The sequence below is a fragment of the Colius striatus genome, chromosome 12, assembly GCF_028858725.1.
Source record: "Colius striatus isolate bColStr4 chromosome 12, bColStr4.1.hap1, whole genome shotgun sequence".
NCBI lineage: Eukaryota > Metazoa > Chordata > Aves > Coliiformes > Coliidae > Colius > Colius striatus.
The window spans coordinates 11396015-11630417 of record NC_084770.1 but is presented as its reverse complement, the minus strand read 5'-3'; the positions used below and the strand labels follow the sequence as shown (position 1 = coordinate 11630417).

General features: G+C 36.9%; 1 protein-coding gene across 1 annotated transcript; it reads right to left on the bottom strand.

Annotated features, from left to right (window-relative positions):
• Positions 1–40046: 40046 nt before the first annotated feature.
• On the bottom strand, positions 40047–223606 carry SLC9A9 (solute carrier family 9 member A9). Its single transcript, XM_062005547.1, has 16 exons — positions 223306–223606; positions 214806–215008; positions 210839–210916; positions 210179–210255; positions 183534–183649; positions 176036–176141; positions 149952–150090; positions 149009–149114; positions 138891–138979; positions 117687–117800; positions 116807–116918; positions 109414–109567; positions 86558–86606; positions 82902–82981; positions 41673–41778; positions 40047–41166 (listed from the first exon to the last, which is right to left on the bottom strand). Exons 1-16 carry the CDS (start codon positions 223478–223480, stop codon positions 40945–40947), a joined length of 1926 nt encoding a protein of 641 aa, XP_061861531.1. The 5' UTR covers positions 223481–223606; the 3' UTR covers positions 40047–40944.
• Positions 223607–234403: the final 10797 nt, after the last annotated feature.

The following is a 234403-nucleotide window of genomic DNA, read 5'->3' as shown; positions in this document are numbered from 1 at the left end:
GAGGCAGATGATGCATTTAAAATGGGCTTGCTTTTAAAAAAAATCCTTCATAACTATTTAGTTAGTGCTTCTGTTCTATAATTAAAACAATTGCCTTGAGTGTTCCCATTCTGCATTAGGTTACTGAAATAAATCAAGATGCCTACTCTTCTTATTTCATCTCTGAGTCATTTCTGAAGGGCTCCCTAATGCTGTTGGAGGCTGTTAGTGCTTGGGCATTCTGCTTTCCATGTTATGCAGGTGGTCTTGGAGAGAGATAAGGAGGAGTATCCTGTGATATCCCGATGGTGAATAAACTGCCTGTACCTGCACTGGCTATGAGAGAATGCCACAGCGTCCTGTGGCACAAGGCCATGCTGAGTGCTCTGGGAATTCGTGAACAAGTAGGGCAGTGAGGAGATAACAGCTCTAACAGACTATGTTATTGTCTAAAACATTATTTTGACATATAGTTATTCTAACATGAATAAATATCTCATTATACATAGCTATTATTGTTTCTAACTTGGCTCTCTGGTACTTCAGTGAAAGCGATATATCTTTTGCATCCATTAGACTGTAATAGTGACAAAAATGCAACATACTGGCATTCTTATGGATGTGCAGAACACTGTAGTTTTCTAGGCCCCTGGATGCAGATCTACTTCTCTCCGTTGTACATATACTTAGCCATAAAATTTTTTTAACTCTTCTAGTGGTGGTGTTACCTAGGAGAAATACCTCAGGGCTCAAGTGTGATATATCTTCCTAACCCGAGTGAAATTGAGAGGTTGTGATGAGAGTAGAAGAGGTCACATTGCTCCCAGACAACTGTGGGAGTTTGAAAACCTCAGGTGGCTGGTAGGACCTGGAGCAGCCATAGCAGCCTCCAGGGCAGTGTGCTTTGTAGGGGGCCTTTGTCCAAGAGCTCTTGATTTCGGTCCTGCTGTCCTGAGAATAACTAAGGGTTTTGAGCCCACATATGAGAGAAGCCATAAATATACAGTTAAATACAATAAAATAAATACAAATATGATACACTTAAACATGATACACTTAAATCTTATTTTCAGAAGGTCTTTCAAAATGGTTCAGTAAAGTTGCCAAGTGCATTTACTTTTGCATTCCAACTGTTCACGCCTGGCATATGTGATAAACATATACTGGGGAAGATGCTGTGGTACAAGAGGTTGTTCAGTGGCTGAAGGAGCAAGAGATAGACACATGGGACAATTTAGCTCACTGAGTTAACATACTCTTAGTTCAAAATCTATACTTAGTAAAAAATATTATTGCATTAAAATTAGAATATGGTCTTAATTCATAGACATTTAATTCGCACATCTTGCTCATGTAAAAATACTAACTGTATTTAAGGTAATGTAGAAAGGGGGGAAGCTTTTTCTATGCTGATGTAAGGCATTAGAGAACAAATGGTGCATGAGCAGGCGGTCTGAGAAATGGAAATGAAGATCACTTTCATTTATGCATGTAATGGCAAGAGCTTATCAGGCAGCAGAATCCAGATTTCTGAAGGCTAGGATGGGGAGTTGAGGTATGGGCGTGACAATTTGGATTTACAGTAGAGGCTAGGTAAAGAAGTGATAAATAATGCTTGTTGTATCAGTGTTCCGTCTCGTTTTAATGAAGCATATGGCATAGTAACACTACTTCCTCTCTTCTGGTAAGTTGAGCAGTCTTTGTAGTGTATATTCTCCCTCTCTAAAGTGAAAACGAGATCCCTGATTGTTATTTTCAGATTTTAATTTAGCCTTGCCTTCCTTCATATGTTTGGCTTCCTTCAGTCACTGGCACTTCACCTTGCTGTAGACACCTCTGTGAGTTGCTTGCTTTGCTCTGCAGCCTAACAGAGTGCAGTGTGTGCCCCAGCGCTTGCACCAGTCTGGAACTATGCCACATCCTAGCAGCAGCGTTGATGGGCAGCTGTTTGCAGTCTCTCATGTTGAGTTTCGCAGCAGTTTCTGCTTGTGCAGTGAAGGCAGTGGTTACAAATTTCCCAATAACAAAGCCTTTGGGGCCAGAACAACACTTCTGGTCCTAGCATAAAAATTAATATGATCTCATGCATGTGTGAAATTCATATGATCTCGTGCACTGAAACTAGACTGCTTTACATGAAAGTAAGGACAGATTTTTGCCTCATATTTCCAGCAATATTTACACTATTTTTCTCTTTATGAAAGCAGTTAGTTTCCTGAAAGCTCCTGTTAATTCTAAGGTATGGGAGGAGTTGGTGTTGCTGACCTGGCATTCTTGCTTTCTTATCTGCTGCTTCATCATGATTTCACTGTAGTGACATCTGTTGTCAGAAAGTCAATACGGTGAGTTTGGGAAGAGCTACAACTGCTTGGGAAGTGGATACATCAAGCTAAACAGTTGATCTATCAAGTTCACTTGCTATATTTGTTTCAGTAATGGATTGTGGTCTGTGATCCAGTTAAGTGATGGCCTTGGCAGTCACATCAGTACTATTTCAGGCTGCCTCTGGTAGTTGGTGCTAGAAAAATCTCTTGTGACAGCAGAGAAAATACTCATACTGGAGTCTCTGAAGGAGAACTTAGAACGTCAGGCTTCAGAAAGGGGAGATGCATCCCTGTCCTTTTTCCCTACTTCTCTTTTTACTGACTGTACATATCCTGATAAATAGGATTGGTTTTTCATAACAGAATATGCTTACTGAAGTGCCACCCTGAGGGGCCATGCCTCTTCACCCTATTTTTCGCTGTTAAAAACTTGAGAAGGATCTTTAATATGCAGACTGATTGAGTGCAATGAGTAAAAAGTATACTTTCATTATCTCCATGAATCAGGATTTGAATTTGATTGTGTATTATACTCTTAAATATATTCAGTGCACAATGCCTTGCATTTCAGTATCTAAAATGATAGCCAGGGCATCAGCTCTAATGGGCCATGAACCGACTCATTAGACAATGCATCTGATTTTTACTGAGTGCATCTATTTCAGTGGCAAGTTTAGTTCTGATGGGAAGCAGAAATGTTCAGTAGGTGATATAACAAAATCAGCTGGTTGTTTCACGGGGCTGAAGAATGAATGGTCTTCTTAGTTCAGTGAAGGATGAATATTTCTGAATAAAGCTCATCAGATTCATAACCATGCCAAAGTCAAGGCTAGTTATCTAGCTGGGAATTTTTCTCTGAAAAACATTACTGGATTAGCTAGAAAACTGCCAATGTACTGGCTCTGAATGTTAGATAATGTAATATTGTAATAATTGTGACAATTATTGTAACAACAATTATTGCAATATAAAGGTGATGATCCAATGTGTTAGTGGAGTGCATTTAAAAAAAACAAAGCAACTAAAAAGCTAGTTTAAAAAGCTCCTAGGATTCTCAAATTTCCACAGCTTGTTTCTATGGGATTGGTTTTTCACACATACTGTCTCAAAGAGGAAGTTCAACAGAAGGTTCTTGAAGTCATAACTTCTAGAATAGTCAATGTTTAAGAGGAGAGATACCTATTCATAGGTCATATTAATATGCCTTAATTGGTTTCCTCCCCTTTTAAAATCAAGTAACTTATATTTGACCAGATTCAACTCTTTAAATCAAGAATTTTCCTATGATTAATTAAGTTCAAATACTGCCTAATCATTTCTGTTCTCAGAGAAGCACTGGCTTATATGTTCTGTGACTTAGAGCTTTCTAATGTGAACACTTTCCGAATAGGATAGTACTAGTTCCAAATTGATTGGAATTTGCAGGATTCAAAGTAGGTGTGTGATAGTTCTACTAGCTAGTGTTTCAGATGGCTGAGGTTATTTGAATTGTTTTGTGAGAAGATAAGGGAAATGCGAGATTATGGAATACAGCTGTGTAAAGCTGTTTCTGGCTAACTGAGCTATTAAAAATCTATGGCAGCCTAGTGAACAATGCAAGACCAAATTTCTATGAAATCAAGAGATCTTTAATGCATCTTGAGTGCCAGATACAGGAACACATGTTGCTTTCTAAGAACTGGCAACCATCTGCTCAGTTCATCCTCTTTGTTTGTGTGACATGCCACCCCCACCAAAAGCATTTGGTGATGGAGAGCAAATGAGTTAGTCAGATATGTAGATCAGCTTTGAGAGAGGGGAGCCCAGCATAGTATTATGCCAGTGATTTGCAGGCAACCGTGTCTGTGCATAATGTACCGTCATCAGTATGTGGGGCATATGTTGTGTTTCTGGATGCCGAACCAGCAACACAGTTGTCTGTCCATCTCTTTAAATCTTCCATGATTATAGCTCTCATTATAATCAGTCATTGGTGTAAGTGAGAGGGAGGGTGTAATAAACTTGTATAATTTGTTTTCTACTTATCGTCAAGCTCTCCCAATTGCGAATAACATGAATTAAACTATGTCAGTAATCTAGTCAATGTGCACTAAATCAAATCTAACATATGTTTTAGAATTAGCCTACAGATCAAATCAGAATGCATTATTTAGGTAGTTTATAACACTCATACTGAACATCAGAGTTGTTTTGCATATTGAGAGACAGGAAAAGTGCTGTTATCTTTTTTGTTTAATATAGAATTCCAATTTTTATATGTTCTTTTCTAAATGCAGTAGTAATAATGGCAGTATTTCAGGAGATCCATTTTTTAGTTTTGACCCTAGGTGCTTTTTGTACCACAAGATTTTTTGGGGGCAGATTCATCTGAACTTCAGTAACTTTGTTTTCTTCATTTGTAAAACCCAGTGACATAAGACACACCATATATATTTGTGGATGAAAAATAACATAATTATCCCTGAAGTGATAGCTGTCATACATTGATAGATTCAGATAGTCTTGGAATCTCAGTGGGGTAACACTAGTCTTTTTGTAGAAATTAAGAAATTGTCTGTTTTGTTGACTAGAAATGTTGTTTTGAACAACACCACCTGGATAAATATCTGCTGATGTGCCAAATATGAAAAGTAATCTTCAGGAAAAAGTTTTGTTGATGTTTGCAATGAACTATTTATTCTGATAACTATTATCACAACCCGACTTCTTTGTGACAGGCCCACGTGATGCTTAATATCTGTTCACAGCAAATACATACTTAAGTCTTTTAAGGTGAAATACTCTGTAAAACCTGGAGGAGAAAAATAATTTCTAGGTTGAACTCGTGTCTCTAGGAGACCGAAGTATTTTCACTTACAGAAATAATTTAGTCATCTGCATTTTTACTGGGAAAGAGCAATGTATACCTAGGTGTGTTAATAGGATGTGTACTACTGAATTCTGCTCTTATACGACAGCAACTTATTAAATACTGCTTAATTTACATGCATGTGGTTAAGTCTTTTAGCTGAATTATCAAAAAGAGGTTTGAAATCAGCAAATACAGGGTTTCTGACTACAGATATTTGAAAAAGTAAAGAAAAATTTATTTTTCAGGAGGAAAGTGCAAATGAGTGTGTTTGTAACAAAGTTATGTCAGAAAGCTTTCACAGTGCCTGACATGGGTGTGCTGGGGAGGTGGTGCTCACTGCATTCTCCAGGAAATACCTCATCTGCAATATCTCCCAGAATTATTCTCCAGCCCTTTTGTGGTAGACCTTATGTAGAGTTAAGTTTCTCTTTGCCTATATAGAGCTATTTGGAAGGAGAGGAGAAGACAGGGCTTGAGTGTTGGGTTCCATCACTGTAACAAGAAATAAATTGGACGTGAGGAGCATTTGTTTTGGGCCTTATGACTTGGTGCTGTCAGATGATGCTGTGTTGTGACTAATGCATTTTCTCACTTTATTGTTGCTGAAATCAATGGCAAAACTCCATTTATGTTTAAGAGCACAAGATAAGATCCAGAGTAAGTGACAGAAGCAGATGATTAACAGTGATGAAAGCAATCTGGAAAGAACAGCCCTATAAAAAGGTATATTCAGAGTTGTTTTAGAGCAGTCAGTAAAGATCATTCAGTATCTGACTCAAGATAAAAACATGAGCCATTGAAGGCATATACGCCATGCACAGAGGGAAGGGGTGTCTTCATGCATTTTAATTGAGGGGATTAAAAAAAATTAATTCCAGATGGTAATTATGCAAATGAACCTTTAATTGGTAAGCAGGAATATTTCCCTTTGTCCATATTTATTTTTTTGAATTACACTTTTGGTTGTGCAAACAGTATCCACAGGCTGGTACACATCAATGGACATCTGTGCTTTTCCAAATCATTAGCATTAGATTAGCAATTTTGGCTGAAATTTTGAGTACTGAGCATTAGCTTCCAAAACCTCATTTCAGTTGATCCATTATGGGGTTGGGTGCTATTCCTTCTATGCCAAGTTTTCCTCTCTTCATTTTAAGAATGTCTTTCCCTGCAGGAGCCTGTATTTCCATGGGAAAGCTCTGCCAGGTATGCTGCCTTCTGGAATCTTTTGGCTGCCTCATAGGTTAGAGGTGAGTTATTGAAGGAGTTGCTCTGAGTTTGGCCTCACCTTAACATACTACCAAACCGCTTTCACCATATATGTGTCTGTACTCTTGTTTTCCTTCTGAAAATGTGTGCACATGGACAACTGATTGGTGTAGCCAGGAAACTGGGCTGCAAGTGTGGAGGAGAATAAAACTAGAACGTGAGCAAGTTAGCTATTTACCATCAGCTTCCGGATCCAAGAGAAGTTGTTCAAGTCACTACCTGCCTTGGTGTGATGCTACTGTGTTCAAGGAGTTTAGGAAGATGCTGTAAGTTATAGGGCTGTTGAGTGACCTGGTCAATGTCTCCAGCTAGCATGGAGATTCATGTCTCCTGCTCAAATTATATGGATGAATGGCCAAACTCCTGTTCTGTGACATTGTTGTGCAGGGCAGTGTTAATTCTCTGAATTGCTACTCTTACATTGGTTGGCCAAATGTATCAAATGGATTAATTAGAAGTGATGCTAGGATCTCTGATATGATCCCCAGTATTTATATCCAATTTGTGAGCTGCCTGGGCTCTATTCTCTGCAGCCATGAATCAGCAAGAAAGTTACATGGAATTGTATGGAGAAAGTAAAGCTGGGGAGTACATAGTTAGAGGAAACTTCTGTTTAAATATCTTAGCAGTAAAAGACTGACATTAGAAAACTAATGCTGCCAGCAGACGAGATAAATCTGCAACCCAGATTACCACTAGCACAAATCTTGGATTTCTTTATTTAAACAGTGGTTTAAAACTATCTGTGGATCCCAAAATATTTCTGTGGAGGTACAGACCTCTGACCCATAAATTTATTGCTCCTATGGACAAAATACAGAACCTTAGTTTGTTTTTTTTCCCCTATTTCCTATTTTTCCTGGACCTTGAGGGTTCACTAAGTAATATTACTGGATTACTACAAGAGAATTGCTGACTTGGGAGGTAGAAACAGGCAGATATGTGTAAATTTAATTTGTCTGCTGGTTCATTAGAAAAATACTATCCTGTATCTTGGGGAGAAAGAGGGTGAAGTGGCTAAATTACAAGTAGCGAGAGCAGCACTGCTGTTCCCAGGGTACACAGAGCTGTTGTGGGATTGCAGCAGAGTTCCTTGCATCTGTTTCCTGAAATGCAATTGTTACCTTCCAGCACTTTTCTCTGTAGCAGAAAAGTGGTGTATGAAATCCTGCCTCAGCCGGAGGCAGTGACCCAAATCCTGTGGTGGTGTAAGGATATTGGTATTTGAAGTACTCTCCTTTGCCACCTGAAAACCACTGATGTTATTAAGCTGAAGGGATTGGTATAACTCCTGAGTAAGGCTGGTGTTTTCCAATGAGCTCAGTAGTGCTGCATTTGGAAAGAAATCATCCCATTTTGCAGAGACCCAAGGCTTTCAGCAGCCTGATTGACATGTTGTGTCATCATGACACTCTTGAAATCATGCAATGTTTTATCCCCACTTCATAGTTGCTTCACAGGGAATGCAGAAATAAATGGGGATGGAGGCAGAGGGAACTACATGGCATGGCACTTGGCCATCTCTGAAGCCATAATTCATGGCCTCTGCAGTAACCTGGCACTTCCCATGGCTTTAGCTGTTCTTCCCTGCTTGTGCTTGGCTGTGGCTTCCTGCCCCACTGGCTGTGTTGATACGACTGCTGTGATATTGTGCTATGAACTACACCAGTGAGTAGGGGGCTGGGTTAACAATCATCTGCTGTTAACCTAGATTATACCAAAAATCTTGTGATCATCAATCACATGGCCAGCAGACATGTGCACCTCAGGTGTGGCTGTAGGGAAGAAGGGACTGAGTGCCTGGGAGGGAGAGGCTGAGTGGCAATTTATCAAGCAGGCTTGATGGTGAAATCCTGTGCTGTAAAATGACATATTAAGGTGGCACACACATTCGAATGTGAGTTCCTACAGTACTGTATTCAGATCCCCTGCATCATGCATGCAGTGTAGGTGGTGTGGCACTTAAGGATGGCTGGCTCTGAGATTGGGCTATGCAGCCACCCAGGTTACATGTGAAGGTATGTAACTACTTCACAGTGGGCATGAAGGGCTGTGCAAGACCTGGTGCTGCAGCAGGTTGAGTAGGGAGATATCACTGCTACCACCTGGAAATGGTAGGGCTGAGCTGTGCCTCCCCTCTCTGCCTCTCCTGGAAGCCAGGTCAGGTGTGCACATTAGGCAGACACAATTTTTATTCTCAGGGATACTGAGTAGTGTTTACAGTCTGTATTTGGTGAGGTGGCCAAGCTGCTCAGGTATGCATGAAGATAGGAATCAACCTGCATCTCCTTATTTTATTGGTCATAAATTTTCCTACCTATCAGTCTGAACTGGACTTTGGAGGGGTACTATCCTTCTGTATCTCAAATCTAATTCTTAGAGCTGAAGGCTCAGAAAAAAATGCATTAATCATTACACCATGGGGAGGGTGGGCATGAAAGACCTTGGCTTTGGAGCCTGCTAATTAGAGCATTCAGATTGAAGTGTTCATTGGCTCCTACTTCAAGGACTGTGTTAGGCACTCAGTAAACTGTAATCATCCTTGTAGGAGTGGAACAGCCACATCTTTCAGATTGCTTTTCCTGAAGGTCATCTTGCCTCAGCATTTGTAACATTGTTCTGAGTTTGCCAGTGCTCTGCAGCTTTAAGTGGCTAAAGGATCAGGGAGAAGCTGGATAACAAAAAGCTTTTCTGTGTTAATGGTTGAAATTTGAATGTTATCTGCAACAAGGCTTCAGATTGGTACCTTAATTGTTCTTGCCTTTGGCTTAGTCTTGGATCTTATTTGGGACATTTAGTTCTGGGATTTGTGAGTCCAGTCACATAGCTGGATATTAGATGTGTCTGAAACTAACGACATGTACAACTCTGCAGAGTGTCATAAGGGGAAGCAGTTGTAAAATGTTTGTGTAAGAACCACATTTAAAAGATGGAGTATTTAATATTTGGCAAATAACATGTGTTGGTAATCTATTGACTGTGTAAAGGCAGTACTTAGGTTGTTGCAAGCTGAGATAAATCAGTCTACAGGTGCTGTGTTTGGAAATATCTTAAATTGTGCTTTAATGCTGCAGAAATTAGTGGGTTTTCGGTCTACCTGGCTTTTGACTTCTTGAGTTCTATTTTGCTGGTTTTATTCAGATTTTAAAAATGTAGTGTTAAAATCAAATGTGAAAGTCCACCTCTGTTAATAGGCACATGTAAGAGGAATAACGGCTGTTATCCAGAATCATTTAGTATGTGTCTACACAGTGTAGTACTTAACGAGGTAGGTCCCAGAAACAGCATAACTGCATTAACACTGTGCTCTGCTGCTGCAAACATATCCTCCTTCTTGGCAGAGCTAATTAGCCTAAATAGAAGGCTGCAATGATGTGTTTATACTGTTTCCGGGACTGGGGAGGTCTGACTAAATTTTTCAATAGAAACCTAGCCATTTTTTCCTTGTGTCTCTTAAAATTAGTTTTCCCATCTGCTGTGCCTCATACTTTCTATTACTGATATCTTCCTCACTTTCTCCATTTCATAAGTGGTAACCCAAGCTAGAGAGGATGCTTGTGCGTAATGTCAGTAGGAACAATACTGGTCTTGAAAGTCTGTCTAGACTGTTCAACCTATTGGGATAAATTGATGTATCAATGCTGATTGGTTTTTTTTTTTAAGAGTACTTTGTAATTGTGGTTACTCAGCCTTGTTTTTATAGCTCAAGAGTTTCTGTGCTATTAAAATAGCTACACTTAAGCTTAGTTTTGCACAGGTGTTTTGTTCTTGTAAGATTGCAAGATGCTGCCTTACATTTTGTTTTTATGCTTCTGAAGACACTGGTGTGATACTGCATCTAAATCTGTGGGTGATTTGAGCCTTACCTGTTGCAAATTTTCATTTGAAAACTCTTCTGTATTCTTGTAGAGAGGAAAACCATGCAAATGTCTTACAAAGAGAATGAGCTATTTCCTTATTGTGAAATACTTCTATAGAATCTGTAAATTATGTGCAATGTTCATCCATATTATTTCACTCTGTTCTTGTGCTGCCTGTAACTGTTTATACAGGTGAATATAGTTCTTTCCCATACAGAGTACTGCAGCTAACCCAGATTTTGTGTTTTAAGGAAGCAATTAATGCTCTTTGTCAAGGCAAGTCTGTTGCTGTTGGCTTCATATGGAAGCTTGTTTCGTTCATGAATCCATTTCTGTACATTTAGTTTATCTTCCTTGGCTTGTTTTTCTTCAGATGTAGATCCTGTAACACAGCTCAGTTGGAGCTGTGACACTGTGCTTGGCGTAATACAGTGTGATGTCACTTATGCTTTGGGGTGTATTGTGAACAACCCAGCTCCTTTTTGTCTAGCCTCCCAAAAGGCATAAAAATGAGGGGCTGTCACGGGACTCTGCTGACACAGAATATGCCAGAGCAGCTAGTGGAGTGGTCCTTGAGTAAGTATGAGGTATGATATCATGGTGTTTTCAATTAATTTCAGGCTTGTGTTTGTTGAAAGTAACTACAGGCTAAGGCTATGCACTGGCCTTTTTCAAGATGCTGAGGACTTGCAGGTACTGACTCTGACACTGAAAACAAGGACATAAACTATAGAGACAGATTCTTGCCAAAGAGAAATGACGTGGCAATGTCTGCAAAAGTTGGACTTCAACATCCCTGATTTCATATTCCTGAGACACTTAAGTATTCAGGATTGTGAACCTGTCACTTCTTTGGAGTCCTAAATGAAATATAAGGGATTTGGATATCTCAGTTGATGAAATCTAGCAGACTACTCTTAATGGAGGTTTACCTGGCCGACTGTTTGGTTTTTTTGTCCTCACTTTCCCACTTCATGCTTTTTTATCAAAGGTACAGCAGTGATCTTTCTCAGTGGATTTCAGTTTCTTACTCTGGTTTCACATGTGTTGACTAGATTTTAATTTTCCTATCTGTGTCTGCTTCAGGAGAGGTAACTTGCATTACTAGTGCTGTTGCCACAGGATTTAAGACACTACCTCAATGTGTCTATTCCTACAGGATATTTGTGTGGCTTATGGCTGTCCATCTAATCTACAGACTTGGCTGACAAGTTGCTTCATGATAAGACAGAGTTGTTACTGATGGTTGTCTGCTGGAAGAGGTCTGTTATCTGTGCTGGCTGTTTTTCACTGACAACAATTTCCTTCCTTATTCCCAAAACCCATTACCTTTTTTTCACCTGGAATATCCTTAGGAGGCTAATACTTATTTATTTGATGTGTTCTTTCAATTTACATGAAACTGTGGTAGCTTCCAATTAACAGGCATCCATCTGTGCTCTCGGCACCCTGATGGTAATTAAAATTAAATATCTCTCCATTGTCTATAGCAATATATAGAACAAAATTCTTCAAAACATTTCTGGAAGTGTCTAGGTGTAGAGGTTCACTCTCTTACTGACTTCCCTTAGTTTGTGGTGCTGGAGTGCAGACATTGCTGTGAATTAAATATATATTTTAACAGCTTTTCCTCAAAGCTTAGCAGTTATTTTACAATAGCAATATATACTGGAGTTCACACCTGCTGCCCAAGGCTGAGAACTCCACGAGCTCCTGTGAAATGGCAAACTGTTGGGAAAGCAAAATACACAGTGACAACATAAATGTGAAAGTCTTGTGCTTGTCTGCCCGACAAGCTGCCCTGTTAAAGATCATGCTGATAGCTTGCTGGAGGCTTACCAAAGGGGGCTGCTTCTGGAGCTCATGGAGTTCTAGCCTGGAGCACAACTTTGGTATCAGTGATACATGATTCCTTGTGCTTCATTTGACCACTTGACCCTAGCATGGTAATGACTAACCTGCAAAGCTGTTACTTTCCTTCTGTTCAGTGTCTGAAATTTAAATGGCCTTAATCATGAAAAGGAAATGCTTTTCATTACTTTATTCTCCCCTTCTCTTCACTCTCACCCCAAAAGCTGAAATGTACTTTTCAGAGACTATTATTAAATATGGGATTATAGTTTTTCTATGTTACCAGCTTACTGCATCAGTACTGGCTCACTTGACTGAACCTTCTTAGCTTTTTACTAGGGGGCCTCTTGGCACTGAAGATGTGCAAAGATGATGAGGTAGTTAGTAAGGTGTAGAGTATAACATCACACCAGATGAACGCTGCCTATAATGTGAGATGTTTTTAAGGCAAGTGAAAGTTCAGTCTCCTTTAATCTATTAGAGAACAGCTTGCAGTACAGAAGGCTGGAGGGGTAATTTCAGACCATTGATAACCTGTAGGTAAAACTGCTACCTTGACCTCGAGGCTGGGTTAGTTCACCTAGGAACTGTATAACCACTTTGGATAATGACATTGCAGAGATGACAAAATAAGCAGTCTGTTTAACATTGCTTAATGGTCACCTTTTATCTTGAAGGTCCTGTAGTGGTGAATTAGAGGCTAATGGGAGTTATGCTGACAAACAGATCCTAAGTATTGGACCTTCTTGTACTGCAGGCTATTCAGATATCTTTCAAGATATTCAGCTATTAGTTTTTCCCTGTCTTTAACACTTGTTAACAGAATATGTCATAACCCAGGTGGTCTCAGCATTATTCACACCAAAGCTTTCTTCTGACAGTCTTGGAACTGTACGTCTGCTATATCTTGGATCCAGGAGCATTTCTGCTGTCAGAATGAGAGATTTTTTTTTTTGAAAGCAATACAAGAGGAGATTAGGGGGGAAATGCATTAGGTATGTGGGATATGAACATGTTTCTAAGCTCACGTTGCTTTGAAATGATTATTTAACATGGTGAAAATATTTCTGTTGACATCTTTATACAAGAGCATAGGTTTTTAACAAACTACCTCTATTTAAGGGCAATTATTTCCAAGTTGCTGCTTTGCTAGGAGTGTGTCAAAAGAAGGATAGTAATACAGTCTTAGAAATTACATTTTTTTGTTCAGTTACTTTTAAAAATCATTACGCTTCTGACTTGAAGATCTGGCATCCTGAGTGTATTGATTTTCATGTTTTAAAATATAGATTGGGTAACACTTACATAGCAGTGCTGTTAGGTCTGGTATCCTGCAGTTATTCAGATGTAAGATACAAAATTTATGGATTGAAATGATGTATTTTATTGAAATGGCTGATGCAGTTGGAAAAAGTCAGAAAGCTTTTGGGTACAAGATGTCTGCATTAGACTTAACAAAATTAGTGCAAACTTCAAGCTGAGGACGTTAGCTGAAGAGCTATTGCACTTTGTGACCTGCCTATATTGATTATCTGAATAATTTCAGAGAAATGTATGGGTAACTGTAGGTGTGTAGAAGTGTTTTCTGTAAAAGCATTCATGTCACTGTGAATGTAGTTTGGAGACAGGCATAGTTGCTGGCAAAAAGCCTTCAGGTAAATGGATTTTCAGCCTGTTGGGTTTTTTTTTAGGACCATAAACTACTTTGAGAATAAGACTGCTTCAGGATAGCTCAACAGAAATAATTTATTGGCCAAAACTGGGATTCACTGTGAAATAGTCCATGTTTAATTTGCTGTGGCTCAAAGGGCCCTTGAAGAGACCTCTGTGTTTCATACCTTCTGGGAAAATTGCTTTGCAGCCAAATCTGAGCCTGTGAATAACAGCAGAGTAAGCACTGTGAGTCGTAATCCCACATTAAATTGTCAGTCATAGTCAATGTTTTTTTTACAACGAATTAAGCTGCCGAGTTGTTGGAACATGGGGCTGATTCCAAAGGGGTAAGCATTTAGCTGTAAAATAGGATGTATGGTGGGTATAAGGCTTGGGGCCTGATCTGTTAATCCCACTCACAAGAGGAGAGTTTGGAGAAAAGAATCACTTGTTTCAACATGTGCTTGGAGGGCCTGCTCATTATCAGGGGCTTCTGCCCTTGTTATTTCCCCACTACTCAAGTGAAAACTTTTCTTGTAAGTAAATGCAGTCTAACATGAGAACTGATAACACCAGAGCTAGAAGTAGGTTTAAAAAAACCACCATTGTATGTTGACTTATGCTAGACAAATACTGAAGTCAGAACAGTACCTGATTCTATTTCCTGTGTGAGAAGCACGAGAAGACATATGCTGAAGTACTTAACCAATGTCATCTAAAAATAAACTGCAAACTTTACTGTTCCGAGATTAAAAAAGCCCCACAGTAGCCTGATAGCAGTGTTAGGGTGATAATTATTAATGAAATCCATTGGTGCTAGATTAAATACATATGACATTTTAAAATGGAATATTCTGCAGTGCCAACCTGCCCCTATGGGTATTTTATCATATGTAACTAATTCAAGGTATGCCCTTATATATTTTTCCACCCTGTTGTATGTCATGAAAATCTCATGTGCTCAGATGACTGAAGGGTACTCTGTGCTCATAACGAATTGTAGCAGAAAAGTCCCTCTGAGAAACTGGTACTTGAGGAGGCTGTTGCAGCCCCTGCAGCAGCCACCTGAGACAACTCCCTTTAGGAGCTAGATCAGACTCTTTGCAGATCCTCCTGTGTAGGACTGCCTGTTCCAGGAGCCCTTGTGTTCCTGGGAACACAAACCTGAGATCCAATGCATCTGAGCTCTGGAATCCAATCCTAGTCTTTCAAAAACATAAAGCATAAGTTATTCACCCAATGTAAAGTATCACAGGGGACTATCTGTATTTGGACTATTTTGCATCTGTTCATTTTACTCTGGAAATGTTTTAAGGCAAAGGCAGTCTGTAAGGGCAACTGGAGAGAAGATGGGTGAAAGGAATGAAATAGTGTGGAAGCATCATCAAAGAAGGGAAGACTTTGTGTGCTGCAGTATTAATAGAAGGTGAATTGCTGACTGACCATGAACTCCTGTGAACAACACATCTTTATTCTACCTACACTATTGTAGTTTGCAGTGCAATCTCTCTCTTCCTTCTCTTTTCCTCCTTTCTCTCAATAAACACTGCTCATGGTCTTGTTAAGGTTTAATTCTTTGCTTTAGGACTCATTCTGGACCACTTTAAGGTACTGCATAAAAGCAGATACTGTAGTGCTGGGTTGAACCAATCAACTTGCATTACCCTGGATGTATTTTTAAGCCTAGTTTATTATTTTTGGGATATTAAGTCTGCAGTGTTTCCTTTCAGTAGAATAAAGATGTTCAGATAAGGACAGTGTGATTTATTGTGTCCATAAATTATTGATGGGAGGCAATTAAAGAAATAATGTGGGCTTTTTCTGCCAATCGGGATTAAAACACAAGAGTTGCAAATACTGCCCCTTAGATTAAAAAAAAAAAAAGGCACTCTTTCCAGGTTGGCTAAAACAAAGAATAGGGATTTGAAATATTTCCCAGACTACTGAGTCTTGCACGTGTTTTGTTGCAGATGACATGGGCACCTTTAGCACAAATTTGTTATTTAAACCTGTCAACCACAGGAAGGGGAATCCAATGCAGGAGGAAAACTGACAGTCCTGGCCTTTGAAATTACTAACTTAATGTTGGTGTCATGCTTCAATACAGGATTTGTGTTAGTCCTACTTCCCAGTAGTGCTACACAGTCTTTGTCACCTCAGAGAAGTCCTGGCCTCATGGCTGTGGTTAAAAGCACTGGGATTAAGGAGGGGGAGGAAGGGATGTATGTCTACGAGGCATGTCTAAGTACTTAATACCACAACCTAGCTTCACATGTTTCTTTCTCATTTCCATTCTTCATTCTAATTTTTTCAAACATGAAGGACATGTTCCTTTGCTTTATCTAATTGAGTTAGGTAGTTACATTAAAACTGACATAGAGGAAGCTGGCAAAATAGTTATTGCTTACAATAACAGAGCTTGGTCCCTGAGTGCAGCTCAACATCCCTTCCTAAAAAGGAAACCTACTCTTGAACCAGAGAAAGTGAGCTGAATTTGCAAAATTGTTACCTTTTATTCTTTGCTGGACCCTCTGAGACTGCTCCCAAATCAATTCACTCTGCAGAACAATGGAGCCATTGTTTCCAGACTGGCAGCAGTCATTTGCACAGCTTGCCTCAATGAATATTTTGTCAGAAAGTTTTTTTTTTCATTGCCAATCTCTAAGCTAACCCTCAGCCCCCTCAACTTGGAGCTAATTACTAATGCATAACAGACAAAGTACGGCTTTTCTTTTCCTCTCCCTAGAAGAATAAGTTCCCTTGCGAACAGATAACTCTTGGCACTAAGAGAGCAGACCACAAAAATGTTTTGCTTATAATAAAGATGCAGCAGGAGGAACGGACATTTTTCTGGAGGTTCTCTTGGGATTATTTCTATGTTAAACATCAAATATACCATGGAAAATAGTTACTGAACTGACTGCTTATGTTTCTCAGAAATTGCTTTTTTTTTTCCTGTGCTCTTTACTGTGTCATGTCAAAATTGGATGTACTTATTATAGCTTTACTGTAAAACCAGTGGTTCACAAGACCATGCTCTGTCACATCTGCCATATGTTAGTTTATCTAAAGTCCTTTGCTTTCCTTCTTCTCTCTCCTCCACCCACACCCTGACACCCCCGCTAATTCTTTTTTTCTGCTGCTGTCTGAGACCTTTAGATGAGCTCTGAGAACAGTAGTGAGCAATGCAGTGGCCTCCTTCGGGGTCTATGTCTTCTGAAGATGGAGAAAGATAAATTAACTGTGTTTGTACAATGCAAGATTCATTCCTATTTTATAGCTGAGAATGACTCAATGTCATCTGCAACATAGTTTTGGGGAAACAATTATGCAGGAAGGAGGAGAAAGTGATGAATTGAACAACAAGCCCAAACAACATAAAACCAAATGTATGCTGTGAAAAGCCACAAGAATTGAATCAGACAATATAATAACTTATTAAAAACTGCATAGGGTTTTTTCCTTTCCTTGAAGGAAGAGAGCCATTGTGCACTAATGGTGCCCTGAACAAAGACCTTTTCATCTTCTGATGAGGATTTTGTATTCAGTGGTACTAAAATAATTCTAATTGAAATTAAAAATTAAGGCTGTCATGAAATCACCTAAACATATGGTCACCCTTAATTTCTGATAATTTATTTTCTACAGACTGCTTTTCATCACTGTGGTCTGTTGTAAACTGCATTCTAGCTGCCATCTCATGCTGGAGTAATTAAGTAAAGTTGCTCTTGATTTTTTTTCAGTGTGAGAAGTCATGTTTGCTTCCTTTAACACCATAAGATGGAATTTTTAATAATTACTCATGATAATGAAATGGATATAGTTGTAAACCTGAGCAGAAACTCATATGTTTGCTGTAGAACGTCTCGTAATTGTTCATTGGCCATCAGAGTTCTTGGATCTGTGGAATTTGATTATTTGTGAAATATGATGCTTCCTTAAATAGGGGAATGAATTCTGAAGCTCATAGAAAACCTCAACAAATTAGGTGAAACTGAACAGGTAGGAATTGTAAGGATTTTGTTGCTGATTTTAGTCTGTAATATTTTTAACTAGGGGGTTGATGGACAAGACCTGTGTAACTGTCTAGATTTTAGTGACTAACTTTGTCATGTGGATGATCCTTATCTCTTTCTATGAATGCAAAACTTCTATTGACTTGATTATGATTTCAAATTAGCATGATTTACTTGGTAAAGTTTTTTTTGAAACAATTTTACTGAAATAGCTATTTGTTTGAACACAACAAAATATCATGATGCAGATACTCTAAAAAATATTTCCCGGAAAGCAGTTTTGAGTTTGCTTTCGTAAACAATTTTTTCTTGAGCACAACTGAAAGGCAGTGTCAAAATGTGCATGATTATTTCAAATTTGATCTTGATAGGCTCAAATTTTAGCTATATAGGGCTATGAATTATCAGAAAGAGGTAGGAGGCCGGAATAGTCATGGAATTAAGAGAAGGAGTGAACACTGATAGAGACTGAGAATGTCAGGCTTCTATCACTGATAAAAACCAATAATGACACAAGGGATTTCTAGGGAGCTATATAAGGTGTATATTGCTTTGGCATTATTTAAAATCATGATGCTTCTGTTATGTAAGGCTGACTGTGTGGCATCTGAGAGGTCAAACATAAATTAGTGCATGTTCTGAAGATCTGGAACTCTTTAAAGATCATGTTTAAGCAGTTAGGAACACTTGAAGTCTTAGTCCTGGTGTCAGGACATGAGACAACTGAAGTAAAGTAATCTCTAGATACCAGTGGTCTCTGGAATTATGCTTGCAGGCAGAAACCAGGTGTGGCTTTTGCCCAGGCTCTGTTAGTAAGGCAGTGTGTAGGATCCTGTAACTATGATTTGATGAATAGACTGACCGTCCACAAAAATCTTGTCCGGTTTCTCTCTTACAAAATATAGCAAACTGTTTTGCACTTATCACATTTTAGTTAAGGACATCAATGTGTCTTTAAATAGTTTTTGTATATTCTCCTGTCTGCTAGTAGATGTATTTCATGGAAGAATACATGGAGGCAGAAATTTTATCAGATAACATAAGGAAAAAATAGTGACTTAAATTAAAATTAAAAAGCAGTTAAAATACGAGAATTTACTTGTGTCTGACTTTAAATTATGCATAATACTTAAGTTCTTCTCCTCAGTGAATACCCAGTCATGTGAGGTTCTCTAATAGCTTTATCACTAATATCAGCATTTGTGGAAGGCTTTTGAGCAGTTTCACAGGAATGTGTATCATTTTGCAAGACTATTTTTACAAGAGTAGGAATGCAAAAGTCTTCCAGTAGTTTTCTGGCATAGTTATTAAACCATTTCCTGTTCTTCCAGTCCAGGTGATCAACTGTGGCATTAGCATGATGTGGGAAGTTGTGGCAATGTGTCCAGGATCAGCAGTTCTGCTTCCCTGAGGGAAATGCCAGATGCAGACATTAAGAGACTAATAGGAATGACCTTTACCGCAGTACAAAGTAGAACTGATCCATGTGAAGGCTGTGGTAAAACTCCCATCTGAAAGCCACACTTTAGGATCACGATCTGAGCTGCTGACTTTGCATTTGGGATCCTAAATGGGTTTGTGCAGACCCTGATGGATACCAGGAATCTGCAGTCTCGCTGTTATGGATGACAGAGCTGTATAGCTCAAAGCTGCTTTGAGTGTTTTCTTATGTACTGCAGATATAGTTCTTGACTGCATTGCAGATAAACTGTATATATAACTTGATTTATGTATGTACAAGTTTACTTACTCTGAAATGAAGAAACACAGACAGTATGCAGCATTATCCCTTCTGTACAAAGCCTTTCTCTAATCAATAAGTTGATTTTTGGGGAAGAAATGTGCATTATTTGCATCAAACCAATAACAATTTTCTATCTGCTTAGTGAGATATCTTACAGTTTTGATATCAACTTGTATCATCTTGATGACTAGTACATGCTTATGCAATGAAAGAATAGTTGAGGAACCTGTCTGTGACTTGCCTTTCTATGTGTTCTATGATACTAATGTTGTATGCATGTGTTCCTCACATTGGTTAATGTTGGGTGAAATAAATCCAGCTCAGATAATGAGTAAAAGCTTGAAAGCATGAAAGTATGCTGAAACTGTCCAGTGACCTTAAAATAAAGAAATAAATAAGACTTCCTTTATTATGGCCCTTTTTAGTTCTTTGAGTGTAACTGCAATCTCTATTTATTTTCAATCAAGTGCTAAAGTATGTGAAACTAGTAGTATTCAGAGTTCTATAAACAATACACTAATCTGTAGCAAAAAAATAGTATGTCCATTCCTGGAAACCACGGGGGGGGGGGGGGGGGAGGGGGGAAGCAATTTAGCCAAATGTTTAGAACAAATAATCTTGTGCCTTTTCCTGTCTTTTTGAAGTTTCTGTGATCATACTGCAGAACCAGACTTTAAGTTCGACATGGCTCTAATTAGTGTCTGAGAAAAGAAGGTGTATTTGTGTGTGTCAGCTGGAAAAACGTGCCTTCAAGGACTCAGCTCTGTTGATCTTGGATCTGATTTCAAATTGGCTGACTTGTAAAACAGCCCTTTAAACTTAGATACTGCTTCAGAATGACTGCTGTCAGAACAGTAGAAAAAATAAACAGAGTCCTATATATCTAACCCTGTAGTGTATCCAAAAAGTAACTCCAGGAGCAGCATGACTGACTGTTATAAATGATGTGCCACGGGCATCCAACTGTGTAGATGCAAGGTTTCTTCCTATGGAAATACATGTGCACCCCTTTGTTTGCTGAGGCATCCAAACTCAAATAGACAATATTTTCTTGGGAATTGAGCTGAATTTGAAATGCTATAGTGGCTACATTGAACAGTCTAGAAGAAATGCAGTTGGCTGCTACATACATTTGAACATATAGCAACAATGTCACCTTTTTCAAATGGGATCGTGTGGGATAGAGATGGGAGAGATAATGTTTGTCTACAGGAAACTCTGATATTTCTTTTGTATAACCTCCCAAGCTGCCCTATGCAATTTCATCCAGCTGTTCCAGCAACAAATCTACTTTTATTCAGATGTGTCCATACATTTATGAGATGATTCAAGCTTGAAAGCTTGAAGAGTTTTAATCTACTGCTGTTTTGGGCTCAACTTTTGCAAAAATCTATTTACTTGCTTAGTAGTTCTGCAGCTATGAAGAGTCTGTGGAATCTGAAAGAGCATGGTAGTTTATAAACTGATAATAGAGAGAGCTGCTCAAAACCTGGAATTTTGATATAAAAACCAAATTGAAATGTTGAAAGGTAACCCCACCACTATTTAGATTAGACAAACTTTGTGCATGTGCCTTTCAACAAAATGAGAAACAGGTAACCACTTTGGCAACCAATCCCTTCCCCCCACTTTTTTTTTTTTAAATGTGAAGCAAAACTTTTGGATTATTTCTTTCCCCCTACTTTGGGAATGGATTCTTGGAAATATTGTTTTACACAAGTTGAAGACTCATTTTGAAAACATAAACTCAAAATATCTTGATATTTCCCAAGAAAATGGCTTAATCTGAAAATGTCAAAATGAAATACCTGAACTCCATCTACATTTTTGCTTAAAACCTAATTGCTGAATTTTAAATGAATTTGTTAACATTTTTCTTCCTTCAGACGTCATTTTTCTGAGTTTGGTAATGGATGGAAAAGCAAATGCTCTATTATGACTTTTATATGACAGTAAGCAAAACATGCTTGCAATGTCTCCAGTGTTTAAAGGGACAACATACAGGCTCATACCTTCAGTTATTCTTTCATGTTATAAGGCAAGCTCAGGCCTTGGACAAAAGCAGACCTTGTGGATTAGGTCTGCAGGGTTTCAGAAGCTGCATGCAGTGTTTGGAAGCAACAGAGATTGAGAAGCAGTGTCACTGATGCTGCAAAACAGAGCTCTTATTCAGAGCAGTTCTGCATCTGTGAGTTATAAGCTGCAAATTGCTATTGCCAAGCATGATCTTTTCCAAGTGTATACATACATGTCAACAAATTAGATCAGGAGTACAAGTAACCTGGCACTCCTGGCTTGGTTTACTCCAAAAGAGATGACCCACCCTCACAGGCTAAATTTCTCTTGGCTGCAGAGAAGCAGGACATGAGTTTAATGTCCTGGATAATAAACAGAATACTAAATTAAAATCAGGATGGTGCACCAGACAGGGAATCATTTGTGCTGCCTTGCTTGTCTCTCTTTGGGCTTTTTGCCTAGCTGGCCAGCACCCAGGGAATGCAAACTGCTGCTGTTCAGTACAGGACACCAGCAACTGAAGGGAAACTGGTTGGGAATTAATCCTGTTTCCCATTCCTGATGATGAGAGGCACTTAACTGAGTGCAGCAGGGGAGTTGATGGTCTGTCTAAAGAAAGCAGCTTGCCAGGGCTCCAGAGGGAATGGCAGCTGCTTGGAGAGGAGGAGCGAAGCATTGGGATGCAGTGGTGCATAAGGCCAAGCCTACAGCTGTAACTGAACATGTTATTTTATAAACCCTGGGCTGATTCAAATAATGGCCTGGCTGAACGACTTCATGTAATACTGTCATGATGAAGGCACTGAGACCTGCCTGAAGCACCAGGGCAGCTGGAGGTCAGCAACTAAGGAAGCAAAATGGAACAGCCTGGAGAGAGGTTCCTAGTCTCTGAGACACTGTGTTGTCTCGGAGACATGGAGACATAGGATGCCCACTTGAGAGGAGGCATCTCATACCCAGAGAGAGAAATTGAGTGGACATAAGCAGAGGAGACTACTCTCTGGGTATGTGGTGACAGTGCAGCAGAGTAATGTTGCATATGAGGTTGTCATGGGGCACTCTAGATGTACAATGGTGATTACATTCACAAGGAAAAGACCATGAAAACAAAAGCAGGGGGGAAGCTGAGGGCTGGTAATGTTCAGTATGATATGCTCTAAAGTGAAGTAAGAGGAGTAGAGCGTGGATGTGAAAAATAGAGAAATTGGATTGTTCTAACGTAGTGGGCAAAAGGGATTTGGAGACTGAAAGTATCTTGTGACCAAAAGTACACTTGTGGGATCTGCATCTAGTGCAATAGACCTTGACAGCTGTTGAAAAAATAATTATGTTGTTCTGTACCATCAAATTTTCCCCTTTGTAGGACGGGGACACTAACAATCCTTAGTGTAACGTTGGATGTGTGTGTGTGCCAGTTATTTGTGTATGGGAAGGTCCAGAGAGCTCAATCAGGGTCTGAGTCTTGTTATGCCAAGCTTGCAAACAGCAGAAGAGCCCAGACAGCCTTAAAAATAACTAAGCTGCAATTTAAATGTATTTATGTATAACTATAGGGAAGCTCTTTATGAGTCCCAGCAATATGTTAGGGCTTAAAAAGGAGGACATAGGTGGGAAGTGAAGGATAACTGTGAAATGGCAAGAATCAAATAAATTTATCTCGCAGGATAGTAGTTCTTAGTCATAGACAGAAGATAGTGGGAACAGATTTCTCAATATCTTGCAGATCTGAGAACAGAGTCTTTCCTTTTTCCTGACCTTTCAGTGCAGATAAAGATTAAAAATAAATAAGACTTGGGGTACTTAGGAGAAAGGGGCACAGAATTAGAATGGATTATGCTGCTCTTGCTATGAGAATAGAGGTGATCTTAAATTCTTAGTCTGTAACTTCTGTGGCTAAATAAGGCGTGTACTGTTAATTTTGTGATTTTGAATCATTATGTTTAAAGGAATATTAAGTGTCCTGCATGTATTCAGCTGACCCAAATGTGATGTGTGTGGTGGTTTTTTCTTGTTTGTTTGAGTTTTTTTTCCCCTAAATGAATAGTGTGGGCAGAGTGCATTCAATCCCGATCTGGTTAGAAGATGGGTTGTTAAGTGGGAAGAGGTTTATTGATTACTATTTTCACAAGCTGTGATAGCTTACCTTTATCATTTTAAGAGATTCTTGTTTTGCCCTTTCACTTAGTGCAAGGTCATGAAACAATTGATTGGGCATTTGGTACAATTTGCAGTTAAAGGCTTGGAAAACATTGGTGAAGAAATAGAGTAGTTGCAGTGTTTGTTTTACTTCTTGCCCCTGCTTTCCCCCTCTCCCCCAAGTGATTGTGTGATGCATTTGCAAGGAAAATTAATAATCAGATTGTCAATCTACAGATTTCTTCTCAATCAGAGGTTCAGCTGGATCCAATATTTCTTTTCTCCAGCAGATACCAGAGACAGAATGAGATTCTTCTGTTACTCACACTCTCCTCCCCACTTGATTAAGATAGCAGCAAATCCATGTTGCATGCTTTTATTAAAGTGCAATACAGTATTTAGGGTGCAGTGCATGGTTATTTTTGGGTCTTAATTATTTTTAGTTCTTTATAAGGTTCTTATCTAGTATGACAGTCTTTTAAAGTTGTAAATGAATGTGATTTGGCTGTCTAAAGATATAATGTTTTTAAAAATCACAACACATTGCAAACCAACACCCAGCAAACCATGCAGTGCTCTGCAGTGCAAAGATGCTCTATTGTGATGTTAGATACTAATATTCAGTTGACATAATCTACTTCATGACATGGTGGGTCTTTCTTGATGGGGGTTAGAGAGGTGCTGATGTAATGTAAGGTATACAAAAGCTAATGGGGATTTTCATGCAAGATGAGTAGTGATTTGGTGCTTGGCTTGGAGCACGATTGCAGGAGCCCTGTGACAACAGCTCTGTTTGACTTTTTTGCCGTGACAAAGTTCCCTAGCAACCACTGCTGGCAAGCGGGATGCGCTTGCAGGGATACTGTCCTCCCACTTCAGAATTCTTCCCTCCACTTGCTGCCAAGGGCTGGGGGAAGAAAATGGCCTGACTCCAGTCAGGACTGTGTGCCTGAACAACTGGATAGCAGCTGTCTTGCAAATGATGGGCACACCAAAACACTTGCTTCTGTGTGTCTTGTTTTCAGAGCTCTAGATAGTGCTCGCTAGGATGGAATATTTTGTGACAAATATTAGTCAGTTTTTATGATGAGTATTGTCCATAATATATCATATTGATTAAAGATTCCTATACGAAACACTACTCTTGGTAATGGGGACAAGAATAAGCTATTGACTGCACAGATTTCTTTCCATTTTCTTTATGAAGAGGAGTTTGTGATGAGAATAATCTGTCACACAGAGCTGCAAAAAGACAACCCAGCCCCTGCAGTTCAGTATCTTAAGATCACTGTATGTTAAGGAACACTGTAAGGAACAAACTATCCTTAACCTTATTTTCATAATGAAAATAGGGAGAAATCTAATGAAGCCTTCTGTGATTAGTGATGCTCAGGCAGTTAAGGCACTCTGCTACAGTCACTGAAACCTTTCTGTACCACCTCACTAGATAAGAGATTGCTCTTTACTCTTAGGGAAATATTTTCTGTTAATTATCTCTATTTGCAGTGTGCAAAGAGTTAATTATATCTTGTGCTTAATGGGTTCTTAGTGTCTGATAATTCCTCTGGCTGAGACCTGTTGACATATTTCATAGGCAAACCATTTGCTGTTACCCATGGCTTGCTGAAAGACTGAAATTGCTTTACCTTTGTAGGTGCTGGTAGTGAAACAGAGGAATGGATGATAGGAATGGGAATTCCCTGACAAAATTGTGCTGTAAAACACATGCTGTGCAAAACTTACATGAGAAGTTTCTTAAATTTTCTAGCCTTGTTCTTTAAAGCTGCCCAGCTTCAGGGAAAGTAAGGAGGGCTACCTGTGCCATGGAGCTGTTTTCAGAAGAAATGTGGGAGAAGGCAGTGATTTCCCTACAGCTAGTAAAAACTGAAGATGCATGATTATTTCTTCAGTTCATAAGTAATAAGTCAGGCTTCATATTTAAGTAAAAAGACAAGCTTATTAGTATGACAGTAACCCGTGATCAATACAAGTATTACTTCACCTTGCTAACTACACTTCAAAATGTGGGAAAAGCTTAATCTGTTTCTTGTCATGCCTACTTAATTGTACCACTAATAAGAATTGGCATTTGAGGGCTGCTGACTTTCATGCCTCAGTGAGAGCTGGGCATGTCCAGCACTGGACAAGATGAGGTCTTTTGATTGGCTTTTGTTGATCAGGAGTAAAAATCCATATGTCATATGCTGGTGTGGTAACAGTGAAAGAGAGAAGAGACTGAGCTCCTATGTTTAGTTTTTTTAATAAAGATATTGGACCCCTGTGTGTATGTTTTGATTTTTTTGTTTGTTTGTTTTTTTTTAATGGGGATACTGGCTATTGCAACAAGTCTGTATGTGTGAATGATAATGACAACTGAATCAGGAAATGAATGGAGAAGAACATGTCAGGAAATGGCAGTTGAAAGGAAAATGATCTGTGTACAGCACTTACACAGCGAGGGATGAAAAGAAGTGATATAGTTAATAGGGTTTCTCTCTTCATATTTAATTTTTTGATGGGGATGAAAGCCTGAAAATAAGCTGGAGGCAGCAGGCATTCTCTTCTAATCCCTAAGCACTTTCCCCTTTTCCAGTGTAACTAGGGGAACCTGGCATTAGTCATTACTTCAGGTGATTGGGGAGCAGGAGGGATTTATGGCTGAGAAGTGAAGGGTTTAGAAGTCAGTCACAATTCATCTAATCACAGCCACTGAACTGCCTTTAATTTGAGAGCATTTGGTGTGGTGTTGGCAAGCTTTCCATCTATCATAAACAAAGACAACAGACTAACAAAAATTCTTGCCAACCTCCTTACCTCCTACACAAAGGTATTAAAAAGGCAAGTGGCAAAGATGTGTCTGCTGCAGAATTAATGCTGGCAAGGATGGGAGAGCATCTATTGATCTGCTTCACATAGGCATGTCTATAACTCAGATGGCTGTATTAAGATTAAATAGCAGCTACAGCGAAGTGGTTTGATATTGGGAGAAAAGGAATCTGTCTCTAATAATTATACACATGGGCAAAGCAGCTTTTAAAGCAAATCCGAGCAAAGACTGAGGTCCAAATTCAACTCTGCTACAACTCCGCTGAGGGCAATAGTATTACACCATGGATAGATTTGTCTTTCAGACCTTCACAAAGGGCATGGTATTGAGGCTGGTGAAATGAATTGACAATATAGTGAGTCTCAGGAGGGTATATTCAGTGCAGTAAAAGCCCTGGCCTTTTTGCACCAACTGCAGTACCTACTTAGCTAAAGGGCTCTGTGTTCCCCACACTGTCACAAGGAGGGATATTTCTTTTTGTGAAACAGGAAGGCAGTGATGAGGGAGATGGCAGCCTACCTGCCTATAGGAGTAGTCATTAACATGAGAAGAAATAATCAGCCCTTTGTCTGGGATAGGGTTGGAAGTAGGCAGCAGCCTTGCTGAACAAATGAAAATGTTTGGTCAGGTTATGTGCATTTCTTTGCTGGGGTGAGAAAGTGAAGCACTTGAAAAGACAGTGCAACTCTCATATGGTGGTCATTCTCCAAACAACCTCCCACAAAATGACTGTGTGAAGTGATTCTGTTGATTCAGTAAGTGGCAGCATCCTCCCAGACTGAATCGTGTAGCATCATAAGTCCAGGGGACTCTGTGCTCTCCGTCACTTCACTCCGTCCGATCAGCAGTAATCATGAGCTCTTGGTTACTTGTGAGAGAAAAGATTCCAGTCCCTCTTTCTGAAAAATATATGAAATATATTCATGCAGAGGGTCATCTTCTTCAGCAATAAAAATGTGGGTTGTTCTAATATTTATGTCCATTGCTTTATCCAAACCTGTGAACATATAAGAGCTAAAAGTGCCACTTCTCTGCTTATATTTTAGCTTTTCAAAGTGGAAGAGAAAGGTATCCTTTGGTTTATGCTCTAGCCTCTTTCCCAGCTTAAGTGAATTTGGCTCAGGCCATTTAAAAGAGTAGAAAAATAAACTCATTTTCTGTGAGAAAATTAGTCTTCTAAGTTTCTGTAGAGTGTAAACGCCAAGAAGAAAGAAGCTTCTTTTTCATAATACTGAGCAACATGCTGGGAGTGGCAGATTGAAATTAAAGGAAGAATAATTTAGGCTTTATATCATGAAACACTGTCTTTCAATAGAGCCAATATAGCATTGACACGTTTTGAGGAAGATGCAGAGCAAGACAGCAACTGGCTGTTTTAAGTGTGGAAAAGCTGAAGCACTGAGCTGTGTAGCCACTAGTCCTGGCAGTAGATGGGATATAGCTGGTGCTGGCATGAAGGTCTGAGACCTGCACTCTCAGTGAGACTGAGGTTATTTTATTTATGTGCCTAGTGCTCAGTGCTGGCATGTGTGACAGAGTCTTGGGTCATTGCCGTGTTCCCTGGCACGAGCGATGCTGTATGTTCCAAGCTATGGGCATATGTAGACATCTGTGACTTTAGGTTTAAGAAACAACCTGAAAAGCCATTGACTAGTTGTAAAAATAATTTATTTTGATTTTTAATGTTAGTATGTGCCCCTTTTGCCCTGGAAAGCTGAAGTACCTACAGGAGATCTGAAGTTTTAGACTTGTGATGAGATGCTCTGCCTTGTGGCAGAAACAAGGCCACAAAGATGAGGGAAACAATCAAAAGCAGAGTTGCAATACAAGACTCAAACTGTGATTCCCAACCTTCTCAAACTTGAGGTAGGGACTATTTAGGCCTTTGTTCCTGGGCCATGGACTGGCCCCTCCCAGAATTTGGAGAGCAGGGTTTATTCTGTGCAAAGTAGGACTGTAATCTTGTGTGCAGAGTTTTTGCAAGAGTAGTAAGAAGCAGCCCCTGATGCAATCTGCTCTCACCAGATGGGTCAGATTTTATTTGCAATGTTCAGTCTCAGCTCACTGGTAGTCCTAATGTAAACTCACTATAATGCCTGTCTGTCTGAACACAGACTCCCCATCCCATCTGCAGCTTTTCATACAACAGGGACAAAGCAACACATTTTTATTGGATAACTGAGACCAAACAGTTATCTGATGGTTACTGATTTGCACATGTTTACTTCCAGCAAACACAATTTGATGTTTCGATGAAATAGACTCTATGAATTTCCTTCATTAATTTTTTGTGTGGGTTGGAAGAGATAGAAGGGGATGAAAAACACCATGCAAAACAAAACAAAATCCCAAACACCCAACAACGGACATTATCCTCTTCATGAGGCAGTTTGAGACCATTAGTGACCTGCTTCTCATCTCCACAACTGTCCACCCTTGTCTGCCTGCCTCTGCCTTGCTGAAGGCTGGGAAATGGAATAAGAATGCACTAAACTGCATATTCTCAGTAATAACAGTTCAGTGGGCAAGAAAATATCAGTGAATGAACCCTGTCTCAGAAATGTTCTCCTTTAACTACTCTTACTAACTCCAGCTGTTTAATAGTGCCTGCAAGTCCCTTGTCATATTGCTCTTTGGAGTCCTGACTTTGGGTTCATCTGGTTCAGCAGAAAAGATGACTCCAAAACTTCTGTCTCCCAGCTTTGCCATCCCGTAGCGCAGCATGATTGGGGTCAGCTAAGGGCAGGCACAGCCTTCCCTGTGGCTGGGTTGCTTGGCAGCACTGGCAAGGAGGCCAGATGCATGCGCAGTAGCATGTGGCTGGGTTGCCTGTCCTGGTAAACTTTCTAAGCTATGTTCCTCAAAACAAGGTGAAGATAAAGCTCTGTGTATTCATCTGCTCTCCAGGTGCAAAGGCAGGTGGTGCTTTCAGGTGAAAGACAGGCGGGATATTTTTGATGGCATCCCTTTTAACTTCAAAGTTCAGCAAAATTATTTGGTATTTGCATTCAGAGTTTTTAAATTCCTGAAGTCAAGCTGGTCCCCCTCCTTGAAAAAAAGTAAAATTAAAAAATAAAGCAAACCAGATTCCTAGTCAGAAGGATTTCTTCTCTTGGAAAAACTAATAGTCGTGGCAGTGCATTAGAGAACTTTGTTGCACTGTCCAGATGTATGCTCTGTTCAGCTCTTCAGATTGCTCTAAAACCTACTTTAGGTATTTGAATTCAAGCCACTGATGCAAGACAGGAAAAGCAGCACCACAAAAGGGAAGCACTAACAGGGCAATTGTTAGTGCTGACAATGTTCTTGTGCTAACTTCTCAGTTAGGATTAAGCTTTTTCACATATGATAAACCTGCAACTGGACTCCTGCTGCAGGTAAGACTTTAGCAGATAGATCTCGAATTAAGATCATACTGGGTCCCTATAACCTTTCACTCACCTTAGGTGAACCATACCCACTTTGCTTGCATCTGAGAAACAGTATGATCAAAACTTGCATATCACAGTATGAACAGTATCTCGCCAACACTGGAAATAAAGGTGGGCATTAAGTGAGAGATAGCCCCTTAGGTCCTGGTTGGCCTAGCTCAGGTGGCAGATGGATGAGTTTCCCTTGGCTGACACACTGGGTAGGCAGAGCTACAGTCTGCAAGTGTCACTGCTCCTTCTCCTCCTCTAGCACCCAGGACCCAGTGGTGGTGGGAGTCCATCCATGGCCAGGGCCACCTCTCCTCTGTTAGAGATGTCTGTGTTGGCTCCTCTTGCCTCTCTGAAACTGAATGCTGTTTCAGGTTTTAAAATTTCCTAATTGCCCTAATTCATTTACAATGTAAAAAATATCGCAGGAAAAAAGCAAAAGTGGTGCTTCTCACTTGCTTTTAGCCTCTCAGCTTTCTGAGCAAGAACAGAATTAGGTTTTATGGAAAAAAGGCAATTATTGCACTGTTTGGTTGAAAAACAAATTTTTAGTTTGGAATTACGTTGTCATATTGGGAAAAGTCCAAGGGAAAGACTTTCAAGAAAAATAAAGCATTCTCTTGTAAAAGTAGAAGTCCAGGTCTTATACTGACAGTAGTGATTGTACTTGGGAAAGGATTCATATATTTGTGTCTTAAAAGTTTTATTTACCCCTTTCTGTATATACTTTCTTATTGCATTTTTTTCCCAACAAACTTTTCTTAAACAAAACAGCATACCAAAAAACCCCACCCCAAACCAACTTTACAAGACTGAAGAATTTGCTGTGTTCTCTCAAATGTACAATTCCTATTGTATAGGTTCCCTTTTGATACGGAGACATGATACTTAAAAATGTCTCTTTTTTTTCTGTAAGGGGATAAAATGAATGTGTTTGCTAAGTATGAATGACTTATGATTTTCTTTTTTGACAGAAATCTGCCAGCTACGTGCAGCTGGGTGTTTAATTCATGCAGAATAATGTATGCAAGAAATTTCTTTTTTTTTAATTCAAAAATTCTTTTTTTAACATCATCTTTTCAGGCTAAACTCCAGATTAACAGATGCTTTTGCCCATGAATATATTAATAGACAGTTGTCCTTCCTTCAACTAGTATGAGTTTCCTGGCTTTGTTGTCATGTTCCCATTTAAACCTCTGGGGGTTTTGAGGCCTTGTCATGGAAAAAGATGACTGTTGTGGGATGGAGCTTGTTTGGGTGAAGCTGTCAGGGAGCCAGGAAAGAAAGGAAGTGAGTTGGTTTGAGAATGCTCCAGTTTGTGTGATAAGTGACATTCTTTACTACTCTGTCACTGCTGGAGCAGAGAGATACTTCTTTCTTATCTGGGAATCCCTGTGCATGTCCTGCATCCCCAGAGGGGCTGTTGGCCATAGCGGTAGGGCTCTGAGCCTGGAAGAAGCCTAAAAGGACTCTGTTAACTGAGGTTCAAGGAGACATGTTGGTTTTTCCATAATAGCTAGTCCTGAGGAGGACAAAAGATCCTTGTATTTGAAATCTTTTTCCCCTTCTGAACTAGAATGAAAACATGAAATTTCTCATGAGGACCTGGGCCAGTATTTTTTCATAATTTTAATGTTTTTAAATTTACTTTTGAATTTAGGTGTAGTATATAATGTCAAATAAGATCCCTCTATACTAACATTAATGCAGCGAGGATATAAATGTGCAGAATTTTAACCAAAAGAAAGCAACAATCAAAATGATTAATATTGACTTTCTGTTCCATGGAGCTTTTAGTGAAATCAGCACAGTATTGTGCAATGTTTGATTTTCATGTACAGACACTTTTTTAAATTGCAAAACATCTGAACAGTATTTTTGATCAGCTTTACAACAAGTGCCCTGCAACAATGAGAGCTAATTTAACTATGCTTCTGTTGCTCTGAATTTTGTAGCTTAGGGATGGCACTGCAGTGGAACTGCAAAGGTAAAGACTGTCTAAGGGGAAACGAAATAAGGTGCAGAAAATGGACCATCAGTGAATGTCTGACCTTGTCCTGTGAACTCTTGCCCTGACTTTGCCAGTTGTCTGCATTGCTGAGACTTGAAAGGCTATTTTATTCATGGAGAGGGGATAAAGGACGAGTGATTCTGAGGGCAAGAGGGTTTATGGCTTTCTGATCTTCACCTTGGCACATGCACAGTATTATTCAAAAATTTTAAGGCAAAGCTGCCCCTTTTTAAGACCGCAGGATGGAGAGTGGGCCAGTGCAGGAAGACTATTGATCTGCAGAGAAGCATCAGCATAACGCCAAGACAGGCATTGGGGATAAGTGCTGGGAGTAAGTGATTTGTTTCTCCAGTCTTCAGAGGTGGTGGCTTCTTGTCAAACCAGTTTACCTTGGAGGAGAATTTGCGGGTATGAGTTCTTGCAAGAGGAGAGTGGGAGGGGTGTATTTCTTATCTGCTGTTATCTGCAGATGTGGGCAGGGTCTGGCCATGCTCCTGCATGCTTGGGAACTAGTGGAGCCGGTCATCCTTTGGAGAGGCCTTCACAGAAGCCTGGTCTAGGGAAGCTCCAATGCTTCATCTCCAGCACAGTTACAGGCAACTGGTACCTATAATATCTGGGAAGCTTCTGCAGTTTGTGAGGCATGATTTGTCAAGTGGGTAATAATAGGATAAAAAGTCAGGAATAAGGGCTAGCAGCTCTACTTTCAGTGAGGTTAGATATTCATGCATTTTGTTCATGTGGTTATAGCTTGAAACTGTTTAAATTGTGTTGTAGATTAACTTGCTAATTATGTGAAGATTTTAATTTCTAGATAATACAAAACCTCTTTGTAAGGACTGTGTATAGGTAAGTGATATATTAATGAAGTCAACCAGTTCACCTTTAACAATTAAATTGTGTAAGTGGCCTCAGTTTCGAAGAGTTTGAGCCTCTGCTTAATACTGCGAAGCTACATGATTCCAAATTCATGTAAACCAGAGAATTGTTTCACTGTGGTGCAAAATTAAAGCATTAGAGCTCTGATCCTCAATTTATGCCTTAAAGAGAAACCTCGTGGATGTTATGAACTGTTTTGCCTATATGCAGTATATCCCAATACAAATTGCAGAGCTCATCTGTGTTTGTAGCAGCTTGTAGAATGTGTTCTCTTCATGCTTTCAGAATTTGGAAGAACAAATGGTGAAAGCTTAGTCTAAATAAACTGAGTCTCAACTGAGGCGCTCAATGTGAGTAAATCCTGGATGTTAAAACCATAAAAAATTCAAGAGCTTCAGGCATTGCTTAGCTCTAACAGCTACATCTCTAGCCTTGCACTGCTGCGTCCTGAAGGGGGATACCCTTCTATGCAGGAAGTTTCTCACAAAATCCCCATCAACTAAGGCTATTATGAAAAAGAGACTAAATTGTATGGAAGGCATTTTCTGGAGCAGCCATGGAAAAATAAGCTGCAACATACACCTGGCTCTCCTGAGAAGTCATGCAGACTGCTCCATATTGCTTTGGCTGAGGGGCTAGACAAAAGATGAGGTCACTCCCCACACTTGCCCAGATATTAGCCTGGTCCTTCCTGGGTAGCCTCAACTTCAAAGAAAAAAAATAATCCTTTGAGATTTATCAGATAATACTCATGATACAACTATTTCTGAAGCTTTTGAAGAGGCACGTGAAATCAGTGATATCTATGGCTGTTTGTAAAGACACCAATTAATCTGTTTCTGTTTTTCTTTAAGAAACCTTGTTTCTTAAAGCAGGGCTTGAATGGTTTCAGAAAATGATGCTAACTACCTTTGGAATAAAATGATTTCCATCAGATTTCTGATTAAAATGGCACACAAAACCAGCTTAAAAGTATATTATTATTACTTTGTTCATGCAAATGCATTCAAACTGTGTTTTGAACTGTGTATTAATGGTATACACTAAGTGCATCACTTTGTTCACTGCAGACGTTGGATGAACATAAAAGAATCTTTCAAAATTACTTCATAATTGTATGTACAGAAGGTGAAAACTTCTGTAAAATGGCCATAACTCTTCTTGGGAAGTTCAACTGGAATGCACGCTTTTGGTTACAAACATACAGAAATAGTGCTCCTTATGTATTTTCTTTGAAATGAGAGTTAATTGTTGGCAAAGAGGGTTACCCCTCCAGAGCACCTGAACTACACAGAGACAGGAAATCTGCATCTATGCTGCTTGTCTACTGAGATCCTCTTCCAGTGCTTTAAACTTTCAGTTTAGGGATAGACCATTCCATTCTCCAATGAACCAGGTCAGCATGAAACCTTGCCAGATGCTAGCATATGGAGGTTTGTGCAGAGGGGGAGAATGTTTGTTCTGAGCCAAATTTAGGGAGTTTGAAGGTCCGTGGTAGTTTCTCCATTATTGTTGTTCAGGCCTGTAAATATCAGGGTCTTAATGTTTGGAGACAGATCCCTGTAAGTAAACAAAAGTTCAATAGAAAAGAGTGGGTTTTTTGCATAGGTCTGATGGTTCATTCAGTAGAAACTAGAGTACTTGTCTCAAATGTTCACTTCATGTTGGCTTCCATCAGAAAAGGCACTCCAGTCACTTTTCAAATCATCATCGGGACTCAGAATACCAGGAGGAAAACATGCCTGGACCACAAAAGGAGAGCAGCACCAGCTGGAAACCTCAGCTTAGTTTATTGCAGATAAATGTGAGCTCTTCCATGAGTGAAGGAGCTTTTGCTCCCGGAGCTGCCCGAGGCTGTGGGAGTACAAGCCAAGAGAGACCAAGACAGCAGGTTTGGATTTAGGCGTGTGTATTGGTGCTCTGTAGGTGTTGTCTGTATGCTGGCACTCCCTCAGCAGTGGATGTAAGCTAGTGTGCCCTAGCTTTTGAAGGTTAAACTGCTTTGGCCTTGCTGTAAGAAGAGAATGTGCAGAAGCGTTGCTTTTGTGATGCTGTTGACTGAGTCTGAAATCATGCCGTGTCTGCCTTGCTGAGAATATTTTCTGTGTCCTTCCTTGAGGGTTTTTGCTCCTCTTAGTTCCTGTAGTTAAAATATATGAGTACTTGATCTTAACTTTACTGGCCATAGTCAATGCCCAAAGGATGTTGCAATGTGTTTGACCCATCTGTCTTTGGGTAAGATCTGTACTTGGGGCAGAGGTTATATAGTTCATGCACTCTTGTATCATATTGGGGTGCTTTTTTTGTTTGTTTTAAAAATAATTAAAATTGTGTAGGGTATGGATATCATGTGAAGGGGAAAAGGACTTTATAACATTTTCCTAGCCCAAGGGGTGAGGAAAGTAAAGTTTTCATTTTAAAATAGAGGTAAACCAGAGAAGGTCAAAGAGATGGTGAACAAAATGAAGAGCTGGTGAAAGAGGGGGAGATGAAATAAGAAAGACTGAAAAGCTTATATCTTTAGTTGTTTTTTTCACTCTTCTGCAAATATCAGACTTGTGTTGCTTTTATTGCTTTGCTAACAGTGCTGGTGAAGGATTAGCCTTTCACCTTGGGTCCGTTTTCTTCATTTTCTTTAAATGTGGTCAGCCTTCAGCTGGCAGTGGTGGCTCCCTTTAGGCCTGTGGAATGCCTGGGTTTTTACAGTGCAGTAGTAGTGTCAAGAATATGGCTTTAGCAAAGTTTTTGGGAGTATTCTTGAATATGATTCTTAGTTTACCACACCACTGGCAAATATTTAATTTGGGTTTTAGTCGATTTTGCTATGAATATATTTCTGATCGTTTTCAATTTGGCTATATTTGGCACTGATTTTTTCCTCTTTTGCTTCCCCTTCTTTCATTGCCTTTTCTCTCTTATACTTTCATTTCCAGTCAGTCATATATTCTAAAGTATTGGGTTACATTTAGAAGGTACTGTACCTCTGGAATAAGAAATATCATTATGCCTATGGGGTACTACCCTTTTTAAACTTCTGTATAACTTGTCCTCTTCATTCATAACACCTAATATGACATCAGGTTATTTGTTTCACTGTTTAGGTTGTTGGGTGTAGTGCACTCTCTACTTTCAAATCTCTGTTGAATAAAGTATCAGATTTTTCTTTATGTCCATCTGCCTTTGCTGTAGCATACCAGAAGCAGACAGATATGTGGGAAAGAACAACGTAGAACAGTGTCAGGAAAACACTCCTGGGTATTCTCTACTGCTTCTAGCACCAGAATTTCAAGTCCTGCCAGGTCCTCAGAAGGATGATGTTAATCTGACTTGCTCAGATTTGGGATCTTGGAGGCCTGATATGGGACCTGTTCTTCTGTGCCTCAGATCTGATTTTTGTTGAGGAAAAAGTGTTGCTTCTGTTCTGACAGTGGTGAAAAATATGTTTATTTGTGAGCAGAATAATTCCTGTTACATGTGTTGTGCAGCAGAGATTGTGTGGCACTTGCTGTGCCTCTGTGCCAAGGGAAGACTGCCTAAAGCCAGGGTGGGCTGGTGTGGGAGGAAGCCAATGTGGTCGTTAGCAGTGGGAAGGCTGGAAAATTGTAATTGGAAACATGAAGACTGTTGTGTTTTCTTCCTGTAGAATTCCATGGAAGTATGAGACAGTCTTAGCTGGTGGCTTTTCTATCAGTGCATGTGCTGCAGTGGGCTCATATTCATAGAGCCAAGGGTGTGTTAGGAACAGAGCCAAAGTTGAAGGCTTGACACACCTTGGGTTAATGGTAGGAAAGTTCCTGTGCTTTTCATATAGGGAAAACCAAACCTGGGCCATGGTTTGGCACCATGAAGCTAACAGACATCATGTTTTTGTTTTCAAAAATGTGTGCTTCTTAACCCAAACCAGGATGCCCCATAAATTACTTTAATGTGGAAGTGTGACTCGCATCACTAGGCTGTTGAAGGGTATGTTTTCTTGGCAGATGCCCATCATTGCACTAGGCTGTCCTGTTCCTATATTCACTTGAATGAGTCAGGTAGAAAGGCAACTACTGCATGGGCAGACAAAGTTTTCTTTCATACTGTTCAGAAACTTGCACTCCAGTATGTGATTATAATGTACAAATCATATACTTAAAAAAAGTCCCAAACCCACAAAAGAATCACCCCCACCAAACCAACATTCAAGGAAAATCTTGTTTGGGTGTTTTGTCTAACTCTTAAATAGTAGTATCTACCATAAAAACTAATCATTGAGCTAAATGGAGAGGATTTCATCACCTGAAAATTGACTGGTATTGGGACCAAGGCTGTGGGTTAAACTAATATTTGCTTGGAAAATTTAGATCAACTGCAGAATTTTCAAATTCTGAAAGACTGTTTAGAAAATAAAAATGTTGACAAGTCTTTTACCATCTAGTGAGTTGAACTTATGTCTCTTGGGATTATATTGCCAGTAGGGGAAAACCAACTTTTTTCTTTAGAAGTAATTTCTAGGTATTCAGGATATTTTCTTCATTCTCTGAAATCCAAAATTAATATTTGTATCCCAAGAATTCTCAATCTCTGTCAAAATAAAGACTTTTGAAAACACGTGTGATGCTCATGTGCACCCAAAGTACATTTTGTGTATTGCACACAATTGGAATGTTACAGGTTCAGCATTACTTTGTGGCTGATAGCAAAATACAGATCAGGGTTCAAAAGGGAAGACAAACCTGTTGTACAGAATAGCTTCAGCACAGCATGGCATATGAGGTGCTAGGTGGAAAAGGTGTGAACTGCTTTCATGGTTCCAATGCAATTAGTTTAATAGCTTGTGCACAGGGTTAATCAGTTTGCTGAAGATAGCTCTAATATGGTTACTATGGAAAAGTTTGAACTTTTAACATATTAATGTAAATATTTGCTTCCAATGGCCCTCACTGCACTTTTCTGTGAAAGTTATCCTAATGACCTGATATTTTTAGTATAGTATCTTTGTTGGACTGGATCTGCTGTATAGCCAAGATTGATTCTGCTGCTTCCAACCTTAGCCAAACACTCAGCATTTCAGTAGGAAATTTCAGTTATTACTTCTGAAACCTGAAAGGCTTAGCAATATTGCAGATTTCCATCTTTCCTAACGTTTTGGCCTTCATACTGGGTATGCACTCACTATATTTTGACAATATATTTTACATTTCATTCTCCAAGCAGTGTTTTATTAGATTAACTCAGATAGGAAGAATAGCTTCCCATTTATCATGAGTGACTTGCACGTTCATATTACACAGTGTAATATTGAGTAGTTGAAATCTCCAGTGTATGAACTGTAAATGAGCATTAAAGACCTCTCTTAACATCCATTACTCTGTTTAAATAGTCATGCAGAATTACTAGTTGCCAGTAATTTCTCCTTGAATACAAATATATAATCTGTTCCAATGTTGCTTTAACTCTCCTGAACTGCATGTCATGAAAAGAATATCGTAAAATTAGGAAATGGCAAGTTTGAATAGAGTAATGGCTAACTGAGACTTTTACTGCCGTTTATTAGAAGTTTCAGGTTGCTTGCAGCTCAAATTACTGATATTCCTAAAAGCCAATTATATTTTGGTTGCTGAGCATGGTCCCAGAGGATAAATACCCATCCTGCTGAGACCATTGATTCAGCATCTTGATAGTCTTTGCATAAAAATCTGACCTGTGAAGATGTGAAGTATGCACTCTTCTGTTGCAAGGAATGGCTTTCTTTACTAAGCAGCCATTTAAGGCATCCAGGCAGAACGGTGTGCAGACTATTTGCTACAGACTTTTATTTTGATAAATGGAGAATTTCAGACCCCAGAGCTCTCCACTTATCACATTGCACAAGTGTGAGAAATTTGGACATAGGCACAATAAATAAATCAGTAAAACTTCCATAGAGTATGCCGTAGGATGCATTTCAGAGTAGAATCTAAGAGCAGAGCTGTTGGTGAAGAGCCTGTAATTTCCAGTTCATGTAGCAGCTGTGACAAACAGCTTTGCATCTTCATAATACTGCAGCAGTTTATCGATTTGCACTATAATCTCAGGACTAGGATCTGTGCTTCCCAAGGAGCTTAGAGAGCCTGGTGATAGGCACTCAATACTTCTAAAGATGGAAATCAGAAGCTCTGGCTACTGAAATCAGGACTGTGTTAGCACCCATCCATGATAATACCTTCTCATTGTATTGTCACATTTGCTTCACTGTAGTATGCCTCCGGCTGCTTATCCTGCCTCCTATTATCCCTGCTTATTTCCCATTGCATGCTGTAGGTCACACAGTACCAGATCATAAAGCCTTACCTCCTCATCCATTCTCCATCCCTTCTTGCAACTTGCTGCATATCTTTTCCCACCTCATGCAGCTGAAGGCAAAGCAGGGAGTTGAAAATTCATTAGATCGTCTCAAAACCTGTTATCATGCCTAAATAGTATTTGTTTTTAACCACATGAGGATTAAGATCCTTTGATGTTCCTTGATTAGCATTTAGGAGAAAACAAAATGCCAGTTTAAACTTCTGATCTTTCATTAGGAGCATCTAGAGATCCAGTGCTCAAATTTGTGTTTAAAACACCTGTTCTAGAGTCACATCTAACCAGAAATTAATTAGCCTGGGAAAGAATGACTAAAACTTGATTATATTTAAGTTTTTATTTCAGTTTCCAGCTGTGGTGAAATCAAGACCTATTCAGCTTTATCATCAATCATGGTGATGGCTTGATTTTTGGTCTTCTAGATTACAAATTCCTTACTTGCTCATTGTTTTTGTACATTAAAAACTTATTGAAGTTAACTTATTGAAAAACTCCTCATGATTTAACTTTCTTAGTAGGAACATTGCCATGCACAGTTAGTTGAGACTTCTGTGGCGACAAAAGGCACATGCTCTCGCAGCAAAAGCCTGTCTCTATCCCTTTATTTACACTACTTGGATGATATGTGCAAAAAGTGATCTGTGCTAAGGCTTGATAATAGTATGTGGCAGCTAGCTGTATGTGTGGCTGGTCAGTTGTTTATCCAGTTACTGCATTTATCCAGACACAATGAATACTTTCACACGTAAACTCTCCTCTTGATTTTTTTATATTTAATCACTGTCCTCATCACTAGTTGTGATACCATGTGCCCAGCATAAATGGACAGATGGATGAATTTATCCTTACAGTAGCCAGTCTTAAGATATAGCCGTTTTGTAGAAATATTTGGTTAGAAACAACTCACTTTAATTGAACAATAGAAGAAATAGTCAACTTGAATTAAAATATACATTTAGAATGATCTTACAAAACAACATTTTTTTTACATGCTGGGAAACTTTCTGTTCTGCGAAGCTGTAATGACAAATGCCCTGTGGAATAATTGCTTTTTAAGTAGTGGTCATGCCCATTCAGTGCAGCAATAAAAGGAGATTTGTTGCTGATTCAATAGACTTAAATTTTTTCTACTCTTCATGTTCAGTTCGTGGCAACCTGGTGCAGCCCTATATGGACTAGGCTATAGGTGCATTTGGAAAGCAAATGTTGGCTTGGTTGTTAGGAAGAGTCTATACTCTTGAGTATGAAGGAGTTTGATCTAACAAGACTGAGATTCTGCAATGCATGTCTTAAGTATTTTTAGATCACATTAGACAGTCTTCTGCTTCATCTATATAAATGTAAAAGCTACTGGAATAGTAGCTATCTGTTGATCTGTTCAGGACCAGCTATATAAAATATGCTGTCATCGTGTGAGCATGAGTATACTAGAAAGCTATTTCTCTCCATTACAGCTGACTAAAGACTAGTAAGCAACACTTAAAGGCTTGTCTACATGTGAGGGATGTGGTACAGTCGAGTGATGAGGCAACACCTGACTGTAATGAGTTACAGTGGACTGGCAGTGCCCTACATATTTTTAATAAAAATGGCTGCAATCAGAAAACTTGCATGTTATTGTAGGAATATAGATGATGGTAAAATCTTGGGGGAAGCAGGCATTTAGTTGGTAAAATTTAAGTTTTCTTTGACTTTGTGATTAGTACATTTTCCAGTCTCTTGTTCATGTAATAGTATCTCTTATTTCCCTTTTAGTCCTATTTCTTATGATTAACATTACATTGTTCATGCCAGTGAAGTCATCTGGGGTTGACCTGCAGTGTGTTCAACCTGGAGTTTGTACCTTCCTAATCCTAGATCTCCTTCATTAATATCTTCCTTGCCTGCAGCCTGGGTTGAGCCTGTTCTGTCTTGTGCTGGCCCTGGTGTGTGAGCAGACGATTCATAGTTTTCAGTCAATTCATCATTATTTATGATATAATCTGTGTCATCATCCTTCAGTTGATCCTGTATTCAAACAAAGAAAAAGGTCAGTGAAAGGAAGATTCTTGAGGAGGATTTTAGTCAAAGTTTAAATGAAGAACTAATCTGATGCGATTCCCCTTTCATTTTATTTCATTATTTGATTGTTTTTACCATCTTGACGTTGATTAAAGCAAATAGTTGCTTACTGTGTTTTACTCTTGAGTAGTGTCAAGAAATGTAACCTACTTTTCAGATCTCTAAGAGAAATTCAGTGCTTAAATATCACTGATGGGTAGCCAATGCTTTCAGCATCTGGCTGAATTATTTGGAATGTGTCACTCCTATTTGAAGCTCATGGTATTAGTAGCCGTTCTTAAAAATATAGCATGCACCTTTTATGACCTCTTCTCCATAACCCTGAAGAAATTGTAGAATTCTTAGCCTTAGAAGTAATAAGCTTTTCAAAAGAGACTTTATCAAAGCTTCTCATTGAGTATGGCAGGTTTTGGATTACACCCTAAGTAGAATTAACCGAGCTATGTACTTACGCTGTATGCACTGGGGCTGGTCAGAAGCCTGGCAACAGGATTACACCAGTTGGGTAATGTCGTTGTTAGAGGTGGACCAGTGTGGGTTAAGATGGGTTTAAGGTATCTGTTAAGTTTGTTAAAGAGCATTTCCCATACAGATATCGATACTAACATGTTTCTCTACACAAAGAAATTTCATTTTAAAGCATGGGGGAATCATCTGACTCAATGGAAACATAGAAAATGGCATGTTTTTACCCACTCATTACTGTATATGTTCACCTGGTATCAATCTTGTCTAATGCTTTTTCAGTAACAACAATAAAACAAACCCCAAAACCCAAGCCCCAAAACACTTGATGCTCAAAATCTGTCTTGAAGGGTGTCAGAATGGCTGAAGGGGATATGTTGTGGGATACACAAATGCCATAGGAGCTGGAAGTGAAGAACCGTGTACTAAATTATATTGTTCACTGTTATCATCTAGAATTTGCTGTAAGTGTGATCACATGTATCAGCTACTTAAAAACAGTGGTGAATGTTTTCTTAATGACATATACTCAGCCTTTTGTAAAAAGGCATTTCTTCAAGAGGCAAAATATGTCATCAAATATTAAGTTTCTTTATTGCTGGTAGAGTACATAAGTTCTTCTCTGTAATACTTTATTTTCAGCATTCAACACATTTGTTTTACACTTCATATATCAATGCTCCTTTATATAAAATCATGTAAATGAGTTAGGAACAGGCTTTATGCTATTGTCTCACACCTGTCTTTCCAATCTTTTCATCAAAAAGTGCTTTATTGAGATAAGAGAAAAACCTGTTCATCTTGAACAATTATATCATTCTCACATCTGTCAATAACAGCTCTCCCATGAGTCCCTCAAGTTGACTTATCTTTTCTGCTACTTTCACTCGCAAAGTAATTTTCAGTGTTCTTTGGGAAGTGGATCTGTCAGCGATTTTTGCTGCTGGGGAAAATTTGCTTTATCGATTGCCATCCCACTTTCTCTCCCCTGCTCTTTTCTCTTGCTTTCTTTCCTGTGTTCTCTCCCTCAATCTTTCTCTCTGCCTCCTTTAAGAGGAAAGGAAGAAACATAAAACTGAGTAGTGATTTCTCTGCAGTGATATTGTGAAAGTTCTGAGTGAGTAACAGCGGGTCTTAAAGCTATCCATTCCAGTGCTCCTTTTCTTTCATTATTGGTGGCTTATGGTACTACTATACACACAGAGTACAAATTCTGTATCCTGCAGAAACTTATGAAAAATATCCTTATAACTTCAGTTACAGATTAGAAGGCTAAATAACTTGTTCTGCTGCCCTCTATGCTCTAGCCGAGCAAGTTTTCCTGTAGTATCCAGGTTGTGTGTAAGTTTGTGTATTTTTTAAAAAAATAAAATTGCACCCCTTGGAAGATTGTATGATTGCTTCATTTAAGGTCATATACTGAGTTTGACAAATTAATTGACTCTATTTCGAAAAAAGATTGTAAGATTTTAATATAAATTCTTATCAGAACCATGACCAAGGTGTGGAAGTCTCATGAGATCAATTTGTGTAGTGAGAGTTTAGATCCTCTTGCTTCTGTTCGACTGACATCAAATCAAACAATGCTTTTCTGATCCACTCCAAATTTTATTTGAAACATCCAAAGTGCCAAGAAATTAAGACCTATTATTAAAAAGCTGTCTATGAAAACCATCAGTTAGAGTTGTTTTGTTTTCAGCAGTTCAGAAAAACCTAATTAAAAGGTCAAAAATAAAAGTAGGAACTTAATTTTAGGTTTTTAATCTCTGGAAATACTGGCTTTGTTAGCACAAACAACTTGAATTGTTTAAACTGAGTTGTCAGACCTAGCATGAAAAATACAGGCTTGTGATGGAAGTTGTTTTTGGTTATACAGAGTTCTGTCTGCTCTGTTCTTTTATTCTCTACCACAATAAATAACTGAAGATTAATATTACTCGACATTTCTTCCTTAATATGATTATTTCTGAGCTCGGCCTTACTTCTAAGCAGCCTCATAACTTTATAATGAACTTTATAGGTCTGTTAAAAATGTGAGTAATCTTTTCTTTCCATGCTTGCATGAAGGCCAGCACCACATCAGATAGGAATATGGCGTGTATGCCGAAACAGGCTGCCACAGTAGTCTTCATTCTATTGAGCCATCACACTCTTGTGTATTTAACTGTTGGTGTGTACACTTATGTTCTTGAGTGGTGGCTTCATTTTGGGCTGCAACAGGTCCGCTAAGTCCCTTTTGCATTTGCTCTTATGCATTTATTGTGCATTGCCCGTGCTTCTCCTTTGTAGCCTCCTGAGATACAGTTTAAAGTGAAGACATTTTCTTGTGATGCTTCTGATTACGTCTGAAATGATTTAATTTGCTCCTTATTTAGTTATTTTTCAGCCTGCTAAAGGAACTTAAGTTGCATAATAAATAATAAATGTATTGCACTTGTGTCATCATCATTGATGACTTGAATATGACTTTCTGAAAAATGTGTGTGATTCAAAGTTGACATTGGTAGGATTCATGTCCCCTGTCTTCAGACACTTTATAGTAGGGTATCTGAAAGAAATCTTATGTATCAGTCTTATTTTTTCATTCATAAGTAGAAATGGCCAAATCCCAAGGCAGTCTCATCCTGCGGTGCTGGAGTTAATGGGAAAGAACTGAAACTAGGATGAGTTTCTTTCTCTTTATTAACTTTAAGAGGCTGAACAACCAGCTTAGACTTAAATGGCTAATAATTAAGTATCTGAAGCTCAATGAAATAAATCTCACTTCAGAACATAAGGAAATAGAACCCCTGAGTCAAAATATAAGAAACTAAAGGCAACATCCACCATACCAAGGAAACTCTGAGTGTATGAAAAGCATTAATTTTCATAATTAAGAAATACGAAATTAAATGCATTTAGAAGAAAGAAAAAGATAACAATTATATGTAAAAAATATTGCATTAAAGCCAGCAGCAGAAATAAACTTTAAAATCATTAAGTTTATGAAGGCCTGAGTGGCTATGGAACTCATGAAAAGAAACTTCACCACATAGAAAACATAGGGATTTCCTGACGTGTTTTAAGACATAAAAAATTTCTCAGGATATTGCAAAACTGGTGTACTTGTGGCTTGGCAGTAAGGTTTCTTTTCCTATATGGTACTTCTTTAGCATGATTATAAAACTGGAGATACTGTTGGCATGAACTAAAATATTATAGTGAAATTATTGGGCTAGAAAGGATGAACACTGATGTGACCTGGCTCTGCATAGACCCTTAAGGTCTTAAAAAGACTCTGATGCCAGCTGCCTCAGATGGGATCACTTTCAAGCTTTTCATATGAAGCACATGCATTGTATAAAGTGCTTTAGCCCTACTACTGTCAGAGGGAACAAATGCAAAAGAGCAAGCAAGTTAGCAGTGACTTCTGCACTCTGTGTGGAACATTGTTGAGAATGTGCTTGTGAGCAGCATTTGTTCATGAAATATTCCAGAAAACAGATGTATGAAGAAGGACTGTCAGTGCTTACATGACTTGCTAATGACAATCTAATGCTAATGGCACCATGAATCTAATAATTTGCAAGATGTACGGAGAAGAAACTTTAAAGATTAAATAGTGAAATAAAAGTTCGTTTTGATCAAATGAACTACTTCAGTCACATTATAGAGGATGAGAAAAAAGGTCTGATCCAAGTAAACTGAAAACAACAAGGCTTTAAAAAACCTCTCGTCAATAAATTATACTGTGTACAGTGAACTCACACCTACTAAGACAGGTACTGAGGATAGCAATGGTTGTGGTGCTTCTGCCAAGGGAGAGGAGAACTGGTGACTAAGAAGGTGGTGGAAGCAGTGGATAAGTAACAAGAATCATGTGAACAAGACTTTCCAAAGAAGACGGACATAATTTTTCTCAAACTAAAATATTATAGTGAAAGCAAGGCAGTAAAATTACTCCTAGAACTCTGTAAACAACAGCTGGAGTAATATTCTTGCTATGGCCCTCTGGTGACATGGATTGAGAGGTAAAGCCAGTGAATCAAAATTATGCTTAAAGAGGAAGTTCATTATTTGGCACTTACTCAGGAAGTCAGGTCAGATATTTCATCATTACATAGATGTAACTGCACAACAACAGTTAAAATTGTTCCTGGATCTGTGAAGACTGTTTTTGACAAATCTCCAGCTTCTGTATTGCTACAATTCAGAGGATGTTTTCAGAACTCTACAGGTACAGCTTGAAAGAGAAATAAGGTCCCCTATGAGAAAAATCCTGTAAAGAACATTTTTCCCACAATTGTGTTGAAGGATAATCTATGAAGATAGAAGAAGACTTGGGGAAACAATGTGTCTTTTATTCTGATGCTTGCTTATGTTTGTAAAGATGCCAACAGAAGGAAAACTGATAATTCCCTGTATCTTCTTGGAGGAAAAAAAAAGATCTTAACAATAAATAACAGAATCATTCTCCCTCTCTCAGAAGGCTGTGGAATCAAGAGTAAATGAGGAGATGGGTGTCATTCTGGAAGTTAACAGTAGCTCCAAAGAAAACAAATATTCTGAACATGGTTTTCTTTGGGGATTGAGAGAGCTATTCTCTTGGCCCAGTATGAGGGTACAAAGAGAACTGTGATCAGAAATGTGTGCATTCCTTTAGAACTTAAAAACAGGGCACTAAGGTGACCTGTCCTGGGTGAAGCCCATTGCAAAGCTGACAGTAAAAGATAATATACAAGGTATTCATGAAATGAAATGATTGATTATTTGTACAGCTGTGAGAAGCCATATTCATTCCTCATGTGGAAGTAGAATCAAAACTAATGTGACAAGTTCAGGACATAGTTTAATGCTTTTGTGGAAGTTTGTTTTACACAGTAGTGTGTTTTACTTCTGACCAATTAGATAATAAGTAAGAGAAGCTGGGAGTGACTTAAAAAAAGTCTTTTAATCTCTATATGCTGAACTGAGCTGCAGAGAGCAGGATAACCTTTGTAAAGCCTTGTTAATAGAAAGCTTGTTTAGTTTAATATATCCTATGAGAATCCCTAGTCCTCCGAGCAGATTGGTCCAAGATCATGTCTTCAGATTCTCCAGCAGCTTTTTCCAATATGTAACCCATGTTATATGCACAATTAGCTAGCTGGATGAAGTTGGAAGCCTCTAATGGATTTGTGAAGAAAGCACATTAAGAAGTGGAGAGCTCAGTGTTAAGGAAGGGAAGACATGGCACAGGTTTTGCTGTAATCCAAACAAAGCAGCCTTCTGGCAAGCCAGATCTTTGCTTTTATAAAGCTATTTTTAAATTTTTTCACCATACTAGTCTGGAGTGGGATAACCAAACTCCTGTCATCTATCTTTGTACAAAAGATTTTCCTGTGACCCTGAGTATGCTAAATCAAAGTGTGTTAAATGAGGACAGTGTGCTATGATGGAGAAAGTTTGAGATGTGAGGCAAGGGGGTGGAGTGGGAACAAGAAAGATTTTTGCAAGTTCCTTGCCTGAAGAAATCATAGAACCTGTGAAAAAATGGGAAGTGTAATCTGACACTGTAACACAATTACAGTAGTGCAAGCAAAAGCCTTGTGGTGCTGGACCTTGGGTCTCTGGGACGGATAAGAGAGTTCCCCCCACTTTTTTCTATACAACCCATAAGATATACTTAGAAGGTTTTATTTCTTCCATCTGCTGCTGGAACATCATCATGATGGTAAATAACAGATCTGCCGCAGTATGAGAAAGTCTGTGCCCTTGTAACGTTGTCATTGCTAATGGATAAAATACTTTTGTAATTATTTTTAATGGATTAATTTAGCGTGTTACCAGAGATGTTGCAGGTATTAGGCATTAATTTCAGAGAGGTTAAGCCAGTTGCTTATTGCCTACCTCATGCCTGACAGTTCATTACATTTCTAGTGAAATATTCTGGAAACAGATTATGAATGATATTTTTGTCTTAATTTGGCATCATTCCTTTATATTTATTGGTGAAATACACTGTGCACATGTACCAGTGCTGACACTGACCCAAATACAGGCAATAATAGAGGTGGGGAAAAGTACAGTGCAGCATGAATGAGCATGAGGTTTTCTCATTCTGTGTTTCATTGCAGATGGAGAGGTCAGCTATTGGGGTTTCAGTCATAGTTGCTCATAATACAGAAGCCTGCTATACGGTGCATGAGCAAGTATAGCTGTTCTGTGAGTGTGACTTGGTTAAACCCATTTGTAGAGATCACTGCTCTTAGTTTCCTTTCCCATTTCTGAAAACTCTTGCACTCAACTCCTAATCAGATCTGATTTCAAAACTGCTTGCCACTCAGGTTTCACCCGAATTGTTCATTTCCAAACACCTTCACATTATAGATGATTTAGACCTAGACTTCTGTTTGAAAGTCTAACTCTGTGTGAACTTATGATCAGTTTATTTTTTTTTCACAGCTATTTTTCCCAACATAAAACTGATGTAGTTACTCCCATTTTCTCGTTTGGTTTTCTTTTGTAGATGTATGGTCTGTTCTGATCCAGGGAATTTGAAAATTATTGCTTGACTGTTGATGACAATTTGTTTGGATGACAACATTTGGATACCTCAGCTCATTGATCCTTTTATCCCAATGAGAGCAGGGAAGAAGGACTTGTAGGCACTTCTCCATTTTTTTTGCATGTAGAGGAGACCTGTTTTTGGTAGTGCAGTTAACTTGCTCCAGCATATTTACATAGCTCTGCAGTGAGCTAAAGCATGGTCCTTCCTTCTCTGGGACTTTGGCTTTCAGAGTTTATCAGCCTTGCTTGCTATGATTTCCACCAATGCCTATAACTAAGACCTAGAAGTTTTCAAAAGTACTTCTAAGCTTTCAGGAGACATGACCCTATAAATAACTGATCTTCGATGGCATCGCTAGAGCAAATTCAGTAACAATCAGAGCACTCTGCTGTAGAGGACAGAAGATCAAGCAAAGAGCTGAAATATCTTCTGGATCCCTTTTTTCAAAGTGAGACATGCCGCCTGCTTTTTCTCTGTGAGCTGAGACAATGGATCAGACTCATTGTAAACAGCAAGAGTGTCCTGTAAGGTGTTTGGAAGTGTAAATCTGAATATAGTATAAGTTTGATTTGCTCTTTGAGTTGAGGTGGTCTAAGGGTTGAATTGTTCATGTTGGACTGTAATAAGCTCTTGTCTAGAGCTTCACTGTTAAGAGTCCCAAGGCAAGTCATTCCTTGGCATGTCAATCACTGTCTGAGGTCATGAAGTCCTCCAAGCTTGTCAAAAGCATGCAATACTACCACAGGCATCAGAATTAGCAAAGTTTTCCAGTATTCTGCTATGTACCACTACATCTAGATTTCTGTCTTGTTAATCAAATTGAAGGTCGCCTATTATGTATTAGGGGGATTATAAACTCCTTATCTAACCCTTTTTTGAATTCATGATAATGCTTCAAAAACCCTCCAAGAAATCCAAACATTGAACAGTAAACCCCAAACCTGTAGAAAGTGTGAAAAATTGAAACACATTGCTAAGCTCATTGGTTATTTTAAGAGTAGCAGCCCTATTTTTGAGTAGTTAATGAATTTTGTGTAATAATGCAGTAGAGAAATGGCTGGTATTGAGCTGCCCTGTCAGAGGATACTGAACTTTGCAGTCCTGTACTGGAAAGTGAGCTGCCTCAGAAGTCAGTAAAATTCTGCTAGAAAAAAAAAAATAGAAAGGAAATAGGGCAAAGAAATATTTTGGTTTTGCCAACATTGGAAATTGTTACTATCTTGAACTAGACATTATTTAAATAAGATTTTTTTTTAAACTAGGCTACATTTATCTTCACCCTATTTCCTGTGGAATCTGGGGACTGAGTATCAAATAAACCTAATTTACAAACTATAAAAAAATATATAAAAAAATATCAGCCTAAAATTAGTGAAACATAATTAGATTAAAATCATACAGTGTAAATACAGAAATTCTTGTTTTCTGGGGTTTGGTATTAGAAACTTTCTTAAACCTCTGTAATGCAGCCCTTGGAGACAGACTATTTTAATACTATACTTGGAACGTTTTTCCTGTGGCTTTCAAGGAAGAGAACCATAACAGTGATGATAACATCCATTTGACCTACATATAAGGCTGTTGTGAAAGTTTTTATAGAAAATAGATCTTGTCAGACAAATCTAATTTTATCCTTGGATGAAATTACAAGTTTGATAAAGCTTATTAAACTCTGGTCATTTTTAAGGCATTTGGAAAGATATTATTATAAAAAAGCATCTCTCTACGTTATCAGTAAGATGTGCGTTAAACTGGTTAGGAATTCCCTGGTTTATAGATCTGAAATAGTAATTGCCAGTGGAAAACTGCCATGAGTTGATGAGTATTTCAATGCAGGTTTTAGAGTGATCAATAGAAAACTGAATCTTTAATAACTTAGCCACTATGAAATCGCTGAATAGAAAACATGTGGATGTTGCAGACTAAATCATGAGGTCAGAGGAGTCATGTAGACATAAGTTGATTGCCTGGTAAGCCAGTCTCATTGAAATGTATTTCCTCTAATTGTATTCCTTAAAACAAATAAACAACGAGCTCAAAACTTTCCTACAGTACTCGTGGGTTGTAGTGACAAGACTTAATGAGCTCAGAGGAAGGCACATGCAAACACTGAGTAGAGAATAAAACTAGTGTGCTAATGCTTCTGTATTAGACACCAGTGAAGATAAGTGCTGGAATACCATGCCCAATGTGCTGCTCCACATCTTTGAAAAGTTGGGAAGGATATGAGGAAGGATTTTCATATTCTTCCCCCAGAATATGAAAACTAAAGATAACGGTAAAATATTGACTTAATGAACTCTTTAAGCACTTTTTGATGAAAAAATACACGTTACTGGAATCTTTTGAGTTTTGTTTTTTTTTTTAAATAAAACATGCAATAAGCTATTTTTCTGCTGGAAGACACAAATTAACTGTTTTAACAGCAACTAACCAGTGGAAAATGTTCCTAAGGAAAGTCACAAACTCTCCACTGCTGCTATTTCAGGAATGGATGCCGTCCTGATACCTAGTATCCTTTAGCTCACACAAGTTTTGGAAATCAGTATGGGATGAAGTTTGAGTCTGATGTAGAGGAGTGCAGGCTTGATAATGTAAAAGGCTTTGTGCAGACTAAAATTTAAGCTTTATGAATTTAATTAGTTAACAACCTAGAAGCCCTTTGACATTAGGAAAGTCAGAATTGCTCACTGAAGTCAATTCCCTCTGGAAAGATATTTGATTTAGCACTGGAAAAATATTCAATCTTGAAATGAAACTTTAAAGAAAAAATTCTTAATATATCTGACTAGTAGTCTCAGAATATGTCTGACTGCACTTGCTAAACTCTGTCTTTCTAGTTACTTAGATCTGCTTCATTTAGTTTGCTAACATTCTGCAGAAGCACATCATCTAAGCTCTTCTTTGTTCTCTACCAGTGGAATAAGTATTTCATTATTATTGCATGTGAACCTGTAGTTCTTCAATGAGTTTGATAAAACTGAGTACAAAGCCACAACAGTGATAATCATTAACCACAAATTTGTCAGCAACAGACTGCAGAGGACATGCAACTCATGTAGCATTTTGATAAAATTGCTGTGTGCAAGGTATTTGGATTTTAAAAAAAACAAACAAACCAAACAGAATTTCTTTAAACTTTTGTCTCCACCACAAAAGAATACAATCACAGCAATGGACTATACTCTCTTACTCTGGAAAAATACCTTCAAATCACACCAAAGATCTCATGGGATTTGACACCAGTTCAAAGATGTGTGTTGTTAGTATGCTGTGTTAAGGCATTTGATGGTGCATAGGGAAAGCCTTGTCCCAGCCAGAGTGTGGTTAAGTAATGGACAGCACTGAGGGACAAATATTTATTTTGCAACAGCTGTCACTCACATAGATGTCCCAGGCAATAGATAGCTTCAATACTGTCACAGAAGCTGACTTAAAGCAGTGTTAACTAACTTAAATCTCCACAAACACCACTGACAAATGTGTATGGTGAACACTAGTGAAATTACCAGGTTGTAACAGTTATCTACAATACTAGTTTTGTGAGTGGTCCTTTATTACCGTGGATAGCTGGGACCATCCTCTCTCTGTGCTGTCTTTCTTTACTCCTGTTCTATCCAGTTCTCATCCTAGTATTTTGTACCATCTCTGCTTTTTGCTCTTGGAGAAAGTGATGTGACTTCCACTGCTTCCCAAAGATTCAGAGCAAATTTGTGTGTATTTGAGAACAACTGTGCATTTTTGGACCTAGGGAATCAACAAAGAGTACAGTTGTGTTGGGTCATGGCATTCCCAGTGCCTCTGCCCATGACAGTTTCTCTGCCAGAGACAAATGCTGATCTGAGGGGTTAGTGAGATGTCAGAGAGAGACTCTAGGTATGGTCTCCAAAAACTTTATTATCTCCTTATCCAGAAGGGTTAATAGTGTGGCAGTGACTGGCTGCTAGTGTGTGATGATTTGTAGGTGTTGGTATCATGAAAGACTTAAATAAGATTGCTTCTCCTTAGTTTCACTTCAGCAGTGCAAAAGAACCCCCTAAGGGGGGATGATTTCCTTTCATCCATTTGGATCCAGATAAGAGTTTATGACACTGTTACTAAAAAGATATGTTTTGTCTCTATATCTAATAATTTTCTTCCAGAGTGCTATTAGAGCAGCTTCTTCTGCCGTTTTCAGCATCACATCTCCAGACTGCTCTATTGCAGAGAGCAGTCTAGACAAGAGCTCTCTGTCAGCTGCTTCCTCAGTTATGATTTTTTGTATCCGAGTGTGATGGGTGCTGTTCTGGATTCTGTCACAGTAGTTCAAACTGCAACTTCTATGAGATGCTAAATTAACATTTACAATAGAAATATCTTTCATTTCTCAGATTAAAATGTTTCTGGGTTTAGCTGCCTGACAGAATTTTCCAAGGTCATTGTCATTCAGTTGAAAGCTGTTTTTTTCTGTTGAAAACAGTTTTGAGGGAAAGTATTTGACCAACACAGTTAAGGCCCAACTATATCTACAAATACAGCTTTGCCTGACCTAGGATTGTAGTCAAGGACAGAGGATTAGAAGTAGTTAGAGTGGAGGACAGCTCTGTAAATTGGACTTCAATACTAAGCAAAGTCTTTGAATGCCTTTTGAAGGAAAAGGGTAGTCCAAGGGCATCAAGTTACGTGAAAAATTGGATAAAATTTGATGAAAGCTGATTGTAAGACTAGAACCACTATCTATCTTTGATAAGATAAGCTGATTTGCTAGGTAAGGTTGAAGTAACAGATCAAATATATATATGTAGGTTTAAATAAAGCGTATAAGATACATTGTCTCATGAGAAAATATTATTCAGAGAGAGACAAAAGGGAATAGCATGCATTGGGAGATAAGAAATTTATATCCTTTTAACCAGCTTAGGGCATCTTGCAAAGGGCATTTAAGAATGGAGAGAGGCTGTATGGGGTTTGTTATCACTGTTAGAAACAGTCCTATTCCATGTAAATGAGATGGTTGCATGAAGTAGTATTCTTAAGCAAACTCCATAAACAGGTGCAAACCAAAACCAAGTTGGTCTCACCACTAGCAAGGAGAATTAGATTACTTAAGCAAAGAGATAATCTTAAGGATGGCAATAATAGAAAGGGAAGAAATTTAAGAGTATAAAATACAGTCAGCATTTAGTGACTAATAAAATGAGAACACACTGCAAAACATTCCCATTTAATACACTTTCCTCCTTAGCTGGTAAGTACTTAATTTTATATAACCAATAACATCACCTTATAAATCAAGGAGAGCTTCTTAGTAGTTGCAGTGCAAAAGCAGTATGGCTTTGAGTGCCAGTAAACAGATGCAATATGCTCAAGAACTGCTTTATTACTTAGACACAAGGAGATTTGTTGTACCTCAAGAAAAGCTTCTCAGGCTGTTCTTGTAATTAATAGACTTGGTTATGTGAAGATGCCACTTGAACAACAGGGACTTAGATTTGTATGTGACCCCGTGGAGGCATGTGCAAATATATTCACAAATTCTCCTCTTTTCGGTGGAGACTATCAAGTGAGAAGTGGAATTAATTTGATCCATTAAGCTTGTGACACATTTTTAAAGAAAAAACAAAATGTCACATTGTTCAAAAGCATTTGATAAAAATGTTTTCCCGTGTTTCAAGTTTGATTCTTGCTTAAATGTTTGTCTTTAACCTTATTTTATTCTGACAAATTTGCCAAGTGCTTAATTACTAGTTGGTCCTTGCATCTTTTCACAGGAAACTATACTCATACTTTTCTGTCAGGCACCATATTTCAATGCTTCACAAAAATTACTTGAACTTTACAAAAACATTCAATCTTCCGAGTTTAAGAGACAGGAATCCTAGCTCAGCCAATTATTTGCTTTATAAATGTATTTTTCAGTTTATCATTCCATAAAACAGGATTGCTAATGGGATATTTGACCTACTTGACAGGTATGTTGTAATCTGCTCTGTTTCTGAGAATTTATTAATGCAGCTCTGTGGTTTTGATTTAAATATCTTTAAAATATCCTCAAAAAGAAGAGAAGCAGAGGCTTTTGTATCCATAGTTCAAACTCTAGATAAGTAGACATATTTTCAAAAGAATATCACAGTTCTTACTGAGTATTGTGGCCTGTAATGTTAACTATTTTTAATTCACACTGTGATTATGCAACAAATGATTTTTTAGAAAGGACTATCTTTTAAAAGCTTGATGTTAGTTACTTTTGAGACTGAAAGAGACTTGAAACTTGAAGAAATGAAGATCAAAAGGTATTAAAATAGGGCAACAGTTAATAACAATGTAAAGCACTCTACCACTGGAGTAACTTAGTTCCAGTTTGAATGCCAAGTTTTCAATATCACCAACAGTTACACTGTTTTACAAAGCAGACAATGGTAAAATAAAGCAGGTAGTATAACATTTTAGCAGTCTTAATCTGAGACAGCATTTGAAATGAAAATGTGTTTACATAAGTTTCTTATGCAAAGTATAGTGATTTGTCTTTATCTGCAGTAATGCTATCAACCTAAATAAACTTGATGTTTACTCTTCACTCGTCACTCTGCTTAATTCCTTAAATTCATTTACTCATCTGACTTTTGCAATCATAGGTCTCAAATAGCTTAATCTTAAACCAATATATTGAGAAGATGGTAAGTGACATTTTATATTAAAATCTCTAAAAAAATGTTCATGTGGTGGACAAAAAGAAGTGTCTTTCACGTGCCTTACAGAAATGAAGATAAGAGCAGCTAGCCAGATTTCCAGCATTAAGATAGTCTACAAGCTATCCTTCTGAACTGTGTTGGTGGTTTGGATTTTTTGCTCTCTTCTATAAGAAAGGATTTACAGTATATGGAGATTACAGGCTTCATTTTTTTTATGGATTATGGAAAAGATTCATTAATCTGAGTTAATGTGGTTTTAAGTATGTACCACCTAGGTTTTATGCAGTCATTTTCTTTCAAATATCTGGACTTTCCTAATAGATACTCTTTGTAGAGTTGTATATGAGATACTTTATGGACCTACTAGACATTCTGTGAGATTTGTAGGCTTGTAATTAATTTGTGTCCTAAGAAAAGAAGCCCTGAGTTGCTGCAAAATTCTTGATTCTTCATCCTCTTTATTTTCTGGCTCCTGAATTATTTAACGTGAGTTTAAGTTAATGCTGTTATTGCAGATAAGCACACACAAACATTACACACAGCATATGAATCTTTTCCTTTCAAATGCTGTCTCAGATTAAGACTTCTGAGGTGGTATATTGCTTGCCTTATTCTACCCTTATCTACTTTAAAAATACTTTTACAAGATACTCAAACATTTATCGGTTATGTGGGATGTTTTTTGTGGTTTTTTTCAATGTGTTGCAAATAGTTTATTTTTTTTCTTACCAGGACAAAAATGAAAAAGTGAAAAGAAGTCATTGATCAGCAACTGTAAAAGATAAATTCCAGAAAGGTGTGTTTAAAAAGAATTTAAAAAGGAATGGTTGACCCTTGAAAACCAAACTACCTTCTGCCACGTCACTGCTCATTGATGCTATCTAGCAGGAGGAGAAATTGATTTTCTAAAAATCTTTAGACTATGCTCAATAAGTGTAAATTGCTGGCTTTCAACATTTTTGCTAGTAAGGTAATGAAAACAATACTGGAATGATACTAGAAATCATGGAAATAAACTGTTGTGTTAAACTATTGGAGGCAGTTATTAGAGTAATATGACCTTGTGTTAATACCATGAAACATGATGATATTGTGATGTCCAGTAGTAAACTAACTGATGAACTCACATGATTTCCAAGAAAAGAGTTCTACCACATATAAGAGATTGAATTTTCTTTTTAATAGTTCACAAGGCAGCAAAGCATGTTGGAAAGTGTATGACACAAGAAACTCCAAGTTCTATATTCTTCCTACTCTTCTCTTAACTTTACATGTCAGTCATAATCATCAAGCACTTCGAAATCTATGGGTAAAAGATTTGTAACATATGATTCATAGATATCCTTTTTGAAAGGTATTTGTGGAGGTGTTCAAAGGCTGAAAAGGGAGCGGGAAATAGGAAGAGACACTCATGCTGCCAAACACATTTTTTCCAAGTCAGATCTGGACATAGGAAGGTGGTGATCGTGTAACAACATATGGCTGTCCTTCACTGTTTATGAATATCTGTTACTATAAAAATAGTAAGTTACACTCTCCTTGATTATTTTATTTCTAGTTATTTCTCTCATAGCATCAGGCTGATTGTCACTTACAGTCAAGCACTTTGACAGTGCGAGACAAGTGCCTGAGAAATGCACGATTCCAACTCCTATCACTCTGGGACACAGAGGTTTTCTCATGTGAACCTTGTCACGTGAGCAAACTGAAAGAAGCCTGTGACATATGAAGTGGAAGAAATTTAAGACACAGAATGTTTTAATACCAGAGCACTCTTTTGACCTCACAGTTTTGACAAAAACTCTTACAACATTATCCTATCTTGAAAGGCAAGTAGAAGGCTTTTTTTCTTCCCCAAAAGAAAAGATGACAGCAGATTATCTCTTATGGCTGCAGTGACATTGTCTGAATGGGTGAATCAGGCTTCTGTGTTTGTTTAAGAATGAAACAGAACTTTGAACAGACCTAGCATCATTTTGAGATGCTGTGTGTCAGGTAGTTTTATTTGCCTGCATCTCAATTCCATCACTGAGGAAGCTAAGACACCTTATTCAGTCTTTAGCCATATCTTGCTGAACTATATCTAGTTCTGTCCCTAGCATCAAGAATGCACAGAAAATACTCTTCAGTTTCCTTGAGACTGTCAGGGCTCAACTTCCAGGTAGTATTTGTGGCCCTGCTATATGAAATTACTCTGTTTTACCTGGTCTTTACCTGCTGAGTTTGACTTTAAGTGAAGGTATAGCAGTAGGTCCCTGTGTGTGTATGTCAGATAGTGTTATGGAGCGGCCTAATAAAGGGCAGAAAATTAAAATATCCAGTACCAGTACTACTAATATTTTGTTTTTCTTATTCACAGAGTAATGCTACCTCAAAGCACTCAGACTAGCGTTGTAATCTAAATAGTATGTGTTTAAAAGCACTCAGTGATCAAATGAAACATAATTTAAAGGAAATTAAATATCAGCACAACTGTGAAAAATGACCTCTGTAGTACTCATTGCAAGTGCTAGCAAGCTGTATATCATGATACTCCTGTGACAACAGGAAAATAGCTAGATTATTTAAACTCATAATCATTTCTGTTCTGAACATTTTTTTTCAAGAACCAAGGGATGATTGTTTTAGGAAAGATTTTGTAATTCATTTTTCTGTCTCCTTCAGTTCTGGGCCTGCCCTGATGATCTTTGTGTCTCAGATGCCAAGATAAACTACTGTCCATGTGGATTTGTGCTTACATCACAGAAATTAATGAGAACTTGGAGGGCTTGTGAGGTAGTAATAAGAGATAAAGAACAGTGTAATTGGATGAATTTTGCATTTGAGTGTCTGTCAGGCAAGCTAGATGGAGGGGTTGGGGGAGGGGGCTCAATGAGAAGGTGGATGGAAAAAGGACTAGCATTCCTGAAACAGGAACACAAGAGGTCCGAAGGGGGAAAAATTTTTGTGGAATAACATGAGTTAGTATCATGGTGCACACTGCTGCATAGACACAGGATTGAATGACAATAGGAGACAGAGTGTCTAACTTATAAAGCTGCAACACTCTGGCTTTAAAAGACGGGTGAAATGTTTTCAAGTGCTGCTGTGTTGAGAGTGAGATCCAGCTAAGAGGTTGCTGACTTATCCACTAGATTTCAGTCTTCGTGATGATTAGTCATGCTAAATCCTTGGGGTGTTGACGTACATAGTCTGTCCTCCCTTTTTTCCTGTTCTTTTTGGACTCTTCTGTTTTCCTAGATTTTCTGACTGACATAACTTTTGTGGATTTGCCCACCCCATCATTCATCTCTCACTCAGGATTAAGAGTTGTTCCTCTACCTCCATTTTCCAGCATCCTACTTCGCATTACCTACCTAATAAATTTTCCAGAAAGCATGTTCTTTATTTGGTGTTGCCCACCACACTTCCATTGAATTTTCTTAGAATAATAATTAAGACAAACTTTAACTACAGTTCCTTAAAATATTTTCTTATAACTCTACTGCTATGTCACAGACCCCTATCTCTACCACACTCTCTCCAAAATCAAACAAATCCTACTCCTAAATGCCCACATAAGATCTGATGATTGTTAATGATGAATGTCTCAGTATCCCAACCTACTCTACTTGTTTGCTCCCTGATAATTTCTTTCTGTATCATTCTCCATCTATGTCCATATGGTATTATATCTTGCAGGTCGTTGTTCTTTAGCGGGTGGGGGAGCTTTCAGTTTGATTTCTGTGCAGTTTGTTGCTTCAGTTGCCTTCAATTTGTTGCTGAAGATTCTGAGAACGGTAGTATAGAGATAACAATAAAAATACTAACAGATGACTTTGCATTTAGCTTGTGCTGGAGCTCTATATCACTATAGTTATGTATGCACTGTCTTTCGCATCTCACCCCAGATTTCAGGTATAAAATAGGATTTAAAATTAAAATAAGAATCATGCCATTTGCATGACTTTGCATTGTTCAGTTAAAGATCAAAATTAAAATTAGAGAAAGTAAAAAAGAAAAAAGAAATCAAACCTTAAAAAATAAAGAAACATTAGTTTTATTGCTTTTCATTTTGTTGTCTTTTAGCTTGCTCTTATTCAGTACCCTTTTACCCAAACTAGGAATGATTTCTTCAAAATGAATTTCTCTTTGACTTTTGGGCATTAATGCACTGATTTTTCTCTCTGCTACTGAATATTATCTGATCCTGAAACTGACTATAATGAATTATAGAATGTTCCTGTCAGTCACAGCTGCTTATCTGACTTCTATTGGGGCCAAAACTGAAAATTCATTAATAGTGTGATGTTGGAGCCTAGATACTTTTTTTCAAAAGGACTAAAGCAGGTTCCCTTCCTCCTTGCCTCTCTGTATGTTTTGCATCCATGACCAGCTGTAGTGGTTATAATATGCAAAGTGTTGGGGTGAATCTCTGTGTGCATTTCGCCTTGTGAAATGTGAGGGAGATGTGATGGTAGGAAGGAGATGTTAGCTGAGACTGCAAACTCAGTTCATCAGCTATTCTTAAGCACTGCAGCAACCTTGCACTTGCTGGAAGGTGAAGCTATGGCTTCCTTGTAATTCATAGAGGAAGATTCTGACCCAGTGCACACAGTCTTTTTTTCTCGATTTTGCAGGATATTGCTTGCTTCCCCTCTACCTGCCCAACTCCCAGGAGATGTTAGAATAATATAATATTCAGATATCTGTCCCCAAATTAACAACTGCTATTAATAATGCATAATTTTGTTTGTTGGCAAGGTTTGTGTTTATAAGGGCACTGTAACTTTAAATAGAAAGTGAAATTTAATGAAAATTATGCTGGGAAAGAACAAAAGAAAGCATGAAGGCTTTATAAAGTGATGGTAGGAAGTTAATTTGTAGAAAAGAAACTAAACCAAAATGCAATTCTGAACTAGGGAAAAAACTAAACACATCAAACCCACCATTTATTTCTACCAAACTGAAGTCTTCATCTCTTTTTTCAAGCTGTTTCATGTACCTTCTGTTGTACATTAAGTAGGTTGTCTTAAACCAGATTTTCCCCAAAGAAATATAGCATAAACCACAGCAGTCATCTGACTGCTAGCACAGCAGTCTTTAGTGTTTAGGAAGTCTCAATGAGTTAGAAAAAGGCAAGATTCAAAAAACTGTAACTGAGGGAGAAATTTTTCAGACTTCTTTCCCTGTTTGCATTTCTGAGCAAATAAAACATCTTATGAAAATAAGTGAAGAACCAGTGTGTGTTACTGAAAGTGCCATAACACAGTAGTACAGCTGTGCACAGTACCTTCTCATGAGACTGTAGGCTGGTGCTGGACACGAGAGAGATGCCAAGGACATAAAAGGTCTTGGCAACTCTTATGGTTCAAAGACAGAAAATGATTATTGATAAGCCTCTAATAACTTCAGCAAAGCGACTACAAATAGAGTTCACTCCATTTCATCCTTTGGAGCACTGATATTTATGTTTTTTAAAATATATTTTTTAAGTGGAGTAAACTCTTTCCTCAATTGCAACCAACATGACCAAACATCACCTAGTTTAAGAAGCCTTTAAAAACATTCTCAATTTGCATAATTCATTTATATGATTAAAGGATTAATGAAGTAGCTTTGCTTACAGGCATGGAAAGATTACAAAAATATTACTGAAAACACAGGACTATTCTCAGGACTTGATATAATTATTAATATGAAATGGTTTCTAAAACAGGTATAAGAAGTTTTCCGGTTTGTTTCCAAAAAACTTTTGAACTCCGGTTCCCACTGGAGTTTCTGATGAAGGCACAATGTGCTGATATGTATTTAAATACACAGAATCCCCATTAGCCCACTTGTATATGTATGCAGATGAATCTATTCACTCTAGGAACCAGTGCAAAACAGATGTTACCTTTGAAAAATTGATTTGTTCATGAAGTTATTCTGTTCGTGTTATTAAATTTTGGCATCTCTCCAAATAACTACTAGATTGCTCACACTTTTTGCTGTCTTTTGCTACTTAATTTGTTTACCTGGGGCACATTTATATTCAGAGATGTGCTGCTGAAACTTAAATCAAGTAATTCAATTATAAATAAGGTATGTTGAGTGTCTAGTGTACTAAAGGTGTCCACTCAAGGTTTTGTGCCACTTTAAGTCATTTTAAAAATACCATCATTGAGCCAGTATGGCTTTGAATAAAGATTGGGTGTAAATTCTCCAACCTGCTTAGCTGGGTAGCGCTGAGAACAAGGGGGGAGAGATTTTTTCATAAGTAACACTAGCAGACAAGCAGTCACATAAAACAAAGTGTCAGCTGAAAGCAGTTAGCAAGCTTATGCAACACAAAGTCCTTCAAAGATGGATTGCTTCCCTTTTCTTATATTCTGCCTAGCCAGTGTGATTTGCCACAAGTTTCTGTTCTGGAACATGTCTGCCACTGGGCTGAAACATCTCTTTTGAAAACAGAAAAGGACGTATCTCATTTTTTTAATCAGCTGTAAAAAAAGTGTAGCTGTAGTTACATAATTTTTAAAAATAATGTGAAGATTGCATGTAGTTTTGGTACCATTGTGTTATAATAGGTCAAGGGATTCAATTCTATAGTCCTTGATGATAATTCGTTTTCTCACCAAACTTGGTTAGTAATTTGTGTAGGTGCCCTGTGGTGAGCGTAGGAATTACAGAACTCCATCTGCTGAGGTCCTTATCAAAACTGTTTCTGAAATGGATTCTTTGGGGTATTTGAGTGTCATAATCTTTGCACCGCCCTACCTAATTCCAGGATCCCAAAGTGTCTGCTGGAATCATGAGCTTTGAACTCCATAACAAGACTTAAATATAAAGAGAGTTTGGAGTACAGACGAGTGAGAAGCCAGTGAAGCTGTGTAGGAATGAAGTGCTGAGAGAGAATGGGAAGCACCTCTCCCTGTTTAGCTCTGCTCTGGTAGGCACTCCTGTCAGTGGATCTGTATCTCTTCTTGGGATCTTGAGCTGGAATCTGGTGTGCCTCCTTTCCATACCTCCTAATGGCCTCGGGGCTGCAGTGGATTGAAAAGACTTAGTTCAGATTTAATTTGCTTGATCTAGAGCTACAAGTGGAAACAGCCAGGAGCATGTGGTGTTCTTATGGCGGATCTCTTAGTGTGTCTTTACTGTAAGTATCTTGATATGGCCTTGAACCTCAGATTTCCTCACGAGGCACACACTGGCTTTAGAGTTCATTCATCCCTCTGCCTCATGTAGTATTTAATTAGTCAAGATGATGTACCTGTATGGGAGAAACTGAGATATCTGCACCTAAAGGAATTTCTGGAATTTTTTAAAAACTGAGATTCAGTCTCTGGTGCAAATTTGTGGCTCTTTATACCTTACAAAGTCAATGAGCTCTCCTGAGATGGAGAGAAGCTGCTCTCAAATGGTTTACCTTCTGAGCATGCATAAAGAATAGGGATAGACTGGCGACATAGATGGGAGACTCCAGTTTTGAGTTACACTCTAAGATCACAGCAGCAGTTATAGTTATGGTTCTTGCTTTGCCCACTGGTGGAGATATCGATAGCTGGGGCAGAAATGTAGTCACCAAAAATGTAGGTGCTTCTGGGAATAGTTCACAAATGAAGAGTATCATGTCTGTAATTTAGATTGATAAATATCAGTTTGTGTTAAAGCTTGGAAGCTTCTAACTTGTTTGGCAAAGTGTGTTTTTTTTATAAGACTCTGCTGTGCTGCTTCTCATGCTCTTGTACTTCCAGTTGAGTACAGTGAAAGTATGTCCTTAAAGTCAACTGTTTTGTTTCTTTGTGTTTATCCCATAAATGATGCTATAGCTGTATAAAGCAAGATTAGAACCTAACTATCAGGTGCATAATATACCTATTTTAGCTTAACTCTGCAACCATTTGTGAAAGTTAATTACATAGAGGAAAACAACAATAGAAAAGTAAGTCAAATGAGACATCTATGCAAATCAAGTGAGCATCCACTGAAAAGGAACAAGTAATTGATATCCTCAGGTGACAGACTGAAGAGCAAATAGAAAAGTGAGAAATATTGCACTAAATTTAAAAATTATTGTTAGAATTAGAAAGTCTATTTAGGACATCTGCCTGTAAAGTGCAAGAATAATTTATGGCATTTAATTTACACTGATTAGTCAAGAAGACTATTTACTGTGAAAAAATGGCAGCTATTCTGTAACTTTGGATTAGTCCTCTGTGTTTTCAAATGCAGAGCAGTCCAGTGCTGAGATGCATTGCTTTCTGCAAGCTTAGGTGCTTATCCAAAAGATTGCCTTGTCATGCTAAGGATTTCCTGTACTGAAATAAACAGGAGCGTGAGGCATAGTATTTCCTAGTAAAGTGGGTGCTTATCCAAGATTATAACTGCTGTTAGTTAACATTCAGATAGACACATCTCCTGTGTCTTTGAATTTGGAGTTAGTAAGAAAGGTATTTGCAGCAAACATACAGAAAAGAAATGTAGCCAAATGAGTATTTTGAAAAAAATTAGATGAACTACTAGGTTTTGCCCACATTAGGCAGTCCTGTAGGAATAATTTTGTGTAGTCTGGAGGCCACTTTAAAATATTAACCAAAATAATATCACCTTACTTGATGTCTCATTAAAGAGGTGGAATAGTGCTCTGCCAATTAATAAGAAGAAAATCCATAATATCTATTCTCCCAAAATGTTCCTTCTGTAGATTTCTTCCTGGACAACTAAATGTTGTCTGCTTCCTCCCCTCGGGATCCTGCTCTCCAGGAGCCAGGACTATGGAAAGATCATCATTGTAAGTGGATCAAGCCACTCAGAATAGCAGGAAAGGAGATGGTAGAGTGGGAGAACACAGAAGGGAGAGGACAATACAACCAGCTAATTTCCTTTCTTGGTCCCTTTTTTAGATTTAGATTCGAGACTTAGACTATAGATTCTTCTAATATGTCTCATGTCATTGCTGAATTGAGATAAAGGCAATTTATGTGTGTTGTCAGGTCACCATTTAAGTCAGTCACAGATAAGACACATTCAACTTTCTACTCTTGAATCTAAACATACTCTTTACTTGTGACCTGAAATATGTTCACTAATCTGCTCTGCTGAAAGGAAACTCTCCATTGAGGAAAAAAATCCTTAGTGTTGTGTGACAGTTATTACTGTATTGAGTAAAGCATGAAGATATATTTTACTTATTCTAGCTTGTATTTATTATCAGGCATTACATTTAGTATTAAGGGCTGTGATTTATCCATCCTCTGTTCTGAAGTTCACAAGAGATCTGTCTTTCATACCTGTCAAAGTAGGAGAAGCTCATTCCTCTGTGTATGGCAAGTATTACTGCGTACACAGACATGCCATCATGGTATGGTGTAAGTCTAACAGTGTGTCCTTAAGAAACTTAAGAGAGAAATAAGCTTGTCTTCAAGAAAGTCATCTTAATCTGGTTGGTAAATGTTACTAGATCAATATTACTGATGCCATTCTGGTTTAGATTGGCCAACAGTATCTGCATCACAGAAATACAAAAAATAAAAGAGCAGATGAAGACATCATTCACTTTGAGATTCTTATTGTGATCTTTGGTGAAATTCAGAAACTACAAGATAAGAGAAGTAATTCTGGTCTACAATAAAGATACCTGACCATCTCACATTATAGGTATATCACCCTACTTGTAAACATATAATTTTTTGGGGACGAGAGTCAGCAGTAACACTCCATCCACAGAATCCAGTGAATTATTCCCCTCAGAAAACATATACAAGTTTTTGTCCCTTGGAGGGTAAGAAGAGTGAAAAGAAAAATGTAATAATAATTCATGGAATTTGTTGGAGTCTATGTGTTTTTAGTTATTGTCAGTTGTTTCTTTGAATAGTACTAAAATGTGTTTTGTATTTGTGGTGGATAGGAAAATAAGAATATAGGTCTTGTAATGTTTGCCAGTGTGTGTTTTGGAAAGGATAGATGCTGTTAGATTTCTTCCCAGTAGGAAGACCTCTGAAATCATCAGGCTTCTGCATATAAGTAGGTCAAGGAAGACTTCTAAAATTTGTTCTTTTTAAACTGCAAATGGGAAACTCTTCCTCATTTTCATGTCCAAAAGGCCATATTAAACCCGACCTCAAGCTTATGTATGTTTTGATTGACCTTTATTTAGAATCTCCTCTGCTAGAAAATTGCCTTTTGTTGTCACTTAAAATATATTTCAGTGTCAACGTTAGTCAGTATTCAAAGAGAAGAGCTTTCAATCCAGTCTAGAGGTACAGTGGATTCCTGACTTCACTGATGTCAGTGGAAATGTTTCCATCCATTCTGATTGCACTAAGATTTTCTTCCAGCTATCAAATGCTTTTGTTATTTTTTTTTCTCCTATTTTTTGCTTAGGATTACAAAAAACATTCTTTTGACACAGCAGCATATGTTTTCTTATATATAGAGGCATTCAGTTTTGCATTTATGCCATGAAAATTACATTTTTGTAATTGACAGTTTTATATTTTCATCACTTTTATAAAAGAAGTAGGGTTTTTGTTTGCTTCCCTTGACACCTGCACAAAAGCAGAATTCTAAAACATGCTTCTTGTTCTGTTATTTCTTTTAAATATCAACCTACTTTTTTGTAGCAAGAACAGTGACCCTGCCTGCAGACAGCCTGCTGATAGCATTGAAAAAATGCTCACTATCCGGTTTTGTGGCTTGCTTCTCTCATGACACCAAATCTGATGAGAAAGTTTTGATAAGAGCTGGAACAATAGCAAAATAGGGATCTATCAAGTTACTGTTCTTTCTTTCCACCATTTTTAAACATTATACTTTTTCTCTCGAGGCCATCTACCATTAACACACGCATTTTCCCCATCTCTTGGCATGTACTGTTAGCACAACTTGTGAAAAGAAAAAGAATCCCTGTAAAGTGTGAATTATTTTTGAATGCAGAGTTACAGGCACAAAATATTGTTACTGCATTGGTAGAAATGGACATCTAGGTCAACAACTGATACCTTAATTACTGTGCATTGTGGTTTATTCAGCTGCAAAGAAGGAACAGTAATGTTTATAGCATAGGTGATTTTGAAAGAATAAATATTGCAAGGTGCTTTGAGACCTGTGCTTACAGACTTGACTGATACATACATTACAGACCTTTGGTTTGAAAATTGGGCCAAAAAAGCACTCAAAGCTGCATGTATTAAAATAGATGGAATTGTTCCCCTTGACTTCAGTGGTGCTGATAATAGACCATGCAACTTCTATGAACTTACACAGTGAAACTGTTGTGAAGCTGGGAACAGAAATGTAAGATCATTTAACTTGCAAACCTCTCCCATATGCTTAAATAGGTGGTAAAGTAGGGGCTTCCTTAAAATGCTGCTTAAAATTTTAGGAGATGTCTAATTTAGTAGTTCTTGAACATTTTGTATGTTTTGTGACATTTACCTCCTAAAATTAGAGACATTTTTAAAGAAAGAAAAAACCTAAACCCTGGTAATTTAATATCCTTGTGTTTCATGTCCAAGCAGTATTAGCAGAATTAAGACATGTAGCAGCAGCATGAAAACAAACTTGCATACTGTTTTGACAAGTGCATCTCATGGAAGGCTTGCTAATTGTTGAAAATGCCAATCATTACAGAATGTGATTCATTCTCATAAGCAGATATTTACTGATGCCACATGGCATAGAATCAATGATCTGAGAGCCAGTCATGACCAATCTTTTTTGCTACTGTTTTTTGGGGGGTTTTGTGGCACTTAGCTAAGCAGGTCATTTGTCTCAAATGGAATAGCATATTGAGCAGAATGTCTTAAATAGAATATTTTTTTAAAAAACCAAAACAAAAAACCCCAAACCCTAAACAAAGCAAAAACAATCCACCCAACAGCTGAAAATAAGATTTAGGGGAAAAAAGAAGAGAAAAGCAACAAGGAAAACTAACAATTGTAACATGAAAACATCAGGATCTATTGGAAATTTCAACTTGAGCTGAGCTACAGATTTAAGGGCCTTTCAGAATCAGGTGAAGATGAAAGTAAAAAAAAAAAAACCATAGTGAAACTATACAATCACCACTGCATAGTGACATGAGTGGAGGAAGAACTGGAGAACTAAGTGATGCAATACTTCACTGAGGATGAAAGTGCTTGAAAGGAGAACTAAATACTATCTCAAGACTCTTGTGCAGAGCAACACTGAAGAGTTTTAGTGAAAAAAAACAAAACAACACAACCCCAAAAGGTGATTAGATCATTAGAAAAGAAAGCAGATATATTTTCAAGCAAATTTCTTGGAATGAATTTGGCCATCCAGTGAAAATGATGGTGCTGGAATGAATGAAGAAATATCACTAACTGGTATCTTGTACCTGTAGAAAGTTTCGAACACATCATATATTACAATGTATACAATGCATATATTTTGGCTACACACTCAAACTCTTTCAATGATTAATCTTAAATTAACCTGTGTGAGGAAATAAGCATCCCAAAAAGAAATGTTGTTATCCTTAGTAGGATAAAAAAATAAACCCCTCAGCACCTGAGAGAGAATGGGAAGATGTTAATTTCAATTCTGTAAAGGCCAGCATGGGAAGGATAAAAAAATGAAATGGTAGTTAATGATTTTTTTCAAAGCTTGATCTATCATTCCTGGCTCTCATAAAGATCTACAAATCATGAACAGCTGTTTATTTCCAACTGACCAATATCCTCTCCCTTTCAAAACTGCAGTAGGAAGGCTCTAGAATTACCCTCCTCCTGAAATGTGGCTGTTCTCATTTCACACAGTTAATGTATTATCTATGTCTGTGTTTTATTACATTGGTTGGTCTTGAAATTTGCAGGTTAAGTTTGAAGCCATAAGTGTCCTGAGCTTCTCAATTGCTGTAAATTAGTATGTCTGTCATTTCAGAAGGAGAGAGTTGGGTTATGTTATTTTAAAATGCCATCATATTTGTGAACTGAGCAAATATAAATGAACCACTATGGCTTTAAACATAGGCTGCTTCCTGCCCCCTATGATATCAGTAATCAGCCTGAGATTTTGTTGTGATATATGATTTAATACCGTAGGAATCTTAAGGGAATACAGAAGCTGAGTGAAGTTTTTACTTGTATTCTCGTTGACTTTTGTATGTTTATGTGCACACTTATGAGTTGTGTCCTTAACATCTGCCTGGTCCCCTTTTATTGTCTGCCCTTTATTCTGCCTCTTCCTGCAACTTACAGTGTATGTGTATTAGGTTAAAAACTTAGTGTATGCTTATGAGAGCATCTTACATCATGTACCTCTTTATTTGTGTTACAGATCTTAAAGATGGTCCTTCCTCTGTGAAAAGACACATGTGAAAATTCTGCTCCTACTCTGCATGATTTTGTAGAGAAGGATGATAGTGTACGCTGGGTGCTCTGATGCTTTCATTTTCCTTGTGCTCAGCTTCAATTTACTCTAACTGTCACAGCAGACAGTTGAAAAGCATCTCAGCCTTTAGGAGGAATGGACAGCAAATACCATTCTTAGTCATTTCAGTGCCAGAAGAGCTCATTTAAACTTAGCTTGTATCTTGGTGCAAAAGGCATCAGGAGTAGCTTTTTCAGTACCTGCATGTGAAGGAGTAAGATCTCGCATACCAGACAGCTCAGGTATTTACCCTTTCATTTGTCAGCATGCAGGGTATCTGTAACCTTGGCTATTGTTACTAGGTATAGTTATTGATAAACACTGAAGTGTATGCTAGAGCAAGCATATATGATGGTTATACTTGCCTGGTACCAATATTCCATTGGCTCTCAAAACCTTGTAAAACAACAGAAAGGAGTCACCATGGAAAATTCTGCCCTCAGAGCAGTGCTAATGCAGGATAACTGACTCCATCTGTGTTGGATTTAGCACTTGGAACAAAAGCTAAGTTATATCAGGAGTCATATCAACTCCATGGATTCCAAGAAGCTTATTTTGGATTTACTTTTTAATTGGATTGTTTGTTGTTTTATTGACACTAATACAAGGTGGCAGTGCATGTATGTGCTTTTTTTTTTTTTGCATGTAATTAATCTATATACTTTTCCTGTGTGATATTTTTGCAACTGTAGTTTTAAATATAAAATAGGCAGCATAAATGTAGGGCAAAGAAACAAAGTCCCTTCTGTGCTCAGACAAGACCATACATTAATTCCACTTGTAGAAGTTGTGTAAAGGTGACTCGCTGAAATGCTGTGTAGAATCATTATACCCCCTGACCTTCCAAGCTCTCTATCATTTACTGTCAACTGAGTTGCCAGAAGACTTTCTCTCCTGTCTTTTGCTTCTGTTTCCCCAAACTCTGTGTATGCTAGCAGCAGTCACCAAAAATGCAGGTATTAAGACATAGGGTACAGAAACATAAGAATCCATTAATCTCTTGACTGTGTGTGATAAATTGTAGCTCTTTAGAAGTAATCTTGAGCATTGTTTGATAGTTACAGTTTTGCACACAGTAGCTCTGAAAAAATGTTCATTGCTGAGGAGCTTACATCCATCTCTGTAAGCAACTGGAATCCAAATTAATGCTAATGAGAATTGTTCATACATCAGAAGGAGAAAAGAATGCAAGAGAAGTAATTTCTCTCCTAAAGCAGCCTGTCTCCTTGACTCTGTCAGGAGAAGGAACGCATACCTTAGGAAATCAGTCTTCTCTTGTTAATTCCAGCTGAAATGTCTCAAAAAGGTTTCTTGCAAGTGTTTTGACAGAAAGTACAGAGAAGGATAAGAAGCCTATTCCTCTGGTACTTCAGCTGGAACTAACACAGGAAGGCTTTTAAAAGAGAATATAGAAAGGGGGCTCCACAGTCAAAATGAGAGCTGGTGCATCAATATCCAAGTTAAACTTCCACGTCTGAAAAATAAAAAAAAAAGCAATAAAACTTTGCAGAAAACCAGAACCCTCTTAATGGATAAAAATATTCAATAAATGGAAATAAGGACTTAGTCCTTTTCTTCAGCTTCCAAAAGAAAAAGGGCTCACAAAGGCTGGTGCTGACAACATATAATCTTATGAGAGGAAGTCAGGAAGGGCTCCATGCACATCAAATGCAAAGCCAATAAGCTTTTTAATTCAATCTGTCAAAATTAATTAGAAACAAGATTAAAAAACCCCTCACAATCAGATGAAGCATTAGCTTGTTAATGCTAATTTTCGTTCTGTTATTGTTTGTGATAAACTGAGTCATAGCTATTTGCTTTGCAGCTGATGAAGTACTCTGCAGAATTTAAATTTTCTTTTTATTTACCTCTGAAAATTTTAGTAGAAAATATCTATCTGTAGTGACAAGCTCATAGCCTTGGGGAGGGAGATTTTGGGAGGAGGTCTTTCTGAGGTGGCTGCTGCAGAAATTTTCCGTCCTGAGTAACTGCATACACGTTTTAGAGAAGGCTTATGGGAGCAGATCTCAGATGAATATTACAAGAAAAGCATTTGTGATGCATTTGCCCTGAGATTCCACCCTGTTCTGATCCATGGCTATTTGCTGCAGCTTCCTAGCTGTATTTCATAGCATACCTACTTGGCCTTTTCTTGCCATATGTGCTCAGCAGATAGGTCTGGGTTGGCATTGCTCTTGTGCAGTGTAGCTTTCAGAATGTAATTACTTTGCACATGGAGGCAAAGCAAGCATATCATAGAATGGTAGTACGCCTACTTGCTAGTGAGCCTGTAGCCATTTTTGCTAGTTTGCTTTGATTGAACCTGCCATTTTGTGCATGAAATCACCCCCTGAATTTTGTTTATGCCTTGTGTCAGATTTGACCAGAGCAATTCAGTAGGGATTTTTCTGTAAACCTTGCTGTGTGAAGAAGGGGCATTAGGCACTCTCAGAACTGCTGTGTGTCTGGACTGGATGTGGTAAGGGCTGGTCCAGGAGGTGTTTATTTTGATCAGACATATCTAATGTTAGGAAAACATTCTGTGTCATTATTGGAATACGTTACAGATTATTGTTCTGTTCAAACAGTATTTAGATAAAGGAAGACTGAGAAAGCAGTCCAGGACACAATGCTCATTGTGCAATTGAACTCATAGTGTAAGCATCTATGTATTTATGATTGAAAAATAGCATCTAGTTCTTCTGTGTGCAAGAGTAAAAATACCACCATAAATACATGGCTGTCTTGTTGAATCTGTAGTGACAGAGCCTAAAGCAAAAACATGTAGAGATGTAGATGTATTTATTACTATATAAGAAGTTAAAATAAAAATGTAATTTTCAGCAGTCCTTTATGTTCTTGGAAACATTGGTCCAATACAATGAGCTGAGTTGGTATTTCACACTGTTAGGAGTAAAGCGTAAGTCGCCTCTATTATTAGTCACAAATCTCCTTAGATTCCTAATGATATCTCTATGGGTGTTACAAATCAACTTAGAGTGGGAATATAGGCCTCAAAAAGGCAGACACCTTAGTATCACTGCAATTTGGAGAGGCTTGTGGAGATATTTCATTTTGGCCTTATTTCCTAGAGTGACATGATAAGTTAGGTGTCCTTGTACCATCCCTAACTCATCGAGACAGCAGTGAACTCAACCAAAAAAATCTCAGCTGCCAGGTGAATTACTGACCATTTTTTATGTAATAGTCTAGGTGTTAAAGCACTAATCTGGGAAGTGAAAGATCAGGATTTTTGGCTCCTCAGCTCAGAGGAATTGAATCAACTGTTTCTATTTCATAAATGAATATCCTGGCAGGCAAGATACAGACCAGCCTCTGCTGAGGCCCTGCTTTCTCTATTGAATACAGCTGCTGAGGCTGCAAAGTTGTGAGAGTGGGGGAAATGACAGTTGAAAAGCATATAATGAAAGGTCCTATATATGCATACGTGTTTTAAATTACTTTTGAATCTTATATTTTAAGATTTAAGGTATTACTGAATTGAGTATCACAGATAATCAAGCATAAAAACTGTATCTTAACATTCTCTCTTTAAATTTGTGTGGCAACCTGTGGACCAATCAGATCCAGAGTTACTTGATCTGCATTTTTATGAATTATTAACAAACAGCATTTTCTGCATAGCACAAAGTATAAGTCTCTAGCTGGAAAGGACCAAGCTTTAAAGACCAATCACATCTTTATTTACTTCAGATCCCACTGGTATTTGCTGATAAAAAATATCAATAGCAGTTTACCATGTCTTAGCAGACTGCATATGTGTATTTTTTTACCTCTGAGTTTTAATTAAACGTGAATGAACTTGATATGGAGTCACTTGTGCAGCAAGTGTAATCATATTTTATGCATTTGAAACTTTTGGATGCTTGCAGTACTCAAAGCACTTTATTGGTACTTGCATTACTGCATATTTCATTTTAATGTAATTCTAGATTAGATATTCTATTTATGCTGAATCCAAAAATAGTGCTGTGTAGCAATGCAAATTTTAGTGAATAATCCACAAAGAGTTTCAAAGCCTTAACTGTTTGTGACATGCACTATTCTGTATCTTTAATGAGACCTCAAACTTTGAATAAATCATACTGGGCTTTTTATGATTAAAAAAAAATTCCTGTGCTTCCTCATTAAAGAAGAGTCTATCACTTCTTAATCACATTTAAAATCTTAGGGCTTATCATTACTGTTCAAAATTCCTCAAACTGGTTTTAGATGTTCTGTCAACAGTTAAAGTGAAATCAGTTTTCTGTACTCTAAGGCTGTATTCCCTCTTCTCTCATCATGGCTGATTAGTGGAGAGTGAGAAAGCATAAGCAGGTTTCATGACCGGAGTAGCTGAGGAAAAAAATGCACTTTCCCCATACTTTCTTGTCAAGGAGTCCACCTTAAATCAGTGCAGAATGGAGAGAATTTCTTTACTAATTGTTTTGGGAAATATTGGACATGAATAGGAATGCTGTGGTTTACTTAATGTAACCGAGACTCTTAAAACATTGAAGCCAACAACATGTCTAATGAGAGGCTTGAAAGTTGTATGTATTGACAGCTTCTCTTGTACTGGAATAAACTAAGATTAATGGAGTAAGCTAAAATTAATAATACTACACTGATGTAACAATCAGAATTTGAACTATCTTTGCATTTAGACCACAGGACCTTAGCAGTGGACCAAACACAAAATGAAACAGGAAAAGAACCTCTTCTTGAACTATGTATAGATGTTGTAAAGCTAGGGTTTTTTATTCTTTAAAAGAGATGGTACAAGCAGCAGTTTGACTAATGAGGATATGATAAATAACAATTTGCTGTTTTAAATTTCAAGTCTGTGGTCAATGTTAGTGTGCTATTTGAAGACATTCCGTATTTCAAAAACTGTAGAGAAATGCTTAATTTTTGAACGGGTTTTCCCTACTTCTACATCTAAAGTTAAATATTTGAAGTACCATAATGTGGTAAAGAATCAGTTCAGAAAATCACCAAGTTGCTTTTAACAAAATGAATAAAACACCTCCTATAAATTTCTAATGAACAGACAGCAGACTACTCGAAGTCCATCAGCACTGGCTAGGAATTAGAATTTGAGTGAGATTTTACCATTCACAGCACAACTGTGTTCTCAGTACATCATTACACGATAGACCAAAAAAGAAAAAAATATGTAAAAATTGTCTGCGTAAATAATACAGCCCTTGCAATAATTGTTAAATTAATATTTAACAGATTAAAACTTTTTTCATCAGATATAATAGCACAAGTTTCAAAAATAATTGACCAAAATCATCAGACCAAATTAGTAACTCTGTTCCTTCATGTACTTACAATTGCATTTCCTAACCTCCTGTGACAGTATTTCTTGCTTATTCAAAAAGCAGCTCCAGGACATCAAACCTTATTATTTTAATGATCTTTTAGATAAACTATGTAAATATTGTCAAAGTTACTATTTTAAAATCTGTCATTATTCCTGTCCTTCTGCACACTTGTATGACCAATCGTGACCAAAGGAAACATCTGAAAGTGTTCTGTGCTGCCACGTATTCCTCTATTGTTCACCTTTAGGAACAGCTTCTCTTTCTAAAAGTAGAAGTAATATGGTTCATAAAGTAATAGTGTTGTCCCATTCTGTCATAGATCAAACTCTCTAAGTCATAACATTTGGTGTTGGTACCAGAGTAGTAGAGCTGGTGCCATGGTTGGAACTGCAGCTCATTATCTGTACATCAAACTAGACTCCGTTTATGACAACTAGTACATGCTGGTAAATTCTTAAAAATACTGTTACCAAAATGTCTTCAGCCTCTGGGCTTGTAGAAGATTGTATAAATCTGAATGCTGAGTTTACTACAAGTAACTAAGTATATCACAGTATGCAGAGACGGTCAGGATGACAAGTTTGGTCAAGTAGCCTTGATTAAGAAGCCCACAAATATGTTCAACTGGAAGGAATGACATTAGTATTACAGAAAAAAAAAAACCTGCTAGGTTGGCTTGAATCTACAGAAATCAAGAGGTCCCTGAGTTCTAGGTCTATATTTATGAAAAATAGCGAGCCACAGCCCTGATTTTCAGAAGCGCTCTATGGATTTTTTTCAGGCATCTCAAGAAGCCATGTTCGTCTAGGCATTATAATCTGATTTCCATCGTACTTAAAGCTTGTAGTATAGTATAAGATGAAAGGCAGCCTTTGTCTTCACTGTTCGGTAGTTCTTCATCCTCTAAGAATACTAAGTGAGCTGATAAGATGTGATCATTTGCTGCAATACTTCATGCAAACTTTTAGTTAGCCCTAAAGAAGTATTTTCATTCTTCTGATTTATTCTCTCCACCTTCTCTTAGCATTCCCTTGAAAAGAAGTGCTGAATTAAGAACTGGTGCTAAGATGGGTTGATTCATAACGTATTTGAATGTGTGATGATGCACATGTTCTAGTAAATCAGGCACCTAATTCAATATCGGAAAATAGAAAATGACTCTTGAGTTTCTCTGCTGCCAAGATTTGCATTATTTTTGAATCACTGATTGCCAGAGTGTTCTTGAAATTAGAGGCTTTTTTTTCCCCTCTCAAACGTTTGCATGCTAGCCTCAGCCTTATTGGTGGTTCTGTGTTAAGGTGTGCTAAAGCAATTTAACTAAACTCAAAACTATCACAGTCAACGCAAACCTAGGATACCAACAGTGATTTTTCCAGAGCCAACCACCTCAGATGAGAAGAATGCCAACATACAGACCAAGCTATAATGAGGGCCTCATCCACACTCAATGAAGGCACTAGAAGATGTCAGTGATTTTAAGGGTTTTGCATCCAGATATTAGCTCTCTATAAGAGACTTCAAATACTTCCTAATGGAAAATCATTAATGTGCCCTTTGGCATTCCTGGTAATACCCTTAATTGTACTTGAGTTCCTTTAGTCTCACAGCTTTTGCAGGAATGCCACTGTAAGTTAACGTTAATACCAGACCTTTATTAGGAAATATTACTACTTTCTTGCCTACATGATGTTATAATTAGCAATATCTTGCTGTGAAAATTGTCGCTGTAAAAGAAGTGTCATTTATAGATAGTATTACATTTACAGCATATACTGTGGGCACGTCCAAGCATTTCGATGTGTGCTAAGTGATGGAAAAGACAACAGTGAAAGATATACATGCAGAAGAACATTTAAAAACACTTCAGATGTAATGCAAATTAACTTTATGCACATATAGTGCTGTAAATAAAGTAATAAGACTTGAAGGAAGGTTTTAAGTTATGCTTGATTAAATTGGTGTTATAAGCTTCTGGTACTCTTAAATCATACTTAGGTCTCCTGGGTGCTGTTAAGTATTGTCAGCCAACAAACTATAATTTCATGCTTGAGTGGACTAATACAAGCCTAGGCTTCTGCTTCTTTGTACGTACAGACTACAGCACAAAGTGAGAAGAAGAGGAAAAAAAAGAAAGCATAATAAAAAATTATAATGTAGAATAATAATTAATACTTATCAGTAAAATTAGATACTAAGATAGCTTTAGCTATAATTTGTTGAGGTTAATACACTATTTGTGGGTTTTGTCCATAGAGAATACTTGACTCTTGGCTCATAACTACTAATACAGTGGCTCTGTGTAAAATATGCCTATAAGAAGAATCCTTTGTACTTCTCGTTTGGTAGCGGATGTGCTGAATTTATCTTATGCTAAAGTGTAAATCTTGATGCTATCTGGTTTTAACATGCTATAGCTGTGTTTGGCAGCTTCACACAGCTGAAAATAACGTTAAGAGAATAAAGGAAAACAGTTCTGTAAGCTAGATTTCCTGACTGAGGCCCTGGTTGCACAAAGTGCTACATACTCTTGGTGGGTCTTGTAGGCATCTCCTTGACTGCTGAATAGCTTCAGATGTGGCCCTTGGTAAATATTGAAGGATTGACTCAGATGTTTCAGCTCTAGGGTGTAGTCAGTTTGAGTGGCCTGACTCCTTATGCAGAGGCAGAAATGAAACATGTAGTGGTGCTTCGCAGAGAAAGAGGCTTCTTTAATGCCAGCTGCTTAAATGTACTGCAGGAAATAAGTCATAGGCAGTCAAAATTTTTCAGATGTGTTATCTCTGTGTCTAAAGGGCATGTTTGCTGAAATACAAAAAAGTCACTTTCAGCAGCATTGTAGGCAGAAGCTTTACCTGTTTTCTGCCCCCTTCCCCTTGAACTCCTCTGGCTCTGATAAATCACGTGGAAAGTACGTTAATGGCCTCTCTGCTGAGAGACCTGTAAAAGCCAGATTCTTTCGGGCTCCACAAGCTCTAGTTCCACTGTTCTACCTTTTGGTCAGCTTTCCGACCTACTTGGTGGGTTGCCAGACTCCTGTGCAGTTGATGAGCCTTGTAAACATTTCAGAAATATTTTTAAAAACCCAGAAGTGTTTTGACTTTTAAAATCAGCTTTGAAATTGTTACGTTCTGGAAAGATTAAAACAGATTTCTTCTGTGAACAATTTCAGCCTTAAATTTTAGAATTCCTCTTGGGATGAAGATTGTAGCTTCCAGATTTTGCAGACTTTAATGCATTTTAATATAGTTTTACATGAAATAAAGTAACATAAGTTGCATAAAGACCCATGCATTTATGCTGAGGCCACTGGGGTCTGTGAAACAGTCTTTATTATTCAGTTGTGGTTCTTGTAACCAGAAACTGAGAACCCTTTGAACCACACTAAGTAAAGCTATGCTACATCAAATGAGATAGGATGTTGAATAAAAAAACTGGTGACTGTACACTGAGTTGACTCAAGCTGTAGTCCAGGTTCTGCCTTAGATGTCATGCTAAGCTCTTACAAAAATCAATGACCATTTGATGCAAAGAACAGAAAATAGAATCTGGCTCAGCATGTCTCTGATAGATGACAGTGAGGATTCGATAACAGCTTACAAAGCTTTTTTTCTTTTACTTTTCTCTGCATCTCTTTTCACATTAAAGCACTTCCTCTTTTCTCAGATTGCCACACTAATGACACACTCTCCTCCTTTACTTGTCCCATGCCTGTGTTGTTTAACTGTTATTTTGAACATTGATTTATTATTTTTTTTTAAATCCTATCAAGTTTCCACCATGTGCCTCTTTTTCTTCCTTTTAAGGCAAAAACACTGCATATACTATGAAGGCTGTAAAGAAATTTGATAGAATGGCGGAAAACCTTTGTTAGAAAAAGTCCACTTTCATAATGACTTAGTTTTTGTATTATTTCTTATAACTCTGAGAGATAAAATTAGATTACTAGATGATCTCTGGAGGTCCCTTCCAACCCTACCATTCTATGATTCTGTGATTATGAAAAAGATTTTTTCTCTTGTCTTCATCAGTTCCCTCTACCTTCATTGCTTTTGCTTTTTTAAACATGTAAATAGACCTTTCTGAAATGTTCTGACTGTTGATGTCAGAACAAAAGATCTAAATAGTAAAAGTTTCAAAGTTTACGTCCTTTTGATTGATGTTTTGTAGAACCAAAATTCCTGCAGCTTCTTTCTTCCTTCATGATCATGGTGGGGAAAGGGTGGGTTCGATTTATTTTTGCAGTAAAAATACTAAGAAACTATCACAAATAATCTTTGCATACATCTCTCTGCAATGGAAGTGTGTCAAATATTATAAAAGAACCAGAGATTTTTCATTTAACACTTTACCTCTGCATTCATTCTTTTTTTAACTCACGTTTACTATTTTTCCCTTGTAAAAATATCTGAACGTGAATGTGGTTTTTCAAAGAATTGACATGAGAGAAACTTTACAAATGAGAATAATTTTACTTGGATATTCAGCATGAAATTGTGTAAGAATTACTTATCCAGTTGTTCTTTTTTGGAATGAAGGACAATCTGAGGTCATTTATTATTCTGGTTATTCATTAGCCATGTGTCTTCACTAGGTTTGTGCTGTAAAAAAGAACAATGAGCTTTTCTAGATCACGTGCTTGAAAATGTGTTGTTGAATTGAGTTTTGAATCAAGTTCAGACAACCATTACTAACGATAAAATACCTTCTGGGCATCCAGTACTGCTCAAGTTTGCAGTGTGAGAAAATGTTGTGACATAGCTGTTCTTGTGTCATACTCATGTTATGGTATCCACTCTAATTACTTTACTAAATTTGTGCTTTTCTCTTAGCTTTCACATTATCATCTGTTTCTAACATCTGTAAAATGGATTCTTGTGTTCTACTGACATATGTTTACTATGATGTCTACCTGTTCTGCTAGCTGATTCTACATTACTCATTGTGTGGTACCTGAATTTTCTTAACATTGCATTATCTGCTGTTCCTTTAATTCATAATTGGATCTAAGTCTCTGAGATAAGATTGTCTTTTCTCTGTTTGAAAATTGCCTGTGAAAATGAGGTTCTGATCCAAAACTAGGACACTGTGTGATATTTTGCTGTTGTCACAGAAGTGATAAAAATATTACAAACCAGAACATTAGCAACTAGGAAACTTTTAATTCTTCAGTAGGTAAAAGAAAGTGGTGTGCTTGTGCATGCTTACAGCTTTTCGAAGGAAAAGACAAAAGATGTCTCTCTGATACGAGAGTGGCAAGTTGTCTTGTAAGGAAAATTCAACTGAAGACCCCAAAATACTGAATTTTTTGTTGATTGTCAGTTCACCCTAGAATGCACTTTTGGTATTTGTAGCTTTTAGATTTTCTCACAGGCACAGAAGAGTACTTATCTTACTTCATAGGCAGCCATTATGTCTATTTTATCCACATAAAAAGCATAAGAGAAATAAAATGATAGGTGCCCTGAGAAGTTGAGGATAAACTTTTGAAGTCTACAAATAATGCAATTCCTTTTGGCTCTTTTGTTCCGGGTAAGTGCAAAGGATACAAACTTTTTTGTTTTTTTTAAAAAAAACCCTGACATTCATGTGAATGATGGATGGCTGCAGCTCAAGTAGGAACACTTTTAGAAGTTGCTTTATGGAATTGCCTCACTTTGTTCCAGACTCCTGCTTCTATTCAGTGTAACTGACTGCGAGTTCTTCAGACTGAATAGAAATCTGCAAAGCAGAAAGCTCTCCTTCTACTCTGTTCATGGCAATGTGCATGTGAGCTACTTGGAAGGTGAAGGTTCTGTGCAACTTAGGTAGCTGTATTACTGTTTGGTAGTTTGGAGCAGTATGAAGGATGCAATAGGCCTGTCATTGCAGTACTTAAAATACCCATACTAGCCAGCTAACAACAATCATCGTATCTCTCTTGCTCCCTCATCCCTCACGTGTGCCAGAGGTAAGCAGTGTTATTGTTCTGGTCACACACAATCTCATTCTCACCCCGTTGCCAGAAAAAAAATTACTAGTCTTGGCTGCAAGTGGTTTCAAGCCTGTGTCTTGCAATTTAAGCCTTAAATATTCAAAGAAACTTACCGTACATTTAAAGTCTTTGTCCTTCTTCCTTCCCTTCTTGCTTTCTTCTATTGTAATCTTGCATATGTTTTCCTGTTAGGCAGCAACTGGTTTTTTTTCCTCAACGCAAGTTTCAGTGTGTACTATTAAAATATGCATTCTGCAACATAATGTAGGCTTCTCTTTCTAAAGAAGGTGAGCATTTCTTGATGAAAACATCTTAGAACATAGATTATTTTTTTTTCATTTTCAATTTCAGTTGTTTTGCACTTTTGTGTTTTACTTCCTTCTCCTCTCAGTATACAGTATGAGAAGTTGGGAGAACAGTCTAGTCATCTTCCTGACTGATGTTACAGAAAAATTAGTGAGAGCAGAAATGCCCTCACATGAGGAAGTGAGATTTTTATTAATATATATAGAGAAAGAAGCCTTAGTGGACAAAAAGCCATGTGTAAGATTATGTTTAACCAGAAATGATTGCATGAGTTTAGTCTAAAGTAGCTGGAAAACCAGATTGAATTATTGAGATGAAAATCCAAGAGGAAAATTCTAAGTACTTAATTTGTTCTTCATTTTTATTATTCCAATGCTAAAGGTTCTCAGCCTAGATTTTAGAGAATGGTATGTTTTTCTTAGGTGTTAATACCTGATACAAAGATACTTGCATGAAAAAAACAACCCCTTATTGAGCCCAGCTGGCTTCTACTGTTTCTTTTAGAATAAAAATGAAATTTGAGTCTCAAACAAGATTTCAGGTTTTTTTGTATAGTTCTACCCTAGCATGGTGCATTGTCATTGCTGAAGGCCACTGAACTAAGAGGAAATCTTTCATAAAGACAGCAAGGAACAGCACAACTTTTTTTATCTCCTCAGTGGTATTTTCTCCCTCTTGCTTTCCCCTTGTGAAATAAATAGGCATAAAAGATACTATCTCCAGAAGAGTGGGCAGACTTGTATTAATGCCTAAGAGCAAATGTCAAACTATAGAAATGTCAATCCTGTATACTTTTGAAGTGTATGACCAGATAGATTATTAATTTGCTGTATCTTTTCTTTGAAAACTGTATCATTATCCTCTACACAGTCTTGTGTTGGGCAAAATACTGTGCAACATGACAATTTCTTCTTAATTTCAGACCACAGCTTTGTAACTTTAGGCACTGAAAGGCAAAAGAAAGTTTGGGTGGATAATTTCTTTTTCTCTGAAAAGAATGCCTTTCAGAAATAGTTGTACCAAAGAAATGCTTAGAGCAGTGAGTCACAGCATTGATGGGTTGAATCATTATTCTGTGTAGGTATATGGGCATACATTTTCAGGATTAGTAAGTTGTAGAAGTATTATTTATAATAAAAAGAAAATTAGAATAATGTCAGGGCTATAATCTCTGAAAATCTGAATTCTAAAGAAAGATTATGACTTGACTGGAGGAGATTGACACTTATTAATAAATTTGTTCTTTTTATGAATATTTTAAAAAACCCGTTTCAAATATTTTCTTAAAATGCAAAAGACGTGGAAACTAGGCTTTCTAGAATAAAGCATCAGATACCCAAATTCAAGATCTCTACCATACAGATAACCTCTGAGAAGTGATATTTCCTTTGCCTTCTACAGTCCTTTCATTTTGCATGTGCTATAGTCTGACTTTCTAATATTGATTGCTCTTTCCCTTCTATTTCTGTCCCTGTTTTCCAACTTCTACTCATGTCTCTTTCACATCCCTTTTTAACTCATGCCTCAGCCCTGTTCTTACTTTGTACATTTTTCTTTTTTTTTTCTTCAGAGCAAATTTTTTTCCCCCCCGTTCATCTCTTCCTTCTGACTTAGAGTTTTTAAGATATACCACAACCACAGGCTATTTCTTCTTAAAAAGAAGTATGACTAAGTGGTAAATCAAGTTATGCTGGTTCTCAGTATTAACATTTAAACATATTTTCCCTCTTTATACAGGGTTCACCTACTATTTCTAAATATTCTTGAAAAATTTTGCTAGAGAAACATTTTAATGCTAAGTGCTTTTTGGCCCATAAAACTGTTCTGTTGGATGAGTTAGGGCAATACATTCATTTTTAACCAAAAAGATGCTTTTTCCATCAAAAGTCTTTTTGAAGGATAACTTCACTTGAACTCTCTAAGGAACTTGTATTCCCAAAAAGTTACATTTCATCAACTAAAATATTTCACCCTAGTTTGCTGCAGCTGGTATTAGAAAAACACATATGTAGCCTGATGTTCATCCAACTCAGTAGTGCAGGGTAATGGACCGATAGATCTGCTGTTGAATAATAGAGAGTACTGGTAGAGCTTTGCCTCTTCAAGCTCCTGAGCCAGTACACATGGCAATTAGCAGAAAAGCTTATTTTATATGAATCACATATCTGTTAAGGGCTTAGGATATATTGTTATTACGGGATCTTATTGAGAGCTATGTGAAAACTTTGCAGAGTCAGTTTAAAATGGCAGTAAATTAGAATGGTAGCTTTTACCACGTTTGCAGAGGCATTAGTGACAGCATGGGTGTCAGAGTGTATGTTCTACCTTGACTTTGGGAGGATGATGTTCTTAAAAATATTTGAAAAAGATCACTTAAAACACTTTTTTGAAATGCAAAAGACACAGAAACCAGGCTTTTGAAAATAAAGCATCATATTCAAGATCTACCATACACACCTCAGTTAGGAATGTGAATAGAAGCACAAAGGCTCAAGAACTCAGGGAGTAGGAAGTATGAGCTCTGGGGAAGCCCTGGGTGCTAAATGTTCACAATGAGTGCTTTGTTTTCTGTTTATAAGAAGTGGGGGTAAACCAGTGTTGTCTTATTTTTACTTTCTTTTGGATAGCTAGTAATTTCTGGATATGTGGATGGGCAACAGCTATTGGGCTGCTTTAGTCTCCAACTGTGTTTCCCAAACACAGAATCTACACCCTGTCTGATTAATGATTGGATTTGTTTTATCCTGTAGCTTAAAAAGTTTAATTTACTTAAACCCATTTTCTGTATGTCACTGTAGGGGGAAGAGTTGCTTAGCTTGTTCTCACTCCCTGTAGCCTCGATGATGAATGTACTACCACTGCACTGCCCAGCTTCTCTAGATCTTCTGTTTCTTTGAACTTTCAAAATTTCTTCTCCTTACTAAACACATTAAAATAGATAACACGTGTGTTTTAAAGTATAATCATTTTTTGATTTCTTAAATATTTTGATGGTTCCAGTTGTAATGCAACTATTGTCTGTGGCTTATAAGAGAAAAGGATACTTATGGTCAAAGACATACCAAATTCTGAACAGCCATGCACTTTCAGCTTTGGTTGTATTTTTATCCAAGTTAGATGCAGTCTGCAAAATAAACAGATGAATAAGGTGAAAAGCATTTTCATAATATACATAAAACATGGACTTCCAATATTAAAAATACATGCTAAACCGAATTACAATTAACTTCACCTTTTTGTTTTTAAATTTAAAGAGCTTTTTTTTTGAACAAATGTCATCTCTGTGAATCAGTTCTGGAGCAAATTGGCTCATATAGCACATTTCTCATTGCTATATACTCATTGGAAGACTGCAGTGTTTATTAATGAATCCAGTTTTATTAAGCAGCTGAGAAGCACTATATTCTGAGATCAATAAACTGATATTTTGATTTAATTGACATTGTGGGATCACTTCAGTTTACTTCTACAAGATTGGATGCTATTTGTGTACATCTAACTAAATGTCATTCCCAAAGGGATCGTGACATTCTAATAATTATGACACTACTTTCCTTTTTGTGTTTCTTTCCAAAGGGAGAGGAACATGACTTGAGTCAGCAAGACTCAAAACATTGCATTCTGTTCTGCAAGCTAATTCTGGGGGCATGCTGAACAGGTAGACAAATGGATTGTCCTTTGACTCAGGTTCATAATTTGAAATAACACATTAGAAAAAGTCACCTGTACAGAGAAAGCTAGGTGGCTCCTACTCTAAGCATCACATCAGTACTAGTGGAAGAATTAGTGTAGGATAGAATTAGGAATGGGATTGCCAATTCTCTAAAGTTGCTTTATTATTGTCTTGTTTGTATTTTGCTGCAACTTAGATTATTTTTGTAATGGGAATATTTTTCTTTACGAAATTTTAATGCAATTTATCTAATTTTTAATGTTTTTAATCTAAAGTGTTAAAAATCGAATTTCCAGTTATACATTAACATACACATAAATTAGCTGATGAAAATAAAGTCAGTGGTCTGATGGTCAGAACTGTAAGGTCTAGTTCTAAGCCAATCTGTACATAGGAACTTTTACACTGATTTCAATGGCTTTTGAATAAGATTATATGGAGACAGAAACCATATTGTATCTGATATGATTTTGCTAACGTCAAAATTGATCACAGTGCACCTACAGAGGCACCAAATATAATTCTTAATATCTGTTTCCTTGTTACCAAATAGAGTATTTTTGCAACTGAGGAGGCTAGAGAGGGGAAGAAGGTGGTACTAATCCGTAACCAAGCAGTATTTTGCCAAGATAGATACAGACTGGGAAATGAGTTGAAACATTTAAGAAGAAAGTGTGATGACAGATGAGGTCTGTGTTAGGTCAGAACAAGAACACTGAAATAGGGTGAAGGGCTCGGCTGGACAGGGATAGAGATGAGAAAGGGAAGGACAGGCATGGAAATAAACATGTTTAAGGATTTTACTGCCTGTAAAAAAAATCAGGTGTGGTAGCAGATACAGATTGAGAGGTTTCCACAACAAGATCCAATGTGTCCTGTAGTTAGATGGTTACAGAGAAGAGAAATTCAAATTGCAACAGAGCTTGTGGCTTCCCTATTCTGGCTGAATACTCTGGCTGAGAAGGGAGGAGCCTTATTTTCAATTAACTTTGCAGTCTTTTAAACATCTTATTCTTGAGAAGATATTCAGTTCTTATCTCTGGTATAATCCCCTGAAGCTTCAATTAGCAGCACTGAGAGTTGGCACATGGTTTAAAGTGTGTCTGGGCGTGACCTTTAACTGGCAGTGAGAGATGCTGGCACTTTGTTACTCATCTAGGGATACATGCAAGAAAAAAACCTGCTTTCACTCTGAAAACACACTATGAGAAGAAAATGAAAAACAGGTAAACTAAATAAAAGCATCATATTAGAAATAAAGGGATAGAAAAAAGATAACAAAGGAGAAGAGGAATGTGAGAGATGAGATGAAAAAGAAAATGAAAAGAAAGAACCTGACATAAACAACAGTGATAAGTATTGGGTTAAAACAAAGTGGGCTACAGAGAATGCATCAAAGATCTGAATTAGTGACAAATTTAGATATCAAGTAAAGAGAAGTCAGAAAAATGAACATAAAATACCACAGGGAGGAAAAAGGATAGTCAGATCTGCAAAATTATATTCCAAACTAAAATTTACCACTGTAAGGAATGGTGACTTGAACATGATAGGGCAAGAAAGGTGTTATATTTATTTACACCTTCTATGTTCTGTTGCTGAGTTTTGTCAACAGAGATAGGTGTTAATTCACAGAGCACAGCTGGGACACTGGATGTGTTATTGTTATTCACATACATAATTATTTTCATTTTTAATAGAAGGAGAAAATTAGATGCCTATTGACTTCTGAAGAAATAAAGTTTTCACAAAACATGCATTCAGTCAGTTTTATACTGCATTCAGCATTCTCTGATCTTTAATAATTCATGAGCCCTGCAAAGTAGAAAATTTCAGAAATGATGTATTTTTAAAATTCAGTCAAGAATAGATTAAGATTAAAGTTCTGTGTCCTGACCTCCATCAGAATTTGGGCAGAGACGTTGCAGGAATTCCTCCAAAGGTGCTTAGGGGAGTGATATTAGTGATTAGTCCCCTCAGACCCAGAATAAATAAGTAAGTATCTTGGCATGGTGCAACAAAACATTATGCCAGCCTTTTTAGTAGCAACTGAGTTGTAAAACTAAGGATATGGTCAGATATGAATAAAATTATTTACCTGTTTTTTTCAAAGAAACATCAGGACAGTTAAGCATCTCAATTACATTCAGTTTTAATGTATTTTCAAGTGAATACAGTGTCTTATTCATGTCTTGTCCTAACTTATTTTCTATACTTATATTACTGTTGGATGATTTCAATTTCAGTTAAATTTGTGCAGTCTGAGAGTGCATGGGATGGCATTACCTAGAAACAGGAACGTACTTTTTTCCCCTTATGCTTTGGCAAATTGTCAACTGTAGCCTTGTTTCTCCTTAGTTGTACTGCTGTTCCTATTTCTGTACTGAAGCACAGGTTATACCTCTGTGTATTGACTCTGTAGATTGCTACTGGTGTTTCAGTCAGCCCTGTGTTTGAAACAATGCCATAAATGTATGACAAAAAAGGGTAGGTGACAGATGAACAACTGCAGCTTGTTAAGTAGCCTGCTTTCATTTAAAGTTTTCAAATTCACTATGTACTTAGGTTTCCATGTGAAAAGTAACTGAAAAAGAGTTTCAGAAACCTGGCCTAGTAAAATGGAACATCACACATTGTTCTCTTTTTATTCCAGGGGATTAAACATTGTTCTGAGATGCCTCTTTCCATAAAAGGTGATAAATATTGGGATTTATCAGAGCAGTTCTTCTATTATTTTGCTTATTAGACCTCTCATGATATCTTTGCATTTATTTATAATTTCCTTCAAAACTCTGTAACATTTATAGTTACAATATTTTCATGGATGTGTGCACGTTGTAAAAAAAAACCCAACCCTTCTCCCTTTGTACCTTGTACAATCAAAGATACTCTGCAGCTTCTTTTGGTTTTTAACCTGCCAGTTTTAAGCATTTTCTGTTTAAGCATAACACTGTTTTTGTCAAATATGATCTGCCAACAATTGAATGGTTTTTTGATTCAGTGTATATGTCTAAAATGCTGACATACCTGGCTTGCAGCTTCTGCTTTCAGATCTTCATCTGGATCTACGCCGACTCTGTTAAAACCCAAGCCCAAAGACACATGATAATGATCTGATGTATATTAGAGAGCTTTAAGGATAGAAATGTTCCTCTTGTGCCACTCATTTCCTGCTAGGTGAGAAAAGTAGAGAAGACCTGGCAAAACAGTAAGATCATGGTTTTAATCAAGGAAGTTCTTAAGTTTTTAGGAAATGAGATACTTTTTAAACCCACTCATAACACCTGAGATCAGATGTTTACCCTATCTCTTTTCCATATCTGGGAAGAGACAATTAAGTCATTAACTTGTGCTATGAAATCCTTAATTACTGGCAGAAGAGAGGTGTTGAGGAGGAACTGAAGTTAGGTATATAGAGGATAGGACTGCAGGACTCTAATCTTGACTGTGCTATATTATGGATAGCTTGTAGCATTTGAGAAGGGCTTTACCTAGTGCACAAGGTACAGAAGGGAGTGGAGACTGCAATATGCAAAATGCTGAAAACCTGGATGGCATTTTACTAATATGGACAGGAAAAAAAAATTGACTGTTAAAAGCAATGTGGTGGAAGAATTGACATGTTTTGAATATGGCTGGTACTCAGAATTGAGAAGAAATGCAGCACAGAAATGTTATGAGTTGAATGACAGATGCTTGTGCTGATGTTCACCCCAAGAGAGGAAGGAGAGCAGTGAGGGATGATGAATAACAAAACTTGTCACTGGAATCTGAAGCCCACAGCTTGGGTGACCAACAGCTCTTGAATGCCTTCCAAGTTTCCACATAGTATCAGGTCCACCAACCCAATACAAAACTTACTGATGCCATGAAAATGTACTCTTGCACTAGATATTAAAGCTGGCTTACTGTTTTCTGGCAGTCTTCTTTCTTGAGTCTATTTTTTCTTTTGGTAATAAAATATCAAAACATTTTAATATAATATTGAATTTTAACAATTACCCACCTCAGCATTCTTTCCTGTAAATATTATGCACACACTGTTATTCAGTCAGAGACAATGATGGGAACTATATGCAAAGTAGATGCTTTTTATATGTAAATATGGAATGGAAGGAAAAAAAGACGTTTATTTCTATCATAGCTCCTGAGCTTCAACAAATTTGAGTCCTTCAGGTATAAATGTTTCTATCTTTGTATAAAAAATACTGAAATAGGTACTGTTTCAACAAGGAAATAGAATGAATAGTTCTTTTTCTTTTTTTTTGTCCTGTTTTTCCTTTAAATTGCTAGAAAAAGCTACTGATGGCACAAACCTTATTCATTAGTTTGGAGTAAAGCAAGTTTGGTAATTTCTATTTCATTAAAATGGAAACATTTACATGGGAAAAGAAAAAGAAACATTACACAGAGGCTTAACCATCTATCTGACATTGGATTTGTTATTGTCAAGTACAGAACAGTGGTGTCTAGGGCCTTATCTGTGCTCAGCATTGTAAAATTACAGCAGTGTGAGACTCTTGTACTGCAGAGTGTATGCGTTAAGTACAGTAAGTGAGATGTGAAGGCTGAAACAATAGCACAAATAGCAGGTGCGATGGTCCCAAACTCATAAAACAGGTCAGAAATCAGAAAGAGAATCCCAGTCTGCTAAATGCAATTACATGCTCTGTTTATTAGATCACACTTATTCACTAGGTTTGTTCACTCTCAGCGCTACTTGGCCAATACATTAAAATACCAGCAGTACAATATCTAAGGGACTGCATGGTTCTGGAAATTAAAAAAAAAATCAAAGCATTTATGTATGATGGATACAGCACAAAATTCCCCACACTCTCTTTTCCTTAATGAGCTTGACTTGACCTCAAAGAATCAGTCTTCTGGGACAGAAGTAATTTAGCCTTCATACAGTTCTGAACTTAGTGCAGTTAAGAAACTGCCACTTCTAACTGATTGTCTGTTGGAATTGTGATGCATTTATTACAGAATGAGCTATGACAACAGAAAACATTTCACCTAAGACTAAAAGGACTGTAATAACAAATGCGAAAAAGGGTAGACAATGGGGCTAACAGGAACCAGAATTTCTGGCTGTGGTATTGTTTCAGTAACAGTGATATAACTACTAAGTAATTAAGTTGACAACAGGAATCCACTGGCATAGAGAAAAAAAATGGGTTTACAGCTTTTTGCAGAATTTGTGGTATGCTTAAGCCTCTCTGCATGTATAATTTCTGATTGTTATAGTTACAGAGATAGTGAGCCATTTTGCATTATTTGGCTTACACTAGATTACTATAATTTGGCACATATGAAGATAATCACTACGAAAATACTCATGAAGATGGTATGATGTGTGGGTTTTTTTTTTTGTTTGTTTTCAGAAATGACTGGATTAAAACATGGATTCAGAGGTTGTTCAGAGTTGATTTATTCAAAATCTGGAAGCGAAGCTTGTGACTTCAGCATGTCTCTGGCTAAGCATTGCTAGGAACTGTGCATTCGTCTGCAAAAGCACCCTTTACAGTTGATGGTATTTAAATCCCTGTGTGCTATCAAGTGCAATGTTTTTTTTAGCAAGTCAGAATACATTTGGTAATAACAGGAGGAATTTGTCACTGAATGCAAAGCAGTCAATGACATCTTTCCTTATGTAGTTTGAAATGAAAATGGATGGAAAGATAGATCCTATATTGTCAGGAGAACCGGTAGTAAGAAATACAAACCTAATCCATAGGCATACAGAGTAGTAAATCACTATTCAGGTATTTCACACTCAGTTCCCTCACTTCAAATCATCACAAAGTCAACACTGTAGGATAAAATCTCTGCTTTCTACAATGAAGCCATAGAAAAGTGTAGACTCATATCTTTGTGAGGATCTAGGCACACAGAGTAGAATTTTTGGTATTTATACTTACAAGTGTGATTCTCAGTCCTCTCTCCCTTTATGTGCCAAGAAATCTGTAAATAGAGATATTTCTCCAAAATGTGAATTCTAATTACTGAAATTCTACTGCTGGGCCTGGATAGGCTTTCTGTAGTTGCAGAATGGAGATGAGTTCATGCAAATTGAATCTTGTTTGCATTTCCAGCTAGTCTAGTATTCACTTACCATATACCTCATACTGCTTAGCTTTGCTCCATGTGAAGCAGCTGCTTTTGTTTGAAAATGTATTCTGAAAGCATGTTGATTCCATCTCCTTTTTATTTAATGACTGATCAATTTTATTGTTGTGCAAAAAACCTGGGAAGCCTGGTTTCATTGGCCACCTGAAACTGAGGTGGTTTCATACCACACCTCTCAGCAGTGTCACAAATACTGTCCTGAGAGTGATATGGGCACTATCCACTGTCCTGGTCATATTGTGCTGTTATACATCCTTCAATTTTAAGCACCAAGGAAGCCTCATGAAACAGTTGTTGATATGTGTATTATCTAATGCAGCTAATGATTTCATGAACAAACCATCAGGCTTGGGAAAGTTTACAGGAAAAATGTCTCCTAATGTGAGTAACAATCTTCCCTCATCTAAGTGCATAATGGTGAATGCATGTCTGATAGAACGTGATATTACAGAGCTGTCAGGTAAGAGTCAGAATTAGCCTCTCTACTTCCTTTTCTTGATCAATGGTGAAACAAACACAATTCAACAGATGAAAAGTCTGGAATCTCTTTCTGTTTCTGGCCTCATACTATAAAATGGGCATAATATTTATTCCCCCTCATTGCTCATATCTTCTGTGTCTTTAGCTCTAAGTGCAATCCTTCATTATATTTGTTAAAAATCTAGCCTAGGAGAGTTGTAATTTTGTTTAGAGCCCTAGGAGTGCTGCTGTAAAACAATAACAAAACTGACTTCTCTTGTCAAAGAGTTTACTGGAAGAAGTCACCTCAGTGCAATTGCTTCAGCCTTCCACTGGCTGTCTCACTAACTAAAACAGTCTCAGCCTCAGCTTGTCTCTCAAAAACTGCACATACTGGGAAGGTTTTTTTAAGTGATTTATAACCCAATTTTCAAAGATGGCCATTAAGCAGCATTTGCAACAGGAATCTTGAATATTTTTGCATGAATAAATCTGAAGCTTGTAGCTATCCATCATCAGTGTACTGCATTCAGTACAGAATTATTAACTGTAAAGACTAGAAACATGAGCAAAATCCAAAAAAGATTGTTTCACTATCTCTAATAAATCATTACAATTGAAATTAAAAAAACCCTTCAGGATGAATAATGATTGCTCAGGCCATTATTCTTGTCCATGTGGCAGTAAGTGTGATGTGTATTCCTAACAACCTGACACCTAAAATTTGCTTTTGCTTTGAGATTGCTATTGCTGTGGACTGATGCTGTCAAAAACATCTCCTTTTCTTATATGGCAAATTATGGCAGGAGTATAGATCTTCAAACCTCAGCTCAAGCTGATTTTGTTAATAAATGAAAACACTAAGTTTAGAGCAAGAATAGTCATTTGTCTCACAGCAGAAAGAACAAATCAGTTTAATTTCACGCTGAGAAGGATTAAAATAAATTATCAGGTAAGTGATGCTTCCAAATCGTTACGTCAGCTGTTTGTCATGTCGTTTCTATCTCATAGTACACAACATACTAAAATGGAACAGGCAGTATGATTTTAAACCTGTAGAATCATGTGTGTAAGAGAAGTGTGACACAGTTTAACATTTTAACTTGTAATTTCATAAAACTGGAAAGATAATTTTTAGGGGGAAATGCTACTGTGAAATACTAGTCCTACAGTCAAGCTCTATAGACTATTTTTGGTGGACACATGGAGAACTACTTGGTTGTAGAGTTGGCAATTAAATCAGCATGGTAACCATATAAATGCATCCCAAGAAAAGAAAGACTGTGATGTATGAAGATAATGCATAAATGCAAACAGAAGATAAGGTTGAAGACAGAACTGTAGGGCTTGATAAGAGAGCTACAAATTCCCATCTCTTAAGTATCAAAAAGATTGTGAAGTTGTGGATAATTTCACTGCATAAAATTTTACCAATCACTTCTCTACAGCTAAGCAGCTGTGTGCAGTAAAATGTTAAAATTTAAAAATAGATGATGGTTTAGATCTACATCATTCACTTCTGTGGATAATAACTTGAACAATGAGCTGGATCTTCAGATATCTGGTATCTGATTCTCTATTCTGTTAATCTGATTTTATCTGGCTATCAGAGCTTTGGTCACTTGGAAGTAACAAAGTACTTCTGTATGGCAGAATGCCGTATCAAATGTGTCACAAACATGATAGCAGGGCACTCCAGCTCAGGAGTTCTGAGAAGCAGTGATTTATGTCTCTTTTACGCTTCTGGCACACACAGTAGATTATGAATGTCATTGTACTATGTGGATATACCTGTAGTGAGGAATTGGGCTTCTTGCATAAAAATATGAACAGAAGTTGACTAAAGCGAGCATCATTTAACTTCTGTGGAATTTTTAGAAATCGTTATCTGTTGTGATATGAGTGTATGTAAATAGAATGGGAATAAAATAATCTCGAAGGTTAGTGGCAACCAAAATAGCATGCATTTCCATGTGACAATGTAAGAACTGGGAGTTGTTTTCAGGTTTAAGGAAAGATTATTGGAGTGGATTCTTAGTCTATAATAAGAGGTATTTGTTATATTGTTCATTACATTAACATATGCAGGCTTATTACACCGAATCTAGCTGAATGGGAAACTCAAGTTGTGTGTTTATGTAAAAAGACATAGTAATTACATGAATTACATTGAATTCCATATCAAATGAGAAAAATAGCAGTTACTGACTGCCAAAATCCACTCTGCACACTTCCTTTGCTCTAGAGATGTACTCCTTAAAGCTAATTAAGCAGGTCTAACTTGCAACACATTGCTGCAAATTAGAAACTCCCTTCACTTTACTTTCTATTTCCTCCTTCATTTTTGATCTTCCCTTTAATTTTAGTTTTCTTATTTATACATGCTTATAGTCATATGTTATTCCTGTACCATTCATTGCACTGTGCTACATGATCCAGCTATCACCTTCTGCTTTGCTGTTTATAACTGCTGAGTAACAATTCACTTGCATGTTTTGTTTTTCTATTCCTGCCTTAGAGTGAAGAAAAGCCTTTCATAAAATGACATTTTTAGGAGTCCAAATTCAGATTAATAATGTTTATGGTTTAAAGTATGTGGAAAACTCCATGACTCTTCCTTTTTTTTATATCCTTTATGTCTCAGATGCAATTATTTTTGCTAGGGATCTGGTAAAATTCAGATCCCTCGAGCAGTTCTGCAAAGCTTTGTTCTGTTCCCTGTTTCTTAGTAAGGGCTGGACTGTACATCGTGTGCTTGTGTGTCAGCCATTTCCCTCCCTCTGCCCAAAAGAGCACTTTTTCTTCATCCTTCCTTTTTCTAAAATGCCCCCCACGGTTTTTGTGTAGACTGAATTGCAGTGTGAGGGGAGGTTTCCAGCACTCAGCATGGGCCTAACGGCTCCCATTCAAGCCGATGGCACTGGTGCCATTGACTTCAGAAGGTGCAAAGTTAGACCAGCACCCAGTGTTTCCAAACAGCCTTCCCTTAATACTTGTGCCGTCTCTCAGCATTCCTGAGCTATACAGGGATGTGGTGGTCATTTTAATTTTTCACTTATCATTGCACTGGCATCACTCATCTGGTGTGGGTTTCATTAACTAGTGAATGGCACTTCCTGGTGTTGCTGTCATTTGCTGTGTTCTCAGGGAAATGGTTTTATGCAGCTCAGCTATGTAAAACCTAAGATCTATAGAAAAAAAGGCAAGCACTTCAATGTCTGCTTTTCTAGCATTTAGATTCTGTCTATAAACTGTCTCTTTTTTGAAGAGCAGAAAGCCCAGAACACTGTCATAAAGCTGCATGCCCATAGTTGGTTAATAGTCACTGCTCTTCTCAGTTACATTTTTTACTAATTAAACAGGTAGGTGATGATGTGTAGAACAATCAGACATAGAATTATGGGAAACTTGAAAGGACTGTAATCCTAAATTTCTATTTTTCATCTCAACTACAGAAAAACCCCAAACCTTCAGCAAATCCAAAACTGAGACAACTCTATCCACCAGAAGCATTCTGAAATGAAACTCTCATGCTACCAGTACAATGTTTAATATTAAAATGTTACAAAATTATTGAAAATTCGGTTTGTCCTAAATTGGAAAAAAAAAAATCTGTTCAGATTCAATTGAGATGCAGATACCTTTGGAGAAAACCGTGGATACAAGGTCTTATCACTCAGGCATATACTACATGGCAATTAGAGAAACCGAAAAAATACTAACACATGAAAAACAATGTAACGTGATACATTTTTTAAAAATGGCAAGAAATGTTCAGACATGAGGAATGTGCATGATAGTAGCTAGGATATATAGTGCAATTATCACATTCTCGCTAAGGATGCATTTAGCTTTCATGTGAATTTTATGTCTTAGATAGGAGGGTGGGACTCCTAGAATAGGACAATCCCGTTATATCAAATTATAGCACTGATGAAGCATTGGTTTAGGATAGCAAAGAGATTATTTCTTTTGAGTGCCAACCCAGTACTTTCCAGCTAAGTTAAGCTTTTGAAAGATTATTGGACTACAACACTGAGTTGCAAAGACTGTCATGAGGTGACTAATACTTCCCATTCAAACTCTTTGTGTTTCAGGAGAAAACTTCACCCAAACCAGCAACAAATAAGATAAGTTTTGATTTCTCTTACTGACAAGTGATCATGCAGAGAGAGAGACCTAATGGTAATGATAAGTGCTTTTTTGCTTTAACTTAAGATGTTACAAAATGGAGAGGAATAGACACACAAATGTACTCTCTGTTCAATAAGCATTACAAAATCCACAATATTGATTAGACTCCACATACTTTAAGAAATTCAGTATTATTGCCATTATTGTTCCTTGTGCTGTGAAAAAAATCTGTAGATCTAATGCTCTGTACACAATTCTGAAACTATTTTAATAAAGCCCCCACTGAACATTATTAAAAATGCATTTTCAGTTAATGCAAAGAGACAATCACCATTGCATTACAAGAAGTATCACTTTTGCACATAGCAAATGTCCTATTTGCTACTTTTATGAACTCTATGGAGACGAATACAGCTTTCAAAAAAAATAAATAAATCAGGAATTAGGCCATTTTGTTGACATATTACTTAGACTAGTAATGAGCTTTGCCAGCCAGGAAAAATGAGAACTAATTTTACAAAAGATCTGTGTGAGGAAAAGAAGCTGGGCTCAGATGTATTTTGATAGTTTCCTACAGATGAGGACATCTTAATTCTTGGCTCAGAAGTAACAGTTCACTCCAGTGAATTATGTCAATGATTTTTAGAGTGGTAAAACGTTTGTTCTGTGAATCACTTTAGGTGTCTGTGCCTTTATTTTCCTTGAACGTAAACGACACAACTTTGGAAAGAAGCCCAGGCCACTGTAGATGCATTACATTATTGCTAATGTGATTAACCCGAAGTAAAACATTAAATGCTCCTGAGGCACTAGTCTAAATAATGAGATGACCAATTCTAAGTTCCCTGGGCTCAAAACATGGGGAAAAAACACATCATGCACTTCATTTTTTGCATACACTTTTGAAATTTGTCACATAAAGCTGGTACCAGGAGCAATTCTGTGCATAGCCATTGTAAGTGAAGAGTAATGCTGGTCAAGCTAAATGTATGCTACAACCAAAACATGCTGAATAAATGCTACTGGCATTGTGCAGAGGTGTTTCTGCCATTAAAACTAGAAGAGTAATAATTGTTGACAATGCAGATAATGAAAGTTAAGGCAAAACTCTTCCATTTGAGTACCTGACAATTCACTCAGGCTGAGACTTTTCCTTAGGTTCTTCCTTTATAGAGACTGATTTGTGATTTCAAATGTAAAAAGAAAGTGAATGCCCAGAGTTGGCAAAATTGAGTATGCATCTGATCTAAAAATAAACAATAAAATAAAAAAGCATTTTTTTATTTCATAGCAGAGATATTTTTTATACTTATATGACTAAGTTAAAGCTGACCACTCTATCCTAAAATTTTTACTTTCCAGTTGAGTAAGCACGAAAAAATCCTATCAATGCTTACTCAGATTACCAACTGCAGTGTATTTACTTATACACGTAATGACCTCTGCTTTAAAGGCCATTTCACTGCCATTTCAAGAAGTGAGAAATGATACTTTGATTTAGCCTTTGATAAGAGAATTGTACAGAGTATATTTGAAGGTATGTTCTCCAACATACTGTATACTTGCTTCAAAGAGCCTTGGGTTAAACATTCTGTTCGAGCCTTTGCTATCATTTCCTCTATTCTAAGCAGTTCAGACAGAACTTAGGTGAATATATTTCAAACTGGGTATTAGATATGAACTGAAGCAATGCAGCTGATTTACAAACTGCTTGTGTAAAGAGCATGCTAAATGGAAAGCTCAGTGACGGCTTTCATGGCAGGTAGCTTGTCAACCAGTTCTCACATTCCTTAAAGCAACTTTAAATACAGCTGGATAAACAGTAGTGCCATTTGTGAAGACAATGGTCTAAAACTGCTTAATGGAGAAGTTAAATTTTCATTTCTTTTTTGACATTTTGCTTCTCAATAACAATATGCTCCTGATATGGTAAATATCAATTGAAGTGTCATGATATTTTTGACACAGGGGCTATATGCAAGTGTTTATCTCATTCCACTTTGTTTTTAATGAAATTGTTTCCTTCCAGTATAATCTTGGTCCGATAATTGCACCGTTTAGCTAGTGTAGATTTCAACTGATTTTAAATATGCTTTTGCAATATACTCCTTCCTTTAGAAACCTGTCTGTCTTTACCAGTTTTGGGCAATATCTTTAGATCTTATGTGTCTGTTTCAAATAATATTTAAGCTTGTTCGTATAAGGTCTTATTGTCTCCAAAGTAGGTGCTGATCTGTAGATGCACTGTTTACAATGCTAGATAGTGCAAAAAGCTTCATTTATATGAATGTGCATGCTCATAGACACTCTCTCCAGCTCTTTGTACTGGAGAAGTTCCAGAGAGAAAAAAATATTTTCTGGTGCAGTTGACAAATTTGGACCAGATGTCATCCATGGTAGTGTAAGTTCTAGTCTCACAGTGAGCCGTGCGTGGCTTTGATAGAATGTTGTTCAGCTTTGGGGGATTTTTTTCCGTTTCATTTTTCAGGAGAATTTTACTTGTACAACAACAGCAACAAAGATAGTTTTACCTTAGTTGCTGTGTTTACCAGAGCTATACGAACTGTACTTATTTGTAAGGTCCTTTTCTAGAGTTTGGAAAGTACCCTAAATACAAATGTTAAGCTTATTTTTTTCAGTCTTCAACAGTAGTCTCTAATTTTTAAATATGCATGACTTTGTAATATACTCATTCACTTGGAGAGAACAGCAGCTGAAGTGGGCTGTAAATGATACAGAAGCCCAGGTTTGTTGCTGTAACGTAGGTGAAATTTAAGTTACACATACATTTACATTAAGTCATATTGTATTCAGCAGCATTTAGGAAGTATCAAGCACTTATTTTGTATTTGTGAAGATTCTGGGAAAGGAAAGGTTTCAAATATGAATGCTAGCTTTTTTCCTTTTGTGTCAGCAAGTCAACTGTGGCTACAAACTTCTTTATTATGCTAATTCCATGCATCTCGAGTAAAAAAAAAAATCTTAATTTTCTGTTTTCTTTTGGTAATGAACTGAATTGGCATTCTTGTCTGGTCTGCTGAGAGTTCTCTTTGAGATTTTTTTTCATGCTGCCTGCTGCAGTCCTTGGAAAACTTTTTTAAGCACCCAGGAGGAGAATTAGTCACTGCCTGGTTGAATAGCACATGTGAACTGTGACACTGTAGTTAAGGTTGATAAAACACTTTCGTTTTAATTAATTAAAGCCTTTATCTTTTTACAAGTGCACTTGGAGACACTCTTCAAAGCTTCCAGGGTTTTTAGAATTTTCTTTCTCCTCCTTAAAACCATGTACAGCTTGATTGTAAAGCCTGAAGCACCCAGTTGAAGTTGGTTTCCATTTAAAATGAGAGCAGTGGAGAAGGAGTGCTGGGAGGATGAGATAGGGAGTGTGCTCTAAAGACTTGTAGTTTTATTTATGCTGCTTGTGTTGCTTTGAAGTGTATTGGAAGGTGTTTGCTACATTATTGTTAAGAAACAGACCCTATTCCCATTGTGCTTTTGCCTTCATGTAAAAATGAGAATAAAACTACTGTATATAGCAACTACAAGGCAACATCTGAATTCAAGCAGTGATGACACTGAAAGCGATAGCTTGCATGAGATAATGAAGAGGCAAAGTGAGAAAGTAGAGTGAGAAATTGCCTCAATCGGGGATTGCCAAAGTATATTATATTTCTGCCTACAGGCCAAGAAAAAGAAATGAAGGTTATGACAGCCTACACTAGCAGAGGATCTGTCCCCATTTATTCATTGCCACTCACCTTCCCTGGGGCTCTAAGTAATTCTCTGTGGCTAGTGACTCCAGGCATATGTGATAGTTCTGTCAGTCTATTCATAAATACCAGATATTTTGACGTTGGCTTCAGGTTCCTACCTTACTGAACATAGCAAGAAAACTTGATAACTGAAAGGCAAGTCTAATGCATCCTAATGAATCAGTAAATACTGTGATACAATCCTTCTTAAATCTGAAGGATTTGCCTTGTGTTTGAGGTATAACATGAGAGAGTATGTACACAGAAGTTGAGTTGCAAATCACAAAAGCTGGTTTATTAAAAGCTCTCTAAAATAGAACCCTTCCTTTTGTCAAGAGTGAACATGTATTGACAAAATCATCAATAAATTAGGCTTTTTAAAAATAATTTTGTGTTGTTTACTTTCTTAGAATGATTGCTGACAGTCTGTTTAGTTTGGTACAACTAAGAGTGTAGTAGGAAATACCCCAGGGAGAGCAAGAGATGCTGTGAAACTCAGAAAAGATCAATTAGTTTTACATTTTAAATATATCACTGATACTTTTGGGGACACGTATCTTCTTTCTCTTATAGAAGTGTAGTTGAGGTATATGTAATAAATTGGATTGAAAACTGTGACGTTTGCTTAATCTAAATTGGAGAATTTGTCACTTGTTTAGAATTCAGATTTTCAATGTACATGATAGCAAAATGGCATTCAGCCTTTATGACTTAGATTTCAAAGAATTAGAGTAATACAATGAAGTGCTCTGACAGAGAATCCAGTACATTGTGTCTTTTCCTAGTGTTGCGTTGAGCATAACTGAGAAAGGATGTAGCCTGCACACTGGCTTTGGGTATTGATTTTAAGTAAATGGATGATTTTATTGCTTAACAGTGTGGAAAACCAGTATTTCTAAAGGTGTGAAAGGAGGAAATACTGCTACTTTTTTTTTGGTCAGCAATTTAAGACATGGTAATTGAACAGATTTCACAACTCATTTTACTGGCTGAGAAGTTTTCTTAATACTTTTAGAATCAGTGAAATGTAAAATCATGCCCAAGCATCAGTTTTAAAAGGAACATAATCACTGAGGAGCCCGAATGGTGCCCATTTAAAAAGGGAGCTAGTCACACAAAGTCTGAGATCTTTAGATCCATACAGGACAGTCAGACTGAAGTAAGTTAATTTAGTCCCACTGATTTCAGGAGGAAAAAGGAATGATCTTTGGTATTTTAAAAAGCTTGATCTTAAGTAAATTAAAATACACAGACATGTAAGGGTCACTAAGTCAGAAAGCGTGTCAGCAATCATTCTTCTGTAGACTACTTAATAGGATACTGGAAGAGCTGGGTTCTGATCTTTACTACACAGAAGCTTACTGCATTTTAGTTGATGACTGATTTTACATGAAACAGAAACATTTATCTGGACAGGAACTCAAACTTCCCTAGTTGAACACATTAATCACTAGTCTATAGAATATTTTTATCTTGTTTCCTGGTTCAGTTAATTTAAATTATTTTCTGACTTCTCTGCTTTCCTCATCTGATGGATACATATAAACATGTGCAGAACTGGCAGGGTTTGGGCTAGAATTTCTTGAATGAGACAGAGCAAGAAAACCATCAAGTCCATGCCGCTAGCTGATGAGGTAGGCAAGAGAGAGACGGGCTCTCTCTTGCTGTGTCTGAAATGAAAACAGAGACTTGACACTGCGTTTGTAAGAAATCCCTTTTGGTTGGAGATTTGAAAAGCTTAGGGAATGATGAAGAATCCAGAGATTCAGGCATACTACCTGAACCTACATTTTGTACCACATAAAGGTCCGAATTAATTTGGCATATTTTGGTAGAAAGTAATAAATCATGAGTTTTGTTCTAAAGGTATTTCCTAGCAGCGTTTCCAGATAGTTTTGTTTGATTCCTTATTTGTAGTTTGAACAACTTCATCATGTTGACTGCCGTGTAGCAGCTACCTTTTGTGTGACAGAGGTACATCTTAATTGAAGAAAGAAAATGTATGAAATGGAAGAAAACTTTTTTTTTTTTTTTTTTTTTTGCATATTCCAACATATCAAAGGCAGAGTATTTGAAAAGAAAAAATACTTGACACAAATACTGCTGGATGGATTCTACTCTATTTTCTGGAAAGAACTATAAACTATTCTAGGGCTTTGGCATGTGGGAAATTCATGCTATTATTCATTCCTAGCAAACTTAAAATCATAGAATCATAGAATGGTCAGGGTTCAAAGGGACTTTTAGAGATCATCTAGTCCAACCTCCCTTTTAAAGCAAGCCCACGTAGATCAGGTCACACAGGAATGTGTCCAGGTGGGTTTTGAAAACCTGCACAACAGGAGTCAGGTACATGTCATGTACAAGTCACAATTGCAATATAAAATCTTCCAGTCAACAGCTTCCCAGAATTTTCACAGTTGGTGTCAGAAAAGCTGAGTCCACTGTATTTTGGTCTTCTATTTTGTTATCAAGCACAAATGTTGATAAACTTTAATATAATTCAGGCAAAATGCTATGGTGAATAACGGAGAGATCGAATGTACACCTTATCTTAGCAGAAGAGTACCTTGCAAATAAATGACAGGCATTTCAGAAGATCACTGAGATTTATTACCTGGATGATTTCTCGTTTCAGAGAGAAATGAAAGGAAATGATCCAATTTCTCTTTTTATAATAACATCCAACACATTTAATGTACAATTTCATACTGCTTCTTGATTTATAGCATTTAGCAGGCTAATCATGGTCTAGCTACTATTATAAAAGCAGCTATTATGTTAACCCTTTCAGTATGGATATTGCCCCAAGAAGTGTTTTCTTTGCTCATAGATAATTTCATGTGTGATGCTGAACATCTCAGGGTTTGAAGCAGAATGCATGTCTCTAATATGTCATTTGTCAGGAACATCAGATCATTTCATATTTCTTGTAGATATTATGTACACACTATGTCTATACAAACCTACGAATCCAAAACTGGTGGCAAAGAGCACCAGACAGAGAGAAAGTATCATATCTAGCAGTATTCTTGTATTTAAAAAAAAAATTAAACTTCAGCTAGAATCTAACCTGATATTTTAGTCTTTGCTACTTCAAGAGATCAAAGGGAGCAAAGTGATAAACCAGAATCTAATGTTATGCTCTGACCCATGTCACAAGTAATCAATGAATTATCATGCAAATTACTCAAATGCTTAATCACAATGATCCCTTGACCAAACTTGAATATGCTCACAGTTATGTATAGTGGCAAAGTGTCTCCTAGCTGAAGCTAAAACTGCCCCTTCCTCTGTCTTCCTCAACCACTCCTTGCCCATCTACCTGTGGACAGAGATTGACTGACAATCATGCCTTTTCCTAAGTCAACCCTAAAGTACTATTTTTCTGTTGTACCTGTAGTGTGTGTGAGAACAAGGATGGGGCTCATCAGCAAAAACACGTCTCTTGAAGATAAGTCTCCTTTGATAATCATGCAACAGTGTCTTCTCTGAACTGTTGATTTGGACTGTCCATAAACTCACATAAAACCTTTCTTGGTATTTTGGTTTTATTTGAATAATTTTCAGGGTGTTCTTCACAAATGTGAAACTTATCTTTTAAATAGCAATGTAGATTTTGTTACCTAAGAGCCTGCACATAAATCAGTAATATTCTAATTATGAAGACAGCCTTGGAAGTCAGCAATGTGGTTTCTTATGTTTATGCAATTAGTGTTTACTAGTGCAGGAACATTCAAACTATCATCAGTATAAAAGATGCTAAGAAAAATGTCCTTTAGATGTTCACACGTGCAGATAGTTGGCCAACTAGGGATAGTAATTATTTTTAAAAACCTGCAGCATTAATGGTGAGATTTATTACATTAAATTACAGGTGTTTCTGGATTTCAGAAGGTTTTGTTTAGGATTCCAAAGATTTTCCAGGCAAAGACAGTGTGGTCTTTGTTGAAAGTGCATCTTGGTTAAAAGGAACTCTGTGGGCTGAAGATGCTTGGCTAAAATTGGGCTCTCAACAGGAGTGTTTACTGCAGCATGATTTGAAATACTTCCTGTACTATGGCTAAAGAGGAATAAGACCCTAGAAACAAAGAGCAAGCTTTGTTTATTGGAGCTATTTCTGATACTGGGAGGGAATACCAGTTAGACTAATTATAAGTATTCTAAAACCAAACCAAAATAATAGAAAGTACCAAGTGCTCAAATATAATTGTACTTGAAAGCATATTTCCTTTAATGGAACTGTTTATCTCGATATTGTGGTCACTCACAAATTACAGTTGAAGATATTCAGGCTGACATTCCATTTTCAATGGTAAATCAACAGATCCTTCACTTTTACTAAATTGTGTCCCAGGACTTTAGAGAAAATATCATCCCAAGGAATACAGTTATAGAAGACAGAGTGTGCTGGGACAAATTAATGTTCTTTAATTAATCCTCTTTTTCTGAACTAACTTTTCTTCCTCCTGAGAAATGATGAAAGAAAAACGTTTTCCAAGGAAAGCAAACAAAACAAGTAGGTTCATAATAATTTATACCTATTGAATTGTGAATCTGAAGATATAAACACATGCTCTTGGCTGTTGCATTCAGAGTACCTCAAGGACTAGCTACGTTTCAGGAGGAATAATCCTTGTGCACCTATGTGAGGGTGAAAAAGGAAAGCTAAGAGGCATTTACTCGGAGCAAGGCTTCCACTTAATTTAGGAATAAATGAGGAGCAGCGGAGATCAAATGGCTGCATGAATCTAGTTCATAATAAATGACTGTAAGGAGATGTATTACCTCATGCTCTTCCATAGGAACAAAGCAGAATTCGTCAGTAGAGTATAATATTCTAACGAGGTTCTTAAGGAGGCAATAGGATCACTCCTCCTTGTCTTGGTTGACTGCACTATCTCTGCCTACATCAGCTGTGAGGATACCATTCTTTCCAGTGCCATTGACTTGTCTCACTCCAGTATGATTACAGAAGCCATTGCTCCACTTAGCATTACATGAAACTGTCTAATGCTTTTGAAAGTGACTTAGGAGCTTTGTTTCCATTGAATTTCAATGTACTTAACTACAGGACTTTGCAGTGACACACAACATGTGTTTAAAAATTACTTTTTTATTAAAAAAATTCTGTATTTACAGTAAATAGTTACTTTGTTACCCTGAAGGTTTTAACACGGCTTTGTTACCGTGAAGGTTTTAACACGGCTAGAAGAGTCTCAAGATTCTTGCTACTTATTTACAGTAAGGAGTTGAGGGGGCTTAGTCACCTACTGTGAAGCAATAAAAGGACCTAGTTTGCTCAAGAAGCTTTGGAGCAGGAGGTTTTCAAACATAGGCAAATGTTTTCAGGTCAGTTGAAGGCTGAGACTTATGTGACCTCTGACTGAATTTGCTGTGTTTGATCTTATTCTTAAAGCTCCAACTACCAGAGAGAGGTGTTGTCTGTCCTTTACCCATGCAGCAGATTATTGCAGATTTTGTCCCTTCTCAGTATCTGAAAGGCTTCCTTCTCAATATCAGCCTCCGTAGTGATGGAAGAAGACTTACATGAGAGGAATTACCAATCAAGTTGAACAGTTTCTGGTGATGGTTTGATCACTGAGAACAGTGTTGACCAATACACAATTCTAGTATTGTGCCCACAACATAGCAGATGCTGCAAATAGAGGCTGATATGAAAATCATGAGTTTTAACATTACTTATGTCTTGTTTAGATCTTTTTAAAGCCAGTTTGTTATTGTTCAAAGACTTTTGTTTAGCAAATTCTGTGGAACTAAGCATGGTAACATAAAAGTCCAGTTATATCACCACCTTTCCCATATATCCCATTTGTAAAGACTTCTACAAATGTAATCTTGAAGAAGAAAATTGTCTCCTAACTGATTTGACAAAGGAGAGTGAATAAAGCTATCTAGATGCTACAAGCAAATGATGATGACAAATCAGAACTTTGGCAGAACTCAGAAACAAACAGATTTTTAACAACAAAGATTTGCATACCTATAAAAAAAAACCAACCTAGTATCAATTTGTATGTATAGCTGGAAAAAATATAGTATAGGCAGCACCATCCACCTTGTCTAAAACAATCTGTTAATCCTTTCATCTAAAATGCATCCTCCTTTGTTCTTAGACTATGGAACAGGAAAGTTCCTGTTCAGCACTCCCTGTTCCGGAACCCTGAGGCTTAGTCATATTTTTAGTACCATTTCGGCCCTTGAGATTTCTTACCACAACTGTTGCCTTTTTACGTAAAGCAGACCCATTATATTGGCCTTTTTTTAGTGGAATTTTTTTGTTTGCTTGTTTGTTTTTAATTTGAAAGGTTTCTTTTGGGAAGCAGAAAGAATAACTTTGAAAGCTTAAAGTACAGACCAAATTTGATCAAAGTATCCTACTTGGCAGTGATGACTACTACCACTGTGGCATTGCAACTGTCTTTCTCTAGTATCTCTTTGAACACAGCTGAACTCCTGACTTCTGGGTGCTGATTCCTGCTGAACGTTCATTTCCTATTGTATTCACTGGATTTCCAATATGGAAATAGGTGTGAGTTTAGGAGTCAGCGATGCTTTGATCTTCCAAATATTATGTCATGACACTGAATAAAGTTACAATTTTGTGTTTCAGATGTGATACAGTCAAATCGTTGGCCTTATTTCAAAAGCATTAAGAGCTAATCTAGATTCTCAAAATGTTTTGGATACTGCCCTATCACGTTTTTTTCCCTTTTCATTTGCAAAACGGTGCTGTAACCACACCACAGGGGAACCTCACGATCCTGTTTCAGTTTTACGCTGGAACTTCTGAAAGTCGAACAACAACAGATCAGAATAAAACTGTACAAAAACTTCTAAAAAAGAGTGCTTTGCCAAAATAGCTATATATATTATATAAGTAGGTAACAAGTCCTCCAATAGGTCTTTCTGCAACTTTTGGTCTGTGTTCTTTTTTTCTCTCAGTGTTATACAATGCAGATTTACTGTCAAAATAGATACAGGTAAACTCCTATAAAGGAGTATATATTTGAGTTGGTTGACTTAGTCTATGAAGAATAAACAGAAGGACTTTTGAGACAACTCTTTTGACTTTGGTGGCTTCATAGAGATACATGTATGTGTAGTCTGTAAATTGCTTTTCATTTCCTACATTGCTGTAGATCTGGATAGGGGATTTCTTCATGCTTGTTTTAAGTGAACTAGAGATTGCATACTTTTAAGAGCAGCCAGGCATGTAGACATAGCCAGTTCTGAAATACATACCAAAGGCACAGGATTAAAAGTTACTATTCAATTCTGCTTAGTATCTATTTTGGATATGGAATAAAAAATTCTTTATTTACTGAAGAACTGCTGAGAAGAGATGCACAAAAAGTCTGGCAATCCCTTGACAAACATTTACACGGGAGGTGATGATAAACAGGACCTAATACCTAGCACAGTGCTTTTAAGGGACATGTTTTATTAATAGCTTTATATTCTTGCTTTGCCTGTAAGGAGAATCCTTTATCCCAAACCTCTCATTGCAGGTTTACTGTAAAATATAGCTCTCTATTTTTAATCAGAATAAGGGAAATGGAGAGAAACATATATCCAAAAGCATTAGCAGATAATACTCAACATCTCTGAAGACACATTTATTGAATACTTCAATTTGACTGTGAACTCATGCTTAAATGGCTATCTCTGTTTTGCTGTTGATGTATCATGATGCTATTCTCATACACTGCTGCAAGTTTCCTCATTGTCTGCCAAGAGTAGTGTATTGTAGCCTTTTCACATGGGGAGTAAAGGCATTTTTTTTTCTAGTTGTAACTCTCAGATAAACCAAAAGACAATGTGTTATTTAAGAACATGGTGCAAATGATTTTGCTCTCAGAATGCCAGCTGACTACATTGTAACAGACTGCACACGTCTTCATGCACAAAATTGTTATGATACTGTGCCAGACAACTGGGAACATGTAAAGAGAACCTGATTTTCAGGGAGAGAACACTCAACACTGTCTGAAACTCAGAGTTTCAGGTATCTAAAAAAGGAGACTGGTAAAATAAATAAGAAATTTCTGAATATGTATGTATCATTCTTTTAAATCAAAGTTAAAAAACGTTCAGACTTTGTCAAGAATTTTAAGAGTTATTTTGAAGGTAATGGGTAAATATACTAGTAAAATAATCAGAGTGATTGGTATGAATTTTTTTAAAAACTGTATTTTGATCTATGGAGACATATAAATTTTACTATTAGCAGGTCAGATTTTCAAGGCTTTAAAAACCTTTCCTTGATTGAAGTCATAGTTTAAGTAGGAGCAGATGTTTCTATATAATTTGTTAAATGAAGGATCTTGAACTGTGAACCTGAATAAACTAGTGAGATCCATTTAAGCTTCTTTTTACAAAAGTTTTCAGTACAGTTGGCTTCTGCAGCCTTGTAAGATGATTGAGTGATATTGCTGTATTAAATGAGAGATGGAAATGGAGACTTCAGTAGCATGTAGTTAGTTTTGATAGTATATCTTACTATATGTTTTGGCAACAATTTGCAAGTGTTGCTTAAGCCACACATATGCCTGGAATAAGTCATCTGGTAATTATCTTTGAGGATACATCTTCATCTTTCCTCTAAAAATAATGTGACAGATTATACTTACATTAAGTTGAATTTTAACTGAAAAAAAGAAAAGCAGATCTGATGCTATTTCTATGAGGAGAGATGGAAGATTATGGATATTCTATTTATTATTGAAACAAAGATTGATTTTACAGAGGACTATTACTGTGGCTACTATTTAAAAACTGTTGTTGTATTCCCTTATACTCTGTTGATATATTAGGAGTCTTGGTCAGCACTGTGAGAATTTTGCAATGTAAGTTACAGAGTACAACAAATCATTGAAAAATGGGATAATACAGAGACAATAATATACAATAGGATCTTATATACTGTCTTTTGTCTTGACTAACACTATAATGTATTATGGTAAAGAAAATGGTAGATATATCAGTGTTTGCTATTTGTAATTTGTGTTATTTTTATATATCTTGAATTTAATGGGTGATAGATTTATTTCTGCTTTAAAACCAAAATGTGGATAAGTTGGTCTGTAACATATAAATTCAAGCATTTGTCTCTAGGATGACTGAGTGTGAGAAAGCTCTCTCTCTTCTGTACTTACAGATATATTTGCAGCATTTCACCATCTTCATTTCTCTTTTCTATAATTGATGACACACCTATCCTTTCCAATGAACACGACAATTGCATGATTTTATACTCATAATTCAGTTTTCCTTGGCTTGGTGAACCCTCTAAACTAGCATGAAAAACACAATCTCTTTCTTCTAATTTTACATTTTAAAAAAAGGTGCATAGATGCAGCTCAGAATTGGCATTCAGGCACTGCTGGAAGCATGCTGGGGAGTAGTACACTAAGCAAGGTGGTATAATTTGGAACAGCCCTCTAATTCTCTCAGCAAACCCATGTCTGCTAGAATCCATACAAGTAGCAACTGGCATGAATTGCCACTACCTTTAAATACAATTACTTAGCAAAATTACTTAAAACTAAAATGACAAATGCTGGTAGCTAGGGATGAAATTCTGTATTAAGGTGTAATAAATTATGAAGAAAGTTAAACATTTTGACTAGAAAGAGAAATCTGAACCTCAAGATACAGTTGTAATTAAAGATGTCTGTTTAAATTGTATCTCAGTTTGACTGCACACACATAATTTATGAAGCTGCATGTTCTGATGTCAATAAATTGATAGGGATTTGTGAAACTAATAGCTTTATAGTAAGAAAATGTATATCCCAGTTACAAAACCAAATTTAATTGGTAAATCTGCCTGGCACATCTGCCATGACTCAGAGGTCCACAGAGATACGCATTTCAGATCAATAATGACTGTCTACTTTCAGTGCCTTTAGTAAAATCTGTTGTACAGGTGGGCAAAGAGAGAAGCTCATGTTTGCATCGAACAGTATAAATAATATGAGAGTCAGTCCCTCACTTGTGGTCTCATGGGCTTTCCCACCTCTGAGTAGTACTAAGCAGCAGAATAAATGCCATTGCATTAATTAAATTGTTTGCATCAGTGACAGTAGTTGACAAAGTTCATTTAAAAATTCCCTAGATAACTAGTGCAGGACAGGCATCTAGTGACCTAAGTCCTAAGTGACTACAGCCCATCTCCTTTTTTGCTGTATTCTCAAAAATTATTCCTTAATCTCCTATCACTGTAATCCAAACTGATTTGGTCCACAGAATAGAATGAGAATATTTCTTCATGTTTCTGTTGCTATTGCTGATTGGCAGTGAAAAAGTGGCAAATCTCAGAACAGTGGCTGATGGAGTTTATCCAAACTGTAGTGAACTTGATTGACATCATGGGACATGAGAGATGTCATGAAAAAGAATCAAACTGACAGAGAAATAGAAGCTCCCACACTGCAAATGGATGCCTGATATTTATGTTTGTACAGTACAGTTGTATGCTAGTCTTTATTTTGTCTGCAGGCTTTTATCTATGCTCTTTGTTAAAGCTCCAATTTAGTTATCTTCAGCTGGAATTTTACAGAAACAGTTTGATAGAAAGCCTTGTTAGCCATAATTTAGTAAACAAAGAAAGCATATGTTATATATAGAATAAATAATAAGGAATTATGAATTACAAGCCTTGATACTGAGGTTTTCTTTGGTGACCTTACAAACCATGACTGAGAGCTCTATTTGGATTATGAAGTAACCAAATCTCAACAATAGTGTTACACTTCTACTGTTAAAAGTGAGGCTTCAAAAAAACACACTTGGCAGGACACTGCATATAAATTAGATACAGCTTCTTATTTCCCTATTTTTTCTCATTTAACCTCCCTTGTCATTCATTGGTGTCTGTGACTACAAAAGAATATAAAGTAATTTAAAAATTAGTACAGTGAAGGAGTATATGGCTGAATGATGCACCAATGTAGGATGAACAATACACTAGTGCAGGTTGATTTTCTAGTATATTTACATTATAACCAGAAATAAATTATTTATGACATATTTGTATAATAAAGAAACATTTTTAGATGTGGGTAAAATCTGCATTTATAGCCTTTCAACAGTGAAGATGACACTGCCAACATTCCTTCACAGTATTTAAAAGGAACAGTAGTGTTGCAAAACTTTAGGAAGTAAGGATGGCACAAATCTTGTTCCAAACTCATAAAAAACTTGGAAGGAACCTGTTCTTTGTGATCTGGTGCTTCTACCAGGTAGCCAAATACTTTGTGCTTGTAAAACTTTATTAAAATCATTTAAGTAAGCCTCAGAGAGCTGCAGGAATTTGGTGACTGATCCATACTGATTGCATTCTATTTTGATGGTTAATATTGTAAAGAGAGTACTAACCTGATCTGAAGCCACGTGAGCATTGGTGTTGTGCCCCCACCAAATACCCAGACTGTGAAAAACACAATAAGTAGAGCTGTTGTAAACATCATTTGTTTGGGTTGGGATTCTGTGTCTTGAATAGCCAATGCAAATGCTATTGCGCCACGTAAACCTTAAAAAAAAGAGGCAAGAATTATGAACTTAATGTGATGTAGAAACAGAAATTTTGCCTTTTCAGCCCAAACCCCATCCCAGTGGCAGAGTAAATCTTAAGACAAATTGAAAGGATGATGTTTGACAAAATGTAAGCAACTTTGCAGAAGTAGACACTGAAACTACTCACATATTCACATAATAATCACACATTTGTTTTACTTCCACTGAATTGTTTGTATGGAATAATTGGAAATTAAATATTATTCTGGTCTTTAATGCATGATAAAAAAGAAATCTATCCCCTGTGTTGTTTAACTGACTTCAGTGGGACTACTCATGCAATCAGATGCAAATGAGAAGGATTGCCATTAAAACTTGTACCTAAATAGGTACCCATTTCTTGCTTGAAAAAACAAGAATCTTTCAGTCTGCTAAAAACAAGGTAAAATTGACTTAAAAAAATTGAGTACTTTTTAAAAGATGATTTTAAGTATGTTTTAGATACTTAAAGATGCAGAAAATACATAGATTTTTAGATCTCAGTACACTTGAAATATAATAGTTGTAAATTTGTACACCTACAGAAACTTAATAAACAAAAGCTTACAAATGTGGAGAGAGCAGCTAACAGAGAGTTTCAAGAAAGCCCCACAGGTAGTAATAAGCTAACTAAATAGGTCCTCACAGTGACACATTTTTAAAAAGAGGTGAAAAAAGCCTGCTAGTGCCTCCAGCCCTAGGGCGCATAATACAAATAATCTTCTATATTTTCTGAAGCTTTTAATTTATCAAGTTAAATTTACTTTATTCTTTTCTTCAAAAAAATCCACAAAATAAGCATAAAGAGCAAAGCCATTACATGTATACAATACACACTGAATTCAGAAAGTACTTTGCAAGTATTGAGAGCTCAATCTAATAATTAAACCTCTTGGAAGGCACTGACGGTATAGCCAGAATCAGCTCCTAAATGCAACTATTTTTGGAGTAGGACTGTAAAGCTCTTTAAGATTACATAGCTAGATTGTGAAGTATTTGATATAGATGAGGGGAGAGCAGTGGATGTCATCTACCTTGACTTCAGCAAGGCTTTTGACACTGTCTCCCACAACATCCTCATCAGAAAGCACAGGCAGTGTGGCTTGGATTAGTGGACAGTGAGGTGGATCGAGAGCTGGCTGAATGACAGAGCCCAGAGAGTGATGATCAATGGCACAGAGTCGAGTTGGAGGCCTGTGGCCAATGGAGTTCCACAGGGATCGGTTCTGATGATCAGGGACTGGAACATCTTTCATATGAGGAAAGGCTGCGGGAACTGGGGCTCTTTAGTCTAGAAAAGAGGAGACTGAGGGGAGATCTTATTAACATTTATAAATATCTAAAGGGTGTGTGTCAGGAGGTTGGGATATCCCTCTTTTCTCTAGTAGTTAGCAACAGGACAAGGGGTAATGGGATGAAGCTGGAACACAAAAAGCTCCACTTAAATATAAGAAAAAACTATTTCACTGTTCAGGTGAGGGAGCCCTGGCACAGGCTGCCCAGAGGGGTTGTGGAGTCTCCTTCCTCGGAGGTCTTCAAGACCCGCCTGGACATGTTCCTATGCAGCCTGATCTAGGGGAACCTGCTTCTGTAGGGGGTTTGGACTAGATGATCTCTAAAGGTCCCTTCCAACCTCTACCATTCTATGATTCTATCCAGAGAACAACAGAAAGCCATTTGTGCAAGACTGTAGTTACACTAGCTGGAAGTGGTCAGTGGCAGTAGGTTTAAAATCTCTGCTTTTTTAAAAATAACACTGCAGTCAACAAGTGGGCTTGTCCTTGACTTTGCTTTTATGTGAAGGACATCTCTAAGGATGTGCATGCTTTACTATTTTTTTTAATGGAGAAAAAAAATATCAGCTCATTTTAAACATGTATCTGAGAAGAGAAAGAACCACTAATTAAATGGTCTTTTTCCAGTGGTTATAGTGGTAATCTAGATGGCTAGAACAGTTTAATTGTCTAAATTATTGGTGGCTACATTTTGATGGGAAACAATGCAGCTTTCCACAACTAGATCACACTTGTAGGTGCTATATTAAATCTAGAACATCTGTTTGTTAAGAGGGAATATTAAAAGAAAAAAAGTTAATTAATATATCATTAAGATTCCTTAAGTCCTGGTCTGGGTATTTCTTCAGTTTGGAGAAATAGTGAGTGCATTCACTGCATCTTTCATTTATAAAAGCTTAATGTGGTCTATGATAGCTAATTCAGTTTCAACTGAAAACATGTCTAAAGTAAAACAATCAAACAAAGCATTTTGCTTCCAACTAAAGTACTGGGGAGCAGGTGAATATAGCATAAAATGTAAAGAGAAGCAAGAAACCCTATAAATCAAAATAAAATCCTGGTAACAACACAAATGAAGAAGGGAATTTTAACAACCTCAGAGGACGGTAAGATACTGAAGGCTGAAGATATGGAATATTAGGTTTCCTGTAACACTTCAGGGAAAAATACCAACATGGAGTTATTTTCTTCAATGGACATTGGTACCTCAGCTACACCTGGAGATAGTGGCACGGTAGAAGGAAAACTCTAATGAAATATTAGCAGAGGTTTACTTTGTCTTCTAGAAATGCCACATTGACAGAAGCTCCACTTCTGTGTTGTGATCCATTCATCTTTTGGACTCTATCACACATTTCTTACCAGATTTTCCTGCTAGCTGTACCAACCATTAGGGATTTATCTTTAAGAGATAGTCTTTATTTTGTCAGAGCCTCCAAAGAAAATCACACCAGGGTTAAGCTTCAGAGGCCCACAGAATAGGTTTGCCCTATTGGGCTGTTTTCTGTCCTTTGCTCACACTCCATGTGCACACCACACTGAACTCATTCTTCTGAAGGGCCTTTGAGGGCAGTAGCATTTGTGGGCAGCGTGGAAAGAATCTTTCTACATGTGGAGAAAGAGACTTTCTACATGTGGATCCGGTGTTTCTGGTTCAACTGTAGTTCTCTGCACTTTTTTCCCTTGCTTTCTTTTCTCTTTAGCTGATTTCGTATCTATCTTCTTGGAAAAGTTCCCTTTGACACTTCCCACCACCATGTAGGTATGTCTGGGCAGATGCAAATCTCTGCAGAACAGCTGTCTGTACACAGACATTCTTTTTCATCTTAATTCTGCATTGGTGTTTCAGACTCCATTACTGCTGTAATGTCTTATGTTAACAACAACCATCCCTATAGCATCGTGTCTCACAACCCTCTATTTGATTTATATGCTGTAGAGAAGAGGAAAGTACAGTAAAAAGTAAATAGAGATAATGGAAGAAGAATGAAGAGTTCAGTACTGTACTTGTGCAATAATCCCCTCCTGGTCAGGTGGCAGTGATGTTCAAATGTCAGGTATGTTACTGCCATTAGTAAGCCCATCTGGAGCCATTTAGTTTCTTCCCCTTTTAATTTCAATAGTGGTTAAAAGCATCATAGCAGTACCTGAACTGAAACAAGGAATTTTTCATGCAGCATAGACCACTGGAGCACAGTGATAGCTTCCCTATAATTTAAGACATTAAAATATTTTTTACATGAGCAGGGCCTAATGGCTCACTCATTTTAGCTGATGTTGAACTTAATTTGAGAATCTCAGACTTAATTATATAAGGACTAATCTCATTTTGATTTATGATTGAATGTTATCGGGAATCATGATTAAATATAGTTGTAAAAGTGAATTCATCCTCCATAACATGATGTTAGAGGAGTGGCAGGAGCGGGTGAAGGGTGTAATAAACTAAAATGTTACATAATCCACTTCTAAGTCTGACTCTTTCACTTTTTCTCAAATATATTAATATTCAAAAAGTGGAACTTAATGACTTTAGGAGAATTCTTTGCAGAGTAAGAAATACTAAAATACTAATCCACAATATGCTTTCCTGACCTTAATTGCTTTTTTCAGACTTTGATATTCATTGTGATTACAGCAGTAAAAGCAAAGAAAGCAGTACATGTTTAGTGCATTTGGTAATGGTAAGATGGAGAAAAATACTGAGCCCAATTTTATTGTTTTCTACATCTGAGTGTGTGATCCTGTGGTGAGTGAAGCCTAGTTTTCCCCATGATTGACTAGAACTTGATGCCGTGCCAGAACACTGCTGCTGATCTTGTTTAGGCAACAAATGTCTTTCTCCAAACTGAGATTCAACGCCTTGGTACCCCTATGGGAAATGTAACTCTCTTGTGGCAGTCATTATCTTCTTTGTTTATCACTATATATAGTATGACCAGTTTATAGTAAATAAGAAAGTTATTGGTAATTAAGCACATTTCTTAGTGCATAGTAAAAAATTAGTGTTCCGTGAAGTGTGAGGCTGCTGGCAGTGAGAAGGGCAGTCAGTCTTTATTGCTCTACTTGCACATGACGCCATTTACTTTTTATAATGTTGTAAATTCAGTCTTTCTTTGAAAACAGTTAAAAAATACTTTTCTGAGTATTTTAATGTTCATGTTTTAGAAGTTATCAATACTGCTATTTTCAGTTTTGAGCTGCCAGGTTGTACTGGAAAGCTAATGTGTGATTGTGAGTTTTCATGTTCAGTTGTTGGCTGCAGGCTACTTTCTGCTCTGTGGAGAATGAAATTTGTCTTGAGAAAATGAGGACAGCAAAGTTAAAGAGTGAGATATATTTTATAAGATTTGTAATTCTGTACTTTATCTGTTGCAAAACAGGAGCAAAAATGTAGCCCAAAAACTAGAAAACTAATGACATGAAGCTATTTTTGATGCTGTTGTCTAGTTGGCCACCTGCTAACTTTACCAGTTATCTGTATGTTCATCTTACATGGCTAACAATTGTAGGTGAGGTAACTGTTTGAACGCTAGTTTTTAATGAATGTGTGTCATCATTTCTCACTACATTTTAGCTGATATTAACTGACATTTTCAGTTGCAGCTTTTAGCAGAGGGATTGAATGGCTATAGAAATGAACTAGTGTGTTACTCTTGAGAGCTGGAATTATATAGGTAGAAATGAGGCACCCTGATGTGGAATACTCCTGATGAGGAAGCTTGAAATGTGATGCACTGTATTTCACTTGTTATCAGGCAAAATAGATCAATGTACTTCAAGGCTATCAATCAATAGCTGTTATCCATAAAAATTTGGAATAGTTTTTTGTATAAAAAGCAGGAAAAAAAAAACTGCTGACTTTCTAAATCTAGAAAATTATTTCTTAAATGACATTGGCACAGGACCTATGTTTCTGTCTTTTACGGAACAAATATTCTTAGCTTGTAAGTGAGTTTTTCCTGATTAGCATCAGAAAGTCAAGTGGAGGTATTTCTAGCTTGAGCAAGTCCAAAAATACAGAATCTAGCTGAGATTTTAATAGTTCAGGGGATGGATGATGCACATATCAGTGTAGAACACAATTCCCTTTTCTGGATTTTTTTTTTTTAGTCTACAATGTTAACCAGAACTAATAAAATCTGAATTTGGAAAATAAAATACTCAAATACCAGGCTGGAATGCATATGAAAAGGTCTGTAGAATAACAGTAGCCTAGTCTCATGTTTCAAAGTAAAACTATTTCTAAAGTTAAAAGAATTGTCAAAGACTGTATCTAATTTGAATATCAGTACTAACACCTTCATAGTTGGATGATTATTTGATGGTATATAAGCATACTGTTAGGTATACTATAGGTACCTATGAAACAACACAACATAAAAACATAGCATTCCCATATTATCATGGAAATGTAGACAGATGGGAACAATGGGTTGAAAGACTGGCTTCCTGAGTGGAAGGTTTCAAAAGAGTTAATAAAAATGGGTCTTGAGCACAGTGAAGTTGATAAAAATACATCCATTTGCTTCAGTAGTTTTGAGGAAACCATCCTGAATTTTAAGATAATGGTTTGAGTCATTATTTTCTTGAGTGGCATCATGAGACTCATACAGGACAACCAAAGATTCAGGCCCAGTCATCATGGCTTTATGAAAGGCCAGTCCTGCTTGACTAATCTAATATCCTTCTATGACAAGGTGATGTGCTTAGTGGATGAGGGAAAAGTTTTATGTGTGGTCTACCTGGACATTTATAAAGCCTTTGATACCATTTCCCCCAGCATCCTGCTGAAGGAACTGGTTGACCAGGGCTTGGATGGATGTGCTCTTCATTGGGTGGAAAACTGGCTGAATGACCAAGCCCAGAGAGTGGTGGAGAATGGAGTTAAATCCACTTGGTGGCTAGTAACCAATGGTGTTCCCTTGGGTTCAGTGTTGGGGCCTGTTGTGTTTAACATCTTTGTAAATGATCTGGGTGAGGGTATTGTGTGTACCCTCAATAAGTTTGCGGATGACATGAAGCTAGGTGGGAGCACAGATCTTCTAGAGGGCAGGAAGGCTCTTCAGAGGGACCGGGACAGGCTGGATAGATGGGCCAAGGCCAATTGTATGAGGCTCAACAAGGTCAAGTGCCATATCCTGCACTTGGCTCTCAACAACCCCACGCAACATGACAGGCCAGGGAGCAGAGTGGCTGGAAAAATGTCTGGAGTGTTGATAAACAGCTGCTTGAACATGAGCCAGAAGTGTGACTAAGTAGCCAAGAAGGCCAATGACATCCTAGCTTCTGTCAGAAAGAGTGATTGTCCCCCTGTACTTGGCACTGGTGAGGCTGTACCTCAAGTGCTGTGTTCCATTTGGGTCCCTCACTACAAGAAGGACATTGAGGTGCTGAAGCTAGTCAAGGGTCTAGAGAATAAAACTGATAAGAGTGACTGAAGGAATTGAGGTCATTCAGTCTAGAGAAAAGAAGACTCTGAGGAGAACATATCACTCTCTACAACTACCTGAAAGGAGGCTGCATTGTGGTAGGGGCTGGTCTGTTTTTGGAAGTAATAAATGACAGGACAAGAGGAAATGGCCTCAACTTGCACCGGCGAGGTTTAGATTGGACATTAGAAAAATCTTGTTCACTGAAAGGGTTATTAAACTCTGGAATAGGCTGCCCATGGAGGTGATGGCATCATCATCCCTGAGGGTATTTAAAGGCTATGTAGATGACATGCTGAAGGACATGGCTTAGTGATGGCTTTGGCATTGTTAGGTTAGAGGTTGGACTCAATGATCTTAAAGATTTTTTTTCACCCAAAACAATTCTATGATTCTATTCTTTTTTGATAGATGTGGCTTTTTCTAGTGATAGATGACTCTTTGTCAGTTGTTAAACACCATGAGGAAGAATACCAAAATAGCACTTACCTGAAAACATCATCATGTGCTGAAAGTTCCTGGGAATCTTTTGTTTTCGACCCAAATTCAAAAGGAAAGAAAGTGGGTATATGTTGCAAGCTCTTGCCACAAAAACTGAAACCTAAAATGTAAGATGTTGAGGAAAATGGTGGAACTACTGACAAAATCATAGTTAACTTAAACCCCAAATGTCTCCGCAGTTAGTAATTAAAATAAATATGATATTTTCCTTCACATTTTACATGTCAGATCCTTCTGATTCCAACTTCATTCTAAAACTGCGGTGGTAGAGATTTTTTTCCCCAGATATCCTGGTTATATATTCATCATAATATATTCTGTGTCAATCAGTCCACTTTTATTCATCATATTTGTATCGCATGTGACTTCCTCTTCAGTCCTTCAGTAAAATGCCCATCATCATTTGCAGAAATGGCATTATGTTCTTGAGCAGCAATTTGGAAAGAATAAATGTGCTTTTGGACATGATTACTTTCTTATTTCCTGACAATTCATACTGTTTATATCCAGTGCTCTTTGCCTTTTTTTCCCCCCTTTTTCTTTGGAGATTTTTTTGAAAGGAGCATTTTATTACTCCTGTTTGGAATGATCACAAAAGTTGGCTTAATTAGAAGCATGAAGGTATTTCAGTGTAAAAAAAAAAGCAAACCCACACAAAAAACCCAGACCGACCTCCTTATACATGCTTTTAGCAGGTTCTGTCCTCCCCTTGCCTTATGACTGTTTGGATTCAATTATGGCACTCAGTCTGAGACATGCAGTGGTCTGTAGGTTAGATGCTTGTTGACTTTCTTGTTTGCATGCAGCACACATTCTTTATGTAAAAATATATATACTTGTACATATACTTCTTTAATGCAAAGGATACAAATGCACCAAATATAAAAAGGAGATTGAAGGTATGATTTTGAAATGTGAATAATGCGAGTCCCATGTAACAGAAGATGACGTTCTCAGCCAAAAAATTCATGAACTCGAACAACTTAAATGAGAGAGAAAGAACATAATTATGACTCATGTCTGTATCAAACTACTGTTTATCACCAGGTTCCCTTGGAATACAGAACTGTTCAGATGAAAGGAACAGAAATCACACCTATTTCAAGGCTGGATTTTAAAACCATCTAATTTGCTGTAACAGTGTGTGTGGTGTCTTTTAGCTTTAAAAATTGTTATTGGCTTGCATGTTTTTCTCTGATTTGTACATGAAAGCTTGACCTAGAGAACTGGAAAAATACATAAAAAGCAAGGAAGTTATATACAAGCTTTAATGCAAACTACAAGCAAGCTGAATTTAACTTCCCTTGTGTTTACACAGGTGAGTCTGGAAATGGCTCCTGATCACACAAATGGCTGTACATAATACAGTAGTGGGTATGGGTACACTAATGCAAGAGAGAAAAAAAAGTCTGCAACAGACTTTCAAAAATCTATGCCTTTAAAATGTAACATGGCCTTTTTTATTACCGTGAATATTATCTTGCAGATGAAAACTTTTATGGACATTAATATCAATTTCTTATTTCAAATCAAACTATTTAAGATATCATTTAAATATATTATTAAATAAGCCTAAAATGCACAATTATCGTAGGATTTCTGCTGTGAAAAAAACAAGCCACAATATTCATTTGCCTTCAGGGGTGTTCTTGATTGCATTTGCAGATGATTGTATAAAAACTAATAAAATACATTTTCATATTTATCCACATCTGGAAAAAAATCAGTCATTGCTGCCAAATAACTATAGAGGAGAAAAAAAAAAAAAAAAAGGTCTTTTAATGTCTAGAGTAATTTTGAGGCTCAGGAGACCATGGTAACAAATCTTGATGCAGGGCCCAAGTTTGTCAATCTGTCTGCAACCAGTCATACACATAGACACAAAATAGTAGAGGTTGGAATGTAACTCTAGAGATCACCCAGTCTGCTAAAACCTGCTAAAGCAGGTCCACCTAGATCAGGTCACACAGGAACATGTCCAGGTGGATTTTGAAAACCTCCAGAGAAGGAGTCTCCACAATTTCTCTGAGCAGGGCTCCGTCACCCTTACAGAGAAGTTTTTTGTCATGTTCAAGCAGAAGTTCCTGTGTTCCACCTTGTGCCTTTTACCCCTTGTTCTGTCAGCAGCTGCTACAGAAAAAAGACTTGCTTCATTCTCTTGACACACACTTTTTAGGTATTCATAAGAATTGATAAGGTCTCATCTCAGTCTTCTCCAGGCTCAATAGCCCCAGGTCCTGCAGCCTTTTCTTGTTAGAGAGATGTTCTAGTCCCCTGATCAACTTGGTAGTCAGAAGTTCTCTCTTGAACTGGGGAGGCCAGAACTGGACACAGTGCTCCAGATGCGGCCTTTCTAGGGCAGAGTAGAGGGTGAGGAGAACCTCCCTCTACCTGCTGGTGCCACATTTTCCTTGATGCATCCCAGGATGCCATTGGTCTTCTTGGCCATGAAGGCACATTGCTGGCTCATGTTTAGTTTATTATCAACCAGGACTCCCAGATCTCTCTCTGTAGAGCTGCTCTCGAGTGGGTCACCCCCAGCCTGTACTGGTGCATGGTTTTGTTTCTTCCGAGGTGCAGGACTCTGCACTTGCCCTTGTTGAACCTCTTGAGATTCCTCTCAGCTCAACTCTTAAGCTGGTTGAGATCTCACTGAATGGCACCACAGCCTCTGGTGAATCAGCCAGTCCTCTGAGTTTGACATCATCAGCAAACTTCCTGAGGGTACACTCTGAGCTCTGTCGAGGTCATTGATAAATATGTTGAATAAGACCGTTCACAGTACTGAACCCTGTGGAATCCCACTGGGCACAGGCCTGGGTTCTGTCATTTATGCTGTTCTCAGTCTAAGTTACCAGAGTCATACATCACTATCTGGAATGTTACCATGGAAATATTTTATTAATCGTTAATGGGTTTATGTATTTTTTCTAATACATTTGTGCTTCTAAAAATAAATATCCAATAACAGTCACTAAGATCTAATGAAGGAAAAATGAGAGCTGTCAGAATCATTATTTAAAACAAATTTCAGAGGCAAAATGGCATACACCCCAATAGTATACAGAAAGATATTTCAGACCCAATGGCATCACCATCAATTATCCCAAGCACACATTTCATAGACGCCATTTTTTGCTTCAATGTTGAACAATATGAAAACAAACACAAAAAATATTGGCTAGTTAGTAGACTTAAATTATTTAAATTACATTTGGATGAGATAAATCAGTTGTCAAAAGACCTCAAAGTTATGGGATCTTTAGGTCCATAGAAATTATGATGCTAAATCTTTGCATTTCCATCTGGGGAGCAAACATGATCCCATTTCTTTGTGTAAATGTCATCTGACACATTTTTTGTAATGCTTTAAACATATATCAGTTCTACATATATATGAAAGATCTACATATATGTATGTAAAAAGATTTATTTTTATATACATGAAAATCTTTTGATGTAAGGGCATTGCTGTGAGGAGCCACAACTACATACTTTAGATGTTGAGGTAACATAAAGGTGCTACAGACGTTTTAAAAGTGAGGATATTTCACTCTTCATTTACAGACCTCATTGAAGACTTCAATAAATATAAAAGAGATGTAGTGTTGATGCATTTTAGAAACACATTTTCTGATATGAAAGTTTCTTTCTTGTATTTTCCGAACTTTTTGTTGACATACATTTTTTGAAGGAAAAAGGTTTTGCTATATCATTTCTTTTTCTGTATGCTCTTTCTCAATAACCTTTAACACAAAATTCAAGCTTTTACCCTTGCCTGAAGTTTTTTCATGACATCCTGCTTTTAACCTTCTCACCTCTTGTCTCCCAGCCATGTGGTCAAGATGCAGTCTTCACATATTACTTGTAAATTCAATTTAATGAATCTTCTAAATTTTTCTACAACTTTACCTCCTTTTTCCAGCTACATGCAACCTGTTTCTTCCTACTTCAATGCAGCTTCAAAACCCCAGAATTGTTTCAGTAAGTAATTTTTAAAAAGCAAAATCACTATTTCTTGACTATGTGTTTCCAATCAACATGAATAATATATACGTCAGTCACTGGCCTATTAGTTTCCTTAGCTTATATTTACCATGTATTTAAATCTCTGTCAGATACATGCAACACTGTAATCTATTATAAAGTTTTTGAATCATATTGCTGGACATTAACTCGTTTGTTTACAAGAGGAACTGCAATCCAAACCTTTTTTTTTTCCCTGCCAATTTTGGTGCTGAACTGTGCTGTTTTTTTTTCTCCTCTTATCTCTAGTTTCTTTGTGTATTACTCTTCCACTGTCAGAGCACTCCCTACTTGCTAGAAGAATAAATTCAGGCTAGTTTCCTTCCTTTGTGGAGCAAAAATCCAGGTGCTATTTGAACAGCTAATTTAGAGTAGACTCCTTCCTATTCCAGGTACAGACATGAAACTGTCTCTTATGAGAGATTCAGCTCCTCAGAATGGTAAAACTAGCTCATTAACTTCACTCACAGTTTTGTATAGTCCCCTTGGTCTCTCTTTTTGAAAGTATAGCACTCATATATTTATTCATACAGTGCAACCTGTTCAAATTTCTCATCTTGGGTTAATAACAACAAAAAATATTTAAAGATATCAACTTCTTCAGAACTAACTATTGTCATAAAAGAAGTGATATCTGCCTTTTCCTGGAATGCTTGTAAATATAATGTAAAATGTATCCCCTGGAATTCACTTTTATTCAAGTATTCAGCATAGTGCTTTATTTGGTGTTTCTTCAACTTCTGTGTTTTGCTCAACAGTAATACAGAGCCCAAGGAGATACTCTACTGAGCACTTAACTATCAGCACTGTGCAGCATTAGAAAAAAAAATTTAATCTAAAGAGGTTTTCTGAGAAACATGTTCAGAAACAGCTTCCAAAGAAGCATTTTCCCCCAAACTGTCATGCCTTTCACATAAATATTCCTATCACTATTTTAGAGATGAGATATCAAGATCTTTTGATGAGAAGCAGAACAATAAAGGGAATAGGTTTCATCTGGAATCTAGAATTTCCTGGGACACCCAAGGAGTTCCAGGAAGAGTTGCACCATACATATTAACCTAAGAAAAGCATCTTTTTTTTTTGTCTGAATGGCCATAAGCGAGTCCATATGATCCATGGTCTGCTTAAACACCACTCAAACATTTTCCTTATTTTGAATATATGCACTTGCAAGTGGTATCACTTGCAGAAGGAAGATGGGGGGGAGAAATAAAATTAGGATTAGAATTATAAGTATTAAGTCCTTGGAAGTATTTGTCTATAACTATGAATTCCCTTTGCTTGCATCCTGCACAGACAACCTCTTTCTACTCTAAATGAAACTGACATTAAAGTGCTTGTGTGCTGCCATTAGTTTCCCCAAGGCTACCAGTAAATCATACTAGAAACCATTTTAATATACACATAGTAATAAGATATTTTTTTCTGTATAAAACTAACTCAACTCATTTGTAATGTGCCATTTCTATATCTCCATGAAGTCTATAAATATTCTTATAGCTTTAAAGTAAGAGTTGTAATAAATCACCAGTGTCAAAACATTGCAGAGTATACTATTAATTACAAGTACACTGGTTCAGAATCAGTCCAGGCAGGCACTTGCTTTAGCTGTTTAGCTCAGTGAATTACCGAAGCTGGTATTTCCTTTGCTTTGGTCACTTTTTCCATTAAAAGTGGATGTTACAAAAGATTTATATTAAAAATTTAAATAAAAATTGACATAATAGTCATGTATTTAAAAACACATTCACCAAATATGCTTAGTTTTTCTATCACTCTCAGCCAATGCATGTACCAAGAAGGATGTGCAAAAAAATCAGTCTTAAGTTGAGACATTCTTCTGGAAAGTACTGCTTACAGTTCAGTTCTCACTGGCACAGGGAAGAATCAATCCAAGTTATCATTATATTGGGCCTTGCTGTAATCCTTAAGTCTATCTTATACTGATGTTTTATTTTAACTGAAGTGAAAAATTTTATATGACGTAAAAACTGTATTAATTTTCCTTTTTGAGAAAGATAAGTGCCCTCTCTTTTTTTTCTCCTTTCTTTCTTCCATCCCCACAGTTAAGTTCAAGGCAATTAGAGAAACAAGCTGTGTCAAAATGGGTTTTGCAACTTGATGCATTTTGTAGAACTTCTCAAATGTTCCCTGTTAGAGAGATTATCTAGGTAAAGTAATTAGTGCACCTGGAAGATGGGACATACCAAGTTCCAATCTTTGCTGAAATAAAAATAGATTTTTTTAAAGGAGCATCAATGGAGAAAATGAACATATTCTATGCCATGGACCTCTTGTGACTGGGGAGATGGAAAAAGTAAGATTTCACAAATCCTAATATTTAAAAGAGCATTTTTCATCTCAAGGGAATAAAGTTACTGTGAGGGTACTAGGTAAGAGCAGAATTACAACTTTCTTTCTTCTCTAGGCAATAATGTTAGTATGAGGATATTGGGTGAAAGCTGAATTACACTTATAGCTTCTTTCCAGCAAAATTTAGTGAATTTTACTTACTGTTGGCAATATTACATTATTTCACTTGATTTAACACCTGCTGAAGAAATGTCATCCACCTCTGCAAGCCTTCTCTACTTGAATTGATTTTAAGAGAAACGTGGAGGGATGTTACCTGTCTAGGGCTTACATCTTACATTGATCTATTTTTGCATGACATAAAAATGGGGAGAGTTTCAATAGTCCATCAGCTGCTAGGAAGCTAGGATGTAAAATTGATCATGCTTTTTAAGAGAGACTTGAAGGTGACAGAGCTATTAAAATCCCAAGCAATCAGTGTTAAGTGATGGTTATAAAATATATTATATTTGAATAATGCTATTTCATTAGAACACAGCTATCAAAAATGTTCTATTTCATTAGAACACAGCTATCAAAAATGTTCTATGATGTTAAGGATATTGATAAATCAATAGTTGATGAAAATTGCTTTTCCCTAAGTATTTTGAACTAAAATGCTGTAGAAATTCAGACTAGCATAATTTTTCTGAGATTGTAGATGCCTTTATTACAGTCTAATTGCTTTATTTAATCTTCCTGTTTTGATTAGAGGTTTCAAAATCAGAAAAAGGTTTGAATTTGAACCTCTTGCATTAAATCTTTTCTACAGCTATAATGAATCTTCACAGCATAGTAATATAATGCTTGTTTCTAGAATAACATGCTTGGATGCAAGAATCAGCAAAAGCAACTTAAATTTGTGATACAATATAGAATTGTTTATGGTGCTTATTTTGATATCCAGGCATATTTGACTGTAAATTTACAAACATAATAGCAAAGAGAGATTCCTACAAGATCTTTTGTGTCCTGGAGTGACATTCTGGCCTTTTTTTTTTTTATCCATAGGCTTTGCTACTGAATTCAGTGAATTTCACCCCAACAGATTTATGTAAGGCACACAATAACTTTCTATTTCCCTATAGAGCCAAGAGGCTTAAAGGATTCATAAGGCCACAGGAGGAACTGGGAAAGTAAAAGGAAAAATAAATAAAGAAAACATCAGCAGCAAGGGAGAGGAAAGGCCAACAACACTTTGCATTTACAAAGTATGGATTATTCTTTCTGGCATAATCTACACATCACCACCAAAATTCAGTTTGGGAGAAGCTACTGGCACAAAATTTGCTTGTGATTAGCAACAGTAAAGAAAAAAAATATTGGCCTTAGATATCAAGATAAATCCTTTCTATTGTTAAGAATATAGTATCTTAAATGGCTTTGATGGTGAAATGAAGCTTAAACCAAAATGTCAAAAATTAGGCAGCTAAATTAGTCTTTTTCTTATTCTAAACTACTTGGAGCAATTAAAATCAGGAGGAAAATTGCTTAAAAAGTAAAATATTTAGAACTTGTCAAAAGGTGTGACCTCAAGGGTGAATGGAAGCTTGATTTGGTTTGTATTTACAATCAATCTGTCAACATCATTAACTACATGTTCCAAATTAACACTCTGAAAGAACTTTATTATTTGATTTTATCAGTTATTTGACAGGTGAGCGACACTTTCAAAATCTGAGACTCAAAATACTTATTTCTTAAATATGTAAGGCATGAACAGTAACTTTGGTGTGCACTTTATGCTGATGTAGCCAGATTCAGAGCCTTTTGAGAATTTATATGTTGCCTTCAATAGGCTTTAGATCTGGCTGTAGAAAAATTCTTCTATCTTGCTGAATTGCCTAGGACAGAGGGCTTCTGCAAACTTTATTGGAGTTTTTTTTTTGTAAGAGTTAGGTTTGCACGAGAATGTTTTTAGAACACTATCTCCTTTCCTGCAGCACAACCAACTTTTGCTGTTATACACCAGGCATTCAGTTGTACCTCAAAATAACTCAGGAATGACACCTTAATGGAAGGTATCACCAAAACAGAGAGGATGAAGCTGTTGCTTCTATGGCTTGTCATCTAAGCTGTTATTTGGCTCACAAACTAGAAAAAAACCATTTTGAAAGTGCTTATTTATCTTAAATTCCTGAAACGAGATATTTCAGTCACGAAGCAAGGAGGAATCATCAGTGCTCTGTTGTAACAATCTAATATGCTCAGGGCTAACTGCAGTTAAAGCTCTATACATTTACTTTAGCAGTACTATATTATTCTGTAAGTATTAAGGAAGGATTCTTCTCAAGATGGGGCATAACAGTGTAGCTGGAAAATTGTTTGAAGGGATATAAAGAACATCTGACTGGACAGCAGTTAATGGTGGTACTAGAATCACTATGTTGGATGAATTTGGAAATTTTTGGAAACATTGGTGGCTGTTTTATTTGCTGATAGAGGAATATTTAAGATAATGAAAAAATGAAGAGGCTATGAACAGCCTGTGCTGTCTAAGATTAAGCTAGTTTTCTTATAAATTTGAAATCAGAGAATAAAGTATGTGCAGAAGAAAAATAATTAAAAAACCTGCAAAGAAATAAGAACATCAATAAAAATAAAGCTTAAGTTTATGACCTATTCTGAACAACTTGAACTTTTCCAAGAAAGTATCTTTCTGAAACAGCAAAGCAGCAATCTAGTGGAAGCAGGGACATAAGCGTTGACAGATAAGAGCTATATGGAACAATGGTTTTTAAAATAATCAAAAGAAACAATTTGTTACTTCACCAAAGCAAATTTCAGCTAATAAAGAAGGCTTAAATGCTTTAGAAAATGACTATTCTTGTGGCCAAAGAAAAATGGTGTAATCAATGTAATCTATCTGTCTCTAAAACTTGCAATGAACTACTACATCTTTTGCATTTCTGTATGTTAAAATCAGAGGAACTGCTGCTGATTTTTCAAAAGCAAAACACAAAATCAATCTAATCTTCCTCTTTTCACCCCTCTCAATTGTTTTTTTTCCTGTGACTTGCCATCGCAATCCTAGCCTCAAGTCATCAATTCAATATCTAAGAAGACAAATGCTATTTATTCCGTTTCAATTTGTTGGGAGGAAATATCCTCTAATATTAATTACTGAAGTGAGTTCATAAAGCTAATTTACTTCCTTGATAAGTTTTGGGTGTTGGAAAGAAATTCAGTTAATCCTTTACACATTAGGAAATAGTAACCAATATAAAGGCCTTTAACCTATCAGGAAGGAAAAAACCACAACCTAGTATTATTATGAAGTCAGTGTTGTCTTTTCTTCACACTTTCCAGCAAGAATAAAGGCTTCAAAAATTTATCTGATGCTCATAAGATTTCCATTCCACTAAAAATCTGATATACTATGGAACAAACACTTGCTCTCTTTGCACCTGCTTTATAGAAACATTTCTATAGAAATTATATTGCCGCTTCTCTCTACCTATATTGACGCTTCCCTTCACAGCCTGTAAAATGACTTCTGTAGAAAATTGCCGTACAACTGTAAATCAGTAAAGACTTTATTTTACCTTCATCCAAAAGACAGTAGCAGTACTTGCATGTGTTTTCTGATGACATGCAGTTTTGTTTCTATTCACTCCCTAATCTAAGATAAAAGACTCTTTACGAAATAAGTTCTGTACTTTCTATGTTACACTTATTTGTTCAGTGTTTTTCATGTATTTACTGCTTTAAGTCTGTTTATAAACGGAAGTGGACACAAGACCTTACCTCTTTCTAACCCAAGAAAAACATTCTCCCTCTGAGAACTGTTCTTGATCTAACTGGTGTTGAACAGCATGAGATCTTAATGATATTAATGATAGCATAATAATATTTATTATCTTAAAAGACCTATAACTGATGACCCAACTTTATATTACCTTGACAGAATGCTACCCAATAGTTATATTCAGAAGTATTATTTTCGACTACTCTGCAGTTTCTAGTCCCAGTTTCTGAAGAAGGATACTGGATGAGCAGATCTACTGAACTGTTTCTATGTTTAGGGTGAGAATTTAGAGAATTCTTTGTTTCATTTCTACAGTCACCTTCCCTGCTTCTTGATGTAGGCTAATGTTCAAGAACTAATGATTCATTTGGACAAAAGGATGAGAAATGTGAATAGCAACTATGTTTTTGTGTGTCACATTGTTTTCTTAAGTATTAGAGTATATGACTTTTCTCATCTAACAGTCCTCTACACTTAAAGATATAATCTGGAGTGTAGACTGTATGGAGATGAGATAAATGAGGCAGAGAATGTGAGGGGAAATTGCTTGAATATTAAGTGTGAAAGGTCTGCTTTCTTACATACAGAAAATGTCAGCTATGTGGTGGTGACATGTAGTGGCAACATACTTTTTGAAAACAGTACAAAGGACTATCTTGTGGATAAAGCACAAGAAAGCTGTCATCAAATGCACGTTAGCTTCAAAGTGGCTGCAACCTTAGTACTTCCACTGTAAGTAAGTAATTGCCTGTGTTGAAGGGCTGTCTAACACCCTGATGAAAAACATCAGAAAATGCAGATGAAGGATAATTGGAGAAAATAGACTTGGCAGAAATTATTACTGCTGCTTGTATGTGCTTTTTACACAGCATAGACTGTATGTATGCACATATGTGTACGTGTCTGCATACACTAATAGCATACATATAGGCCCATGGAGATGGACATATGGTATTAAGCACAAACGGAGCAAAAATTGGCAAAACTACAAAAGCTACAGCACTTGGATGTTGTTAGGGTGCAAAGACTGAAAAGTAGCCTCTTGCCCTCAAAGTGCATGTAAACAAACTCAAAGTGAGCCTACGGCTATTTGGATTTAAATGATAGTTTCATCATTACTTTCAGTGGATCAGGTTTGCATCTGGTTGTAGCACGACTCCAGCTAAAAAAAACACAGAATAGAAGTTGGAGAAAGTATTGTAACTGAAAATATTTTCAGGTCTGCTAAATTACTCTTTGGTAATGTTTTGCTAATTAACACACAATTAACACCAGAAGAAAAAAAGAGAAAAAAAGATGCACAGTAAACCAAGCAAATCCTGTACTAAGATACACCCTCAGCTGCACTTAAATCTGAGAGCCTAGGGCACTATTTTACATAAATTAAGTATTTGTAGTAAAAATATACAACTAATAATTCTTTACTGGACCTTAAAAATAACCTCCAAGGAAGGAGCCTCCACAACCCCTCTGGGCAGCCTGTTCCACTGCTCCATCAACCTCACAGTGAAGTGTCTCTTCTGAAGACAGCAAATCCATTAATTGTGTAATGGAAACACAACCGTGCAGTCAATAAAATGCCGGGATGCTGGCAAGTGCTTTAGATTATTATAGTACCTTATTTATATGTATTTATTTTCTTCTTGTAGCTTATTGTGTGAGAATTTTAGTTTTAGACATATACTTCTAAAATGTTTTAACCATGGCTTTTGTTTTTTAGCAGATAAGGAATTTGGCAGATTATATATCTAGTAAGAGAATTGTCATACAAGAATCATGTAAGTTAAAAAGAAGAGATATCCAAAATCTATTTCAGATGTCAAAAATGGATCTTTGTCAAGAGCAGCCTGGTAATATCAGAAATCATACAGATTTTATAAAGCCTTCCATTGCCCCAAGATTCTCTGGACAGGGCAAAATCATTGGTGTTTGCAGAGGAAGCAGGTGCCTCAAAACATCAGTAAAGCTGCTAGGTCCCAAACCACATGGACTTCTTTTGGTGAGGTCAGTGCACATTTGTGACAAAATGCTTGATGCTCTATAAAGATCACAATGTAACTTGTCTAACTGTGCAAGAAACAGCTATATTAATTTCTTTACCAGATAAAATTGCCCTGTTGTAAAAGCATTTCTGAATGCATTTAACACTTGTGCAAGTGTAAGACAACATAGGGTTGTAACAGAGCAACCTATAAATCTTCTCAACATTTAAAACTACATAAACCTATGTCCTTAATAATGTTACTGCATAGTAATTTAGCAGTATAAGACAGTATGTATAGAGAAACATATTTTGTTTTCCAGAGTTTGATTTCATAATTGGAAACTGTATTGATAAATCCTGTACTAAAATCACCTAACAGTAATGTGAAGTGTCAGTGTCTCAGATAAAGTTAAAGAAAACTATTAGCATTATGACACAACCATATTTTAAGAAAAAAAGCTGAGTGTTTTTACTTATTATATTTGGAACCTCTTCAATTTTAGTGTAAGCCAAATTTCATTAAAGTCAAGGGGCTTTGGTTTGTGGCATTAAAATCAATTAAATTTGTTTACTTGTACGAAAAATGAAAAAGGGCTTAAAGGAAAAATCCTTTTTGTTTTTTTTTAATCTCTGTCACAAATTGTAATGATAGTTGTGACTGACGATATGTTTAAGGGAAGGTTGTAACTGTCAACTTTTCCAAAATGTGAGATTGATTAAGATACAATTTAAACTGAAGGTAACCATACTGCAGTATGTGATGCTAAACTGTACTCTGTTTCAGCACTGCATATTGATGATTCAAGCTATGTTTGTAGCTTAGGCTTAAATTGATTCTAGTTTGCTTTTTCTTCCTATGAATTCCACAGTTGCAGTGATGAGGAGGTGGCAAGAATTAGGAAGGGACTTGGTTTGACAGCCTATGTACTTAGAGGAAATTCTATTCACAGAACTAGATGTGCTTTACAAGGGTGAGGTACAAGGCTGGATATTTGCATGGACAAAAACTTAAAAACTAGGGATAAGTCTTAACTACCCCCAGTAAGGAGAAATGTTTCAGAGATCGCTCTTCAAAGCTCTTGTGCATAGCTACACAAACTGATTTTTTTGGTTCTGCAGTATCTTACATAACCCCTTACATTTGACTCTACTGCACAGATGAAGACATATGAGAATCTCATTTGTGATTCAGGACACCTTTCAAAGAAACTACATCATGTGTCTTGGTTTGGAATTTCATTACATATTTCTCCATATGCCAATGAGGTTTTGGCCTATAGGTTTAATTCCAGTTGGTACATGTTAGCTAAATGCTGGCATCTGCTACTGTGCTGTAGAGAGTAAACTATAACCTTAACAATCAAAGAACTTTATTAATATTTAAAGAAAATGTTTAATGTTTAAACAGATTGTAAAAAACTTTAATGAAGGCATTTGGAAGCTAGTTTGCATATGGCGTTACGCTCCTTTGCCTAAAAGCATCAAAAATTATATCATTTTTCAACACAATGAGCTTCTCTGTAAAAATACTCCTTCCACTCTAGAGTTCTAGCTTTCTTCAGGATATGAATTACATTTGAACTTGTTTATTTTCCATTTCCTGTGCTTGAGTAAAATGAAAGAAACTTTTTTCCTTCATTTTTCAAGAGTTCTCTTTTTCATAGGTCAAAAATACTATTTTTATTCAGAGGGGTGCATGTGTAAGATACTAGAATATAGTACTCCTTACAAAATGCTGATGACCAAGGGACACATGCCTGATGTGAACTAATGAGGCCAGAGTAAACCTGCACATTCTCAGTTAAAGAATTTAATTTTTGCAGGTATGCAAAAACCAGAGAAAAAATGGATATTAAAGAGTGGTGAATATTTTCAGTATTATGGACAGGATAACAGCTAATTTATGATATAAATCATTAATTATACAGTTAATTACTGATATACCATAGTTATAAAGTGTACTGTTACCAGGTTACTTGTAACATTGTTTACTAGCTGTAAACATCATGTAGCTCACAGCTAAAAGAGAGGAAACAATTAGGGCATTTACACATAAATTTAAGGGGATTCGTAAAGAGACCATAGATTAATGTTCTTTTAGCATGGCTAAGTAATCAGGAACATCAGTCAGATAATGAGGGATTTTGTTAAGAAATCGAGATTGAAAGACACAGTAGTATAATTCCTTTGGCAGAAATCAAGATTTTCTTGTGTTACGATTCTTCTCATTAAACCCATACAGTAAGCAGCTTTAGCTTTCTTTATACTATTATACTATTCTACAGGGTTCCATAAGATCTTATGGTACATCTGGTACAACAATGTATCTGGCACATTTCCAGTCTTCATCTTTTTCTGCTAAACACAGAAAATAGCTGTATAAAGAACTGAAATTCATTGTACAGTTCCTGTCAATTGCAACACATTTTAAAGGTAATAATTATTGCAATCACTATGCACGTGATGGATATTCAGTTGGAGATAAGATGGCAATTTATAATCAAGGGCAGTCTGTAAAAGACCCAGTGGCTCTGTGGGGATGCAATGAGTTAGTAATGGCAGTCCAGCTCAGGAATACATGGCTTAGCCAGCATGCCTGGGAGGTCGCTGGAGCTTCTCAGTGCCTTGAACTAGAGCTATAATGCTAATATCTAGACACATATGAGCTCTTGGACTTTTAGAAGGGTCTAAGATAATGACTTCTGTTGTTTTCAATTTAGTTGTCTCAGCAGAAATCTCTAAATACAATTTCAGGTGTCTACTCATAACAGCCATGTTAAATGCAAACTAAACCATCTTTCTCTTTTAACTCTGTGCTTACAACCTTTCAATGTTTGTATCATTTTTTTTTCTCTCAGAAAAAGAGTTGGAGCATTTCTATGTCCTTCCTGATCATTTTGAACAGTTACAAAATGAAAGTTTTGCTATAGCCCTTGCTTCAAAAAAGCAATAAAAATCAGTGTGAAACGTAAGAAAACAAGAGAAAGGTTTCTCTCTAATACTAATTTACAGTAAAACTGTCAAAGGCAAATCTACACTAATACCATTTCAATAGTAATAAACTTCCCCAAATGCTATTTGATTTTCTTATTCTTGTTATCAGAAGTAGCAACTTCAGACCTTTCTCCTGACCTGGTTGGTCACCTGGACTCTTTCCTGAGCAGCACTGCCTGAAGCCCTAGTCTTTATCACTTTTGAGTCTGAAATTGCAGGGATTCAAAGACTTTGGAAATTAGGGGGTTTTGTTCAGCTCCATGAGACAGAAGGAGATGGTGCCTATTAGAGCTAACTTTTATGCTCAGTCTCCACTTAAATGGAAGAAAGTACTTTGTGAGTGCAACCTGTTTAATGATGGCTATGAATTTGGACTTTATTGGATTATTTAGGCAAGGACCTCTTGTATATTTTTTCAAGAGTGCCAGACCTGAGTGTTGTGTATTAGCTACAAATAATTTCTAATTTACCCTCAGATAGAATATAAATCATCAAATATAGTATCTTATATCAGATAGCCAATGGTGTTATATATCTCAGAAGATAATGAAGAGACATTCTTGTGAGAAATTTTCCTGCAGACACTGTGATTGTGGTGTGCTGGGCAAACAGATTCCTTCTGCACAGCACATATGCAAAGACTGATTAGAATCTAGAGCTGGTGGTAATCGTGTTTGAAGGACAACTTTCTCTCAATTTTTCTCTCTGCTATTCATTTACATAGAAACATCTGACCTCCTGCAGTGCCCTGAAGGTCATTTTTTCCTGAATTCCAGAACAAATCAAAACAACAGGCTGTTTATTTCAAAAGTATGAGAATTATGTTTTGTAGTGGTTTTTGCTTTGCTAATTGTTGAGGACATTTTGCTTGTTAGTAGGGTTTTCCTCAGTCTAGAAATACTCTTGAATTTTTTAAAAGTCAAGAGACTGAATTGTAAGAGCCCTTATATCCTGGCATTTGTGTGGCCTTTTCTTCCTAGAAGTGTAAACTAATTATCTACAAAGAATCCAGTGTCTGATAACAGAAAATAGTAGGCATTAATCAAAGATAAATTAATTTAAGATCTGTGTTTTAGAGGTAACCACAGCTATAATTCTTTGATCTCTTCAACACATACAAATAGCAGGATCAAAGCCACAGGGCACAACACACACACATGTCCTGTGTGGCTGTAGAGAGTTTAAGATAAACACAGTAAACCCATTTAAGTTTGTGCTGTTGCTCCCTGTGATTTAAAGGGCTGCTTCTCCCAAATGCAGTACTGGTGTTAGGCATCTGAAGTGGGACCCCTCCCAAACAGCAGATTGGTTCAGGTTTGGCAACAAGATTCCACAGCCATCTCTATTCAGGCACTTCCCTTCTCTCACAGAAAAATAAAATCAGTAGCTGCGATTTCTGGTATGTACTTTTATCAACAGGGTCAGGAGAAATAATTCTGCTACTAGAGTAGAATTAGCAGTGCATTATTTCTTTTCTCACAAAAGAAGCCCTTAAGATAGTCATTGTGTCATGTATCCAGAAAAGGAGATCTGTCATTTCAATTCTGAGAGTAAGTCTCCTTGTAATTTGTTTAAAAGATATTTAGGCCAAAAGAAAAGCATTAGAATGATTGGATTATGATAATAATGGTGGTTCATTTGGATATAGGGAGCCAAAATCTGACTTCAGCCACATCTTTGCCTATAGTTCTACAGTGCTGTTTGTGTTAACCATTGTTTGATGCTATTCAGGAACCACTCCTTTGATTCATCAATTTTCTTTCCCACATGCCCCTTCAACCTGCTCTAGTAGATTTGGACATCTCCATTGCCATACTTTGTACACTCTTCTAATTTGCTTCAGAAGTGATTCTGTAATTATAGATGGAACAGCATCAAGTCTAAAGTTCATATTGAGGCTATTTTATAACAAATCAGAGCCAAGAGACTATAATGATTAGATTTATAATTCTTGAGAACTTAAATATGTTTCATGACTTTTATCATCCTGTTTCAATTAATGTGATTAATTATCATTAAATTAATATGCTTAGAAACACAACCCTTTTACACCAAACTGTCTTTGGAATACAGCACTGTTTATGATCCAACAATCAGCTGATTGATCCCTATCCTGTTTCCTTGTTGGAAAATGTATAGCTATAACATAAATGAGCTAAGCAAGTTTTAAAAAAATTTATTTTCAAGGAATTTCTGGGAGATATCAGATACTTCTCTGTAAAGTGATGACTTTCAATAATCAGAGATAATCATGTCTGCTTTACAGTGTGGAGATTTTGAAACAATCAGTACTGTGTTCAGTGAGCAAAGCCCAAAGACTTTCAGTCTTTCAGTGTAAGTTGCTTTGCTTAAGTAGTCCTAGTAAGACTACATGCCTTGATAAAATTACTCAGAAGTTATGTAGCACTGAGTTCTTTTATTTTACCTTTACCTCATTCTAAAGCTTGTGTAAAACCCTGGAGGTGAAGGGCTGACACAATCTTAATGTGGCGTCTTGTGCATACTGCACACCCAGTGCAGCTGAACAATCAGGCCAGAAGCTTTTGTCCATAAAGCAAGTGTTCCCTAATGGGTTCACAAGAAAAATGGGAATTAGTGTTTAACCAGTAACATGGTTAGAAAAACTATTACACCTAATTTGAGAAAGTAACCTTCATGATCTTGTTAGACACAACTATTTCAGAGATGACTATGTAAAGAAGGGTTAGACTGGTGAAAAGAATGGAGACAGGCAGGGCAGTGTGTGACATATCCCCTTGCTGATTGGACATGTTTTCCTGTGCCTTCTAGTGATTCCTTGGCTCTACTTTCACAGGAGATCTCTTTCAGAATTCCCTTTCCAGAATGTATAACTTGTTGGCACTGTATTTTGTCTGAAAGCAGATTCTCCATACCACTGCACATCTGACCAAAGAGAGGTATTTTCCTGTTCCCTGGTCTCTTCATTGTGACTGTTCCCTGGAGTTAAAGGAACATTACCAGAAAATGGTATAACTCAAAAGTATGATGACATTTATAGCCACTAGAGAAAGTGAGATGCCTCTCTTAATAACCACTAGGAAACTGTGCTGGTCTTAGCTTGCCATTTGTGTGAAACTGATAGAGGGCTGAGAGAAAAAAAATAGTGAGGAATGTTTTCTTCCTGCAGAAAACACAGCACTGTCCATGCATCCCTTTCTAGAGCTAATATGTAAAGAATTTACAGTCTGTACATTTTCAACAAACCAGTAAATTCTATTTATCTGGCAACACCCTACCCAGCCACTGCCTGACTTGTAGCTGAGCAAATCAACCCAATCCAAATGTACACCCAGAAAATCTAATGTAAAATCTTAACTATTATGTCCCAAGATTTAGAAGCAACTGTTGTTTGTCTGCAGCATACTGTGGGGTTATACTAGCAGCTGTAAATAATTCTAGAGAAAGCTGCACAGACTCAAATAGCTTTCGATCAGGTCCTAGCAGTTTCATCTTTTCCTTCACTAAAGATATATTGGATAAATTAAACTTTAAATGTATGAAACTCAGGAGCAATCTGTGTGACCTAACCTTGTTGCCATGGATGGTAGTGTCAGTTTTAATGTTAAAATCTCTAAGACCATAGTGAGTTCAACGATGATGGCTTAAAAATACTGCCACAAAATATCACTCATGTTAAACAATAAAAACACATAGAGAGAATGTTTATAAATACTTAGTGAGGATTGGGATAATGGGATTGAATGTAAACTCTCTAAAGCCTTCATTTTCACTAAATCTTTGTTATCTTACTTTTCTTATGGCAGTGTTAAAATAATCCATTGTTTGTGACAAGATTTGTGTTACATTATACTTTCAGATTCTCTAAGTTTCAGATGCTTGAAATCTAATATTTCTATTTCACGGAATGTTAAACAATGATTGACTGGATAATAAACGACACATGGGGACTAATAATGGTGTCTTTTAAGAGGCATTCTTAATAGAGGTTCTTAAATTCTCATTTAAGAACTGGAGATAACTTTTCATTTTATATTGATATCTGAAGAAAATCATACTGGTCTTTTTTTTCTTACTTATTTGAGAATTGCCCTTGAGAGTTGGGTAGAGAAGAACATCAGGAAGTTCAACATGGACAAGTGCAGAGTTCTGCACCTGGGTAGGAACAACCCCATGCACCAGTACAGGCTGGGGGTGATCTATTGGAGAGCAGCTCTACAGAGGGAGACCTGGGAGTTCTGGTGGACCAACATGTCTTCATGGCCAAGAAGGCCAATGGCATCCTGGGGTATATCAACAAGAGTGTAACCAGCAGGTTGAGGGAGGTTGTCCTCCCCCTCCTCCCCCTCTACCCTGCCCTGTGAGGACACAGTACTGTGTCCAGTTCTGGGTTCCTCAGTTCAAGAGTGATAGGGAACTTCTGGAGAGAGTCCACTGGAAAAGCTACAGGACCTGGGGCTGTTGAGACCTAAGAGGAGATGACTGAGAGGGGACCTTATCAATGCTTATAAATACCTAAAGGGTGAGTGTCAAGATGATGAAGCAAGTCTCTTTTTCTGTAGCACCCAGTGTCAGAAAAAGGGGTAACAGGCACAAGTTGGAACACTGGAAGTTCCACTTGAATGTGAGAAAAAACTTCCCTGTGAGGGTGAGGGAGCCCTGGCACAGGCTGCTCAGAGAAGGCATGAAGTCTTTCTCTGGCAGTTTTCAAAACCCGTCTGGATGACCTGATCAAGGAGAATCTGCTTTAGCAGGCAGTTGTGCTTGGTCTCTTCCAATCTCTACCAATCTGTGTGAGTTTTTTAGAGGAAATGCTGAGGTATAGTGAGAAATGCATATCTCAGCATCATAGTTGGAAATACCACCATTATCATTGTATACTGAATGTTACCATCAAGCTGGAAAAGTTTAAGACAGCAAAAAATGTAAAGAAAATTAGGCAAAGCAATAAAGAAAGTGCTGTTTTTTAAAAGCAGCTATCAGAATTTCACAATCTGATTTACAGTTTAAAATCTAATCTCCATGTTTTTTGTTAGCTTTAGCTTCGGTCTGAACTCAGTGTTTTGTCAGTGTGCATTACAGTTCATTGGTCCTTATTGAAAGACCTGTCATATTGTAACAAAAGAGAGAGACTGTTTTTATAAAATTCTATAAATGAATTGAAAAGCCCTTGAATTTGGCCAGTAACGAGTAATAAAAATGACTTAGATTGGGAGTGAAGCTTCCGTCTGAGCAACAATATTAATTTAAAATGCGCTTATGTCATAGGTGATTATGAGAATGCCAAATGTGTGGCTTAGTAAATTTGCTTGAAGAGAATTCTTGCTGTGAGAAAGAGACATTGCAGGTCTTGCTGAAACAGCTGCATGTTAAAGGGTAATCTTTGGATTCGAAAAAAAAGTTAAAAGAATTCAAAGGAACCTAACAACAATTTTTGAACCATATCGTAAGGGAGGCTGAGCATTAAGAGCTTATTGGAGAAGAGAAAAACAAGATAGAAGGGGTGCATAAAACTCATAGCTCAATAGAGAAACACATAATCCCTTTTCTGTCTGTAAAGGGGTAGACTCAGTTTATTTTCACTGTTGTGTTTTTCACTGTTGAATGGGAGGCAATGAAAGAGTGAACATGAACAAACCAGTATGTATTTAAACTAAATGCTAGTTAATAGTGTAGTTGAAAAGGTTCCTATGTAATTAAAAATACCATAGCCTTTCTTTTTCTCTCTCTGAGGCTATGCATCATTAAATCGTGCAGATAGATCTGTGAAAAAAGCCTTATTCAAACTGTAACAGTTATGTGCAAGGGTAGTAATGGCATATGCAATTCACCCTTTCTGCAAAATAGAAACATTCCTATATGAAATGGGAATGTTATACCCTTATGACACAGTCATCTAAGAAAGGTTATCTACTGGAATACTTTTCAAAAGCATACTTTTCTGCTGGTATGAAGAAATGCAATTGAGAAGACCTCCCCTGTTCAATAGCTAACATTTTATTCTGGAAGTACTGACCAGAAACCTTCTTGTGATTTAAAATCTGAGACAGTCCGACAGTTGAACTCATACTGTGGCCAGTATTTTATCTAACAAACTGCCTTTGATAGAGAATTGGATTTTTTATAACATTGAGATGTGTAAGAAGTGATGAAATACTCTATTTAATATTTTAAATGCTTAAAACCAGATTGCATCATGAAAGTTATTGTCTTGGGCCACGTTTCCATTTTATTCTAGGAGACAGATTTTCTGCAACCTAGGGTTCTTGGGACATATGAGTCAACTTTTAAAAAGGGAGAAAACTGCATTTAAATGACTTTTCACAGGATCTAGGTATTGGATAAATAGTCTAAAATTACTTCTTGTGCTGAAAAGTATTTTGAACATTGCAATGCCATATATCTAGTACCAAGAACAGCCCCACGTTTTAAAAAATAATTACAGTTGCACTAGTCACCTGTTCAAACAAAAACCAGATTATCAAATTTCTCTTGTCTCTAGATGCTAGACAACACAGTGGAAAAAGTCAATATCTTTCTAATTATGTCAGATTTTTAACGGGGCAGAGATAAAGCAATGTCATTGCTCAAGTCTGTGAGCCAGTCTGCAGTTTATACAACCCCTCTGCAAAAATCCAAAAGAATCCAATCTCTCAGACCACTTCTCCCTTATTTATTAGAGCTCTTTGACTTTCTTAACTCCACTGCAGGAAGCTAGCACAAACTGTTATGTTCTGACTTTTCGTCAGCTTGACTGACATTTGATGTCTCTTGGGAAAAATAGATTCTTATATTTTTTGCTTATTCACATAATTGTTACTGTTTTCCCAGTGAAATCTCGAGTCTTCTGTTCTCTTAGTGCTCCCCTAATGAAGACACAAGCCTCTTCCTTTGCGCTGATGAAATCACACCCAGCTATATTACTGTACCTTTATCTACTCCTTACACTAGATGAAGACACAAAGTTAGTTGTTTCCATGCCCTACCTGTTTTGTTCTCATTTTGGAATCTGGTGACAGATTGTTGTAGGTATAATGGGCCTGTGTAACTCCACAGAAAAGGACAGCAACAATACCTGAAAGTCAAATAAAAAACAGAGTTAGTGCTTCTAATTTCTTAGGTTTGTCAAAGGGCTGCATAAAAATGCTAATCAGACTGTTAAAAGTATTTTATAGCAAAAGAACTTTAAGATATGTTTTATAAGAACGTCTTTCAAACATACTAGATTTTTTTTCTTTGCTAAATATTGAGAAGGTTTTGTATCTTCTACTCAGTCCATCATGCTTTCAGAGCATTTCCACTGCAATTTATTTGGCCCAAAACTGTAGACAAAATATTGTAAATAATACAATGTAACATCTGACCATAATCTGACTGACAGTTAAGCAAGACTAACATAATTATACTATGAAAGACTTCAGACTAATTGAAAATTTTGTCAGAGACTTAATAGGAAAGGAAAAGTAATTTCAGTCTGGGCCTGATTGTTAACCTTATCATAAGCAGTGTGTTAACAATATGCAAGGTGGATGACACCACGTTGTTTAAAAGTGATGCTCTGGCAGGTGCAAGCTGCATTGCCCGAAATGAATGGGTCAATGTCTGTAGCCATGTGGCAGTAATTATAATTCCCAGATTTTGGAAGGGTTGAGGAGCAGGGCAGCAGGTTTGCCAGGACTAATAATAAATTTGTATAATAGTGATTTGAATAGTTCCTCCCTGGCCCTGGTCCTAAGTCACTAGAATCATTGGGTAATGTCACTTTAATGCAGTACTGTAATTAAAGTAGACTGATAAGATTGCAATTGTGATTTACCATCAGCTCTGGACACAAATAAGGCAGAAGAGAAGGAACACACACAGGGAGAAAACGGAAAACCAAAAACCAGCGTCTACCCATAAATGCCCATGTAAGAAGAAAGTGCCGTACTTAAACTTGAGGCGTGTCTACATAGATAATTATTTGCACAACAACTCATGGCTTGGGCATGTCTGTTCTGATCACCACTCCTCTGAAAACCTCTATGCACGTTTCCTGAAGCATGTGGAGCATGCATATTCAGTTTGGTTTCTAGATGCACCACATGAGCAGCATTTGGTTTTGCAGAAAGCAAGCCGGCAGTGTGATCACTGCATGCCTGTGGCCTCTGGAACTCACGTGCAAGTAGTTTTCCACCATCTACCCCACAGTGCTTTAGTTCTTGTGCCTTTTCATCCTTTCTGCTCACTGCCTCCTGTCTAAAAGCTACAACATGACCTAATTAGCAGTTTTGTTCTGCTTCCTCATGGGCTGCTCTGCAAATTGTTAGGCAATTTTTAGCTCATAGGCTGTTCACATATACTAAAATAATACTGATGAATCCAAGGAAACATATTGAGGCAACAAAGCAAACAAGGAGATATCTGTTCAGATTTAGGCAATATCCATCTTTGCAGTAGCTTTCTTTAGGCATTTATTGAGTTTAACTATCATAAACTGAAACATATAAAGCATGTCTACTGGAAGCAAAAAATATGAAATAGAGTTTTGAAAATAATCCCAGTCTGTGCTTCAGTCCTGTGTTTGAAACTGGATAAGGCTTCCTCCATCTTCTACAGGATAGCAACTCTCCAGAATTTACAAAGGCCAGCAGGAGGAGGCTTGGTAAGGGGGCAGAAGCTACTGGGCTGCAGGCTTTAGCACTGCAAACCCAATATAAAACAATCTGCTACTTCAAAAGGATTAATAGAAGCAGGCCAGGCTTCACGAAGTCACAGGAAAAAATGGATGGCAATGTACTGAACAAGTAATAGAGGAAAGTGCTGGTGCCTTCATAGGTTAACAGGCTTATCCAAACCTCTAAATGTTTGAATTTTAGTGGAAAGTGGGTCCTGAAGGTAGGTGAAACTTTGTCCTCCTCTAAAGCACAGTAGGAAACATGTTAAAGTAAAAATTTAGATAGTACTCAAGACTATTTCATTTGAGAGTGTCTATATTTGAATAGCTGATTATCACATCACAGTTAAAGTTATTACCTTATTGCATCTTTCTGAAGTTTCTCACTCTCTTTGGATTGCTAATCATGGAAATATTGTCCAAAAAAACCCAACTTCCTTTACTTTCAAGCCTCTCTTGTTTCTGGGAAGAACTGAGGCCTGGCATTAATATGCCTTTTGTGGAAGAAAAAAGTATGGAGTAAAAAAATTCTGAGATGAATTTGTCACAAGAGATGACTGCCATCAGAAAGAAAATAAGAAAGCAATCTTGGTTTTTTTCTTCCATTCAAACCACTGTGGACATTTGCTTTGCTTGGGTTCTCTGTATATTGTAAATTTAAGTGTACTACTTCCACAGAACACAGTCTATGTAGCCAAGAGAAATTCCACTGAGCTTTAACTGCTGTGTCTTTGTTTATTAATATTTATTTTCTTGTGTCTATTTTGATTTTTTTTTTCTGGCTACAGTAAACTTTTCTTCACAGTAAATAACTGTGGGAAATAGGGAGATTGTTGCTGCCTAGTTACGTTCCAGGAAGTTTATGGTTTTTCTGAGGTCTAATTGTTTTCTTAAATGCATCTAAGTCTTTACTCTGTAGCTGTATTTGTTTGTGTAGAAGTGATCTGAGGAGTTTAAAAATTCTCAAGGCATTGATAATACACCATAACCTGCTCAAACAACAAAATTTCATTTAAAAAATACATCAGTAATATTGTTAAGTAGTGTTGCACCAGGCTCAGTAAAAGAGATGGATACATGTTCATCTACATGAATCATCACCATGTCAAGTCTTGCATTTTTAAAACTTACTATTAAATTCCAATATGATTATAAAATGTTTTTGACTGCTAAGAAACTGTTACAGTTAGTGAGATAATTGAATGACATGAGGAATAAAATAGTCTAAATATGATTTTACAATAGGAATCAATGATCTGAGCCATACAATTATACAAGCGTAAAAAACAGATAAACTGTTTCCAGGGAAGACTGAAGGAATGCAGTGGACTATTTCAGTTGCTACAATTGAAGGCTTAATATGTACTAGCCATGTCCCTCACAAGGAATGGTTCATTAAAATACTTGGAGAAAATGATTTGTAATGCATTTCCATAAAAATTATTACTTAAGAGTAATGATCAATTTTATGTTAATGCAGCTACAAAGGAAAGAGAAGAATCTAAAGAGGCAAAGAAAGAACTTCGTTTAGTTGGGAAAAAACAATCTGAATTTTTTGGTAAGACTGTTACAGCTAGATTTTGAAGTTAGATGGGTAACCAAATACTGTATGAACTGTGTATAGAACATAAATTAAGCTTGCAGGCTTTCTTTCACAGAGAAATAAGACCAAATATGATGATACTGGAACTGTAAACAGAAAGTATTTATTAGGTGCAGGAAGGCAGATAAACTGAGACAGTCCTTTTACCACTCCTTAGTGCTCAGTGTTTTAATTTCAGGGTGTTGGAGACTCAGCTCACTTTTTTGTTGTTATGTTGTTTAAATTTTAGGTGGAAAATTTAGCGATTACTGAGATACTGAATACTACAATTGCTGAACAAAATGTTAACCTAAAGTAAACACAGAATGTTTTGAGACGAAATGGGTGAACAGTTGTTAAGTACAACTGCTTGTGTTTATTAATGAAGTTGCTGAAAATTTTCATTTAATATAAAAAAATGAAAAAACTCACAGTAAAATGTTTGTAGTCACTATTAAACTTTCAGCTGCAGCTCAACCTGTTTGAAGAGGTTTTATTAGGAATAAAATCCTACTATTTTATTTTATTTTATTTTTTCTGCTTAAGAGAGCAATGTCAATACAATAGCTGTCAGTACAAGCAGAGAACTTATTTTTACATTAGTTTTGATGACTGCTCATAGTTAGGATAAAAGCCAGCAATGTCAAAAGACAGTACAGAATAAAGAAGTAAGTTATGTCTTTAAAAGTATTTTGCACACAGTGAATATTAACATGATAGTGTGAACACTAATTTCTAAGTGTTAGTCTAAAAATGATTCCTATATTACTGAAAGACAAAATCTTTTTTTGATCATTTCACAGAGAGCTAAAAGGAAACACACTTCTGCCTTTCAATATCTGGTCATAGAATCATGGAATATAGAATGCTAGGGGTTGGAAGGGACCTTCAGAGATCGTTTAGTCCAATCCCCCTGCAGAAGCAGGTCAACCTACATCAGGTCACAGGAACATTTCCAGGCGGGTCTTCAAGGCTTTCAAGGAAGGAGACTCCACAACCCCTCTGGGCAGCCTGTGCCAGGGCTCCCTCACCCTCCCAGTGAAAACTGAAAAAAAGGTCTGTTTTTTGTCAGAGAAGGGCAGCATGCACACTGTGCTTTTAATGGAAATGACTGGCCACAATTTAAACTTCAGAATTTGCTAATCTGAAAGAGTAAAACTGACATTACCTCTCCACCTGTCAGGTCTTTTAGTTAATTTAGAAAAAGAAAACAACCCAAACTCTGTCTTCAGGGTAAACAAGGGAGGTAGTGAATAAAATGTATACTTTCATTTGAAAAGATCTGTAGGTAAACTGACCAATTTTGAAGCATTCCAGAGCTTCAGTGATGCTTTTCAAACTGTGCACAACATATTGCAAATCCCACAGTAAAACACACAACAAGAGCTAGTCTTTCATCAAAGGCAGTGAAATGTGTGGAAAAGAGCACAAGGAGGACTGGGTAATAGAGAAATTATTTAAATCAGATAACATTTACTTTGGAGTCATATTTGTGTCAGAATATCTGACACTTCATCCCAGTGCAGACTGAATGTGTGAGTGGCAGGAAACAAGGCTCTGTCTTCTGCATCAAATTGTTGCAGTAATAAAGCTATAAACCCACTAGCAACAATATCCTTATTCAGTCTGTTTTCACTGAGGGAGTGTGACTAATCATTTTCTTGATCCTAAGGCAAAGATTTAAGGCTTCATTCACAAGACCAGGACCAATGCAGAACCAAAGCTACTGCTTTGCTCATGATGCTTTCATCTCTGGAGTTGTCTGAGGCTGATTTTATGTTGAAGTGACAGAAAGCAACAAAACATAGAGCAGAGGGAATTTTTTAAGCCCTCATCTGAGGACTGATCATTGATATTGTACCTGGCTGCTTCAAGTGAGACCTGAGCTTCAGTGTTGTAGTTTTCCCAAATGAATTGCTGAATTCAATTTAGATTGGAACTCTTACTGTGAGGCATAACAGATTTTATTCTAGACACGTTAAGAGTGCTTACCCTGTTTATCCTAAACCTATTCACTAGCAATAAGTCTCCAGTAACCTCATTTTATTCAACTGATCTCAAACTAATACCATGCTAGAATATATACTTTTCTCTAAAATCAAACCCCCTTTTTTTTCCCCCCCTTACTGTCTTGAAAGGCTGTACCTACAACAAGATCTAAGTTAGCCAGAGTCAGGCACTGGTTGAATGGTGCTGTTGAAAGGGTGAATGGTGTAACTAAAACTGTACAGTATACTGGTTCTAACTCATACGCCACCAAAGTATGTGTAGAGCTTCCTCTAAAGTACAGGATCCACCTGACACTCCCCATCCTTGAATTCCACATGAATCATCCAGATTCTACAGGCAAGAAATGGATTACTAATTTCTAGCAAACTAGTCCAGTTGTCATCCGTCTGCAAAGCAGTGGAAATGCCATCTTCTTAAAGAGCCTGTTTCCCTAATTAGACCTAAGTGTCATCCATTCCTCCTAGAAGTGGTGAAACTACAGTTTAAGAAAGTCCAGATCTCTTTCCTTTTTACCTAAAAGCCAAGCTATCCCCTCTCCCTTGTTACTGGGAGGAATCTGCCTACTTGTTTTTAAGCCAATCAATCACCAACCTTCATTGTGTTCACAGTACTTAGAACTGCAGAAAGAAATGTTTTGGTAGATCCCTTCTGAGTGTAATACAAAGAGAAAAACTGGTCACAACATTTAACAGAAACAATGAGATAGATGATGGATCCAAGGCAAATTACAACAGATAGGAACAGTGAACAGCCAGCCACAAGACTAAATGCACTTTATCAGCAGTACTATATGAAATAGAAGTTGATGGCATTTGTTCTTGCTATGTCCTAAATACAAAGGTATCTCAAAACCACCTCATTGAGACAACAGGTCTTTCGCCTTGTCCTGAGTACATCAGTCATAATAATCTGCTTATTTTTTTTTTGAGAAAAAGCTTTCTCAGTAGGTAGACTGTGCTGTCCTGTGAGCTCCTAAATAAGAAGGCAGGTGTCAGACATACCACAAAATGCTCAGACAAGAATTGCTGAGGGTAGGGAAGGAGCAGTAATTTATTATCACAAGTTACTTCCTTTGTAATAATCAGAAAACAATAATTTTGGGCTGGGCTCTGCAAACCAGTAAATAAACAAAGATTATCCTCTCCAAAATTCTTTCCTTCAACATCTATTGTTTTTCTTAGCTTCATAGCACAGTCTTTGGCATGTAAAACCTTGAGGTTATTGATTGTAATTTTAATGCTTTTACATTGATAAATTCTATATGGCTTTGAAGTATACTTTAATTGAATATACATGTAAATAAATTCACATACATAGATTTGAGTGCATTTTTTTAATCTATATTAATCTCTTTTAATTTGAATATCTACTTAGTTGACACAGCTAGAGAGGATCTGAGGTGAACATTAAACGCCCATGTACATCATGCAGTTTTTCACACACAAATGAGTGAGAGATCATTTAAAAGCTGGCAATTTTTGTTAATTATAAAACAAGAGAACAAGCAATTAATAAATGCAAGATGTGCTTTTCTCATTTATTTTGACATGTGTTTAGTTTAATTTTTTTCCCATAGCTTACTAGGAAATACTCTGTAATGAAGCTCGCAGATGAAAGCAATTATATTAACACTGGCCTTCCCATAGTATTCTGTTATTACAACTTTGCTCAGCAGTCAGGAATGATACACTTCAGGGCAAATCAGAAAGTGCACAAATTAGATTCTACTGTATAAGAATCAATTTATTATGCATATGTCACAGCTTGATGATAAAGCTGTAATATTAATTACCATAACATCAGTTTATAATTTACAGTTATCATTATAATAGTAATTGTGTCTTCCCAGATTTTTATTTTGGTTTACTGGATACCATGGCATGTCTTGAAGCAGAGGAATAAAATATTTCCTAAAATGTTGACCTGTATTACTCTCCATTTATATTTTATTTTAAAAATGTGCAAGCTAAACAAGTGAGCTCTACTACTTACTATACCTACACAAAAACAGTGTAGTCCTGTTATTTATAAATTATGACATTCTTCAGTATTACACTTCAAAAGGCTCACAGTGATTGAAGAACTAGTGTAGAAGGCATTATAAGAATAAAATGATTTTGCAATTACATTACTTAATAGCCACAGGGAAATACTGTTGTTTAGTGGTAATCCTTTGAAGTTCATTTAGAAGGAATGAACAGAGGAAACACAATATCCAAAGAAAATGAAGATGAACATAGGCGTAAATGTACAATGGATCAAGTTAATTTTGAAGCAAGTCTACTGCTGTCAAAGACTTCAAACTAGTAATTTAGTTCATTGGATAGAGCAGTCAAGCAGTGTCATTGCATGGTTATGATGCTCTCAATTCTAATGAGTGATTCTGAGGTATCAAAAAATCAACACAGTCTACTATAAAACCAGATGATGTACGCATTAAAACAGACAAAGGACAAAGCAAGTAAGATGGAAAAGATTGGAAATGATAGAGTATGGATTAAAAGCTGAGAGTGTTCTGAAAGATGACAGGCTTTTCCCTGGGCTCCCTGCACGTTTTGCAACAGCTGCTTTGTACATAATGTATCTGTGTGGGAGACTGCACACAGTAACTAGATTTCCCTAGTACAGATATGAGAAATCAGAGTCACCTTTGAAATCTATACCTCCAACAGAATCTAAGTCAGCTGACAAATATCTTAACTGATATAGTAATTTGTCTGCTGTACTGGGACCTTAAAGACATATTTTGAAAGGAGGGGAGCTTGGAGCTATTTCAGATGAGACAGAGAAGACGAAAGCAACACCAAAACTGGTTAAACTAGACAACTAAAAATATCCAATCTAAACTATAACATTAGCACAGTACTAATAAAGTCAATGCATTTACAAAACACAGCTTTGAACTTCTGAAGGTACAAGAAAGGCTCTATCAATGCTTTCCACTAACAGTTTCTGACAAAAGCCTCTCAGAGAAACTAAGTAACAAAGACTCAGCTGATAAAACTTTCAAGATTAAACACACCTGTAAAAAAAGACAAGTGACAGACATATAAAAGGCCTTGATATGTTTTCCTTGGAATTTGTGTTGGCAGAGCAGTTCTCTTTCATATGCCTATATAAAAAGTTAGCTAAATTTCCCAACAATATTTATTTTTATCTCTTGAATTGTAACTTTACTTTTGTTCTACTCTTTCTCTTGGACATTCCATCTGTCCATTTAAAATAACTTACCATTGCTACCATAAAAACATTTGTGGTATTTAATAGTGAAGTCTTTTATTTCTGATATTTTATATATTGCTAAAGGGAAGAGAATGAAGCACTCTTCAGAGTGACTACCAGGAGAGATTATGCAGTCATCACATTTTCAGTATGCAAAAAAGACATATGCCAATTACTTTTGTCTGGACATACAGTCTGTTCCTACGCCCCTTAAATGGAAATTGCCTTTGGTTTAGCACCTGAGGATCTGAAAGATTTTAGTGTTTCCCCTGTAAATTTCCTTTTTTTTTGAGTGGAATGTATTGCTTATCAGTTACATATTTGCTGAAACATAGCATTCTTATTCTTGGATAGAAATGTATTTTAAATCAATCTTTCTGTAGAAGTCATTGTATTAGACAATCAGAATCTGCTGTAGGAGGCAAGTGATTAACAACCATGCTTCTTTGATTCCATTTTTGATGCAGTAATCATGTCACATTTTTAAAAGCTGTTAAGACACAAAATGGACTTTTATTCCAGGTAGTATCTAATTTTCTCCGTGTGACAGAGTATCATCCTTTTGTTCAGTTCATGTGCCCATCTTTATATCCTTTAGTCTGAAGATTTTGGCTGTAAGCATGATGCAAAACTGTATTTGTAATAAGGCAAAGATGTCAGAAAATGTAGATGTTAACATGTATTTGGAAATAATTTGATTGTGTGGCTAATATTAAAAAAGTAACATGTCTGCTCCATAGAAGTCAGTAAAAATTTTCCTGTTGCCTTCAAAAGGCTTTGTACACTTTTGCAAACAAAAGAGCATGGACTTCAGTAAGAGGCCATTAAGCAGTTTTCTTCTGACTTTCCCTGACATTAATTAGAGCACTAGATTTCAGAGGTGACAGCATCAAGAACGTTAAAACGATCAGGGTCTTACAAACATTGTCCTTTCAAATCATACTGTGCAAAATCTTCCTGTCCAGGTAAACAATATTCATTTACAGATTTTACCTAAGCTTCTGTGGAATCTTTATGTATGTACTTGACTGTGTACAATTTCTTTCTCTGTGTTAATGAAAAAGCAATCAGATTGTGTGTCTTTTCACATGTCCCTGGACATGAGTGTACCTCTCCAGTTACACAGGTGTTTATGTAGGCACTCTGAACAAGATGAAGTTTTAAAGAAATCCAGAGGTGGCTGCAACCCACCAGCAATGCTGAGGATGACCCTGTCCTCTGTTTAGTTATTGATAGTTGGGAAGAAAGAGGAGGAACCAGGACATGCAGTGTGTGCAGAGGAGCACACGGTCTGACAGTCACATGTCACAGTATATTTGCTTCTTCACATTTAGTGTTATGTTTGGTCCTATAGGTGGAAAGAAAAAATGTGGGATTAATAGTGGGACTAATAGGGATGGAACAATGTAGGGAAGGTAGGGAAGAAAGACTGAGGACTTTGGCAGTTCTTTTAAGTTTTTGTGTGGAAGTACTATATTTCTCTACAGGTTTGTTCTTAAAGATGAAATCTTCAGTATAGCAACTTTTTTTTTAGAAGGTTTATATAAGATGTCATGCCCAAAATAAACATGCCATTTTTACATACTAGAGGCATATTATGAAACTGCTTTTATTCAGTAAAATGCAACACTTACCCGTAAGACCAGCGGCTTCTGCTGATAAGAAGGCACTCCAGGATAGGAGGAAAAACAGACCTGTCTCCAACATAGGAAACTCACACAGCTTTGTAAATTTTGTCAAGTGCTAAAAAATTACTAAGGAAAAATAAAAACCCAATTGTTTTGTATGCTAAAATTGCCCCCAACCTTACAAAGGATCAAAGAAAGCAAGCTTCTCCACCATAGTCATCTCTAAGAAGCTGATTTCAGGGAAAACTACACAGCTTCTAAATGATTTATAAGAGGAGAGTCCAGCGCAGGCTTTAAATTGGTGAAATATATAAGCTGGCTATTTCTAGCACTTTTGAGGTTTTGAACCAGTGCCTAACTGATTGCATTTGTTCTTCTTTTCCCAGAAAAGGGGAAAAGAAATAATTTTGTCCAGTTTTGTAAACACACTGATATTTGTTTACATTTGTCTTAATGCAAGGAAGGTGAAATTTGCTGCTCTTTCTACGACAGTATATTACATGAAGAACTACAAAACACAAGAAAAAAATTGCAGAGGAACAGATATAACTTTTATTTCTAGTTTAGGTAAACTGACTGACTTGATGTGTAGTCTAGTGTTTGCCTTGTATTTTTCTGTAATTGCTGCTAGTCTGTAGTTCAAAAAGAAGTTGCTGCAGTTCATAAATATATGATTTAATCTCAAAATATCATAAAACACTTTCCTAAAATTATAATTATTTACAAATAGTAAAAGAAGGACCTAATGTTAAAATGACATTTGCATATTGAGTTCTTTGTAAGTTCTGACAAGTGAAATTTCCTGTTAACCTGTGATTTGACTGTTTTCCAAGTCTTGAAACAACAGTGAAAAGGTTCAGGCTCAAACTAAATATGATAAATCTCAGATGTCACACATTTGATCCAACACATATAGATTTTCTCTCTAGAAACAAACCATAAAGGATATTAAAGCTGTGACAACAGCATAAGAGGATCCCATGGCAAATGATCCAGCAAAGATTCCCAGGAAATTTCCCACTGACCGGAAGAAAGCAGCAGCATCAAATGTGTTGGGATTCTCCTTAGGACTGTAAATGGATATAGAGCTGAAAAGAAAATGAAGGCAATGGAGAGAGAAAAATGAATAATGATTTCAATCACTTTGTTATGATTTTGGAATCAGTAATTCAAAATGAACATGTTCAGGGACTCAGAACGCAAACCAAGGCTCCTCTGGGCCAATAGCAGATAGGAGAGCAAAGCAAATGGAGACTAGGGGGTAGAATGCGTTATTTTCAAGGTATTGCACTGGAAATCAAGAGTGTACTGCTAGTCAGTAAACATTTTTATACTAGAAGTGCCATAAAGCATATTGTTTCCAGGCCAACTAAACAGGTAGGTGTATAAGAAAACTGCAGGGTAGATAACTTTGAATTATTTATTGGCCATATGTATTTAGAGCAGTTATATATTCACAAATATTCTTGATTAAAAGTGCAGCTTTATGGCTGAAACTCAAATGGGTAGCACAAATCACAGTAGGTACCAAATCTGCAGCAGCATTCTTGTCATAAACCATCTAGTAGTTTCCTTCCTGGTGTAACCCTTCATAAATAGAGCTGAAATCGTATCAAGAGCTCAACTATATGAAAACTTGCAGGTAGAATGAATGTTTTCCCACAGAAAGAAACTGTTGCAGTTGTCAAAGGTCATCTTGTGCATTGCACCCCTGAGTATATCCATTAGGAGTATTTTTGAATGGGAAGTGATGCCATCAAAAGAAAGGCTGTGAAGCGTTTTTGAGAGTTTGAGGGTTTTTTGCTACTAGTCAGTTATTCCCCAAAACATTAGTAACACTTTTTTTTTTTCTTGCTGAAAAGTCAAATTGAACAGATGCACAATCACTGTAAGCCTCCCAAACTAATTAGCAACATTTTAGATCTTTGTGGTTCAGTTGCTTTTGGTACTGTAGGTCTTTCATGTTCCTTGTCAAAGAAAATGTACTGAGCTTGGCGTTGGATTCCAGAAAGCATCTTGGATTGCTGGAAAGTGATTGGTATTTTAAGCATTAAAAATTTAGAATTTTGTAAATGTTTTGAATATTTTAAGCTCTTGCATATTAAGAATGTGATCCCTTCAGTCAGATGTCTTCCATCTGGAGATCAGGCTTAGAGATGAAGCTCTGTATGAAGGATTTACTAAACAGCTGCATTCATTTAGGAATCTCCAAATAACACTACGACATGTGAAAACAGATCTCAATGCTTTCAGTCTGTAAAAAAAGCCACAAGGATTCTAAAGGCATAAATGGTGGAGCACTAGTAAATGTGAGCAGTGAATATTTATCCACTATAACCGAAATTACTAAGCGCCAAAATCTGGTATCTCTGGTTACGCTGATTAGTACCATTGCAATGCTGGGGAGATGATTTGTAGTGGAAAGAGCTGTTAATGTAAGTACAAAAAATACTGTTCCCAGAAGAAATGCTAATTCACAATATATTGCTATCTAAATTTTCAGTCCTCTTTCAACTGTGACTCTCTTAGGCCAGGGGTCAGCTATAATTCTTTGCTTCTCCTGCATTCAAAGGATTCTTCAAATGTTTGTGATTTCTGGCCTACTCAAAATTTATTGTTTTAGGCCCCATAGGAAATAAAGAACTACTTTAAGCCATAGAAGCATTCTCTAAACTGATGAAATATTTCAGTTCTATCAAAGTGATCTTATCAGCTGTAATACCAAACATTTATAGTCTAATTTACTAAGTCTATTTTGTATACTTAGGGAGGGCTTCGGTTTAGTTGTTTAAAGTTGACACTGTTTGGTGGTGTAGCTAGAACTGTTAGATCTAAAGCTTTTAGTTGTGTCTTGATAGCAAAGCAGCTACTTGGTTCTCTGATATTTGCCCCAAATAAGTGTACAGAGACTGCACCTGCTGTTCTGTATGGCTGAGTGAATTATAAATCAGGAGATGATCTTTTGTGTCACTGTTTTTTTTTCTTTTTTTTGGTGTGTGTGTGCTATTGCAAGCAGTGAGTGGTGAATTAAGAGGAGTCAGCCTGATTACACCCTAAAATTGCTGTATTATATTAATACTGCTCTGCCCACTGAATGGGTGCTCAGTAATAAGAAGTAAAATAAAGAAATTATGACATGTAGTGAAAGTTTGGTAGTCAAATGTAAGCTATAGCCATTAACCGACTTTTTATTAAATATATTAACCTTCAGGCAAGAAAAGTTGACTTTGTTAAAACCAGTTAGGGTTCCAGTTTGCCCTCCAGTTTACCAACAGCTTTCAGGAATGAAGAAAACTAGATGAAAGCATCCTGTTCTTAATGTAGTTATTTCAGGAACAAATATGGAGTGACTCATTCTCACTGGGAATTTTTTCTACTGAATATGGCCCCCAAACCCCATGACTTTTTCAAAGCATCATAGCACAACATATGCTCATTATGCTAGCAGTGGTTTCTGGTCTAAATCTTTCCAGAACTTAGGTTTCCCTGCAGCTCAAATATACGTAGTTCTGGTTTTCATTTTGCTATTATTTCTTTTTTCTGAAAATGTTTCTCCTTTAACATTAACTTTTAAACCATTTCAAGCATCTGAAGCATACTAATTGCCCTGATAATTTTTCTATATAAGCTGTCTTTCAATAGAACAGGATTTTATTCTGTTTGTTGTAGTCCTTCCTGACAAGACAGTTATTTGACCTAAAACTAAAATTGCAAAGTTTGACACTGGAGAGAATCATATTTAAACTTACAGTGCCTGCTTTTCTTCCTTTTCCTCAGAGAGCAATTCAAGAAACACGCTGTCATGACTTGTCATTCTCCTACGTCTCTCTGTTCCTGACACAAAATGGGTTCATCAGAGTTCATTAACAAGCAGTATGTGAGAGCTTGATAGTAAATTTGAAACTGTGTTTAGTTTTTAAATATTAGAGGTTTTCTAATTGTTGAAACAGTATAAGAAAAATTTGGTTCATTTCTATAAATCTGTATCAGAGGTGGATTAAGCAAATCCTGAAAATAAATGCAGTAGAAAACTCTTTTCAGTGATTGATAAATGAACAGAACTAATGGTAGATATGCTTTATCTGCCACCTATAATGAGATGGAGCAGAGGGATAGGAATGAAAGATTTGTCCTTAGTGAATGCTTGATAGACAAATCTCACAAACAGCTGCCACAGTCCCTACTAGCTATCTATATGTAAACTTGGTAACCTTTGCCTCTCCTTGAGGTTTGAGTTAGGAATAATACTTAGCTTCCTTAATGGTTCTTATAAGGATTAGATAGCTCTTTCTGTATTAGAAAACTATTTAACAGATCCCTTTTTCTTTCCAGTTCTTCTGTGCTTCGTTGACTAAATATCAGTGGACAGGGTCAAGTCTTTCACAAGTTTCAAAAAGTAAATATAGGCAATATTTATTTATAAAATAAATCACAAGATAGAATGGTAGCTTTTGCTTGAAATGGAACGAAAGATTAACAATTGTGTCAGTTGTACCACACTGATCATTCCACTTCTTCCCTTCCCTCATCTGTTACTAAACCCCATGCACCGGTACAGCTGCTGAAGAGCAGCTCTGCAGAGAGAGACTTGGGAGTCCTGATTGATAATAAGCTAAATATGAGCCAGCAATGTGCCCTTGTGGCCAAAAAGGCCAATGGCATCCTGGGATGCATCAAGAAGAGTGTGGCCAGCAGGTCGAGGGAGGTTCTTCTCCCCCTCTACTCTGCCCTGGTGAGGCCTCATCTGGAGTCCTGTGTCCAGTTCTGGGCTCCTCAGCTCAAGAGGGACAGGGAAGTGCTGGAGAGAGTCCACCGCACGGCCACCAAGATGATCAGGGGAGTGGAACATCTTTCATATGAGGAAAGGCTGCGGGAACTGGGGCTGTTTAGTCTGGAGAAGAGGAGACTGAGGGGGGATTTTATTAATATTTACAAATATCTAAATGGTGGGTGTCAGGAGGTTGGGACATCCTTTTTCTCTAGTAGCTAGCAACAGGACAAGGGGCAATGGGATGAAGCTGGAACACAAAAAGTTCCACTTAAACAAAAGAAAAAAATATTTCACTGTGAGGGTGAGGGAGCCCTGGCACAGGCTGCCCAGAGGGGTTGTGGAGGCTCCTTCCTTGGAGATCTTCAAGACCCGCCTGGAAATGTTCCTATGTGACCTGATGTAGGTGAACCTGCTTCTGCAGGGGGGTTGGACTAGATGATTTCTATAGGTCCCTTCCAATCCCTACCATTCTATGATTCTATGAAAGCTCAGCATGATGAAGAGTATTTCTTTCTATGGACTGATATAGGGGTACAATACTAAAGGTCTCAATGACAAGCAGAAGTGCTGCTGCAATAGAATGTCTACAGTCACATTTCCAGTTACATCTTAATTGCTTTTTACATTTTCAGTTATTCTCAGGAAAAATCCATTTATTTGTAAGATCCTTTTCTTCCGGTAAGATTTCACAATGTATTTTACTTTTGAAAAAAAACCAATTAAAGGCATTGAGGATTAAAGATTTTTTAGTAAGTCATGGAAATTTTTTGAGGAAAAATCTGTAGGTGAGGATATATTTTGTGTCCTACCTTTTGTTCCTGTCAAAGCTTGATATGCCTAGGGCTAGTGTGGTAGCATCAAATAAAGAGATGTTAATCAGTCACAACTAGAGGAACAGCACAAAGATTCTTGGTTTTAATATAAGCTAAAGTGATACAACACATGTATCAGATGAATTTTAGGAAAAGGCAACATGCTGAAGAAAAATAGTCAAGTATCAGGAAGAAAATGTGTGCAAACGGCAGAAAATTTCTAACAGCGTGATATGGAACCACTGATTAGAAATAAACTATAAATAAACTGTTTTATTATTTTCTATTTGACAGACATGAAAACAAACAGTTTATCATCTTTGGAGGGTTTCCACTTGCTAAGTTACAGGGCTTCCTCTTCCCCAGTGGCCTCCTTCCTATTTGCTGCACTATCATGAGTCACACAATACTGCACAGAAGAAAATCAGGGAAAATCGAAAGAAAAAAAAATCACACCTGAAAATACAAGAAGGTCAGATATTCCTTAAAATATCTTAATTGAATGAAATGGGATCTCCCTCAAGTGATAAATAATTTTAGAACTACTTGGTGATTTCATCAGCTGCTAATTAAGAAAAATAAAACAGGCCAGGAAAAAAAAAACAAACCTGGAGTTCAAGGTTATTTTTAAGAAGGAAAGAAAGACTTTTTCCTGACTTTATACAGAAAAAGGTAGGTGACTATAATGAGTTACACAATTTGGAGCTTTCAGAGAAGTGGACTGAATTGAACAATTTCTGCTCCCACACAACTTTTTTACTGTACAGTTTTCCTAAAATCATTTGAAGAAAGATAGAGACAGAAGAGTATTTTTTCCACAATGTAAGAGTTTGAACTAGAATTTAGATATAAAAGAGCAGGCATAGCACCTGGCACCTACAGCTACTCTTGGCAAATTTAAAGTTGGCAAAGCCTTCCAATCTTCCCTTAAAAAATACCTCCTCACGCACTAATAGTAAGTAGATGAACTACAAAAATGAAAATAAATGAGTTAAGATTGGGAAGTGAGTATGCTAAGCCAACAAAAGCACACAGGGAAGGGAAAGCAAAGAGACATACCAGTGCAGGAAGGCTTTAGGACTAGCAAAGGCAGTAACAGGGGTTTGAGGCGAAGGTACAGAACATTTCCAACATCAAACAATCTTAGTGTATTTTTCAGACACATTTAAAACAGTAAACAGTAAGCAACATAAATGTGCAGAAAGTGCATTAAAAGAATATAGATGAGTTTTCTGTAGATTCTTCTGTATAAAGAAATCTGTCTTCCTGGAATTTATTCCTGACAATATTTGCAAATATTTAAAGAATTGAGGCTCCAGAAACATGGATTTCACAGAAATATACATCTTAAGCTTTCTATTTATATATATGTAAGAACTGCAAAATAACCCAGTTACTGATGACTGCATTACCGCTCAAGTGGCTTGTGTTTGAACCTTCATATTCCTGAATTTTGTTCTCCTTGGAAATACATCACATCATGGTTTTTATTCCACTCACAACCTGGTTTCAGTGCACTGCTAGTAGTGCTATTGGTTAAAATTCTATAGGAAAAAAAAATGTCTAGCAGTTATTTTAGGAACTATCTTCTAGCTGGGATAACACTGTTCATTTTTCTGTGTCTTGATGTATTTGTTTTATCTCTTTTCTGTCCGTACTTTTGTCCCTTTCTAGGCTTTTCCAGACTTTATAAACTAGTATAGGACATTTTATTTTTATTAATTTAAGCCAAAGTACCACTGTTGTCTCATATAGGACTTTTATTTGTTTATGAAAAACTTTCTCAAAACAAATTTGTTGGCAGCTCCCAAGTGGCTACCTGATGGCAGATCTCAAAGCACCAGCCAAGCTGGAGAGGTAAAGCTGTCACAAACTTGATGTAAAATATAAGTTTTACCATTTATGAAGAAAAGCAACATATGCATGAAAACAAACAAGCAAACAAGAAATCAGGCTCTCTGCTAGATTTTCACTTCACATAAAGTATCATATGCTAGTTCTACTGATAGACTCGGGCTTCTTTTTTAGGTGACCTGATGTAACTGGCTAGCTTACTATGTTTGTCAGTGGTATCATAAAGCAGCTGCAGAATTTGAGTGACTGTCCCTTCACTTGGGCAGTCAGAAATCAATTTAGCTCATCAGGAGCAATCTTTGGCAGCTAATAATAAATATTTTCTACACTGATAACTATTTCAGTTTTCTTCTTTGTTCAGGCCTGAGCTGACACACGACAGCACCTTGTAGTACTGTCAGAGAAAATAATGAGTAGCTTGTGTTGTTCCAGATAGACTTTTCCTTGTGCAGATCTTAGTTCTCATCTAGCCTCAAACAACAGGGACTGCGGAAAATCCATCATAGAAAACCTTCTACTCTGTCTCCCTAGTTATTACCCTTAGGAAACCTTCTCTAGCTCCTTAAGGAGCCTTGGAAACCATCTCTTTATTATGGTGATGCAATTCTTACCCTGAAAATTCTGCTGTTTTCACTTTAAAAGGATCTAGTAGCTCATTCATCTCAATGGGGCCAAACCCAGTATCCCAAAGCCCAGGAGAAACCTCTGCAAGTCCCTCCTGACATAGATGCTGGGATCATCTCTTCCCTGTGTTCCCAATCAGAACTTGACCATTACAAACCTGTAGTCATTGAAGACATGTAGAAAGGAAATGTGAGATGATAGTTCTGACAATGAGTAGGACCTAATGGGCCTACAGGCTGAACAATCTCAAGTTTAAAGTTATCTGATCTGGTGTGGAATTTCTCTACCCCTGTGCATCTAAGAAACTGTATGTGCTGTCCTAATGTAACTGTACTAGTATCTTAACTTTTTATTACCTCATTCCCAGCAAATACTACCCTGTCTTTATATTTAACAGAAACAAATCTTAATGAACAGAAACCTGGACTTAATTTTTTTGTAAACGAAAATTAAGGCTTTAATAGCAAAATCTGTTTGAGTTTATCTGAAGCTTGACATAGGAGTGTTTCATGGCTAAATGACTGCTATAGCTTCTAAATGTCTAATTTTAATAAATCTATTTCAAAATATCACAGTCATTTTCCAGTGTTAACTCTTTTCCAAAAAGCTTGTCCTGTATCTCTGAGAGGAATGAAGCACATCAGCAGAAAACAGTTGGCTGGTATTGGGTCGTCTGTGACAGGATGTGCTGCATTCTGTGCTATGCTATTACCGGTGCCTGACTGTCCTTACTTGCGAGGTGATCATATCAAAAGGCACATAATTTACAGATTTCAGCATCATTTAATTAAATAACTCAGGCAGAGCATATCCAGTGGATGTACCTCGTACTTTATATAGGTGTCTTTAGGCACCCAAGAAGTGCAATAATCCCCAAGATATATTTCAGCTAAAATTGATTCCTGAATAAAAATAAAATGATAAAAGTGAGAAAGAGAACCTAAAATTTAAATGTATATATTGTACTAGTAAGGGAATTAGATGTGCTGTATGCCTTATTATTATTGCTAACATTTGTCTATGAGTCTGAACTATCTTTATGCCTCCCTACTCCTGATACTCAAGTTGAGAGCTATCACACACTCCCAGCTCTCACAATCCAAACTTGCAAAATGATCTAATGATTTGTATTTCTCTAATAATTACATAGTGTGCAACACTTAATTCATATATGGCTAGATCTTTATCTCTTATCATCTTTACGCTATTCTTCATTATAGCATTCCTCAGTTTCTTGTCTGTGGGTCACTAGTATCCAAAATTACTCAGAGGAGAGTTGATTAGGCAAGAGTTAGGTTAGTGGTTGGACTCAATCTTAAAAGTCTTTTCCAAGTGTAATGATTCTATGATAAACACTCATCAGAAACCTTTATACAACCTTCTATCTAAGTGGCAGTTCTTACCACTAGTTCAGGGTGTTGAGACCCTGGAATAAGGGTCTTCAGTGAAAATGGTGTATCACCTTTGAAAGATAAAAATGTAATTAATGTGTAATAAGTATTCTATAAGCAAAGTGAAACGAGTTTAGTGTGCTCTTGGAGGCCTAACTCCACTCACAGCTCAGGACTATTTGTATGAAAGTGACAAAATGTAATACCATGGGACTTAATTTACCCTACACATAGGAAGCGCAAGGAATAAAAACATCTGAGCACACTAACAAGATGCTGACTAATGTGTCCATAGGAGGTAAAGAAGGTGATTACTAGAAGGAGTAGTGGCCTTAATTAAACCCCTCTTTTTTACTAAAATTGTTGAGATAACTCCAAGATGAGATAATGAAGCCTTCCAACTACCCTTTTATAATGACTGCACTCTTGCAAATAAACGTGATATTTATCTACGTCTATTGAATTCTACCTCCCTGTTGATAAAACAGTGCAGCCTGATGGTTGCCTGCACTGAGTGATACATGTTAGCATGCTGCAGCAGATTACCACTAAATGACTATGATTTACTGTCATCCTGCATGAGCGCTCTAGATGAGAAACTGCCTCGAACTACCATTACAATGATAAGTATCTGAAGTAACTCCACTCATTTGATGCAGTTGTTCCAGATTTACCTTGGTGTTACAAAAAAAAGAGTAGAATATGACCCAAACACTTTAAGGAACATTTCAAGGAGCTTAGGTAGCCATGAAATATCTTTTGTCCTTACGGGCAACTAGTAGTGATTACATGGAAACAATTTGCGCTAAAGCTTTATCGAATCATAATTTTCTTAGAATCACCGAGCCCATGAGAAGAATAACAGAAAATGATGTATATTTTATGTCAGACAGTTCTTCATTCATTTAGGGGTCGACTCATTGTCATAACATTGTAGCAGAACTCACTACACCTATCTGTAGTCTGAAATAGCGAGGGATGAATAGCAGCCTTCCATTTGTAATAACAGCTAGTTCTTTTCCTTCACAAATGTATCGTCCTACTCACATCATCCTTCTCTCAGGTTTAAATCAACTTCTCCCTGGGAATTAGATGGTTAAACAGTACCACAAGTACACTATAATCTTCTCTGAAATCCCCTTGAATGAATCTGAACAAAGAGGTGGAGGGGCATTATCAGATTGCTTAGCTGATCAATGAAAGAACAAATGTGGCAGATTCTTATTTTATATTTAAAGAGCTTTTCTAGGGTCTCTGCTTATCAGGATCCTGAGATCGATATGTTCAAGGGTTCTGTGTACCATTTCTTTTCACAGACAGCATTTCAAATCTCAGGAAGCCTATCTGTAGACAGCTCAATACTCCCAGAGACAGTGTGAGGAAGCTCTAAGTGCCCAGTTCTCCCCTTCTTGAGGACGACAAATAGCCTGTTCATTTATTGCTTCACTCACCTTTGTCAGTAAAACAGGAAAGAACTCCATTCTTACCACTGGTCTGCCAAGCCTCAACTGTTTCATGTAACTGTTCTGTTTTTAAGTGTAACAGAGGATGTAAAGTTTACTTATTAATGTCAAAAAGGAAGAACAGAATTGGGAACCTGTTACTGGTGATATGATGCTAAGAATTTAAGGCATTGAGTGAGGGAGCAGGAGAAACTAAAGATAATTATATCTTTGTGATTTCTACCAGATCTCAGGCACTGCATGCTTTTGTAATTTTTTTCTCAGGCACAACAGTAGTAGTTGTGGGTTTTCTTCTGTGTTTCCTCTTTTATTTCATCAAAATAAACTCTTTGTGACAAAAAAGTCATTTAAAGAAGCTGGATTAAATTATAATCTTTGTTTAGAACAAACTGAGAGTTTAGTAAATAGTCAGTAAAGTATAGGTAATTATCTGTTAAGAGATGTGTAAGCTACTGTTTGCATTTAAAATATATTCTAGACAGACCTATATCTGCTGTTGGAGGATTCAGGTAGTTGCTAGAGTAGATGGATAGTCTACAACCCTTACTGAAGTGCAGTGCCAAATTTCTGGCCTATCAACTGCCTTGGGCTTTTTTCACTTCCAGAATGTTTTCTGTAAGAGTTCAAGAAAGGAACTCCCAGTCTCCCTTCACACAACTTCATAGTTCTTTGGATTTGTGAACAGAGCAGTAGAGGAGCCCAATGCTGAATGCTGCTGATGAAGGTAAATAACATTAAATCCCATAAAAATTATTTTAAAAAGAGTCTGAAAGTCTATCTAAAGTTTTTTTATGTTTCATGTTTTCCCTCATTCCCACCTTAATCTCTCTGGTGTGCAATAAATAGGAAGAAATTATGATCCTTGATATGTGTCCATGACATGGTATGTGGTCCCTGTACAGTCTGTGCTTGAAAAACACATTTTATCATAGTTAGAGGGGTTTAAATAGGAACATAGTTTTACATGTCATGTACAGTTTCAACATCTGGAGTACAGTTTGTAACTCATACCCAGATTTTTGTACAAATTAAAGAAAAAAAAAGTTTAATGCTGTGGGTAATATTGGAAACAGATATAAATAAAACAGGCCACGTGATTTCTAATGTGCCTGGACTGAATATTGGATGACCCTACTCAATCCAGATTTGGAATAACATTACCTTGAGGTCAACACAAAACTTCATCCACATGTTAATGGAGAAAATAGTACATTATTGTCTCAGGTAGCATGGTATGCTGCAAGGGATATAAAATAAAACCTTAAGAGATGTATATTTCATTTTGAACTGTTTTGTGTTAGCACTGCAATTTTTCCTTTGTATTAGTCATTAGCACTTTTCAAGGGTGGGCCGCATATTTTTTTCCCCCAGTGAAGATACACTCAGTTTGCCATACCTGTGCTTCAGTTGAGAACATAGTATATGGGAATGGGATTTTCAAATCTCGGTACTCCTACCAATTTTTTTTTGTGCCCACCAAACAGATGATAATCTTTGCCTCATGCTAATCTGGATTTGAGATGAGCCAGTAATCTAAAGAAGGAAATCATTTTAATCTCCTGAGCTGTTCAATCCTACCTACATTTCATTATTGAAAATATTTTCTATATTTTTCTTTCAAAAAATGGAAGGGCTAGGGGAAAGTGACTCTGGCATTGTCTGAATGAAACACCATCCTGATAACAGAGCTTCTCTCACAAATATTAGTTCCACTTCTATTGCTTTATAATAAATGGTTGCAGCTGTTGCCATGGCAATTTTCCTTTTTAAAAATGTATCCAAGTGAAGACAAGAAATGCAGCTGTTATCATGAGAAAGTCTAAAATAAATCCAGATGTGAATTGTGTGCTCTAGGGTTGGCAGTAATAATGTCAGAAACAAAACATGTTACATACTTTGTCTTCTTGATATACTGGAGCTGAGGAAGGGGATTTAGGGATATTCTGAATAGTAGGTCTCTGTTGCTGATCCAAATATAGCAAATGAACAGAATGAAATTTCACCTTAGGGAAAGACACTTCACTTGCTAGAGAAGCTGGTCAGCCTTGTATCGAGAACGGCAATACTACTGCTGTAGGAGTAAGGCAGGCCTGAAGTTCTCCTCATTTACCTCTCTGATAATAAGCTAACTGTTTGGATTTATAGCTTGTAGAAAGAAAAATCCAAACTATGGTAGATATTTTAGAATTGCAGTCTTACCTATTGCTTGTTGCCTGTGTAGCCTGAAGTTCTTTAAAATCACTGCTATACCTTCAATGTTAGACACAGAACATTAAAACAAAATCACTAGGCAGTGCTCCACCAAGCAGGTGTAACTCAACATGTCCCAACACTTGTACCAATAGTCATCTGCTGGAAAAATGCACTGTTGGGAAGGTATAGTCCATTTAAGTAACTTCTGAGAAGGTAATAGAGGAATAGCTCTAGACTTATTTCAAAGTGAAAAAAAAGGAGTTTGGAGTTCTCTTTCTAGCAAATGCTGACTGAAAAGAAGTTACCCAAAGTATGAACAAGAGAGCTGTTTACAGAGACAGACTGTGTAGCCTGACCAAATATGGGACTTGGACAGGATGGCAGATACGTTGAAAGGTGGCTGTGCATCCATCTTGTACCTTTTCTACTTGCCTAGTAGCTGCAAAAGACTACATTGGCTGAAGCTATTCTAAACTGTGGTTGGCTATCCATAGCCTTAAAGGTTCACTTCAGCAGCTTGGGGTTGCTGAGAACAACAGAGATGTAGCTGCTTAATCTTTTGGAAACTGTTTTTCTCAAGTGTTAAGTCAGTGGTGATTATGACAGCTGCAAATATCCTTTGCTCTGGAGGATTACTCAGCTTCACTCATGGTAAAATAAAGAGGAGAAATCACCAATTAGGCAACAAAGTTGACACGGATAGAACTACACTCCCAAACTTTAAGGCAATTACAAAATTTCTTTTTATCCTGAAAGATTATAGTAAGAAGTGAAATACAACAGGAGCACTCCCTATCTCTGATTTCCATCTTCAGGGATATTTTTCTCAAAACTCCTGGTATTATTTCCCTGTCCGTGGTACAGGAGTTTCAAATGTTGAGCCAATTTTAAGCAGTGCTGCATAAACACATGCTACTCTTGAAAAAGAATCTAAAAGCTAATTGTAACCTTGAAAATAACCTGGATAATAAAATCCTAAAAAACCTCCACAGTGTTCCCTAAACATACTGCAAATCACTTAATGAAAGAGACTTTACACCAAATATATCGGATGGGAGCCCTTGCTTTGATAAGAATGCATTATTCATAAGTACATATACTAAGGTTTTTGGATACATACCTGGCAGCTGATCATAAAATATTCCTCAGTACTAAGATTAAAAGAGTTAAGTAAGATCTCACTTTGTTTGAAATTAAGTTATCTGGTATTACCAATGCACTGTGGAAAAATCTCTCAGAAATGATAGGGAGCCAAGCAGACAATTTTTCTGTCTGGATTTGTGAAGACTTAATTGATTTATGGATAAACATTTAGTATAACACACTAATTTCCACCACTTAGTTTTAAAATACTTTTCCTGGACAGGCAGTTCCATGAGGAATAAACATACCTACTAATAAAATGAAAAGAATTCTGACTAGCTTCATTACCCTTATAATTACTGGAGTGAAGGAGTCTTGACTCACAAATTATTGCATTCACCTCACTCTAACAATGTGCAATGAAAACTTTCTCATACAAAACTAAAAATAGGAGATAACACTCTGCATGTCTGAAAATGATGGTTTAGAGATACCTTTAAGGATACTCTGTAGGAATAGAAATGCTGTAATAAAGAAGATGTACACTGTTAAATAGTCCAGGAGGTTGAAATAGTGTCTTCAGGATTTTTTTTGCATGTAGCTATAACCCTTTCCCAGCGTGTCTGAGGCAGAGAACAGCAGCCTGCTAGGCACTGTATTATTCTCATCTCTATCACTGTCATTTCTGCCTGTGCTTGCTACAGATCAGTAGAACAATGTAGAAAGGAAGAAATGTTTGAATTCTTTTAAGTGAGTATGAATATGCAACAAATAGGCATGCAAAAGTAAAATGATTTCACATTTGTGAGATTTTGTAATGTAAAAACTACTAAGGGGAAATTGTGAATGTCAGTTTATTCAACGCAGTGTTGAGATGCTGTTTTGTTCAAAGTTTTAAGCATATTTAAACCTTCATTTTCAAAATCCAAATTCTAATGTTACTAGATCTCCCCAGAAATATAGTGAAATTTCATTATGAATCCAAATGACATCCACATATGCATATTACATTCAGAATATGGAGATCATTCTAATTAGCAATTAGTTAGGGAACATCAAAGTACCAAATACATTAAAGGAAACTGATAAAAAGACTGGAGTTCTTTCTTTAGTTAACAATCTTCACAGGAAGTGCTCATAAGTCCCATTTCCCTAAACGCAGCAGAAGTGAACAAGCTTTTTTGCAGTGTCCTTTCTCAGGGCCACTCACATAACTGCTGCCCTGTGTGTTTCCTGCCTTTCGATGTAGCTCGTACCTGCAGCATGCCAGCCAGTGGACTAATTTTATTTGGGTGTTGTTTCTTTGTGGTTTTTGACTTTGCAAAAATGATACCATTTAGACTACATTTCTATGTTGCATTTGCACTTTTCATGAAGACTTTTACTTTTTTAAAACAAAGTTGCCATTTTGCAGAAGCAGTATAGTAAGAATACGTTTGTGCTTATCTTGGACAGAAATCTTGAAACCACATAATTACAAAGCTTTCTTACTGTACCACTTGGAAATTTAGACTTGTCACTTCTAAACTGGAGAAAGAGGAAATTGCCCATCTGTTACTCACGCGTCTTTCACCCTCGTAAAACTGTGCCAAAATCAAGCAATATTTAAAGATTTCTCAAATGTTCAGTTGATGAATCGCAGCAGAGATCTGATAAACTTCATCACCTAAAAATTTTCCAAGATCTAATTCATATTAGGCATGTGCTATCTAAAACTTAACCTCCAAACTCTGTCATCTGCTGCTTCACCAGCCTGCAGGACTGACTGCAGCACTGCTCTCTCATCCTCGTTATCTCCTCTTTATCACAACATAATAAGGAGGATAATGAAGAGGTATGTGTATCAGAAATAAAGACAGTATATCTCTTGCCTTCAGGGAATGAAGCAGATTGGGTTAAGGGTTTACAGTCCTAGCTCATTGACAGAAATAATTTCTTTTCATCTCAACAGGAGACAAAAGGAGTGGTGCAGGAGCAGTGGAGTAGGTCATGCAATCATGCAATTTAGGGAAATGGGTAGAGATAGAGATGGTCACCTTTGCCTATTGAAAAGATAAAGGAGAGAGAAGGAAGAAGATTGAGACCAAAACAAAAGCAGGTGAAAACAATGAGGGAGTGGAACTCTACAATCATTGGAATAAATTTTGTAAACAGAAGTCTCACAATCTAACTGTGAAATACAGGAGCTAGAGGTATGCAGTCTCTTCTCCTGCTGTGCCTGGCACCCAAAGAAGGCAACTACACACTGCTGTTATCAATTATTCTCTTTGCTCAAGTGACAAAAGTATCTTCTGAAAACATTAAAGTTTCTAATCCAAAAGGTGAAACATGCACACTGAAATAACGTCTTGGGTATGGAGTATGAAAAAAATGTATGAAAAGTATGAAAAAATAAACTTAACCCCATACATTTGATTAAAAGGCTTACAGAAGGTGCCTCTCAGCTCCTTTTCTGTAAGATGATAACATCTTGAGGCATTACATAATTTTGGAGTACTTGATAACCTTTGCATTATTCTGGTATGATTTATGGGTGATTTCCCATACACACAGAAGTATATATGCACACATATGCACATGCAAAAGAATTGCATGTGGAGTTGTCAGCTCACTCTAACTCAGTAGCTCAAGGATTTGGGTCTTAAAAGATGAAGACTTACAATGTGAACCAATTTGCTTGATGTTGCTGTTAGCAAACAGAGCAGGTTAGAATGATGAAATTTAAATTAAGCTGTATAAGAGCACATAGCTTCACACAGAGGCATCACTAGAGACTTCAGTCTTTCCTAGTGCTCTTGGGTAGCCACCTGAAATATTCAGCCCATTCTCCTGCAGTGTCAACGGGCTCTGCTTTCATGTGATAACAACTTGATTTCCAAAGAATAAAACAATTTTGACCGGAGTTTATCCTGTTGTATCAAAACCTCTGTCTTTAAGATACCTGTATTCTTCAGTTCTGTATTTCTGGAAAGGATTTGAACAGTGAATAGGTGCTGATGGGTACCCAGTAAATGAAATGTCAAGCTCTTCCTCACCTTTCTGGTACATAACTCCTCTTCTGTGTCTTCCCCATCAGGAAGACTTGAAAAATATGTTGATATATTGCAAGTGCCAGACAGATTGTTATGTACAATATCTCATCCAGAGAGGGTGAAATGAGCTGTCTTTTGGAACATTTCAAGGGAAATAGTATCAATATATTCATCTTAAACTAAAAGGGAGTTGTTTCTGTAAGGAGAATTAGACTCTGTATGTAATTATCTTGCTCTTAGAAAATCTGTCTTATTCACTAGAGAAGGGTTGTTTGGGTAAGAAAAAACATCTGGAAGAGCTCAAAAAACAAGATGACTTGTACTAGGGTGTACTTCAGTTCTGAAGAGTTCCCAATAGAAATCTTCTAAATGAAGAAGCTTTGATGCCAATTCGCTCATTTATACGGAAAATGAAGCTAAATAATTTCCTCTTAGATGTGATTTGCAAGCACTGCAAGCAGTGTTCTTAATTCTGAGCTTGCAATTTAATATTTTAAAATGTTATCAGTTCTTTTTTGTGTGTGTGTGTATAAGTGGACAGAAATACCTGCAGCTAGTCTGATTTGATTGGATATGACAAGTACAGACATTCCCAGCTGACTTGAGCTAAGCTACATTTTCATACATCCCTGAGGGCAATCTCCATAACAGTACTCACTGAAATCTATTCTAGCTTAGCAGACTGCAACTGAAGGCTGCCTATTCAAATAAATTGCATAAACAAAACAGAACCAATTAGATAATTTACAGCTAGAAAGACCTTTAGCATGTATTAACTAGATGCTAAGTAGAATTTTAATGTGGAACTGATATTGGAAAATGGGATATGAAATATTAAAAAGTGAATAAAAACATAGTGATGAGAATTACCTCCTGAAAACATTCTGTTCCAAGTCGCCATGTTCATACAGAAATTTCAGCTATAACAAGCATTACAGAAATTCCATCTAATTTTTTCCCCCTGTTTTAAGCACAACACTGGTCTGTACGGTAAAGCTCATGGAGAAAAAAGAAAACAAGTTTTATTAAGCAAAGAAATCATCATTTTACGTGGGATTTCCTCTATTCTGGGAAAGAAGCTCTTTTAAAGTTCCTGCTAATAGCAAGTTTGGTTAGTTTCCCAGTGCTCACATCTCCTGCTCCAGATGGTCAATGACGTGAAACTCTAATTATCATCAACAAAATAAGCTGGGACTAAACCCTTCCTCAAAGGTAAAAAGAACAGATGGACAACCATAATTTCATTATTACAGAAATAATAGGTTGAAAGGATTCCTCATCCACCTTTTAAAAATCACTAATTTGTTGCACAATTTACTCTTTGCTTTACTAACTTATAAGTTACTCTATGATTTGACTGGTTGAATGGCTGCTTAGTATATAAGGCTTTCTTAATATTGGGAATAGTAGCCAAATTAATCTTGTCTAAGTTGAACTAGTAAGTGAAATGTTTGGGCTGAGCTTTCATACAGCATTTTGCGTTCTTTCAGGTTTTCAAATAATTGTATGTTATTCCTCTCTGTAGTGTTACAGTCATCTCTCCTCAGGAATATTTGTGGGAATAAAATCAGAATTAGTATTTATCTGGAATGAGGCAATGGCTGTCTCCAGAGATCAGTCAGTCATTTGTCCAGATCTGCAGCTCACAGGCACTGAAATCCCTAAATCTTTGTCAAGGATCCAAGGTCATGAAAATCAGTATCGTGGAGCAACAATTCCTATGTCTGTTGTGGTCCAGTGCTGGTCTTTGATCTGCAATTTCTGCATCAGGTTTTGCAAAGGCAACCACACATTTAAGCCTGGCACTCTTCAAGCTGAGCGCATAGAAGCCTCAATTCCTGCAGTTTTGCCAAATTAATTCATGTAAAGATAGCTACAAAGGGTCTGGGGACAAGTCCCCATGTTTCCCACAGAATCTCATTCCTTTTCTAAATTCAGTTTCACTACCTGATTGCAGTGCACCACTCTAGAACTGGCTGTCCTAATTTCTATAGTTTTCACAGTTTCTTTGTGGTTCAGGGGTATATTTGGATGTACTACTTAGGGATTTCAAACATAGACAGTCTTAAGAAAACAACATATAACTGCAAAATTGCACCACGGAAAAATAATCAGGTTTTTCCCTCCATCTCTGTGAGTAAACAAGCTTTTCTTCCCTCTAAAGAGTCCTAGCTATGGGTTTATGTATCACTGTCATGATCTGTATTTACACAGCATGCCTTATCTTTGTTTCTCACCATGTCTTTTCTCACTCTTGCTTCTTTTCTAGCCATGCCTTCACAAACTGCATTTGTTGCTCTCATCAGTTCAATGTCTTATTTTCTCTTTCATCTCCATTTCACCATTTCTTCCCACCCTAAAAAAATCTATATGTCACCTATTTTCTTTAATCAGGAAAACGTTCCATGTGTTAATCTTTTTCACATTTTTGTCATATGTCTGATGGCACAGGTGCTTCAATTTTCCTCTTTTCTCCTTTAGCTAGCAGTACGTCTCTGTGCACTTTATACAGTAGTTGGCAAGGAATGAGGCTTATGCACTTGTGAAAAAGAAGTACCAAGGCTGAACAGTTTTATGTGATGGTACACTATAGCTATTAACTGTTTGCACATTAAGGGCCTACTTATGAATAGAAGTGGTTATATCCACTATTACTTACATACTTACGTACCTAGAAGGTATGAATAAGATGTTATCTGCTCTCAGATACATGTTGGATATATATAGAGCTAAATGAGTTCCTTTTTCACCCCAGTGTCTGAAGTATTATGGTAAAAGACATTTACAAATTGTGTGAATACATGGTTAAGGAAATGGCTAAAAATTGCAAAGGCAATAAAGAAACAAACCTTTTTTCATATGTGATGACTCAGAACTGAAGCAATCATATGTTTTGCTGTTTGCTAACAGTGCCTGATTGAGCAGGAGATATGGGATACAGGCTGCCAGACTTCACCATGTTTTTAGACTGAATGAACTTCCAAGTACTTACAGATCAGGAGGAAACTGAAACAAAGTATAGGCTGATACAAAAGTCTTTGGTTCTTATTTGATTACACATGATAGAAAATTTTTTGAGATAGTACACATGGAAGCCCACACAGTCACTTTTAAAGGCTGCTTTCTGACTGTAACTGCAGTTTAAAGGGAAAATGTGATATAAGAACATTCAGCTGCAAAATTTGTAATTCACTAGGTTCAGGGATCAAAGTGTGGCACTATCTGTAAAGAATACTGCTCCAAAAGTGGAAGGGAAAAGGATCTAAATTAAAGACAGTCCATGACAAAAGAAGAAAGCTTAAAGTAATCATAAAGGGAGCCTCATGTCTATTCAGATATGTGTCAAGGAGACTCCCATCATGGCTTTCAAACCCAATATTATTTCCTGCAAATCCCAACTTCATTATTCAGCAGCATAGTTATAGTATATTTTCATGGCCTTTGTAGAACTTCTGATATAATGTATCAAATATATCTAATATATATACACATGAAATTACAGTTAGAAATTGTGAAAAGTAGAAAAGTAACACTTTATATTTGGTGTTTGTCAAACGTCTATTTCCTTGATATCTCCTGACATTTTTCTCCTGTGTAAACTATCTTTAAGTTCAATGACATAGTAACAGAATTAAAACGAAAGAAGTAACAAAAATACAGGCAAACACACAGCTAAAACCAGAAAGGTGTAAAAGTTGTTACTAATTTTCTATTTGAAGTCTACGTGATCAAAAGAATTTCTTATATTTTGAAGAGTTCTAAACTCTTCAAACTCAGAACTAAATTAAATATCATCATGACTGTACCTATCAGTACGAATCACCAGTGTGACAGAAGGAATTCTCTTGACTTCCTAAGGCAATTACAGGGATCATTGTCTGAGAGATGTCAGACTTAGAGGGTACTCAGCACAAACTGAGATGAACTCTGACTTCTGAGTGATTTCCCCTGGAAATATATACTGTTTTTCAATAAATTTGTCTCAGTTACCTTTGCCCCGTAAAAGCTTCCAGGAGAACTTCTGCCAAGAAAGAATGGTTTGAGTGGGATATTAACTTGTATAAGGTACTGCTAGACTAGAATGAAAGTTTTTTTTGAGCAAAGAAGAGGTATGCTATGACATATTTTGATACATGTCTATCCTGGAAATATCTAAGAGAAATAAGCCATAAAACTACTTTTACAAGGTATTTTTTTCCTGGGAACAGTAAAGCTGACTGTCACTTTTATCAATTTGCCCTGCCTTTTTTCCCCTCAATAATAAGCCCTGGTATAACAAACACATTGAATAACTTTACACTTTATTGTATTGTAACAGATAAGCTCTGTTTACACTAAAGAATGAAAGACAAAAGCAAAATGAAATGGACAATCTCCAAACTATTTGTCACAAACTTGAAGCCTTTTAAACCATTAAAAATGGGTCTGGATTGTATGGACAGTTAGGACAGTTAATTTATCAAGCACAGATACTGTGTCACATGCTCTAGCTAGCTTGTGAAAAATGAGCTTGAAATATGTCTATTACTAGAGAAAAATCACAATCCAAGAACTTTTCAAATTGAAATTTCCTCATCATGGTAAACTGCTTGGTAAATCTCTGGACCAAACACCAGAAGCTTATTATGTAGAAGAGAGCTGAAGTGTTCTTCTACCAGCACAGATTTTTGGGAGGATAAGAAAAAAGAGGGGAAAAAAAAAAAAAAGAGGGATGTTACTATAAAATGTTTCTATTCCAGACCATCTTATCTGTCCAATAGGCTCCCTGAATTCCTGAAACAATATTATATCTGTGAGCATCAGTGGAAATCTGCATCTCACCAACAAATAGTCACCATCAAAGGGTCATATAGTAACAGGACCTGTTACACCTCCAGCTCTTACCTAGTTCTAAGAATTTAGCCTTTCAGTGCTTGTCCCAGACTTTTGTGAAGGGCACCTTACAGCGTGACTGTGTCAAAATCTAGGCCTTTCATTGCCTAATTTTAGCTATTAGGCATGAATTAACTTGTGGAATCTATGTGACCTTACAAAACAGGCAGGATATCTATTTCAAAACAATCCAGTATTTTTTGTTTACTTTCCTCTTCACCTTCTGAGCCTCCAAGGTTATAATTTCTTCCTTTGTGTACCATTTAAGGTACTTACTTCACTTAGAAATGGCAAGGCAAACCTCACAAGAAAACTCTGCTTGTAGTATTATTTTTCTCTCTGCCCAGAAATATCTATACATCTAAGCTTTCTAAGGCAATTAGCATTTTGACATAGGTAGCCTTCATTTCATATGTCAGCTAGTTCCTGTGTTCTGTGGCTTCACTGTCATTTGATCCTCAACCACGTTTTTTATCTCTAGGATTTCCACTTCATTCACAGTCAAACTGGTTTTGATTGCATATAATAGAGACAGTAAATCTATTCTTTGCCATGTCACTGATGTCACAATATCACGTCCCGTGTCCCCTAGCTATCACTCACTCGTTTTGACTACTTGTGAAAGACACTGCTGTACGTTGATGTCCCTGATGCTCCTCTTCTAGGAAGGAGGTGAAACTCATCAGGCCCACTGGGCAATGGTACAGAGACAGCAGAGAAATGATGTCTTTCTCGTAATGATGATATAAGCACTTCTGACACTGGCTACAATTGAAACATCTCTCATGTAATGTTCCCTTACATAATTTGTTAGCAATTCATCATTGCTTTCCACATCCTTACTGAGTGCTCAGCATGAGAAAGATTAAAGAGGTCAGCTAAATATACTGTTTCAATGCCAATGACGAGTTCAGCTACCTTTCAGTCATATTTCAAACTATTACATGCTTTTTCTACAACTTCTTCAGCTTTTCTCCATCAATTTTCTCTGCAAATGTGTAAAAATATGCCAAGTCCAAACCTACAGCATGTGCACTCAAAATAACACATGGGTATTTTCTTCAACAAGCGATATATTATATGAAGAAAGAACAATAAAAAAGAAACAAAATATAATACGAGGTTAATCTTATTTGCTTAGAAATGTCCATAAATTACTAATTTTCACCCAGATTCTAGAGTCTTCAACTCCAACTGAAGTTACTGGGATGTTTCTCAGTTTTGATCTTTGGAATGTGGCTCACATCTAGTAAGTGCCTATGTACACAAAGTGCTGTATTTGTCTGCCAAGTACTATCTACAAACATAAGCAATGGTAAACATTCCTGAGTCTGAACACTATGAATGAAATAGATCACCTTGAATGCTGTGTCCTACGGCATGAATGCCATGTGCCTACCTGCTTTCATGACTATGCATATCCAAAGCTGAACAAACTGCTGCTTTATGAGGTTCAGGGAGCTGGATGGCAGAAGGTTAAACTCCTAGCTGAGAGAACAGTTCTGTGTCTGCTGGAACATTTCCAAACTATTTTTTTCTTGTTAATTTAAAAAATTAAAACAAAGATGAAGAAGTTGAGACCCCAGGAGTTAAGAGGATACAAGCACTGGTTAAAAGCTATCATCGGGAATCTTTTATGAAAATACTTACTGCATCATAGACCAATCCCTCAGGAAAGCAAAATAAATTATTCTATGTAGTATAAATTATGATATAGCGATATAGGAAGCATAAGCTTAAATGTCATTCATTCTGGCAGCTACAGAATAAACTCAGGTAAAACTCTTGGTAATGAAGTAGAGTGTGTTTGAAGAACTGAGAATTATTTCTTTCTTTAAAATTGTAATAAAAATATGATTGGAAAGATCTTTTCAAAAAAAGTTGACATAATCTGTTGCCTAAAATTAAATTCTAAGTAGGGAAACAATCTCCAAATATAAAACTGATGAACATATTTAAACACACCCTGAAGTTTCATCTTATTTTTCCTACATATGTTTTATTTATTTATTTTAATGTTAGTGTGTATAAAGTACTTCAATAGATGAAGTTTATGCTGTAAAGTATGTTATTATTTTTCTTAAATATCTTGAATCCTTGATATGACACACACAAAAGTTATTCATTCTAAATATTTAAATCCTCAATTTCTTCCAAAATGTTTTCTGAGAATGTTGCCCTAATAATGGAGTAAGCAACTCTGAAAGTTACTCATATAAGAGAAAATCCTTTTTCTGTCTACAGTACCCTCTCTTATAGAGGTCCTTATGTGTATGAACTGTCTCATGCACAACAGCTTGTTAGCCTTTCTGCAGCCATCTGATTCACAGTCATCTACTGTCCATCTGATTCACAGTCACCCCTCCTGCCTGGGTTATCTTAAAATAGAACAGTATAAATAAAATTATGCAATTGTCACAAACACCCATTAGTTTGGTATGGCAGGGTGGCCTAGGAGAGTTGCTAATTTGTCCTGGAGAACTTGTGTGCTTGATCAGTATTTTCTGAGGGGAACTGGTCGCACTGTCTGTACACACTTGCAGCAACGTATACCTCATGTGACTTACAAAATATGTATGAAAAATATAGTGGTAGCCAGTCCTGTGTTGTGCTTTAACTAAACAATAAACTTCACAGCAAAATAGAGGTTGGAGGGAGAAGCTGAAGGAAGACAGAGACATCAATACAAAGCCTTGTTGGTAGTAAGCCATGCTACCTTACCTTGCCAAAGCCAGCCATAAGGGCCTTCCCCCTTTTCCTCCCTTCACTGCAGTGAGTCACTCCTGCAGACATGAACTTGGTTGTTCTGTTATTTGATGAAAGATGCTGTCTATTCTCTTATTCCATTTTCTATTTACCATTACATGGTGTACAATATGACTTGTTATTGCTTTTCAGATTTATAAACATTATTCTCACACCTTTAAAATAGTCCCCTATGACTATAATTATGAACATGTGTTTGTAACCTCCTGAAAGTTGTATGTGTTATAGAGGGAAAAGCCTGGCTGTTCTTTTGTTGTGACAGAAAAATAATAATAATTTAAAAGTGATTTGCTTTAGTGGATTGTTAATGCACTGAAGCTGACATTATTAACAGTATATTTTTACTTACAAGGCTACAGTAAGGAAGATCATGTTAGGTTAAAGAAACATTTTATTTGTGCAGAAGCTAATTAATGAAACAGGAAACATGATGTCAGGTTACATTTTTTAGTCTCTACAAATGGCTAAATACATTAGAGAAATCAAAGCATCAGTCACAGCAAGTACACAGAAAAATACACTAGTTTTCCAGTGACAAGAGATTCTATAGTAAAAAAGATTTGTGATCTCCCATGTACAGAAAAGAAAACATGGGGAGGAGATAGCCAGCATCTGCACCACACATTCTTCCTATAGATTTCTGTATCTATGTGCAGGCTGAGCATCATAACCTAGACTTGAGTACTGTGAAGATTAGAGGTTAAAACTATCTGATTGTAGTTTCTAGATTTACTTTGGAGTTGATGCACATTTGAAGAGATTCATGTGCTTTGGCATCACTGTGAATAAAAAGTAGAGACATTTAAAATATTCTAGGTTTCATGGAGTTGCTTGTAGCTCAACTGTTCTACCTGTCTATAGGAATCTTGTTCTAACAGAGATGTAAATGTCTAGGCCTTTATTAAACAAACATGAGAAAAAAAAATCTCAGACCTTTTGTCACCTACACACTTCTTCCCTATTCTAATAGCTTCTTTAATGCTTTTATCCCGATTGTCTCTACCAAGGTTCCTATTCTTTGCTTAGTTTTCCTCTTGCACATTTTATTATCTAATGTACTAGATGCTCTAAGTGACACACTCCAACCACAGTCACTGAACGTGACAGCTGTGCTGTATCTAATCATGAAGTGTGCTGCTGAGACACTTGACAGCATTTGAAAATATTACTCTTGCTCTAAAAATAATGTAAGGAGTGTAGTGTAGGTGAACGTTACTAGACAGATAACTGGAGAATGATAAAGTAAATAAGAATACCATTTGTTTGTATTGTGAAACAATTTTGTTTTGATTTCTTTGCAATTCAGTTAACACAAGTTTCTCCATGGGATTTCAGACCAAATATTAAGTTCATTTTATAATGACCATAAACTCTGTAAAGTCTGTTTTTCTGAAAGAGGGGATAAATCCTTGTTCAAGGGACTGTTTTTTAAGGAGAAAGGTAGCACTGGATTGATGCTTACTGTGAAGCATCTTCAAGCATCCCATAAAACTGAATTTGATTTTGCAGAGTTATGTTACTTTTAAGATTTTCTGAGAGGATTATTTGTATTTCTAGCAAAGCTCCAGCAAGCATATAATACATGTAGAGTGGTGTTAACTTGAGATCCTGTTAATCGTGTACTTAGCGTCTGTGTTTTTAGGACAGCGCATACTTGTGCGATTTTGGCCCTTCATTTGTGATCTCTTTGAGGATTCCTGAGAATAAAAAAGCTATATATAAATGTAAGATGATATTATCAGCTGAAGCTCTGTCAGATTCAATAGGCAGAAGTAGATAAACTGAGCTGCTGTGTACCACTTTGGTTTTAATCTTGGAAAATAATAGATTGCAAAAAATAAAAGGAACATGTTTCAAAAGTTATGGTTGCCCTATGTCCTAGGTGCTCATTCAGCATTATTTTTTCAATAAGAAAAATAATATTAAATTTAGACATTTCACAAAATATATTGCTTTCTAGTTTGATGAAAATGAACTAAAAATGCATTCTGGATACACAGTTGCCATCAACAACATTAGAATTCTGGTGTTTAACAAACCAAGAATTACACCTCTGTAGTGAAATCTTCAAATTTTATATCTATACTTGGACAAACTAAATTAGTGAGAATTATATCAGTAATTAAATTGTAATTATCTCACCAAGAAAAGAATGGAGGTGGATGTACTTACTGTGTCAGAACAATAGCCACAGCATCATTTAGGACACTCTCGCCAAACAGGAGTGTGTACAAATCTGTATCCACGTGCAGCTCATGGAAAATAGCAAGGACTGTCACTGTATGGAGATAAAGCAAATGAGTTTATTATTTTCATATTCCTCTGGCAGGTCCCTTCCAACTCCTACCATTATGTGATTCTATGAAATCATTTAGATATACATCTTCAAGGGCATTTAGACAATGTCTCGTATTCATTAAGTCCTATAGATATTAAAGTATGCCTTAGTTGTTTTATGCCTCATTTTCCTTAGCTGTAAACCGAGGGTCACAATCTTTCCCAAGGGTTACCTAGTGCTTCACAATCTCCAGATGAAGAAGGCTGCCTGTGTTCTGTGTTAATATTATTCTCTCTCTGCATGGATGAAGCAGAGCTTTCCCTTTTCAATCTGAATTTAATGTAAAGGCCCCCAATTATTTGAATGGTTAAAAATTACACAGTAGCTCACTGCTTCACTGGTACTCATTCTAGTACATAACTGTGCAATTGGCTCAATCCTCATAGTCCAGGAATCCCAAAGATTAGGAGTGCCTCTAGGATAGCATATTAACATCTGACATATCAGAAGTTAAAATTATATGCTTTTACATTTAGATGACTTCTGATAATTCACACAAAAACATAAACAGGTGTTTATGTTTTGTCTTAAAAACATTTTTTAGATCTTAGAAATCATTACTGGTAAGATTTTCTAAATGGCACTTAGGTATCTGTGTAATCTAAAAATCAGTTTATAAACTAAAAACTGGCTCTCAGTTCTCCTGTGAGATTTTATGTCAAAGAATTTTGGAAGTGTTATCCTACAGAAGACAATTTAGGAGATGAGTGTAGCTAAACTTTTGCTGATATAGCTATATTTAAATTAGCTAGTTATATTTAACCATCTGGGATCCTTGCCCATCTACACCCAGCACAGTTATAATTTAAACTAGGAAGATAGTTCTTTCCCCAGAACAGCTCAAGAGCTAAGAAGTTTTATTGGTAAAAGCTATTTTCTTGATTCACTAGTATTTATATTGTGTTTTTTCCTTGATTAGCAGCATTACCTTAATGTGCTTAATGTAGACCAGATTTAGTCTCCTATTCTTTGATGTCATTGGCATAACAACAGACTTGTTTACAAAAACTATTTGCCACTTCCAGCTTTTGCTTATTAGCTAATTAGTTTGAGCTTAAATTAATAGTCCCTATCATAATGATAGAAGGAAAACAAAATAATAATCAAAGTCCAATGTACTGTTGGTATGTGTAGCAAGCCAAGCCAATTAGCCAGATGCCTACACATTCTTCCCCTCCCTCTTGCCTCCTAAGAAAACAGCTTTGTCTTCTTGCTTTCTCTCCCAAATCTATCCTGAAAAATTGACTTAAAATCTTTTTCAATGAAAGAAAAGTCATAAAGCAAGTACATAATGCATCAACAATTGCCTCTTCTGACCAGTTCACCCAGTTCTCAGAAAGTATCTTGCACTTCAAATCTTTCTCCCATTCCGAATTGAGGTTATTGCATCTTCTTTACAGCATTTCCTGCTCCTGACAGAAGAATTCTGGTCTTCTGTGTCCCTATGTTTACCTGACCCAAGACACAGCAAGGATACAGCCATATCACTGCTGACAGATATTTATCTGATCTGTTTTTAAAGAACTGAAGTGGTGCTGGTTCCACAGCTCCCAAGGGAGACTAAGCTGCTTTTCAGTATTCATATCATTTAGAAATGCAGTTATTCCTGAATGTCTAACCTAAACCTCTCCTCTGCTTTCAAGTCTGTAATTTCTAATCCTAGCCTAATGAGACACGAATAATTTTTCACGTTTATTCTCTCTTCTTTTCCAGCAACATTTTGCCTATTTGAAGACTCATTTCAGAAATCTCCTCCCTAAACTGACTCCTTTCAGTTATATTTTCTAGCTCTCTAATCACTTCTAATCAGTCCAAAATCAGATTCAAGTCCAGTAGTTGACACTTGCTGTCAACAAATGGAGTGAAAAGTTGCTGTAGAACATGTTAATAAACCCTGTTTTCCTGGTTTTTTTTTTGCTACATATTGGCACTAATGACTTATTTTCAGGTTGTAAACTTGAAATCCTTTTCAGCAGTGAATGCTCATTTCTTATCTTCTGTCTCTAAAGTTCATTATTTCTTAGTATAGCATTTATCTTTGTTGATTTTAAATCATTAGAGGAACCAAACTGAGTTCTAACCATGTCCTTCAAAGTGTTTGCCATGTCTCAGCATAGTATGATACATTAAAGAAGCATCCTCTGTTGCGTTAGGCAACTCATTAATGAAAACGTTAAATAGTATCTGCATAAGAACAGAGAATGGCATAAGCTTTAGCACATCCACCCTGTTTAAGAGTTCAATAAAAAAATGTTCACCTTGTTTTGCCAACCACTACTTAATCACTTCCTCAAGATCCCATTTGCCTTCATTAATTATGAGAATCTATGGATATAGTCCAGAATGGGCATATGAAAAAGGACGTGATACTCTGCTATGGAAGAAAGTTAATTTAAATTACTCTCTGGATAGAATAATACTCTGTGAATAGTTATCATTGTCTGCTGGATGTTTTCAAAACTCAAGGGAATTAATTGAAATATTCAATATTTGCTATCATATACACAGTAACACGTCTAATCTGTGAGAACTTTTTAACCTGAGTAAAGATCATAGATAATGTGTTGGTTTCTGAAGTCTCTTTTGAGGAGCAGTAAGTAAGGGATTTTTTTTTTTGTGTGGGGTAACTACTTAGACTTTTATAATTTCCTAGATACAATATGTATTATAAAAATACCAAAAAACTTTTCATTAAAGTACATAGCACCTTTTCATTTCTTGTTTCAGTCTAAGCATTCAGGGACAGACAGTTAAAGAACCAGATGGCTAGAAAGAGAGTTCATTGGAGGATAGCTCCTGACTCAGAAAGGACTGTGAACTTCATTAAAAAATTCAATGATAGGAAGAATGAAGTAGTAAAGCATTTAAGATTTTTGCAGAACTTGTGCCAACAGAAATCTGATTCACTTCTTCCCTGTCTTCACAGACTGAGGTAACATCTGTCAGATGCTAAGCCTAGCATGATTTTTGTTGCATCCAAATCAGAAAAGCTGTCTATGGAGCTGGTTCATTAAAGATATCTTCTGACATACGTAGAAACAAAATACCTTGTTATCAATTCCTGTAAAAAGTATGTCTAACTGAAATCATTGAATCATCAGATGGTATAAAATTATGAAAATATCAACAAACTACAACAATCCCTAAACTACCTGTATCCAGTACTTCTTTGCTGTTTGAAAAGAATAAGGAAACTCAGAAAATAAATGAGATCATTATATAAAGCACTGGTATTATTGCATCTCAATCTTTTGACAATCAATATTGTTCATAGTTCACGGCCTGAAGTCTTTTTAGGTGGGCAGTATCAAATGGGAAGACAACAAGATGACAGAAATCTCACTTATATTTCTTATAATTTCTTCTCTGATAATAATGATTCCAGTTTTAACTATAGACTCCTTTCCCTATTAACCAGTCACACCACTCACAGATCAAGTTCAGTGGTGAATAGGAAGAAAGAATAAACATATTGTAATTAAAACCACATTTACAATCAGTCCTATAGAAGCAGTGCATAAAATGTATTACTTTGCTGTATTTATAAATTATGCTTCTTAATATAAAATCTTTTGATTTTATGAGAAACAGAAGCTGCTCTTTCTGATAAATATCCTATTTTATCAATAACAACAGCAGTGCAAATCATATCTCCAGTTCAGCTGTAACCATAGCAACTTCAAATAGAGAAGAGCCTTGCGATTATCAATAAGACCAAAGGTAAGGGAGTTCATATAGCTCAGAAATAGCTGTGCTTCAGCAAACCTTGTGAAGGTAAATCTGTTTTCTATGCTTAAATGTCAAAAGTTAAAAAAAAAGAGAAGTGCTAAAGATACATGAAATGTCTTTGGATTGGAAGGTCATTGTGCAGAATGTGTTAATAACAATAGCAAAGACAAACTGCCAAAGTTGTACTTTTCAGTTGTTTTTCAGCAGCTAAGGCAGAGGTCAAATCTTTTCATTCATGTGCTAGTTTTGTTCTGCCATTCACCTTATTTCATTGCGACCACTGGTACCCTGAAGCAGCCATTGCTGTGTCTGCCTTGTGGCCAAGGAGGACAGTTGTTAGAACATCCTTATCTGTGCTGACATCTCCAATTTTGCAGGTCTCTGATGCTCAGGGACTGAGAGCTGGGGTCTCCACTCCCCACGCCAGCACCTTTTCCACAGTCTCTCTGTTAGTCTCAATGAATGACGTTGGTTTGCTAGAATATAGGGAGGAACTGCTCTGTCCTCTTTGAAGTGATCACACAAAAAAATATTCCAGTCAGGTTATATTAGACGTTGATACACAACACTAACACAAGGGAAACCCTTGCAACAGCAAAACAGTGAAATCTGTGCTGTTTTATGAGGATAAAAGAACAAGACCAAATTATTTGCCAAACTACATGATAAATGATACCTATTGATCAGAATAAAGAAAAAGATAAATACTGGTCTGCCATTTTAAATCAAACACTTATGAAGGAAGAATTTGGGAATTAAAAATTTCTATTTCTTAGAAATGAAACCTCTCACCTGAAGCCTTGAAATAAGAAAGGTGTTCTGATCAAAATGATAAATTATCAGAAGCAGATTTTTCCTTAACATGAATAATTCACTTGAAAGTATGCTTGCTTTGTCTCTAAAGTTTCTTCCTTTTCTTTCTAGAAACATGAGAATTTTTTGAGACATCCCTAAGTATGATGAATGTTTAAGGCATCACAGTTTATAATGCAGAACAGAGTCCCAGGTATATCCAGTTGTAAATTAATTTCTTAATTTTAGTTCAAGTGCTAATTTCCTGTATAAGGGTGCCCAGAGAATATAAAAGCAATTCTTTCAAATTAATTCTGTGAAAAAAATCTCTGTATTAAAGAACTTCAAATACCCTTTAAAATGAAAACCTACAGAGTGCTGTGACATTATTTCATTCTTCCTAATAACATTAACAACTTTTAGCTGACATACATTTGTTCACTGCTCTGGTAATAATCCTCATTTAACATGTAAATATCTACCAGTCATCATTACTACTACAACTAAGAAACTCAATCAAAACAACTTCTGTCAAGTCAACAGATCAGTTTTTAACATCTTTTGAGACTTAATTACTTTCCACAGCCAAGGGAAATTAAATCTCTTTTGGAAATGATTTTATAATCCTACACAGCGAAGAATTAAATGAAAAATCAGGTAGCAAATCTGACAGGAATTTATTATTTCATCTTAAGACTAATTTATTATTCTACCCTACTTCTATCACACTAACAACATTTTGACAGAGATTTTTTTTTTTAAAGCTATATATCCCATTGAAAATCCTGAGACTGGTTATTTTATGCCCTAGTTTGTATTAGTCTTCCAGGGAACTATATTTTAACTGATTTTGGAATTCCAATGAGCTCTTTACCTGGCTTGACATTGAAATTCATCAGCAAATGCTACAACACAATGAAATATTTTTAACGATGTCCACCATTTATTAAGGAAAAGGTTTGTCCAAATTCACTGGTTTTGAGGAACTGAAATTTACCAATAAGATTAGCAAAAACATGAAACAGCTTAGAATATTGGGAATAGACAACAGAGGAGCATGACTGAACATTAAAAAAGCTCTTGGACATGCACAAATACTCTATATAATCAGAAGAGTAATTACAAACAGTATTAATCAATGATAGCTTGTCATACTAAAAGTAGTTTTCTCAACTGCAGTGTTAGGTTTCTAAGCCTACTTAAAAATTTGAGTAAAGTAATCCTTGTCACTTCTTATTTCTTCCAGTGGAAGAGGAGCTTCTCTTTTTTTTTCCTCCTCATGATTATTAAAGATTAATCAATGGTGATGTAGCACTATTATAATAAAAATCAGTGCATTTGTCTTAAATATTTTTCATCATAATTCAACCTATTCATTTGTGAATCAAAATGGCATTGGACTGGAAAAATGGGAAAAGAAACGAAGTCAGCAGCAAAACTCTATTAATAGCACAATCAAGAAATGTACTCAGAAGCTGTAAGCAACCTTTTATTCCATAAGCAATTAATTCCCTAATGTTTTGTTTGTGCTTTCAGTTTCTTTGTTTTTCTATTGCTCTGATGATAGCCTCCAATCCTGTGCTGAATCTTATTCAAGTATTGGATGCTTGGATTAATTTGAGAATAACAATTTGATGCAGCTTTTACAGCAATCTTCAACAACCAGTTTTGTGGAAATAAATTGTTTTACACCACATTTTTAAGCTGACAGAATGACAAATCACAAGCTCAAAGTCTTTTGTTAAATATTGAGGGTTTTTTTTAAAGAATGGAACAAATTTTAGAACAAAGTTGCTTTTTGTTATTTATTTTAATAACCACAGATTTGAAAGTTTTGTTCATAAGTTTCTAAGAGAAGCTTCTCAAGGGTAAACACTAATGCAGCGTGTCATGTGCATCACAAAATGTTTTCTGTTCCACTTCCTGTAACAGCTCAACGGAAAACTTTGCAAAAATCCAATGTACCCTTGCAGACTTTGTTCTTGGTCTCTTTGTAGATAACATAGCAAAAAGTCATTTTTTTCACCTCCTCCTTCACTATTGTCTCACAGATGCAAAAAGCAGTACTTTCCTTTTAGTATCAGAGTAATCTTATTAACATTTTCAATCTAACAAACCCTGGACAAATATCTACAAAACCTAGGCTAACTTTGAGGTTAGCCCTGTTTTGATTAGGATGTTGGACTAGAAGACCTTTAGACGTCCCTTCACATCTGAATGATTCTGTAATTCTGTCCTTCCAAAATTCAATGTCTGTTTCCCAGACTTGGCTACTTACTACAACTTTAGGCTATAAATCTTGCATCTGGAGATTCAAGTCAGACAGTTAGCATCTCTCTTTTGAAAGTTGTATTTATCATGAAACACTGCATTTGAATTGTAAACCAATACCTTGTAAACAATGTTTCTATGGCCAAATCTAAAAGGTGTGTTCCCCATGTCTTTATACTGGGTTAGATCACACATGAATGTAACATCGAAGTTACTAATTGTGAGGCTCCAACATTACAGCAGTTCTGGTATCAGCGGTGAACAGGTAGGCACCCTGAAGACTGGAAAATGACATTTTTTCAATCTCCTCCACAGTTTCATTTATAAAGTTTGTGAGCTAAACATAGGTAAAACAGTTACTAGAACAAACACAAGGGATCTCTGGAGACAATTTGACTTAGCATCAGAGTATCAGACACTCAACAGCTATGGGAATAAAGATTTAAGAAGAGAGACTGAACATTTCTATGTCACATGCAGTTGTTTGCTTCTTATTTACTCTTCTGACTTTTGAAAAAGTAATTTGTTTTAAACAGTTACCTGGATCTGTGGCAGACATCAGAGATCCAAAAAATAAACAGTCAGTGAAGTGAAATTCCCATTCTTTTAACTGGCCAATGTGTACTACAGCCTTCACAAAGCCATACATTATCAATCTGTCAGGGCAAAGACAAGTCAGGTTTTTAGACAGAGTATACAACATTTAGGCTTAATTTACAGTATTAAGCAGGTTCTTACTCTCTGTAGCTTCTTTTAAATAAATATCACATGAATTCTGAAAATAAACTACTATCATATAAAAAATCTATTTCCTATTCAACTGTTCCAAGTATTATGTTGAAACATCACAGACAATTCCAAAGCAAAGACTTTCTGAATAATTGTCACCTGCTCCTAGCAGAGGACATGCTTTTAGCTGTTTGTTTTTCAAAAGGAAAGATAATATAAACTTAAGAAGACATTATTATGACTAATTTGTCTTATGTTGTATAGCATTTAAGCAAGGCATTTCTACTGTCAGCTCTGTGGCTTGCTCTAATATTTCTAAATGAATTGTTTTACTCAATTAGCTTTTAAATGTTAGCTGTATTCAAAGTTTTGGATAAGGTCTCCAAACAAGACATATATTTAACAGCTCACAATGAGGCAACAAAGTCACACTTTGCACTACTAAGTACTCACTAGTGTCACAAGAAATGCTACCAGTGGTTTATATAAATAGGTAATGCTATCTGAGATGTGTATTCTAACAAGAATCTTGAAATATCTTGAAAAAAGAGAATTAACTTTTTGACATTTTCAATGTAGTTAATAAAAAAAACCAATTGCATTCAACACTTTTTCCACAACACATAAATTGACAACTGTGCACCTTTATAGACTTTATAAACCCCATTGAAACATGCATATCTACATTTAGCCCTTGGCTATACTCCTAAAATGTTTCTGAAGTCACATAAGTACAGAAGATCTGAGTGACAGATAAAGTGCTACTAAACAAATTCAGTAGTTTATTTATGTGATCAGAAACTAGATGATTAGAAACATTATACTTTAGAAAGAAACAGCAAGTAAATTTATCAGTAATCAACAGCCAATGAAGACTTCTCATTTGGACTTAGTGATGGTTTGGTACTGCAAATAAAATTTATGGATAACTGATTTGATCATGGATTTGGAACATTAGTAAAGTAATACAATAAAAGAGTAAAACTCAGATTATCTTTGCTGCAGAAGAGCTGACATTTTCTACACCCATTTATTTTGAAAGTGTGGGGAGGAGCCCATCAAGCTAGGGCGAGTATTTTGATACTTCAGCAGGAAAAGAAAAAAAACAGTATTGTAATGAAACACAAGAGACTTGAGAATGTTCCAGATTATGCAAGTCTGGTACTTACAAAGTGCTTCATCTCTAAAAAATGCTACATGCAGTGTTGTCGTTACAAAGTAGAGGAGTTATAATATAAATATTTGAATTGCTGAAGTAAGAATCATATTCTGGGAAACTGAGTTTTAGCTACTGCAATTTCCAGGATGAGTTAGCAAGTAGACCAAATAAAATCTCAGTACAGCAGTGCAAAATAAACTTTAAACTGTCAGAAAATCAAAGTAAATAACAAATAATGAAGAACAAAAACAAAACCTCTGCAATGCTTTAACGGTTCTGAGCATCAGATTGTCCTTACATTTTTGAAGCTTGCCTGTGTGAAAAACAGGGAGAAGAATCTCCATATGTACAAGGCCCAGGCTTTTACTGCCACAGTTTGGCTCCTATTAATCTTCTATTGCCATGTACTTAAGAAAAGAGTTTGGAAAGCACATTGGCTGGCTGGGTTCTGCTGGAAGTTTCTTGTGAATTTATTTATGTAGTTGCTCTCTAGGAAGGTTACTATGAGACTGCAATGTTCTTGAACCAGCTGCTGTTTAAATGTAGAGGGAAAAAGCCCTTTCCTCAGAACTTTACAGAGCAATTACTACACAAGAAACTATCTAAATACTCAAGAAGAGCTTTAGATGCAGCTCAACAGAAGCCCCTATTTTCCAAGGGTTTCCTTTAGCAACAGCTGGTTTTAAGAAGGGATCAAAGAAGAGATAGTGAAAGTGCTTTGGGAGTCTTTGGGAAGCTATCATCAGAAACTTCTAAAGAACAAAACTTCTAGCATACTGCTGATAGAAGAGAGATAATTTTTAGTTTTAAAGTAGAGGCAGAATAGAATGGGGAGGCTGGAAGAAAGATGTAAAGACAGAAGCTGACAAAGGCCTGGGAGAATTATTTTAACAGAAGCATTGTGAATAGCCACAAATGGGATCAGACCACATCTGTGAAGGAAACAATGAAAGCCTGGCAAGCGTTTTAGCCATTTAGGTGGCTAAGAAAGGTAATAAAAGAAGCATGTCAGTGAGCAGCTTACCCAGCATCTAAACATACAGCCAAAGGCTGTACCGCACCTTGATGTATCTGGTAAAAACCAACCCAAGTTACCAGCATTTCTGGGGATATAAGACAATATGGTATCTAAAAGAAGTGTTGAGAGGGTCTATATGAGCGTGAACAAAGAGGGACAAGATGACAATGACAAGCAGGCTACCTTTCCATGATGTAATTTTAAGTAAGATGGGACAAATTTGAGTTGAAATCGATCTTACATATCTCTTATGGTAAAAATATGCCTGAATGGTGCAGTTAGGTGAGAAAACCTGTGCTGAGCTTTGCTTCCTAAAAAATCCTGGCTAAATCTTCAGCTTGCAGAAGCTGGCATCACAGCACCCATCCTTCTGCATTAGTGTAAACTGAAAAAATTGGGGCAACAAATACATATTGGCAGGTTGGTTTATAGGATGATGCTTCTTTGATAAGTAACTGCATCCTCACTTGCAAGATAGTGGGAAAAGCTATCAGTTCTAAAAGAACTCACTCTTAATTTTAAGCTGTAGGCAACATAATTAGAATTCTTAAGTGAAAATGTACAATACACATGCCATATCCTCAATACAGGCAGCCTCATCTGCCTGATGATATTATCAGTGGTTGTATTTTATTCAGCTTTGTTATTCACTGCAGCATCACTGCTGAATCTCACTGGTTAGGGTCTTTACTGTGTTAATAGTTAAAAAAGCACAATTCTAGATTTAAAGTTTTTTTATTATGCTATGTAGCATGAATAAGAATATAAATCTTTCTTGCAAAATGTTTTCTAAGCTGAAGAGAATTTTTCTTCTCATGTTCTAACTCCCAAAAGAATCTTACTTTATCTAGACATGATTATCTTTTAGCCTGAAGCCAGCTGAACATAGCTACAGATTGTAATCATGCAAGAAAAAGATGAAAAAACCCGAGTTGCATTTCCTTCTTTTCACAAGGACTAGCAATATTTATAATCTAACAATAGGAAAAGTAGATTGTTTTATTCTTGTGTGTATGAAGTAATATAGTGATGGATTGATTGATGTCGCAACAGTAATAAAAAGTCACTAGTAAGAATTAAAAACTTAAATAGTAGAGATGAAAATGAAATACTCATGTCTTTATTCTGATCTGTTTCTACCATATCTATATATTCCTGTAACTTTTGCTATACAATGCAATGCTTCACATCAAATGTTTTCTCTGTGATGATTCATTATTTCAAAGTGCTCTATGTACTATTACATTCTTCTTTTTATCATCTTTTATATCAGTTTTGTCACTAGAAAGGGTACTATCATGGGCTTTTCTTCAGTAAATCATTTACTAGCTAATCAAAGCAAGTGAAAACCTCAGTGAAGTGTCTCAGGTAACAATAAACCAATAATAAATTAACCTTAAGCTGTTTTGTATAAATCACAAGAAAAACCCCTTTGGCTATAGAAATAAGTGGAAGAACAGAAGAGAAACTGGCTTTACAAGTCTACTGCATTCTTAGTTACCTGAGGCACAATGGCTATTCAAAAGCTGAATGTTAGAACTATATACACAGCTTTAGCATCTGTGGATCAAACAGTTCAGGTGAGCACAGATGTGCTCCTGGAAGAACTTTTTGCTGAGTGATTTTGCTTAGCATTTCCCAATGAGCAATGGAAAAGATCTGTCACCAAGATTTTTTTAGGAATCACATCTTATCTTCTGTCTGTATGCTGAAACTGAGAGAGACTGATCAAACACATGCAAACATATCCAGTGATGAGCTTCAGCAAGGTGTGTGGATGCAGGATGGTAGCAGAGGTCTGTGATAATTTGTTATCACTGTATCACTGAAAGCAAGCTCAGAGGTTACTGTTTGCTGTATCTGTATATACCTTTGCTGTAGCTCTGCCCAACTGCAAGGCTGTCATACCCAAGTAAGTGATGTGAGTTCTTTGAATTTTGGAAAGACCAACCATATTTGTGTTTGATGCCTTGGGACTGGGTTGAATGATACTATGCAGAATGCCTGAGTGGTCAAAGAGGCTGAATGTCTGAGCCTTTGCTTACTTAAAACCAATCTCCTACGGAGTCATGTTCAAGAAAGAACTGCTACATGTCAGTATGAATCCTTTTTTTTTAATGTAGTACATCTGACCATGGAAAAATGTCTTTTGAGATACAGAAACTTTAAATTAAAAAAATATTCTTCTGAAGTTCGAAATTTCAAGATGCAGGTTCAATATTTCAAGATGCAATTGCAGTTTTGCTAAGTAATGGCAAGAACGTAGCAAAAGTAAATGAGGAGTGAAAAAAGGGAATAAAGTGTGAACCTACATGAGCTGAAAAGTTAGTTGAGATCACCAAACATAGTTGGAAACTATCAATTAATGGTATTTCACACTGTGTAACTTTGGGGTTTCTCTTAAATACCTTATTTATTCAGATTGATTTCAAATAGTCCTTAGAGTCCTATAGTTTTAGAAGTTTGCTTTAAAGATATAGAAACCAATTCACCACAGCTCACAACTGTACAGTATTATTTAATGTGGTTTTAATATTTCTCTAATGAATGCTTCATTTAAATCAGAGCATTATATAAATAAAAACCTGAACCTCTTTGCAATGAAAAACCTGCACTTGATCTTTGAGTGATGACTAAAATCTCATAATTACTTGGGCAAATGAGCCATGAAATACTGTCAACTATACTGTGTCCATATCATAGTGCCACTCAATATTTTATTGCACTACAAAGGTTTGAATATTACATCAAGATTTCCTCAGTATTATTGAGAGAACTTCCAATAGATAATGTAAAATTGACAGTTACACACATATTTTGAATCAGATAGCCTTATGACAGTAAAAATCTAAAAAAATCAAGCATAATATTTTCAGATGCAATAATAGCAGATGATTTTAGAAATGTTTGAATCACTGATGTACAATAGTTGGTAGAATTAAAAAAAAATATTAGTGACACTAAGAGACTCCCATATGAAAAGAGGGAAAATAAGATAGTCACGGTATTAGCTACAGCAGTGAAAAACATTGTGATTGTCAGTAATTCTTAACTAAATAGTACTGAACGAAAACACAAAGTCAGAGTGTCAGGTAAATCAGATTCACTAATTAATTGGCTAGTTCATTCAGTCAGCAATGAATGGAGTTCATCAATGAGTTATTTCAATGATTAACATTATTATAGCAATCCTAATATGGAAGGTCCTCTCTTTACCTACAGGATGCCAATATCCTGAAGAATTTAGCCTGATCAAAACATTCAGGAGTTTTTTCAAATTCAAGAAAATCTGTTGCAGCCAACTATAAAATTGCCTTCCACAAGAGAAGTTTCTTTATAGTTCTCAGCTGAATGGGTGCTTTGTATTCTGAAGTGTGAAGACTCCTAATCTCATCTCATTATCAATATAAATGTCTGACTTTATTAAAGACTGCACTAAATCCATGGCTTTAACAACACCTGATAGCATTAAGTATCACAGATTAGCTACAGACCTAAAACAAAAGTTTGTATCTGTTTTCTTCACCTTTGAAGCTTCAAATTTGCTAACCTTTCAGATCATTGAGTATCACCTCATTATTATATTGACAGAGGGATATATGGGGATCATTTTGTCTTTTCTTTTCAAGCTCGGGAACACTCCCTGTGTCAAAAAACCTTCTATGTGAGTTTTCTTCAGAACTCCATATAGCAACATAATCCTACTTTCAGAAATAGGTTTCAGGATGAAGAAGAATGTCAGTATAAAAGGCCTGTCTGGGGAAAGTTTTCAAACTTCATGGACCTGAATAATTAAAAGGGAAAAAAAAAAAGTCTGATTCAGCAGAAGTTCAGAAGAAAAGTGAGAAAAAGCAATGTGTTGAACTCCTTCTCCAAGTATAGAAATAACCTGCTATCAATCTATGTGTAAGGCAGACTCATGCTTCTGGTTATTGTTCATGCTGAACTAATTAATTAACAATTCAGCTATTCTCTAAATTACAGAATGACCCCCTCTCTTCTGATTCTGAAACAGTGAGATTTTTGCCCCCCATTTAAAAATACACTGAAAACATTTTCATGTAGTATTTGCCATTTAAATACATAAATCCCATGATTTTATTTGCAAAGGCCTATTACAGTCAGTTTTCACTGGAGCACCTGATGTTCCCTTTAAATGAGCTTATATTACCATTCAAAGATAATTGAGACCAGTTTGTGATTTCAGAATAATGTAAATTAGATTAGAGAATAACCTTCTGTAAAATAAGACATGAAATGAACTATAGAGAAACATGTTTGAAACCATTTTACCAAATTTATTTGATTAGCTTAGTCAAATAGGGATACAAATGCTCAAGAGCAGAGGAATTCATACTCATACCATAACTGGAGATTATCAGGGCCCCTAGACAGCCATTTAATTTGTAGTGCAGCTTTGAAAAGTAAAATACATCATTTGATGAAACAGTTGAAAGTTTGTAGGTCAGAGAGGGATCCTGGTAAGGCTGGAGAGTTTTCAGGTATCTAGCTGGGCTTGATTCAATCTCCTATAGAAATAAGGGACACTTAAAAATATCAACCCTGAGTTTCACATTTCTAAGCTAATGTGTGATTATCTCTTTGGATATGGTTCAGCCTTGTGCTAGGTTTTCTTTCTTAGTAATTGAAATAAAAAAATTAGACCTCTGAAAGCCTGAGAATCTCAGTAAGTGTGCAGACAGGAAAAGAAACTCATCCAACCTTTAGCAAACATGTTATGCTTGGTTTCTTTTTTTGAAACAGCATCCTTGCTATAGCAAACAAGGATGGAAGAGAATTACACGATTTCTTCTATCCAGGTTAGCTCCTGTTTCTAGGGATATAAGATTATTAATGTGCAATGATGTCAAGTGAAAACTGTGATTTTTGTTTCTTGAAAAAAAATGAACTGAATAACAGGCTTGGAGATAGGTCTAATGTGATGTGAAACTAGTGTGGTAAACTTTCAGAGACAGGAACCTTCTAGGTGTGTAAATAACTTCTCAAGATGAAAGTATTTGTTCTGGTATGATTCAGAATGAGTCAGCAAGACGCAAGCTTCAAAACACTTACTTAACTTGTGGCAAACAGGTTATCTCCTGCTGACACTGCTATCCTTAATTGGTAGGCTGATAGATATGTTCTTTTAATACATTAAAGACGGCAGCAGAGTCCCAAAGAGGCCCACTATTGGTGCTACTCTATTTTTATTTAATAGGCTTGTGGCTTCTGAAACTGTAATAATAAAAAAATTGACAAATATCAGTCTCATAAAGAAGTTGAGTCTGCAGTTATGACTGCAGTATTATGAGAGTTGTATCATCCCCAATCTGTTTATATTACTGTACCATATGTTTTACATTGTTCTGTAGGTACATTAATATTTTAATAAAACACTTCACAAGGTGTCATTGGTTCTGCTCTATAAAACAGATTGTAGGTTTGTTATTTTTATATGAAAATGCATCAAATATGCATCTATTAAAACAGTTCTGCAGTTCTGGCTAATTATGATAATGACAAAGTTGTGCTGAAGATTTGACTTTTTTCTCTCTGATGCCACAGAGTGTCTGTGCAAAGGTAGCTCAGTTAGTGACCATACCTGAGGTGCACTGGGAATGGGTGAGTGAACAATGGGTAACTATATGGAAATAAGTTGACTTGTGTTTCTACATTCACTGTCTGTTCCAGTCCCTACTCCTCAAGCAATCTCAGAGAGTGGTGTATGCCTGTGATTGGCCTGAAAGAAGGTCCCAAAAGTTTCCACCAGATTGGTTGCCAAAAATACCGACCTTCAGCTTCAAGAGGGCTTTAAACTAACTTATTCCAGCCTTTTCACAGAAAATCCCTTAGGGCAAAGACTAATAATAACCAAACACATCGCATGTTAGGCAACTGCTCTTTGTGGGGAGTATGAGGGATGAGATTAGAGAAGCCATTCCCTAATCCTCTGTTTTTATTTATGTTTAAAAGCAACTGACAAGGTCAAGGCAATGAATGACAATGCCAATGAAAACCTGTCCATGCTACCAAGAATATACTACATATTCAGGAGTGCTGATTTTTGTCTGATCTGGACCATACCAGAATGATTCATAAACTTCTGTTTCATGGGATTTAACCCTTTAGAAAAGCTCTATGTAGAAGGTTGTTTTGTTTTTTTTCTTTTAATGGAGCTGATACTGCATGAACCCCAACCACATAGCAGTATGTTTTGTCACTCTATCCTATACCCACGCTCCTCACTGACAACAGCCAAGAACAGGTCCTGTTTAAGCTTAGGAATTTCCAGAAAATTTGATTAGTTATTGCTAGTAGAAGGCAGTAGACCGAAGTTACTGGTTATTCCTTCTGGTTTGTAGAATATATATATACCTATAGGATCCTGTAGGATATATGATTGAAACCTTTAGCATAAACCTACAGATGTATCAAGGTCTACTTCACTCCCTCTCTGTTTCCTTTCCCATGATGGAAGAACAACCTTCTAAAGAATTGTATTTTATTTTACTAGAACTAAGATCTGATCAACAAGACTTACACAGACACAAGACAGATGTATAAAATAGTTTTACCATGGCATTAATGAATAGTTTGTGGAAGTAAAATCTTTAGGGCGGATTGACTTGATGAGTCTCATGAAGGGCACTTTTCTATACTCCAAGGTCTGCACGTGCTATTCCCATTACAGGGTCTTCATAATGGTTGTATGTCTCATTTAACAAATAAAGTTTACCATTCTACAGGAAGACGTTTGACAGTCTTTAAAATCTAAAACTACTACTGTAGCTTTTAGCTGAAATGTTTAAGTGGAAAATTGCCTTAAATGTTTCCTGGGTGAGGCAAATGAATGGTAATTAAATTGATTAAATGGAAATGCAGTTGTGATGTATTGGCTGCTTTCACACAGAAAAAATACTTTGTAGATATATGAAGAATAAATATTTATGATGAGAAAAGAATGAGATATTTGTGTTAAAGATTTTGACTTTGGAACAGCTCTAACATAGTGACAGTGGATTACAGGGGATATAATTCTTAAATATGTATGTAAAAACGTAAAACCAGGGGGCAAATGCTTTTTGCCTAATTTGTGAAGTACCTAACAAATTAGATACAAGCATGAATAAGGCAATCATATGGGATTTGCCTAGCTGAAAAAAAAACCCACTAAAAAAAGGTGTATCTTCTTTTCTTCTTGCTCAGATTGAATATTGCTCCCAGACACTGATTGCTGTCAATAGGGGATAAATGTGGAGTAACTGCATGAATAGATTTACAACACTATTTACTGGGCATGACTGTCAGTCTCTGATACCTTCCTTGAAATGTTTTGTACATTTTATTGATCTTTGAGGCTGGAGAAAGAATCTTCTTTTCTAGGCATGAACAATTATGTTAGGATGAATCATATAGACGTTTGCCTATCAGTAAACAAAATCCATGTGATACAATGCTTTATAAAACACAATGTTTACTAACATAGATTAACTGATAATATAAAGGAGAAAAGTAAGCTCAACTTCCTCAAGAACAAGCTGATTATTTCATTGCAAGTTACACTTTTGGGGTTTTTCTCCCATTCAATCAGTTGTCGATGACAACTGATTGAATGACATTTTCACTTTACATGGTATATTAGAGCTCCTTCAGCTGAACCAGGGGCTATCAAGGGCAAGCACAGATGGAACTTAAGAGTAGTAAATGATCTGTCCTCCCCTCTAGCATGTCTGTTGCTCACAGGAGTAGTCTGATGGTGTGTCAGTTCTGTACTGTTCTAGCCACCTGCCTTTCCTATAGGGATCTTTAACCTGGCCAGGTTACAACACTCCTGTGCTCAGTGATAGTAACAAACAGGCTACGTCAGACCTGAGAAATGCACACTAATCTTAAACTGTCCTTAAATGTCCATGTTTGTGAAGGCTGAACAACACTACTGATTGGTGGAAAAGCAGGTGCAACTTATTCAGATTCAAGGTAAATTTATATAATGTCCCGCTATGCAGTTATGTTTATATCAGAGTGTAGCAGTTGCTCAATAGTGCCTTTCACTGATAAAGCATGTAAAACAGGGAACAAGAAATAGCAGCCTACAATCAAAACAGCAGGGAAGGTCTGGGTGAGAAAAGTGCAATGCAGTTACAGCTGAAGCTAGTAAGGACATTGGGGCAAATGTCATTATTCCAGCAAAAGTGCACAATGAAATCTTTATACTTGCATTATTCAGTTTTACAGCTGTTCTAGAGGCACTATTACCCTTGCGTGTTTTGGTGGGCAGTATTCTATTAGAGGTGAAAGGAATATTTACTGAACCACTGACACTGCTATATTATGTTTTGTACACGCAAGCATTGGCTTCAAAAAATTCTCAGCACGGCCCTCTACCAATGTGGGCCAGGGCATGGGTGGAGCTCAGTGGCTATGTAGTCATGTGCTGCAATCAGACATAGATTTGACAAGAGGCTGGAAATATTTTTCCAGCAATAGGACTGATTAGACATTCACAGCTAGAGCTGAAGCACTGTAGAAATGCAAATGGATTTGTTCTCTATAATAGCAGCAATTACTGCTTTGCTTCATCCTATAGCTGGATCAAAGCAGAGAGAAAAGGACTTACATTTCTGCACACTAAAATTGCTCCTTTATTATTTCCATGCTCCCAGGTTTTTATGTATACTGGACAAAGTACCCAAGAATGCACTGCAGAGTAGCCTTTTAGGGATGGAATAATGAACTATATGGTCTAATAGCTCTTTTCTTGCTCTCATTTCTGTGCTTCCATGATGTAGTCCTTCATTTCATCACTTCAAAGATCAGAGAAAGATTATATTCCTAAAGAAGCAAGACTGAAGTACACGCCCTTCTTGGGAGGACACTGATAAAGATTAATTGACATTATATCACTGAGCATTGCTTACTATGAACTATGGTAACTTTTTGTTTTGGTATTAAATAGCAGCTGTAGCCAAATATATTTAACACTGTATTGGACCTGTGTTGCATGCTTTTGGTAGCAGGGTCTACAGGGGTGGCTTCTGTGACAAGCTGCTAGAAGCTTCCCTTGTATCTGACTGACCCAATACCAACCAGATGCCAGATGGATGCACTCCTGACCAGGGCCAAGCCCATTAATGATGGTGGGTAGTGCCTTGGGGATAATATATTTAAGAAGGAGAAAAAACCCTGCATAATTGCAGCTGGAGAGTGGAGTGAGAACATGTGAAAGCAATAACTCTGTAGAACACTGAGGTCAGTGAAGACGAAGGAGGGGGAGGAGGTGCTCCAGTTGCCAGAGCAGAGGTTCCCCTGTGGCCCATGGTGAGACCCTGCCTCTGCAGCCATGGGAGTTAATGGTGGAACAGAGACCCACCTGAAGCCCGGAGAGGACCCTATGCCAGGATGAGTTGATGCCTGAAGGAATCTGTCGCCCTGTGGTAAGTCTGTGCTGGAGCAGGCTTCTGGCAGGACCTGGGAACACATGCAGAGAGGAGCCCAGGCTGGAGCAGGTTTGCTGTCAGGACTTGTTACCCCGTGGGGGATCCATGCTGGAGCAGTTTACTTGTGAAGGACTGCACCCTGTGGGAACTGCTGGAGCAGTTTGTGAAGAACTGCAGCCATGGGAATGACTCATGTTGGAGAAGTTCATAGAAGACTGTCTCCTGTTGGAGAGACCCTGCACTGGAGTAGGGGAAGAGTGTGAAGAGTCCTCTCCCTGAGGAGGAAGCAGCAGCATAGACAATGCAGGAAGAACTGACCACAACCCTCATTCTTCATCCCCCTGTGCTGCTGCCAGGGAGGAGACAGAGAATAAAGTTAAGCCTGGGTAGGAGGGAGGGGTGAGAGGAGGGTTTTTAAAGGTTTAGGTTTATTTCTCATTACCCTATCCTGATTTGATTGGTAATAAATTAATATTCCCCAAGTGGAGTCTGTTTTGCCCTGTAATAGTAATTTGTGAGTGATCTCTCTGTCATTATCTGGATGCATGAGCGTTTTGCTATATTTTCTCTCCTTTGCACAGCTGAGGAGGGGAGGGATAGAGCAGCCTGGCATCCAACCAGGGTCAACCTACCACAAGCAGTTTTACAGACTACCTAGTTAGGCTTCACTGTAAACTGTAAGTTGCAGAAATCCTTTTATTTTTCCCTTTAATCTCATATGGCCAAATGATTACTCAAAATGTTTGCCAGTAGCAGTTTATACCATAGCTTAAACCCCAGTTCCCGAAAAATTGTTCATATCGCATTAGAAAAGTCTTTCTTAGATGAGGCTGGGCCTCCACAGATAGGGAAAAACATTTCGAGACTCCTCACAAAAGTAAAAAGTGCTTCAGAATAAAAAAGTAAACCTTAATTCTCTTAGGCTGCCTGTTGGTGTAGCTCCAAGTAATTGTTAGTATCTCTGGCAACTCTTGATGCAAGTGTAAAAGTTTGCCTTAAGATCTCTACTTCGTTCACTTTGGAGTTTTTGCTGTGTTAATTTATATATTATACTTTTTTTTTTTTTAAAATACATGCACAGCCTTTTTTTTTTTCTTCATAGCTATTTTTCCTCTACAGTAATCACTAGTCTATGTTTTGGAGCATTGAAAGGGTTATAGAATTACTCCACACTTGTCAAACACCTACAGACGTTTGGGCTGTACAAGGAAATAATGATGACAATATTTTCTCTGTTAACTGAATGTATGCGAAAACCCAAACAATATGAAAGACAAGACAGAAGAGCAGAGCTGTCTGCAGTTAAGCAATCGTACTAGCAACAAGAGATCGGGGAATTATTGATCCCACATGAGAGATGAGGAAGCCTCAAGACTGGAAATGCATGTTAAGCACCCGTTTGGTGGCGGGAAGCGCAGGGGCTGTGGGGAGACCATCCCGGGTGCCGCCATACCCAGCCTGTCGATGAACTGCGCTTTGCCACCCTCTGCTGTCCCAATCCTGCCCAAGCAGCAGTTAGTCCTTTTACCGAGTTAAAACCTTATTTCAAGCAAATTGTATTTTCTGAGGCACATAACTGAAAGAATGGGTATCCTTAACTTCCAGTAGCCTTGTACTTCGTCAAATGGCACACGGGCTTGGTTCTAGGGTGTTCTTAGCTTCCACTTACAAACACAGAAAGGGAGCACTAAGTATAAATCTGGTCCATTTTGTTTGCCACATCCTTTTCAAATACTTCAGCTAACTGCAGCTGGGACGAGACACAGCTTCAAAAGGACAGGCAGGATTCTGCACCAAAGCTTCTGGCCCGGAAGCCAAGCTATCACTACCATGCAGCACAGGAGTTTGACCCAGCCGAAGCTGGGTCCCCAGGATGAATAGTTCCAAATTTCCCTGCTCTTCCCCATCCTGTTGCAGCTTGACCCTGACAAATACCTGAGCCTTGTTTGTTCTAGGAAAGACTGTTTGTACCTGCTTTTGCTGATTGAAAATATTTTCAATCTTAAAATAATTTTAGTGAGTGTTAGAACTTCTAAAGGATAAAAAACAGATCCAGGAGCTCCATTTACATTCACTGAAGCTTGAATCGTTTCGGTGGCATAGGAAACAGAACTGCCTGCAATACCTTGCCAGGAGAAAAAGCACAGATGAAAGGAGGCATCGCAGCACTAAGGATTTTACATTTTCATTGCACTTTGATGTTCAGCTCTCCCTCACCTCCCTACCCGAAGCAAGCTAACACCACGATGTGTGACTGCATGCTTCTAAGTGCTTGAATCTGCCTCCAGGCACTCTCCTCCTAGTCTTCCATGCTTCATTTGAAAGATCATCTGCCTCCCCAGCATCTGTTCATGAGTGATGACGATCAGTGCTAAAGGAAGAGAAAGGGTGATTTTATCAACTGGAAATCATACATGAGGCTTTCAAAATGGGCTAGCAAGAGGAAATAAGAATAGGTTAGACTATAATGATCAAGCAGATCAAAGAAGTGAGAGAAAGGGAGGAAAATAACTCTGGTGATTTTTAGACGCAGAAAGCCCTGCAGAAAAGAAAGTACGAAGGCCCAAGTATCTCAGCACAGCATCTTGGCACTGCACTGTTACACATTCCCCTGAGATAGTGGCCTATATAGTATCACTATGGAAAGAAGAAAGCATTCCAGCAGGGATATCGGATGAATAACACTGCAGTGTTTCTATCTTAAAACTGTTAAAAAACCACCAGAAGATAAATAATAACTCCTCAAACAAGATTTTTATTAAGTGACACAGTTCGTATCTTTTGTTTAGCTTTTAGTTTGCAGTTGGATTATGTTTTTCAGTTTTTCTTCATAATGAGGCATTAAAAATAATTGCATATGAGGCTTTTGAACAACAAGAATATCCTCAAGTGTGACACTTCAATTAAAATATCAAAGATAATGAGGTTTGCCAATAAAACCAGGTTCGATAAGAGAGAGGTGTGGCACACTTCTGAAATGTGTGTCCTGGCTGTTACCAAAGGTTTTTGTCCTTGTAACACAATGGGATTAGTTTTTGTTAAAAAGAGATGTGTAGGCAGAGTTTGAATAATTAATTCTTTCAAAGCAGACACTACCCAGAGGCCAATACATAATGAACAGAGGAAGAACACAGAGGACAAATAGTTTTGAACAGTGTGGCTACAGATGTCTTGTTTACAATCTGTGACAAGTTAAGCTCATGGTGTGGCATTCTTTTCTCCTCAGAGAAACCCTTCCCAGTCTCTTTAATCAGGGGGAATATTATCTGAGATAGTCTTTATTCCCGTCTTTGTGGAACTGTTCATCCTTCATAAAGCATTTGTTGGCAATTACTGGGAATGTGTTAAACTGCTACCAGTGTACTCTACTGCTATGCCTGCTCCACAGCTTTCCCAGGTCAGCAAAGAACATCCAGGTTTAAAGAATCTATGAGAAAAACTAGAATTCATCCTTACAGCATGTTGAACATTTTTACCTTCAGAACCTGATGGCTGTTTGTCTCTATCTTGCACTGAAAACCTATGAACTGACAATTCAAACAGAGAATGAGGGTAAATACTCTGAAGGAATGAAGTCTGAAGAGCTTCTGAATCCTGGGTGACCGCTTCCAGCTGTCCTATTAGGCTGTACTTTCTCCTGGCCAACTTGTAACATGCATGAACATGTATTTGAGCCCTACAGATTTTACTAACAGGCACCTGGCTTTGTTATTCTTGTTACTCTATTTTTTTTCCCCCTTTCCTCCTCAATCACTCCACCACCCAGGGAAAAGTCTTTCTACCTTCTTAGCTCCTAGACACAGTTAAGAAACTATAATGCTCCTTTATTACACACATCACACATGCTTTCAGGCAGACTGTGATGTGAACGACATGAGGGAGTGCTTGTGGACACTTGTGGCAGACTTCTTAATTACATAAATGTCTTCATGGTGTATGTGAACAGTAGAACTCGTCTGTCTGACAACAACTGATATTGCCCTATAGTAATGCCAATAGTAATAGTAATGCAGGTCAATATGTCATTAATAGATTACTGTATTATTGATTTTTTAAAAAGTTCTATGTGTCATTCTTGTCATATTTAAGAATTATATAGAACATCCACACCAATGAAGACACAGTTTCATGGGGTGAGGAAGTTACTTTATGTTACTTTATGTGTCTTCGCTTATTGGGAATATATGGCAACATTTATGTGCTTACAATTATAATGAGATCTTAATTTTTGGCAGGCTTAACTACTACCTTCTCTTTCCATTTATTCTTGAGTTCTGTGTTCATGAATACACCATTTTGATAGCCCCAAAGACAGGCAGCATCTGTTTGCCTATAAAGGAAATATATTTACAACATTCACTTCCACAAACTGCTCCTGAAAGAGCGCTTCAGTCACACACTCGAGGGTCTAACAAGAGGATCAGTAATGTAAAACCTCCGTCATCTTGCCAAGATTACTAAGGAGGCTGCAATTTGCCAGTGAGAGGTTGCAACTGTAATGGGTTTTGCAGCCTATTCCTTTTACTAGAAGGGCATTGTTCTGAGTCTCTTCCAGTCCTTCAAGTGTTCCCATAACTAATGTAATTTTCTTAGTGATATCCTTAAATCACTGTGTCTAAATTCCAGTAACTAAGTCCATACTTACAAAACTAAATGAAAACATTTGAAAATCGGGCTGATTATTAACATTCTGACATTTAGGCATACTGGACAACAATTCTAGCTAAAAGACTCCCTGATATCCCCCTGAGATTCTTAGTTTTCTAATAACAATTCATTAGAATAGTTTAATTTACTGTGTTATTCAGAATGCTTGGTGTTTGAATATGACAGTTAGAGGATAATGTTTGTCTGGTAACTTGCAGTATACTCTTTCAATGAGTCCTCAAAGTTGGAGAAAGAAGGGAGCGTCCTGGCTCCTGCTGACTTTGGAAGCTATTCCTACCACACAATAAACAAAAGAATTGGCACTGCTTCTTCCCTACTTAGAATTGGAGCGTTGTCTCACGCCAGCTTTTCCTGAACCTGGATACTCCAAACTAGGCTCACCATGTGGATAGGTGCCCCCACCACTAGCCTAGAAAAGAGCTCAAACCAGGCACCTGAAAGATAAAGTTTTGAGACAAAATTATTTACTTTCTTCGTATTTTTTCTTTAATAACCTAAAAACTAACACAAAATCTGCCTTTGGATCAGCTTGACATTTCTCCTGCCCGGTTTCCCTGCCCAGCCGCGTACATCAGTTCCCAGCGAGCGCCGAGGAAACACCAGGCTCTTGAATTTGGCTAAACCTCTCTTTCCTCCCGTCAGCCTGGCCGGCGGGGCTGCCGGCGGGGACGCTCACCGCCTCTCCCAGCCAACGCTCGGTCGCCACCGCTCGCCGCACAGCGACGGCCAAGGGCGATGGGGAGGAGCAGCCGCAGCTCCGCGGCCGCCCCGCGCCCAGCAGCGGACCGGAGCGCACCGCGTGCGGGGCGGGGCGGATGCGGCGCGGCCGCTGCGGGCGGAGCGTGGCCGCCACCTGCTGGCTGCCGCGGGGCGCTGCCGCGGGGCGCTGCCGCACGATCCGCGTGACGGGTGCGTGAGGCCGGAGCTGGGCCCCGGTGCTTGAGAGAGCGCGAGTTCCCATAGCCGCCGTCCCACGCACTGATGCGTTATTTTGTGGTTTTTCTCACTGCAGTGCTGGATGCTGTCATTAAGTACTTCCGTTTGCTGTTTCTCGTCTCGTTTACTTGCACTTTTTCTCCTCCTCTCTATGTGGAGAGAAATGCCGATGGCCTGTTTCTTTAACAGAGAAAAGAGCTTACAAGCAGTACAACCACACGTGCTGCCTGTTAAACATAAAGACAAAGTTCAACAGCAAAATGGGGCCATTCAGAGTCTTAATAAAACCATGTGAAAGGCTCTTGCACTGAATGTCTGACTCAAGATCAAACACAAATGTTCTTTTGGCCAAGGCAGAGGACTGTGTCGGAAAGATGCCAAAATAGGACTGTGATGTGAACAGGAAACCAGATCCTGAGTAACCCAGTTCCATCTGCAAGGTCTCTGGCTCTGGCTGTGCTCTCTGATGCTGGCCTCTCTGAGGCTGCTCTCTCTTCCAATGCACAAAGTTTTTTGAGCCACCTGAATGGTGATGACAAAAAAAAGTGCTTTTCAGATACAGTTGTATAACAAATGGCATACTACAGCCCAGTGACTACAGCAGGCCATGGGGCTTTGGAGTTTTCTCTCAGCTCTGCCACTGACCCCGTGTGAACAGTCACATCCCTTAACCTGCCAGCAAGTGAAATTTCCACATCTAAAGTGACAGTAATTTTAAGCTTCCTAGAAAGCAAGGTGAACTTTAAAGGTATTTTTACATCTTTGAATGAGAAAGTCTGTGTAATAGATTAGAAAGGTAATATGCTATAGCACAGATTATAGATTTGTCTATGGGCCAGATAAGATAGTGTTATTACTGAAAGGTGGTTAAAGCAAGTCCCTCAGGATGGGAGGACTTGTGGGTGGAAAACCCACTTTCCTGCTGGGATCAAAAAGTGACAAACGCTGGTTTGAAATCCAGCTGGCACTTGGGTACTAATGCTGTTCCACGGAGATGGATACCAAGATGCATTCAGAACCTGAAAAGTTAGCCTTGGTTTTGTCAGGGAATTGGACCTGAGGTCAATTCCATCCTAAATTATTTGATAACTGTGACAAAAGAGCAGTGAAGAGGAATCTCACTCAGAATGTTGATTGAAGGAAGAGAAACTAAAATCAGCTATCTTCATATCCTGATGAACAGTGGAAGGCAACTGCATAAATCAGTTGACATGATTTGCAAGAGGACTGAACAACATCAGATAGGTTCTGCTGTTTTCCTAATTTCATTTTATGATACTTATGTTCCACAGTGATTGCACAAACACACACTCTTTCCATTCCCAAAATCAAATAAATGAAGATCATTCTCAGGGAACACACCTCATATTTTCATGTGCTGTCTCACTTGGATTAAAACAAATAGGAAACAGAACTCTGAAAATAATCTCTGTTCCTCAGCAAAATAAGTCTTTCCTTATTTTCACCAGTGAGTGGGTTGTAAGTATGGGTGAACACAAAGTAAAAAAAATCATATTTTTTTCATTTTGAGTCCGAGTAAGAGCAATCCTCTCATACCACAGAAATGGGCTACAAAAAGGCTCAGGATCTAGGTCAGCCAGTGTGCCTGTGTATGACCTTACATTCATGTTGCAGTTTCATTATTAGTCATCTTTTTACAGATCAGTTTTGGGTTTTTTTTGCCAGTGATATCATCCTGTTTAAATTTGCAGTGTGCACATAAATACCACAGAACAGATAAAGGTACCTATGCTCCTGATAATGGAGAGGTCAAAAAAGGAGTGAAGATTGTGATCTTTTAATATTTCAGTTTTGGTTGCTGCTAAGCTTCAGAGAGAGGGGAGAGGAGATTGTGCAAAGAGCAAGTAAATGGCTAATCAGGATATTACAGAAATGAAAGCAACTTTTCCTTTTTAAGGTATGGAGCTGGCTGTGAACAGAGGCTGATCAGCATTTTAAGAACCATTTTCATGTATAAAGACCTTGCTACAGCACTTCAGTAATACTTTTTTTAATTTAAAAAGAAAGATGTTGGGTATGGGGTGATGAGGACCAAGATAATTGAATCAAAAGAGAAAGTGGCAGAAAGCTGAAAGTGCAAAATGGTTGAAAGGAATGGACTAGGGGCACAATATGTTCTGCTGTAATGTGTGTTATTTACAGCATCACAGAATTATAGGCTAACTTAGGTTGGAAGGGACCACAGGACATCTCTAGTCCAAATTCCTGTTCAAAGCAGGGTCAGCTATGAGATCAAACCAGAGTCCTCAAGGCTTTAGCCACTTTAGGTCTTGAAAACCTCCAAGGATGGAGATTGTGCAGCATCTCTGCACAATCTATTCCCATTCTTGACTGTCCTCATGGTGAAAAACTTATTGCTTCTATCAAGGCAGACATTTTTAAAGTCACAATTTATGTCCACCAATTTGCCCTCCCCTGTGAACAGCCTGGCTTTGTCTACTTGATAACTTGCTTTCAAAGTCTCTCTTATCTCAGCAAAACAAGCTCAGTTTCATTTAGGAGATGTACCCAAAAATAATAATTCCTGCAATAAAAAAACCCCTTCAACTTCCAAGGCAACTGGGAAGAACCTTTGCAAAAACAAACCCCAAACCCAACCAACTTGTCCTGGGTTTGTTGGGGATAGGGTCGAGTTTCCCCACGCCGTAGGGAGCATGGCCAGGCCGGTTGATACCACCCTGACGTCACACTCAGGAGATAAGGGCAGCTGCCGGTGCATGGGAACTGGAGCTCTTCTGTCCGGACTGACCGTTGGGCTGTGTTCCTTTGCTGTCATTATGGCCATTTCTTCGTCCCTTGTGTTGTTCTATCAAATTGCCCTTATCTCAGCCCACAAGGCTTCTCCTTTTCCTCCTGATTCTCCTCCCTATCCTGCCCAGGTGTGGAGGATGGAACAACTGGGTGGTTTGGTTGTTGTCAGCTGGGTTTAAACCATGACACAACCAACCAACCAAAAAAACACCCCAAACAACCTTTTCCCTCAAGTGTGGGGATTATTCCTTGGGAAATAGACTAGATGGCTCTCTAGAGGTCTCTTCCAACCCCTGCCATTCTAAATATCTGGATTCAAATGGTTTTTTTTCTACTTTGCAACAAATGCCATTTGCATATTTTTCAGAAGAGTGCATTATCTCATTTTTTTTGCTGGGTATCAAATACCAAATTAAGCATCCTTTTTATTGGAGAGGACTCTCCTGGTATTCCAGGTTCTGTTTATCTTTGTAGTCCCTTTGGTGTTTCCTATAATACAATTATTTCAATATCCTTTGTATGCCGAGGCATTCTTCTGGAAGATACAAATAATTCCACCCTGCTGTTAACCACATCTGTTTGTGAGGAGAATAACTTTGTTTTCTGCATGATCAACTCTGCTGCAGTGTACAATGTCAGATGTTTATTGCGAAATAGCTACAAATGCTGACTGAACTTGCAGCAACACACATTCCTAAATGCATCAAAGTACTCTCAGAAGAACTTTCAGCTCTGTGTGGGTGTCAGTGGTCTGGGAAACACTATTTTATATCAGTGTCTTGCTTTAACACAGTTTTTTATCCATGCAAATTACAGGCTTTTTTTTTTTTTTACTACTTTTTAACTTTTAGAACTGCTAGAATGCTGAGAGTTATGTCTGTAAGACAGCCTCTTCCCTTTTTTACTCCCTTTGTGAAATTCCTACACCTAGATATCATAGTGAGTATATATTTTCAAGCTTCTCTAAATTCAGACTTTACTAACTTATTTAGGATTCACCAATCACCTTTTTAAAAAAAAAAAGTGATAAGCAGGAACTACCCTCTGCAATTGCATCTGTGAGTTGAGTTTTGCAGTTCCATAAACTACAACAGAATTATTTTAGATTTGGACTGACCAAAGCTACTGCATTTGGGCACTGAGCTCCACGTTAAAAACTAAACACACCTTCTTTTCCTGCTGAGGTTCAGTGTTAGGTTTCTGTCTTTGGAGAACTCTGGAGAGACTTAGCTTGATTTTTCAGCTAAGTCATGCCTCTTGAGTTTCCTGAAGTCAATACAAAAATGGTGCAACCCTGTCTTGTGACTGAAAATATCTGCCTTCCTTCCAAGATGGGATATGAAAGCAGCCAAAAAACCACAAAAGGGTATGAACACGGCTACTATACTTTCACAAAAGTTAAACTACATTCAAATGAGTGTCTGCTTAACAGTTTGTTTTTATTTCCAGTCATAGGCTGATTATCTGTCTAATAACTTCTGTTAATCTTTTTAAAAGACAGATATCTGGTGTTCAGGGTTTTTATCACTGCAAGGGCAAATGGTCTATATATAATTTTCCCCTCTTTAAGGGAAAATAATAATTTTCCCCTCTTATCTACATCACTAAGATACTTTTAACACTCCCCCTCACCGGTTTCTGTTTGTACCAAAAATTAAGCTTTTGTTCTTACCTATGAGGAGGTGAAGCAGCTGCTATTTACAGGTGGTGTGTGGAGGAAAGATGGACCTGTTTTTATTTGTGTAATTTGGGAAGCCAAGAGTTTAGTTGGTGTGGCAGTAGATAATCCTTGTTAAGGTATTTGTGTAGTTTATGGAGAGCTCTGTAACAGAGAACAGATTTTTTTTTCTGTTACCCTTAACCTGGCCCCATTTTTCCTTGCAGAAACAGTTTCAAAAATCCAGAAAAAGCCCTTAGCACTAGAGAGTAGAATCAAGCCAAACAACATTTGGTTTTGCTCCACTGAAGCAACATAGCTACAAGTGTTTAGTTTCCAGCTTGTAAAGTCTGTCCGTAGCTCTCTGATGAGAAAGAATAGTCAAATTATAAACTCAATACTGTTTCACAGCAGACCCCAGTTGTATGTTCCATTAAACTTCAGTCAGAAAGTAATATAGAAGAGTCCTGTAACCTAACTAAACATCCAGATGGAATTTGCCAAACTAATAAAAATAAATAAAAAGAAAATAATCGCCAGAGATGTGTAGTGCTCAGCAAATATAACTATTGCATGCTAAACCTCTCAGGCATGTGCTGCTGCATGCTTAATGAGAGATGGAACCTGTGTCAATACAATAGCATATCAACAGTCCTATCTCCTGTTCCTACAAGGCCACAGCAAGCTACTTGTTGAGAAGAAGGGTGTATTATAAGATAACTTTTCAGGAGAAAATAAGTACTCCACCGTCCTGGGTTTGTCAGGGATAGGGTTAACTTTTCCCAGACAGCCTTTCGAAGTGCATTTGGGTAGGTATACTGATGAGAGAAGTAAATTTGACTGGATAGTTATTTAAGTATACCTCACAGCCATGTAAATTGTGTTAAGAAGAATGTAACATTTCTTGCTCCTTCTGCTTTTTAGCAACACCATTATTAATTAGCCCATCCCTTCCTACTTTAGGAGGAACAAAGAGGTCTGCTGAAAGTGTGCAGTTAAGAGTGAAGAAAAACCATTTTCATGTGATGGTGGAATCTTGATACCACAGACATTTGAATGGAAAATGTCTCTTTTCATAGAAAGGTAATGATGGAAACCCTCATTTTGTGCCTTTTTTTCTCCTCTAAAATATCTGGAGTGGTATTTGATATTTCTTTGTATTTCTTTCCTTCTCTCTTATAAATTTATATTTATATATATATCTCTGTGTATACATATATATATATTTATATATATATGCTATATATATATATAAACCATACAGCAGACTCCATTCACCCTGAAATGGACAACTGCAGCAATTCTACAGAGTCAATATGGCTTGGAGTGGAGAAATTTCTCCTTTCCCTCATGGTCTCTGCATGGATCCCTGCTAGTCAGACTAACAAGTCTAGCAAAGAGTATAATGTGGCCTAGCTGGGAGAGCCTAGGAACAGCTTGCATATGTATTAAGTGACTGAGGACAGCCATCACAGCTAACATGGGCAGGCATTCCTTTGAACAGTATCTAGTTGAAACCAATTATGTTTCAGCACTGCCTTCACTAAAAAACCCCAATCCCTCTTACCCCTCCTTCTTCTGCTCTCAGTTGAAATATTCCACACAGTTTCTTCTTGATGCCTGAAGACAGCCCTTCACACAAAAGCAAAGATTTACAGAAGGAACAGATACCATTATATCAGTATGTACCATGGAAACTTTTTAGCACTCTAAGGATTTTCAACAACCCAAATTATATTTCTGTTCTTTTCTAATGATATTTCCCATCTGTTTCACATTTGCAAAGAGAGATCTGGTCCTTGTTTGTTGCAAACCATACCCTGTCACTACAGCAAGCCCCACAAGGAGTTCACAATGGAGTGCTTTGTAACTCACTCAGGCAGGGAGAACAAAGTCCCAATGACAAGCTGCAGATACACAGTCTAAACCTATGTATCCTGTTGCACTGTTCAGGTATATGTGTTGTGCATATATAATAAAAACCAAGCACAGCTTTAATAATACCTATGCACAAAATATTTGTATACAGCAATGCAACCTAGAAACACTTCAGGGTTCCCTGTTTTCTAACAACAACTATAGAATATGTTTTTCTTTCAGAACTTATTTTTAGTTCCCTTCAGTAGAGTTTTTAATATCATCTTTTCTCCATGCACTCATTATCTCATTCTTCTCCTGAACAGATACTCCTGCCTTGTCTGAAATTATTTCAGTGGGGTTTGTGGGTTTGTATAGAGCACAGTACAAGGCCCAGTGCTGCTCAATTCTTACTCCCCTACCTCAGGGTTTCCTTTGAATCTTTAATCCTGACTAGGGGCTTAGGCTTTGAATTGCTTGTAGGGATTATTCCTAGTAGGAACTTTCTGTAGTAGGTTCTATCTGCATTTATTCCGTTTTAGATCAAATAACATGGATACAGGAAGGACAGTATTTGTAACTTAGGCTAAACTCAATATATTATATTTCTTTTAACAAGCTTATCAAACCTTCTCTGGCATTTTCCATTGACAAAGGGTGAAGACACATCAGAGCTCATAAATCAAATGCATGTTTAAGTGCATCACTGCGTTGGACAGCCCTACTGCTTTTGTGTAGTCTCACAGAGCTATTAGCAATAGGTTCACAGTAGAGAAATATTCAAGGGCTATGACAAATGAGAGGAAGTACAGGAAGAGTCCTAATGAGGTCCAGAACCACTCCTACCCCAGTAATGTGCTAGCATTCAGCTCAAACTGTTACCAGGGTGTACATTTTTAACTGAACTTTTAATTTTAACCTTAGGGGTACTATTGGCCATATAAATGGGTATGAAAAGAAGCAACTCCAAGAGCTAGGGTCATTTGGAGATGTATATTACTGCAAGTAAAGATGGGGGGAAAATATGAATGGTGTAGCTGTCCAAGCTGTGATCTTCATGGATCTATTAACAGACATTCACCATCAAGGGTGAATACTTTGATACTGATGTTTCTCTTTCACACAGATAAGTGTTTTCAGAGCTCTATCACAAGTTGTAGATCCTTGCATAGAAATGAACAGAGAGGTTTAAATGTAGGGACATAAAGCAACCAGGCATGAAATTGTTCTGATTGTTTGAGTATGGAATTTTGTGGAATCTTGTATATTCTGAGCCTTTAAAACTCCATGTTTGTTCCCTTGAGAGAAGAAGGATTCCTCCAGATCCAGAGCTTTCTGCCTCACATCCTTCTCAGAGGAGAACAAGCAATAGGAGAGGTGAGAGGATGGGGTGCAGTTTCTCAAGGAAAGCAAAATTTCAGAAAGAAAAGCAAGATTAAGCTTTTCCTCTCCAACAAGGGAGACACACAACACACTGTCTCCTGGAGTTACAGATTTGTATCTGAAATAGAAAGTATCCTTTCTCCTTAGTCCATAGATGTTCATCAGTTTTTCTCACATGAAGGGAAAACAGCCACATACAGAGCTGATACACCTTTCTCTTTTAGCACAGATGGTGGTCATACTCTGAATGTTGCTTTTCATCATGGAGTCTAAAATTTCCTGACATTTTGCGTGAGCATAGCTTGCAGGACATTTAATAGCCACAGTGCCTCTGGTACATTATGCTTACTCAGCAATTTGATTATTAAAAATCTAGGATGTCAGGATAGATATGATGACATAGCTATGAAAGAACAGTTTTTAAATCATTGAACTTGAAGTTATAGGTTATTCATGTGTTTCACTATTATGAAAATGACATTAAAGAAGAAAGTTCCATCTAATAATAATACCAACAATTACTAAGAGTAAGGAAAAATAAAGTAGCATTAAATTTGATAAAGATGTATGCAGTACATACATCTTAAAGGTCCACCATAAAGAGACAGAAAAGACAGAAAAAATTAATTGCTTCTATAATTTGAAAGTGCTGTTCACAGGTACAAAATTTTGTTCAGTTTTAAATTCAAGCACCCTCACAAAACCTGAAGTGTTTCCATAAATCTTTCTATATCATGCAGAGGTGTAAGTTGTAAATTTCAGAGTTCTACAGCTCAAGAACTAAAGTAACTTTGACAAATAAAATGTGCTTCCTAGTCTAAAACCTGAACACTAGAAAGTTCAGTGACTGTTCTGTAACCAAATAGAAAAAAAAAATGTTTCATATAATGCCAGCCTGAAAATACATAATGTGTTTCTGACTAGAAAATGTTTTCTTTAGTTAGGCAAAATTTGAAGCAAAATTATAAACTTTTGTCTAAGAAGATAGGGAAATAAAACAGGATAGTTTGCCACTCTGCTTTTTTCCCCTTCCTCTTTTTCTGCAGAAGCTATTTAGTCATATCATGGCTAAATTCACATAGTTCCAGACTGAAGCTTTTTGCATGATTTCACCAAAAAGTTTAACTTTGAAATTACTCCAGTTATGTGACTTATATGCCACTAGTTATTTTTTCCTTTGTCTCCTAAGATTTAAAGTCCTTCCTTTTCTGTTAGAGATCCTGTAGAAGGACTTCTGGTTAGAAGCATGCAGTTGAGGGAATAATATTGCTCCACAAGACAAATAGTTAAAGCTACAAGATTGTAAAAAGCAGTTTATGCTTACATCAATCACAGACCCAAAATGAAGGGCACAATTTTCAGAATGGCCTGGACAGTTCTTACTATCCAAGAGTTTTGCCTTTTCCATCTCAGCATTCCCTGAGAAGAAATTACTTTATCAGTTACACAAGTTGTGAAGTATATTGACCATGTAGGGCCCACAATTGTTTTTACAGTTTAGTTTTTAATTGAAAAAATACCAAGCACTAACAATGATTTCAGTAATAATAGCAGAAGATATTCACTTACCCTATGACAATGCAGGAGATGGCAGTTCCCAAAAAGGCATAGGTTAAAATTGATCCTAAGTTACGAAAAAAATGTCTCTGGGGAGGAAAGATTTGGAAATAATATATTCAATAATATATTCCTTCATAATATAGTCAATAGAAGAACATTCAGACCAAGCTGAATCACTGCATCTAAAAGTACCATTTATTACAACCTGTATCTCAAATATAAGATGAAACAATATAGTTTAATATCATTAATTTTTGTCATTTTTCAGTGGAATTCCATTGAAATTCTCTTTTTTGTATCTGGCCAGATGCTTGAGGATCATAACAGAAGTTCACATTGGAAGTATCTGATGCAAACAGTATCATAATCTTATCTCTTGAATAAACAAAGTCCTTATTGTGCAGTATATAAAAACCAGGTTGGCTGTTGCCTACACACAGCATCAACAGTTTCAAAGCGATCTCTTCTGAAAACAGGAATGCCCAAGTGTTCTAAGCTGCACCTTCAAATCTTTGCAAAGATGCAGAAAGGGAGCAGAATGAGGCCCCTGCATCTTTCATTTTCTTCTGTTCTCATCTGTTACTTGGCTTTTCTTTGTCACTGGTCTGTTGGATCTCAAAGTAGCAATCACATTCGCTCACTTTTGTAATGTAAGGAAGAGAAACGTACCTTCTTTAAACTATATCCAGCATGAAATATGATGGGTGGCAGCAAAATATTGAAGAAGATGGAAGGATCAAATGTCATCTGCCAGAAAAGATGAAAGAGAGGGTAAGGAAAAATAAAGTAGCATTAAATTTGATAGGAAAGGTTCTAATTGTATCTTCTTATCAGGATTAATCATGATCATTAATGTTATTCTGAGTTGTTTTCTTGCAAGTATTAATGTATAGTTCTTTACTGCTTATATCTGTAGAATACTACTTCAAAAGTATCCCTTAAAGAGGAAAATTATTAATGCAGTATTTTACAGGGAACACATAGAAACAGCGTTACTTGTGATAGACTCTGCACTACCAGACATACAATTTGAGGGTCCCATTGCTTATTTCCTAGTTCATACACATCTTACTGTTCAGTTTCAGGACAGACACATCGTCCATGTTGTGCCCTCTATGCACCACATACAAAATGATGATAAAAGGCCTGTGCTACCAAAATCAATGAAAAGCTTCTTTTGAAACCTATATATTTAAGCATAGAGCTTGCTAATGTTGCTTAATGGACTACTATCTGTCAGCTAATATGTGCTTTCTTGAACTACTGCACATGAAGACTGTGCACACTTTTACCATCTTCGTTATATTACTCCAGTTAACCTAAAAGTGATCAAAAATTTATTTTACTTCACATTTTTGGCAGGAAAGAGTATTGATTTGGCATGCAAGGTTTTGCTAGCGGGGGGCTGCAGGGGTGGCTTCTGTGAGAAGCTTTTCCTATGTCCAACACATCCAATGCCAGTCAGCTCCAAAGTGGACCCGCTGCTGGCCCAGGCCGAGCCCATCAGCAGTGGTGGGAGTGCCTCAGAGATAACGTATTTAAGAAACAAAGAAAACCCACTGCACAACAGTCTGCAGCTGGAAAGAGTAGTAAGAATATCTGAGAGCAACAAATCTGCAGGCAAGAAGTTCAGTGAAGGAGAGGGAGGAGGTGCTCCAGGCACCTGAGCAAGGATTCCCCTGCAGCCTGTAGTGAACACCATAGTGAGGCCTGAAAACCGCCAATTTTGGCCTGGCTGCATCAAAACAAGCTGTAGACTCTCCACAGTAGCTAGCTATTTCTACTTCCTAACACAATAGTTAATTGTTTTAGTTAATAGTTAATTAAGTTTAGTAAAGCACAAATTGTCTGTTTTGGCAAAAGGACTGCTGCCAAAAGATAAGAAATTCACCAATGTATAAGCCTTTTCCTCCAGATTTTGATTTGAAGGTTTTATGATGGCCTCAATTATTAGTGGCTTAACTAATATACAAATAACAGCCTTGGTTCTTTGGTTTTGGGTTTTTTTTTGTTTGTTCTGACACTGTAAGTCATATTGTTGTGGCAATAAAACTGTAATTTGCTTCTGGTGACAGTTTTCTACCTCTGTGTTACTTAAGATGCAACACATCACTGTGTTGTGAAATCTGAGAGGCACTGATGCTGTTGTGTTCCCTACATATCTTATATCTGTTCTATAGGCAGAGAGATTTCCTATAGCGGCCATAAGCTAAGGACTAGATTCAGCCCTTCTTCAAAGACTAATTGGATTTTCTGCAAAGATATAGCTGAGGTGGTATTTGCTTTCAGAACTGAAGATTTGTTACTAGGTAAGTCTCTTCATGGTTCTTGTTCCAAACCACTGGCTGGCAGAGCAGCAGACACCACTTCATTCTCTGTTATGCAGTTTCTTACAGTCAAACGCTTGTGTCAGTCCTGTTCATGTGAAATATAAATTCTTGTTTCTAAAACTGTCAGAAACAGTTTATAAAAGATACATTAAAATTTTTGAAGTAATAATAGAATGAGGAGGCTGTTGGGCAAGGTAAAAGTTCTTACTCTGGACATTGTCAGTACACCATTCATATTTGCCTTCAACTTCAGGCACAGAAAGAGACCAAGGACAACTTTCAGCCATTGCAAATCATTAAAAGTTGCTTTTAATGAAATAGAATCCCGTTTAAAAGCACAGCATTGCTGGAGAAAAAAATATTTTAATAAGTCTGTGTACTGTTTACTCTTCTGTCAGAGGGCTATATAATACCAGTATGTTCTAAAGAGACACGGTGTAAGTAACACAAAGACTTGCAACTCCTTTGTTCTGATAAAGTGATATTTTAAGGCTACAGTATTCTAGATGAATTATTTAGCTTTGAAAGAGTGAGACTTGCCTACAAATTGCTTCTGTCTTCTCACTGACAGATAGCTTGATTTCATAAACAGGAAGTGAGAACTCAGCCTTTTTTTTTCCAGTCTGCTTACTTTGAATTATAAAGTTGAAAAAAATCTAGCTGGCAAATAATGTGCCAGAAAATGTAACTGTGCTGGCAACTTCATTGAAAATCCAGTAGAAAAAGGATTTTCTTCACTTATGAACTAACAGCCTTAAATGTTAATTCTGGAATTAATTCAGTAAATAAGCTAATTTTTTTTCCTTAGGCATCAGAAATCCTGGCTGCATGTTTTATTATTCAAAACTGTTACGAAGAACACACATTTGTAAATTATAACACAGTCTATTCTTTCTGATAAATGCATTTAGTAAACTCTTGTACTGAGGTCAAAAGGGAATTACAGTTGTAGAAAAAGCAGAGCATGGTGTGATCATGTTTTCTGTTTTTTACATTACTGCTATTGCCAGTCAGGAAGGCTGCCAGGCATTGTTATTGCCTCCTAAATACTGTTGAATATCTCCCTCTTTCTTTTTTATTTAATTTCATTTTAATAGGGCATTTGCCAGATAATTTTAAAGGAAAAGAATGAAAATTCAGGCAGGCCTGTCCAGTAAGAGTCCCACAATTCACAGTTGAGACCTTCAAGGATCTTCCAGCAAAGTAAGACTATGGAAATAAGATTGAGCAATCCCCTGTAAGGGTAACAGAAACTTCTGTTCCATCTAATGCTCCTTCTTTTTCCTAACACAAGTCAACTTTGGTATATCAGGCTTAATGAAGATGTTAAAGGAAACTAACCACGCAGTTTGGCTCAGACAAAATTCTTACAACCATTTAACAGGAAAGAGAATAAAGATTCAGCAAAATCTGACTAGTTTGACTGCCCCAGTTATTTTCCTGTCTCCACCCACCACAGCTCTAGAAGTCCTGGAGAGTCTAACTCTTTCTGAGCATGGCAGGAGTCTGCCAGTAACAACAGACAGGCCCATGGTGCTGCATCAGCAAGAAACTGGAGCAGATGGTTAATTCCTAATTCTGCTGAGTTCCCCACTGTATATTCTCAGAATAACATTGTTTTTATAATGATAACCACTATAATTCATTAAACATGTATTACTGTATTAGATAAACAATAACACAATAATGAAGAATAATGTATTGCAATAGTTGTAAGGGGTTAGAAACTTCATGTGAATATGTAATATCTTTCAGCATAAAATCCAAGTTTTAAAATGTCCCTTTGCACTCAGGAGCTCTTTAAATTACTGCCATTTTTTCCAGAAAGGAGATGTTACAAAAAGTAAATATTGTGAGAGTGGGGAAAGAATATACTAACAAAGTAAAATATTTTAATTTTATCTACTGGGAAACAGAAAAGGCCTGGACATTATAAGAAAGTGTAAACTTCCTTCCAGACTTCCCTTTTTGCATCTAGCCTGAATTGCTACTATGCTGTCTCCCCAAGCATGGGGACAGCCAGTGAAATCCCCACTGAGGACCACTGAAGTAGTGAATGAATGTATTCAAACACCATAATGCATTGTTATGAAAACAACCCACTTATCTATGGAAGTGATGATGATTGTCAGGTTTCTATTGCACTTTATTTGCTTCCTATTCTCCTTCACCACTTACCCTTCTCACCCTAAATCCCAAATATTCTTTCTCTGTCATATTTTGCATGAAACTTGTTTTCTTCTGTCAAGGATGTAAATAAAAGAAATGTCTTATACTGTTTAGAATGAAAATGAGATAGGTTTTACCTTCTGAAGCATTGCATTCCCTTGGTGACCATTGACATTGTGATGGCTGATCTCTCTTTTGTATTGATATTCATAGACTTGATTAGTTATATTAATAAGTAGAGTGGATGGCCCAGATTTCAGCTTTTCGCATTCATACACAGTTCCGCTTTCAACATCTGATGCTTTTGTTGCGTATCTTATAATTAATCCCATTAAAAGGCCTGGAGAGTAAAATAAATAAATAAATAAATAGACCAACCCAAAGAGACTGTGGTACTTTTAAGCATCTGATTCAACACAATTACTGATATGGAGAAAAACAAACTCTTTTAAAGCTAGGATACCACTCTCAGTGTTTCTACCATCACAGAGGCACACCTCACTCAATGTGCCATGGATGACCACAAAATGTTCTTCTGAAATAGTAATTTCATTAGAATACAGATGTTGGTTTCACATATTCTCAGTTGTACTCCTATTTTTGTGATCGAGTTGCTGGAATCATTCTGATATAGTAATTAACTGAGTTACTCACCTACTGCGTTATTAATAGGTACTTAGAGATGGGGAATCCCTGCATAACTAATGTACTGTACTGGACATATAAAAATCAGCTGTACTTTTAGAGATTTTACACTTCATTTCTGGGGGCAAAACTCTGACACAGTATCCTTAGGTATATTCTGCTTTCTCTAGAAGACTATTTTTGAGACTTTATAAATGTGGGAAAACAAAAGCAGGAGAAAGGAAAGGAAGATGGGCTTAATTTGATTATCTACAATTTAGTACTCTTATCTAAGACAGATCATTTGGCTTCCTTTACAGCTAGCATAGAATAAAATGTACTTCTGCAATTGTCCTCTGGAAGGTTTGCTTTCTTTTGGCTCTAGTGGGAGCTTGCATGATTACTTCAGGAGAGGTGACTAATATTTAGCTGAATAAAATTACTGCAAATTCCTGAGATTATTTCCACCCTCAGACACTTGGATTTGTTTTCAAATTGAATTTCCACACTTCTTTTATGTCTTGTGTGTTTTAAGTCCCATGTATATGGTGAACAGCTTTACACTTACTCATTATGAACACATTCATAAAATGCTAGAAAATGCTCAGATTAAATATTGATTGAAGATATCTAAAGATCTAGATAGATATTAATGAAAGATAAGAAAGAAATAAAATTACAGGAAATAGCTGATAAGCATCTGAAAAATATGTTTAAGTTTTATCCAGTAATCAGATGCCGTCGTGACAAAAATGATCATAAACGCCTTGAGAGGAAAACAGGATGTCTTTGTTACTGTCAGAGACTCTCTGGACTGCAGGTTTCTAGAATACATGCAAGGCAAGTTTGTAGCTTTCTGAACTGGTGCTACAACAGAGTAACAGTCGTATTGCTTGTTTATGCATTAGCATTTATGTGTGTTTTGTATCTGTTTTTTAGTATGGTTGGTTTCTTAAAATGGTACCAGATTTAGACAAGGAGTAGAAAAACCCAAGACCACTTTCTTCAGTTATGCAGCATTTGTGCAATAAATCAGGTAATAAATTTAGCTACAGTGAAGGACAGAGTTCCTAAAAATTTTAGGGAAAAGCACATATGGGAAAAGGGAAGCAAGCACTGAATGTGTTACTATGGATATGACTTCTACAATGGTCATCCCCAGATGTCCAAATCATGAGTCAGAACCCAGGAAACCATTGATTAATTAAAACAATCAAGGTTTTCTTCTTATTTTTAATTAGATTTTCTCTAGAACCACATATTTTGTTTTCAAATTCAATTTCAAATACATTAAAAATTCAACTTCATTGGTTGTTTGAACAAGACTTGATGTTTCCTTCTCATTCTCTGGAATAAAAAGCTTCTAGTTTTCCTTTTACCGTTGTTGTTCCTATCACTCAATGTTTTAAACTACAGCCTCTGTTGCATTTCTGTTATCAGATGTTACACAGACTTAACCTACTAAGGTAACAGAAATACTTTGCAGACATCCACCAAAGCCTGTGCAAGGACACTGGCAGAAAAAGAGCATTCAAAACCAGCAATATTTGGCAATACACAAAACACAGTTTGCTAGAATCAATATAAAGTTACAAGATGAAATAGGCTTCAAATAGGCAGGAGAAAAGGGTATTTGGTTAGATGAATATGCTGTTACAACCTGTTCACCCATCCGATCATCTACTCTTTAATTTCCATTTTCTTCTGCATTCTCTCTGCTTATTTCCCTGTATGATGCTCATGATCTTTTCCAGACATGATTCTTCTGTGCTTGCCTAACTTCTTGTCTTGCTGCATTTCCTAGTCTCTCTTTTTCTGTATAGTTTTACCTAGAACCTTACACTATATCTTCCAAAATTATTTAAAACAGTATTTTTTTTTCTTCAACTGGCCTTGTGTCTGTTACAACAGCAACAGCAAGCATTATGCTTATTTGTACATGTAACAGTCTTGGTGCATGCAGAAGACAGGAATCTCAGGAAATAGCACTATTTTTAACTGAGAGCTTAAAAATAATGAATGAAGAGCTAAAAACATGAAAGTGATTTTAAAAATAAGAGTGTAAATTCTACTAATCAAAGTTGTTCTGCTCTTTTTTTGTTTAGCTTTCCAAGTTTAACTATTTAAATGGCTTGTACACATAATAACTTTTAGAATGACAACATGGAACTACTCAGGGAAGATCAGTGGAGACCATCTGACATTGCCTTTCCTGTCTCTTGTGCAGCCAGGAGGACTACAGTGTCCTTCAATATTCTGAGATTCCTAATATGTGTGTTATACTGGCTAATACAGCATCTACTTTGAACAATATTATATGTGATTGTTTTAAAAATGAAAACAAATGTTCTTAATTGTAGCAATGCAGTTACATTGAATTGTTGAAAGGCAAATTATTTTAACCTGTAGTGTCAAGTTTAGACTAGGAGTAGAGGACTGTTCTGATTATGCCTTCTGAGATGATGTTATCTTCAGCTGTAATCTCAAATTGGCTCTCTAGTTTTCTGGAATGGAAACATGTGCAAATATTGTAGATCCTAGTCCTGCAAGACAGCTCTTGAGTATAAATAAATCCATTTGCAGAGAAGGAGCATTTTAGAAGTATGGTCACAGTAGCTACAGAGAAATAAAGTTGAACACTGACTGAGATTTACAACTGGAATTCAGATTTTCCTTTTGGGTTTTCTTCTACCAGCTTTAGATCTTATCCTCTGATGGAGTCCAGATCTGGGTAATGTACAGAGCCACACAAATAATGAAATTATAATGAAAGCAGAAGGAAACTGTAAGAGTATTGAACAGTATACACATATTGGAGAAACTACATTAGAGAAGATTCTGAAAACTGATATTCTTGTGACATCATTGGGATTTTGATGTCCTTGTAGCTCTCAAGGAAATTCTACAATGTATTAAATTTTAACAAAATGAGAATGGGATCCATAAAGATGGGTTGATTCAGAATACTCTCAAATGCTCTGTAGAAGGTTCAGACAAAAACAATTGCTATCACTACACTACATTGCAAGAGTCAAGATAATGATGGGATTGTTTTCTTCCTTCAGTAATACAGGCGCCAAACACCCTCTTTAAAACCCCCAGTGTGTTACAAATCTGGGAAGAGTGTATTTAATATTTTAGTAGGTGTACAAATTATGGAATGCACTTTCTGCCTTCAGTCGTTATATAACATTTCTTTCATGATAGAATTCAGGTAATATTCTAATAGAAATAATTAATTTTAAATAGGTATATGATGTACTCTCCCTTCCACTACTCTCTCTTCCAAACAGAAACCATGCTTTTGTAATGTATCTTGAAAAAAAAACCCACAACAAACCCAAAAACATTGGGGAAATAGAATTTGTATGTATCTACTATGAAAAAAAAGACTAATAATTTCTAATTTCTTTGCAATCAGTGTTTTGTGGCAGAAAAATTAAACTTGACTTTTTACTCACAAAGTTTTGTGGACTCAGATATATAAAAACATGTATTTAAAACCACAACTTCGGTATAAACAGTTCTGATTTCACAGTGGCATGCACAGAAAGCCTGACTTTATCATGTAAGTCTAGGAATTCAGCAGTTAAAAATCCCTGAAGATGAGACAGGAATGATGCTGTATCCCTTACCTAACATCACAAGTAGGTGTTATGCTAAGGCACTTATTAACCTGAGTAAAAAAGTTTCAAATAGTATTATATCAATTAAAGATGATGGTAATTGTAAATGCACTCTTACGCAAGGCAAAACTGGAGTGTACTAACACTGAGTACCTAGCTTGTGTTCTAGGAGTCCAAATCCAATTATAAATGTTTTCAGCTCATCTTTCTCTTATTTAAGGCAGTGTGCTTCAAAACTGATACAAGGACTTCATTTAATTAATGTTTTAAACACATTTATTTAAATGCTGGATTTAAACCTAATAAGAGTATAACTAATGTTACGGGTCATCCTTTGAGGTAAGATCTTGAAGCAAAATCTCTAACCATGTTAAAATCTCAGCTATATTTAAACTGAAAGCAATGCAGATTTTTCAGCTGGAAACAGGATAAGGTTCTTAATAAAGATTAGCATATTGGAAGGGATTTCTAAGTCACTCATGACAAACTCCCGAGCTAAACAGGACTGTTCTTTCACCAGCATTTTCTCTAGTCAGCTGTTAAATGCCTTCCATAGTGATGACACTCAGGGATGCAGTTTTAGCCATTTCTTGAATTTCCCCAATATTTTAGGATTTCTTCTTAATATCTTTGTTAGACTCAAGAGTGTTATTCCTCTGACCTTCCCACTAAAAAATGCCAATTTCTGCCTTGATCACGATTTTCCCATGCTTTCCAATGAATTCTGACAATCTTTACATCTTTAATTGGCCTCACCTCCACTCTAATGGGTGTCACACATTCCCTAGGAGTGACAACTATTTAAGATGAGAACATTTTCAACCAAAGCTGCTAATTAACCCAGCAGATAAAAGACACAGATTGTATTGATGGGGTGGTTTGTTTTGGGGTGGGTTTTTTTTTGTTAGGTTTCTTTTGCTGAAGTTTCATTTTGGCTGCCTACCTGCAAGAGGATTTAGCCACTTAATCAGAGGTAACTGGTAGCACTTGTGTAGCCTTGATAATTAAATTTTGGGGAGGATGAGAAATTTGGATACTAACACTCAGGTTTTTTGCTGTGGGCTCTGAACTATTCCTCCACTAAAGTGGAGGGCTATGAGTATTATATGGGGAATTTGGCACCTAACGTATTATAACCAAGGTACTTAAGGATACCAGCCCCTCGAGGAGCTGGGTAATAAACACATCTTTATTGTCAGTTGTCTATTATCTAGTATTAAGAGGCCACCTTCTGGGGTCTGGTGATAAGACAGAGGCCAGGTACTCTTGCCTGAGAAAAGTGACATTCAGTTTTCATTACTTCATTACTGTAGATATTCTACCTCACTAATTCTGACTATGCTGTTGCCTAGAAAATAGTGTTGATGATGCTCTTCCCTTTATGAGTGGGACAAAGCTGTTCTTTCATATTTACCTGCCTCCTTGATAAATAGAAATCAGGAAGGAAGTTTACTGTTTGAGGTCTGTTTGTCCAACAAAGCTACATGAGCAGAGAAATTTGATCTCTGAGGTACTGGAAAACAGAGGAATGAACGAATAAACAGGTATGTGTATTCCTCTGTGTTGTGAGTGATTTTTTTTTCAGTTTGGTGTCGAAACAAAATAATTTGTTTAAATACTTTCAAGCTAAGTGCTTTGAAATGTGTGTCTATATATGTGCATGTATATGTACACACATAACTTTTTTTTTTGTGAAATAATGTTGAATTCCTGTTGAATTAATTCTTGCAAATTAATTCTGGGTTATGCTAAGTGCTTTAGTTTTTTTTTTTTTTTTTTGCAACTGCAGATTAAAAGCAATAATTAAATATAGCTATATTTAGTATTGAAACATTGCTTTTAAAAAAACCCCTCAGTTTTTAAAGTTTCTAAAAGGACAGTTTTCCAGTACTGGCTTTTTTTAGCTGGAACTACTAGCCTAAAACAGCATTTTCTATCAGGTTGTTCATAGTGTTCCATCTGTTCTGCACTTTGCAGTAACTGTAAAACTTCTTGTGATCTTCCTCATATTTCATTCTGTCTCTCCTTTTCCTTGTTATCTGTTATCTTCCCCTGTTACATTATCTTGGTAAGCAATAAAGACCCATCTATCACAGGGTGGGACAAGACTGCAAATTCTTCTGTTACTTAAAGCAAAATTAACAATTTCTTGTGCTGTTATTCATGTATTTAGCAATTAGCTCAATGGGCAGGAGTAAAGCAAACTGTTGGTCAAAAACTTTTTTTGTTTGTACAAAACACGCATAAACCACTTTTTCTCTTTCTAAAACTGAAGGCAAAAAAGGAGGACAGAATTTAGCTTACTGTTGCTGCTTGGTGCCATGAAGATTTTCTCCTAGAGTTGCTGCCTCTATTATGACCTCTGAAATTCACCTTTCTTGTCATTATCCCTATTCCACAATGCTAAAGATATCTGAACCCATATCTAGTAAAAAAAGGACATCATCAGCTTTTTGTATCATGCAAGTAAGCTTTTTTTCCTGTTTGAAGGCCATCATAAATAATGCAAGATTAAATATGTGGTTTATTTACAATAATGAGGGATATTTCCTTTGTTCATTAATGTTTTAATAATTTAAAAGCTCTGTCCTACTGCAGCACTAATCTCTTAACCTATCAAAAGAATATCATGAGCTGGTTATCCTCATGATGTGAAGCAAAATAGAAATAAAAGACAAACAAAACTCTAAATATTGATTTACTTGTGTAATGTTGTATTCCACCATATTGTGAATCTATTTTTATAAGCTTTTTTACAAATTTTCAACAAATGTTATCAGCTGCACATGAGAAACAGCACAGTAGTGTAAAGGAAGCAACTATAGAACAGTCATCCCTGTAATTAGTAAAAGGTTGTTGTAATTTACACATTAATCATAATGAATACATTGTGGTGTTTCATGGCTTTCCTTCTAGAAATGCCACTAACAACTGTATTCTTAGTGATGCTATGTAGCTTATACCCTGTAATACAACAGTCTAGGCCATGTCTGACAACATAAACTATGGCATTTAAGTATTGAGTGATGTGTATTTCAGTCTCAACTTATTCAGTTGAAGCGTGTTTTCTATATGCACTAGATTTCAAGATTAGATAAAGGGCATATTGTAAAATAAATAATTTTTTTGCAACTTTAAAATAAATGCAAGGCATATAAAAATTAAGAAATACCACAGACTCAGGTGTTATGGGTTTAATACAAGAGTTTCTTGTTTGCTTGCTTTCCTTCAAAGTATCAAGTCAGTTGTGAAGATAGTAAGCCAAGATGAAATAGCCCGTTCTTTAAATTTCATACAGTTAATTTAGCTAATGAAATAGTTTGAAAGTGTTACAAGGAAGACTCTGATCTTCAGCTGCAGTCCTCCTAAGGAACTGAGATAATCTTAAAAAGGTTGACATAGAAAGAGAAAATGAAGCTTTTATCTCAAAATGTAGAGGTCAATTGCCTTTTCTTTTGCAAGCTTGCAGCTGAACCTCCAAAGTTTTTTTGCATTTGGTGTGCTATGTTAAACAAATATCCTTCAGAATATGCAATCCTAAACAGTTTTGGGTATGACACTACTAGGGTATATTATATGTGTAGAATGATTCAGAGTCAAAACAGGCTGTCAATTAGACACATCATGACTGAGCTGTTGGTTTAGATCTTCCATTTCGATAGTGTTACCCTCCTCTGTGTGTGTTATGATAACAGAAATGGCAGTCACATACTTAGAGAAAAGTGAAACAAAGAAGATGACAAGAGAAATTATCATACATGTAAGTGTATACTGTCAAACTGGTGAGTACTACTTAACAGTGGACAATGCAGAAAGTTCTACGTGAGTGATACACAATATCTTAAAACTTCATGAAAGGTTAGAGCCAGATAGGTAAACTGAAATTACATTACAATGCCAGCATTCAGAGGAGACATGACAGAGGCATTCTTCATAGTGTGATTATCAAAAGCACACAGAAAAAGAAAGAAAAAAAAAAGAAAAATGGCAAGATCATTTAAACTTTATTAGACAACATCACTGTATAAACAAGGCTACCTACTGAAACAACTTTGAATGTTATACAAAACAAGCAAGGAAAAGTGAGCAAATTAAACGATCCCTTTCACTGGGACAACTTCATTCGTTTGAATAAACTCCCTAACTCCTAAAGTGTCATGCAGTGACTGTCTGCCCACAGAGGAACATAACACACATATTGTGAGGATAACCAGCTCATGATAGTTGCTCCCTTAACAAGTCAGCCTCCAGGTACTTCATCAGGAATGCTGTAACATTATTATTTTACTGTACAGCTATGGAACTGATGACATTTCATTCAGCACATTTTTTGGCCATAAATATGTGACTAGTCTCATATTCAGCTGGCATTTGATTTTATACTCACCATAAAGCATAGCTCCTCCGGTTTCATGCAAAAAACGGAATCGATGGTTTTTAAACAACCAAATTGTTAATATTGTAAGAATGAGCAGAAAGTTAAAGACTAGCAACTCCACAGCTCCCTGATGATAAAACCGATCTTCATCTTTCACTGATACATATTTCTTCAGTGTCTCCATTTCACTCCCTTTATGGAAAATATGTACAAAATGAAAGAAGAAAAAAAAATTCACAGGAAGGAAAGTGTTATCGCCTGTGGTACAAAAAGTCCAGATACCGCAGAAATTCACAGCAAGCACATCTGTTTCATTTGCAGCCTCATGGTAATGTGCCCCAGCTCAGAATTCAGCTGGATTCTAGTTACGGCTTCCTGTTTCTCTCTTAAAGCTGCCCTGTCTCATTTTTAATGTTACAGTTGCATCACTGGACTGCGCTTGCTCCAGCTGTAGATGCACCTCCAAGGCTCAGGCTCTGTTAAGTTCTAAAATTCTGCAGTAAAACTTTTTCTATGTTCATAATATTTGTTCCTGTTTCCTGTTTTTAAATGAGCAAGATGGGATAAAGCTGGCACTTTGCTATGGTGCAAAGACAGAAGAAGAAAACAAAACAATGAATAAGGATTTCAGGATTTAGGCCTTGAAGTTGTATTGATCCTGCAGAAAGACAGATCTCTCTAGAAAGTATTACCTAGAATTACAAGCACTTAAAACCCCCCATCAAACTGAATAAAATGCAGTAGAATTTACTTTCCATAATTTCTGCTGTTTGCACGTTTTTATTTACATTATTCAATTAAGACAGGAGAACAGTAGAAGTTGTAATAGTTTTTATACCTAATACTCATGGAAGCTTTTCTGCCCAAGCTCAAGGCTGCAGTACATGTATTACACTGGAGAGTTCCAAATAAACTCCCATTTTCATCAGGGGGAAAAAAAAAAATCTGCTTCTCATTAAAAAAAGGACAATCTTCTCTCTTTTTTTGTCACAATCACATAAAATTTATGTCTTAAAAACATTCTGGGCCAAACTAATCTGTACAGAATCTATTCTAAGTCAGGTATTTGTTGAAGGTGAATAAAATACAAATACCTAGATGACCATACTGTCCATAATTTCAGGGCTGTAGCTCATAACAGTATGAGTGTATCTAAGGAGGCACTGCTGCTTCAGCCTACAATGTTTTAAATTAACTCTGGCCTGGTAATCAATAAATGTGTCATCTATATAAGTTAATCACATTTAGCAGGTTTCCATTTGTTTTTTTCACTTTGTGTTAAAAACAATTTCGTTCTAGTTCTTTAATTAATGCTTTTTCTTTGCTTAAAAGATACTTTTTCTTTGTTGTTGTTTTTGCCCTGTTCTGTCCACTGTTACACCATCTTCTCTCCTTTGTGTTTTTCTCATTTTGTCTTTTTTGTAATTTTACCTGATAATTTGCAAACATAGTCTGTATGATTTAAGTCGAAGCTGTATTTCTAAACCAAGTATCAGCAGAGTCTGTGAGATGAAAAACTGGCAAAAAAACCCAGCTGACACTTCCCAAACTAATAAACCATGCAACTTAAGTAAGGATATGTGGTGGTTTTCTGTGGCCAGGTTTTGGTAGCAGGGGGCTACAGTGTGGAGGGGGGGTACCCACTGCTGACCTAGGCTCTAAGGTAGACCCACTGCTGACCAGGGCCGAGCCAATTAGTGATGGAGGTAATGCCTCTGTGAAAAATGTATTTGAGAAGGGGAAGAAGTTGCTGCACAGATACAAAACTGCAGTAGAAGAAGGGAATGAGAATGTGGGAACATCTCCACAGACACCGAGGTTAGTGAAGAAGGAGGGGAGGAGATGCCCAAGCGCTGGAGAAGAGATTTCCCTGTGACCTGTGGTGCAGCTCCTGATGAGTCCCTGCCCCTGCAGCCATAGAGGCCCATGGTGGAAGTGCAGCCCATGAGAAGGACCCACACTGGAGAAGTTTATGGAGGAATATCTCCCATGGGAGGGACTCTACACTGTAGGAGTGGAAAATGTAAGGAGTCCTCTTCCCAAGAGGAAGCAGTGTCAAAGTCCACTTGTAATAAACAGATGGTAACCCCCATGCCCCAATCCTCTACACTGCTGTGGGGGAGGAGGGAGAAACTTGGGAAGGAAGGGATGGGGGGAGGTGTTTCAAGATTCAGTTTGTTACTTATCATTTCTCTACTCTGTTTTGATTTTTTCTTAATAAATAATATAATTTCTCCCCAAGTGGAGTCTGTTTTGCCCATGATGGTAATTGCTGAGTGATCTCTCCCTGTCCTTTTCTTGACTGGTGAGCCTTTTGCTATATGTCTCTCCAGTTCAGGAGGGAGAGTGATGGAACAGCTTTGATGGGTTCCTGGCACACAGCCATGGCTAAACCACCACAGAATAAAACTTTGTTGTTAACCTGTATTTTTTGAGAATTATTCACTATTGTATTTTGAATGACAAAATAATATATAAGGGAACTAGGTGTAGCAATTTCATTATGCAACTGATTCAACTCTTTTTAAAATGTTAGCCACATTGTCCTGGGGGTTTGTTGGGGATAGGGTCGAGTTTCCCCAGATGCCGCAGGGGGCGTGGCCAGGCTGGTTGATACCGTGCTGACGTCAAGCTCAGGAGATAAGGGCAGCTGCTGGTGTGCAGGAACTGTGGCTGTTCTGTCTGGACTGAGTGTTGGGCTATGGATGGCGACACCGGTAGCACTCGCTTTCTGTGTTCCTTTGCTGTCGTTATGGCTGTTTCTCCTCTCCTTTTGTTCTATTAAATTGCCCTCAGCCCACAAAGCTTCACCTTTTCCCCGATTCTCCTCTCCATGCAGCCCAGGTGTAGGGGGATGGATCGACGGGGTTGTTTGATTGTTGTCAGCTGGGTTTAAACCATGACAATGTTGAAATGAGGAGTATTTCAGGATAAAAGTGCTGGATGCTGTTGCAGTCTGCTCTGGTGGTCCTCTTGATTTTGGTGGTAGTCGAGGGAAAAAGCAACTTGCAAAATTTACCTGAATTTGTTTCCTCATGAAATGCAAGTTTTGGGGTAGCCAGAGGATTTTATTCATAGACAAGTGAAACCACAGATCACCTTTTGACTTTGGAACAGTTTCTACCGTGACTCACCCTGGGTGGCTCAGGCCACTCTGATGCGCATTGCAGCAGGCACAGGCTGAGCTCAGGTAAGCACTTTGCTCCTGTCCAATGGGGGAAAAGAGAGGAACAATACGGATGGAAATGGCCTGGAGCGATGTTTTCAGATACAGGCACTTGAAGTCATCTTCTGACATGAATGTTTCAGAGACTTGAGGCCTTTCTTGCTCTGGGTGCTCAGCGCTTTCACCATCCAGGGAGCTCAGCTGCAGATAAGACTGCTCAGCACCACAGAGAAGAGGCTAAATAGAGATTTTCATGCTGGTGTTGAGATAGCCAGTGTGCAAACCTCCATCACAGCTTCTGAGGGTGAAAAATAGACTAAGGAAATGAAAAGTGTCATTCCAGTCTTGTGCTACGTAAAAGATAGCAATCTCTAAAGGTCCCTTCCAACCCTAACATTCTATGACAATGGATGAGGGATAAACGATGTATTTTACCACTTAACTGCTCCCACATTCTAGATTGCATAGCAGTGAATTATTTTAGTAGAAAAATCCTACACTTCTACAGAAAATAGCTAAGCTTTTCAAGGCAGCCTTTGAAGATATATAATCATAGTTCTAGATCCTGACACCAAACCTCTCTTTTCTTTAAACAATTGGAATATTTGTGATAGCAACAAAAAGTTTGGGAGAAATTATGTGAATCAGGTTTTTACCTCTTGTGGACAATGACTTTAAACACTAGGCTAAACAGTTCTGTTGCTACATACACCCTGAGTTTGACAAGTGATTTCTTTGAATGCTCTCTTTCATGCCCAGAAACATAATGCTACATACTGTGGAAACATTGTAATCAGAGTTATTTGTTAGCGGAATGAGAGTTTTAGGCTTGCAAGCATTAGACTTGGGGCTTAAATTCTGCCAAAGACTCAGCACAGCTCCTGATATAATTCTTTGGAGATTTGGTTCTAAATAGCATTCACCATGTTACAGGATGGGGCTTTTAGGTATTGAATTCCTCCTAGAGATGCAAGACAATTTTAAATCAACTTTCCAACCAGAAAAACCTATCATGGTTGCTGCTTATGAGGAATCCAGAAATGACACCCAAATCTCTTTTTTCTTTTGTGTTCTCAAACACTGTGTTAATCTATCATGGAGCCAAATATACTTGTCTAATTCTATAATTGTATCCTGTTGCAACTGGCACTAATAAGACTTTTAGCTTGTGTTTCCATTATGCCAAACAATTGGCTTATTTTCTTTTTGTTTAAAGATAGATGTTGATTATTTGAAACTATACATTTAACTTCCGCAAAAAAAGAGATTATTTTTCTTTAAGCCTCATGTGGCGTGGGGCTTTTTTTCTCTATTTGCATTCAAAATTTCTTCAAACAGCTTTTTTGTCAACATTTGTTATCTTCTGTTTCATTTGGTACTCAGATCATTCTTTGAATTCCAACCAACACACAGGATTTCTGATTCCTGAGCAAAAATACTTCTCCAAATTATGTATTAAGGTTTTCTTTTCTTTCTAAATGAAATTCACATTTTTTGTGGATTCATTCTGTCTTGATAAAGACCTATCAGAAATACTTATTTTCCAGGGATTTTTTTCCTAATAATTTTAACAAAATTCTATTCCCATCCAACCAAAACAGTTTAGCATTATTAGTAGGTATTTGTACTCTCCTGTTCTAAAGAAATTAAGGCAGGTTTGCATGAGTAGACCTCTTTTCCACATACTGAGTTAATGTTATGTTTTTGGAAAATGAGATAAAATACTGAAGAGTGAACTTACTGCCACTACCAATGTTCATGAAGCTTCAACAGAACCGGCTATTTAAAATGGCCATGTTGAATCGGTATAAGTGTGTCCACAGATAAATCTTGGGGAAAAAGTCTTGTGTAATGTTAGGAAGTAGAAAGCCGATTTTGCAGAATTTTCTAGGGATTCAGTAATACAGATTGAAACATGAAAATACCTTTCCTCAGGTGATCTGTGCTAAGGGCCTGAGCTCAGAGAGAATACTTTTCCTGTTTTGTTACTTTTTTTTTAAATGGTGAAAAATCTATCTGTATATATAAACTGAAAAATGTCATGTGTCTCACAACTTGGTTGTTTCCTATTTGACAAAGTGTTTGTCAAAAGCAACCATTTTTCTTTCTAGTCTTTCTCAGTTAATGTCATCACTCACTATGAAGAAGTGCTACAAAACAAGAGGTAGCATGTTTTTGTTCTTTTCTTCTACAAACCACAGGATACCTTTTTTTAGCTCTTACAGTTTACATCTTTAGAACACTATTGATTTATCTTGTGTTTACATTATTCACAAGACTTTAGGAATTCATTAATATTTGTAAATGGTCTGAGATCGTTAAGTGAATAAGTGAACAAAAGGTAACCTTAATATCAGCTTTTGGTATCCACTTAGTTGCTTTAAATTTCCATTACAAGTAGGAACTGGTGCTTATTCTCTATTCCTTCTGTGCCAGATGAGGCTTTGACATATATTGCAATGGCTGAGGACGTAGAGAAGCAAAATTTTCGTATCTGAGATTTAAGTGGCATCTAAGTGGGACAGTAGTGCAGCAATCCACAGACGAGTTCACTACTATATCATTGCTATACACTATCAGACATCTAAAATCTAATGTGAAACCTATACGTAATAAAAAAGCTTGTATTAAAAGTTCCAATCCAGTTAGTTTTGTTATATTTTGAGATGAATGGTAGGACTGTCTTATTGTTCTCTGTATGTCATATTATTTTATCAGAAATACAGGTAAACAGAATCAGATATCTCTTGAGCAAAATTAAACCAAATCACCCCTCAGTGTTTCTCCAGGAATGTTTTGCTGAGTACAGATTTGGAAAAAAGAGTGTTTTGTTAGATGAGAAGCAGCTCTTCTTAAAAAGAAGCAGCTCTTCTTAAAAAGAAGAGCTGTCTACAAAGTATACACAGAAACACAGCATGGCCTCAGAAAACCCTACAAACTTTTGAAATGTGATCTCATTTTAAAAATCATTTGTATTGTGACCAGGTAATATGTTTGTTTCTTTCCGTGCTCATGTCTTTCCATGTTCTTACATGTAGTCACAGTATTTTAGTGATATCCACATCCCTCATCAATTTCCCCTCCTAAATGGAATAACTTTTCTCCAAGGTTTGTTTGGTTTGCAGGTTAGATAGATAGAACATCAATGTTTTGCAGCAGCTTTATCATATTTGTAGTACTGATAACAGATAATAAATCAAGAAGGAATGTATCTTGATAAAAATAAAAAAGTTAGATCTTATTTTTCAGAACAGACTACCAGGTGCACAAAGAAAGCTTTCACAGGGAAGATATTTTGACTATCATTTAACAGGTTAGAGTCAAAACAAAGTTTCTGTTGGAAGGTAGTATGCCATGTGATTCCAATAACACCATGCTCTTACTAAAATTAATATTTGCTTTAACTCCATTGGCATGTCATTTTTATGAACAAGAGGTGGTAGTCTTGCTTATTTACTAAGTTCCCTTTGTCAGCTCTACTGCATGAATTTCACAGAAGAATAATCCTTTCCTCCTTTGGCATGGCAGATATAGAAGTCTGTTCTTACAGAAGTGAAAGCAACAGCAGTCTTGTAAATCAGTAGGGATATTATCATCTTGGGCAAGATAAAGTCAGAAAAGGAGCATGAAATAAAAATTGAGATTATTTATAATAATTACAGTTAGTGAGAATTCCAAGCAAAGAGAAAATACTTTAGGAATATTGGTAATTATGCAAGTATAGGATGAAGTAAAAATAATCATTGAAAACAAATACATCTATATATGTAAATAAAAAACACAGGTAAACCGATTCTGAGACTGAAAAATCAACCATGTTTCCAGTGCACAGATAGCAAATGTTCTGTCACAGCTTGCTTGCCTAAAATCCTTAGACAGACAGGAACAGGATTAGTGGGATCACAACTGGTTATCCTTCTCTAATCCATTCCAGCCAAGAAGATCTGCCTTGCTAGCTCCTGCTATAATACACAACTGCCTATGAGATGCCTGTGGACTAAGGCCACTTAAGGCCACTAAGCCCACATTGGTGGACTAAGTGTCAGTTTGTAACTGTCAGCCCTCACTCTATTTTAAAAACTGCACTTCTGCTACTTAGAAGAGCCTTCCCATGGAATCAGTTTGTTTTCTGGTTGCTATTGATCTTGTCCTCAATTTTTTTCCTGAGGTCAGACTCAGATTTTATTATTGCTTATTTGATATTGCTGGTATTCTGACCACATGGGTCACATGGTCTCATTAGTACGTTACAGCTATTACTTTTAGCCAAAAAAATGCTTTAAAAAGAACTTCTGCTTAATGGAATACATTTTTCTATCCAGAAGGCAAAGTTATTTTTTTTTTCCTTTTATCTTTCCTCCTTGTTTTGGAGCCTGTTTTACTGCCTAATCAAAATACAATACTAAGTTTGATGAATATACATTGAGTTGAATGGAATTGGATTTTTCATCTCCAGTATTTCTGCTCATATGTCACTGTCTCCAGGCATTGTATCAACACAGGAAAATATTTTCTCTCTTTTGATCATCAATGAATTTACTGCACTTTGTGATATAATGACCAACTCAGTTCCCTGTACACTATAATCACCATGCTGGAATCAGCCTTTATAGACCAATTTCAACTTAGAGTGAATGACAGCATTCCTGAAAAAATTAAAGCTCTGAAAGAGAGAAGTTTGCTCCTAAGAGTTGTCAAAGTACAGTTGATCTGCTCTGTTTTACACAGTTTTAATTGATAGGTTCTGAACTAAGATGAATTCCCATGAAATTCTGAGAAACTGGTATTACCTATTTACACAGTTTAAATTAACCCACATGGTTAATGTTAAGATCATGAGGAAGGTATTTCCAAGTTTACTTCTGTGGGTTAATGTTCATTTTCGTTATGAACTGCTGTCCTGCAGGTTTGGATTATTTTCATATTTTAATAAACTGAAAAACTGTCTAGTGACCTGCTTCTGCAGGAGAGTTGGACTAGATGATCTCGAAAAGTCTCTTCCAATCCTACCATTCTATGACTCTATGAATTTAAAGATGCCAGTTGTAAGGATAATTTTGAAATTATAGTTTCCTGGTGGGACACTACTATTAGGAGCTAAAAAGATGAGAGAGGTTTACTGTGAAATGTAATGTTTATCTACTGAGATTTCAGCACACAAAGTTTGATTTGCTTCTTATCTCAGGCAGTCCATTTTTGGAAGAATTGTAACACATTGCTGACCCGTGTTCAACTTGTGGAACCAAGGACTTGTGCATATCTGCTGCTTTGTTTTACTGTAAAGCAGATAATTTATCAGTCTCACAGACTCTGCTGCATGCTGGGAGGTGTGGAGGCAAATCTTACCAGTAAAAGCTTAGACAAAAGGGTCACTGAGCACTTCTGTCTTTTCTATGTCCTTTGTCACTAGTTTCTCTGCTGCACAGAGCCATTGCATCTACATTTTCAACAGCAACTTTTGCTGCTAATGTACTCATAGAAGCCCTTTTCCTTTTATGTCTAGTGAGTTTCAACTCCAACTGTTTAAGCATTTCTCTGTATGCTCAGGCAACGTCTCTATATTCCTCCTTGATTGCATGTTCTTGCCTCAACCTCCTTTGTGTTTCCTTTTCCCATCCAAGGTGTTCCTCTTTCTTCTACATTGGCCTTCTGCCATGCTTGCCTGACATTCTGCATATTGGGAGGTTCTTGTGCTTTGAGGAAGCTAGTTTTGAAGATCAATCAGCTCTCCTGGGCTGTTGACGTTAATAATACCCCACACTTCTATATGAACAGTGATATCATATAATTGATCTAGTTGTGTTGGGTATATAGCAACTCCAGAAATGCAATTGAATTCATGACTGCCAAACCTCAGCAGCAAATGTCCTTACTCTGGTTGACTTTTAAATCTTAACAACAAAAAACCCCTTGCCTGACACAATGTTGTGCTACAGTGTTTTTTGTTTTTCTCTTTTTCTCAGGTATTTTGCTCAACACTATGCCACTGGGTGACTTCTCTTTCAGATACAAATTATATTACATTGTACTGTGCTGTAACAAAACGCTGCTAAGGAAAGTGGGGGAAAATACGTGATTTAACTGACTTAGATGATGTAGACCATTCCTTTTCATCAGTGGAATCTGAAAGTGCGTTCCACTAGAGGGCTCTCTGTACACGCGAAACCAACATCCGAATTTGGGCAGTACTGCGTCTTCAGTCAGTTCTGCAGGTTAAAGACAGGGCTTTGGGTTTATTTAAGAAATGTATTGTAGTGTATTGAAATGTATTGCAGTGGAAGATATAATTAGGTTTTTTACTTCATCTTCAGAGGAAGATCCTAGTTCAACTGAATTATTTTTAGTCTGTGAACAAGAATATTTGGGATAACTCCTAATTAAACACCTCACCCGAATTCCTATCTCCCTGCGGTCAGTAGGAATAGGATTAGGCCAAAATTAGTATTTTATGGGTTCTGGCAAGATCGTTATTTTTTGGTGGGGGCTTATGTTTACATGTGATGGCCTCCCTTATGTGGAGATAGCAGGATTATCTTTCTACCTGAGAGCCTAAAAACATGTTTTACTAAAACAAACCTATGATGAGCAACACTGTTTTCATCTCTATCCATATCCAAACAGCAGCTGTTACTTTTTTTCACTTGAACACTGTTTAAAAACTTGTGAATATGAAGCATTGAGAACAGTTAACCAGGGATAATTGTACTGTGCTATCAGAAGGAGCATTTCAAGAACACTGGTTGTGTTCTTCCACACTGAAGAGAAATAGGGTTATGTTTGTAAAGAAATGTAAGCACAACAAGCACAGGCAGATGCTTTAGAAAAGCCCAGTGGACTCCTATTAACTTCTATTACAGACAAGGTTTAGGCCCTGTTTTCTCCTGTAGTAACCAATCTTTCTTTTAGAAAATGACATCCAAAACATAACTAATTTAGATCTGGGAATACCTACCTGGAGTACCATATTGCTTCCCTAACCCAAGGGAAACGTTGAACTGCTCCCTCTCATCTCCAGTTTAGACCTTGGCCTGTGCACTCTCTTCCTTTGCCATTGTCTGTGTAGGTTATGGACAATCATTTATCTTCACTCTGAGCCATGTTTTACCGTTATGTTGCTTTTGTTTCCAACCTCCTTATTCACAGACCTCTTTTCTTCTAACTGACAGTTTTCAAATATTTTTCTCTTATTCTCTGGAAACTCTAGTTGCTATAGAGACACCTGATGATTACAGAGACAGTGCCTACCTTTGTTAGAACCTCAGTTGCTATAGCAATGACTGTTGGCTGTGGGTTCAATGAAATCTGCTATGTGGTTCATGCCCTTTTACACAGCAATACAGCTTGTAAAAGTGTCTTTTAATTGTTATGCTCAGTGATGAGACTGTGAGCCAAATTCCCTTCTAATTGAAGTCAGTGGGAGTTTTGCCATTAACTTCAGTGAGACCACAGTTTGGTCTAAAACTCCCATGTGTATAAATAACAAAGGGAATCTACTTTCAACAGAGCAGCAAACAGAGTATGGTTTCATTCAGTTAGTAACATCTGAACCTGTTAGCAAAACTTGGATGTCTGTGACTGCATTTTAGTGAAGACTGACTTAAATGATAATCTCTTTTGGAATAGTACAGAAATAGTCCATTCTCAGATCAAAAATATGATGATCTTTGGGTGTGTGTTCTTTAAAGAGAGAAATGACAAAACAAAAATGTCATCTTTCAAATTCTAAGATAATTTGTTTTTCTTCAAGAAGAAATGTTTCACTATTGTTGCTTTGTGGAAATAGTGACAAGAATAAACAATTTCAAGGAAATATCTTCACATCACAGAAGGAGTGTCCCTACTGAAAAGGTAGATGTAATGCTGTTCTTCCAAAGGCCACTATATCTTGGCAGTGTCCCTGAATTTTTCTTACACTATGGGAACATCCTCTGAAGAATGTCT

Coding starts and splice junctions, on each gene's coding strand:
- SLC9A9 (XM_062005547.1), bottom strand. CDS start 223,480: ATGGAGACACTGAAGAAATATGTATCAGTGAAAGATGAAGATCGGTTT. Junction 117,801..138,890: donor CCAAAATGAGAACAAAACAG/GTAGGGCATGGA, acceptor CTCTCATTTAAG/TTGTTCGAGTTCATGAATTT. Junction 82,982..86,557: donor AAGCAGAAGCTGCAAGCCAG/GTATGTCAGCAT, acceptor TTTATTTTGCAG/ACTGCATCTAACTTGGATAA.